This window comes from Lycium barbarum, chromosome 11 (assembly GCF_019175385.1).
Source record: "Lycium barbarum isolate Lr01 chromosome 11, ASM1917538v2, whole genome shotgun sequence".
Lineage (NCBI taxonomy): Eukaryota > Viridiplantae > Streptophyta > Magnoliopsida > Solanales > Solanaceae > Lycium > Lycium barbarum.
Window position 1 is genome coordinate 16,006,093 of NC_083347.1, and position 288,358 is coordinate 16,294,450.

The 288,358-nt window shown below is 34.7% G+C and overlaps 15 protein-coding genes, 1 long non-coding RNA gene and 7 other non-coding genes across 40 annotated transcripts; 13 read left to right on the plus strand and 10 right to left on the minus strand.

The window, feature by feature from the left end:
- Positions 1 to 628: 628 nt before the first annotated feature.
- On the minus strand, positions 629 to 5,982 carry LOC132618555 (secretory carrier-associated membrane protein 1-like). The gene is made up of 12 exons (XM_060333587.1): positions 5,764 to 5,982; positions 4,367 to 4,477; positions 4,185 to 4,247; positions 3,183 to 3,216; positions 2,956 to 3,078; positions 2,330 to 2,392; positions 2,154 to 2,247; positions 1,929 to 1,974; positions 1,732 to 1,799; positions 1,469 to 1,517; positions 1,041 to 1,106; positions 629 to 952 (listed from the first exon to the last, which is right to left on the minus strand). Exons 1-12 carry the CDS (start codon positions 5,818 to 5,820, stop codon positions 866 to 868), a joined length of 861 nt encoding a protein of 286 aa, XP_060189570.1. The 5' UTR covers positions 5,821 to 5,982; the 3' UTR covers positions 629 to 865.
- Positions 5,983 to 7,064: 1,082 nt separating this feature from the next.
- LOC132616574 (protein STRUBBELIG-RECEPTOR FAMILY 3-like) lies at positions 7,065 to 16,708 on the minus strand. Of its 2 annotated transcripts, none has more exons than XM_060331074.1 (17): positions 16,546 to 16,708; positions 15,824 to 16,010; positions 14,957 to 15,083; positions 14,804 to 14,875; positions 14,583 to 14,648; positions 14,407 to 14,478; positions 14,249 to 14,320; positions 14,092 to 14,163; positions 13,950 to 14,015; positions 13,787 to 13,852; positions 11,207 to 11,646; positions 10,406 to 10,815; positions 9,335 to 9,606; positions 8,687 to 8,825; positions 8,323 to 8,459; positions 8,085 to 8,241; positions 7,065 to 7,676 (listed from the first exon to the last, which is right to left on the minus strand). In XM_060331074.1, the coding sequence occupies exons 2-17, from the start codon at positions 15,927 to 15,929 to the stop codon at positions 7,581 to 7,583; spliced, it is 2,370 nt and encodes a 789-aa protein (XP_060187057.1). In that variant the 5' UTR covers positions 15,930 to 16,010; positions 16,546 to 16,708; the 3' UTR covers positions 7,065 to 7,580. The 2 variants fall into 2 exon arrangements, with proteins under 2 accessions (XP_060187057.1, XP_060187058.1); XM_060331075.1 differs by lacking the exon at positions 16,546 to 16,708 and adding an exon at positions 16,343 to 16,496.
- A 7,143-nt stretch (positions 16,709 to 23,851) lies between these two features.
- On the minus strand, positions 23,852 to 26,269 carry LOC132618284 (uncharacterized). The gene is made up of 3 exons (XR_009574047.1): positions 25,620 to 26,269; positions 25,086 to 25,140; positions 23,852 to 24,417 (listed from the first exon to the last, which is right to left on the minus strand). It is a non-coding gene; the product is annotated as an uncharacterized LOC132618284 (long non-coding RNA).
- A 10,813-nt stretch (positions 26,270 to 37,082) lies between these two features.
- On the plus strand, positions 37,083 to 43,858 carry LOC132616768 (lipoyl synthase, mitochondrial). Its single transcript, XM_060331418.1, has 4 exons — positions 37,083 to 37,579; positions 38,394 to 38,605; positions 39,982 to 40,361; positions 43,392 to 43,858. The coding sequence occupies exons 1-4, from the start codon at positions 37,164 to 37,166 to the stop codon at positions 43,497 to 43,499; spliced, it is 1,116 nt and encodes a 371-aa protein (XP_060187401.1). The 5' UTR covers positions 37,083 to 37,163; the 3' UTR covers positions 43,500 to 43,858.
- Positions 43,859 to 46,698: 2,840 nt separating this feature from the next.
- On the plus strand, positions 46,699 to 47,960 carry LOC132619038 (uncharacterized). Its single transcript, XM_060334021.1, has one exon. It carries the CDS (start codon positions 46,820 to 46,822, stop codon positions 47,804 to 47,806), a length of 987 nt encoding a protein of 328 aa, XP_060190004.1. The 5' UTR covers positions 46,699 to 46,819; the 3' UTR covers positions 47,807 to 47,960.
- A 9,946-nt stretch (positions 47,961 to 57,906) lies between these two features.
- On the minus strand, positions 57,907 to 60,036 carry LOC132619480 (uncharacterized). The gene is made up of 2 exons (XM_060334376.1): positions 59,466 to 60,036; positions 57,907 to 58,445 (listed from the first exon to the last, which is right to left on the minus strand). The coding sequence occupies exons 1-2, from the start codon at positions 60,034 to 60,036 to the stop codon at positions 57,907 to 57,909; spliced, it is 1,110 nt and encodes a 369-aa protein (XP_060190359.1).
- A 6,037-nt stretch (positions 60,037 to 66,073) lies between these two features.
- LOC132619347 (indole-3-acetic acid-amido synthetase GH3.10-like) lies at positions 66,074 to 71,429 on the minus strand. The gene is made up of 5 exons (XM_060334280.1): positions 70,569 to 71,429; positions 69,228 to 69,329; positions 68,423 to 68,814; positions 67,489 to 67,938; positions 66,074 to 66,939 (listed from the first exon to the last, which is right to left on the minus strand). The coding sequence occupies exons 1-5, from the start codon at positions 70,892 to 70,894 to the stop codon at positions 66,401 to 66,403; spliced, it is 1,809 nt and encodes a 602-aa protein (XP_060190263.1). The 5' UTR covers positions 70,895 to 71,429; the 3' UTR covers positions 66,074 to 66,400.
- Positions 71,430 to 102,868: 31,439 nt separating this feature from the next.
- LOC132617794 (putative F-box/FBD/LRR-repeat protein At4g00315) lies at positions 102,869 to 105,695 on the minus strand. Its single transcript, XM_060332873.1, has 3 exons — positions 104,247 to 105,695; positions 103,611 to 103,796; positions 102,869 to 103,286 (listed from the first exon to the last, which is right to left on the minus strand). Exons 1-3 carry the CDS (start codon positions 105,483 to 105,485, stop codon positions 103,212 to 103,214), a joined length of 1,500 nt encoding a protein of 499 aa, XP_060188856.1. The 5' UTR covers positions 105,486 to 105,695; the 3' UTR covers positions 102,869 to 103,211.
- Positions 105,696 to 106,749: 1,054 nt separating this feature from the next.
- Positions 106,750 to 106,821, plus strand: TRNAQ-CUG (transfer RNA glutamine (anticodon CUG)). Its single transcript has one exon. It is a non-coding gene; the product is annotated as a tRNA-Gln (tRNA).
- Positions 106,822 to 116,865: 10,044 nt separating this feature from the next.
- On the plus strand, positions 116,866 to 117,792 carry LOC132619482 (F-box/FBD/LRR-repeat protein At5g44980-like; the record flags this gene model as incomplete). The annotated part of the gene is made up of 1 exon (XM_060334377.1): positions 116,866 to 117,792. A coding segment is annotated over one exon (927 nt), but the record flags the coding sequence as incomplete, so codon positions are not given.
- A 7,885-nt stretch (positions 117,793 to 125,677) lies between these two features.
- Positions 125,678 to 126,295, minus strand: LOC132619483 (uncharacterized). Its single transcript, XM_060334378.1, has one exon. The coding sequence runs from the start codon at positions 126,293 to 126,295 to the stop codon at positions 125,678 to 125,680; it is 618 nt and encodes a 205-aa protein (XP_060190361.1).
- An 8,965-nt stretch (positions 126,296 to 135,260) lies between these two features.
- On the plus strand, positions 135,261 to 135,412 carry LOC132620732 (small nucleolar RNA snoR134). The gene has a single exon (XR_009575164.1). It is a non-coding gene; the product is annotated as a small nucleolar RNA snoR134 (small nucleolar RNA).
- A 92-nt stretch (positions 135,413 to 135,504) lies between these two features.
- On the plus strand, positions 135,505 to 135,593 carry LOC132620724 (small nucleolar RNA U36a). Its single transcript, XR_009575156.1, has one exon. It is a non-coding gene; the product is annotated as a small nucleolar RNA U36a (small nucleolar RNA).
- Positions 135,594 to 135,657: 64 nt separating this feature from the next.
- LOC132620667 (small nucleolar RNA Z223) lies at positions 135,658 to 135,750 on the plus strand. Its single transcript, XR_009575105.1, has one exon. It is a non-coding gene; the product is annotated as a small nucleolar RNA Z223 (small nucleolar RNA).
- Positions 135,751 to 135,942: 192 nt separating this feature from the next.
- LOC132620674 (small nucleolar RNA Z278) lies at positions 135,943 to 136,058 on the plus strand. The gene has a single exon (XR_009575111.1). It is a non-coding gene; the product is annotated as a small nucleolar RNA Z278 (small nucleolar RNA).
- A 111-nt stretch (positions 136,059 to 136,169) lies between these two features.
- LOC132620706 (small nucleolar RNA snoR97) lies at positions 136,170 to 136,276 on the plus strand. The gene has a single exon (XR_009575139.1). It is a non-coding gene; the product is annotated as a small nucleolar RNA snoR97 (small nucleolar RNA).
- A 159-nt stretch (positions 136,277 to 136,435) lies between these two features.
- LOC132620708 (small nucleolar RNA snoR97) lies at positions 136,436 to 136,542 on the plus strand. The gene has a single exon (XR_009575141.1). It is a non-coding gene; the product is annotated as a small nucleolar RNA snoR97 (small nucleolar RNA).
- A 5,020-nt stretch (positions 136,543 to 141,562) lies between these two features.
- LOC132619153 (FBD-associated F-box protein At5g22730-like) lies at positions 141,563 to 144,231 on the minus strand. Of its 2 annotated transcripts, none has more exons than XM_060334109.1 (3): positions 143,767 to 144,231; positions 142,225 to 142,410; positions 141,563 to 141,897 (listed from the first exon to the last, which is right to left on the minus strand). In XM_060334109.1, exons 1-3 carry the CDS (start codon positions 144,079 to 144,081, stop codon positions 141,886 to 141,888), a joined length of 513 nt encoding a protein of 170 aa, XP_060190092.1. In that variant the 5' UTR covers positions 144,082 to 144,231; the 3' UTR covers positions 141,563 to 141,885. The 2 variants fall into 2 exon arrangements, with proteins under 2 accessions (XP_060190092.1, XP_060190091.1); XM_060334108.1 differs by having other exon boundaries at positions 142,904 to 144,231.
- A 7,714-nt stretch (positions 144,232 to 151,945) lies between these two features.
- LOC132618059 (external alternative NAD(P)H-ubiquinone oxidoreductase B1, mitochondrial-like) lies at positions 151,946 to 165,091 on the plus strand. The gene is made up of 10 exons (XM_060333115.1): positions 151,946 to 152,099; positions 152,714 to 152,987; positions 153,305 to 153,508; positions 153,878 to 154,128; positions 154,220 to 154,439; positions 154,741 to 154,845; positions 162,651 to 162,914; positions 163,069 to 163,190; positions 164,613 to 164,732; positions 164,830 to 165,091. Exons 1-10 carry the CDS (start codon positions 152,020 to 152,022, stop codon positions 164,915 to 164,917), a joined length of 1,728 nt encoding a protein of 575 aa, XP_060189098.1. The 5' UTR covers positions 151,946 to 152,019; the 3' UTR covers positions 164,918 to 165,091.
- A 20,579-nt stretch (positions 165,092 to 185,670) lies between these two features.
- Positions 185,671 to 190,499, plus strand: LOC132617748 (external alternative NAD(P)H-ubiquinone oxidoreductase B4, mitochondrial-like). Its single transcript, XM_060332821.1, has 10 exons — positions 185,671 to 185,866; positions 187,167 to 187,425; positions 187,714 to 187,923; positions 188,345 to 188,595; positions 188,678 to 188,897; positions 189,012 to 189,116; positions 189,289 to 189,546; positions 189,629 to 189,750; positions 189,891 to 190,010; positions 190,250 to 190,499. Exons 1-10 carry the CDS (start codon positions 185,775 to 185,777, stop codon positions 190,335 to 190,337), a joined length of 1,725 nt encoding a protein of 574 aa, XP_060188804.1. The 5' UTR covers positions 185,671 to 185,774; the 3' UTR covers positions 190,338 to 190,499.
- Positions 190,500 to 190,920: 421 nt separating this feature from the next.
- LOC132617750 (pentatricopeptide repeat-containing protein At1g11900) lies at positions 190,921 to 193,980 on the minus strand. Its single transcript, XM_060332822.1, has 3 exons — positions 193,686 to 193,980; positions 191,389 to 192,537; positions 190,921 to 191,291 (listed from the first exon to the last, which is right to left on the minus strand). The coding sequence occupies exons 1-2, from the start codon at positions 193,833 to 193,835 to the stop codon at positions 191,497 to 191,499; spliced, it is 1,191 nt and encodes a 396-aa protein (XP_060188805.1). The 5' UTR covers positions 193,836 to 193,980; the 3' UTR covers positions 190,921 to 191,291; positions 191,389 to 191,496.
- Positions 193,981 to 198,083: 4,103 nt separating this feature from the next.
- On the minus strand, positions 198,084 to 199,815 carry LOC132619130 (uncharacterized). Its single transcript, XM_060334086.1, has 2 exons — positions 198,233 to 199,815; positions 198,084 to 198,186 (listed from the first exon to the last, which is right to left on the minus strand). Exon 1 carries the CDS (start codon positions 199,675 to 199,677, stop codon positions 198,406 to 198,408), a length of 1,272 nt encoding a protein of 423 aa, XP_060190069.1. The 5' UTR covers positions 199,678 to 199,815; the 3' UTR covers positions 198,084 to 198,186; positions 198,233 to 198,405.
- A 13,613-nt stretch (positions 199,816 to 213,428) lies between these two features.
- LOC132617146 (uncharacterized) lies at positions 213,429 to 217,837 on the plus strand. 16 transcript variants are annotated; one of them, XR_009573615.1, is made up of 7 exons: positions 213,437 to 213,597; positions 213,876 to 214,010; positions 214,808 to 214,943; positions 215,208 to 215,343; positions 215,444 to 215,512; positions 215,980 to 216,096; positions 216,947 to 217,837. XR_009573615.1 is itself a non-coding variant. In XM_060332086.1 (7 exons), exons 4-7 carry the CDS (start codon positions 215,326 to 215,328, stop codon positions 217,631 to 217,633), a joined length of 258 nt encoding a protein of 85 aa, XP_060188069.1. In that variant the 5' UTR covers positions 213,437 to 213,597; positions 213,876 to 214,010; positions 214,808 to 214,943; positions 215,208 to 215,325; the 3' UTR covers positions 217,634 to 217,837. The 16 variants fall into 16 exon arrangements, 4 of the variants coding, with proteins under 4 accessions (XP_060188068.1, XP_060188067.1, XP_060188069.1 ...); XM_060332086.1 differs by having other exon boundaries at positions 217,580 to 217,837; XM_060332085.1 differs by lacking the exon at positions 213,876 to 214,010 and having other exon boundaries at positions 213,433 to 213,597; positions 214,841 to 214,943; positions 216,264 to 217,837.
- The last annotated feature ends 70,521 nt before the right edge of the window (positions 217,838 to 288,358 follow it).

The window sequence follows — 288,358 nt, forward strand, 5'->3', positions numbered from 1 at the left end:
CACTGTGCTGTCCCTTCTGCATTTTACTCTGGCTCTGCCTTATTCTTACAGTTCTTGCAGAGGAAAAAAAAAATAACAGGACAAACATTTATTACTTGGAGCTCGTCGCCCGGGACTTGTCTAGTGTGAGTTATCTCTCCTATGTGATTTGCAAGCTATTGCACAGAAGCCGGGTTACCCTGTGCGCACCCAAAGGGTAGCGGCTGCGGGTTCCCATGTCATTAAAAAAAAAAAAAACATTTATTACTTGAACATTATATGTAAGACCGCAACTTATTGCAAAACATCTTGTATAGCCACAAATCTGTCAAGTAGCTGATATTTTTTGTTGGAATTCCCTGTTCAATTAGGCAACATCAAAAACATCTTTTGTATTTATATTCATGCAAGTTAATTACCTACAGACACATATCTCTATAACAACATTTCACATAACAGTCAAGTTTTCTTTAAAACAGATTCTCATGTTAAGTCACATTATATGTTTTATACATAGAGACGCTCGACTATAGTATCTGCTCTTCAATACTGTTGCCTGACCAGACATCTAGACCTGTTTCTCAAAGCACAATAAGCAGCATGAAACAGACACATAGGAAACTATCAAGCATTAAAATGAAATTTGATATCCACGTAACATCAGGCTGTCCCAAAGAAAGGGCAAGTCTTACTCATTGACATCAAATTTGTTAAATGCTCTGTGATTATATGGACTTAAAAAAGTCAATGGCCTTGATATCACTATGTACTCCAGAATTACATTCGCATTACTTAGGTATCCAGTTAAGTTGTACCGATAAAAGCAATCAAAGAATATAACAAACCCCAAGAACAAAACTGCATATGCTCGCACCCTACAAATATGTCATAATGCTGCCATCATAGTCGATCTGGCAGCCTCTTTCTTCATCTCCGCAGCTTTTCCACTTCCCCGGAAATACATGTAGACTTGCTGCACAAGGTGGAGCAAATTCGAAAGATGTTCGGGGTGAGACACAACTATCAAAGCAATATGAACAAAGAGACGAAGATAACTAAACCTGTATAACCCATATGCTGAGCAGTGTTTCAAGACAGAAGAATGCAGCTCCAATGAAGTAGAATATCTGCAAAGGAAAACATAAGATATGAAGTGAATTTACAAGCAAAATGTCCGATTTGATGGGAAAAGAATTACTCATCAAATTCTACTATAAGTGAGGGGTCAAGAATACTAGCCTCATTTGTTTGCCCTTAATGAAGGTCTTAATCTTAATCATTCAGATCTCAGTCACTAAGTCCGTTTGTTTTCTCTATGCTACAATCAGTTAATGGGGCTGAATGGATCTGAATGATTAAGATCTATAACAAAGTCTTAAAGAACAATTAAGATTACAATACAGAAAATAGCATGGATATGAACTCAGATGAAATATGTGACTCGGTAGTGCTTTTAAAGGTAAACTTAAGACAAAAATTAAAAGCTTACCCCAACCAAAGCATGCCAGCCTAAAAGATCAATTGCAGGCAAGATACCACTGTTAAACAAGGAAATGAAACAAGAATAAGTCATTTAAAAAAAAATAAGGGTTAGATCAGATTATCAATGACAACTAGATCAGCTAAAAGAACTAATTATAACTCTAGCCAAACATGGTCCTATTGAACAGGAAGGTAATGCAACTGGTTGCATATCCAGAAATGTCTTGTGCCAGCAACCATTGCCCATTCTAACATAAAAGAGCAACTTACGTCAAAGATTTCCCCTTGAAGAAAATTGGAGGTGCCACAGCAGCAACAATGCAGAATCCAATGTGAAACTACAAGATGAAAATAAGTACTCAGAGTCCTCAATAAGCAACTCTAACAGCATAACGAAAAACAAAAAAGGTAGTAATATAGGAGTACTTTTTTTGACAATGTTAACATAGTAGTTATATAGTATTTACCACGTAACATAAGAAAAACCACCCAAACTTCAGCGCACTGTCAGTCCTGCAAACAAAATGGATATCACAATATAGACTCTTTTGGAAGGCACAACACACTACGGAAATAAAAAGAAAAATGAGTAATATATGGAAATAAAAAGAAAAATGAGTAATATAAATCTACTCCCTCCGATAAGTGAGCACACATCTATTTCTCCACACTAAGGAAGCACAAATGTGTACCTCATTGCACGATAGAGCGGTCGATACCACAATACATAGGCTCCTGGGACACCTGATATTAAGTAGATAACAGCAAGCAACCAGATAGTTGGACCTACAACGAAAAAAAGTATACTTTAGATAGTTAATTGTCACAAAAGGATAAGAGAGGATAGTAAATTAAGTTCAACTGCAACCTTGTCCTCTGATCCAAGCTAAGGTGACAGCAACAAGATTCCATACAAGACAGGCCACCAGACCTGAAATTTTACCATGTCCAAAGTCAGTCAACCACCATAAGAGCATCAACTAAAGAAACCAGTTCCAAGAAACTAGTCTAATTCAACAATAAAAGAAGGAAATGGCTGTCATGGATCATTCTAACAAAAACCATCTAAAAAATTTCCCTCATTTTCTTTTATCTCAAATTGGACTGGTAGATTTGAGATGTACAGCTACAAGTGACATGAACTACTAGGACTTTGAATTCTTAAAAAGCATTTGCAGGCACTCAGAGGAAATCGTAGACCCTTTGAATCCAAGTGTCACAAAAAGCTTGTCTAAAAGAAGGAGTTTATGTTTTTTAAAGTCCTTGGAAGCATAAATGCTACTATTATGCAAATACGTAGCTGGAATACCATACAGAATACTTTTCTTTTGGAACAGAATCAACGAAGAAAGTATTGAATATAATTAATATGCATCACAGTCTTCCAGGTCAGATTAATCTTTAAGCTTGAAGATTACTTACTGGAAAGGTCAAGTGAGAGGCACTAATAGCATCCATAGAGTAGAGAGTTGTACAGAAGACATGTGGACATACCCAACAATGTAGTGAATGCAACATATTGCATCTTCTGTAGATGGATTGGAATTTCATTTGCAATATCATGATGAATGATGGGAAAGAAAGGTGGCCAATTCTTGGTGTCAATAACTACACCAGCTGAAAACCGAATGGAAATAAAGTCAGTTTCGCAGACAAAAAAAAGCAAAATCCCTGATTTAGTTCAAGATTATAAAGACAAATATGTATACAGTGGAAACTACCTCTTGCTATTGCATCCTCCTTCCTTTGAAGTTCCTACATTATACCAATAAAATTGACAGTTAATAATGTATAAAATTTGTTGTTGTTGTTGTTGTAATAATGTATAAAATCCCTAAAAGGCAATAGACAGTCTGCAGCACCTTGAACCAAATAAGAGATAATATCATCTAGAGCTAGACAACTACGAACAAGGAAGCTATATGTAATGCAACTATGAATCTCATGGGGAGTTCGATCCTATTTGGTAGTAGATATCCAGTAATCTTACACAACAACAACAACGTACCTAGTGTAATCCCACAAGTGGGGTCTTGGGAGGGTAGGATGTTCACAGACCTTACCCCCAAAGGTGGACCCACATGGAAGGGTGGGAGTGCACGTGCACTCGTTAGCTTGGGAAAAAATTATGTATATATATGTGTATATGCCTTGAGAAATTAGTATATATTTAATTGTGCACTCTATCAAACATAAGTGTCTTTGGGGCACGTTGATTGCAATTGCTGCTTCCCTTACATGTCACCCAGGATCGAACCCAAATGTCACTTTTAATTATTTTTTTGAGCCTATTTTTAGGAAAACAATAATCGTTAAATGAGCTCGCCCAGATTTGAGCCTGCACCGTTAACACATATTGCACAGCCTTAGACATTCAGCTATCTATTTATTACTAAAAAATCATATTTGACCTATATACTTGTTTTTCGCAACTACTACGCTATTAGTGACCGGTCCGACACAGTATTATCCCTCAGTCATCATTAAAAATTTTGTTGGCGTTTATGTTAAGATAATGGTGCCCCCATTGTCTTGAAATTCTGGGTCCGCCTCTGCTTACCCCTATCCAGTAATCTTACACAACTTTCATAATTAACAAGCAATTGAATAGTAAAAGAACTTTGACGAAAGATTGTACTTTCTATTGTGGACGAAAGACTGTACTTTCTATTATGGAAGATAAGCAAGACATAACTAGAAGGCAATGTAGAGTAACAAACCACCTGTTCTCTTTTTCTCAATTCAGCTTCTTTAGCTTGGAGTTCCTTCTCCTTCTTCTTCAGGTCCTGATTAGTCATATGAGTAAAATACTGGATCAGTCAAACCTATGCTCCAAATGAACACGGGTAAGGTAGTCACAGGGAAGCAAAAAATACAAGTTCAATTTATCAAATCTCTTTTTCACCTTTGAACCATCAAGAGGAATATCAACCGTTGCGCCACGATCATAGCCAGCGGGTTCATGAGGAAGAGGAGAAGGCCTCGAGTTTGTAGCAGCAGGAACACTTCCATTATTCTGCAGAGTTTGTAAGTATTAAGTGCCATAACGCACAAGTGAGGTACCGTGTACTAGGACTAAAAAGAAGAACATGCAAATGGATATTCTCATTATTCAACAATGAAGATGAAGCCTTGCATAAAATGCACCCAAGAAACAATTCAGCTTTGATGAGATTGAAAATTTTCTGCTCCAATTATTTTAGAAAACAAAATCAAACTAGGTTGAGAATCACAATGTCAATGCAATCCATAAGTTACATCGTGGACAGAGGACAAGGTGTTAAAATAAAACACAAATGCATAAACATCAGCCCTTAAGTTATACATTTCGCTAGTTTTGATTTTTTTTTTTTTTTGATGAAGTAGTTTTGATTTATCCTGTGACTAGACAAAACTGATTTTGATATAGCAAAGAAGACAAATTACTTCCTCATTTTGCTGACTGTTCTCTAGTTGCAACTGTAAAATGCATCACCACCTTAAATCAGCTCTGAGCAAGATATCCATAAATTTCAAGGTCAACAAACGAATTATCCCAAAGATGTTATACCAAGCAAACTATTATCCCAAATATTTTCTCTTCTGAGACTGCAGCACATTATATTTTTCTAACACTTTCAAAGCACAAAGGCAACAAAATCGGCATTGTCCTCCTCTGCTTAAAAAACTGATATTGTTCTCCTAATTTGCTAACATTACAGAAAAAAAAAAAAAAAAAAAAAACTTACCAATATGTACAGTTCAGCCGAACTTCTTTACCAATATGGCCGAAATATACAAAACTTATACACTGAATATGTATTTTATTTTATGACAAGGGAACCCACAGCTGTTACCCTTCGGATGCGGACAGGGAATTGGGTAAACCCTGCTCCTGTGCACTCATTATGTATATTATATGTGCACTATATGTCTATCATATGTATAAATATACGAAACCTATACATTTGGTATATTTTCCGGGAAAAAAAAATCCCATTCCATTGCAAAAACTACTTTATTCACCTAATGTAACGATCCCACAAATACATTGTTATCTTGCATGTTTGTCATTTAAAAGATCAAGCCACAGCTCAATTCTACAATATTTCAATTACTAGAAGCCTGTTCACTGAAATTGAATTAGCTCCAAAAATCCTAAAGAAGAATAGTATACTATCTCATACAGAATGCAAGTAACAGATCTGGAGATCAGACTAAGATAACAAAACAAAAAATCATCCCATTTTGTTTGCAGACTAAAAAATTAAAAATGACATAAAAGAAAGTAATAGTAGTAAAGAAGAGTAAAGTGAATTGTACCGAAAAAGGGTTAACTTCTTCTTCAGCAAAAGGATTGTCATTGTAACGTCCAGCCATAACAGCAATGCCACAGATCTGGAAATGGGCTAGAAGCTAAATCTGGAAATGGAAATGGGCTAGAAATTAAATTTGAATCTGGAGCAAGTGGGGGTTTAAATTGCGAATATGTGTATGCACTTTTTTTTATGAAATAGACGTGATATCGTACTATACTACTTTTGCCTTTTTTTTTTTATTTTAAAAAAAAAACTTTTTACTTTAATATTGCTGTTGTTTTTACTAGTAGAAATTGCAGTGCACGTTACAAGCTACCTACCTATTCATTCACGGATGACAGCAGAGAGAAAGGCTTTACATGAGTTCTTTTTTTGACTCAGCACAGCTGATGGGCCACCCAGTTACCGGTAAAAATTTACCCACACATGGTTAGTAAATGTATATATTTACTGCATTAAAGTATTTAACAATAGTAAATTATACTAGTTTGGTATAAACACCTGATGTGAATAAGTATTTTATTTCATATATTTTTTCTTTGATGACATGGGAACACCCTTCGGGTGCACACAGCGTAAATCTAGCTCCACACAGGAGAGATAACCTGCACTAGGCAAGCTCTGTGCGACGAGCTCGACCCAGAAGACAAATCCCCTACTGTTATAGACTGGGGGTTTCAAACTTGAAGCCTCCATTATGAAAGCTCCATGCTCAACCAACTGAGTCACCCTTGCGAGTTATTTTATTCCATATTTGGTAATAGGTGTAGTAATAATAGTCCCTAAGAATTATTTTGTACTAAAATGTGGAATTAGTTATAAGTTGTGATAGCTAATCCCATGAAATACCTTGTCCTACTACTTACTTTTTAGTGAATATGAACTTACGATAAATATACACTACATCTGATTTCAAAATAACTAACGTTTTAGAAAACAAAATATAATTTATTAAGTTTTGTAAAAAAAAATTTAAAAAATCACTATTTCAATTATTGGAGTGTTAATTCGGTGAGACTATATAGTGTGTGTGATAAAGACAAATAAATTCACCACCGGACAGCCTTCATCCACAAGGTAGGGAAAAGAAAAAGTAAAAACTGATGCGCCAAATAATGCCCAATTTTAGCTCACAATTTAAGGAAATTATTCTAACTGTAATTACGGAAAAGCAGTTTTTTCATAAAAAAATTCTGTCTCAATGCTTTTTACAAATCCGGCCACTAATTGGTTATATCATGTGCTTTGGTTATTTTTAACCAACTATCAAAAAAATAACATAATGTCTGGAGAAACTGTATAAAATTACAACAAACTTCAAGTCATTATCCATTGAGCATATCCATCATTGCACAGTTGAGGTTAAGGCTGAAAAATGTGCTACGGCAAGTCAATGTTGAAACTGAAAAAGCGAATAATATTCTTGTACAAAAGTGGAAATGTACAGCAGAAAAAAAATAAAGATTTACAACTTGAGATATACCACCAATTAACAACCATAAATAAGCTCTCAAAACAATGGGGTTAGTGCATTTTATGCAATGTGGCTTCTGTATTGGCCTAAATGAACATTAGAATGATCGCAAAAATTTGTAATAAGAATCAGGATAACCGAGCTGTGTTGATTTGAAATCATGCCGTTCTAGCCTGCACTTTCGTCTAAAAAGTATGAAGTTTTGCTAGCAGGGCACTGCATCTACAGCCTCAAAATCTTGGATCCAAGTATATCAGCTCGAGTTAAATTCTTCGCAAAGTAAAAAAATCTTGAAGTCTTGCTTACTCCAGAACTGAATCTGGTGTAACATGCATGTCTTGTTCATGTCATTCGTCATCGGATCTACTAGGAGATTCTCTTCTAATCATTTCTATGAGATCTTGAACTACCTCTGACATTGGTGGCCTGAATTCTCGGTCATGCTGCAAGGAAATATTAAAGATAGTTACAGCAAAATGTGAAGGCAAATCCTATACAACAGCTAAATTTTAGTCACTCTTGGAAGAGATGAGACAGGCTTCACAAAACGGCCACATTGATACTAATTCGCACTTCCTTGAATAACAACAATATAGCACTTCTGTATTAGTGGCTCTGCAGACAATTGTGCGCGAGCACAATCTATAAGATAGTGGGAATAGGATGTGGGAGGTGGAGCCAAATGGAAATAATCCCTAATAAATCATATGAAAGCTTTTACTTGCTCGTAATAAGGGAATTTATGCATAACTACTTTTTGACAGCCTGACTGTCGTCCATTCAGCGATCAACTAATGCCCAGAAGTGAACAAGATGGTTTCAGAAGTTAGAGAAAGGACTAAAAAACTCACCTGAACACAGCGGGATATTATGTCAGCAAAATGTGATAATGACTTTAGTGGGTACTTTCCTTTGAGAGAAGGATCAACCATCCTTGTCAAGGCATCAATATCATGTAGCTGAGGGATTGCCCATCTGACCAAGATTTGCTCTCCTCGACTTCGAGTTCTGAATATGATATATAGGTAATGACAAAGCTGGGAGAAAAAGACACAACAAATTTTATCAATCGAGTGCAAATGGCTTTACCGGTCATATGACATTCTGCCTGTTAAGAGCTCCAGCATCACCACGCCAAAACTGTAAACATCACTTTGAGAAGTGTAAATCCCTGACTCAAATTCTGGGGCACCATAACCGTAGGTTGTAAGAAGTTGTCCTGACAACTGAGAATTAAGTACAAATATGCTTAATACAATTTTCAAATTCTTAGGCATAATGCATAAGAAAAATAAAAAAAGGTAAGGTTTGAACAAAGATTGATGATCCTCATGCTCCTAGAATAACAGATTTCTTATAATATGAAGTACAAGCAAAAGAGCAGCCATCTCCATGATGTCTTTTTCCATTTTATTCCAAACTTCTAATCCACAATATTAGGATGGCAAGTTACCTGGCTAACAGCACCTGATGATATTAGTGAAGCTAAACCACAATCAGAGACATACACAGCCAGCTCGTCATCAAGGAGAAGATTGACAGACTTGAAGTTTCTATGAATAATAGGTGGCTCGCAGAGCTCATGGAGATACCTTCATTGCAAAAAAGAAGACATAGTTAATACGTGAGATTTAAAATTTGCTTTAACTCGCTTGTCATGCAAATCTAAGAACTAGACTGCCTAGCAATCCCACTACTAATACTTCATGGGTGGGGTAACTATGAGGAAATTTTCTTTCCACTATCGTGTTTCAACTTCCCTTGCATGAACTCATGCAGAGGAGGAAAGAAAAGTAGTATAAACCGAAATACAGCACCAAATGCATTGTTAACACAATAGTAATAAACCATCCCCAACCATTACTTTATTATTTTACGTCATGTACTATGTACAACACATGAAAGTTCAGGACTACATTAGTTTGTGATTCAAGTTCTTTGCTACGTTCCACCACTAAGCTATGATTTAGCGCTGCTTACAGAAAGTTCTTATAGATCACTGCCAAAAATTCTCCACCGTCAGATTTTTCCATAGCTCATGCGTATATACTTGTATATTTGCATGTGGTTTTTACGTATACGTATTGGCAATTTTACTTACACCAAGCCTCTTGCAGCCCCAAGAGCCATTCGGATCCGGGTATCCCATGAAAGTTGTTTTTTGAATTCATCATCAGAGTGCAGTGCATCTTGTAGTGTCCCATTACTGCAATACTCATAAACCAGAAGCCTTTGATCATGCTCTGAACAATAGCCCATCAACTCAACAACGTTAGCATGACGAATTCCATCAATAGTGTTTACTAGTTCAAGAAACTCATCATCCTTCAGTTGATTGGAAACTCTTCTGTCCAGCTTCTTGACAGCACATAACTGCATAAGCATTCAAAGCGTTAAGTGTCAGATGTAAAATGATGCCCACCAAATGATTCAAATCATGTTAGCGATGGCATGAGAGTTGACTGCATGCCAGATAAATGAATGTACACTGAAAATAACTAGTGTAGAGAATCAACAAAGGTGTCGGCTATTCTGATTATAAGGTAGTTTCTCATTAGAAAAAGATGCATCAGTATTTGGCAGATCCTGCTATACAGCAAATGATAAAACTAGCGTACAAATCAGAATGATAAGTTCATACAACTAGAATGTTGATTTTCACTTTAAACATTTTAAACTAGAGTTCAATGACAAAAATTGATCAATTGTGTTGGCTACTTGGAAGAAATGCCACTTATAGATTATTTACAGAACCAAGGAACATAGGATATGAACCAAAAAATGTCCTGGTAAAAATTTATGATACAAGAAAAATCTGATGCAGCAATTGGATGTCATTTTGCTTTTACCTGTAATTATGAAATACAGTTTACCCTAATATGAATGACTCTGGATTTCCACCAACAGAACCATTTTTACATATGATTCGATCAGTCCGAGAATCATTGTTAAACAGTTAAGCACTGAAATGCAAGAGCAAGCCACGTAATGCAACTACAGATAAGAGGCTTCTATAGTGCTAGCAGAACACCAGTCAAAAGACCCCAAAAAAGCAAATTAGAAGTAAGAAGAGAAAAACTGACAATCTAGGTTCTAGAGAATACAGCAGGGTAGGGAAACACGGTTGGTAATTTCAAGTATCAAATTACATTTATTTCATTCATAACTTTACCTTCCCATTTGGAAGCTCTGCCCTGTACACAGTTCCCAGCATTCCGGATCCTATCAGATTATCTTGAGAAAAGCTGTTGGTGTATTGCTGAAGAGATGCGATTGTGTAAGATCTCACAGAAGTTAGTGGAAGTGGCCTGGTCGGAAACTTCATTGCGGTATTGTCAGCAGGTGGAATTGGCTTCACAATAACTCTCTCTTGAGCAGGGGGTGGTGGTGGCGGCGGAGGAGGTGGTGGTGGTGGTGGCGGCACCAACAAATCAATATCAATTCTGCTTAGGTTTGTCTCACTAGTATCCTTCTTTGGCACTGCACTCAAGTTTTGCACATTTTCCTGGTCATGCTGTGGCATGGGAGTGCGAGCCGGTCTCCTTGGTTGTTGCTCTTCCTTTGGCCTCACCAGAGGAGGAGCTGTTCAAAACATATGAAGTCCACTTATCATCAAAGAGTGGAAAGTGAGGTTAAGAGTCATAGCTTTTTAGTTCTGAATGTTGCAAAAACAGATTTCAAATTCATGAATCTTTTGGAGGGCAGTTATGATGGTAACTGAGAATTTGACAGATTCAAATACTGAGGTAATTTCACTAGGATCAGAATAGACACAATTTGAAGGAACATGGATAGCCACTGTATATTTAAATGCATGCTTAGATATCAAGACTGCAGATTCAAATAGAGCCTAAATTAAAAGAGTAGTAGTTTTCCCAGTAAGAACTAACGAACGAAGTCAGACTAAGGAATACTAGCAATAATACACACGATAATATAGTTGAAAGGTTCAATAATTTGAACTTTGCAGTACCTTTCTCTACATCATGTCCAGGTTGGACCAATAAACCATTATCTCTACGATTCTCCCTGGAGCCCACATAAGGAGCTATTTCGTGCCGTCTGGACCAATTACTGTCTTGCCTTTCCCTAAAGCGTCTTGGCAGAAAGAGCAGAATTGCTATGACCAATATTAAAAATGACAAAACTGATACAACGGATATCCAGACTACCCTTTTAACGGACATTTTGCTTCCTTTTGAACTTTCTGCAGTTGCTGCCGGTCCATCAGCCTGTTTTCCAGGTTTTCTTTCCGAAGTTGGAGGTGTCTGTGCTGAAGATGGAGGCTTAAAAAAGGGTAGTCCCGGTGGTCCTGGAGGGGGTCTCGCGAAAGAAGTGGGCGGAGACAAAGGAGCAACACTACTGTTGGGTGGAGACAAAGGAGCGACACTGTTGAAAGGATTTCCAGTGTTTCTGCACGTCAAGTACAAAATTAACAAGTGCATGAAAGCATTAGCCATCACTGCTGATAATTAAAGTCAATCAAGAGTCAAAACATATATAAGACACTTGAAAAAACGGATGAAACAGCTGATATATCTTGCTTGCATGGATCAATATGTATCCTTAACAATATTGTTCAATATATCAAATTTCCTGACAAACAAATTTTTAAAGAGCAATAGGATATGAAATTCAAGGCTGTTTTCAAAACTTGGGTAAATTTTAGCCTGCAATCGTATGAACTTGAATATGACAAAATGCAGTCCATGATCCAGCTTGGCAGTCCATAGTCCAGCCTGACAGATACATCATATATGGGTGTCATATAGTTTTTGTGCACACTATACTCCTTTAACCTGTATACGTCACATCTTTTCCAATTTATTGTGTAGGCTAGGAGCTTTTTTATCCAACTGTTAAAGAGTTTGAGTGGCATATTGTTAGGACTATTCTTTTTCAGGTGATGGTGCTTATGATGTCAAAAATTGGCTACTTCACCTCATGCAATTTGAAATTATTCTTGTGTTTAGGCCTCAAGCTGTTGTTTATGCCGTGGGCACACAAGCAATTCTAATCCAAGTGAGTGTCATAAACCTATAAGCATAATCTAGTTGTGCAACGTAAATAACTCTTCAAAATGTCACATCTCCGATAATTTTTTAATTTTGTTGTGCATTCACTAAGCGAATTTAAGTTAGAACCCTATAACTCCTAGTAATTACTGTCACACCATAATGTTCATAATTTGTTGTAGTTGGCAAGCAAGTTAAACCCAAAAGCTAATTATGAAAAAAAAAAAAAATAGAAGTTTATGAACTGAGATATTGGTAAATTTGCACCCTCAATGACAATGGAATATATCCTCTTCATCTATCAAGTAAATTAAAATCTAAAATGTTCATAATATCAGACATATCCACCATAAATACTTCAGTCTTCAGCACCAACATGCTCAATACCAAGTGACTAGTGAGACTTAAAGAACACAGGACTTCAAGCCGTTGAAGTTCTCTCTCCCTTTTTTTCTTGTGGTGATAAAGTTCAAGCCAAGTTCATTGTCAACAGACTTAAAGACCATATCAGAAAAAATACTGATTGATAATGAGAGATCAATAAAAGAAGGAGAAAGCAGATATGCAGCAAGGCATCAAGGCAAGCTTAAAAGAATACAGACCACTGAAGAACTGAAGACATTCTTATCCCATGATAAGACTCTCATTTACTGCATCTTTATGTGTAAAGCCAGAAGAACAGTTCTGAAACACTGATCTTCATATTGATTAGCTTCATTTTCTATAATGCTATTGTTAAAGAAGGTGCACTAACATACAGGCAATCACGACACACCTTTCATACTATTTTTCTTGCTTATGTTAAAGAGCACTGTGGTTCAGACTTCAGTACAAGGTTTTCCTAGCTTATAGACATTTAACAAGGTCTTGCACAAAGTTACATAAAACCAGACAGACAAGACACACACACACAAGAAAAAGTTTCTACCCAAATAAAAAATTTAAACAGTCAGGTTCAGAAATTGAGAAGTTTGCTGACAGAAATTGCATTTGATATTGCCTTAGGGTGCTATAAAGAAGCCACTCTGAACTCTTCCGCTGATTTGTACTTAATGAGATGATGAAGCCTATTGAATTCTTGTCATTTTGCACAGGAAACGCTCTCCTTTTGTGAAGTTTGATATTCACCAGTATCATAACTAAAAGCTTAGTATGGTCAGAAGTGGGTAGGGAATATGAAGCTGAGTATAGATGAACATGTGCTTCAGCTTTAGGATTGTTGAGTATAATTGCTGTTTATGTTAACAATTGTAGCCTTTCAGCTCTTATCTACCTTAATTGTCCATGAATAACAAGCTGATCAAGGTTGTCACTCAGATTTGAGAAAGAGGGTATTAACAAAAAGTAAAGAGCAGTTTGACATGTAATAATTGAACTTCAACAAGGAATTTGTCTCCATAATTTACTCTAATTATGTGTCTAGAAGATTGCGTCGTACAAAGAGGCACAAGAATGTAATAAGCAGCCAAGACTGTATTGTAGCTTACAAGCTGGAAGATAAAGAACAATATTAGAAGAAGAAAGTAAAATGTACTTACTTGAAAGTGGGAATAGAAAACAGCTTCTGAGGTATGGGCCCATTAAACAGGTTATTTTCCACATTCCTGAAGGGACACAAAAGATGGGGAGATATTAGTAAAATATTATATTTTCTGTACACCTGGAATTAATATTTGAGTTAAATATAGGTAGGAAGAGTACAAATCTGCGAGGGGAAGATCTTGTAGAACATCAAGAGTTCCAGAAAGCTGGTTATTCTGCAAATGTCTGGAGATCAAGAAATTAGCTGCTTTTCTATCGGTCATAATTACAAACCAGTTCAACAATATGTAGAATCACTCACAGAGTGGTCAGGGAGGACAAGTTTCCTACAGATGACGGCAAACCTCCGGTGAAACTGTTACTTGACAAATCACTGTCAGAATATAAATAAACCACCAGTTATGGACAATTGAAAACCTCTATGGAAAGATTGAAATGCTTTTGTTTTGGTGTCATACAGATTAACCAATGCTGAAAGGCCTTGAAAGGAATCAGGAATTTCTCCAGTCAGTTGGTTTCCATTGAGAGACCTGAAACAAAAGAGAAGTACAGCTGACTGGAACCATGATTATGGTAACTGGAATTCTCCAATCCAATACAAGCCGTAATTACTCACATTGCTGACAGTTGACTTAGGGAAGATAAAGAGCTGGGGATACTTCCGGTTATATCATTATCTGAAAGAAAACTGCCAAAAGGTAAAGACTATCAAATGGTTTGCTCAAAAAGTAAAGCTGTAATATTTCAAGCTTCATTCTCTGTTTCTCCTTCCAGGGAAATGATAATACATACATATTCTGCAATGTAACTGGGAGATTGGATGGGATGGTTCCGCCAATGTGATTGTTACTCAGATCTCTGCCACAAGATGTTTCCACAATTATTGTTCACATGTCAACACAATAAAAGACACCTCTAGAAAAGGAAATGTTCACATACTATATGCAGCATATGCACATAAAACACAACCAAAAGTATATGTCAAAGAAGATATATCTGTGGGGCGCACGTACATCGTTTTGAGAGAAGTAAATGATGCCAAGTTATCCCCTAGTTCACCTGCTAAGTTAGCAACATTTAATTGACTGCAAAGAAGATGATTAGAAGGATTAACATTACGACTTCCAAATATCCATGAAATGTTGCAGCAAATGAGAGGTACTTACATGGATAATATATTTGTCCCATTGCATACGACCCCTTGCCATGTTCCATCACATGGGTCTGCACTGACACCCCAGCCAGGAAGAGAAGGCGACCCCAGGGAAGCATGTAAGGCGTTAATTGCAGCAACTAGACCAGCAGAAAAGGAAAATGCCAGAGTTAGAAACTTCAAACAGAATATTATCGACGTTGATTCATGAATGAACTGGACATTTTGATTCCAATAAATTAAAGCATGCTAACTTCAAACTAGGCGAAGTTTATACGAAGCAAGATGGCAATTTAGTCGATATTTAGGACAATAAGAACATATGTTGAATCCACATATCACTTGTGGAGGCCATAGCCCCCTACACTTAACTAGCATCATAGGAATCAGTACTTGATTTCCTCTTTTTTTCCCTTCAATTCCTGTGAGTGTCTCTTTTTCCCCTTTTCTTTTTTTCTGAATTAATCATAGCTTGTCCAACAACAACAACAAACCCGGTGTAATCCCACAAGTAGGGTCTGGGGAAGGTAGTGTGTTGGAGATAGAAAGGTTGTTTCTGATAGACCCTCAGCTCTAATAATAGCTTGTGCATTATAGTATAATTGGTAACTGCAGCATAGGTTATTTTTTGAGTTCTTTATTGGTGTATAATGGAGTTGCTCCTAAACTAATTCTTGAAATGGATAACGAGGATTCATATGACCGAACAATTTCAAGTCCAGCTCCTCCCTTGAGTTAACAACTTTCACCAGTAAAGCTCAAGTTAACAACTTGCTTAGTTCATAAATCAGTCCCCCATAACCAGCATTGCACGAAACAAATTTTGCGAACAATCGAAAAGGGAAAAACAACATCGAATTCAGTAACATTTGTTCCTTACCATCTCCAGGGTCAGTTTCATATGAAAGTTGAACAGCAAAAATTAACAGAAACCCCATCAAGATCTCCAAATTCAAGAAGCATAATATAGATCTCTTCCCACCCATTGATCCAAACTGTAACTCTTTTCTTCAATCTACTCTTTCTTTGGGAAAGCACTCTGCATAGCCAATACATAAACTTCCAATCTGAAACAACAACCCAAAAATTATCATGACACACCATAGCACTATGAAAACACAAACCCAAGTCAAAAAGAAGTAAATCAATGACCCATAACTGATAACAAAATGGGTATCCAAAAGAGAGAAGTATAGAACAAATCTTGAAAAGAAACTATACTAAGTAAAAATAAAGTACAATACAATAAGAAGAACCAAAAACCCACCAAATATTAAGTGAAATATGAGTTGAAAAAAGAAGCAAATCAATGACCCATAACTGATAATAAAATGGGTATTCCAAAAGATAGAAGTATAGAACAAATCAACTAACTGAATATAAAGAAGGAAAAACCCACCAAATACTAAGTAAATTATGAGGAAATAATGAGAATGAAGCTGGGAAAAACATCATGATTTCATATTGAATAATATTCTTTTACTCTGATAACTGAACAGTAATGCAAGCAACCATTGTTTAACAGAGCCAAAAAAAACAAAAAGAGAAATAATAATAGTTGTTAATCTGGAGAGAGAGAGAGCAGAGAAAGCCTTTCTTTACCTCTCTGCAAATAGCTGGAAAATAAGAGAAAGCTAAATGTGGAGAGTTGCAGAGAAATAAAAAATGTGAAGAAGACTTCTTGGTCGTCTTCTTTTTTAACTCTCTCTCTCTATTAATGATGATAAAGTTAGTACAAATGTGTGTGTGTTTGTGACATGGAATGGAAGCAGTGGAATTCTCATTACAGTACATATCTGCTTTGAGTTCACTTTGAGGAAGTGAATTTTACAATCCCACTCGCGGATCCAACGTGTGATTTATTTCGTTTTCTAACAGGTATAAGACATAAGAGCCTTGAACTATTGCGAAATTGACAGTTCTACACCTAAATCATGTGAGGTTCCATTGTCTCCCTGAACTTAATTATTAAGATTACATTGGTTTTTGTGTTTTAACCTGTTGTGTCCATTAAGATGTCTATGAAGTTCGCATAGCTCGTTTTGATATCTATAAAATTATATTTTGGCATATGTTTACTTTATTTATGAAATTATCATACTTGTAAAGTTGATATTTTTCACTGATTTCCTTCATTTATTTGGCGTATAACACTTGCAAATTATTATTCTTGTTCATGTCATTGGATCAAACTAGACCAAAACATTAATTAAAAGGAGGCCAAAAACTGCATTAATACAGCAGCAACAACTAGATAAAAACTACACGTAGACAACAGTAAAAGTTGGATCAAAATACTTCAGGAGTTTAAATAACACGAAAAAAATTAAGTTCATGGGGTAATAAGCTCCTCACATAATTTAAAGGTGTAAATAATATGAAAAATTTAAGTTTGGAATAATAAGACACTCCCGTAGTTTAGATATACTCCCTCCGTCCCATAGTACAAAAACACGCATATTAAGAAATCAATAATGCAATATAAAGTTTATCAAATTACCCCTATATAATAAAAATAAATTATTTTTACCTTTTGATTAAAGCATGCACAGAAAGTAAACTTTTTAACATTGGAAATTCAACAATACTGAGTTACTATGTGACTTTTTCAATCATCATATAGATGTTACTTTATTGTCTAAGAATAGAATTAAAAAAAAACCTAGTCAATTTATCTCTTGATTTCTTAAGGTGACACTTGTTATGAGAAAAAAAAAAATGATTAAGGTGGGGACGGAGGGAGTATAACATAGTTCATGGTTCTCATGTCCATTCCCTTTCTTACACTGACAGACGGAAGCGATCTTTGTCGTTGTGCGGTTAACGGTCCATTAAGTTGGTGCGTGATTTCCTTGCGCTGAACGGCGCGTGTAGTGAGATGGGTTTGTTCTTTTTCTGTTTTTTAACTCAAGTGTAATTAAAATCGGAGTTTTATAGTCAATTATGAGTGGTAAAATATAGCCGCCAATTTTGGAAAGTGGACACAGAAAACAAATGGAAATTGCAATAGGCTAGTCACCCATATGATTTTCTGTGCTTGCAGCTTCCATTATCTTTCTTGATTGAGTACTAAAATGATTTCTTTCTTTTGTTTTTTGGTTTATTGGACCAAAATATAGAATCCTAAGTCCTAACTTCCACGGTTTATTCTTAACCAATGGTCCAACAGTATACTTATTGCTTTTTGTTTGGGTTTTCTTAATTATTCAAGTATGTAAAATACAATGATTCTCAATTTAATATTTTTGATGTTGTAACTTTGTTTGGTAGCGGCAAGTGGTCTTAAGACTGAACCAAATTTAAAAAAAAAAAAAAAATGTGGTCTTGAGTTGTGCAATTTGTTTAGTGTACGTAGTACTATGTTAGATGTACGTAAGTAGGCACATGTTGAATAATGAATAGTATGTCGGTAGAACGTTAAAAAGCTCACATGGCTGCCAGTGTCCTGCCACCATAGTTTAGGCAACTCTATTTTGACATTTTATGTTGATACATCAATTGCAATGAGTGCTTCAAAAGAAAAAAGGTAGAATTATTTATAAGATATACCATAAGGAGAGTTCTAATGATCTTATTAAAGGTCTTCTTTTTTTAATTTTTTGGGTCATATATTAAAGGTTTTCGGCTCTTCTATTTTTCCTTCTCCAATTATTCATGGCAGGGGCGAAGTCACAATCAGATTGCGGTTTTGACAGAATTCATTCGTTTTGGCTCAAATTTGTATTTGTGTTAAAAAATTATTTAGTACTCCGTACAGATAATTTATCAACAACCAAATAAACAAAAATAATTATGGTTTAAAATGCATAACAAAAAGTTCTAGCTCCGGCTCTATATTCATGAGCTACGTGAACACGAATTTCGCAATTTATTATCAACTTTTTGCAAAAATAAAATAAAAAATAAACTCCACTTTATAACGGCCTGGATGAGAATTTTGTGCATAATAAACAAAGATAATGTCGTCCAAGAGGATATTCATTTTTTCTTTGATTATATACTAAATAATTAAATAATATATTATTATTATTATTACTATCCACACATAGCTTCGTCTTTTTTGCAGAATCTATTTCTTACACTTTGTCAAAGTATCTTTGGAATTGCATTTCCTAATTTTAGACCTCTACTTCACTTTATTTTAACTTTTAGACCCGAGAATAATCCTTTATTCCATCCAAGACTATGAGTAAAAGAAATTGATAACTTGGTGGGTTCTCTAGCTAATTCGTTTCTTGCATATATGGAAAACACATCCAAAGTTATTTGCTTAGATATGCTCTATCCATAATTTTTTTAGGATAGTTTGAGATTGATCACATCACACTAATTATAAAATCATTTTTTTGTAAAATAATTTATCGGTAACAATAAAAAAATGTATAAAGATCAAGATTAGTATTCTCTTGATATTTCCACTGACATTAAGTGGTAGATTGGTTTAAATATAATCTATTGCGGAATTAATTATGTAAAAATTATATGTAGGGATTAGTAATGCATAAATTATATCCCATGATGGAATTGCAATGATCTTTTGTTGTTGGGCTTTTGGTTTGTTATTATTGTAAAGAAGTTGGTTTTGAAGATCATGATGGTGCTTTTCTATGTAGTTGATTTAAGGCCATACAGTAACAGCTGTATTTTTATTTCATATTTTATCCTCTATAAAATAATGCATACATTCATGCATAATTTATGCATATATTATTTAATATTTTTTTCGGATAAAAAAGATTGTCTATTTAGCCTTTTTTTTTTTGGGTCAAAAAGAGTGTCACTTATCAAATCAAGAAAGAATTAACCTTATTTTTTCAAATTTGCCCCTATTAAGTGTTGTGATCAAATCTCAATACCTATTTAATTAGGGAAAGTTTAGTCAAATTACCTATTTTTGTCTAGGATTCAGTATTTTCTTAAGGGGTGTGCAAATGATTAAGTGGACACTCCTTTTGATTCGGGGGAGTAAGAAACAATTAAAATAGTGTTGGAATTTTAAGGTGTGAAATGAGAAAAGGTATATTTTGGAGTGCACACAAAAGACATCTTTTGGATTGCAACTCTCCATCTAACCCTTTCATTGTCTATAATTTCAGAGGAATAGCACCTCATTTTCAACACTTAATTTTTGAACTTCTGCATACTTTCTTACAAACAAAAAATCAAGTCTTTGTGTGATTTGTTATCGAATTTGAGTTCGACGAAGTTGTAGGCGTTTGAGGTACCACTACTCCTACGATAAGTATATCAGTTTTATCATGGGAGGAAGTAATCAATAACATCGGGTACAGTGAGGGGTTTAAATTTCTTCAGGACAAACAGTGAATTATGTGGTCTCGAATATTTTGAGACGTTTCTGCATTTTATTTTTTTTCCAGTTTAATTCGGTTTTCGGATTTACTGATTTTGAACACAGTTTCCTGACAAATAGTAACTAAACAATGTGTAGAGCAATACTGAATTTTGTATATTGATTAATTCCGACGACAAGCCAATCAAATAACGCATAAACAACTGAATTTTATACAATGATTAATCCCTCTAACTGCACCTTCGAGGACATCCGATAAGATTAATTCCTTCAACTAGCCAACCAAACGGGCCTTAAGAGTTGAGATATAAAATAATTTCAAAAAGAAGTTATATGATCCCCGGTATTTAAAAATTCTGTACTTTAATATGAGCTAGCTCTTGGCATTAATTTTTACACACATGATAAAATTTTAAACAAAGTACAAGAACAATTTCTTTTACTAGTGTCCAAATACAAACAAACATATGGTTATTGCAGTACAATTTCCTCAAACTTATTCGTTTTAAGCTCTTTTAATTAAAAATTTCAGTATAATCTCAAGATGATAAGGTGTGGCATCATAACGTGAAGACTCTTTGTTACTTGTAGCCCTTGAATGACTGCAACTACGTACTCTTGTTGAATAGATTAGAAAGACTCAATAAACAAATTAAAGTTGAAAAAGTAATTCTTTTTTCAAAAAAACAAATGATGATAGCACTAAAATTTGCTGGCTAAACTACTGTACAAACAATTTTAAAATAAAATTTGAAGTAATTAATGATGAAGTTTGGTTTGGTCACTCAAGCAAATTGCTTATGCGGCTATGCTTTATAAACATCCTCAACTTTTTGTAGCCTTTCTATACTTCTTTTCAATCTAATAAACTTTTTTTGACGAAAAGGAATATAATTAATGATAATAAGTAAATTAAGTTAGTTAAGCATATCTATGTCTGAACAAAATTAAATCAATTAACGGCCTTCCCTCCTTTTTCCTTTTCCCCTTTTATTCGTGGAAAGTAGATAGTAAAAGGGATTCTTTTTTCTCCTTCAATTGTGCAAAATATATTAAGTTACGAAGAATCTTAGCCTTTAAGCCAAGGAAAAAAGCACCACATTAAGCCAAGTGGCATAAGCAGAGAAAGCCAAGTTGAATAATTAAGACAAAACAAATTACCTTTTTAACTAAAAAAACTTCTCATTTTTAATTTTGAATTTTAAATCAGTAAAAGAATAAGATAATCCCAAGACAAAAAAATCTCACCCTTAAGCCAAGTTAAAAAGAATTATGAAAATTTGTTTAATAAATGAGCATACTTTTATTTTTATTTTTTAAAAAAACAATATATAAATGGATTGTGAAATAATTAAACAATTTGATTTAGAAAATAACATCAGAAGATTTTTAGAAAAGATTGTAACCAGAATCACTGTTATAGTAGAAAACAATCAAAACCCGACAAAAAGAATAGGGGACAGTTTGAAAAGAAGAAGAATTTGAGTTTGTAGACCAACCAACCCCAAAAGCCTCCCACGTTTGCCTAACTTCCCAGTTCCCATTTCCCTCATGCATTATCACACACAATTACTCCCACAATTCATAAACACGATAACACATGCACACACAAATATATGGGATAATTTCTATAATATACAAGCATAAAATATTGAGAAACTTACATAAATGACTACATTTTAAGGGTTAAAAAATTTGGCATAGCTACACTTTAGCTAATTACATTTCGTAGCTACAGTAGATTGTATTCACGCACTACAGTAGATTATATTCAAATTCAGATTGTATTTAAAATTCAGCTGAGTCAGATTTCGCTGTATTCAAGTCAAATGAATTCAACTAAGTTGTATTCAAGTCAAATGTATTGAACTCAACGGTATTCATTTGTAGCTACTTTTTCACTGTATTCATGAAATGACTATCTGTATTCATAAATGAGCTTGCTGTATTCATGAATAAAACGAGTAAAAACTAAATACATAAAAATATAGATACACCAAAAATTAACAAATACACCCTAAAAAATGAATACAATCTAAGAATTTAACAAAAAAAGGCTCAAAAAAGTGAATGCAATCGCCGTATTCGTGAATACAACAATACCAACCACTAGTTCCGGCTAGATCTGCCGACGATTCCTTGCTAGATCTGCCGAAGATTTCACAACAACAGCCCTTATGCTAACAAAATACACCCTAAAAAAAATGAATACAATCTAAAAATCAGCTACGAGATTTTTTCAGGAGGAGAGGTCGGAAAACGACGGATCTGGAGGAGGAGACAACTGAAAACGACTGGATCTGAAGGAGGATAAAGAGAGATGAGCGGATCTGGATATCAGAGTTGATGGTGGAGTTGTAGGGTTTGACCAGAGGATAACGACGGCGGCAACGGAGCTCCAGCGGCTATTTCGGCGGTGATTCTATGGTAGTCGGCGGCGGCGGAGAGAGAAGAAGCATCTCAAAGCTACCCTAAAAATTTCAGTCAAGATATAAAATAATAAAAATAGAGTATTCTACTTTCAGTATATATGTAGCTACTAGTTGTATTTAACATATTACGCTTAGCTATAGGATGTAATTAATCTAAACTATAGCTATTAAATATGAATATGTACTAGAGTTAGTTAGGCCATATAGTTATCCCTAAAATATTACATTCACGAAGTCATATTTTTAATTAACATCCACGTGGTCATATTTTTAATTAACATCCACGTAGTCATTTTTTAAATTTGGAGTTTTCAAATATCACTTAAAAAGAAAAATCTGAGAGTCGATTGATGTTTATGAAAAGGCCATTTGCACTGCTCAATAAAAAACTGCTAAAATTTAGGAATACATATTTATCTTCTTCTTTTTTTATATATTTTTTTGGTGTTTATCCCTATTTTTTCTATTATGTTCTGTATTTTAAAAAAGAAGTCATTGAAACAGTTTGTAACTCTTTTTCTTGCCTAGAACTTATGTAGAAAATTTTAAAATATACACCATGTACGGTTATAACTACCCCACGTCCCAAACCCCACTTACACGTATTCCCTATTCCCATATTTTCGTGATTTGAACTGAAAGAGATATTATGATATATCTTCATATACATTTATAAATATGTGTCCATCTCTCATATTATTTATTGAATATGGATGCTCGCGTTCAACAAATTAATTCATTAAGTCCTGTTATGCATTGCGGAAGGGTTGAGAACATGTGATCCAAAGTTTTGTTTTGAATAGCTTTGCTTATTCAATATTTGTGATGTACATGTTTGCTCAATTCTAATGGAATAGCTTTATTTAAAGGTGTTGTTGTTTATGAGTTTGTTCATCGTGCATCGGCGAGTTTTAATGCTGATATTTTCTATCACTTGCATATTATTTTTCCATCAAAATTCATGTAGCTCTTTCTATTTTTCATTAAGTATAGTGTTGTGAATTGTTTAGATTTATTAGTATGACGTTAAAGATGTAAAGTATTGATTTTTGTTCTACTATGGAGATTTCAGTTTTTGAATGAGAAATGGTATTCATCTACATATATTTTTGAAACTTCATATTAAGAGAAGTTCATATCCAAATTATAAAGGACCAAAGGGTACTAAATGAGAACATAGATAGAGTCATTTACCAAATAAATTTTCTTTGCCAGGTGATACAACATGATGTTCAAAATTGTGCTCTTGATAGAGAAATGATTATGAATCCACAAGTCTTTATAATGGTAAGACTAAAGAGGTATAATTCAACGAGGTATAATGTCACGACCCAAACTGGAGGGCCATGACGGGCACCTGACTTTACTTGCCAAGTACCACTAGACATACATCCATAACGTAATTTTAAGCATAAGTGGGCCATTAGAGCCGCCATGAGATAGCCTGCTGACTTATAGGAGTAATAGACTGAAATAGGATAACTACATAAATAAGTTGGACATATTGTACAAGCCAACAAGGTCGTACAACATCTGACTGTACATAACTGTCTACAAGCCTCTACTGGAATATATGACATAACGTGGTCGGGACATGGCCCCGCCATACCCATGCATATGCATATGTAACCATGCTGACTCACAAAGCAACTCCGGAACAAGTGGAGTGCAACGACACTGTCTGCTTAGCCTACATCCTACTGGGAGAGCCGTCAACCTATATATCAAGACCTGCGGGCATGAAACGCAGCGTCCCCAGGCAAAAGGGACGTCAGTAGAGACGAAGTACTGAGTATTTAAGGCATGAAAGTAACATAATAAAGACATAAGGTTACAGGAGATAAAAAGAGAAACAACTTGTACATCTGAATGCCTTTGAAGGCAGATGACATGCATGCTTTCCTTTTAAAAAAAAAAACATTTTCATGCATATATATAAGCCGCACTGTGGGGCTGCATCATCATCGTTAGCCACTCTTGGGGCCATCATTATCACACCGTACCCAACTGCAGTGGTGTGCACAATAAGTGTCGTACCTCGGCCGACTATAGCGCGGCGCGGTGTCATAAATTAGATATATATATATATATATATATATATATATATAGAAAGCATAAAAGAGAGTACAAAGAAGTGTTACGACTCTATCAGAGTAACGTAAGGTCGGTATACCTTCGATTACCCTTATGGAACTAACATCGTCAACATATCTCACCTTGAGGAATCAATGACCATAAGGTGAGATCAACAACCATAAAACAAGATCAATAATATCATAAGAACATCAAGAACATAAGTTTCTAATATTTCTAAGTGTGGGGTCATTATGGATATCATTCGTATATGTTCGTATCAATATAATCATGCCAAAAGAAAGAAAGGGACAGCCTTAACATACCTCAATCCGTCCAAGCTATCCAATAATCGAGCTAATTACAACTAGCACGCCAATCCTATAACAAGGAATACATATACAAACTTAGATGGCGCTAATATATCACGTATATCAGCAATAACTTGATTCTAAAACGAAATGGGCAGCACTTCCCCTTATTCTCTAGCCACAGCAACATATAAAACAACCCACAATAACAACAACAACAAGCTTACAAGAGTCCTTAAATACTCCTTTCACTATCCATACAAAGAATATACATCAAACAACCCAAAGTATACCAATATACAATAACAATATACACTTCCTTTCTTCCCAATCAAGGAGCATAATCTCATCAACACACTAACAACATTAGATACTATCCATATACATGAAAATTAGCTTAACAACACAACCACAACATGCTCAAAATAGTCCATAATCTCAACATGGTTTCTAACTCATTCTTGGACATCCTCTTTCACTTTCTTCCTTCAATCAAGTTGTATAACAATCAAACAACCTCAAGAATATGCAATAGAGATGAAACCTTACCTTAATCATGCAGGAACAAGCTTTGGATCAAATTACTCCACTAGGATGAAACCTCCAACTTCAACACCAAGACATATTTGAACTCTACTAACCGTAGTGAGCTTCTCAGCACTTGAATCACTTAATTCCCTTGAGTTTTGCTTTGGTTTTGGCATAAGAACTCATAGAGAGGTTTTGGGAGTGTATTTGGGTCTGTTTTGGAAGAAAATGGAACCCAAGAGTGAAAAATGAAATATAAAGCAACACTTAAAAAGCCACCGACTCAAAGTACGCCCTACATGTATGGGGCCGTACTTCCATGTACGTCCCGTATATGTATCCTATACATGAGATGTCAAATTTTCAACTTTCTACCAACTTCTGAAAAAATCTGGAAAATGAGGTACGTGATGTACAATTTTGTATGGGCCGTACATTATCCCGTAATTCTGAGATTTGCAATCTGTCAGTTGCATTGGATTCATATATCTCATCGATCATGCCATACCTAAGGTGGTGAAATTAAAACCATTGTTCTTTAAATCAATGATGAAACATAGAAATTTGCTGTATGAAGTAACTTATGCTTCTCTGTAAATTGAAATTATTGAAGGAGTAATTTGGTTGATTAATAAAGCAACAATGAAGCCTTTGCGTGGTAGTTACTAAAGTGAGGTGAATGTGTTAAGATCAAGTGGTCTCAATTCACTTTACACTAAAGTTTAAACTTATTTCATGTCCCCACTAATATGTGTGATAGGGTTAATTTAAGTGTCCCTATGCTTTTGAAATATTCTTTTTATAGTCTTACTATGTAGTTCATCTCAATCTACTCAAACTTTTGCCACAAAAGGAAAGCAAACCAAGTGGGTTAAGTCTTTCTATTTATGAATGTAATTTATTGCCCTCCAAGCTTCTTTCGTTTTTTCCTTTTATTTTGGGGAAAAGTAGAGTGTAGATAATAAAATTCGCGTCGAGAAAATAATAATCAAGACAGGAAAATATCGCAATAACTTTTGTATTTGATTTCAGAATATGAGTGTTACAATCTCTATGATTCCTCTGATTCGTCTTTTCAACAATAAATCCAAGGGCTTTTGAGCTTGATCTTGAACTTGATGGATTTAATTTTGACTTGGACTTGAATTCAAGGGTTTTTGAGCTTGATCTTGAATCTGCGTCTTGATCTTTAGAACTTCTAGAGAAATACTTGAATGCTTTTAGCTTGTAGAGAAATACGCAGCATTTGATCCACGAGCTCTCTCTTGCTTCTTGTTAGAACTTCTGTCCTTTTTCTGAATTATGAGACCCCTATTTATAGTTGTAGGATGAAGGAGTTGTGATAAGGACAGACTTCTTTCGACCAATCAGAATTAAGCTGACATGCCGATATTTGATTGGCCGGAACATGTCACTTGTACACATGGCGCATCTTCATTGGCCTTTGATTTGACTAGGCATGCTGCATCATTTTGACACGTGGCATGATCCTATTGGCTCTCTCGCTTGACTTGGCGTGCCACGTCATTTGACATGTGACACCAATTTGGGCCTCTAGGAAGATGACATCTTGGGCTTAGCAAAGTGGGCTCATTATTTATAACCCAAATTAATGGACTAGCCCATAAAAAATTGGATTATTAATCAAATCCATATTCATTTGACTTAAATAATTAACCCAATTATATTAACTCATAATTTTTATTTGGACTAATATATTTTGAATTTATCATAATCTGAATATCTTATGGATTTAATTTCAATAAAATTTTGTTATCTACGTAGAGAAATGGCTTTCTTTTTCCCTTGAACTACGCAAATGTTCAAGAAGCTTAGCTCTTCAATTCAGTAGTCAATATTTGCACCTCCAAGTCCAAAACGGCCATACCTCAGTCGCCATCTAGAAAAGTTTTTTCTTTTTTATTTTTCCATTTGGATAAGACCCTCGTGTGACAATTCTCCACATCATCATCAAGAGCCACTTAAAACTATTGGCATGTAAGAAGCTTATGTGTTTAAAAGAGGCTTACAGGACGATTATAGAGATTTTTATTGGAAGCCCTTAGAACATTATGAATTTGCTAGGAAAGTCGAAACTTTCCAGCCTAGAATTCTAGGGAAAGCCCTTACCTTGTAAATTTCAAGGACCTGTATAACAATTAATATTGACACAGCAGCCCCTAAATGACTAGTAGGGGTGTACAAAGTAAACCGAGAAATCGCACCAAACCGATAAATCGAGTCAAATCGAGAAAAAAATCCGACTAGTGGTTTGACTTGACTTGGTTTGGTGTTGAAAAAAAAACCCGACCATAATTGGTTTGATTTGGTTTTAGCTAAAAAAAAGACAAACCAAACCAAACCAAACCAACCCGACATTATATGTATTCAATTTTTAAAATATTTTATACATAAAAATATTTATTTGTAATGTAATTTATAAATATTTCTTAAATTTTTTCGTACTTTTTATTTATTTATTATCATATTATTCAAGCTTGAACTTAGAATTTTGAATGTCAATAAGTTTTATATCCTATGGATGTTAATAACTCAAATAAAGTCCAAACCAAACCAACTCAACACTAATGCTAACAAAAGAAATTCAATTTACCATTAGGAATGATAATAATGTTGGATATCTATTCTTTAATTTTACATAACTGGTTTACAGAGTGAAAATACATAACTTAAGTTTTTTTTTCTTTGTTATGTAATTTGTACTTATTAACTGTACTTATTTTAGCATGACTTAGTATTTTTAGATTATGGTCATTTTCTTTATGGCTTATTAATTAGCAATATTTATGTTAACCGATTTTATTATCTTTTGTTGAATATTTTAATACAATGTCATCACTCTTCTCACATTTGTGTTATTTTCTTAAGAAACACCTTAATTATAGTTGTATCTTACTAGGACTAAAGAAATATTTGAAGTAAAAGTATATATGTTTTGCATCAAGATTATTCCGGAAAAAAAAACCCAAAAAACCCGAGAAACCGAATAACCCGAGAAAACCCGAGGTTGAAAAACCCGAATTTTATTGGTTTGGTTTGGTGTATAAATTTAAAAACCCGATACAATTGGTTTGGTTTGGTGTTTAAAAATCCGAACCAACCCGGTCCATGTACACCCCTAATGACTAGTATATATATATATATGAATCTTACATTTGTAACTCATCAAACAAATAATTCAAATTCCGTCTAATAGAAAACTTTCTTTGAAAAAACTCATGTTTTTTCTATCATTTTTTTAGCTATTTCTAGTGTTTTAGACTGATTTGATATAACAAGCGAGTTATCAAATACAACATGTACACTTGATTAAGACTAAGGACGTGACACTCGCCTAAAAAATAACCCTAGTCAATTTCGTCTGGTCTCTGCTTACGCCATTTGGCTTTGTTATTAATAGGTTAAGTGTTTTCACATATGTCTATTCTTCGAACTTTTAGTCCAGTCGTAGTCAGTTTGATTACGAAATCTATCTCTCTCTACTAGAAACGAAGCAAAATCCACTAAGTGTGCTAAAAAAAATGTATATCCACATTAGTCTCATTTTATTTTTATGTTTCTTTTTTCTTATACGGATAACTCTCTTGGAAGAGAAGAAAAGAGAAACGTGGCACCTTGCATCTCGTGAATAGAATATTGGAAGGTTACTAGGAATGATGAGCCATAATTTTTATTAAAGGGCATTATAATATAAAAACTAGATATATCATGAGAGAGATTGAGAGAGAATCTAATCTTACGTAGTTTATTATTTTATTTTTCTAGTAATAAGTGTTATTTTAGCAAAAATTAATTTCATTAAAAAATTAATAAATATAATATGGAGTTTATAAACTACCCTATTTATTAAATATTTTTTTATAATTGAGAAATATTAAGAAGGACTACTTATTTAATGCAAAGGGAATAATTGGAAACACTTGTTCATTTTTATTTTGAATTTCTAAGATGACACTTATTTTAGATTAAATTATTATTGGTAACGTGACACTTATTTGAAAACGGAAGGAGTATCAAATTGACACCCCATAATAAGGATGGCTACGCCATTTAGTTACTAAAATAAAGTCCTCGTCAAACATTTATCTTTAGTTATTCCTTTTAATTTCTTATTATTCATATCATGAGTAGGTGGTTAGATATGAGAGATGACAAATGAACTGGTCAAGTGAGAATTCAATCTTATTATTCTGCATTTTAATTATTTTTTTCTACTATCTAATAAAAGGGAATAAGCAGGCAGCAGGTCAACATGCCTGCTTGTCTTCTCAGGGGTATTTCGGTCCTTTCAATCGAAATCGAGCAGTATGACTTGGCGTAAAGAGCTTTACTTCTGTATACATTTTTTATTGCTTTGCCTAAAATGTCCTTTGCTTATGTAATTGTCTCTCAGCACACGCTTCCCCACACAATTTTGTACCCCACGTGGGCCACGTCCCAGCCAAACATGCAATTCTTTTCTCCTACTGTTGCACAATGACCAATCTTTAGCTTTTAGAACATTTGGTTTTGTAATAAATTATCTTATGGGGTTTTTAATTTTTAGCCGTAATATTAATTTAATTTTTTCTTCCAACAGAGTTTTTCCCAAAAGAACCACAGGTGACATTAATAGTTACCATACATATTATACGGAAATTCTATTGGACATAATCAAATTAATTTATAGTTAAGTGTTTTGCAATATAAATAATCAAACAATATTAGAAATATTTATACAGTACTCCCTCAATTCCATATTAAGCGGTGCTTTTACAAGTACTCCCTCTGCTCACTTTTACTTATCTACTTTTGACTTTACACACCTCTTAAGAAAGAATAAATGAAGTGCATAATTTAGCAATCTACCTATATTAATTGGTGTATATTTTTATTAGATTTGAAAAATGATTTGAAGTAAGTAATTAATACTATGAGTAAATGGAAAAAAAGAAATGTTTTGTCTTGATATACTAAAAATGACAAGTAAAATTGAAAATTTATTTTTAGAATACTGAATAAGTAAAAGTGAATGGATGGAATATCATACAACGCTAACACACAACACTTTGGCATTTCTTCCATTAAATCATGATGTTTTATATTTTCTAGCACTTCAACATTTTTCTGCTTAACAAATTTTTAAACTATGCAAAGCACCGTGCACTTTTTATACTATAGAATTTCTTAATGCTCTTAGGTCTTGCTACTGAAGTATTTTTGAAAAAGTTTGTGTTAAATTTTAGCTTCAAGGGAATAATTTAAAAAATTTATAAGAAAAATATACATAGAAATATAGAATGCAACATAGCACGGGCAACTGCCCACTAGTATATATATATAAGGTAAACTTACTCAAATGACTACCAATCTCTATCTACCAATCCTTAACCAATCGACTCTCGAAACACATACTTTCGGTTTTTTTAAAGATTTTATTTGTAGTGTTGTGTATCGAGGATAGTACATAGTGAATTGTCTTGTGAAGAGAAATTACTGCTTGGATCATTTTCTCATATTTGTCTTTGTGCTGAAATTCTATTGAAAATTGTCTCTCTATCTCTCAAAATAAGGGTAAGATTAGAGTACATTGTACTCTTTCAAGACTCTATTTGTGGGCAGTGGTGGATAGGGCTGGGCATAAATATCAAAAACCGAAAAATTGGACCGAATCGAATTAATTCGGTTTTTCGGTTCGATTTCGGTTTACGTTTTCAGAAACTTCGGTGTTTCGGTTTAAACCGTTTTTTTTTTTAAACAATAATTGAAGCTGCTCAGGTTCGAACTTTAAACCAAAAAAAATATCTTTAACAAAGGAAGGCGACTAGGATGTGTATTTAGGATTAATGTATGTCTTTTATGTGTTTTCTTAATTATTCTTATTGTATGTATATAACACCTAGTAATCCTATATCATGGTTATGATATTCTGTTCTTGTGTATCCTTTTATGTTTTATTGCTTTTGAGAATATGAATGAGTGTAAATAGAATTGCTTCTAATATCATATCAAAAAAATCGAATTGAAAAAACCGAAACCGAAATAGCCGAACCGAAATTTGAAAAAACCGAACCGAAGAACCGAACGCCCACCCCTAGTGACGGACCCAGTATTTTCATTGAGGGGTTCAGAAAAAACAACAAAAGTTAAATATAAAAAAAATGTTGTCCCTGAGAATCGAACCTAGGACACTAGAGCAAATTTTGAACACCCTAGACCACTTGAGCTAATTTTTTGCATTTGATCAAGGCATTCAACAGTTAATAAATGTACATAAACACAGAAAATCTACCATATATATACAATGTAATATTTTGCCGAAAGTGTTTGGGTGAACATCTTCCCCACCCTCTAAATCTGCCCCTGCTTGTGGGATTTCTCTGGATATATTATTGTTGTTATATCATTTTCTCATGTTTGAGTACACGCGAATGAAGATAGTGTTATACAATTTTGGTCATACTTTTATATAGGGCATGGATATACAATGTTTGATTGTTGATTGAATTAAGCGATATAATCATCTCCAATCTATTTCATATTCTCATTTAACTAAACAAATAAGAAATGTAATTTTTTTAATCATTCGACATTTAAGATTTACTGATTCAATTAAATTAGATTTATGCTGAGTAAGCTCACTAAAAAAGATAGCACCCACTACAGAATGCACAATAATCACCTCTCCAAGCTTGTTTAAACATTTTTTTATCAGCACTTCGGCCCACATGATAAGAGTGATAGAAGGCAAATTGTTTGGGCTTCAGCCTCACTCCATTGGGCCTAGACTAAGAATCTGAGCTACTCTTGATTGAACTGGTTATATCCAGTCAAATATGAAAACATGTCCCAAAGCTTTGAACAATGGAGTTTAAAACAACAACAACAACATATCCAGTTGAATCCCACAAAGTGGGTATGGGGAGAATAACGTATACACAGACCTTACCTCTACCTTGGAGGTAGAGAAGTTGTTTCTGGTAGACCCTCGGCATGATGACAAGAAATTCAAAGCAGTATAAGAAGTCAGGGGAAAATAATATAAAAAGCACGATAAAGCTATCGAGAGTAAAAAAAAGTATATGAACTACCACAAATGTATTTTTGAAATTTGAACTATTCTTGATTGAGTTGTCATGAAGTTAAAATACTTGGAGTTAATTTTGAATTTGAAGCACTATTTGTGTATTCACTTTCTTTTTTCGTATGCACAAAGTAAAAAAAAAAAAAAAGAACAAAAAATCAGAAGAAGACATAAGAAAAGCAGGATGAGGCTGAGACGACTCCTGAATTTAAAGTTTATTGGTTCTCAATAATTTCAAATTAAAAGAAAAAGAAAACTTGTTTATATGTGCCCAAGGTGAATCAAACCCCCATCTAGAAGGCTACTAAGCTGAGATAGGTTCCATCACTACCACCGTACCAAGAGATTACGTTGTTATTTGATTAACAATAGATATTTCTTATGTATTTAAGAGGTTTCTCAATATAAATACATGATCTGTTCAAAAGTTATTAGATTCCGGAGAACTCACACCCGGTATCCTAGATCCACCCCTGAACGAGGAGGAGGAGAAGAAGTATCCGGTGTCTTTATCTTTCTAAGTTATAGCTAAACAAAAAATAATTTGTAAATGATAAAATATGATAAATAACAGTCCAATGATCAGAAGGTATTCTTTCTTAAATTTACTTTTGTCTATGTAAATTTATCTATCTATCTATCTATCTACATATATTAAAAGCATGAATAATTTTTTACTAAATGTTGAAAGATGAAAATATCCTCTAAATATTGATCGACTTTTATGCCTTTAAATATTTGTATAATAGTGGATATAATTGTCCAAAGATGGAACTCTTTTTCAAGATGGATTTTCAATTAGACTCAACATTATTTGAATTCTAATTCGTTTGGAGATATCCTGATTGGCTTAGAATTCTATAGTGATATTAAGCTTATATGGAGTACAATTCCGGAGGACACAAAGACTCTAAATATGGAGTATAATTCTTTTGTGGAAAAAAAAAAAAGAGTATAATTCTTTCATCACCACCAAAGATAGTACCATAATTTGGAGTATAATTCTTTCATCACCGCCTATATGAATACATTTAGAAAAAAGAATAAGCCAATGATATCTTCCTTTCTTTGAGGGAAAAAGACTATAATGAGAATCAGGTGAATCCCTTAACGAAGCAAGTTAATGATCCGTGAGTTTATCATCAACTTGAATAGAAGCCAAATGAAAAACTTTTAAAGGATTGTCCTATTGATTTCAAAAATCTAAATAGTAGACAATTCTAAATTACAATTTTAATTTGACTACTATTTAATTCATAAGATATTATTTTCTCATGTTGCTTATCAATAGATAAAAAGAAAAGAGTGCTCTGTAGTGTAAGATTCCGTATTAGAAAATTCAGAGGACTCATCTTTGAAGGTTCTAATAATATCTAATTGTATTAAATTTAGATATTAGGTGATCACTCCACAAGCATGTAAAATTTATTATTTTAACATAAATATTATAATAATCGATAAGGGATATCTGTGCAACGAATACAAACGAATATTAAAACACTGAATATTGATTGACAGAAATATCCCCGAAACGTTGATCAACTTTTATTATTTTGAAAGATAAAATGTTTATTTAATGAAGCAATTATATGCCAGATATAATTATAATTTCTAAAATATCACTCAATATGCGTAGTACATTGAGTGAACTGATTTAAAACAAATTTAGTGAAATAGATTTCTTTTTGCACTTTAATTAGTCAATGGATGTTTAGTCGAGGTGATCACGTCAATTGCCGCAAGGATTGATATATTGTTAGAAATTACAATAGGATTATAAATTTAAACTACTCAACAGTTTGAATTATTTTAGAAAATAATTAATTACAATTAGCTCTATTTAAGACTTATTGTCAGCTTAAAGATTCGCTATACTCGGCTTCCGCTTTGAGAAGATAAGCATACTTAATTTATAAATAAATATCAGTTTCATTCTTCTCTCGGTGTAGTGATTTACTGATGAATTAATTGATATTTCATGTAGGAGAATCCCTCGATTATTTATGTGGAATAAAATTTCTTCCAAGTTTTTTTTTTTCAGTATATCAAATGATGGACTCAAGATTTAAAGGTTATCTGTGATTTGGATCCAACATATTTTAACAATAAACTCTTGTTTTTTGTTACACTTTTTATTAAATTGTTATAGTATTATTGTCTCTTTATCAGATTACGCGGAAACGAAGAGTTAGGGTCATTGTACATACATACTGAAGGGGAAGACAAAAATTGGCCAAAGTTTTCTTTTATTTTGATCAGTATTTTCTAAATATATTTATGTTTAAAATTGCAATCATGAAAGTTTCTCCCTTTTTTTTATGAGGCATGACTATTGAATCATACTATCGTAATTTTTTTATGTCTTTTTATTTTTATTTTTGAATTTATTATGTAGCAGTTGTAGGGAGTTTATTGTGACGACGCCCCAACCACGAAAGTATAAAGCCTGTTTTAACTAGACAACAATGAAATAAGTCCACCGTTTTATTGAAATCACCATTAGTATGGTGATAATCTAACTTTTAGAAAAATTATATGTGGCTTTGTATCATCTTCAAATTTATGCCCTTTAAGAACTTAATTATTTCTTAAAAAAATATTTTCGATAATTTTTTTAAGAGTTAGATATAAGGAAAAGTAATTATTTTTTCCTGCAAGTCACATACTTTATTACTTACTCATTATCTGATGAAGAACAAGCAAGTTAAATTAAGGAATCTATTTGTAAGAGCCTTACTGTCGGGCACTCAACGAGTGGACCAAAGATAATATGCTAGGAATCCGTCCATACAATGATTCTTATGTAAGAACTTTCAAGGCTGACATGAAAGAGTGATTTGTAGTATGAGATCCCATATTTTTCTAGAAGATCATTTAGACGTATAGCGCGATTTTTTTTTTTTTAGGTCCAGACAATATCCAACTATGTTAACCTTAGAATTAGGTGACAACATGCGAGTACAATTTAGCATTCTAACATAATTTTAATTATAATTGACGAGGGACATTCGTGCAACGCACGTACATAGAAACTAGTTATTATAAAAACACGAATAACAATGTTGGTTGAACAAAATATTCTTTAAATATGGAACGACTTTTATACCCTTTTAGTCTAATTCTACCACATTCTTATTGGTTATTTTGGTAAACAGAAAAAATATAATAATTGAAAATAGAATCCAAAACAAATTCAACTTCTGAATTCTGATTCTAAATCTAATAATTAATTAAAGAGTCTTTACGTTCAAATAATTAGAAGATACCCAACCAGTAGTCGTATTTGCCTAGGAATAATTTTGTTATTGAATGTTGCTTTGTCCGTATTAAAACTAATAAATTTTTTAACATAGACAGTGATTACTGATTAGGTTATTATTAGATACCTTTAGATTGCCTCATATGTTTGGTCTTAAAAGATGGAATAAGAGTTCATTTAAAGTCAATTAGCATACTTATTTTAAGATAATGAGTATAGTAAATGTTGGATATTATAATTTTCAATATTTTATAATATAAAAAAGTCATTTTTTATTATTTATATATAAAATTCATCCAACTTAAAGATTATCACACATTTTTTTTTTTTTTTGTTACATAAAAGTTAACCAAGTTGGGCCAAGCTAACAAAAAGTAATCTCACTTGCATATTCATATATTGTGCTAAAAATGTGACATGACATTTAAGTTGGATGACTTTTACATAACAAAAAATTAAAAAAAAAAATGTATATGTGTTATAAACTTAAGTTTGAAGACTTTGTATAATAAAGAATAAAAAGTGACTTTGCGTTATAAACTCAAAGTTGAATAACGACCAGTTAGGCTATTTTTGTGGGAATCAATACAAATATACTTGAATAAAATAGGAGGGTGGGAAAAAAACAAGAATAACTATCATAAACGAGTCGAAAGATATAAAGTTTTATGTTAAAAGAAATAAAATAGTTGAAATTACTTCTTTGTTTAAACACTTCATCATGAAAACCACCATGAAGTTAGAAAAAATTACGATGGGAGTATTTGATTTTTTAAAAGTATTATATTTTACTTTTGTACTTAAATTTAGTTAAAATATATAACCAAATATTCTTAAAACTAAAGGATATCTTGATAATTTAATTTTGCTTGGTAATGATTTTTAGGGAATATCTTGCAAAGAACTTTTATAGAAACTAGTCTAATAAATAATCTTTAAAGAATCTTTCAATGTATACTTCTATTTATTTAAGCCTTTAACATACCTTGTAAGAAAATATTAACAGGTATTTTCACTAAATTATCCTTAATTAAAATTAACATTTTACACCCTCAAAAAATAAAAACAAAAAGTAGCTCACATCATCAGGCCCCGCCCATTTTTCAACCACTTTAATGTCAACCACAACCAGCCAACCCAACCTGATAATATAACATAACATAACAGTGTAATAATCAGGGAAAACTGACGGAATTCCAATTTTCACATCCGGAACAAAAAAATGAATTCCCGTTTCACATCCCTCCTTTCCAGATCCCTCAAATCCAACCGTCAATTCCTCTCTTCTTCCACCGCCACGTCATCATCTGCACCTCAAACCCTCGAATCTCTCCGTAACCGTCTCGCCACAGAATCACCGTCCCTATCCGATTTCATTAATCTCCAATCAGACAACTCATATTCCGTCCAAGTAGGCACGAAGAAGAAGCCGTTACCGAAACCGAAATGGATGAAGGAAGCTATACCTGGAGGTGAGAAATACACGCAGATTAAGAAGAAATTGAGGGAATTGAAACTTCACACTGTTTGTGAAGAGGCGAAATGCCCTAATTTGGGTGAGTGTTGGTCTGGCGGTGAAACTGGTACTGCTACTGCTACGATTATGATTCTGGGTGATACTTGTACCAGAGGTTGCAGGTCATGTACATTCCTATTCAATTTTGTCTATACATTTTAGGTTTTATTGCTGATTCTAATTAGTTTGGGATTTAGTTCTAGTTGATTGGTTGATATTAATTTGGATTTTTGTTGTACATGATCACATTTATGTGCTAAGGGAAAAGATTGTTTTTTTTTTCCCCTTATTGTAGAAAAGAAAGAACATTAATTCCCCCCCCCCCCCCCCCCCCCCCCCCCTTTCTGGCAGTTGCTTGTTAGAGCAAAAGAAAGTGTTTTTTTTTTGTTGTGGGGGGGATGAGGTGAGGGGAAGGGAAATGTTAAATAAAGACATAAGCTTGATTGGATTTATCTCTTTGGCACTTCGTTTATGTTTCTGTGGTGAGAAGGGCACTAAACTGGATATATTTGTTAATATGTTCAACAAAGTAGATAACATGGCAACACTTTCCTAGCGTCCCAGACACTTCTTGTATGAGACAAATGCAAAATGAGCTGAATGATGTGAATGAATTACAACAACAACAATAACATACCCAGGGAAATCCCACAATGTGGGGTCTGGGGATGGAAATGAATTGGCATGCCAAAATATTATGATAGTAGATAGTTGATAGGAAAGGGGATGAGAAAAGGGAAGTTTTTTTTTTCTTGGTAACTCTCTTTTTCTCTCTCTCAGCCTAGCTGTTTTTACTGTATGTGCACTGTGGTTATTGAGAAGGTTAGAGGAGATCTTTTAAAGTAGATCGGGTTTATATTTGCTTTGGGCACGGATAAACAAGACTTGTGATCCATGTGTATAATCATTTACTAAATCGGCGCTTTGAAATTTCAGATTCTGCAATGTGAAGACATCACGCACTCCACCTCCTCCTGACCCAAATGAACCTGCCAATGTGGCTGAGGCCATTGCATCATGGGGATTAGATTACATTGTAATTACCAGTGTTGACCGGGATGATTTACCTGATCAAGGAAGTGGTCATTTCACCGAGACAGTGCAGAAGTTGAAGGCATTGAAGCCACATATGCTCATAGAAGCACTTAGTAAGTGCTCCTTTTTAATTACCTTGTGAACTTTCTACCTAGACCAGAACCACAAAAACTGTGAACTTCATTTATATGGCTTCAGACTTTGTTTACTCTTTTACCTTTGTGCTCGATCTGATATGTAAGACAGTCTACAAAAGTTCAATGAAGTTACTGCAATTAGTTTGATAAATGGCAATTAGCTGCCTTGCACAAATAAGTGGTGTTCCTTATTTTGTTGTTGCAATGACTGAACAATCATTGCGCATCTAGACTCGTAATAAGAAGTGCAACTTCTTGTTATCCATACATGTTCTTCTGTTCTTGTACTTCATCCTCTTTGGCTCTTTCTCCCTATCCCCCCTTCCCCTCCCCGTGCCATCAATTGGGTTTTGCTTTGATTTGACTATCTTCAGTATTGTTACTGGACCTTGGCTGTATGAGTGGTTGAATGTTCATTTGGTAGCGTTTATCCTTTTCTTGTATCCATGACAAATTAATTTCAAAGTAGCTGAATAAGTTGAAATAATGACTCTTTCTGGAGTATGAAAATCACATATTTATTTTGGTCTGATTCTTTTGAGAAGCTGGATATTCTATTTGTGAGATATGATTTAAGGTATTACTTCCTAGTTTTTGACTTTCAAAAACAGTTTTTTTTCAATAAGGAACAAAAGAACCTTAATCTGGCGCCTTAGACCAACTCGGCCAGCTCAACATTTGTAAAACAGTTACAAAGGCTTCTATACCTTGTTGTAGCTTTCACGTAAATCGAAATAGTAGAAGCGGTCTAAAGTCTGTTTGAGTATCATAGAAGTTATTGAAAAATGTGTTTACTGGGAAAATCTGAAGCAACTATATTTACATTTTACAAAAAGAAAAGAAAAGAGAAGGGGTATTGCATGTTTTTTTGAGTGGTAAGAAGTATTTTTGAAATGAGAAGAGCTGGTCAAAGTCCTACAGCTATGAGCTAACAAAGGATCTGGTTTATAGATAGCTTTTGTGCTTTTCCTTGCATCATATAACTAACTATATACCTAATTATAGAAGTTTAACTTTGTCCCTTTTGGGTTGTTGTTGTTGTAACTTTTGTCCCTTTCATTTCCCTTTTCTCCATCAGTTAAGCATTACCTAAGATGGGTTGATTGGAGCCTCAGTTAAGTTGGAATTCTAGTTGCTCAAACAGGGATTTGGCAATAAGTTTGATGGTTACCTTTGCCCCAGTTCTATTCTCAGTCTTGACCGTATTTACCTTCTTTCTGAAAGGTTAAATCAAAGAAAAGAAATAGTGAATAACATATTGACATTTGAATTTGTATCATGTCTGTCTATCTATCTATCAGTTCACATAGTCAAGCAAAAAGGTCGTGGTATAATCTGATTTCATCCTGCAGCTCCAGATTTTCGAGGAGACCCTGGGTGTGTGGAGAAAGTTGCAAAATCTGGATTAGATGTTTTTGCTCATAACATTGAAACTGTCGAAGAGCTTCAGAGTGCAGTACGAGATCGTCGTGCTAACTTCAAGCAGTCCATGGACGTTCTGAAGATGGCCAAGGACTATGCCCCTGCCGGTACATTGACAAAGACTTCAATAATGTTGGGCTGTGGTGAAACTCCCGAACAAGTTGTTAAAACAATGGAAAAAGTGCGTGCAGCAGGTGTTGATGTAATGACATTTGGTCAGTACATGAGACCATCAAAGCGTCACATGCCTGTTTCTGAATACATAACCCCCGAAGCCTTTGAGAATTATCAAGTTCTCGGCACACAAATGGTTTGTTTATTCCTCCTCCCTTTTTATTACTCCCTTTGTCCCAATTTATGTGGCATCCCCTCCTTTTTAGTCTGTCCCAAAAAGAATGTCACCTTATTATAATTAGAAATAACTTAACTCTAAAATTCCCCTTTTACCCTTAATGAAATGATTTAAAGTCACACAGATGTCTAAGTTTTTTTTTTTTTATTTTTTTTTATTTTTAAAATCACGCATTTCGAAAGACTTCATTTTTTTCTTAAACTTTGTGCCAAGTTAAACAGTGCCACATAAATTGGGACGGTGGAAGTATTTAATATGTATTCCTGCATATCATGTTTCTGAGTGGGTAATATAGTATATTGCTTGTGATGAAGATACTATATCACGACTAAAGAAAATATATATTTCAATGTTTAATCTGTTTTAAGGTTTGAACTTGTGAGTTTTCTACTATGGAAAAGGTTCAACTTTGATTAGAAAGTGGGACACATGAATTAGGTGCAGGCCGAAGGATCATCATCGTAATTGATTTGTTTGCCATTTGTTGTAAAATATTGAGTAGTGGCATGTCCTCGAAGACCTTATTGTTTTTTTCTTTAGATATGTTATCTGGCTCATTACTAAGACTGTTCTGCTATTCTCCCACTTTTTCTATTTCATTTTAATGTTCGACAACTTATTTGCAATTGTGCAAAGGGAGCAATCTGGAGTTATTGTGTTTTTGTTTTATGAGAAAGTGAGGAAGGGTATTGTAGTTAAGCATAAAAAGTGAAGAAAAGAAGAGGGGCACTATAAGCAAAAAATAGGTTAATTTTGAGAACCTCTTAAATTTTAGGGCCTCATACTGGTCCAAGCAACAATGAAGCCTTTTGTACGAACAGTGTCACATGAGATATCTCTGTAACTGCATTTTATTCTCTAATACAATAAAGAGGCAGAGCAACTTTGCTCTTTTTACCTTTACCTTGGATGTTCAGCTCCAACTATGTTAAGTTGTTGTGTTCCAACTTCCAAGTTATGGAAGAGAGATATTCTTATTTTCTTGATTATTAAATCATCAGAAGGGATGGGATGTATTAGGAAGTTGTCTCTTTAAGTTAAAAGTTGTGGTGGGTTAGTTGGTCTTCTACAAGTTTAAATGTAAAGCGAAACCACATGTGACCTGCCAGTAGGACATAGTTCTGCGCAGCTGGGATTCAAAGGGAGGAAAAAAGAACAGGTTATAACTTCTAAGACCAGACAATTGGAATTGGATGGACTGATATAAGTTATGAAAATCTGTGGATCATGCTGTGATTTTGCCCTCCTCCGAGGAGGCACATTATGGTCACTCGGTACTTGCACCGGTGAGGGGTCAATGTCTTTGGTTGTGAATAGAATTCTTTATTCATTGAGTGAGGTATGATGTTTGCCTTTGACTTTGGAAGATTTTTATGAGTCAAAAGGTCTAATCATGCCAGATCATTGCCATTGATGTAATGTGTGACGTCCCAATTATTTTAGCTAGTAGGTTGAGGCATTATAACCAATGAGATTATATTAACACTAGTAAAGCTCACGGCAAACAATATGGTTTGGGTTCCTTTTTTGTTTTGGTTTTATTTTTGTGGTAAATATCGTTCTTTTGGTCTGTGTGGGACATTACCCCATTTAAAAGGCCCTGGGAATCAGGATTGAAGGAGAATTTCTTGGGATGTGTTTAGAAGATAATTTGAATTTTGGGTAATTTCTCGGGATCTGTCGCATTGTTGGTGACAGCGCAGATAGAGCTCCAATGGTTAGTGTTGAATGTTCAGTGATGGTAGTAGAAAAGCACGGGGAGAGTGCAGATAAGGGCAAAGCTGGAAGGAAGGAAGGTGTGGATAATGATGTTTGAGGATACCAGGTGATGCAATAATGGCAACACGAGGTTGGATGGTGTCTGAACCCAATGAACAGGATTCTTTTTGGGATAAGTAACACACCAAACAGGAATACCGCTTTGCTTTGGTTTTGGGTAGATGCTATCATATTTTGTGATTTTAGGGTGTCTGCTTTGGTGTAGTTCAGCTTTCTGGAAAGTTTCTTCATTTTTTCACGTTTTTGGAGGATAGTTACTTATCTTGTATGGACTTGGTGCAAATGTATTTTGTTAAGTGGTTGTGTCTCACAAGGAAGAAAGGTGGAGGTAATAGTGTTTGCATGGGACCTTGATACGACATTATCTCTATATGGAATTGCTTTGGTAATGCTGATGAAAGTTTCCCTTCTAAACTTCATCAAATTTAACAGCTGTGTAGGAACAGGAACACTAATAAGTTGCAAGGAAATAAAGTATAGTTATTTCATTAAGTGAATTTGGGCTAATAGTCATTTGATGGCTTTGCTGAGAAGGCGACAGAGGAACTTAGTCATGGTATGTCCAATAGGATTACCACCGCCTGGTTGTTTCCCCACAACATTATGAGAATTGTTTTGACACTTGAGTCCTCTTAGGTGAGTTAGACCAAATTCGGCAGTTCCTGAGTTTTAGTAAAAACTTGATTTACTTACCAAGTTATGGTGAGACTCTGCAATTTGGGACAAAACAAAATTATGTTAGACTTTTACGTTCTGTTACAGTTCATAGTTTTCTTAGCTCAAATTGTTTATTTGATGTTACTTTGGTGTAATTATGAATTTTAATATCTCGTTTAGATTTTAAAATATATTACCATATCTATTATTTCGAAGAAAAATTACAATTTTTTTTGAGTCTATGATGTCTTTGATTTAAAACAACTCATTAGTTAATTGAACCAATTCCGAGTTTCAAATATTTGACTAGTCTTACAGGTAACAGATAACCTGTGTATTACGTCTCTGGCCTTCTTGCTCAAAATATATCATGGATTGGTTATTTTTCTTACTTCTGCACTTTATTTTGCCTAACATTCACTCAGCATCATAGTTGGAACTACATTATTTTTGCATGATATGATTGAACTTGAAGCCCGAAATATTGCTTCGTATATCAAATGTTGCACCAATTTGTTCGAGTCTTTTAAATAACTGCCTGTGTTTCTGCAGGGATTTCGATATGTGGCTTCTGGCCCCATGGTTAGGTCGTCATACAAGGCAGGGGAATTCTATATTAAATCCATGATAGAACGCGACCGTGCAGCATCTTCGTCCTAGCTTCTGGTCTTGAGATGATATGTTGCATTTTTTGCACCACAAACTTGACGTTCACACATTCTTTGAGATTGAAAAGTTTAGGGAGCCATCTGATTTGTTTCCTGTTGGCCACATTTCTTCAAAGAGAGGAGAGCTAAAAAAAGAAACAAGATGTAGGCATTCAAAGTCTGATTGGCTTAACATTTGCCTCATGTAACTTGCTGTTAAATCTAATAATCTCATGCAGTTGTAAATTAACTTAATGTAATTATTCTTTAAATCTCGCACTGCCGTTGAAGTCACGAGGCATTCGAAGTGGTAGACAATGATGATTTTGCGTTGCCAAACATAAGCATCAGAAAGCTTGATTTTCGTGATTTTACAGTTCTACTTGGTTGAAAATTTGTCGGTGGTGCTTAATATTTTCATGCAAGGAGGATTTCTTAGGCCTTAAATCGTGTAATTATTTGGTAGCTCGTGTCGACAATATTGTCTTGTCATTCCTTAAGAAACCTGATTTCCATATTTGGTAGCTGAGTTCCTATAGGATAAATAGTTAATGTGGAAATTTGTAATTGCTAGTTATACGTGTTTGCATTCCTCACTCTCCCATCTTTTCTTCATCTGGCCAATTCAATCTTTCTTGGCGCTTAACTCGTTGTTTGGTTTTACATTTTTTTTCTTCTTCTTTTGTGGTTGTCAATAGAGACCATTGGAATTGAGAAGTCAAATGGAATGTTGGAATAGCCATTCAAAAAAACACAATTGCTTTAGGGGGTGATTGTGGACCCCTGTAGTAGTACATATACCAAAAGAGGGACAAAAAATCCTCGCGGGATAGTAGTTTGGAAAAACTTTTTGTTGCTTTTGAGGTCATCAAATTGTATCTTACAGTGTCTGTGAACCACCGCTGTTCTAGGCTCTAAATTATCACCCAAAAAGACAAACAAATTAGGGGACCCTCATAATCTAGCATTCAAATCAGTCCATAAGTTTAATAATTCAATACTCTTAAAAGCAATGTTCATATGCGATAATGGAGCTAGCAATATTTATTTGCGATAACGGAGCTTAGTTTCATAATTTCCTACAATGATTACCTACTTTTCTACCTTTTAATTAAAACCTTGCTCTTTTTGGTGCATTTTTAATTAAGCCTTATAGACTTTTATAACCTATGTTGCTTTAATTATAGCATTCAATGAATTGAAAGCTGGAAAACATGTGGTCGGTAGGTAATAGCGTCACGAATACCATAAGAGATCTTTTACTACACGATTGAATCTACTAGCCAAGAATCCAATGGTGAAACAGTGAAATGAATTCTGTCATTTATCTTTTTTTAATTTTTTCTATCACAAACGATGGTAATATGGTATGATACGAGGAAGTCCTATTCGTGTTAATGATATAATGGGTGATAACTCTTTGACTCCATATGATCCCATTTTGACTGTGGATCTAATCAACTCAATTTTACAGTCATCTTTCAAGTGAAGCTTCAAGCTACAATTTCTACTCTATGATAAGAGTTGAAGTGAGTGCTTCAAGTGGATAAGCTTAGACACTCTCAACCTAGTTTGTATTAATAAGAGATCCACTTTGAATATAACGAACAAATACTGAATGATCAACCTTAATTTGCTTCAACCCATATGTAGAAAGAACTTAACTAAATTTAGCAAATCATGTCCTCTGGATTCTGTTATAAACTTACCAATTTTTGACTATGGCTCCACATTCTCTACAATCATAAGCTCAGGAATCATGGAAAGGAACAGTAAAATCGAACTTCCACTCATTGCGTGGAGACTCATTGTATCACTAAACTATACTCCCTCCCGTTCATAATAACTGTCCATCAAGCCTTTTTGTTTTGGTTCAAAATAAATGTTCACTTATATAATTAAGAGAAATTAATTTAATTTTTCCAAATTTTCCCTTATTAAGTGCTAGTGACCAAATCTAAGTGTGTTAAGTTAATAGTAATATGCAAATTTTAATTAAAGATAGTGTAGTCAAAATACCTATTTTTTTCTAAGAGTTTGCATATTTTTTTTAAAGAGTGTGCTAAAGGCTAAATGGACACTTATTTTGAACCGAAGAGAGTAAGCCTTATTAAATACATTCCGTCTTTAAACACTTGTGAGGCTAAATTTACTATACCAACAAGAAGAAAGGCTAAATTTACTTTACCTATACCAACAAGAAGAAAGCCTAACAAAATGTCCAGATGCATTCCCCGTTTCCCATTATCACATTTCTGCAACAAAACTTTTTTTGGCCCCCCTTTGGAATACAACAAACTTCTCTTGGCCGTTCAAAGTTTAGAGACGAATTCAGAATTTAAACATTATTGGTTTAATCTTTCAGAATTTTTAGTTGAATTCGTTATATTTTAAAAATTATGAATTTGTCACTATTATTTTTTGTAAATTTAATAAATCTTTAAACATAAATTTATGTTCCGCATAAAAAATTAAAAATTTAATTGAACCCCCACCTTAAATGCTACGTGCGCTTATGCTTCAAACCAAGCCGTACTTACATCAAAATAAAGCACAAACCATGAGCCAAAAGTATTCCCAGGCTCCTGCCTGCCTCGACAAAATTCAAGGGATCAAAAAGTAAACAATTTGCCCTATAATTCAATATTTTAATCTTAATTATATTATAGAAACAGTGATTTAGCCATATTAACCGAAAGAAAATTTCCTGAAGTTTCTACTACCCGTTTGGACATGATTTTTTCTTTTCAAAAGATTTTTAAAATATTGTTTGGCTATGCATTTGGATGATTCTTTGGTAGCTTTCCAAGTGAATGTTATTCTACTCACAATTCTAACTTTTTATAAGTGAAATACATATCCAAACACAATTTTAATATTTAAATATCATTTTTTAACTTCAACTTCAACTTATATAGTACTATGTTTTTTCAAATATCACTCATATCCAAACTCCAACTAGCATTCTGAAACATAAAATATCATAGAATCATATTATAGCCGTTTAACAGCTGATTAACTTTAATTAAATGATAATCACTAAGCAACCCTCTAACAGTGAAGTCGCTCGAGAATAATGTGACTTCATTAAAAGAGTCGCTTAGTCAACTTCTCTTTGTCCTAATCTACAGAGTACGAACTTTTGCTAATTTCAAGAATCTATACGAAATACTTAAAAAAAGAAAAAGACAATTATGAGGCAAAAGTAAAAACTTGAAAAAAGTAAAGTAACAGGACCATTTTTTGCCTCTATATTTGGCGTTTCCTGTCCACTATGCCTATATTCAACTTCTTTCACTGAAGTGTTCATATCAGTGTCCATTCTACCAAAAAATGGGCTGCTGTTTAAGCTCCTCCAAGAAACGCCGCCGCACTTCGCAGCCGTGTTCCGCCATAAACGGCCGAGATCCACCGCCGTTGGAGGAAGAAACAGTCAAAGAAGTTCTCTCCGAAACACCCATTATTCCCAAAACCCACCACCACCCACCAAAGGTACTAGTCAACCACAAAGAAGCTGACTTTCCACAACAAGTCAAGATTAATGAATCAACGGCTGTCGCTGAACCCAGCATTGAAACAACTACTGTGGTTCACAACAATGGCGGCTCAATAAAATTAATGGATCAAACGAAGTTTGAATCAACAATGGCTAACAAGAGCGGCTCAATAAAATCAGTAGATGAAGTAAAGTTTGAATCAGCAGCGGCTGTTATTACCAAGGGCGGCTCAATAAAATTAGTAGATGAAGAATCAGCAGCCGTTGATAACAAGGGCGGCTCAATAAAATTAGTGAATGAGATAAGACCTGAAGTGTCTGAAGAGCAGACTTCAGAGATGTGCAGCTTCACCGAGAGCTATTCCACGACAGCGACTGCAACAGAGAAGAGAGAGGAAGACGGGGAAGTAACACAGAGGTCACCTATTAGGGTACATAGAAAGAGACAAAACTCCGGCGATCTCACCGGAGTTAGAGAGAGAAACTTCCGTTCTGGAAGATCGGCGCCGTCGCCGGAGAAAAGGAGGTCTCCGGCGCCGGCGACATCAAGGGGAGTACAGGGAAGGGGAATGCCGCAACAACGGCGAAATGTGGGGCCCACAAATGGGCCCCGCAGAGGACCCGGTGATAATGTGGTTCGTAGGTCAAATTCCCCGGCGGCGCGTGGGCCGGTGGATGGGCGTAGGAATGTGAGAAACAGGAGTCCGGCGGCGGCGCGTGAAGTTCAGTCGCCGGCAGAAAAACCGAAAGAAGAAGCATCGCCGGAGACCGGCGAGTCTCTTGAAAATCCACATGTTTCTATGGAATGCTTCATTTTCCTGTAGGCTAGGGAAGAAGACAAGAAAACGATGTCGTATAAGCTGAGGAGTATGTCATTATTTTGCTAATTCTATGGGTGGGAAATCCGAATTTTTGTAAATAAGGCAGTAGTACTAACTTTATCTTACTCTGAAGAGTGACATATTTGGTTTTGTTAAACTCATTATTGTCATGATTTTTACTTGTTTTATAAGTCTTTCAGAGCAAGAGTAATTATACCGAGGATATGAGTGCAGTTGGAAGACAAAATAAGGACAAAACTTAAGGTTAATTTAGGATGTTATAATAGGTTCAATTGAACTTATTATATTTTTGAAAGTAATGGATGCGAAATTAATATTTTTAAAAGTTTTAGTTATTTTTTTCATCATATATTTATGTTGAGTAAAAATACACTATTGAGTTTGATTGAAATTGTATACGCACTCCACGCTGCTGTATCTAAGTAGTATAAGTAGCAGCAGCGGCAGAGCTAGAAAGTTAAGATAGAGGTTCAATAAAATTTAGTAGCTTTAGTTTAAATTTTGTATTTGTAATTTTAAATATGTATAAAAATTAAATTTAGAATCGAATTACGAATATCTGACCATGCTATCTTAAATATAAAGTTGACAAGGGTCATATGGATGTGAAAAAAGAAGTGAATTTTGGTGTGTGAGAAAGCTTATTGAGATTTGTGACTATGGCAAAGTAATGTTGGAATGTGGAGCTTCTGTTCCCTCCTTGGGATGAAGTTTTTTCTATTCAAGCTTTTGGTAGAGCTTAGAAGAACATGCGTTTTGTATTTTTTTTTTAGCAGTTTGTTTTTCTATGATAATTGTTTAAACTGCATTCCTAATTTATTGGTTTTAGATAAAATATGTCTTGAAGAGTGCATTTGCATGCTCAATTGCTCATGCATAAATCTTGTGAGTTGTGACATGGGAAGAACTTTCTTGTGTTGCAAAAAAGGACAAGAAAATGATAGGTCGACATTAGATTATCTCATTTGATCCAATTAACTTGATTTGTCATTCTCGTCTAATTTATATTCACGCAGTAAGATCCATTAAAAAAGAAACACTCTTTATCATAAGTGTTTTATACTTGAACCTGAGATCTCAGAGGCTCTCATTAAGGTTAAATGAATCATGTTAATCCCACCATAATCTTTTTGTTCGCTTTTGATCAATTGTTGCTTTGGGAAAAGGGACCTACTTATTGTTTACTGTCTTTGTCCCCATGAATGAACTTAGGCTTCCATAAATGGGGTTTCCTATTCGCTCTTAGATTCTTAACAACTCAGAAGAAAGATGAAATTGAAAAAGGTAAAAGAAAATGATTTTTTAGAAGAACATCATGCGCCATTGCTTTAGGAAACAAAAATCAGAACCTTTCTTCATAATTTCTCTAAAGCTACTTGCAACAACATACCCAGTCAGTCCTGTCCCACCCCATTTTAATCGGGTTGATTTAGGAGTATGACGTATTGGTGATTCCTATTTATTTTTGTTTAAAGGAGTCACCACCTAATTAATTTAACGGTGAATTAGGACACCTAAACATTAACTAAGGTAAAGTTAAAACTAAACCTATGTTAGTAGTCTGTTTAACCAGTATGATTCTAGGCAAGGGCTCTATATTATCCTAAAGGGAAGGGGTTAGGCATCCTTTAGAATCCGTTAACTTACGGTTATCCGACCAAACTTAGGTTAATTAATTAGATTGAATAAGATGCTTGAAATTTTAAAAAGTACAAGAAATGTTGCTGAAGTTTATAAAATATAAGAAATGTTGCTGAGGTTTTATAAAAATATAAGAATGACGCTTAAGATAAGATTTAAGTAAAATATAATGATTTACATGAAAGGGGATTTTAAATGCTATTTTAAAACTTATAGAAGTTGATACGGCTTTTTAAATAAGAATGCCATTTAGAATGAGATTTGTAGAAAATATAGTAATTTACATAAGGAAACTTCAGATGCCATTTAAGATAAACTTATAAAATGTTGCTAAGGCCTTAAATAATAATGCTCTTTGAAATAAAATTTATACATAATATATAAAAATGCGAATTTGTAACATGTTTTGATAACTATTTGAAACAACTTTAACGATTATGTATTAATTGGCTTCGCGCTTTGGAAATACGAGATTATGCTTTGTTAACTACATTTGACTAAAGTATGCATAATTTGGATGAAACTTTAAGACGTCTACAAAATATTCTTTAATTCCTATTTGCGTGTTAGTGACGTTTTGAAATTCCTAAGATAATAAAACATGATTCCTTTGACTCAAAAAATGTGAATTTCATGCTATTGAAAATTAATCATCCTAAATGTTATAAATACTTCGAATAACTTCAATATAAAAGAAGAAAATGAAACTTACGGGACTAATTATTAGTTTTTCCTTAGATTGACTAACCCTTACTAAAATCAAAACTACTAATTCATTAAGATTCGTCTAAATTAGGAGAATAAAACAAAGTAAAGGGTTAGTTGCATAATACAAATTAGATGCACAAAATAAAATAAAATAAAGGAGTAGATATAATTTAATGGGGGGTCAGCCCATTTTTAGAACTGCTGCTGCTGTTTTTTGTTTGGGCTTTGGCCCAGCATTTTATTTTGCTGCGGACAGAGCTGATGCGAGGGAGATTCGTTGGGATTTTGGCCCAACGCCCAATGTGGAAGGAGATGAGTCCTTTGGACTCGTATGCGAGGTTCATGCGAAAAGAAAATGAAAGAAAGATTAGTATTCGATCAATAAGGTTAAACATGTAAAAGTATAAATTCAAACAACTCCGTAGGTTATATATATACATTACGTATACTTAAGTATAATCCATGCATACACAAATTAGCCACCACACACATATCAACAGGCGATACTCAAACATGGGCAGAATCAAATAGTGTATCATTCGTTGTTCTTAGACGTGTATAGAATTTGGACATATACAAAGGTTGGTATACACATAATATTCAGAGTACACTTGATATACTTGAAAGGTATACACTAATGTGCGACCCTTGTATACACTCGGTGTATACTAAGGCTCATATACTATGTATACTTAGAGGTATATCATACCACAAACAAAACTAGATGAGGAATAGAAGGAAACAAGCCAACATGGGCATATTTCAAAAAATGCAAACAAAAGGAAAGGAAATTCATGCACTGTCATGTCAACTTATGTCCTTCAAACCAAAACCAACATACCAATCTACACATGCTTGACAACTTGCAGACTGAGCATAAATCTAAGAGGACAAAAAAAAAACACATTCCTAAACGAACAGTTTCAGACTTATGTATGCAGATTACCAAAGGGCCAAAGTATTTCTTATTCCTAAATGAAAACATGTTCAAGTCATTACCAAATTTCGTTCATTTAGGAACTTCCAACAAAATATTCAACCACCACAGTTATATTCTTATCAGAGGGAAAGACAAAGGAACTAACAATAGGTATGTGCATCGCAGTCATACAGAGGCATGAGTATTTAGTAGATTCACATGAACTACATATGAACACAAACATGTTAATAAGATTAAAAATCATCTGAAACTGAATTAAGGCATGAATAGGCAGATTCTGCTGACTACCAGCCTGGAAATTAAACCATATTAACATGAATGTCTAAGTATGTTAAAACGAAACTTAAGCTAACTAAAAATAGGAATATGCATAAGGTTACTGGGCCAAGCTAAACTGAATACCAACTGAGCATTGGATAATAAATATAAACCAAATAGGGGACAGCAGGATCAAATAGCAAAACAAAGCAAAGAGAGCACCAATACACCTAAACGCACTAATACCAGCTGAACCCATATTCGGACTTAAGAAAATGTTCAATAATGCACTATCTATGATGATAAAGAATACTCAAACAGCAGCAGATTTCGAACTTGTTGGCGTATTTAAGACATCACTTTAAGATACTGCGACAAACACTCAAAAGACAACACACCACAGACAAACAAAAAGATTTGCATACTGGACTCCTATTTAATAGGGAGCATGAACCAGCTACTTAAAAAACAAAGGAAAATATCAGAGAAAGAAGGGGAAAGTATAACATGATAAGAATGAAACAGCCGCAGTTTGAAATATCAGGCAGAAGGTCTTAATCAAATATACCACAAAGTTGCAAGTGATTCATCATACGAATTTGGATATCAGAGACCAATTTAGAATGATATATGCAAACTAGACTGGACTAGGCAAAGCCCTCTACATTATTGAAGTTTAAACTAACCCTGTTTCATAAATTATGAGTCGATATGGGATCCTGATTCAGTGAACAGAACCAACATAACATTCTCAGGCTACTTCAATATCAAATAAGATCTACAGATTACCAATAGTAGGTTTAACTTCATTTGACCCGACGACAGGTAAAATCTCCCTAACTGATCAGTTCCAACCAGGCAAACGTATAACTCATGATTAACTCAAGGACATATAAACAAACAGAGATGAATTTAAGGCACCCGGTTAATCCACACTTGAATATGAAAACTGCAACAGTCCCGAACTGAACTCAACAGAACTAAACATGCTTAATACAACTAAAATGACTACGAACGAAAGCTGAAATACAACTAAGCAAAATAGCTCACAACGAATATTAAAATAATTTAAGGGGAAGAAAGTTTACCTTCGCCGGGTGCAGCGAAATGGGGTGCGGTTTCGATATCTACCTCGAAGACTATTGAACCAAAGCTGTTTGAATTCACAACAACAAACAAAAGCAGACGGAAACAGGAAAAACAAATGTCCTAATATTTGGATTCGATGTTTTTGAATTATTTAAACCACTACAAAACTCGATATTTTGGAAAATTTAGGGTGACTCAGAACTTTTTACTTCAGGGGGGTTTCAGATGGTCCCGGAACTGTTTTAGAGCTTTAATTTTTCAGGGGTTTCTCGCGATTCAAAAGCTCTCTTTTGTAAGGGGTTTATGGGGTTCCAGACTTCGTATTTTGAGGGGAAAAGGGTGGGGGTTTCCGCCTCCTCCAAACGATTTCAAGCCGCGACCATTTTATAGGGTTCTGGCTCGTTTTGAGTCGAAGAAAAAGGAGAGAGGAGCGGGGGGACAACGAAGAGTGGAGGTGACAGAGGCGTGGGGGACAGACGGAGGTGGGGATGGCAGATGAGTGGGGGTAACGTGGGAGGCAGAAACGTGGGGGGACAGGGTATGGTGGAAGTGGCAGAAGTAACGTGGGGAGCAGAGGGAGGAAGGAGGAAGGGATGAAAGAGAGAGGGAGAAAGAAGGAAAAGTGAAAAGGGGCGCGGCGGAGGGGAGACGAAAAATGAAAAATGAAGGGAAACCCTAAAAAGGGTTTCCCTTATCTTGAACGGGGATGGGTCGGACCCGGTTCATTTGTGGACCGGGTCAATTTTTGGACCGGGTATTAAAAGAATGGGCTAGCGAATTAAAACACGGACTGGTCTAAAAAATTGGGATCAAAATATGGGCTGGTCAAGAAATATTTATGAGTTGATTGGGCTTTGATTTGGGATCCGATAAATCAAAAATACGGACTGAGTGCACGAAATAGTTTGGCTTCTAAATTTAAATAAAAGACATGTTTAAATAACTTGTGTTAAAATATTGCTCAATATGAAATATGCAATCATTAATGCTCAGATAAAAAATGGCGTTGTAATAGCCGTGCAATAATATTTCGAAAATTCACAGTAAAATAAATACTATTATTTAATTATGCAAAGATAAATGCGATGCGTGTGCGTAAGCTGGTAAAATGCCGAAATGATAAAAATTGTGAATTATAATAATAGTAATAAATAATAATAATAATAATAATAATAATAGTAACTGTAATAGAATAATGAAGTGCCGGTATTGATAAGAGGCTAATAATTATAGTAAAAAATAAATATATATTTTTTTAATTTTCTAAAAATATTAAAAGCGTAAATAGGTATTTTGGAGGAGAGGCGGGACAAAATTGGGTGTCAACAAGTCCCACAATGTGGGGTCTGGGGAGGGTAGATTGTACGTAGACCTTATCCCTACCTTAGGTAGGGAGGCTATTTCTGGAAGACCCTCGGCTCAAGAAAAAGCATAGGAAAGGTTAGATACGGGTAAACAATTCAAAGTAATTATGAAAATGAAAACAAATAAAAGTGAATAAGCCATGATAAACCATTCTGTGCAAACAGATACTCGCAGAAATCAAGGGGCAAGAAGCTAAAGATCAATGCAACTACTCGCAAGAAAGGATAAACGCGACTACTTACTAGCCTTCTACCCTAATCTGAGTCCTCCATACCCTCCTATCTAAGGTCATGTCCTCGGTAAGCTGAAGCTGCGCCTTGTCCTGTCTAATCACCTCTCCCCAATACTTCTTCGGCCTACCTCTACCTCTTCTGAAACCATCCATAGCCAGCCTCTCGCACCTCTGCACTGGGGCATTTGTGTCTCTCCGCATCACATGCCCAAATCATCTCAGTCTCGCTTCCTGCATCTTGTCTAAAGCTACTTGCATTTATCATAAATAACCACAACAACATACTCGGTGTGATCCCATAAGTAGGCTTGCATTCATCATAATAGTAGAAGTTAATTGTGCATCTCAAATTGATGACTAGTTTTAAGTAAACTCATTCGGCCACTCCAGTCTCCAAACAATCAAAAATTGTATTTTTCTATACACAGTTCAAGTTCATATTCCTCTGTCGCAAAATATTTGTCATGTTTTATTTTTTCAGAGTCAAATTATCTAAACTTTGACTAATATTATAGGATTTTTTTTCTCATCATATTGATATAAGAAAAGTTGTAACTTATTGTACATTGCATATAGTTTTTGAATATCTAGATTGTAATTTTAAAATATTGAATTAATCTAATTTAATTTAGCTTAAAAAATTAATCAAATTGACTTTCAAAAAGCAAACATAACAACTAATATAGAACGAAATGAGTATTACGTATTAGCTGTTTTGATTGAGTACAGGTCTATTTCTTGGGTCCATGTTCATATATAGTATTGTCCGCTTTAACTTAATATACCACACATATTTTGTCTTACACAAACTTCATTTTCTTTCCTTCTCATATGAAATTTCAAATTTCACTAAAGTATCTTGTGGATACGTTGTTGTTGTAGTACTAAAGTATCATCCCCTTGAAACGTATCAAAGACTTTTCGGAAAATTTAAAGGAAACAGTCCCTTCCACTAGGAATTAATACATGCATCACAAAACCCAATGAAATACTTTACATTAAATTTGAAATGGACAAGAGGGAAGACAAAAATCATACTAGCACTGTTGAGGAAAGCCTGCAAGCTAAGTAATATTGGTTTTTTGAAGAAAAAAGTTTTGACAATTAACCTTTTGCCATTTAAGTTCAGTGGAAAAAAAAAAACTTATACAGGATCTTAAAAAAGAGAAAAAGGACTTTTTCTTGCACAAACAGAAGGGTAGGCAATTAGGTATTAAAATTCATTTCTCTTCACAGGCTTCCGTTTGACCATAAATTTTAGGAGCATATTTTGAATGTTTGATTATAAAATTTTGATAGATTTTGAAAACAAATCTTCAAATTCCAAATTCCGGCTCAAATCTGTTTTTGTGCCAAAATCTATGTTGATCTTTTCAAAACTTTTAAAAACTACCCCAAACTTTTATATTTTATACAAAAGCCTCATCTATTTATGACCCAACCAATTCTATATATTATGTTTCTCGGTCATCTGATCTGGAAATGCATGCTCATCGTGAAGAGATTATCGTACAATGTGGAAGATTATATTAAAGAATAAGTAGTTATTACTGTTGTTTTTTTCTCTTTTTCTTGCACAGATGAATCTTTGTATTGTAATTTGAATTTTAGTAGCTAGTAAGTGTGTTATTAGCAGTTATTATTAAAATAACATGTTCTGCATAATTGGGATTAACAAGTATGTATGTTTTGTATAGTTGGATATTCTTGATAGTTTTTAGAACTTATGGGTATAAATAATGTTTTATGTTTTCCAAAACAAAAGGTGAAATATATTTTGAAAAACTATGGCCAAACACATTTTCAAAACTTGAAAAACTTCACTCAAATCAAGTTTTGTCATTTTTTTTTGTTTTTGGAATCTATGGCCAAACGCTAGCCTACTAATTAAATAACTTCTAAAATGAAAGACCCTTCTTTTATACAGTTTACCACTTCAATTTATCAAAATTAAATTGAATTACGAAGTTGCTCTAAGAACCTGGTCATGTCAGTTACTAGTTTGAAAGTCCTGTCTTTTTCCCCAGACTTTGACATGTTTTGGCTTAAACCTAAATGTAACACGTAATGTGCTGTAAAAGTCTATCCGCACTCAATTACGTTTACACAAATAAATAAATGCAAGACATATATCTCTAACATAAGGGGTCCTTTTATACACAAAACTAGACGGCCTATACCCGTGCTGCGTACGGGCCTAACACTTTAGATTATAGTGCATTTATGTGTATGTAGTTGTTTTTGAATAGTGATAATATATATATATATATATTATGTTTAAAACACGATTAATATAATATTGTAGTTTGTGCTCCACATCTAAAATTTTATTATATTAATGTTTGCTATAAATACAAAATAGGCAAATTTATTAATATTTTTTAAAAGAGAAGACTTGTTTAAAAGGAAACTATTTTTCTCTCTTTGAGATAAAACAATAGCAATATTTAAGCATCAGTTGATACTTTCAATTTTAATTCGATTAATTTAAAGGTGTAAAATAATTATTATTTTTTATCAAATTTTGATTTGGATAATTCTAATTCAAATTATTAAATGAATTTTACATGTTTAATAATAATAATAATAATAGTAACTGTAATAGAATAATGAAGTGCCGGTATTGATAAGAGGCTAATAATTATAGTAAAAAATAAATATATATTTTTTTAATTTTCTAAAAATATTAAAAGCGTAAATATGTATTTTGGAGGAGAGGCGGGACAAAATTGGGTGTCAACAAGTCTCACAACGTGGGGTCTGGGGAGGGTTGAAAAACTATGGCCAAACACATTTTCAAAACTTGAAAAACTTCACCCAAATCAAGTTTTGTCATTTTTTTTTTTTTTTGGAATCTATGGCCAAACGCTAGCCTACTAATTAAATAACTTCTAAAATGAAAGACCCTTCTTTTATACAGTTTACCACTTCAATTTATCAAAATTAAATTGAATTACGAAGTTGCTCTAAGAACCTGGTCATGTCAGTTACTAGTTTGAAAGTCCTGTCTTTTTCCCCAGACTTTGACATGTTTTGGCTTAAACCTAAATGTAACACGTAATGTGCTGTAAAAGTTTATCCGCACTCAATTACGTTTACACAAATAAATAAATGCAAGACATATATCTCTAACGTAAGGGGTCCTTCTATACACAATAAGTTCCTCCAGATACATTAGTCAAATGAAGAAACTATCACAACATGAATAAAATCTTCACCTTTTGCCTCCTAAGGGATAAATAAGATGGGTAAATAGGATGAATAAACAATTATAGGTTGTGTTGTTTTTTCCGAGGACATGATAATAACGAGGTCCAAAAAATGGCATACTATAGCATAATTACGTAAAAATGCAACTATTGCTTAAAAGGAGATCAAAGCAAGTTAACATTAAAAAATCAATTAGTTGGTCTACTAATTACATTTCTTAAGACACTATCATCTCAGGGAATAATAACTCCAGTGATTTCCATGTTCAAAAAGCAAATTGTGAAAAGATAATCACAGAGCGCATGCAGTTGCTGATGCCTCATATTTCTTAGCTGGGCATTAAGCATGTATAAGCATATAGTACAAGTTTCACTTTATGGGAACTTAAATTTACTAATTCAGCTCTTTATATCGAAATACACTTTACAGCGGAAATGTTGTTGTTGTAGTAGTAGCGCGGTTTTCAAGAATAATTACTATTAAGGGTAAAATGAGAAAAAAATTGGGTTTGTCTTGAACTTCTAAATTGACAAATAATTAGAGATAACTATTTTTTGAAATCACGACAGTTAATTTGAGACGGAAAGAGTAGTAATATAACTACAATTTCTTCAAATTCTTCTTCGAAAAGTAAGTAAATTATGGTGAATCCAATTTAAGAACACAACAATGACTACAAAGCTCTGTTTCTCCTTCTTCCTCTATTGGCTCAAAGCCTCTCCAACCATTATCAATTGCTGACGTGTCAAACACGTGGACTTCAGTCTTTGTTTTTAATATCTCACCTGGCATTCTATAACCAGCCAAGAAGTAAAGCTGAGTCCCTATAGGTGCCATCGTGCAAAATATTCTTTCCATATGTGGCCACGTTGCCACCGTGGCTTCTGACGTGGATATTGGTGAATGTGAGCCATCTACAATATTCCACATATTTAGTGTTTTATCATAGGCTTCAATATGTCCCTTCCATGCATTTAAGCAATCGCCTGAGCTGAATAATTTGCCATTAACGTTAACTATTTGATTAGGTGGTATGTCTAGGTCCCACATTCTTGCCAGGTACTCCCACTTTTGTGCGTGTGGATCGTACAGCTCAGCTGAGCTTCTTTCCATCATATATGGTCCTTTACTATCACTATTTCCCCTTTTAGCAAATCCTCCCACCACATAAATTTTGCCTGTTAAAAGAAATAGAAAGACAGAGTTAAGGGATAGCTGTGAGGCCTAAAAAGTATTACTAATACTGTTTTCAGTGTACCTGGGCAAAAAAATAAAAATAAAAAAGCTTTTAAATTTAAAATTTTAAAATGTAAACACACTCCTCAAAGCTAAAATTGTTATGTTTTATTAAATATAATAATGAAGTTTTGTATTTTGAATTTAAAATTGTAAATTACAACAAAACTTATATGTACTCTAGTATTATTACATAATGGAAAAACATCCATATATATTTTTTTTGAAAAAAATGAGATTACATATTTCTAAAAAATCTCACCGATCACTTTAAAGTTTTACTTTGACTGAAACTAAGAAAATAATAATTAGTGAGGGGCTTAAGTAGAAGAAATTGCGCGGGTTTCCCTTCAAATGGCCTGGGTCTTTAACCTTCAAATGGGTTGGTCTTTAAATTTTTACCTTTAGCAATTAAACTTATGTGTAGCGGGACATATGTTTTTTAAGAGCGAAAGACATAACTTGTGGGATACTATAATGCAAAAATATAAACTTATGCACCGCGAAAAAATTATTTGTTACAAGGGACAAAAATTAAAGACCAACACAAATAGGGGGGTAAGTCCAATGGGTCATTTGCACTTTTGTCGTTGTGCTGATCATTAATTTTTGTCCTTCAATGCAAACAATTTTTTCGCAGGACATAAGTTTATATTTTCGCATCATAATATTCACAAGTTATGCTCGCGTCCTTAAAAAACTTATGTCTCGCTATGCTGCTATGCATAGGTTCGATTTTGAAAGGGAGCCTCTTTCACACCATAGCCCTTCCCTCTGACCTAGCCCCCTATGGGCTTAAGTGGGCCAGATCGATCTGGACTTAAGTGGGCCGGATCGATCTGGATTTAAGTGGGCTGGAAGTGGGTCAGCCTGGCCAACTTGACAATATACCTGATTGTGTATGTTATTATCTTTATATAACTTAAACCATCTCATCATGTTACAAAACATGTTAACATTACCTTGCCAAGCCACGCCAACAGATTTATACCTCAAGGTGCTCATATTTGGTAACGGTTTCCATTCATCTTTAGCAGGATCATAAACCTCAGCAAAAGAGGTACCCTCAGCACTATCCAACATTGTTTGTCCACCCGCAACATAAATTTTACCATCTTTACAAGTGCAAGCAAAGTTATACCTCGGTATAGCCAAAGGTGCACAAGCAGACCAAATACCCGTGCAAGTATTGTATTTAAGCACCAAAGATCGCACACTTAGGTCCTTTTCGTATGCAAAATCGATAGGGTCATCGCTAACAACCTTGTGACAATGTCGCCCTCCTATTACAAAAATTGTTTCGCCAATGGAAACCATGGCGAAGCTTTTTAGCACTTGGTTTTCGACAAGGCCTGGAATTGTAGTGAGTCGATGCCATGAATTTGTTGAAGGATGATAAGATGATATCCAATTTGACATGTTAACGTTAGGAGTGTAATCTTTTCCACAAAAAGAGGCATATATACGATAATAAGGTTCATCATTTTCTTGGGATCGAGTAAGATTTCGTGAAGGAGATGGAATGGAACCCATGTTTATTTTTTACTTATTGATTATCCTTGGGTTGGGAGAAGGGGAGCCTTTTTTAGTGTGACACGGGGAACAAGATATAGGGAGGGCCAAGGGAAAATGCCAAAGAACTGTTGGAGTTTATTCCTATGAATTTCTTGTTGCTATGGATGGTAATTAACGTATATAGTATATATAAGGAAAGTAGTTATTTTTTCAATTTAAGTTGTATGCAGAATTGATAGTATAAAGAATATTTACACTATTATATCGTTGAAATATAGGTAATAACAAGTAATTATATATAACAAGCATTAATTAGTAATCTAAATAAAATGATAAGTGGCCTTTTATAACATGCCAAATCACACTGGTGTTTGTATTACAGTAATTCTTTATACTATCCCTGACTCACTGTACATAACTTAATTTTTTTATTTTATTTTAATAATTTATTATCCTTTTCATAGTTCAAGGTCCAATTAGGAGGATATTTATAGTGAATCACGAGGAAAATTTTAATCAAGCTTGGAGATGCTTAGGAATGGCGACACTATTTTTCATCTCCATTGGAACGTTAAGCCTTTGATTATTTCTAGGTTTTCTTATAGTGCAAAATTTGATATTTTCACTTAAATACAAGGCATTTATTAATTTATGCTTCTGTATGAAATTACTGTCGGATTTCCCCTAATGCTGCTTTATACTTAACGGTTTAGGTGAGGTATTCTTTTTTTATTTGACTTATTTTTCTCTACTTTTGTAGTCTTTGGTTTATGGAATTGTATTTGCTTAATCCAAAGGAAACAAATTAATTACATCGCCCTCAACGTGCCTCTGTGAAATAACTTTACCGTGGGATAACTTTGTTCAAAACGAGAATATGTATGTCAGTTGAATCATATTGGAAATAAAGAAATCGCTATAATTTCTGACTTTCATTTGACACGACCTATTTCAATCTTCCAACATCATCATGCTACTTGGGCCGGAATTTTCACAATCTGTTGGATACGGCCTATTTCAGTCTACTAATAGTTTACCCAAATCAACATAGACGTTTATAACTTGGAACTGTCCAAAAATAGTGCCAACTTTTTTATGAAATGAAATTTCTCTTTACGTATCAATACATTATTAGTAGAGTCACTACTAAAAAATCTCTATTTCCCATTGATCACTAAAAAATGTTCAGTGGTTATTTTCCACTGAATATTGGTGGGAAATATCTAAATAGTAGTAGGTTTTTCACATAGAAAATTTAGGAAGTTTCTCAGCGTTTCAATGGGAACTTATTTCTCCCACCATGTGTTTTTCCAGTGATCTGGCTCGGTGCGAATGAGGTGAGAAAATCATATTTTATAGCACAAATTTCTCATCGAATGTCGGTGGAAAAAATCTCTATTTCTAGTAGTGGGTGTCAAATGGGCGTGTTGGCTGAATTTGAGGGGGTTAAGAATAGATCAGCTAATAAATAAGTTATTAACCCGGTCAAAGATTACTTGGACTGAAAATGGGCTACATAATGATTCATAACCCAACTTGCCCAACTCTCATCATGTTTCCTGAAATTTATCCCATTTTGGACCAATTTCGCTAGAATACAATACTATAATTCCAATTCTAACCTTAATAATTGTATTGCAAATAAACAGAATACTTATATGAAGAACGAGCTTATATGAAGAACGAGGAAGTAAATTTCATCAAGTGCCCTCAATGAGCCCGTTAGAGTCAGAAATTTAATCATCAAAGCATATATAGAAAGTTTGTAAATTAAATTTCATGTTGATATCTTATTAGTAGGGGCCGGGTGAAAACTTTTTCTTCTCCTCCTCAATCTCTTTTTCTTCATTTCTTTTCTTTCATATTAGCGCAGTTAAGCATGGAAGTCGAAACACAAACGAAGACTCGAACCAGGGGCGAATTCATAGCCTAATTTGTAATGCACGTAAATTTATGGTCTTTCCGTCAAATTAGATATTTTATGTATATATTTTTTAGAATTGACCTAATAGTATCTGCTTACACCATGCTCCACAAAGACTATAAATGATGCACTTAGTTGAATGGTGTTATTATGTATATGAAGGAACCAGAATCAGTTTCCAGTTAATATTTTTTTTTTTGTGATACAACCATGTTATAGAAATCTTAGATTCGCTGCTTCCTCAGACAAATCCTTTTTGTTTTTTTTTGCATGGACGACGCACTCAAGTTCTGTCTGTAAGTGGGTTCATCTCCCTTTTCATAATCCCCCAAAAGACTAATGATATATCAGCAGTTCCTTTGCGTGCTCCCAAAGGTCGACTCACAATATTGGCAATGACTTCACTATAGCGGGTTGTCGCTTTCGTAATTCCTTAGCCCACACAAAGAGAAACCACATTAGTATTGTAATCCACACACGGCATGTTTACGTCAAAATAATGAACGATAAATTGTATGTGCAATGCTTATGTTTTATCACTTAACAACGTTTAAGTTTGTTGCTCCCAAAGGAACACGCAAGTATAGGTGGTCGTACAAGTAATATAGAATTTAAAGTCCAAATATCGTACCCACAGAGACTTAGATTTTATACCGTTCAACTAATTTAAATTCCATTGTAACTATTCAAGAAGGTGAAAATCAAGATGTTTGTTGTAACTAAACTATGATTGAAAGTAAACAAATAAATATGAGTATTTTGTGATTGAGACAATTGTTATGAAGACTGTAAGATTTATAGATGAGAAAGAGTTCCAGGATCATGGCTTTCGACAATCCGGTTAGTTTTCAGACAATATTACCTATCAGATAGTGTCTAATTTATGGGGAGTTTCTAAACAAAGGAGATTCACCGTCAAAGAAAGCTATATAATCTTTTGTGCTCTCAAAATGGTCTGTTAGAGGAATGGCCATGGAAACATGTTTGGAAGACAAAGATGCCTCTCAAAGTCTCATGCTTCACATGGTGTGCCCTCAGGGAAGCTATTTTGGAAGACAAAGATGCCTCTCAAAGTCCCATGCTTCACATGGTGTGCCCTCAGGGAAGCTATTCTTACACAGGATAATCTCAGCAGAAGAAAAATTACTCTAGTTAATAGATGCTTTTTTTGCCACAAAAGCTTTGAGATTGTCAACCACCTACAGCTACATTGTTCAGTCACTGCTGAAATCCGGAGCTTTTTTTTTTAAATTATTTTGCTATTTTTGGGTTAGTATGGACCATGCCGCAGTCCATAAAGGAAGCATATATCAGTTGGAATCATTAGAGAGTTGACAAAGCCATCAAAAAGCGACTAATTAGTGAAAAAATAATTAAACAAATTAAGCACAAGAATAAATAAGTAACCCAAAAGATGGAAATTTAAAAGATAATAATTGTCGTCAAACCAACTATCATGTCGTTGTCACAACCCTAGTACTAAAGAGTTTAGCTCCACATAGAAATGGAGGAAAAATAACAATCATCCGAATAAAAACGTAAAAACTAGTACTGCAGAGAAGATAAGGTAAAACCCTGTAATTACGGCCTCCACGGCAGCTCCAAGCTCTCTCTGGGTCAAAAGTTTTGTAATTTATAGGGTACCAAAAGACCTGAGTTTTAAAAATCAAATCCAACTCGGATGGGGAAAAATAGCGGGTTGCACGTACACAGCCAAATAAAGTTCAACGTCTTTTCTCGCTGTGCTTGTGCGACGCGTGCTGATCGCAGAGTCCGGAACCAAAATGACCCCCAAAAAAACCTTTTGAACCAAAATACCCCAACAAAAAAAAAAAAAAGGTGACATAACTGTAACGGCGCGGTTAAGTCCTTTAACGCAGTAAAATACTGTGTTATAGAAGAGAAAAAAAAATTCCTATAACGCAGTATTTTACTGCGTTATAGGAACATTAAAAAAAAAATGGTCAACTTCATTTTTTGCAACACTTAGTGTTTTTTCCATACTTTGACCAATGATTAGTTGTGTGTCAAGACTCTGAAACATTAATATTTTATATAGAACCTAATATTTTTTTCTGCGTACAATAATGTAGGCTCAATACATCAAGGATACGTAGACGTTCGAATCGTCATTTTAGGGGTTGAAAAGGTGCACGAAGTAAGTTTTGTTTGAAAAACTAGTTGTAAAGTGGTCAAACTTTAGATGGTCATAACTTTGCGCTCGGACGTCCGTTTTACCCTTCTTTTTTTTTGAACTTGCGTATTTTTTCGAGATCTACGCGGACAAACCGCCATTGGCCGAGCCGATTTTAAAAAAAACACCTTTTATCCCATTCAATTTCAATTTTCCCCAAATTGGCGTGAAATTTTCAGTTTTATTTACTTATAATATGATGATACGCAATAGATTTCAACGTAAAAATCCCGGGATAATGTAGTTGTGAATGTCAATTTCACTTCTGTGGTTTCAATTTTTGAAAATAAAGTTGACTAATTTTCTCGACATATAAAGTTGACTAAAATAACGTTACAGTCAAATAGTAAGTTTTTTCAAACAAAACTTACTTCGGGTTCAGGAGCGCGGACTACAACTAGAAGGAGGAATGAAATGGATATAGCTCCTGCTCGCATGGCTAGAAAGTGTAGTACGTGCAAGCAAACAGGTCATAACAAGAATCGTTGTCCCGACAGAAATCAGTAGTTGTTGTTGCTTGTTGGTTTTTATGTTTTTTCTTAAGTTGTACGATCGTTGTTTCCTTAGGTAATCTTCCAAGAATATATAACATGTCTTGTGCCGTTTAATAGTTAGTATGTAATTTGACAGTTACTACTCAGTTAATTTGTGACGTTTATTTAACTTATATAACACATATTTAATTATTGCATGTGTTAAAATATTTATTTGAGTTAATCACTGAAATTAACTAAATGCTTTAAAAATTAAAAAAAATCAATAAATTTTTTTATTAAAAGCACAGCCGAATATGATTTAAATAGAGGCAACGTCTTACAAACTATTTGTAAAACGCTAGGAAAAAAATTAATGAAAGGTATAACGTGGATCAGTCCATGTTATACCTTTTAATTTTTTTTTTTAATTTTTCAGTGGTCTGACAGTTGACAAAATTTTTGGGGGTATAACGTGGACTGGTCCACGTTATACCCGTTTTGGTCTGTAAATTTTTGGCTATCCCCTTTTGGTTTATACCATGTATTTTTATACCCTTTAGGCTCCGGACTCGGTGAGTATCATTCTTTTTTTAAATTTCGTTACTTGGTGCTTTTTGTAATTTTTCTTTTTAAATGTGATCTTCTCATCCATTTTTAAAGTATGCCAATGAAAAAATGTAGTTCTATTTAGTTCTACATTTAATAGAAATATTTTTGTGATTTAACAAATTCTATGATAAATAATTATCATACGCATATACATGAAAATCTTCATCTATTTTATCATTAGTAAATTCATAGCAATTTCAGTCGCAAATTTATTAAAGTCGTTTATAACCGCGCGAAGCACGGGTTACATCACTAGTTTGATATAAAAGCTATTGGTACTCTAACTCAAATTAAATTAGTATTAAATTGTGGTACCTATGTTAAGAACAAAACTTAAAATTTGAAAAACCATTATCTTACTGAATTTGTCATATCAAGTCAGCAAGGCAAAATAACTAGATTTGGAAGCACACCTAAATCCATCAGAGATGATAACATTCTCTGTCTAGTTATTACTATCTTGCAAATCAAGATGTGAGCGGCTCTCTTTTCTAATGATAAGATATCAAAAAAGAAATCCTATGTCTAATTTGGGGATCATAACCCTAATTATAGTTGCAAACAATTTATGTATTTCTAATTTAGCTCATGATTAAATTAAAAATTATATATTTGTGTATCTACACATAAAAACTCATACTTTATGAAGTGTCTTAGGCCTGCTTAACTCAAACTTTAGCAGATCACTTTTAATTTGGATTAACTTTTTAATAATAGCAATCAACATACAATTTTTTTTGTGTGTGTGTGTGGGGAGGCCGAGGGGGGGGGGGGGGGGGGGGGGGAGAGCACACGCAAGAGACTTATTCTAACAATTTTGATATGACCCAAAAGAAAAGAATTAAGAATTGCAAATTTTATAAATTACTCCCTCCGTCCCATATTACTTGGCCACATTATTAAAAATATATGTTCCAAATTATTTGTTTATTTACAAAATCAAGATAAAATTAGTTAAATCTTTTCCATCTTAACCTTAGTATTAAATGTTCTTGAAAATAGTTAATATTGATTAGAATGTATTTATTGGAGAGAGATAGGGTAAGATAATAAAATATATCTTTTATTTATGATTTCTTAAGGAACGTGCAAAAGGGAAAGTGGCGAAGTAATATGGGACAGAGAGTACATGGTTAACACTTGTAATATTCGACTGAATAATTACCGCATTCTAGTTAATCACCCATAAGCTGTGCTATGAAACCTCTTAATTGTGCATGCATTAAGGATTTTTAGTAAGACTTGGTTGCTAGTGCATCTAGGAGTCTTGAATTGACTCAAAGCAGCCCCATTTCCTATGTAATACTCCAATATCTTCTTGAAAGTACCTCTCTCCACAATGCAAAGCTCTAATGGTCCAATCGATTTTGTTCTTCTTGACACAACATACCCATGATCCACAAAAGAAGCATCCATTTCTCTGCAACACTCATCGAGTACCCTTTCATTAGTTTCCCCTTTGATCTCCCAGTAAATCACATAGTGCCCCGGTTGCTTTGTCACGTTGGCGTGGCTAGTGAAATCTATTAGCTCGGTTCGTCTTGCCTTGCTTAGTATCTGTGAAGCTCTTTCCACCACTAATTGGAGGTCTTTTTCGGTGTTTTTATCGATGTTCACTGTCAATATTAACTTTCTCCTGAATATGAAGTTAAGTTTGGGGGTCTTCTTGTAAAAACTGGCCACTTCTACCACATCCCCTAATCGATATCTATATAGACCTGCAAAGGAATAGCGGTTCAGATGGGTAAAAGAGAAATCGCGAAGTATAATATAATTACAAAGAAAAATAGAAATTAGCTACAAATTTGTAGTTAATCTGTCGCTAAATATTCCATAATTGACAGTTTTTTTTAAATATAATTCGTCACTAATCCATCATTAAATAGGATTAAGGATGGAGTTTTGTTGTTCAACTACAAAAGTTGTATAGCGCTAATTCCTATTTTTTTAGGTAGCATACTCCTACTTAAGTATAATTCAATCTGGCGCGCATGACCCCAATGTTATATACAATATGATTTGTTATTAAAGTTGAATATCGGCCAATTAAGCTAGCTCACCAATTTCTTTCCTAATTGGGATGCATCTTTAACCGGATAGATTGACACATTGGTTAAGGTCACATAACTACTCTGCGCAGATTGAGCATAGAATTTACGGGTTCAACTGAATCCAATATTTTTTTGACATGAAACATAAATATATACTGCTACACAAAAACTACCAAAATCTCAACAAATATAACAAAATTCATGTATGTTACATACCTGTGAAAGTAGTAAGGACAATTTCATATTGTTGACCAATCTTGACTTGAGATAAGGGCACAGGATCACCTTCTATGAAATCATCATTTGCTGAATTAACATTACCGTTTTGGTAATTATAGTTTGACTTCTGTCTATAAAGGGGTATGAACTCAAAGTAAGAAAAAGTGGGTATCACTGCAAAAGTAACTTTCTCTGGTGGACTTTTAGGATCCACATTTACTCCAATCCAACTCTCAGTGGAGCCATAATCAGCACTCACCAGAGGCAATTCCCCTGCATAATGCCTTAATTTTGTTAAATATGGCTGCATTGACCCTGTCATTATTGAGTAGATATACTTAGCATTTGGCCATAATCTTGGAACTATGCTAAACCAATCTGCTCTTTCTAGCTCCTCACAAACATTTTCAATTCTTGAAGCCAACTCTGGATTAGGTTGAGTGACACCTGTTGATCAAGACAAAGAAATAATTAAAAATGTACTTTTTTGAACAATTTAAGCTTTTACCTGCGATGGTAAAATATTTCAACATTGACATCAGAGCAGGCTAAGAATCTTCCGTTCAAATCCATCGTTATTAAAAAGAATTTTGACGTGAAAGGCCAAAGAAGAAAGAGTGGGGCACGTGAGGGGGCGTGTTGGAAACATAATAATGCGTGTTGGAGACATAATAATATAATTAAAATGTACTAGCTCTTTCTAGCAGTTTCAGGTTTTAAATGTGGTCACTTACTTCAATATTGATATCAGAGCATGTTAATAATCTTTTGTTCAAGTCTCAATGTCACTCATTATTAAAAAGAATTTTCACGTGCTAGGCTAAAGAAGAAAGAGTGGGGCTCATGTGGGGGCGTGTTTAAGACATAATGAAGTAATCGAAAAAATACTCTTTCTAACGGCTTAAATTTTTAGATGAGATGATAACAATACCTAACACGGCTTTTCGGACTCTGGTTATGTTGATAATTGAACTAAGACTACCTTCCCTAATGTCATGGCACAATTCCTTCCACATTTCTTCAAATGATCTGAATGCTTGTACTATGCTATAAGCAAAAGTTGAGGTAACAAATTCAACTTCATGTGAAAAATATAAGCCAAGGAGGAGGTGACAATATGTTGATTGTCTGTAGTCTCCACTTGAAATGACTTCTTCAGGGCTGCAAGTGAAGGACTTTGTTTGTTGCTGTTTAATCTTGAATTCATCACTAGCATAATAGTGAGTTGTGGCTGTCCCTGCTATTACTCCTCCTTTGGTTTTACATTGTTTGCTGCTGTATATGAATTCAAGAATTTTTCCTCCTTCTCTTGTTGGATAAATTCTGTGAGACCCCACCATGCAAATTAAGCAAGAAATTAGTAAGCCTTAAATATAATTAACTACATGATGAAAAAGATATGCAACCTGTTTGGCCAAACTTTCAAAATCTACTTATTTTTAAAAGTGTTTTTTTGCTTGAAGTACTTTTCGAAAACATACTTTTGGAGAGTAGAAATTTGTGTTTGGCTAATCACTCTGAAAATGCTCTCGTTAATATTAGAGCAGCAATCTCTACTTGATCAAGGTTCCAAAAGTGCTTTAAAAAAAACACTACTTTTTTCATGTTCTAAAAAATTATTTCTGCTACTTTTCAAAAACACTTGTTTTAAAAAGATAAAAAAAAAAAACACTTTTAACTTTCAGAAACTTGGCCAAACAAGCTAGACTTTATATACTATTGAATATTTATCATACCTTGATCTATATGCTGCTGCCAACTTGAAAATCTGAAGAGTAGTTTGGGAGCTATGGTGATTAAAGGGCACCAATTTTTGTCTTCCTTCAGTGGTTCCAGAACTATACGCAATTTCCACAAGCAAGAAAACATCATTTAAGGCATAGTTAATTAATACAAATTTCAACTTTTTCTGAAAGAAGGAAATGTTTCCTAAGATTTAAAAAAAATTGCTGGGGTTTCTCATTTCAGTGCATTATTAATGAAAAATAGCATGTACTCCCTCCGTCTCATATTACTTGTCCATTTTTCTTTTTATACATCATTTAAGAACTCATAAAAAAAATTTTTTTTTTTACTAGATTACCTTTATCTCTCTCCAATTAATTGCACTCGAAATCAATAGTGGTTACTTTAAAAAATAATTAATGTTAAGAATAAAGTAAGAAAAACTTAATTAATTCTATCTTGATTTTATAAATGGATAAATGTTTTGAGAGGGAGGGAGTATGTACTTTTTGTCATGTAATTACTAAGATTAGACTGCCTTTCCTTTTCTAGTACATTAATTATTTGATTGCCAAATTAAGGCCCAAAAGTATGCTCCACGGCAGTCCACGCTTCAAACAATGTAAACCAAGGAAAATAACTCTATGTTGCATTGATCCTTCATTTGTGTCGACATGTAATAAGGGTTACTTTGTACGGATATTTCAGAATTTACTAAAAAAAGTACTTTGTTCATCCGAACCCCTTTCTACAAAATTATATACTCCCTCCTTTTTCGAATTACTTTTCACGTTTCACTTTTCAAGAGTCAATGATTAATTTGTGAAGTTAAATTAGATTAGATGAATTTAATATTTTAAAATTAAAATTTAGATATTTGAAAACTACATGAAAACACTACAAGTTGCAATTCATCTCTTATAAGTATTTTGAAAAAAATACATGGTAAAATGTTGGTCAAAATTTATATAGTTTGACTCTCAAGAAGCGAAACATGACATGACGAGTATTTTGGGACAGAGGGAGTAATATCAAAATTGTGTTTGTTATTATATATAATAGATGTTGAATTCTCTTTGCTTCTGCGTGTGCATAGTTCTTTATAATTTGAATTCTCTAAGCAAAAATTCCGACTTTGCTACTATTTCACTAAGAATTGACAAAAAAAACTGATGTACCCATATCAAATAATTTACGCAATAGCACCAGACTTACTCTAGTTTTTGTTCAAACTTTATAGTTACGCTTAAAAATCTACCAATCACGTATGAAAAAACTTATTCACCCAATAACTTGTCTTTTTAGAATTTAAAACGTATAAACTCAAAATCTTAACGACAAAAAAAGCTCACCTCAAGGATAGATTGGTAATGGGCTGTTGAGTGATGAGAGGAGTTGTATCTCCATCAGCAATTCTTTGTGTAAAAGGTTCTAAATCTGCATGAGAAGAAAGAGGGACCAAAGAGGCATATATTGATTCCAATGCATTTTCATCCAGTATTTCTTGAATTTTAATATCTTCAAGCCATTTCTTGAGATACTCCACACCATAGTTGAGTTCAAGAATCTGTCTAAGTGTCAGCCGTTGTACCGCGGCGGCATCCTCGGCAACACCCTCGAACCAACTTATGATGTCTGTTTCTCTGTGCTTTTGGTTGAACTCTGTTTCATGTTCCATTTGATAGGCCTGGGGGCATGCAGTCAGGAGCAAGAAATTATATATAGGGTGTGCATGAAGGAAAATGTTACGTTTCGTCAAACCCAAAGGCTAGCTCAAAGGGAGGAGAATTGCCCAAGCCATATAAGAAGCCCAGGGATTTCATCCCTCACCGATGTGGTACATTTCTCTTCACGTTTTTTAGGAAAATGTTTTCAGGAAAATAAGTTCGGTTTTTACTTATTTTCTTGTATTTGGTATGTAAGCAAAATATATTATGTTAAAAGCATTTGTATATAATCTAGATAAACACTATGAGAAGTGAGGGTAGGGGTAAGATAGTGGTGTGGGGCGGTAAGGATGAGGACTACAGGGATGGGGCGAAAATAAGGTGTGTTGGAGGATGACGATGACACAATTAATGTGTAAAACCTCTAGTGAAACTTATTTCAAAAAAATTTTAACCAATGGATGAAAAATTGAAACCTCCATAACGAAAACACCCATAATGTTTGTTAGCTTGTTGGAATGACCTTCAGTCATTCGTTTGCTTTTAAAAAATTGACTACTCATGAATCGACAAGTGCTTATCTTAGAATTATATAGGAGCTAGCTACCAAAATTTCGTAGGGTTATTGCTTCATCTGTGAAAATGACATTCCCTCCATTTCACTTTACTTGTTATAATAAAAAAGGGAAACTTGTTTAAATTATTGTACGACTATAAAAACTTCTCATTAAAAAAGAGAAAAAGGTCAAAAATACTCCTCTATTTTCATAAATTAGCTACTTTTATCCTCTACAAGTTGGGGCTAAATCTACCCCACTCGTCACAAGTTGGGGCCAAATATATCCCTACCGTTAGCAAAGTTTTAAAAAATACCATTTATTTCTAACATATTCCCACATAAGCAAGTCTAGTCATTGGAATTAGGTGACATGGACACCACATGACATTTAACTTATTCTATGTGGTGCCTACGTGATAATTTAAAAAAAAAAACAATTTGAAAAATTAATTTTAAAAAAAACAAAATCAGGAAAAAATGGCTTTTATTAAAAATCTGATTTTTTTAATTTTATAAAACAGAGAAAAAGACCAAAATAGTACATTATCTTTGGGTTTGGACCTAAAACCATATATGTTCTTTTACATGGAGCATTAATAATCCATTATGTTTGCATAAGTGGTGCACTTTTAGTCAACTTCCAAATATTTTGTTAAAAATTTAAAGAAAAAGGCAAAAATACCCCTGCACTATTGGAAAAGGTTTAAAAATACCCTTCATTCATCTATTTTGCTAAAAATATCTCTCAATTCAACTTTTTGGCTCATTTATGCCCTATGACTAACGGTCGATACTAAATTTTAAAAAAAATATATTTAAATTACACATGGAATTTTATTACTGGAAATTGAATTTTAAAAAAAATTGAAAATTGATTTTTTTTTAAATAAAATATCTGGAAAAATGTTTTTTTTTTTAAATTAGGAAAATTGATTTTTTTGGTCCTAAAATTTTTAGATTTTCATGATTTATTTTTAGGACACTTTAAAAAAAAGTAGGAAAAAGTGGATTTCTATAAAAATCTGGAAAAAATGATTTTTGAACAAAAAGTGTGGAAAACCGTGTTAAAAAAAATGCAAAAACTTTTTTTAAAAAAAATCTAGAAGAAAACTATGGAGTATTAGTTTTGCACATTTTACTTTTAAAATTCAATTTTTCAGATTTAAAAACCAAATTTTAATATAAAATTCAATTTTCCATATTTAAAAAAAGAAGAAGTAGTTTTCCAGATTTAAAAAATTCCACATTTGTTTTTTTTTTTTTTTTAAAAAGGGTCTTAGCACATTTTTAGAAAATAATAATTAGTTGTTTCCAGATTAGAAAACCAGACTAGAAATAAAATACTATGCGTAATTTAAATTTTTTTTTTTTGAATTTAGTGTTGACCGTCAATGAGCATAAATGAGCCAAAAAGTTGAACTGAGGGGTATTTTTAGCAAAATAGATGGATGAAGGGTATTTTAGGCCTTTTTTAATAGTTCAAGGGCATTTTTGCCCTTTTTTGTAAATTTTTAACAGAATATTTGGGAGTTAACTAAAAGTGCACCACTTATGTAAACATAATGGATTATTAATGCTCCATGTAAAAGAACATGTATGATTTTAGGTCCAAACCCAAAGATAATTTACTATTTTGGTCCCTTTCTCTTATAAAACACGTTTTTTAAAAATATATTTTCGAAAATTGATTTTTTAATTAAAAAATATTTTTTTAATCTGGAAAACTGTGAAGTATTTTTTTTTAAAGTGTCCTAATTTTTTTTTAAATCTGGATTAATTTTTAAAAAATCTGAAAAAACTAATTTTAAAAAATCATTTTCCAGATTTTTTGATAAAAAAAATCCAATATTCCATTTAAAAAAAACGGTTTTATAAAATTAAAAAAAAAACAAATTTTTAATAAAAGCCATTTTTTGCAGATTTGTTTTTAGAAAAATCAATTTTTCAGATTGTTTTTAAATAAATTGTCATGTAGGCACCACATATAATAAGTTAAATGCCATGTGCCATCTATGTCACCCAATTCTAATGATTAGGCTTGCTTATGTGAGAATATGTTAGAAATGAGGGGTATTTTTGAATACTTTGCTAACGGTAGGAGTATATTTGGCTCCAACTCATAATGGGAGGGGAAGATTTGGCCCCAACTTGTAACGGAGGGTAAAAGTAGTCAATTTATGATAGTAGAGGAGTATTTTTGACCCTTTATATATATATATATTGAAATGCGTCATTTTTTAAGGACAGATTAATAGAAAAATAATGTCAAATAAAGTGGACAATATAAGTACTAAATTTAATTTAAAAAAGGGGTGTGTGTGTCTTTTTTTCTTTTTGTTTCTAATGAGGTCAGAAGCAGAGGTATAGTGGCGGAGCCGAAACTAAAATTTTCTCCAAGGAGTGTCAAAATATGAGAACAAAACCATACAAAGAAATTAAGAGAATTCATCGCTCAAAATATATACGTAACTTTTTTACCTATCTAGACAATGTACTTTTTCAGCGAATAGGTGTCAACCGCCACTGAGAGGTACAAACGTGCAGTTCTGCCTGTGAGTTTGATAGAACCTAATAGCTTTGGTCAAAAGCCTATATTTGTATTTAGAAATTCATTTTACATATATAAATAATATATTTAAAAACCCTAATAAGCTTCATTTTCTAGAATCCAAAACTCATAACTCAAAATTATAGTTCCGCGTCAGCCAACAGCCCACATGTGTACCAACCCCCCGATATCTCTCTCAGAAGAAATGTGTACCAATGCTTTATGGACCATATGATATCTGTCATCAAAATGCGAAAGAGATTCCATTTGGTAATTGGATGGAGATGAGAGTACATACAGTTATAAGGTGGTAATTGGATGGAGTTGAGATATTTTGGGGCACGCTATTTGCAATTGGTGGTCTTGCAATTATGTTCTTTGGTTCTGCGTGTCAACTTTAAGTGATCAACGGTACAAATATTAACTTTGCCATAACCGAATACCTGCTACTTTTGTCTACCAATAAATCACAAAATGAGAAGGGCACAAAAAGTGATAATTAAGGAGAAAAATATACAATCATGGACTTCAAAAACTAAAGAAGTGAGAGTATGATCGATCACTCCTCAATAGAAATAAAAATAAAAAGAAGTAAGAGCTTGTATTCTTTTTATTTGATTTTGCAGTCAGTTTATCACAATGTGTATTAAATTCGTAATTTTGTAAGTGTCAGAAGTCATTCATGCGAATAAGCCTATTCTACTGTTGATAAGTGATAATCAATTAGAGGACACACGTATGACCGTTATGATTGCATCAAATTGTTAATGAAACTTGGTCGAGGACTCGAGGTCTGATGCATCTCACGCTCGAGAAATTAGCAGACACTGTCAGGTATCTTGCAGACGTGAACAAGTTACCCAAAGATGATCGAATCTCTAATCTCATTGAGTTCAGGACCCAAATCAATAATAAAGACTCCCCCATTTAGTTTCATATAGATAAAGAGATGGCGTCATTGATTTCGTAATCCTTTGCAAATTTATTTTTAATTTTTTTTTTTTTTTACAAAAGGATTTTATTTTAACACATTAAAAATCTGAAAATAACACACCAAAGATCTTTACAAAACCATTTTCTTGCATTCACATTTCGAAGAACTATATTCACTCATTTACTCGCAACTAGTTGGTTGGAGAAACCAATGGGTTACATTTGAGATAACAAAGTCAATTCGAGTTTAATTAAAATTCAATCCGTCGTCCTCCTCTGTCCGTGAGTAACTTGAGACCTCATAGTTCTCAAACTACTTCATTGGCCACAAAATCACACCCTTGAATGCTACACAATTTACTTATCAAAAATCAATTATAGGTAATTGTGTTGATAGTAAATACAGATTGGTAACAAAGAAAATTGTACGTAATATATTATAATCGACTAACCTACACCAATAAACAGTATGAAAAAATCTTACATATATAGTCTATACTCTATATAATCTAATCCCTTGCAATCTAATATATTCAATTAGTTGCAAGCTTGTTTAGTTAGGGTAGGGATTAAAAAGTGGTTGTTTATAGAGGGACCAAGCATCTTATCACCTTAATTACTCCTAGTTAAGTCCTAATTAATAAGTGACGGGCTATTTTTCAGTAGTGATGGCCAAAATTGAAATTCATTTACCAGCCAACTCTATCACAGCCCAGTCCCACGGAGCTTGGCCCCTCTCTAGCTAACTTTTAATGAAATAGAGAGGTTTTTAAGGTTCCATCCGTATGATGGAGAAGTTGTACATGACTCCAACCTGTATATTTACCAAAAATCACAATTACACGGAGGAAGACGTAAACCTTAGTCTCCAAGACATTGTGAAAGTTGATTGTGTACTGACAAAGACTTTGAGGGGCCAAATTTAATGTAACAAGACTTCTAAAGATGTTTACTTAAGAAAATACTAACTCTTAGGCAAAAAAAAATAATTTGACTAAATTAGCACTAATTAAATAGTTATTGAAATTTGATCGATTAACACTTAATAAGATTAGATCTGAAAAAAAAATAAAGTTAATTCTTTTTTTATTTGATAAGAGGACGCTCTTTTTCTTTTTCAAACGGAGGGAGTACCTTCCAAAATAAGTCATACAGTAATACTTGCTCCTTTTGTGAACTATGAAATAATGATTAGGTCCAGAATAAGGTAGAGTTCAACCTAATCCCTTAAAAGTCTATCAGACTTTAGCTGTTCAATTTAATTAATGTGCGGTAAAGACGCTGACAGTTTGGAGAAAAATACACTGTTTACAATATAATAAAACAAATCATATATATATGTATACATTCAAAGTTGTGAAAACGATACAATGAAACCTTCGACAGAGTGAGAGCTGACAACACAGGAAAATTAGGGGTGATGGAGACCGAATTTGAACTTATATATTACGTTTTTTGTTAAGAAAATGATGGATGCAGAAGAAATATCGACGCATGATATTCTTTGACGTAGAAGAAACATACAGTAAATGATAAAGTGCCAAGAAAATTCATTTGGTGAATACTTAAGATTTTCACTTCAATCATCAAAATAAATGTCATAAAATATGTATGAGGAAGCGACCACAAGTTATGACTAAGTTAACCAATATTAAGTAAGCCCGTCAACCGGTTTGAACTGGACCGGACCGGTAACCGGTTAATAAACCGGCCGGTTTCCGGTTTAAAAACCGGAACCGGTGGTTTTAAAATGCAAACCGGACCGGTCCGGTTCGAAACTGTCCAAAACCTTTTTTTTTTTTTTTTTGTATAGTCTATATATATTATAGTATTTATTAGTATATTGTAGGTATATTTACATATGTTATATAAGTTTATAAGTAAAGTTTATATATTTACTGACTAACAGCAATACAGCATATACATATATATATATATATATATATATATATATATATATATATATATTAAGTTATATGCTTAAGTTATACTACATATACCTAAAATAAACCAAAAATATACTTAGGTTATATAAATATATATATATATATATATATTTAAGTTATATGTATAGTATATATACTTATAACTTATATATATATGTTTAAGTTATATGTATACTTATAAGTTATAAGTTATATATTATAACTTAAGTTATTTATAGCTTAAGTTGTTTCTAAGTTTATAAATTCTATTTTATAAATTAAGTATATTTATATTATAAGTATATTCTTAGTATATTTTAGTTATTTTTCAAGTATATAACTTTCTAGTTTTTAATTTAAGTAGATGTATATTATAAATATATTTTTAGTATATTTTAGGTATATTCCTAACTTAATATAAGTAAAAATATGAACACAAGTAAATAGAAGAAAGCTCTATGAACCATATATTTTATTCATTCATGGATAACATTTATTTGCAAGTTGTAGTTTTTTTTAACTTGCAAATAATACATGAGTTGCAAAGAAATAGTCGAATAATAAAATCACCAATTGTCAATCATTTAGTTAATTTCCCCCATACCATTTTAGCTATTTCTACAAGCTTTTTTTTCTTGTCATACTTAAAAATTTTACCGGTTCGTGGGTCTATCGTCATTTGAATACCCCTCACATTTGAACCCGTTTGCTCTCCCCAAACATCCATATGTTTATTTCTCATATGATTATTAGTGTACCCGTTCCACCATCCTTACTAGTTCCTTGCCTAAAAGCAAATACTTATCCACATATGTTACATTTAGCTGTTTGGCTTTCCTTATCCTTAGTCATAAATTTTCAAATTTTAGCGGTTGGCTTACGAGTTCTAGGCGGTTTGTCTTGTATATGTGATTATGCAGGACCTGTATCTCCTATGGGATTTTTCGGGGGCTTGAGTTTCATCATCATCATCATCATCAATTTCATTAAAAGTGTCGGTATAATGTTGTTGCATTGCCTCATGATCTAAAAGTGGATTATTTACACCAACATCAATACCTAAATTAGGTGTTTCTTCCACAAATGTTTATTCATTAAACCCACCCCTAACAATTCCATTACTACCGGTACCACGTCTAAATCTCTTCGCCATTATTAAATAGAATTAATTTAAATCACACTAAAATAAATTACAAGAAAATAAATTGCAACAAATTAAATTGCTAGAATTAAATTGCGAAAAATAAAGATAGAGTTGGAACGAAGGTACCAAATTGCCGGACTAATTTTCAACAAAGTGAAGGCGGCTAGAATTGCAAATCCACCAAAGCTACTTCGGATTGTTGCAAAATCACTAACTCCACCAACAATATTATAATTGCAAAATTAATAATTGAAACTATAATAAGACTTTATAATATTTAATTGAGAGATATTTAAAGTGACTAATTGTTGCAAAGTAACTATAATCGAGAGATTGAGAGAAAGAGAAGAGTGAATTGGTGTGGATTAAAATGAAAATGGAGAGGGGTTTATATAGGGGTGGGGAATGGGTTAAAGTGTTAAAAAAAAGTTTGGGGGGTTGGGGGCAACATACCACACATACAGATATATGCAAGCCGACAAGGCTGCCATTACGAATGGGTACGCCCCAAACATAAGTCATAGTCATACAACGCATCAACAACTACATACAGACCCACACAAATGTCTATAGACCTCTAAGAGTAATGACCGTATCATATGGCGGGACAGGGCCCCGCCGTACCCAAATAAACACGTATGAATACAACATAAGGGAGTTATACCGCAAGCTAGGCTCCGGAACAAAGGAGCGGTCCAAAATAGCTGAATAAGTGTCCTACGCTGGCGGATCTCCGAAACGAGCGTCTGTACCTACGGGCATGAACGCAGCCCCCCGAAGAAAGGGGGTCAGTACAGAATATGTACTGAGCATGTAAAGCTTGAAACATAGTAATAGACTTATATTGAGACAAGGTATATAGGATTCAATGCAACAACCAGAATTTCATAAAAACTTGCCTTTGAACATATTTCATCTGTATCATTCTCATATCAATGTCATTATAGAGTTTTGTAACCAAAGCTGCATAATCATTCTGTATATAACATATATAACGTGTCCCGGCCCTTTAATGAGGGACTCGGTAATTAAAATCATAGCATCATAAACATAAACATATACGTGTCCCAACTCTCTAATGAGGGACTCGGTAATAAGGAATATATGCCCTCCTGGCCACCATCTCCATATCATCATATCATCATATCATCATATCATCATCATATCATCATATCACCACATATATATATAACGTGTCCCGGCCCTTTAATGAGGAACTCGGTGAATAATATAGTAAACGTGCGCATGAAAACGTGTCCTGGCCCGGGACTCAGTGAAGGATATAGCGGTAAGTACGAGCAGAATAATAAGCAACCACATATATGCAATTCATCTTTTTGAGACTCAATTGATAAGCAACTAACCAGCTCTAAGGTGTCAAGATAATATTCATATTCAGTACATTTTAAGTCTCATAGCAAACTATTACCAGAAACGTTTCAGATTACATGTACATGTATCACTTAACATGGTGTAGCTTTTGAAAGTCAAGTATGCCTCTAGTTGTGCAATGCTTTAAGAGTAGGAACTTCCATACGTTATTCATTAGTCATTCATATTGTAGGCTCGTGACAATAGCATTAAGAAAATGTAGAATCATAAGTCATGCATGGAACTAGAGAGTAGAATTTACCCCAAGGTTCATATCGTTTCATACTTACGTCTAGGATATGCCAAAAGAAAGAAGGAATAGGCTTTATATACCTTTAGCGTTTAGTCGTATTATAACTTGTACTTGCTGCCCAAAAACACTTATCCTATATCAAGATATCAAGAGCTACAATTAGTCTATGAGGGAATTCAATACGTATTTTGACGCTCACAATCCCTTTCTAACATTTAAACGACGTTTCGTTCGCATTCAAACCAACTAGCGCTACAAGCTAACATTGCTAATCGTTCTTTCATATATTAATCCAAACTTGTTTAAACATGACTTAGGGAACTTGGGCAGTCCATACATCATTCAAAAATGTCCCATACACACGGCTAAACAACACACATAACATTTTCATTCTCACTTAGCAATTTTCCAGTTTTAACTTACAACAACAACAACACGTTTAATGACATTACTTTCATGATTCTTGGAACTGTTTTAGCATCATTTCCATTCTTACAACAGCCCACAAATCATTCCAATTTCGACCTGAATCATTGCACTTCACTTTCACTAAACGTTCACAACAAGAATCAACACTCAACACATACAAATTCACTTCTAGCACTAAAACAGTCCACTGTTTTGGACTGCTTGTATGCTTCAACATAATTCATTTCTTTAACACCTCAATTCACATATTCAACATGCATACAATACACTACAATGTCCATAACAACAACAATCAAAATGTGACACAAAACAGTCCATAATCTCCCCTAAAACAGTCCCCTCACACGGCTACAACACCACTCCAATAACTTCATGATTTTCATCCATTTATCCATACTACAACACATTCAATCCACTTCCAATACATGTACAAGAAGATTAAACATGATTTCATTAGAGTCAAGGGCACACGGCTCATTTCAATTTTTACGAAAAACAGTCCAATATCCAACATGCAATATCATAAACAAATTTCTACAATCTTTGTTCATTTACCTATGTTGACACACATTCAATTCATCAATAATACATGCAAAATGAAATCAACCATGACTTCACCAATACTCACGGCTCACCCCCTACTTCAACTACAACAACAATCCAACAACAACCTTCATGAACTATACATTCAAATCATCATGCAACACAAGAACAATAAACATTCTTACCTTACAACTTGTTCTTCACTTTGGCCGAATCTTCAACCCTATTGAGGTGCTACACCTCCTTGTTTCTTTTTAACAACTACTACACGTTCTTGTACACTAGATGAGGAGTAAAATTGGTGAAGAAACTGATATTTTTGGAGCAAATTTTGGACCTCACTCTCGGCTAGTTCTTGGCCGAGAGCTCCCCTTCTCTCTCGAAGTGTTCTTAGTTTGTAAGTGTTGAAATGAACTTGTGTATTGTTAATGAATCAGATTTTTTTGTATATATGTTTCCCCCATGATTTGGACATGTGTATCACACTAACTTGGGTCAAGATTCTTTGACTATCCCACTATAGTGCACGGCCAAACATGGCTTAAAAGTGGACTGATTTTTGTCTTTCCAATCCCACTTATTAATCCAATTATGGTTAGTTTAATCCCAATTTTTCCATTAGTACTTCCATGCCAAACGAAATTGTAGGTAAATTGTGACTTGAAACGAAACCGGAAGTTAAAATCTCTACTTCGTATCTTAAGATAGTCTTGTCTTTAACTTGTCGCGTTTATTTTAAGACGTCTCAATGTATGAAAATATGGGATATAACATCCTCCCCCCCTTTAGAACATTCGTCCTCGAATGTCGATTTTATCCCGTTGGATTCTATAAGAGTTTTTGGGAGGGGTTTCCTTATCGCTAACATATAAATTGAGCAGACAATTAACACAATCAAGCAAGGGAGTTTAAATTACCTGTAGGCGTGGAAAACAAGTGAGGATATTTCTTTTTCATCTCCTCTTCAGCCTCCCAAGTCATCTCCTCCCTATTGTTGTTCCGCCACAACACTTTAACCGACGCCACATCTTTTGTTCGTAACCTCCTGATTTGTCGATCAAGTATGGCTATAGGCTGCTCTTCGTATGATAGCTCCTCTGTTACCTGAATATCATATGTAGGTAACACCCTGGAAGGATTGCCTATATACTTCCGAAGCATTGACACATGGAAGACCGGATGTACTGCTTCTAAATCTGCTGGTAGATCTAACTCGTAGGCAACTTGGCCTACCTTACGGATAACCTGGTAAGGTCCAATGTATCTCGGGCTCAACTTCCCTTTCTTGCCGAATCTCATAACACCCTTCATGGGTGACACTCTCAAGAACACCCAATCGCCAACCTGAAATTCCAAGTGTCGACATCGATTATCTGCATATGCCTTCTGCCGACTCTGAGCTGCCAGTAATCTTTCTTGAATAAGCTTCACCTTATCCACAACCTGCTGAACCATATCTAGGCCTATCAGCTTAGTCTCACCCACATCAAACCAACCTATAGGGGATCTGCACTTCCTGCCATACAGGGCTTCGTACGGTGCCATCTGAATGCTAGAGTGGTAACTGTTATTATAAGAAAACTCGATAAGTGGAAAGTGATCATCCCAGGTGCCCCTGAAATCAATGACACAGGCCCGTAACATATCCTGTAGCGTCTGAATGGTACGCTCGGCCTGTCCGTCAGTCTGAGGATGAAATGCTGTGCTGAGACTCACCTGTGTCCCCAATCCCTCCTGGAAGGATCTCCAGAAGTTGGCTGTAAACTGGGGCCCTCTATCCGAGATAATAGCTGTGGGGACTCCATGAAGTCTCACTATCTCCTTAAGATACAATCGGGCATAATCCTCAGCTGAGTACGTAGTCCTGACTGGAAGAAAGTGGGCTGATTTTGTCAATCTATCAACAATAACCCAGACAGAGTCATACTTCCGTGGAGTGCGAGGGAAATCTGTGACGAAATCCATATTAATTACTTCCCATTTCCAGGTCGGAATCTTCATTTCCTGCAATAATCCCCTAAGCTTCTGGTGCTCTATCTTGACCTACTGGCAATTCGAACACTGGGCCATAAATTCTGCTATGTCCTTTTTCATACCATCCCACCAGTACAAACACCTAAGATCATGATACATTTTTATCGATCCTGGGTGAACAGAATAACGAGCACAGTGTGCTTGCCCCATTACCTGCTGCCGTAATCCCGCAACCTCAGGTGCACACAATCTGTCTCTGTATCGTAGTACTCCATCAGATAACATTTTGAATGGGGTCTCATCCTTCTGAAGTGCTGTGTCTCTGTAATGTACAAGAACAGAATCCTCATATTGACGCTTCTTTACCTCTTCTACAATAGAGGAATCAGCAACACCTCGCATAACAATGCTACCATTATCAGAATCAGCCAAACGAACTCCAAGACTAGCTAGCTGATGAATCTCACGGACCATCTCTTTCTTTCCTGGCTGTACGCCTGCCGAACTAGCCATAGATTTACGGCTGAGTGCATCTGCTACAACATTAGCCTTTCCTGGGTGATATAGAATATCGACATCATAATCCTTCAGCAGCTCTAGCCATCTCCTTTGCCGCAAATTCAGCTCCTTCTGCTTAAAGATATACTGGAGACTTTTATGATCTGTATAAATATCAACATGCACGCCATATAGGTAATGTCTCCATATCTTCAAAGCATGTATCACCGCTGCCAACTCCAGGTCATGTGTAGGATAATTTCTTTCATGCTTCCTGAGCTGTCGGGAGGCATAGGCTATAACTCTGTCGTGCTGCATCAACACGCAACCCAACCCAACACCGGAAGCATCACAATAAACAACATAGCCATCTGGCCCTTCAGGAAGAGTTAGGACTGGAGCTGTAGTCAACTTATCTTTCAATAATTGGAAACTCCGTTCACAAGCATCGGTCCACTGGAATTTAGCTGCTTTCTGTGTTAGCCTTGTTAAAGGCGCTGAAATAGAAGCAAACTTTTCCACAAATCTCCTGTAATACCCTGCCAGCCCCAGAAAGCTACGTACCTCAGTAGGCGTCGTCGGTCTAGCCAAGTTTTGACGGCCTCAATTTTCTGCGAGTCTACCCGAGTACCATCTGCTCCAACAATATGCCCCAAAAATGCTACTGAAGTCAACCAGAATTCACATTTAGAAAACTTAGCATATAATTTCTGGTGCTGGAGTATCCTGAGTACTGTCCCCAAGTGATCTGCATGCTCTTCCTCCGATCGTGAATAGACCAGAATATCATCAATGAATACAATCACGAGCAAGTCAAGGAATGGCTTAAACACCCTGTTCATCAAGTCCATAAACACTGCTGGAGCATTGGTCAGCCCAAAGGACATCACTTTAAACTCGTAATGCCCGTATCGTGTCCTGAATGCAGTCTTCGGAATATCTGTTTCCCTTACCCTCACCTGGTGATAACCTGACCGCAAGCCTATCGTTGAAAAACATTTAGCACCCTGCAACTGGTAAACATGATTTTCATCCATTTATCCATACTACAACACAATCCCCCTAAAACAGTCCCCTTACAGTCCACAATCCCCCTAAAACAGTCCCCTTACACGGCTTCAACACCATTCCAACAACTTCATGATTTTCATCCATTTATCCATACTACAACACATTCAATCCACTTCCAATACATGTACAAGAAGATTAAACATGATTCCATTAAATCCTACAACACACGGCTCATTTAAATTTTAAGAAAAACAGTCCAATACCAACATGCAAAGTTATACACATCCAATTCATCATCTATACATGTTCATAATGCCTCCAAACCCATTCTAAAACGTAAAAGAAGTGATCGATTCTTACCTTAACAAGTTGGTTTCTTAACCTTGCTAGTCACCTGAATATCCACAACACTTGATACACAAATTACACTTGGAACTTCAACACAATTTTGTCCACTGCTCAGCCATGAAATCTGGCCGTGAGCTTCAAGAGCATGCATGACATGTTTATGGTTTCTTCTTCACTTGAAACATAATGGTGAATGTGTAGAATACTTTAGGGGTTTAATGGTGAGAAAGAAATGGAAGAGCTGGCCGTTGTGGGGGGTGGAACAGCCATGGAAACCGTGGCTCTCTCTCTCTCCTTCACTTGGTGAAGATGAGAGCCTCTCTCTCTAAGTTCACTTTGTCTAGTTGGGAAATGAGTTGTGGCTGAACTTTTGGTCAACAAGGAGACCATTTTGCTGCCAAAGATGGTCTTACACGTTCCCCCAACTAAGCATGGGCAAAAAATCTGATTTTGTCATGTGTTTGTGGGGCCCACACGGCCACTAGTGAAAAATTTGTGAACATTTAAGTCTTAATCCCCACTCAGCCCAACTTGCATCGTTCATTTCTCCTTATCCCGATATCATTTTGACGAGCGGTTTGTTGCGTTGAAAACTAGACTCGATGAACTTCATTTTAGGCTTTTGAAACATCTTAAAACTCCACATATACTAAGAGATATGACTCCTATAATATAGACTAAAATTGGGTCCGAGATTTTATTGAAGTTGTTCCGATTCATTTCGTTTAACTTTTAATCCTCTTCCAACCTCATGTAACCTCTTATACATACATATACACACTTATATACATCAATAAAAATCCATATACACGTCTCGAAGGGTCCAGAGAATCACAATAACCTTAAACATAACTGGAGAACTCACAAAGCTTTGACGAAACTCCAATCGCAAAAGTATATTCATATCTTTTGTCCATCCTCTATATCATTACTAATAATCTCAAATACTTTAAAAGGTCACTCGCATTACCTCATATACATACTCATAGCGCGATTTCAAATCCTTTAGGTAACCGTGTCACCTTGGGATACTTAAGGAAACCATATATATATAACGATATTCTTACTAACTCGATTAACTTTCCTTGAACCTTCTTAACTCATTCTTTCTTGTTTTAATACAAGTAGCACGGATTATTATGGAGTGTAACATTCTTCCCCCCTTAGGAACATTCGTCCTCGAATGTTACATTAGTGTTGTATAAGCATACTTAACCTTTCACCCTTCCTAGTCAATCTTATCCTTCACAACCTCACAGCCTGTCTTACCAATACATTCGCATCCGTCACAATTCTTTTTCTTCTGTACTCTTGTCTTAATCATACTATTACTTCTTTTAGCTATAAACTCGTCATAATTTATCCCTTCTTATCAATTCAGTCGGTACCTCATATAACACCCTATTAAGATTTGCCAGCCTTTTCTAAATCATCTCTTATTATCACAAACTCTTCCAAATTGCCCTAGCATTTCCTTTTTACTATATGGATATCGATCTCATAATTACTATTACCATCAATTCAACGATTAACTTATTTCTCGCAGTCAACTACACTCACCACTTAGTCAACTCTTATCATTATCATTGACACGACCTTTCAATACATATTACGAACTAATATCTCATTCCTTTTATACTTGTGGAAAATTTTAGCAGAGTTCCCTCTGTATTTACTTACTATCCCAGAACCTGCACGCAGGAAATACCAACAATGCCTCACAGGGCCAACATTCTTCGGTCATATCATAGCCACACAGGGCTCCCAATATTAACAACAGTATGAAAATGATGTACTTACCTCGTATGTCTAATCCAAACTGCACCTGTTACACTTTCCTGTTTACTTTCCCTTTCAATCTTTAACTTTACATTTCAATCGTACTTCAAATACCTTACCCGACATACATTCTTCATACCGTTGCTTACCTGCGTGCTTTGAAACTTCCAATATCATCAGTCACTTTCTTCGGTCAATGCCGTTATATCCCATATTTTCATACATTGAGACGTCTTAAAATAAACGCGACAAGTTAAAGACAAGACTATCTTAAGATACGAAGTAGAGATTTTAACTTCCGGTTTCGTTTCAAGTCACAATTTACCTACAATTTCGTTTGGCATGGAAGTACTAATGAAAAAATTGGGATTAAACTAACCATAATTGGATTAATAAGTGGGATTGGAAAGACAAAAATCAGTCCACTTTTAAGCCAGGTTTGGCCGTGCACTATAGTGGGATAGTCAAAGAATCTTGACCCAAGTTAGTGTGATACACATGTCCAAATCATGGGGGAAACATATATACAAAAAAATCTGATTCATTAACAATACACAAGTTCATTTCAACACTTACAAACTAAGAACACTTAGAGAGAGAAGGGGAGATCTCCGCCAAGAACTAGCCGAGAGTGAGGTCCAAAATTTGCTCCAAAAAAATCAGTTTCTTCACCAATTTTACTCCTCATCTAGTGTACAAGAACGTGTAGTAGTTGTTGAAAATAAACAAGGACGTGTAGCACCTCAACAGGATTGAAGATTCGGCCAAAGTGAAGAACAAGTTGAAAGGTAAGAATGTTTATTGTTCTTGTGTTGCATGATGATTTGAATGTATAGTTCATGAAGGTTGTTGTTGGATTGTTATTGTAGTTGAAGTAGGGGGTGAGCCGTGAGTATTGGTGAAATCATGGTTTATTTCATTTTGCATGTATTATTGATGAATTGAATGTGTGTCAACATAGGTAAATGAACAAAGATTGTAGAAATTTGTTTATGATATTGCATGTTGGATATTGGACTGTTTTTCGTAAAAATTGAAATGAGCCGTGTGCCCTTGACTCTAATGAAATCATGTATAATCTTCTTGTACATGTATTGGAAGTGGATTGAATGTGTTGTAGTATGGATAAATGGATGAAAATCATGAAGTTGTTGGAGTGGTGTTGTAGCCGTGTGAGGGGACTGTTTTAGGGGAGATTATGGATTGTTTTGTGTCACATTTTGATTGTTGTTGTTATGGACATTGTGGTGTATTGTATGCATGTTGAATATGTGAATTGAGGTGTTAAAGAAATGAATTATGTTGAAGCATACAAGCAGTCCAAAACAGTGGACTGTTTTAGTGCTAGAAGTGAATTTGTATGTGTTGAGTGTTGATTCTTGTTGTGAACGTTTAGTGAAAGTGAAGTGCAATGATTCAGGTCGAAATTGGAATGATTTGTGGGCTGTTTTAAGAATGGGAATGATGCTAAAACAGTTCCAAGAATCATGAAAGTAATGTCATTAAACGTGTTGTTGTTGTTGTAAGTTAAAACTGGAAAATTGCTAAGTGAGAAATGGAAATGTTATGTGTGTTGTTTAGCCGTGTGTATGGAACAGTTTTGAATGATGTATGGACTGCCCAAGTTCCCTAAGTCATGTTTAAACAAGTTTGGATTAATATATGAAAGAACGATTAGCAATGTTAGCTTGTAGCGCTAGTTGGTTTGAATGCGAACGAAACGTCGTTTAAATGTTAGAAAGGGATTGTGAGCGTCAAAATACGTATTGAATTCCCGCGTAGACTAATTGTAGCTCTTGATATATTGATATAGGATAAGTGTTTTTGGGCAGCAGGTACAAGTTATAATACGACTAAACGCTAAAGGTATGTAAAGCCTATTCTTTCTTTCTTTTGGCATGTCCTAGACGTAAGTATGAAACGATATGAACCTTGGGGTAAATTCTACTCTCTAGTTCCATGCATGACTTATGATTCTATATTTCCTTAAGCTTCCTGTTTATAAATGTGGTGCACAACACATCGATAAACAAGACTCTACTTGACACGGTCTGTAGAAACTCCGAGGATTGACCCGCTCTGATACCACTTTTGTCACGACCCAACCCCGTAGGCCGTGAATAGTGCCAGAATTGGACACTCATATTGCCTGTTAACTGTAATCATTTATAACTAGCATGTCATGAACTTATTTGTACGAAAAGGTAGGGTGTTATTTTAAAGCTGTCAAAATTTTGTATGTCGTAGGCACCTGTCTCCTGAGGAGTTACAATTTTTAAACAACAACATATATATTTCTACGCAAGCCGACAAGGCTGCCACGATATGCAACATACCACACATACAGATATATGCAAGCCTACAAGGCTGCCATTACGAATGGGTACGCCCCAAACATAAGTCATAGTCATACAACGCATCAACAACTACATACAGACCCACACAAATGTCCACAGACCTCTAAGAGTAATGACCGTATCATATGGCGGGACAGGGCCCCGCCGTACCTAAATAAACACGTATGAATACAACATAAGGGAGTTATACCGCAAGCTAGGCTCCGGAACAAAGGAGCAGTCCAAAATAGCTAAATAAGTGTCCTACGCTGGCGGATTTCCGAAACGAGCGTCTGTACATGCGGGCATGAACGCAGCCCCCCGAAGAAAGGGGGTCAGTACGAAATATGTACTGAGCATGTAAAGCTTGAAACATAGTAATAGACTTATATTGAGACAAGGCATATAGGACTCAATGCAACAACCAGAATTTCATAAAAACTTGCCTTTGAACATATTTCATCTCTATCATTCTCATATCAATGTCATTATAGAGTTTTGTAACCAAAGCTGCATAATCATTCTGTATATAACATATATAACGTGTCCAGGCCCTTTAATGAGGGACTCGGTAATTAAAATCATAGCATCATAAACATAAACATATACGTGTCCCGGCCCTTTAATGAGGGACTCGGTAATAAGGAATATATGCCCTCTTGGCCACCATCTCCATATCATCATATCATCATCATATCATCATATCACCACACATATATATATATATATATATAACGTGTCCCGGCCCTTTAATGAGGGACTCGGTGAATAATATAGTAAACGTGCACATGAAAACGTGTCCTGGCCCGGGACTCAGTGAAGGATATAGCGGTAAGCACGAGCAGAATAATAAGCAACCACATATATGCAATTCATCTATTTGAGACTCAATGGATAAGCAACTAAACAGCTCTAAGGTGTCAAGATAATATTCATATTCAGTTCATTTTAAGTCTCATAGCAAAATATTACCAGAAACGTTTCAGATTTCATTTACATGTATCACTTAACATGGTGTAGCTTTTGAAAGTCAAGTATGCCTCTAGTTGTGCAATGCTTTAAGAGTAGGAACTTCCATACGTTATTCATTAGTCATTCATATTGTAGGCTCGTGACAATAGCATTAAGAAAATGTAGAATCATAAGTCATGCATGGAACTAGAGAGTAGAATTTACCCCAAGGTTCATATCGTTTCATACTTACGTCTAGGATATGCCAAAAGAAAGAAGGAATAGGCTTTACATACCTTTAGCGTTTAGTCGTATTATAACTTGTACTTGCTGCCCAAAAACACTTATCCTATATCAAGATATCAAGAGCTACAATTAGTCTACGAGGGAATTCAATACGTATTGTGACGCTCATAATCCCTTTCTAACATTTAAACGACGTTTCGTTCGCATTGAAACCAACTAGCGCTACAAGCTAACATTGCTAATCGTTCTTTCATATATTAATCCAAACTTGTTTAAACATGACTTAGGGAACTTGGGCAGTCCATACATCATTCAAAACTGTCCCATACACACGGCTAAACAACACACATAACATTTCCATTCTCACTTAGCAATTTTCCAGTTTTAACTTACAACAACAACAACACGTTTAATGACATTACTTTCATGATTCTTGGAACTGTTTTAGCATCATTTCCATTCTTACAACAGCCCAAAAAGCATTCCAATTTCTACCTGAATCATTGCACTTCACTTTCACTAAACGTTCACAACAAGAATCAACACTCAACACATACAAATTCACTTCTAGCACTAAAACAGTCCACTGTTTTGGACTGCTTGTATGCTTCAACATAATTCATTTCTTTAACACCTCAATTCACATATTCAACATGCATACAATACACCACAATGTCCATAACAACAACAATCAAAATGTGACACAAAACAGTCCATAATCTCCCCTAAAACAGTCCCCTCACACGGCTACAGCACCACTCCAACAACTTCATGATTTTCATCCATTTATCCATACTACAACACATTCAATCCACTTCCAATACATGTACAAGAAGATTAAACATGATTTCATTAGAGTCAAGGGCACACGGCTCATTTCAATTTTTACGAAAAACAGTCCAATATCCAACATGCAATATCATAAACAAATTTCTACAATCTTTGTTCATTTACCTATGTTGACACACATTCAATTCATCAATAATACATGCAAAATGAAATCAACCATGACTTCACCAATACTCACGGCTCACCCCTACTTCAACTACAACAACAATCCAACAACAACCTTCATGAACTATACATTCAAATCATCATGCAACACAAGAACAATAAACAATCTTACCTTACAACTTGTTCTTCACTTTGGCCGAATCTTCAACCCTATTGAGGTGCTACACCTCCTTGTTTCTTTTCAACAACTACTACACGTTCTTGTACACTAGATGAGGAGTAAAATTGGTGAAGAAACTGATTTTTTTGGAGCAAATTTTGGACCTCACTCTCGGCTAGTTCTTGGCCGAGAGCTCCCCTTCTCTCTCTAAGTGTTCTTAGTTTGTAAGTGTTGAAATGAACTTGTGTATTGTTAATGAATAAGATTTTTTTGTATATATGTTTCCCCCATGATTTGGACATGTGTATCACACTAACTTGGGTCAAGATTCTTTGACTATCCCACTATAGTGCACAACCAAACATGGCTTAAAAGTGGACTAATTTTTGTCTTTCCAATCCCACTTATTAATCCAATTATGGTTAGTTTAATCCCAATTTTTCCATTAGTACTTCCATGCCAAACGAAATTGTAGGTAAATTGTGACTTGAAACGAATCCGGAAGTTAAAATCTCTACTTCGTATCTTAAGATAGTCTTGTCTTTAACTTGTCGCGTTTATTTTAAGACGTCTCAATGTATGAAAATATGGGATATAACATCGGTACACACAATCTGTCTCTGTATCGTAGTACTCCATCAGATGACATTTTGAATGGGGTCTCATCCTTCTGAAGTGTTGTGTCTCTGTAATGTACAAGAACAGAATCCTCATATTGACGCTTCTTTACCTCTTCTACAATAGAGGACTCAGCAACACCTCACATAACAATGCTACCATTATCAGAATCAGCCAAACGAACTCCAAGACTAGCTAGCTGATGAATCTCACGGACCATCTCTTTCTTTCCTGGCTGTACGCTACAGGATATGTTACGGGCCTGTGTCATTGATTTAAGGGGCAACTGGGATGATCACTTACCACTTATCGAGTTTGCTTATAATAACAGTTACCACTCTAGCATTCAGATGTCACCGTACGAAGCCCTGTATGGCAGGAAGTGCAGATCCCCTATAGGTTGGTTTGATGTGGGTGAGACTACGCTGATAGGCCCAGATATGGTTCAGCAGGTTGTGGATAAGGTGAAGCTTATTCAAGAAAGATTACTGGCAGCTCAGAGGCGGCAGAAGGCATATGCAGATAATCGACGTCGACACTTGGAATTTCAGGTTGGCTATTGGGTGTTCTTGAGAGTGTCACCCATGAAGGGTGTTATGAGATTCGGCAAGAAAGGGAAGTTGAGCCCGAGATACATTGGACCTTACCAGGTTATCCGTAAGGTAGGCCAAGTTGCCTACGAGTTAGATCTACCAGCAGATTTAGAAGCAGTACATCCGGTCTTCCATGTGTCAATGCTTCGGAAGTATATAGGCGATCCTTCCAGGGTGTTCCCTACAGATGATATTCAGGTAACAGAGGAGCTATCATACGAAGAGCAGCCTATAGCCATACTTGATCGACAAATCAGGAGGTTACGAACAAAAGATGTGGCGTCGGTTAAAATGTTGTGGCGGAACAACAATAGGGAGGAGATGACTTGGGAGGCTGAAGAGGTGATGAAAAAGAAATATCCTCACTTGTTTTCCACGCCTACAGGTAATTTAAACTCCCTTGCTTGATTGTGTTAATTGTCTGCTCAATCTATATGTTAGCGATAAAGAAAACCCTCCCCAAAACTCTTATAGAATCCAACGGGATAAAATCAACATTCGAGGACGAATGTTCTAAAGGGGGGAGGATGTTATATGCCATATTTTCATACATTTATACGTCTTAAAATAAACGCGACAAGTTAAAGACAAGACTATCTTAAGATACGAAGTAGAGATTTTAACTTCCGGTTTCGTTTTAAGTCACAATTTACCTACAATTTCGTTTGGCATGGAAGTACTAATGGAAAAATTGGGATTAAACTAACCATAATTGGATTAATAAGTGGGATTGGAAAGACAAAAATCAGTCCACTTTTAAGCCATGTTTGGCCGTGCACTATAGTGGGATAGTCAAAGAATCTTGACCCAAGTTAGTGTGATACACATGTCCAAATCATGGGGGAAACATATATACAAAAAAATCTGATTCATTAACAATACACAAGTTCATTTCAACACTTACAAACTAAGAACACTTAGAGAGAGAAGGGGAGCTCTCGGCCAAGAACTAGCCGAGAGTGAGGTCCGAAATTTGCTCCAAAAAAATCAGTTTATTCACCAATTTTACTCCTCATCTAGTGTACAAGAACGTGTAGTAGTTGTTGAAAAGAAACAAGGAGGTGTAGCACCTCAATAGGGTTGAAGATTCGGCCAAAGTGAAGAACAAGTTGTAAGGTAAGAATGTTTATTGTTCTTGTGTTGCATGATGATTTGAATGTATAGTTCATGAAGGTTGTTGTTGGATTGTTGTTGTAGTTGAAGTAGGTGGTGAGCCGTGAGTATTGGTGAAGTCATGGTTGATTTCATTTTGCATGTATTATTGATGAATTGAATGTGTGTCAACATAGGTAAATGAACAAAGATTGTAGAAATTTGTTTATGATATTGCATGTTGGATATTGGATTGTTTTTCGTAAAAATTGAAATGAGCCGTGTGCCCTTGACTCTAATGAAATCATGTTTAATCTTCTTGTACATGTATTGGAAGTGGATTGAATGTGTTGTAGTATGGATAAATGGATGAAAATCATGAAGTTGTTGGAGTGGTGTTGTAGCCGTGTGAGGGGACTGTTTTAGGGGAGATTATGGACTGTTTTGTGTCACATTTTGATTGTTGTTGTTATGGACATTGTGGTGTATTGTATGCATGTTGAATATGTGAATTGAGGTGTTAAAGAAATGAATTATGTTGAAGCATACAAGCAGTCCAAAACAGTGGACTGTTTTAGTGCTAGAAGTGAATTTGTATGTGTTGAGTGTTGATTCTTGTTGTGAACGTTTAGTGAAAGTGAAGTGCAATGATTCAGGTCGAAATTGGAATGATTTGTGGGCTGTTGTAAGAATGGAAATGATGCTAAAACAGTTCCAAGAATCATGAAAGTAATGTCATTAAATGTGTTGTTGTTGTTGTAAGTTAAAACTGGAAAATTGCTAAGTGAGAATGAAAATGTTATGTGTGTTGTTTAGCCGTGTGTATGGGACAGTTTTGAATGATGTATGGACTGCCCAAGTTCCCTAAGTCATGTTTAAACAAGTTTGGATTAATATATGAAAGAACGATTAGCAATGTTAGCTTGTAGCGCTAGTTGATTTGAATGCGAACGAAACGTCGTTTAAATGTTAGAAAGGGATTGTGAGCGTCAAAATACGTATTGAATTCCCTCGTAGACTAATTGTAGCTCTTGATATCTTGATATAGGATAAGTGTTTTTGGGCAGCAAGTACAAGTTATAATACGACTAAACGCTAAAGGTATGTAAAGCCTATTCCTTCTTTCTTTTGGCATATCCTAGACGTAAGTATGAAACGATATGAACCTTGGGATAAATTCTACTCTCTAGTTCCATGCATGACTTATGATTCTACATTTTCTTAATGCTATTGTCACGAGCCTACAATATGAATGACTAATGAATAACGTATGGAAGTTCCTACTCTTAAAGCATTGCACAACTAGTGGCATACTTGACTTTCAAAAGCTACACCATGTTAAGTGATACATGTACATGAAATCTGAAACGTTTCTGGTAATAGTTTGCTATGAGACTTAAAATGAACTGAATATGAATATTATCTTGACACCTTAGAGCTGGTTAGTTGCTTATCCATTGAGTCTCAAAAAGATGAATTGCATATATGTGGTTGCTTATTATTCTGCTCGTGCTTACCGCTATATCCTTCACTGAGTCCCGGGCCAGGACACGTTTTCATGTGCACGTTTACTATATTATTCACCGAGTCCCTCATTAAAGGGCCGGGACACGTTATATATATATATATATATGTGTGTGGTGATATGATGATATGATGATGATATGATGATATGGAGATGGTGGCCAAGAGGGCATATATTCCTTATTACCGAGTCCCTCATTAAAGGGCCGGGACACGTATATGTTTATGTTTATGATGCTATGATTTTAATTACCGAGTCCCTCATTAAAGGGCCTGGACACGTTATATATGTTATATACAGAATGATTATGCAGCTTTGGTTACAAAACTCTATAATGACATTGATATGAGAATGATACAGATGAAATATGTTCAAAGGCAAGTTTTTATGAAATTCTGGTTGTTGCATTGAGTCCTATATGCCTTGTCTCAATATAAGTCTATTACTATGTTTCAAGCTTTACATGCTCAGTACATATTCCGTACTGACCCCCTTTCTTCGGGGGGCTGCGTTCATTCCCGCAGGTACAGACGCTCGTTTCGGAGATCCGCCAGCGTAGGACACTTATTCAGCTATTTTGGACTGCTCCTTTGTTCCGAAGCCTAGCTTGCGGTATAACTCCCTTATGTTGTATTCATACGTGTTTATTTGGGTACGGCGGGGCCCTGTCCCGCCATATGATACGGTCATTACTCTTAGAGGTCTGTGGACATTTGTGTGGGTCTGTATGTAGTTGTTGATGCGTTGTATGACTATGACTTATGTTTGGGGCGTACCCATTCGTAATGGCAGCCTTGTCGGCTTGCATATATATGTATGTTTGGTATGTTGCATATCATGGCAGCCTTGTCGGCTTGCGTAGAAATATATATGTTGTTGTTTAAAAATTGTAACTCCTCAGGAGACAGGTGCCTACGACATACAAAATTTTGACAGCTTTAAAATAACACCCTACCTTTTCGTACAAATAAGTTCATGACATGCTAGTTATAAATGATTACAGTTAACAGGCAATATGAGTGTCCGCCAAAATGGGGGTTTGGAACCGTTTGGCAATGACCATTTTTGCAAATGGACCGTTGGCCAACGGTCCAGCCCATGTCCCAACGGCTAGATTTAAAAAAAAAAAAAAAATCTGACCTGTTTAACCAGTCTGGTTCCGGTCCCAAAAAAATCGAAACCGGACCGGTATATATTAAACGGTTGACCGGAACCGGTAAACCGGTTCCATCGATTCTGATTTTACCAGTCCAGTTACCGGTTTGAACCGGTTGACGGGCTTAATATTAAGATGCGATGGGATTTCATTGAAATATGCTATTTACAAAGTAGCATTATATTAATTGACAAAATTAATATAATATCAAAATATAAAACTACTATGCAGAAGCGGTTCAGATAAAAGGATTTCACATATTTAAATAAAGAAGTTCAAACATCTAGGCTTAGTCTTCTAGAAGACTGATAAGATATACTCCCTCCGTTTCAATTTATATGAACCCATTTGACTGGGCACGACATTTAAGAAAGAGGAAAGATTTTTAAAACTTGTGATTCAAAATAAGCCTTGAAAATTTGTGTGGCTGTAAATCATTCATAAAGTGAATTTATTTCCAAATTAGAAAAGAGGTCATTCATTTTGACATGAACTAAAAAGAAAATAGATTCAAATAAATTGAAACAGAGGGAGTATGAGATAGCAGCTAGATTAAAATAAGGGGCTGACAAGAAGAGTATTATGATTTACTACGCCATAAGAAAGATACCTAACAAAGTAAACTTCAAGGTTTACAAGATTTATGTTAATGGAAGTGCAACAGTATATGAGAGTCTCATTATTTGAAATCATTATATGAAATCGCATGTCCAAACGCCTATCTCTAAGGTCCAATATTTCCAGAAGATGAATGTTGTAGTACTAGGAAAGCTAAGATAAATGTGAGGTTATACAAGTTGTTCATATGACAGCAGGACCAGAGCACTGAAAGATTTTGGGAGAATTTTTGAAAGAGACCACAACTTTTACTTTCTGAAATTACAGTAAAATACAAGTTGTGCATTTTATTTTGGCGATGGGGCCTATCAATTATCTTTGCAGAAAGTTTTCAATGTCCCACCAGAAACGATTTGTAGCTTTCCAGCTTATGTTACAGCACGTCTGATCTTGAAAATTTTAAGTAAACGTGGCAACCGGTTCGTTATAACCGGTTTTAACCGGTAACCGGACCGGTTAAACCGGAACCAGAACCGGTTAACCGTGTATTAGTTTACCGGTCCGGTTTCAATATTTTGAAAACCGGAACCGGTTAAACCGGTAAAACCGGAACCTGACCGGTTAAACCGGTGAAAAATAAAAAAAATAAAAAAAAGGGAAAGAGCCGTTGGGCCTGTATATTGTCCGTTATTAATGGACCGTTGGCAACAGTCCATTTGCAAAAATGGCCGTTGCCAAACGGTCATTTTCTTAATTTTTGGTCCCCAAATTTTTTTTTTAACACTTTAACTCATCCCCCACCCCTATATAAACCCTTCTTCATTTTCATTTTAATTCACACTAATTCACTCTTCTTCATCTTTCTCTCAAATCTCAATCTCTCAATTATAGTTACTTTGCAATAATTAGCCACAAAGTCTTATTATAGTTTCAACTTTCAATTATTAATTTTGCAATTATAATATTGTTGGTGGAGTTGGTTATTTTGCAACAATCCAAAGTAGCTTTGGTGGATTTGCAATTCTAGCCGCCTTCACTTTGTTGAAAATTAATCCGGCCATTTGGTACCTTCGTTCCAACTCTATCTTTATTTTTCGCAATTTAATTCTAGCAATTTATTTTTCGCAATTTAATTTACGCAATTTAATTCTAGCAATTTAATTTGTTGTAATTTATTTTCTTGTGATTTATTTGATAGTGATTTAAATTAATTCTATTTAATAATGTCAAAGAGATTAAGACGTGGTGCCGGTAGTAGTAGTCGTACTGTTAGGGGTGCGCTTAATGAGGAAACATTTGTGGAAGAAACACCTAATTTAGGTATTGATGTTGGTGGAAATAATCCACTTTTAGGTCATGAGGCAATGCAATAACATTTTACCGACACTTTTAATGAAGACTTAGATGATGATGATGAAACACAACCCCCCGAAAATCCCATAGGAGATACATGTCCTGCACAATCACATACACAAGACAAACCGCCTAGAACTCGTAAGCCAACAGCTAAAGTTTGGAAATTTATGACTAAGAATAGGGAAAACCAATCAGCTACATGTAATATATGTGGACAAGTATTTAGTTTTAAGTAAGGAACTAGTAAGGATGGTGGAACGGGTACACTAAATGCTCATATGAGAACCAAACATATGGATATTTGGGGAGAGCAAACGGGTTCAAATGTGGGGGGGGGGGGGGATTCAAATGACGATAGACGCACGAACCGGTAGAAATTTTAAGTATGACAAGAAAAAAGAACGCGTAGAAATAGCTAAAATGGTAGCTTATGATTGTTTAACATTTTCCTTTCCCTCGGGTTTGGGGTTTGTTACTTACATTCAACGTTGTTATAACCCGTTATTTGAGGGTATTCCTAGAAGTACTTGTAGAGCCGATGTTATAGATTTGTTTAAAAAATATAGATTTTATTTGCGCCATGTATTTAATTCTTTAAATTGTAATGTTTGTCTTACCGCTGATTTGGGTCTTAGTATTAACCATTTAGATTTTTTTGCTATTACATGTCATTGGGTTGATGACAACTGGGTTATGCAAAAAAGAATTATAGCTTTTTTATACGACGAAGGAAAAGGTCGTCACGATGGAAAAAATTTTAGCCGATTCAATGTCTACTATAATGAGATTTTTTAACATTTATAGAAAAACACTTTGTATTGCTTTAGATAATGCTTCTAATAATACAAAGGCAATTGGTCTTTTAAAAAGAGAAATAAACCCTCCTCTAAGAAATATTTTTCATGTAAGATGTAGTTGTCACATTTTAAATTTAATTGTTAAAGATGGTCTTGTGCATTTTGATGATTCTGTTCAAAAAGTTATAAATGTTGTTGCGTTTCTTTTTTGTAATGCTAATAGGGGAAGAATTAGAGATTTTAAGAATGCTTGTGTGGAAAATAACCTTAGACCTAGGAAGACAACAAATTGGAGACCATAGACATTCATTATCCGGCTTTAGCTTGCAAGTACTAGTGTGCATTCGAGATTGGATTAGATCGGAGCGACGCAACCAAAACTCAGAAGCGGAGCAAGGCGAAGAGGAAGAAATTGAAGATTTGATAGCTAGTGGACCGGACCAAATGGAAGACTTTGAAGATATTTCCATGACCGAATATGATGTGGGGGAAATTAACGAAATGGTTCAAAATTGGTGATTTTATTATTCTACTATTTTTGTATAACTCATGTATTGTTTGCAAGTTAAAAAAAAATACAACTTGCAAATAAATGTTATCCAAGAATGAATAAAATATATGGCTCATTGAGCTTTCTTCTATATTTACTTGTGTTCATATTTTTACTTTTATTAAGTTAGGAATTTACCTAAAATATACTAAGAATATGCTTATAAGTATATTAAGTTATATAGTATACTTAAACATATATAAGTATATATAGTATATATAGAAAAAATAGTATATATATTAAGTTATACATATATATAGTATATATATTAAGTTATACATATATATAAGTATATATACTTTATATTATGTATAGAGTATATAGTACATATATATAAGTATATATAGTATATATAGTATATAAGTATATATAGTATATATATTAAGTTATACAAATATATAAGTATATGTAAGTTATACATATATATGTATACGAAAAGCACTATTCTGTATTGCTGACTTGCTGTTAGGCTGTTAGTCAGTAAATATTTAAACTTTAATTATAAAGTTGTATAACATATGTAAATATACCTACAATATACTAATAAATACTATAATATATATATATATATATATATATATATATATATATATATATATATATATATATATATATATATATATATAATACAAAAACAAAAAAACAAAAAAGATTTTAACTACTCCAAACCGGACCGGTTCCGGTTTGGAGTTTCAAACCGGTAAACCGGAACCGGTTAAGCGGTTCCGGTTTTTTAACCGGAACCGGCCGGTTCCTTAACCGGTTACCGGTCCGGTTCCGGTTGGAACCAGTTAACAGCTTTAATTTTAAGATATTACACATTTCATTTTCTAGCAAATACCTGATCATATCTATTTGTCAGAGCAAATAAAAGGTAGCATCTACCATTGACAATGAAATGTATCCGCGAAAAACAAAAATTGAAAGCAATGGCTCTTCCAGAGTTCACATATACAGCATATACAAAATCTCTAGCTTGCAATTGACAAGGATTGATTTCGCCGACTACTCAAGACAACTAAGGACCATTAGAACATGTGAAATATCTAAGGTTTATGTTAAAAGACAAACGCACACATAGTACCTGGAAATGTTTGTACATGTAAAACAAATAAAGGGTCAAAAATACCCCTCTACTTTGAGAAAAGGGCTAAAAATATCCTCTGTTACGAATTTGGGTCAAAAATACCCTTCGTATTATTAAAATTTTCAAATATACCCTTGTCCCTCAAAACTTAATAAACCCATCTGCCACCGCCATCTCCACTTATCAACAATTTGTTCAAAAACGGAAATAAGAAACGCAAACCTCCGTTACCAACAAAAACAGTGGCTCTCAATCGCCGTTGATACTTATGCCACCACAGCTGCCGTTCATTCCCGCTGGCGATTTTGTTCGGATACGGAGCGCCCACAACTCCCGTTGCAGCTCGCCCGAGCTAGAAGACGTTGATGTTGAAATTAAAATTCATTGTATTACAAATCAGGAGGGCAAACGAGTTGTATTAAAATACAATGATTTGTAACCCATACAAAATGTGTTAAAAAATGGCTTTCACAAATTGAAGGACACTATCCATGTCGATTGTCTCAATGCTACTGCATTTTTCTGTTCCTCATCAAAGCCATTTTTGGGGTTTCCTCCTGCTCCATCACCATCTTATTAAGTATAATTAGATTCTAATTTTCATTCTTTTTGCTTATGAATTTGGGGTTATAGTTGTATTACTCGTTTGGGGTTGTGTAAAGTGAACGAAATTCAGCTTGAACATGCATTCGGGATTGCAATGGTGGGGAATTTTGAAGAGATGATGAAGGTTTGGTGTGGGTCCCACATTTGCCAAGATGTGCTAGGTTGTTATTTATGAATTTATTAAGTTTTAGGGGACAAAGATATATTTGAAAACTTTAACGACGGAAAGAGTATTTTTGACCCAAATTCGTAACGGAGGATATTTTAGTCCTTTTCCCAAAGTAGAGGAGTATTTTTGACCCTTTTCCCGTATCTTTGGTATATCCCTATGAAAGATAGGATGCACATTCGTTTATGGTCTCAGTTCACAAATTCAAACTAATGGAACAACAATTTATTAACTCCAAATGTTGGTGGGAGGTAGCAGATATCCCATTAAATTAGTCGAGGTGCGTACAAGCTGACCCAGACATCACAGTTATCAAAAAGAAAAAATTGATAAACTCCAAATCCAACAATACTACAAACAGAGGAATGAAAAGAGGCTCGACCATAAGCTAATTAAACAATTGACATGGATGGATTTTCTCGACTACACAGACAACTATTTTCATGAAGTAAGAAGCTTTATAATGGCATCAAGAAGATGCAAAAAATACAAAAGTGATTAAGAGCTCCAATAGAGAAAAGGCCCAAAATAGTCCTTTAAGTATAGGCTGGGATCCAAAATCATCCCTTAAATATACATTGGAGCACTAATAGTCTTTCAACTACGCAAAATTGGTGCACATTTGGTCCATACCTACTAGTTCTAACAGATTAGTGACATAAGGTGCATATACTGTTATATATGTGTATATTTTTTTTTTAAAGAAAGATCAGAGTGTTCACTCTTTCCCCAATCAGAAATCAGATAAAAACATTCCTACTTGTAAAACGGAAACCCGAACACTGCTTATTCAAAATTATCCAGTACTGTTAATACTTTTGCGGCTGAATGCAGATAAGACATGAATATGGGGTACTGATCCAAGACAAAGAAAATCTGCCCAACATCGTAGCATAACTACAGAAGCATGTGGATAGGAGAACTAAGATAAAAGAATATTTCCATAAGTGAAAGAGAAAGTAAATATGCAAATTCCTATATGCGATGTAATTGGCTAAATCAAGTACAAATCCATCTAATTACCTAAACAATCACCTAATGATTAGATCTATTTTGTCAATCTGTGAAACCAATAGCCGTCCTTTGTGTTTAAGCAGATGATCCACACGCTTGACATTGTGAAATAACGAAGAAGATGTCGACTAGACTCTATAAGAGAAAGACACAATAGAGCTCACAGCAATCTTTCTGTTCTGACCATTATTTCTAAGACACAGTAGTGCATAAACAAGGGAGATGATGGCACCAATCACTATCAAGGTGTTCATTCATAAAAAAAACTTTTGAGGAACAAAGTTTTAATGGTATCATGGTAGACGGAACAAGCTTCTGATAGAGCTCAATTAGTGGAGCAAGTGCCGGAGTGAATAATTGCAGAATGTCACTTGGCCTAAACTCTAAGAGTATCATGAAGACAATTTGAATTGTACTGGGACTCCCAGCAAATCCAAAGTACAGCAAATATAGCTTATAATAAATAAATAAATAAAAACGCCTAAAGTCCAGCAAATGGAACGTGGACAGCAATTAGCATTCTTCTCTATTCCTACCTGTCCTACTATGTGTCCAAATGTCCCCCTTACAAATTTGCAAGCCTTAATTCCCAAACAGCTTGATCAGGTATAGATTATTTTTCACACATGTCATTAAAATGGATTAAGCCATATTTGATTGTAGATACCAAGAAACAATTTTAACCTTATAACGCCTTGGTAACCTGTTGGAGTTGATTACAACTGCTGCTGAGATTGTGACCTACAGCTTCATGTCTCCAAATGAGATATTCTTATTCATTGAATAGGTATATGAGAAGCAAATAAAATTCTAGCTTGTTCTATAACACAGGCGAAAACTTACTCTTTTAACTCAAAGTCAAAGTCAGGTTGACTAAGATGGGGTTTATTTTACCGTGCAGCTGGGAGAATTTTTCGGTGTTGTACTGAATGTATAAAGAATCAGTGGTAGAAATAAATCTACTACAACTCAAGTGATCATTCCCCTAAAAGCAACACCATTTCTGAAATTGGAACATGGGGCCTTTATACTCCTAACATCAGCAAGATTTGAAGTGATAAATTTTCATATAAAGAGGAACAAATAGAACTTCATAAAGAATTACAGTTATCCCAACACATTCTCTTTGCATTACCTTTTCCCCAAATTACTTCTCCAAAATACTTTCCAGAAAGTGTCCAAGCGCCTTAGTTTGATTGATCAAGCCATGGAACAGTTGTTGCCAATAGTCGCAAGAATTCTCTATTATTCACCACATATTTGTTCGTGTTCCAGTTTTTCCTCCTGGTTGAAAGCACCTTCGCGTCTTCTATCTGGAAACTACATTGCCAATTATAAAATATATAGTTTGTGATGCATGATTTCGTCGACTAAGAAATAATAATAAAAGAGAAAAACATATGTTCGAAACTACTACTAACATGTTTAATTTCCACTATACTATCAGATGCATGAGTTCTCTCTCTCATATCCTAAAACTCTAACTTAGCCCAATCATACTCATCAGTCAGCGAGTTGTGCGGTGACATCACCAGCACAGCCCGTCTTGAAGGTCTGATGTGCCAAAAGTTGATGACCAAACTAAAACTAATCACAGAAACAGGAACTAGATATGACAAAAAGCCAAATGTAGTTTTTGAGTACCTCAATGAGTTTTGAGATGGAACCCAAAGTCAAGGACAAAGTCTTCAATCGGGGAAGAATCCAAGCAAAACCATCTATAATTTGTTGAGAAGTAGCAGTAGATGATTCAATTTGCAATTCCAGATTCTCGAGATCATTGATTGTTGGAAGTAATATATCGGTTATCTCGTTAGGAAAGATGATATCCTGAAAACCATAAAAAGCAACTCAAAACCATATAAAACCAAAGAATCATATAATTGAAAGCAACTCAAATGTTTTAGAAACCAAGTTCCAATAACCAAAAAAGAAAAAAGACACCATCAAAAGGTAGTCCTTTTTTTTTTTTTTTTTTTTTCTTGTAAGGCATCAAAGGTATCTCACAAGTAAAAGGAAAAGTAAGCTACTATGCAAACCTGTGTTCCTATTACAGTAACAAAGGTTTCATTATCTTCAATCCAATTAACCTATTCTTCATGTGTTGCCAAAGGTTATATTTGCAAGCATTTTCTTAGCTCTGTCAGTATATACATCCTCTTGCAAGTGTTCGGGAGTTGGGGGCTGGGCAAAAAGAAAATGTAGTATGGCATGTGATCAAGGAACATTGTAAGCATATGGAGGATTGGACATACCCAAGAAAAGGGGGAAACGGTTTACCTGTTCATTTTTGCAAATCAACCTCAAATGCTTGGAATGAGCAAAAGACTCCAACATATCTCTTAAACAAATGTACCAATCATCATTGAGCATTTCCGGGTTTAAATGCAAATGAACAAATTCCAACTCTCGTGAAGCTTCAATTCCAGTAAACAACATAAGACCACCCGTGTACTCAAAGGATTTTAACTTAGGAGCATCTATTCTTACCTCCTCTACTTCCTCTAGAACATTCACCACAAAATTTGTCAGATGCTGATGAGAAACTTGTATACAACTACAAGTACCATTTGGCAACACGAGTTTCTCAAGTAGAGGGAATTTGTTTATATAATGCAACAATGTGCTTTCTAGGTTATAAGAATCCTGCAATGACAATTCTCTGACTGTTGTCGGGTAAGTAATCTCTACTTCACACATGCACTCGCACACGAAACTAAATTCAAGGGTTTCAAGATTCTTAGACTCTATTAGCACATTACTGTCACAACAGGGAAAATGCAATCCAAAAAATTTCAACCTAGGATTCGAAAGCACCATAGTACACACGGTTGCGGGACACACAATCTCTAACTTTTCAATTCGAGGGCACCCCGCAATGAGATCATTAAAATCATCATCGTCAATACAGACATCATCTAAAAAGAGCGACTTTAAACTAGGAAGCATAAAAGAACAATCTATAATCTCACAATACTCTAGCTTTAACTCAACCAATGTAGCAGCTATAAATTCAATATTACACAACTCAAACCACTCACTATAAGTGGTTCTTAAAATAAGACGTAACGTTTTAACCTTATTTTGCAAGGCAAAATCAATCCAGTTTTCGACCAGGAATTCATCAATAGAATCCTCAACTGTAATTCGAAGATATAGCGCGTCAACTGCACAATCATATTCACACTTGTGACGGTTTACCAAGGATTTTTGCAAGTAAATTAAGAAGGCATCTCTTTTATCTTTGTCTGTGTCACTGTATTTGTAAAAGTTGGCCCCAAAATCAGTTTCATCCAAATGAATCTTAGGGTTAGAAACCCAAATGTTACGCCATAAGTGGGATAAAACACTAATTCTGGCTGCATCTTTAAGTGGAAGGAGGGAGTGAATCTGACGGATAATTTCAATAGGCAAATTGGAAATTATATCTTGTCTTCCTCCAAATTCATGGGTTTTTGTTTTTGGGTCTTTTGGTGTTTTCCTCTTTGGGTGGCTCGTTCTTCTGCTCCTTTTTGGCATTTTTTTTGGAAAGATTGACAAATGATAGCTTCAATCTGTAGAGAGATTACTCAGTTCAACTTTAATTTGTTGGAAAAATAATTAAGAAGCAGCGGCAAATTAAAAAACCGCGGTTGCCATCTGAAAAGAGCGAACCTCCATATGGACATAAATTTTTTATTTCAATTGGCTTTATGTTATCCCATCTAATCAGCTGTTATTCATTTCCATGTAATTAATTAATAACTACACTAAACACTCATATAGTATAAGTTAATTACGGATGGACGTCATGTATTTTAGACTCAAATACGTACATTTTGCTTCCTCCGTCTCATATTACTTGTTCATTTTCCATTTTGGTCTTTTAAGAAAAAATTTAGAAATCATAAATAAAAGATTTATTTTTATTATCTTACTCTTATCTCTCTAATAAGTTACACTCTAATCAATATTAATTACTTTAAAAAACATTTAATGTTAAGGGTAAGATGAGAAAGATTTAATTAATTTTATTTTTATTTTGTAAGTTGACCAGTAATTTCGGATAAATATTTTTAATACTGTGGACAAGCAATATGGGACGGAAGCAGGGGCGGATTTAAAGGATATATTTCTATGTACATATATAAGTTTTGAATATTGTGAACAAATGTAAAAAGTTATCTCAAATGCTTCAGATATTCAAAATTCTCTCCAACGTCCAAAGTTCAATTCCTAGGGACAACATTTTCTTATGTTTAGCTTTTATTATTTTTTTGAACTCTAAGGGGTCGTTTGGTTTAAGGACTCATTAGTCCCGGGATTATAATCTCGGGACTAATTTATCCCATCTATTGGATTATTTTATACCATCTTTTAGATGGTATAAAATAATCCTAGTATAAGTGGGTCAAGAAGGTATAAGCTGGGTTATCCCAGCACTAATTTTTATACCATGTTTGGTACAAGGTATAAATTTATCCCAGCACTAATTTATACCTTATATCAAACATGATATAAAAATTAGTGTTGGATAATCCAGCTTATACCTTAAACCAAACGATCCCTAAGTGAAAATTTTAGATCTGTCAATGGATGGAAGGGTATAATAAATGTCTACTTTCGAAGACAACTGCAGCAAAAATGGGGATAACTTGATGAGAAACGGCGGCAACAACATCCAATTCGGTGCTCCATTGGGCGTAATTTGTCAATACTGAGAACCTGGGAACTCATGACGAAGTTTGAGTACTTTAGGTCTTTCCGTTGTTTTATATTTATCTATAAGCAACTGTAATATATAGGTTCTATGGTCTAGTGGTCAGGACATTGGACTCTGAATCCAGTAACCCGAGTTCAAATCTCGGTAGAACCTTCTCTTTATTGTTTTTCCTCATTTTCAAAATGGGAAAAGGATCAAATTTACCCTTATACTGGTTTGGATTTACCCTCCGATAAAGCACCTACTCCGGGAATATTTAATCCCTCTTTTTCCCTCCACCCTCTCTCCCTTTCTTCTTCAATTTTCAGAGGACTTAACCTCTTCCGTTTTTTTCGATCTCAATTCTCGGAAGAAAAATGTAAACTTTTTAAAGATTTCCTTTATTGTGTTCAATCACATTAACACGTCTATGACGAAAAGAAACCAACCAGGCAGCCATGGAAATTATTTATGATGAAAAGAAACCAACCAGGCAGCCATGGAAATTTTAGCTACAGTGAACAAATGCACTAACAAAGTGGAAGAAACCAGGCAGCCATGGAAATTATTTATGATGAAAAGAAACCAACCAGGCAGCCATGGAAATTTTAGCTACAGTGAACAAATGCACTAACAAAGTGGAAGAAATCTGAGATTTTCTTAAATATTAAATATTCTCAGCCAAAACTAAATGGAAATCATATCGTTGACATGCAAAATCAATATCATGATATAAAAGAACATTTGAGACTACGGTTCCAATGGAAGATTATGTAATCGCTAACTACCGGGAGTTTTTTTTTTCCCTTCATCACCGGCAAGAAGCTCTCACTTTGTGTGGACTTTGTTGTTGTGCTTCAATTGCAGTATGGACCCGGGGGGGGCGTGGGGCGAGGGGGGGTTGTTCTCTGACGGTGAAGGAAGGGAGAGGGAGGGCAGGTTGAGTGGGTTTAGAAATTAGGAATTTCTTTTTTGATTTTGCTAAAAGTTTCTTTTATTTAACAAATGAGTTAAATGCCATATGTTTTCATTTAACTAGTCACTTACCACGTCATTGCTCCACGAAGGGGCGAATCTAGTAAGGCGGGTGGGGATGCCACGCCACCCGCACACCTCGAGCAAAACCTTATATATGTATGTGAGTATATATGAGAAATAGTATAAATACGTAAAATGGCACCCCGACTAACAAATGATTATTTGGTGCCACTGGTGAAGGGCCAAAAGTTGTGCACACAGCTAGGGGTGGGCGTTCGGTTCTTCGGTTCGGTTTTCTCATACATCGGTTTGGCTATTTCGGGTTCAGTGTTTTGAACGTGGACACCAAACACCGAACCAAACTAGTTCGGTTCGGTTCTTTCGGTTTCGGTTTTTTGAAGTTTGGTTCGGTTCGGTTTCGGTTTTTTCAATTCGGTGTTTTCAATTCAGGCTTTCAGCACCACAGTTTCAGCTGTTGCAGCGCAGCTGAAACTGTGGCAGCAGCAGCACAGTTACTCAGCTGTCTCAGCATTCATTTTTTAACAAAATGCAGTCATTTCAGTGCAAGAACAACACCAAACTTACTCAAGTTTCAGCCAACATAACACACCAGCAGAACGATCAGAAAGGCTCAGCAGCTATCAAAACAACAACCTTGTCTAGTGTGCATTTTAAAGAATAACGATCAGAAAGGCTCAACAGCATTTTAAACAACAACGATCAGGAATGCTCTTTAAAGAAGGCAGCAAACTGATGATCAGTAACACATTCAAAATGAACCAGATTATCCTAGGAAAACAACAACCACAAACAACACCTTTTCTCCTGGTGCAGCCAAGCATGAAGCCACAAATTGGCTCAAAATGCCACAAAGATGGCTCAGAACAACCAATTCTTTGTCTTCACAACATCATCAAAGGTTATGCCTTTGATTTGTCTTCAGCCTTCATCATCACCTATTGTAAAATATAAGATAACATACAACATAGGTCAGTTTTAGATCACTATCTCATTGCTACAATTTGACACATAAGGGGTGTGTGTTTTAGGCTTGATATATACCAAACTCAACCTCCTCCTATTTTTTTAACTAATTCAATACACTTCCTTTAGTATATGATTATGACATTTAGTCCAACTTTCCAATCAAAATATATATATATATATAAAACAGATGGTACTATGTACATAAGAGAGTATTTTCCTAACATGTGATAAGACTCAATTCAATTATTGTTCTTCCACTTGTCCTTTCATTTGGCAATAGTTCAAGACTTGCAAGGCAAAGAGATAGTACGTGACAGACAAATACAAGGTGCAGCTCAAGAGTTTGACTAATGGAAAGTGTGAAAACGAGTGTCACATGTGAAAGTTAACCATTTAATTACAACAAATTCACAACCACCCATTTAATTACAACAAATTCACAACCACCACATATCATGTTACAACAATCAAAACAGTAGCAAGAAGCTCACATCAACTACTGAAAGAACAGATGAAGTCGATTAGGAGAAGTGAGAGAGAGAGAAATACTTACTCTGTCGCCGCCGGAACTTGGAAGAGAAGTCGCCGCCGAGCTTGGAAGAGCAAACTTTGAGCTCTGAAGTTTTTTTTTTTTTTTTGCAGTGAACCAAGCTCTGAAGCTTTGAGAAGTGAAATTAGGTTATGTATGATGAATGATGATTGATACAAAAGATGAAAAGAATGAAGTGGGCTTGGGTTATTTTCTTTTGGGCTTAAATTAAATAGGGCATGGGCTTGGACTATTAATAATTTTGGGCCAATACATAATATTTCGGTTTAAACCGAAAACCCGAAAACCCGAATACTAAACCCCGAACACCGAACCGAATCCCGAAATTTTTGAAAAGTGAAACCGAACCCGAACCGAAAACCCGAACACCGAAAAACCGAATTAATTCGGTTCGGTCCGGTTTTTCGGGTTTCGGTATTTATGCCCAGCCCTACACACAACACCTGGGATCGAGTCCAACTTGCACCAATTCTTTTAAAGACTTCTCTTTTCTAAGAAGCCTACAGAAGATTCGTTCTCCTTTTTTCTTATTTTCTTTTTCTATTTTGCTTCTTCTTTACTTTATTTTCCTTGTTTCTTCTTTTCCCTAATGAGTCACATTGACTTTTTAAAATTTTATATATCCTTGCTTCTCTTTATAGTTAATAGTGTTCATTAATTTTTTATTTTGATATCTAAATGTGCATCTAAGTTGAGTTCTAGTTCTAGTTGATTAGTCTTGAGTTAGCTAATAGCTTCAAAACATAACTCTCAATTATAAATGAATAATATATTTTGTTGATATTAGTAATACTATTGAATTTTTATGCTTTGTTTAAAATTATCATAATTATTAAATTATTTCGTTTAATCGATGTCTATATAAATCGAAAAGTTGAATAACCCAAATTGGCAGTAGAAAAAATAAATCAAGTTGAAATCCAAAATAGTGTGACAATCGGTTTGTCTATATAAACGGACGGAAGTTGCTGCGCTCCCCAGCTCGTTTAAGTCAACTAATGCATTGGGTCATTCCCTTGTTTACGGAACTGGGCTATGGAACGCGTCGAGAAAGCCGACGCTTCTGCCTTTCCACGAGTTAAATATTGTAACAATATAAATACTTGTAGCTAAGATGAATAACCCGAACCGAATCTCAAAATAAATCAAGTCAAAGGCTAAAATAGTGTGATAATTGGTCGGTCTATATAAACTAGAAGGCTGAATAACCAGAATCGAAGCCCAAAATAGTGTGGCACCCGGAATCTCAAATTCCTAAATCCGCCTCTGGCTCCACGTGTCCATTCTGTTAGTTATAAGGGTATTTTTAACAAGTGTCTTAACGGGAGGGGTAAATATAAACCCAAATTTTAACGGAGGGTAAATTCAAACCATAAACAAGGGTAAATTTGACCCTTTGCCCTTTTCAAAATTAAAGTTTTGTCTCATAGAAATCAAATTTATTATCAATCAACTTTAAATGCCACGAAATTTTGTAAAATAAAATGGAAATGTTATGAGTTTGTTTGTCCATTAAGATTACTTAGTCATGTTATCTTAAATAGCTTAGTCATTCCATTAAGTTACTTAGCCATGTTATCTTAGATGGCTTAGCCATTAAGCATATATTTTTCTCTATAAATAGTGGCCATATGTAGAGAATTGAATGAGCAATAAAATCATATATCTCTCTATATATTTCTTCTGTGTATTTACTTTATAGTTTTTATTTTATAACACGTTATTAGCACGAGACTCTGTTATCTTGAGCAAATACTTTAAAAGCCTCGAAGGTATTGATTTTTTTTTCCTTTACTAATGGAAAATCTTTCTAAACGTGAATTTGTAGCCTTAGATATATCCGGCAATAGCTATATCTCTTGGATTCTTGATGCCGAGATTCACCTTAATGCGATGGGTCTGGCAGACACCATCAAAGATAAAAATGAGGCATCAAACCAAGACCGTGCCAAGACAATGATATTCCTCCGCCATCATCTTGATGAGAATTTGAAAATGGAATATCTCACAATTAAAGATCCTCTTACGCTGTGGAATGATTTGAGAGATAGATATGATCACCTGAAGATGGTCATACTTCCACAAGCACGTTTTGATTGGCTTCATTTAAGGCTACAAGATTTTAAATCTGTTAAGGCATATAATTCTGTAATGTTTAAAATTATTTCTCAGTTGAAATTATGTGGTGAAAATATCACTGATCATGATATGCTGGAGAAAGCATTCTCCACTTTTCCTGCCTCGAGTATGCTCCTGCAGCAGCAATACTGAGAGATGAAGTTCAAGAAATATTCTGATCTAATCTCACATCTTCTAGTGGCTGAACAACATAATGAATTATTAATGAAAAATCATGAAAGCCGACCCACTGGTACTGCCCTATTCCCTGAAGTGAATGAGGCAAATTTTCGCCATTCTAGGCGTGGAAGAGGTCGTGGCCCCAGTCGTGGTCATGATCGTGGTCGAGGAAGGAATTTTAATCATGATTCTCATCTTGCACCAAATAATACTCTTCACCACCAGCAGTGTAAAAGGAAGGATGAAAAGCATGAAGCTGTGCAAAAGAAAAATTCAGAAAATAAATGTTTCTGATGTGGAGGAAAAGGGCACTGGTCACGTACCTGTCGTACGCCAAAGCACCTAGTTGATCTGTATCAAGCCTCCCTCAAAAAGGCAGAAAAGGATGTCGAAGCAAATTTTATTTTTGAAGATAATGTTGAGCCCATGTATCTAGATGTGGCAGATTTCTTTGAACTCCCTGAAGGGAAAATAGATCATCTGGTCGGTGATGGATCTGTAATAACTTAGATATTTCATACATGTCGTTTGTATTAGCTAATGTGGTTATGTTTTCATAGTTATGTAAATAAAGTGTGTGTAATGCTTTGTTTAATAGTAATATACGTAATAAAGTGTGTGTAATACTTTGTCAAATCATAATATCTACTTCGATGTTTACTTTGTCTATTCTTTCGTTTTGAAGAATATATGGAAAATCCTCAAATATTATTTGGATCAATGACCAATCATGAAGATATTTGTGTAATTGATAGTGGAACAACGCATGCCATATTTAAAGATGAGAAATATTTTTCTCACTTGCGTAGAAAAAGGGGGAATATTAATACAATTTCTGGCAATTCAAAATTAATTGAAGGCTCCGGAAGAGCTACTATATTTCTACCTAAGGGGACGAAACTTGTTATAGAAGATGCATTATTCTCTTTTAGATCCCCAAGAAACTTGTTGAGTTTCAAAGATATCCGCCGTAATGGGTATCACGTCGAGACACTAAATGAAACAAATGATGAATATCTTATTATTACAAAGAATGTCTCCGGCCAGAAATATGTTTTGGAGAAATTATCAACTTTTTCTTCTGGCATGTACTATGCAGAAATTAGTATAATTGAAGCGCACTCAATCGTAAACCAGAAGTTTAACGATTCAGGAACTTTTGTGCTTTTGCATGACCGAATGGGTCATCCTGGATCAATAATGATGAGACGAATTATTGAAAATTCAAAAGGGCATCCACTTAAGAACCTGAAGATTCTTGAAGTAGTGAATTTTCATGTGTCGCTTGTCATCAGGGCAAATTGATAACCAGGCCATCACCAATGAAAGTTGACGTTAAATCCCCTGTTTTTCTAGAGCGTATACATGGGGATATATGTGGACCTATTCACCCATCTTGTGGGTCATTCAGATATTTTATGGTTCTAATAGATGTGTCTTCGAGATGGTCTCATGTGTGCCTCATATCATCTCGCAACCTGGCGTTTGCGAAATTATTGGCACAAATAATACACTTAAGGGCACAGTTCCCAAATTATCATATAAAGGCTATACGTCTTGATAATGCTGGAGAATTTACATCCCAAGCTTTTGATGATTATTGTTTATCATTTGAGATAAAGGTTGAACATCCTGTAGCACAGGTTCATACCCAAAATGGCCTTGCTGAGTCATTTATTAAGCGTTTGCAATTGATAGCAAGACCATTACTTATGAAAACACGGTTGCCTACAACCGTCTGGGGTCATGCTATCTTACATGCAACATCTCTTATTCGTCTCAGACCGACTCATTATAATAAATACTCCCCGTCACAATTAGTATTTGGTCATGAACCAAATATTGCTCATCTCCGAATCTTTGGCTGTGCTGTATATGTGCTTGTAGCACCACCACAGCGCACTAAGATGGGCCCCCAAAGAAGGTTAGGAATATATATTGGGTTTGAATCACCCTCCATTATTCGCTATCTTGAGCCATTGACGAGAGATTTATTCACTGCCCGATTTGCAGATTGTCGATTTGATGAAACAAATTTTCCACAATTAGGGGGAGAGAGAAAAGAAATCAAAAGAGAAATTGCGTGGAGAGTTCCATCACTATCTCATTTTGATCCACGTGCCCCTATATGTGAACAGGAGATCCAGAAGATCATCCACTTGCAGAAAATAGCAAATCAAATGCCAGACGAATTTACTGATTTGAAAAGAATAACTAAGTGGCATATCCCTGCAAAGAATGTGCCTATTCGAATTGATGTTCCAGAGGGACAATCTACTAGTGTCATAGTCTCTGAATCTCATCCACGCCTAAAGCGTGGTAGGCCATTGGCCTCCAAGGATAAAAATCCTAGAAAAAGAAATACAAACAATGATCAGAATGACACTATGAAAAGATCTCATGAAGAGATTCAAGATCTGATTAATCCTGATATTCCTGAAGAAATCAGCAAACCCGAGACTCCAGTGAGTAAAGAACTATCATTAAGTTTTATTGGTGATGAGGGCAACTTGAATCGTTCGAAAATTGTGGTGAATAGTGTTTTTGCATATAATATTGCACTAAATATTATGAAAGGCAGTGAGGATCAGGAACCTCAATCTGTCGAAGAATGTCGACGAAGATATGATTGGCCAAAATGGCAAGAAGCAATTCAATCAGAATTGAATTCACTTGCTAAACGTGAGGTTTTTGGACCTGTAGTCCAAACGCCTAATGGTGTAAAACCAGTTGGCCACAAATGGGTCTTTGTACGGAAAAGAAATGCGAGAAATGAAATTGTGTGATACAAAGCACGCCTTGTTGCACAAAGAGTCTCTTAAAGACCCGGCGTCGACTATGAAGAAACGTATTCACCAGTTATGGATACTATAACATTTCGATACCTCATCGGTTTAGCTGTCTATGAAACCCTTAAAATACATCTGATGGATGTGGTTACTGCTTATCTTTATGGCTCACTTGATAATGAAATTTATATGAAAATTCCTGAAGGATATAAAATTCCTGAAGCATTTGGTTTAAAGTCTCGGGAAATGTATTCAATCAGATTACAAAGATCATTATATGGTTTAAAACAATCAGGGCGCATGTGGTATAATCTCCTAAGTGAGTACTTGATAAATGAAGGATATATAAATGATGTCATTTGTCCATGTGTTTTTATTAAGAAAAAAAAACCAGGGTTCATTATACTTGTTGTTTCTGTTGATGACATAAATCTCATGGGAACTCCAGGAGAGCTCCAAAAGGCGATTGAATATTTGAAGGAAGAATTTGAGATGAAAGATCTCGGAAAGACAAAACTCTGTCTTGGTCTGCAAATTGAACATTTTGCAAAAGGGGTCTTTATCCATCAATCTGCCTATACTGAGAAAGTTTTAAAACGGTTTTACTTGGACAATGCACATCCTTTAAGTACTCCTATGGTTGTTCGCTCACTTCAAAGATCTGTTGCGACCTCAGGAAGAAAACGAAGAGCTACTTGGTCCTGAAGTGTCATATCTTAGTGCAATAGGTGCACTTATGTATCTTGCTAATGCTACAAGACCTGACATAGCATTTTCTGTTAATTTGCTAGCAAGATATAGCTCTTCTCCTACACAGAGGCATTGGAACGGGATTAAGCATATATTGCGATATCTAAAAGGAACTAGCGATATGGGTCTGTTTTATAATAACAATAGTAGTACAGATCTAGTTGGTTATGCCGATGCAAGTTATTTATCTGATCCACATAAAGCTCAATCTCAAACGGGCTATCTGTTTACATGTGGAGGTACTGCTATATCATGGCGATCGACAAAGCAGTCCATTGTTGCTACTTCTTCAAATCATGCTGAGATAATCGCTATTCATGAAGCAAGTAGAGAATGTGTGTGGTTGAGATCAGTGATACATTTCATCAGAGAAAGATGTGGCTTGAAGTGTGATACAAAAATACTCACAGTATTATATGAAGATAATGCTGCATGCATAGCTCAATTAAAAGGAGGTTTCATAAAAGGAGATAGAACGAAGCACATTTCACCAAAGTTATTTTTCACACATGATCTCCAGAAGAATGGTGATATTGATGTGCAACAAATCCGTTCAAGCGACAATCCTGTAGATTTGTTCACCAAATCTTTGCCAACTTCGACTCTTGAGAAGATGATATTCAAGATTAGAATGCGAAGGCTCCGACATCTGAATCTTGGTCTTCGTCAGGGGGAGTGAAATACGCGTTGTACTCTTTTTTCCTTGACCAAGTTTTTCCCATTGGGTTTTCTTGGTAAGGTTTTTAATGAGACAGCTCTCAAAGCGTATTACTAGATATGTGTACTCTTTTTCCTTCATCGAAGCTTTTTCCCATAGGGTTTTTCCTAATAAGGTTTTAACGAGGCACATCATCTAATTAGTGGACATCCAAGGGGGAGTGTTATGAGTTTGTTTGTCCATTAAGATTACTTAGCCATGTTATCTTAAATAGCTTAGCCATTCCATTAAGTTACTTAGCCATGTTATCTTAGATGGCTTAGCCATTAAGCATGTATTTTCCTCTATAAATAGTGGCCATATGTAGAGAATTGGATGAGCAATAAAATCATATATCTCTCTATATATTTCTTCCGTGCATTTATTTTATAGTTTTTATTTTATAACAGGAACAGATAAAGGATGAAAGACTTATTTCCACTTGAAATGAAAGCAGGGAAGTATCGATTGACATAAAGATTTTGGTAGATTTTTTTCTTCCAATCTTATCTTATAATAAATATAGTTTTACATAACTAAGAAATCGTTAAAGAGCTATTTCTTATTTTTCAGGATGTATCTAAACTAAAAGAACCACTTATTTTGTAACGGAGAAAGTACTTTTTAGATGTTTTCAACTTACAACATCTTATGTGCATATATTTTTTAAAAAAAAGGCGGGGTAAGAGAATTTACTCTAGGAGAGGGGGATTACAAAATGGGAATCGAACTGTCACCGATAAGTATGAGATGGAGTAAAATTTATGACTTACTTGGTTAAATATATAAATTTATACTTTTAATCAAATAATGCATAAATTTTATCTCATATTTAACCTTGAAATATCCACCTTATCCCGCGTACCAAACGACGCTAATGCTTACAAAAAGTGTTAATATTTGAGGGGCCATCTAGGTATTGACATGTCATTTTGGTGACCAAAGCTCCGAAAAGTCTCTTTTCTCCCGGAAAAATATACTCCCTCCATCCCATTTTATATGAAGCCAATTTAAATAGAAGTTTTACGTCCGCGAGGTCCTCCTCTACTGTTTTGTTCTTCTCAGTTGACAAGTACCGCCGTTTATATGCCGCTCCTTCTTTGAGAGAGAGAGAGAGAGAGAGAGAGAGAGAGAGAGAGAGAGAGAGAGAGAGGTGAAGCTCCTTTTTTTTAGTGTTCCAAAAATGCCAAAAAGGAAGAAGAAGTCATAGAAAGAGGAAAACAAAAAGAATCCATGAAGTTGGAAATGCAGGAGAAGGTACAGCTTGTAGCGATAGAATTTCCTACTTGCCACTCGAAATCATCCATGTAATTCTTTGTAAGATTCCAACGAGAGATATAGCAAAAACTAGTGTTTTGTCCCAGGGATGGCGAAGAGTTTGGGCTTCTCGCCCAACTATTTATTTGGATGAATTGGTATTTGGGGCCAACTATTTCTCATACACTGAAAGAGACATACAGAAACGAGATGCCTTCTTAACTTACTTGAAAAAATCCTTGGAAATTCGTAAGGAGTATGAAAACAATTCTGCAGTGGACATACTCTTTCTTCAAATGACAGTTGAGAATTCTTCTGCTGAATCCCTGGTCCAAAAATGGATTTATTTTGCCTTAGAAAATAAGGCTAAAGCGTTACGTCTTCATTTAAAAACGACTTACGGTCTGCGTTTCAACTTGCTCGATATTGCTTTCTTTGCTGATACATTACTTTGGTTGGTCATCCATGACTGTGAGATTACAAATTGTTCTTTTATGCTTCCTAATCTAGAGGTACTATTTCTATCTAATGTGTGCATTGAGAATGACGATTTGGTGGATCTCATTGCCGGCTGCCCTCAAATTAAATATTTAAGCATTGATATTTATCTAGATTTAGAACGGTTAAGCATTGTAGTTTCAAATCCTAACCTGAAATTTTTTAGAGTGCATCGTCCTGGTTTTGATAGTAAAATACAAATACAATCCACGAATCTTAAATCTCTTGAATTTAGTTCCACATGTATGGACATGTGTGAAATAGAGATTACGTCCACAACAACAGTAAGAGATTTGACTTTGCAAAATGTTTATTATGACCTATGTTCAAAGATGGAATGAAAATTCAGATGAAAAATCAATTTGAGAACATGAGCTAAGAAGTGAACTGGAAGCTAGAGAATTTCTGATATTTCATTGACCCTAAAACCAAAACTGTACAGTGGTCCTAATATATAATACACTTACCAACCCAATCACTACTAATCACAAAATATCTAGTAACTAACCTAACCAACTACAACAACCACTAAATTAGTTACAAGATAGTGCCATCTGTTTCCAGCTGGCATTTCCAGCTCATTATTCTCAACACTCCCCCTCAAGTTGAGGGTTGAAAAACATTGAACAACCTCAACTTGCTCAGAAGATAGCTATGTTGTTGTCCTCCCAAAGCTTTAGTGAATATGTCAGCTTCCTGTTCATTTCCACATATGTGCATTGCCTTGATGATCCCCTTTTGAATTTTTTCTCTCACAAAATAACAGTCTATCTCTATGTGTTTAGTTCTCTCATGGAAGATTGGGTTTGCAGCTATTTGCAATGCAACTTTATTGTCACAGAATAGATCAACTGGCAATTTCACACTAAAGTCCATTTCTTTCAACAGCCCCATAAGCCATATTATTTCTGCTACTGCTGATGCCATGCTCCTGTATTCAGCTTCAGCAGTACTTCTTGAAATTGTTTCTTGCTTCTTTGATTTCCATGATATCAATGACTTCCCTAACTTCATACAATAGCTTGTGACTGATTTTCTTGTTACTGCACATGATGCCCAGTCTGAGTCACAAAATGCTGTGAGTGTATTGTCCTTATTACTACTCAACAAAACTCCCAGACTTGGTTTTCCCTTCAGATATCTTACTACATGAAGTGCAGCATCCAAATGAGACTGTTTTGGAGCATGCATAAACTGACTTAAAGTCTGTACTGCATATGAAATATCCGGCCTTGTCATAGCCAAATAGAGTAACTTTCCCACTAATTTTTGATAGCCACCTCTGTCTACCAGTAATGGATCCTCACTATTCTTCTCAATCTTATCTGCCTGTAGTGGATCATTGCTATCCTGCTCCTTTAGATGTCTGTCATACTCAGCAGTAGTGAATTTCATATGTTGCTCTAAAGGTGTTATAGTAGGCTTTGCCCCTGCTAGTCCCCACTCTGAGACCAGCTCTAGTGTGTACTTTCTCTGAGTCATGAGAATCCCCTTGCTTGATCTGAGGAACTCTATCCCCAAGAAGTACCTCAGTTCACCTAGGTCTTTAATTTTGAAATTTTGTTGTAATGTTGACTGAGAAGCTTTGATAAGATTCAAATCATTTCCAGTAATTAACAAATCATCTACATATATAAGGATCATCACCAGACTTTGTCCATCCCTTTTAGTGAACAAAGAATAATCATGTTTACTCTGCTGAAAACCTGAACTTAACAATGCATTGGTAAGCTTGATATTCCACTGCCTAGATGCTTGCTTGAGACCATATAAGGATTTCTTTAACCTATATACTTTAGGTGCTTAAGATGGATCTGTAGAGTATGGTGGCTCCCCCTTACTGCCAAAACCTTGAGGCAGTAGTATAAACACTTCTTCATGAAGATCACCCTGAAGAAAAGCATTAAAAACATCCATTTGGAAAACAGGCCAGTCATGCATAGCAGCCAAAGAGAGGGTACACATGACAGTGATCATTTTGGCCACAGGAGAAAAGGTATCATGGTAGTCTATCCCCTCTTGCTGAGTATATCCCTTTGCAACTAGCCTAGCTTTGAACCTTTCTACAGTCCCATCAGCATTGTACTTGATTTTGAAAACCCATTTGCACCCAATGGGATGCTTCCCAGCTGGTAAGTCAACTACCTCCCAGGTTTGATTAGATTCAAGAGCCTCGATCTCTTGTTTCATAGCAAGAACCCATATGTCATCATGAATTGCTTCAGAGTAAGTTTAAGGTTCAGTGGTAAGGGAAAACTTGGAGAGATAGGCTTGATAGGGTGGACGAAGGTAAGAGTAATCCACAACAAGATTGATAGGATAGGAAGATCTGGAGACAGGCTGAGAGTGGACATAGTCAAATAACCAAATAGGAGGCTTAGTGGCTCTTGTAATCTTCTTAGTAGAAAGAGCATTAGATGGAGGAACAGGGACAGAAGTAGGAGAAGGAGGAGAGGGTGAAGAAGCAGAGGGCAGTGGGGAGAAGGAAGAAGAAGAAGGCGCAACAGGGGAAGAAGTAGGAATAGGAGGAGATGGAGCAGGTGATAGATTAGGATGTAAGGAGGAAACTGAATCTGGAGAAAGGATGGGAAGAGCAGTGTCATAGTTGTTGACACCCAATTTTGCCCCGCCTCTCCTCCAAAATATATGTTATTACTATTATTATTATTATTATTATTATTATTATTATTATTATTATTATTATTATTATTATCATCACTTTATTACCAATATTGTTATAATTTGCATTATAATCATTTTAGCATTTTTACCAGCTTATGCACACGCATCGCATTTATCTTCGCATAATTAAATAATAGCATTTATTTACTGTTGATTTTCAAAAAATCCTTTGAAAATACCAGTCTTTAATTTTTCCAGTTCCCTTTTTAAAAGAAAATACCAGTTTAGTTTTATTGATATCGTCAAAAAAAAAAATCCTAAATCCTGTTCTTTTTGCTTTGGGTGTTTTGTTTGAATTCGAGCATACGTAAGCTCGAATTTGGTGGTGTTCGAGGTATATCGGAGGTTCGAGCCCCACTTCACTGCACCCAAAAAAGGTCAGTGCAATCCCTTTCTTCCCCCCCCCCCCCCCCCCCCCTTTTTTTTTTTAGTTCGATTTTATTTTTGATGTTTATTCGTGATTCCTTATTTTTGTGTGAAAAAATGTTTTTAGTTTATTGCGGAATCTTCTCCTTTTCCATTCTTTGCCCTGTCTTATTTTCGTTTTCGCTTTGGTAATTGGTTTAAATTTCAGTTTTGTTTCGTGCTAAGTCTTGCAGTATCTCCATTTTTGGTTCTGTGATCATTCTCTTTGTTTGGTACTTATGGTTTTATTTGCGATTTTTCTTGTTTAAATTACAGCATATTAATTTGTGTGGTACTAAGTTACAAACCATTGATAGATTAAGACTTTGATAAGAAACAGTAATACTCTAAAGTTAAATCTCATTGTTGATTTGGTTGTTGAAACTGTGGTCATGGTCTAAGCTGGAAATGACATTGTCGAGGTCCCTTCTCTTTCCAGGCAGATGCTGTTCGTAGATTTTTAAAACAGTAGCAAATAATTCTAAATCCAGAGTCTCTTTAAATCTCGGTCTGATTTATTGTTGTTTTGATAAGTTCATTGTTATAGCTTGTTATTTGGGTGGCTGAATCTAAAAAGGAAGAGTTAGTCCAACAGAGATAGCATTTCAAAATAATGTGTGGCCTTAAGAAGTCTAAAATTTGTTGTATGTCGAACCCTGCAGCCAAAGTAGGAGTCATATAGATTTGAAATACCTATGTGAGTAATTTAGTTCTCTGTTAAAATTTCAACTGGTCTGATTCACAGCTTGTTGAGGGTATCTTGTCAGTCTATTTAATTAATCAAAGGTATAGCGTTTGTCAGGTTTAACTACTGGTTATATTTAGCATACGAGCAGTTTATTGAATAGTATGAAAGAGATCTGTTAAGAGTACTGTTATCTTCTTAAGGTTAATATGGGATCCTTAACTTGACATCAAAATTCTGCGGTTCGGTAGTACTTGAGTCTATATGTAAATCTGACTAAACTGAGTGCAAATCCTCAATCCTCATTCTTCCATGCTATTATTCGGACATTAAGTGATAAAGCAAACTATGTTATGTCACCACAGATGGGGCGCTATCAAATGATTTTCTTAATTCTAAGTGTAGGTTTGGGTGAGTTTCTAATTTGTCCAGTTTTTAAAGAATTGCCTCATCCCTAAGCCGAAACTGTGCTTTGAAGACTCTATTGGTTATCCCCAACTTAAATTTTGTTGCTTCTCTGTTAGTACATTTACTATGTTTCATTCGGTCCACTGTGTTGGCTAGTCCTTGCTATCCCTGTTTTGTTTCTTCATGACTGTTGGTTTTGTCTAAGTTCTCTTTTGTTGTTCTTGGTTATTTTAATTCAACATGACTGGTATGAATGCTCGAGTGTCATGGTTTTCCCTTGCTTAAAAAATTCCCTATTACTAGGCAGAGTCTAAGCTTCTCATCTCGGGTATTATTATTAGATGTATGACCGTTAGATGGATTGATTAATTCGTATCAGCAGATTCAGAATAAACTCCAGTTTGAAAGTGAACAAATCTGACATTTTTATTCTTTTAGTTTCCGTCATTATCTGAAAAAAAACTTAATCCAATGATAGTCTGTTTTGTCGAATGGTCGAGTATCCCTTGGTTTGCCTGTGTCGGGGTGTTGCCTTGTTTTTCTAATGTTATAAGTGTATAGTGGCTGAACTATGTATATATAAGGTATACTAGAGATATACATAGAATATACACAATCTGCTGATTTGTTTGAGTTTATATTTCATATGTTTAGTATATTTCATTGATCGTATACTAATCTTTTTCTTTCATTTTTTTTGCATGAACCTCGCATACGAGTCCAAGGGACTCGTCTTCCCCCCACATTCGGAGTTGGGCTAAAAGCCCAACATAACCTCTCTCCGTCCAAGCCCTCTGTCCGCAGCAAAATAGTCCATAAAAACTCTGGGTCAAAGCCCAATAGACTAGAACAGTCCACAACAATAGCATATGAAATTAGCTGGGCCGAAGCCCAAATAGCAAACAGATTGCAGAAGTCCTAAAATGGGTTGAACCCCATTTAACCTTATCTGCCCCCTTTATTTTTTTTATTTTTTTATGCATCTACTTGTATTATGCAACTAACCCTCTACTTTGTTTATTTTTTAGCTTAGATGAATTATAGGGGATTAGTGTGGTGGGTAGTCAACCTAAGGAAGTTACTAATTAGTTCCATAATTTTCATTCTCTTTTTATTTGCATTAAATTATTATAATACCTATAATATTTATCTTTCTTAGAATGATTGATTTACAAAATAGCATAATTATATATTTGAGCTAAAGAGAATTATGGTTTATACTTACTACTTTAAAATTTCAAAACGCCCTAATATGCAAATGTTAATCCCAGTGCATTTCATGAACGTTTTAGATTGATCTGATGATGTATATATTTAGCTAAACATAGTTAAATAAGGCTAATAAGTATGAGAAAGAAAATACATCACCTTTTGCATTCTATTCATAAAATAGTTTAGATTAGATAAGCATATCTAATCGATTGAATTTTAAAGCCTCATTTACATTATTTTGAACTCTTTGCATCATATTTCCTACATCGCTATACTCATATAATGTCGTTTTATCACAAGTTTAAATTGGCTAGTTCTTTTCTTAAAAAGTTTTCACTTATATGCAAATCATTATATTTGCAAATATTATTTTTTAAAATAGCATTATTATTTAAAGCCTTAGTTATATTTATAAGTTTGTTTTTAAAGTAGCCTTTAAAGTTCTTCTTTTATACAAATTATTATATTTTCTATAAATGTTATTAGAACAAATATTATTTTCCTTTACAACTTTAGCAATAGTTGTAAGACATTTTCTAAAATTCAAACACTACATTCAGCCTTAATTAATTAACCTAAGTCTGGCCGGATAATCGTAGTTAACGGATTCTAAAGGATGCCTAACCCCTTCCCTTTAGGATAATATAGAATCCTTACCTAGAATTATACTGATTAAGCAGACCATTAACGGAGATTTAGGTATTTTTACCTTAGTTAATAATTAGGTGTCCTAATTCACCTTTAAAATCAATTAGGTGGCGACTCCTTAAAATAAAACAAATAGGAATCTCCAATATATTGTACTCTAATTTAACCCTTTTAAATGGGGTATAACAATGGTCATCAGGAAAATAAGCAGGATATGGAGGTGATGGAGTTGGTGATGTAGTGGCAACAGGGTTCTGAAAAGGAAAAATATGTTCTCTGAAATGAACATCTCTACTTACAAAAAAATTATGAGAGTTCAAGTTGTATAATCTATAACCCTTTTGGACAGCTGAGTAACCCATGAACACAGCAGGTATGGCTCTAGGTGCAAATTTATCAGGAGGATTAGGGTCTGTGGCATAGCATAAACAACCTAAAGTTCTCATGTGTGTCAGAGAAGGTGGTGTACCATGAAATTTCTCACAAGGTGAGATACCTTGGAGGACAGAAGATGGAAGTCTATTTATGATATAGGCTGGAGTAAGCACATAATCACCCCAAAATTTTATAGGTATATGACCTTGAAACCTTAGTGATCTTGCTATCTCTAGGAGATGCCTATGTTTTCGCTCAGCCACACCATTTTGTTGTGGGGTGTAAATGCATGTCCTTTGATGAACAATACCAAAAGACTGAAATAAAGAATTGCATTCAGAGTTCACAAATTCAAGACCATTATCAGACCTAACTGTTTGTATGGTAGTACTAAATTGAGTTTGAACTAGAAGAATAAAATTTCTCAAGTGCAGAATACAATCACTTTTAAATTTTAGAAGAAACAACCAAGTCATTCTACTGAAATCATCCACAAGAGTAAGGAAGTATTTATTTCCATTACAAGTACTATGTTTATAGGGACCCCATACATCCATATGCACTAATTGAAAAGGTTTCATAGAAGTAGTCTTGTGAACTGGGAAGGGAATTCTAGTTTGTTTAGCAACAGGGCAGACATGACAATTACAAATATCAAATTTATCTATAGAATCCTTTATAGCTGGAATTTGACTAAGAACATCAGCTGGTGCATGTCCAAGTCTTTGATGCCACACAGTGCACTTTGCAGAAGGAAATAAAGCTGAAAAACAAGTGGTAGGTGGACCAGGTGATGGTGATTTGGTAGATAGGATGTAGAGTCCATCTTTCTCCTTACCAATCCCCTTCACCTTGCTATTGTAGAGATCCTGAAGAAGGAAAAAATCAGGATAAAATGACACAAAACATTGTAAGTCTCTGGTTAATTTTGAGACAGATAACAGATTGAACTTAAAGTGAGGGATGTAGAAAACATCTTTAAGCACTTGATCCTTGTCCAAATGACAAGTGCCTTTATGAGTTATTGCAGCTAGATCACCATTTGGCAAATTTACTTGATTTTGTTTTGAGTTAGCAACAGGAAAACTAGATGACATTAGATTCAAGGATGAAACCATATGATTTGAAGCTCCTGTATCAACCACCCACAAGTTAGTCTTAGAACCAACAAGAAAACAATTAATTTTACCTGCCATGTTAGCTACTCCTTCAGGAGATTCCTCTTTGTCAATCAGGCTGAGTAGTTTTTGGAACTGTTCTGTTGTGAATGCCTGTCTTTGGAACTGGTCAGCAGTGATCCTTGGCCTAGGTGTTCCAACAGGTATAGTAGATGTTGCACTTTGCACACTTTGATCCATTAAGTGCATTGCTGCGTTATTAGCACTGTAATTACCAGATCTCTGCCCATTCATGTCTCTATTCCCAGTGTTATTGTAGTGTCCTCCTCTAGGGACATTGTTTTCCCTTTCTCTATTCCTAGTGAACTTAAAACCACGTGGATAACCAATCAATTTGTAGCACTGATCTTTAGTATGCCCCTTGAGATGACAAAATTCACATTGAATATTGGAATTCCTCCTCATTCTTATGTTATTATTGTTCCTTGAAAGAACAGCTGCTGCCATAGATGATGATTCTCCTTCCTCAAATTGTCCTTTTAGGAAAGGGATATGTGTAACCATATTTAAAAATGCTCGCTGACTTTCTTCAGGGATTATCAGAGAATACGCTTGATTCACAGAAGGTGTTGGTGTCATCATAAGGATTTGACTTCTAGATTGATTATAGTTCTCATTCAAACCTCCTAAAAACTACATTAGCTTATGTTGCTCTAGGTGTTCTATGAATCCCTTTGATTTATCATAATTACAAGTAGGAGGTGGTACAAGTGACTCATATTCCTTCCATAACTCACTTAACTTCGAGAAGTAAACAGAAACAGTAGATGTACCTTGAACTAGAGTTGCAATTCCTCTGTGTACACGACAGACCTTTGTAGCATTTATTTTGTCAAAACGTACCTTGAGATCCATCCAAACTCTATGTGAATTTGATGAATACACAATTCCATTCACCAGATCTTTAGACACTGAGCTCATTATCCAAGATAGCACAACAGCGTTAACACGCTCCCATTGATCCGCCATTTGGCCTTCATAGCTTTCCTTCACACATGTTCCCTCAACAAATCCAATTTTGTTTTTACCTAACAGTGCAATCCTCATTGATTTACTCCAGAGAGTATAATTTTCCATTCCAGTTAAGAGGTATTGAGCTAGGTTTACTCCAGGAACATCTGAAGACTGTAAATACAGCGGATCAAACGAATTGAACATCGAATTAGTCGAATTCTGTCCATGGTTTCCATGTCTCGATCCACTTTGAGCTTCCACATTATCTGGTGTTGTTTCTTCAGTCACTATCGTCATTGTGTTCTTGACAGACTTCAGATTCAATTTGCAGAGAGGAAATAACAAGACAAATCGAACTAGAATAAACCCTAGATTTGAGAGAAAAAAAGAAGAAGCAGAGAAGAACGATGAAATTGGAGAAGCAACAATGAAATTGATGAAAAACACCGTATTAATGAGGCTGATAATTGATCGCCATTGAAGGCTCTGATACCATGTTCAAAGATGGAATGAAAATTCAGATGAAAAATCAATTTGAGAACATGAGCTAAGAAGTGAACTGGAAGCTAGAGAATTTCTGATATTTCATTGACCCTAAAACCGAAACTGTACAGTGGTCCTAATATATAATACACTTACCAACCCAATCACTACTAATCACAAAATATCTAGTAACTAACCTAACCAGCTACAACAACCACTAAATTAGTTACAAGATAGTGCCATCTGTTTCCAGCGGGAATTTCCAGCTCATTATTCTCAACAACCTAGAAAGGACATCAATGCATTTTATAAACAAATTCCCTCTACTTGAGAAACTCGTAATAGATGGTTGCAGTAACATATGTGAAGTTGAGATTACTTCTATGCCAATAGTACGGAATTTGACATTGTATAATGTTTATGACCAAGATACGCCATGGATGCATTTTATAGACAAATTCCCTCTACTTGAGAAACTCGTGACAGATGGTTGCTGTAATTTGCACACACTTTATGTTTCTCATCAGCATGTGACGAGCTTTGTGGCTAAGGTGTACGATGTCGTAGAGGAGATAAGAATAGATGCTCCTAAGTTAAAATCATTTGAGTTCACGGGTGGCCTCACGTCTTTTACTGGCATAAAAGCTTCACGGGAGCTGAAATTTGTTAAATTCCGTCTAAAACCCCGTAAGCTTGATGTTCGGTGGTACACCTGGTTAAGAGACCTTTTGAAGTCTTTTGCTCATTTCAACCATTTGAATTTGATTTGCCAGAATGAACAGGTAATAAACCCCTCTTTTCCCCCATTTTTTGGGTGTAAAATCCACCATACGTAATGATGTTCCTTTATTGCATGCCATACTACAATTTCTTGATGCCCATTCCCAAACCCTTGCAATAGGATGTTGACAAAAGCTAAGAAAGTGCTTGAGAATAAAACTTTAGTAACAAATGAAGAATAATAGGTCAATTGGATCAAAAATGATAATACCTTTGATTCGAGAAGTGTAATATAGGAAGAAAGGGTTGCATATTAGCTTAATTTCCTTGTATCTTATATGTTACTTTTGATGGCCTTATAAGAAGAGAAGTTAGTGGTTGCTCTTTCTGTTACTACATATAACTTGGTTTCTAAAACTTTTTTAGTTGCTTTCAACTATGCAATCGTTTGGTTATAAATGATTCAGAGTTGATTTTTTATGGGTGTCAGGCTATAATCTTTCCTTGAGAGATTACTTCCAATAATCAATAATCTCAAGAATAGGCTAATTGGATGAAAAATTATGCATAATTTCTTAGTTTTCCTTTTCTAACTTCTATTTGTTTCAACTATTAGATCTTCAAGACATTGTTGCTTTTTGATGGTTGTCAGGCTATTATCTTTCCCGATGAGCTAACTGATATATTACTCCCAATTATAAATGATCTCAAGGTGGTAAACACCTAATGGCTTAAGCTGTTGTTCCCATTTCATCATTGAACCATCATGCAAAAGATACGTTGTTAGAGTGACTGCGCTTTACATAAAGTAAAGATTCTAAGCTTCGCTCCTTCGAATAATTGTTTGCGTCAGATCTGAGGTTCTCTATTGCAATCCCTAAATAGAGTTATTTTCACCTTTCCCTCACAGTTTTTGTATGCTATCGGTCATCGAGAAATACTAAGGCTTAGAGGGCAGTCCCCCTTTCTCACGTAAAAGCGATCAGAATTTGAACACACTACGTTTTATAGGGAAGGATCGAACCATGGGAACAAATTCAATCCCTTCTCAACGTCTGGAGTTAACATTTTTTTATTAAGTTTAAATTTAAAAAATTTGAATAATCGTTTTTTTTTTTGTAATAAAACAATTGGGAAAAGCTAACCTATGAAAGTTGAATTAACTTTTATTTTGTAACAAAATTACTATCCCAAGTTTTTCATGGTAAAAGTTTAACCTTTTCCCTAATTTTGTATAAACTTTTTTACTTGATTTAAATTTCTTTAATTATGTTTAGCTGATGAATCTTTAACTTATTTATTACTTTCACAAATGGGACAGGAATTTATCTTTAAAAAGTAGCATAAGTTGGCAAAATGCCAACTTATCTATTTATAATACCAACACTTCAACTGTAAGAATACATATGAAAAATAAAACCAAAAAGTTAAATCTAAATAAAAGAATTGTGTACGTTTTTGTAGTTCTACAAATTATCTTATTAATTGGAGAATAGAACCAAATTTTTTAAAAGGTGAGGACGCAAGACGAGGCTTTATATGATACGGGACGAAACGTAAGCCTTGAGACGCTGGACGTAACTTATTTATTGCCTATTTTTTTGCAATATGCAATGACTATTTGGGTTGTTCCTCTAATGTAATTGAATGCTGCCTTTTGTAGTGCTGTTGTACTTCAAAAGAAGGATGTACAATTTCTTTTTCGTGCAAGGAAATACAGTGTTTTAATAGATAATTCCAAATCTTTGCTACAATGTATCAAAAATTTTAATGTACTTTCTCGTTTTTGTTTGATCTTCTCACTGTCGTTGTGTCAAAATCTCGAATGACATATATTTGTTAATGAAGAAAAGCATGAGAAAAAAATCGAAAAAAGTGAAACTGAAAATACCAACTTTATTTAGTTTGATTTTCTATATAGAAAAATAGAGAAAATACACAAATACCCCCAACGTATACTCGGATTAATTATGACGCACCCAACCTTTGCGGGCGACCTATTATCAACTCAAAGATCCAATATTAAGCTGAACCCATTTCTAAAAATAGAAAATAAACTCAATGATTCAATTTTTTCAACTTAAACTCTTTAATTTTAAGATTCAATTTTCTTAACCCCTTTCCAACAAAAGTCAAAAGCTAATAAAGAACTAAATAAATACAGAAAGAGAGAGAGATATGATACATACGTAAGTGTTGAGTTGTCGAATGAAACTTGAGAAATTGTTGTGCTTGAAATAAGTAGGAAGAAGATGTTTAGCAAATTCAGGTGGATTCCAAACAACAAAATTATGACCAGTTTGAGTCAATGATGCAATATCATCTGTTTGTGAATCATCAACCATTTCATATGTCTTTAACAAGAACGGCGCCGGACCTCCGCCGCCGCAGAGGCAGTGATTATATCCATATATAAAGAAAAAAAACCAGAGAAGAAATTATAGTAGATGAGTAATGGAATTTCAACGTGGCGCCGATGTGGTCGAGAGTGTGCAATACTCTCTCTTGTGCAACTGATCATCTAATTTTTATTATGCCACGTCAGTCGAAAAAGGATACAAAAATACAGAAAAATAAGGCCAGAGGGGCCCGCAAAAGTTGGGTGCGTCATAATTAATCCGAGTATACGTTAGAGGGGTATTTGTATATTTTCTCTAGAAAAATATTCAATTAAGTCGGAATATAAACGCTGAGATATATTGAGAGCATGCATAAGTTGTTCTTTTGAAAATCACATAGAATTTCAATAAAAAAAATTATCTACCTCTGGTATTTGGTTCAACCAATTAAATAAATGACACATGTTTTATAGACATCACTAACTCATAGTTAATCAGAATACATTATCGGCTTTATTTATGACTTAATCATGAGTAATTAGTATGTTTGATGTAAAAATTAGGCATAAGTAAATTTTTACCCATTATTTGTGAGTCAGGCCTGGATTTTGACAAATATTTATGATTTTTTAATTTCACTATTTAAATTTTATCCCTGTTAAAGTTCATCTTTAAAATAGTTGGATGAATTTTTTCATACGAATTTAAACTTACTAATTTAACGGGAAACAAAGTTCAAATAATAACTTGCATTTTTTTAACAGCTTATCTTTATCTAGCTTGCCAAAGTTAATTATTAAACTTTAGTCACTTTTTAATATGAAAACGGCATTTGAATGATTCTACCCTAAGCTTTGGGGCTTAGTAAGGCTGTCAACCGGTTCCAATCGGAACCGGACCGGGAACCGGACCGGGAACCGGTTAGGAAACCGGCCGGTTCCGGTTCCGGTTAACCGGTTTTAAGATCCAAACTGGAACCGGTCCGGTTTGGATTCGTTAAAATATTTTTTTTTTGTTTTTTGTATTATATATATATATATTATAGTATTTATTTGTATATTGTAGGTATATTTACATATGTTATACAATTTTATAATTAAAGTTTAAATATTTACTGACTAACAGCAAGTCAGCAATACAGAATAGTGTTTTTCGTACACATATATATGTATAACTTACATATACTTATATTTATGTACTATATACTCTATATACTTATATATGTGTATAACTTAATATATATATATATATACTATATGTACTTATATATATGTACTATATACTCTATATACTTATATATATGTATAACTTAATATATATACTATATATACTTATATATATGTATAACTTAATATATATACCATATATATGTATAACTTAATATATATACTAAATATATGTATAACTTAATATATATACTATATATACATATCTACTATATATACAATATATACTTAATATATATACTATATATATTTATATAATATATATACTTATATACTATATATACTTATATATGTGTATAACTTAATATATATAGTATATATACTATATATACTTACTTATATACTATATATATATAGTAAGTATATATAGTATACTTACTTACTTATATATGTGTATAACTTAATATATATAGTATATATACTATATATACTTGTATATATGTACTATATTTATATACTATATATACTATTTTTTCTATATATACTATATATACTATTTTTTCTATATATACTATATATACTTATATACTATATATACTATTTTTTCTATATATACTATATATACTTATATATGTTTAAGTATACTATATAACTTAAGTATATTCTTAGTATATTTTAGGTATATTCCTAACTTAATAAAAGTAAAAATATAAACACAAGTAAATAGAAGAAAGCTCAATGAGCCATATATTTTATTCATTCTTGAATAACATTTATTTGCAAGTTGTATTTTTTTTTAACTTGCAAATAATACATGAGTTATACAAAAATAGTAGAATAATAAAATCACCAATTTTGAACCATTTCGTTAATTTCCCCCACATCATATTCGGTCATGGAAATATCTTCAAAGTCTTCCATTTGGTCTGGTCCACTAGCTATCAAATCTTCAATTTCTTCCTCTTCGCCTTGCTCCGCTTCTGAGTTTTGGTTGCGTCTCTCCGATCTAATCCAATCTCGAATGCACACTAGTACTTGCAATCTAAAGCCGGATAATGAATGTCTATGGTCTCCAATTTGCTGTCTTCCTTGGCTAAATGCGCTCTCCGAAGCCACGGTTGATACTTGAACCGTAAGGATATCTCGAGCCATTCTTGAAAGTATCGGATAACTTGCCTTGTACTTCTTCCACCATGCTAAGACGTCCACCTCATCCAGTTGGCTGATATCCACATTTGGCTGCATCAAATAAAAGTTAAATTCATCAAAGTTTGCAGTAGAAGAAGATGTAGGCTGTGAATGTAAAACTTTTAAACCCGACAAGCCCTTTTTGCTACTATGAGAAGTAGTAGGGCGTGGAGCAACTGGTGTAGCACGTTCTTCCAAACTAGAATAATGAGTAAAAACTCTTCTAAACTCATCATCAATAGCGAGATCGGCTTCAGCTAAAGATGGTTGAACTCCCTCTTCAATTTCTAAAAATGTATAAATTTGACTAACCAAATTTTTAGTATAAGACACTTTTAAACAAGGATTTAAAAGGGAACCCAATATAAATAAAGTTGGGATGGGAAAAAAATACTTCTTAAATTTGATTATCATTTCAAAAATAGCCACTTGATAATCGGGTTTATATTTATACTCTTGTAAAACTCTAGCTATTTCCGCTAAGTAGGCTAAAATTTCGGTTACCGTGGGATAGAATTGTCTAGAAAAAGCAAGAGTTGCATTATAAAAATTTTCTAAGAGTTCAATACATTCTTTAACATCTTCCCAATGCCTATAAGTTAACCAATCCTCACTATCAATATTATATTTGTTGTGAACTTGTTGTATGGGAATCCTATACTCATATGCTTGTTGTAGCATAATGTAAGTGTAGTTCCACCTAGTCTCAATTTCTACTTGAATTTTCCTAGGTCTAAGGTTATTTTCCACACAAGCATTCTTAAAATCTCTAATTCTTCCCCTATTAGCATTACAAAAAAGAAACGCAACAGCATTTCTAACTTTTTGAACAGAATCATCAAAATGCATAAGACCATCTTTAACAATTAAATTTAAAATGTGACAACTACATCTTACATGAAAAATATTTCTTAGAGGAGGGTTTATTTCTCTTTTTAAAAGACCAATTGCCTTTGTATTATTAGAAGCATTATCTAAAGCAATACAAAGTGTTTTTCTATAAATGTTAAAAAATCTCATTATAGTAGACATTGAATCGGCTAAAATTTTTCCATCGTGACGACCTTTTCCTTCGTCGTATAAAAAAGCTATAATTCTTTTTTGCATAACCCAGTTGTCATCAACCCAATGACATGTAATAGCAAAGAAATCTAAATGGTTAATACTAAGACCCAAATCAGCGGTAAGACAAACATTACAATTTAAAGAATTAAATACATGACGCAAATAAAATCTATATTTTTTAAACAAATCTATAACATCGGCTCTACAAGTACTTCTAGGAATACCCTCAAATAACGGGTTATAACAACGTTGAATGTAAGTAACAAACCCTAAACCCGAGGGAAAGGAAAATGGTAAACAATCATAAGCTACCATTTTAGCTATTTCTACGCGTTCTTTTTTCTTGTCATACTTAAAATTTCTACCGGTTCGTGGGTCTATCGTCATTTGAATCCCCCCCACATTTGAACCCGTTTGCTCTCCCCAAACATCCATATGTTTGGTTCTCATATGAGCATTTAGTGTACCCGTTCCACTATCCTTATCAGTTCCTTGCTTAAAACTAAATACTTGTCCACATAGGGCACATGTAACTGATTGATTTTCCCTATCCTTAGTCATAAATTTCCAAACTTTAGCTGTTGGCCTACGAGTTCTAGGCGGTTTGTCTTGTGTATGTGATTGTGCAGGACCTGTATCTCCTATGAGATTTTCGGGGGGTTGTGTTTCATCATCATCATCATCATCATCTAAGTCTTCATTAAAAGTGTCGGTAAAATGTTGTTGCATTGCCTCATGACCTAAAAGTGGATTATTTCCACCAACATCAATACCTAAATTAGGTGTTTCTTCCACAAATGTTTCCTCATTAAGCGCACCCCTAACAGTACGACTACTACTACCGGCACCACGTCTTAATCTCTTTGACATTATTAAATAGAAATAATTTAAATCACAATCAAATAAATCACAAGAAAATAAATTACAACAAATTAAATTGCTAGAATTAAATTGCGTAAATTAAATTTCAAAAAATAAATTGCTAGAATTAAATTGCGTAAATTAAATTTCGAAAAATAAATTGCTAGAATTAAATTGCAAAAATTAAAGACAGAGTTGGAACGAAGGTACCAAATTGCCGGATTAATTTCCAACAAAGCGAAGACGGCTAGAATTGCAAATCCACCAAAGCTACTTCGGATTGTTGCAAAATCACCAACTCCACCAACAATATTATAATTGCAAAATTAATAATTGAAAGTTGAAACTATAATAAGACTTTGTGGCTAATTATTGCAAAGTAACTATAATTGAGAGATTGAGATTTGAGAGAAAGATGAAGAAGAGTGAATTGAAATGAAAATGAAGAAGGGTTTATATAGGGGTGGGGGAGGGGTTAAAGTGTTAAAAAAATAATAATTTGGGGGCCAAAAATTAAGAAAATGACCGTTTGGCAACGGCCATTTTTGCAAATGGACCGTTGCCAACGGTCCGCGAGGCCCAACGGCTCTTTACTATTTTTTTTTATTTTTTTTTATTTTAACCGGTTTAACCGGTCCGGTTCCGGTTAAACCGGTTCCGGTTAAAAAAAAATTGAAACCGGACCGGTTAACTAATATCCGGTTAATCGGAACCGGTTAACCGGTTATACCGGTTCCGGTTCCGGTTTAACCGGTCCGGTTACCGGTTAAAACCGGTTGGTTACACGGAACCGGTTGACACGCTTAGGGCTTAGGAAATATTTCTAGAGTTAGAACTGACACGGTTCAAACTTCAGAATTTTTTTTACGGAATTTCCCTTTTCCTTTTATTAGTTCAGACTTCATGATTTTTTCATGGAATTTGAGCTCAATTTTATAAGTTCGAATTTCAAGATATTTACTGAACTCTAATGATAGAATCCTGAACTTTCAATAGTATAAGTTTGATCTCCAATACCCCGTGGTAAAATTATTTCATATTTGTTTAAATATTATTTCTGCCAAAAAAAAAAAAGAAGATATTTCTCCAAAAAAAAAAAAAAAAAAAAAAAAGACCATTCGGGTTAATTTTTAGAAAAAAAGAATAAATGGTCCAACTTTAATAATGTGATCCACAACGTCTATGGGCCTTGACCTCTCTGATCCACAAGACCACAATTAGGGTTTTGGATGCACTGCCTCTAATGTATATATAAAACTCAACAACACACTCATCATTCTCAATATTGTGCTTCTTCTCCCTTGAAAACTCAAAATCAGTGGGTTGTTTTGTATGATTTGTCAAATCAAATAAAAGAACCTGCTTCTTCTTAGTTACAGTGGAGTTCCAATAATCACATCCCTTTCCACTTAACACATCACTTTGTCCATTATTTATTATTTGCACGTAGCCTCCCGGGCTCATCTGAGTTTATATATAAGTGAAGTTAGAAGCCCCAAAGCTCGTGCTAAATTTACTAGCCGCTAGTGTTGCAGTTTAGCCCTTTGTACCTTTTTACATGGCTAATTTGTGTCAAATCAACGGCAACATACCCTTCGCAAAAAAATCCTTAAAAATTCTTTTTTTTAGTTAAAACAGGGCTTTTCTTTGTAAAAAGTAAGTAGGTTTTTTTCTTCTAGTGTTTTGGCGATGATTAAAATGGATTTATCCGCGCTTCTGAGAGAAATCTATGAAGCATAACACAAAATTGGTTGAATTTCTTTATATGAGCCAGAGTAATTTTTTTTTGTTGTTGTGAAGATTACTGTTGAGTCCTTTTGACTTTTTTTTGGTTGTGTTTTGGCAGTGATGATATGTAATACAGCTTTAATGCCAGTTCTGCTTCTGATATTCTGTGATTGATAGAGCTGTTTATTTTGCTGAGCCTCTTAATTTTATTTACTGTAGTTACTTTATTTGCAATTAAAAATCTATGATGAGATCTGAAATTGCTGGATAGTATTTGAGGATTGTAGTTAGCCTACATTCATCATGAAATTATTTAATTTCTCTGAGATTAATAAATTACTATCTTTTATATATACCATAATCTTTTTCTTGAAACCCCATTTTTATTTTAGTAGCCAGTGATGATCCAATCCAACGGTGAGGTGTAGTGGAGCTAAGGTCCCTGCTTTGCAGGGGGAACCTCCTTGGTTACGCTACATCATACATGATCACAACGGATTTTACTGAGGCTTTAATTATTATTTTTTAAATCATAGCTTGGTTAATTTGCTAACTGTTGATAAAAAAATGAAATAATTTTAATGCATTTATAATTGAGTTTTAACTATACTCTTGCTCTAGAACATATAGTGGGGTTAGGGTCTGAAAAACTCATAAATTTAGTGCTGTTTATCAGCTTCGTCTCTTGAATATCCAACGAGATGGGGTTAAATCATAGCACTAAATGTTATGCTGACTATATTAATATCTTTTGTATTTTCCAGTATAATCTGGTTATTGTTTTGTTGAAGCTATAATCCCAAATGACCTGTTTGATTTTTCTTTATGATTTTGTCATTTTATTGGTTCTTGAATTGAGTTTTATCATTTTGTATATGCTCACCTTGCTTTAGTGTTGGTGAGTGTAACTGAAAACTCATAAATTGCGTGCGGTCCATCACCTCCTATCTTGCATATTTCACTAAGATTGGAGTTAAATATCAGCACTACATATTAAAATAAGTACTCTATTTGGTCCCTATTTTTTGTATAAAGACCTTGAATTCTAGGTTTCTTGTTTTGTTGATTTGATGTCGGTGCTGGGATGTCTAATATATACTTTAATGTTTATGGAGGGATCATAATTAATTGAAAATTTTGCGATGGTAGATTGTTATGTAGGGTGTATCATTGGGATATATCCAAAGGGAACAAACCTCTTTTAATTTGACATGTATAAGATCAAAAAAATAAAAGAGTTAAATGTAGATTAATCATTTTACACACTTCAAACTTACATTTCAAGATTCCATATAATAGATAGTGACCTACAAACCATATTGTGAGCTAATTTCAATTGCCATACATTTATCACATGATTAATTAATATATAGTTTGACCATAACTTGTAACTTCTCAGATGAATTTTGTTTTTGTCTTTCAGATGGTGGCTATATATTTTTTGAAAGCCGTAGTATTTTTTTGAACAGAATGCACTTTCCCTAATTTTATGAATAATTATTAAACTTATGAAAGCATTACATAATTTATTTATGTAGTATAGAAAAAATAAATGGGAGGCAATAATAAGCTGTATCCATAATAATGGGTTAACGAAGAAAATAGAGATATTACCAGTACAGTATGACAATAGAATGGAGATGTTTTTCATTTTATATTTTACAAAATTAAAATATAATCACGTTTTAAGAAAAATTCTATCTTTTTAAAATCGTTCACAAAGTCGCAGCAAATGAATCTTAGCCTTCACTTCTTTGTTGGACGCATGGCAAATAACACCCTATTGATCCTTACTGGATGCTTTTGTATTGGAGGGGATCCGTTCCCTGGAATAATATATATATGTGGGAATAAGGTATATTTATGAAATATGACGATATTTTTCAATTTACATAGCATAGCGATAGATTTCTAACCGAACATATATGAAAATTTTCTCTCAAACTTGTGTATGAAAACGGTGTGAAATGTGTATATTTTGTTCAAAACTTAAAAATTATGTTCAAAATTTTATGTATGAAAATTCTATGAAATATGTATATCTCGCACAAGACTTAAAATTTTTACTCAAACTTTTGTGTATGAAATATGTATATTTCGCTTAACACTTAGAATTCTCACTTTTTTTTCTTTATGAAAACCGTATAAAAAGGTATGAAATATGTATAGAATTGTGTAAATTTTGTATTATGTTAGTTTGTTGGAAATTTAAAACAACTATAATAACATTGTATACAACTTTCATACAAATTTAATACAACTACAACAAATATAAAAAACTTAATATATATACAATTTTCGTACAAACTAGGCATACAATTATCATATTTCTAATAACCCTAACTAATGCTGAAATAAGGAAAGTATCCTTAAGCTGACGCGTGAATATGCCTCCACTACTCTTCCTTAAAAAAAGGTCCACATACCAACTGTATAATCTAATTCCCAATCCGAATCAAAGTTGAAGTCCTATCACATGAGTAGTCTTCTCATATGTATACACATAGCCTTATGATTTAACTCTCAAATTTCCTTTCATCAAATCACAATGATGGATCGCTGTAAGAGAATCAAAATTGAAGGGGACGAACTTATTGACTGACTTATCGATCTTCCCATTAATGTCAAACACCAGATTCAGGAGAACTTGCCTATTGACGAAGCAGCAAGAATGAGTGTTTTGTCTAGACCATGGAGACACGTTTGGGCTTCAATCCCAAAGCTTGTATTTTCTCCTCAGTTTTGCACGAGCAAGCGAGCACGCACATTAATAAATATTATTAGTAGAATTCTATCGCAGCACGATGGAGCCATTAAGACATTCCTCCTGATTATTTCATCAATAAACCATACTCAGCACTATGTTATCAACCAATGGATGTTTTTGTTGTCAGGGAACGGTCTTATGGATCTCACCCTTCAGAATCTAAACAATTATCTTTAGAATTTGCCTTCCTACATGTTCGCTGTAGAATTAGAAAATTTGAACCTATCCAACTGCATTATCAGGCAGTCGTCCACCTTCAAGGGTTTCCACAAGCTCAAAAGGCTTTTACTGGTTAAAGTCGCCTTAGAATTAGATGACGTTGGAACTACCTCTTTCTTGTGGATGCCAAACCTTGAGAAGTTTCAAGTTAAGACGTGCATAGGTCTTGATCAGTTGAAAATATTCGCTCCAAAACTCTTGCATCTATCTGTCTATACCAATAACTCAAAGACTCTTATGTTGGATCACTTTATAGACTGTCGGAAGCTGAAAATAGTTGCACTTACAGCAAAAAAAACACCATGAAGACAAAGAGATGAACTTGACCTATCTACTCCACTGTTGGCCTGAAGTTATTCATCTTAATCTGGACAGTTACTACCTCAAGTGTTGTGTATGGGCTAATTGGAAACTTTTCTTATTTACATATTAATCTCTTAGATAATAACATTTCTATTGTAGTCCTTAGATTTCCTTTATATTATGTACCAAGGCTTTGTAAGAACCATATTGAATGAAAATCTGATTTTTTTAATCTTCATTTTCCTTTCTTCTTCTCTTTAGTTTCTCTTAGTTAAATCCTAATGGCGATTCCAACGTGGGAATCGTTACAATTGGTATCAGAGCCGATGATTCTCGGCCCCGATTCTCGGCCCCAATTCCGCAGGGATGCTCCACCACTTTTACTGTCATTCACTGCGAGTCTTAGCTACTGCATCTATTCACGAGGTTTATGTCCATGGTTCACCAATTCCACATGACGTTCAAACAAGGAATAGGGAGCAGCAAATTCCATCCGATTTGTATACACATGGAGAACTAAGTTCATACATGCCGGGTCACAATTATAAATTTACCACAAACGCAATTGTTGGTGGCCAGCTTATCAATAACACTCAACAACGAGAGAATCTGTATTCAACAACCACAAACTCGGTTACAGGGGACAAAATTATCAGTAGCTGTCAATATTGGGAGAATCTTTATCCAGGGTGGAAGTTTGATGTCACTACTGGTCAATGGTATTAGCTGGATACATACAATTCAGGGGTAAGTGCAGATTCTGTTTCTTCTGGTACTATTTCTAAAGAAACATTAGAGGTCCGTTACTGGCAGCAAATTAATCAAAAACCTATGGTAACTGATGCCAATGAGAATGAAGTAAATGAACAAGTTATTCATTATGAGGACCACCTCTTTGATAAATGTTCTCAAAGAACAGCAGATACTTTTCAAGAGTTTCCAAACCATGGAGGTGACTTAACAAATGGTGGCCGAGAGTGTCGAGTGCCTAATGAGACTAAAAAAATTGTCACTAATGAGATTCTGTTTGAGGAATCTGGAAGCCCCGAAGAAGATAAATTAGAAGATAACGGATATCAAGTGCTTGATCAAATTCTTCGGATGTATGGAATTAATGTGACGGATATGCAATGGGATGAAAGTGAAGGAGATGAGCCTATGGTGCTTGAAGATGGTATGGACGAGTTGGAGGAATCTTACCAACCTGTCGAGGATACTCATGAAATTAGTTATGCACGTGTGGATGCGTCAGAGAAACTTTATCAGCCTATCCTAATGGGGGTTCAACCCGGGGAAACTGGCCTCACAAAAGTCATTACCACAGGAGTGGAATCAGATATTGAAGTGGGAGACTCAAGCTATGTGGGCAAGGTGTTTGACAAGAGCTTCCCATGAAATGAAATCCAGTCACTTAACCTATTCATTTATAAGCAGTCGCTTCTCAGTTATCTTGGATACCAGGAGTGGTTAGTGCTGACTGCCATAAAAAATAAGCTTCAGACTCAAAGCGATCATGATCTGAGAGTAACTTTTGAACAATCGAGAAAGAAAGAAGTAACGCTTGTAATTAATGGAAACATCTGGTGGCTACAATGTGACTTCGGCTTGTATAATGGCAATTTGCTTGACACTGAGCCAATACGACAATAGTTAGTTCCTATCCTTTCCGACATGAGTTTATTGAATGCAAATTCGAACCAACGTATGCACAGCACCTTCGGAAGATGTTTCATGAAGCATGACGTGATCATTTTTGGTTGTCAACTTCAAAAGATTATGAGGAAGGGTATTTTTAAACCTGATATTTATTCACTTGCACTACATGAATCAAATGCTCTTGCTCATTTGCCAAATGACACAATCTTTAATATCAACATCGTTGCATCTACTAGAGATTCCATATTTTTTCAGAGAAATCCAAATTATATTTCATCAGTGAACTACACTGCTCAAGGTGGAAAGTTACAAGAGGTAGTGAAAATAGCTACAGAAATGCAGATGCAACCTAAAGTGGTATTAGTGGTGAAAAGTGAATCTAACATGGATGATGTTGAGATTGGATTAGATTATACAGTTGATGGAACCGGGCATGAAATTTGTGTGGAACTTTCAAATAGCAATGCTAAACTATCTTCATTAATGGAAGAAGATGTTGAGCTTGCATTAGATTATACAGTTGATGGATCAGGGCATGAAATTTGTGAGGAACTTTCAGATAGCCATGCTAACCTATCATCATTAATGGAAGAAGATGAAGAGAAGGATGAGGATGTAGGGTCATCGACTTGGTTTGGATTAGAACGTCCTCTCATGGCTTGCAATGACATTTCAAACACCACGTCTGTGGTTTGTTTTAGTAATTGCAACAACCAAGTGATTGTTAACGGTAGTGTATTTGCTAAAGCTCCATCATATGAGGTTACCTTAGTCTATATTCATGGCTATAGTTGGTTTGATACAGGACAAAGTTAAAAAATGCTCAGCTTTCGTGATCCCCATGTACTCCTAAGTAGTCATTAGTTTTTCTCATAAGCCTGTACTCCTAAGTAGTCATGAAAGAGACATATCTGATTAGTTTGCCCTGACCGATCTTTCAACCCAAAGCCATTTGGTTGTGATCCTTCAAGTATGTTGAGATAGCTCTCAATTTTTCATGTATAATCATAGTAATGTTGATATTAAATTTTACAGGGTATGCACAGAGTTATCAAGAGAGCATTATGAATATAAAAAACTACTTAAGTAATCACAAAGCTTTCATAAAGAAATTACAACTATCCTGCGCATTCTATTCACATTAACCTTTCCTCAAAATTACATCTGAAAAAGCATTCTCCTAAAAAAGTGGTCCAGCACCATAGTAACTGACCAAGCCATGGAACAATTTTTGGCATTAACAGTTACAAAAAAATTTCCAATCTCTTTGTTTCTACCTACAGTAATATGGAGTTCAAACAGATCTTAATTCTAAGAAAGCATACTCTCTGATCATTATGTGTTAATTTTGGATTGTGCACTGGTTCTGCTGAGGGCGCCTTCACATCATCCTCACGGCGGAAACTGCATTTGATATAATGAAATATGAAGTTTGTCAAGCACAATTCCATATACAGAAATAACAAAAGGGAAAAAAAAATACTTCCCAGCTAACAAGACCAACACATTTCCACTAAACGGTCAAATCCAGGAACCCTCATTCATATCCTAAAAGTTTATCCTAGCCAATCTATATAATAGACTCATTAGTACCACCTTAGTGAGTTGTGCAGTGTCATCGCCAGCACTAGTCGTTTTGAAGGTTATTGGGCCAAAAATGACAAATAAAAATTAATCACTAAAAAATAAAGGAAATAGAAAGTGCAAAAGCCAATCGGAGTTCTAAAGTACCTCAATGAATTTTGTGATGGAACCCAAAGTCAAGGACAAAGTCTTCAAACCGGGAAGAATCCAAACAAAACCATCTAAAATTTGTTGAGAAGTGACAGTAGATGAATCAATTCGCAATTCCATTGTCTTGAGATCATTGATTGTTGGAAGTAATGTCTCATTAAGCTCATCGGGAAAGATGATACCCTGACAACCATTAAAGAGTAACTCATAACGATTAAAAACCACACAAATTCTCTAGTTCAAGTTGAGGTTGAAATAATAGACAAACTTGTATATCATACGGTACAAAAGTGAGAATAAACTATTAATTTGCAAATAATGTAAGTGCAACAGCCAACATGGAAACCAAGTCATAGATACAACCAACAACGAGTAGCATATATGTCTTAAAAACCAAATACTTGAAACAAATAAAATTTAGAACAGAAACAGTTAGCTAACATTCAACCCTATATTCCTATTGCCCTTCTCAAGCCAAAAGGTTTATCATTTTTCATCCAATTAACCTATTCTTGAGCGAGCACTTTATTAGTGTATTTCTCAATATATAATATATAACAAGGATTCACGAATCAGGGATAGGCAAGAAGAAAAAGTAGTATGCCAAGCAATAAAGGAACATCATAAACAAATTGAGACTTTGACACTGATGTCAATGAGCTTTAGATATGGTTACCTGTTCATTTAGGCAAGTCAGCCTTACATACTTGGAATGAGCAAAAGACTCCAAAATATCTCTTAACCAAATGTACCAACGGTCATTGAGCATTTTGGGGTTTAAATGGACTCGAACAAATTCCAGCTCCCGTGAAGCTTCAATTCCAGGAATCAACGTGAGGCCACCCGTGTACTCAAAAGATTTTAACTTAGGAGCATCTATTCTTACCTTCTTTACTTCCTCATAAACCTCCAGCACAAAGCTTGTCAGATGCTGATGAGAAACTTGCATCTTACTGTAAACATATTGTTGTATCTCGAGTTTCTCAAGTAGAGGGAATTTGTTTATATAATGCATTAATGTCCCATCTAGTCATTAACATCATACAAAGTCAAATTCCTGACTGCTGTTGTGGAATTAATCTCTAATTCACACACAGACTTCAGTACTAGGTATTCAAGATTTTTGGACTCTCTTAGTATTTTACCACCACAACAAGATACACTCCAAATAATTTCAGGGTAGGATTTGAAACTACAATAGTAAGCAATTTTATAGGAATCACAATGCGTAATTCTTCAATTTGAGGGCACCGGGCAATGAGATCCTTGAAATCATCATCTTCAATACGCACATCAAATAGAAAGAGTGACCTTAGAGTAGGAAGCATAAAAGAACAATTTTTAATCTCACAATGCTTGATAGTTAACTTAACCAACCTCATAAATACAATGTTACGCAAGTCAAAATGCTCACTATAAGTCGTTTTTAAACTAAGTATAACATTTTAACCTAATTTTTCAAGGCAAAATAAATCCATTTTGGACCAGGGACTCAGCATAAGAATTCGCAACTGTCATTTGAAGGACGAGAGTGTCAACCTGTTCTTCACAATTGTTACATCTGTCCAAGGATTTTTGCAAGTAAGTTAAGAAGGCGTTTCTTTTCGCTTTGTCTCTATTGCTGTATTGTTGAAAGTTGGCCCCAAAATCAATTTCGTCCAAATAAATATTTGGGCTAGAAGCCCAAATGCTTTGCCATTTGTGGGATAAAACACTAATTCTGGCAGCATCTTTCACTGGAAGATAGCAGTGAATCTGACGGATAATTTCGATAGGCAAATTGGAAATTCTATCTTGTCTTCCTCTAAATTCATGGATTTTTGGGTCTTTTGGAGTTTTCCTCTTTCTCGGCATTTTTGGAAGAATGACAAATGATTTGGAACAAGTGAAAACAGTAGAGCTTCACTATGTAGAGCTACTACTCAGTACTCACTTCAACTTCGTTTTTTCTTTGTTTTTGTAAAAAAAAAGCAGCGGTATATAAATGGCGGTCGTCAAAAGACCAAAATGCTACCAGCTCATCTAGAGCTGTGGCTATAATAAATTATTTATCGCGTTCAAGGCACGATATTTTTTTCCTTTCTTTATTTTACCCTTAGTAGAATTTTACGGAGATAACATATAAATAGAGTAAACATTTAATGAAAAGAGGCTATAAGTCTATAACTTAGACATAGGTAAGAATAAAGTTAGTCAAATATACATCATATTTAATAATATTTTTTAAGGGACATGTATAAAATAAAAAGGCGACAATAATTTAAGACCAAAGGAGTACTTTTAAAAAAAATAAAATCTACATACTTGAAAATTATATAAAAAATAATATAAATCACAATATTAACCATTTAAAATATTTAAAAGATATATAAAAAAATTATAGTAAAAGAGTAAATTATTTAACTCTCAAATTCAAACAGTACCACGTAAATTAAAATAGATGGAGTATGTATCATTTATTGCATCATTTTTATCTTTACGGAGGAGGAAAAGACTTTATTAAGAAGAAACTGGACTTTTGTCCTGAAAATGGTAGACCATTTGATCAATATGGCGCAATAGCGATTTGCGAAACCTTTAAAAACTAAAACATAACATGATAAAAAAGAAAAACAACTTTATAGAAATACTATTATTAAATGCATAATGCATGATAACTTCTTAGTTCTTATCACTAAAATTATCAATATTTCTAACTATTTAGAAGAGCCGGTTGGGCTCCTTTTTCGTCGTTCGTAAAAAAAATTATGGACCCCATATATATTAAAAAATAACAACTAATATTAAAAAAAAAAAATTGGGCTCCATATTAAACACCAACCGGTATTAAAAAAAAAAAAAAAAAAAAAAGTAGAACCCACCACATCCAAACTCCCGGGAAAAAAAAGTGGACCTCATATTAATAAAATCAAGCAATATTAAAAAATAATGAATCCCATATTAAAAAAACAAACAATATTAAAAAAAAGTGCTTAGAAAATCAAACAATTAAATCAATAATGATTGATTCATTGCCACATGCGTATCAACCCATTAGTGGGAGCAAATGAAATTATTGTACAACAATATACTTAAAATACTTATATATTAAAATAAGATAGAATTTAATTACTTTTTCATTTTTTCCTTACTCTAATAAATGTGAAAAGAGATTAATGTCATAAAAGAAAAAATACTATTAAATGGAGATCAAATAATTTATAAGGTAAATTAGTGAAATTCTAATTCTAATTGACGTTTCCTTAAAAAATCGTGTAAAAAATAACATGACAAGTAAAATGAGTTAAACAAAAAATATTTATTAAAAATTAAAAAATAGAAGTTCTTCATGGACCCATATTAAACACCAACCAGTATTAAAAAAAAAAAAAAAAAAAAAAAAAAAAAAAGTAGAACCCACCACATCCAAACTCACGGGGAAAAAAAAGTGGACCCCATATTAACAAAATCAAGCAACATTAAAAAAAAAGTGAATCCCATGTTAAAAAAACAAACAATGTTAAAAAAAAAAATGCTTAGAAAATCAAACAATTAAATCAATAATGATGGATTCATTGCCACATGCGTATCAACCCATTAGTGGGAGCAAATGAAATTATTGTACAACAACATACTTAAAATACTTATATATTAAAATAACATAGAATTTAGTTACTTTTTCATTTTTCCCTTACTCTAATAAATGTGAAAATAGATTAATGTCATAAAAGAAAAAATAATATTAAATGGAGATCAAATAATTAATAGCCGGTGGGGCATAATCAGTTCATACGTCAAGCCTCCGTCACTCGTTGTGCGCCCAACGCTGGCCCGCAGGCGTGACGCCCTCCATAGAGTTGTCTAACTCGTATGGATACCTAGGACACTCTTCTGAGATACCTAAGCAGGCCCTTGAGTTCCGCCCTCAAGGTTGCTCACTTAGTGCGACTGGTTGGCAGCATGCATGGGGGAGGCTGACTGAGCTTTCAACACCTCTGCACCTCTTATATATGCTCTAAAGAAATAAACCCAAGTTCCTCCACTGGACATCCTTTTGCCAGAGAATCATAATGGGCCTTTCTCATTGATCCCAACTCCAAATGAGGTGTTGTCTATTCCTAATTCTTCCTCTTGACTTCCTTCACACTTTCATGAAGTTTCATCCTATTCCTACACTCATGGAACGAGTTATAGCCTTCGAAAGCTTCAACTAATTACGATAATGCCACTGCTTCTTGGCTAAGTCAAGCCTATAGGTAAACAATCTTCAAATGACCCTAAACTTGGTAAGAATATTCCTTAACATCCTAGGAAGGGTCCTCTCACCCTAAATCCCAAGGTTTCAACCATAGCTCGGAAACGCACGGGACTGACACTTAGGCTTACACGTGGCCGGTCATTCGCAGACTAGGCCCTTGGGCTTCTCCCATGTCCCTTGCTAAACTCCCTTGACACTCTTAGGATATGCAATGCAACATATCTAGATGTTTGTTGACTCCTGCATAGTCCCTTTGCCAGATGCTCCTTCCGAAGCGCATCGTCAGCTCACGTCGCCTGCGCAGCTAGCACTCGCTTGGCCCGCTCGGGGTGCGCAGAGTTATGGGCGCCAAGGCACAATGAAGGCAGCCCATGACAATATGCATATACTTCTGATTCTTGCACTTTATATATGCTCCAGTCATATATTCATTTTTTCTTGGTTATATATCATTGGGGAGGCATTTTGGGATGTTACTCTTACCCCCTGTGATTCAATTTAAGTGATTTGATTCTCGATACAGAATTGATACGTAGGAAAATAAAGATTTATTATCTTAAACATGTTATAATACTTTTGTTGTTGTTTTTGTGGTTGTTGTTGTTGTTATAAAAACTTGTAATCATATAAATATGACAACATACTTACTTCGTGAAGCATAATTTTTTTAATTGTAGATAAAATGAGAATTTAAAATTAAATTATTTTAAATATAAAAATATTAGTATTATTTATCTATGAACGCACTAATAACAAAAATACTACATAAAATGAAACATAAATTGTCTAAATAGGTTTGCATGCCTCAAACCTTAGGACCTGGTGGCCATGAGAATTACACTTTTTTCCGAATTTTTTTCTTCACTTTTTTAATTTTATGGTGTTTGACCATGCAAATTTCATATTCAACTTGAAGTTGTATTTGAAATTTGCAAAACAATCAAAACCTTGTTTTTTCCACTTTTTTCATTTTGGACCATTACTTTTATTTTTCTATTTTCAATTTTTACCCTAAAATTTTTTATGTTGCTCAATTTACCCTAAAAGTTCATCCAACTTTTTATACTGGTCAGAGACAACTTATGTTGCTTAGTTACTCTCTACTCTAACAACATTCAACATCAAGTGCTAAAAAGCCTCTAAAAGAAAATAAGCATGTGAGAATTTTGTAACATATTTAGAGATGGTATATTTTCTGTGTACATCAGTAACCCTCCCAGTTGGCAATTGCAGCCTTTTAATGGAAAGAGACCATCAGTTTTGAGCACTCCATAAGCTGATCTCGAGTATAGTTACTATATTTCTCGCACTGATTATGTTTATTAATTGCTTTGGGTGATTTTACTAGTTTTTAGAAATGAGAGGTATAAATCATATTTCATATTTTTTAGAAAAAATACATTTCAAGAACCAAACATTATTTTCAAAAACTAAAGCCAAAACCGACTCCAATTCCAACTTCAAAAATTTCAAAAAAGAGTGAATGTTTTTTTGGTCTCTATGGCCAAACGCCTACCTAGTAAGGATTATCCTGATAGCAGACTCGGCCTAGTTTCTCATAGGATAATACACGGCGAGGTTTGGTTGGGTTCTTATCAAAATCAAACCAAACTAGTACTAATTATATTGGTTTGGGTCGGTTCGATTTTGTCGATTTTTTTGGTGTTTTTTCTAGCAGTATACAGAGGATGTATATATAATGGAAGCGTACATGTGGAGGACAGCAGGCTCTGAAAATATCTTGTTTTTGGTAGAATCAATCTAGGAAAGAAGAAGAAATCCACAGCCACAAGAAAAAATAAAAAGGAAGAAAATGTAATAGAATAAGAAAAATTTGAAAAAAAAAAAAATACTTCCTCAATTTTAATTTATGTGACACTTTTCGATTTTCGAGATTCAAACTTCTCAATTTTATTCATAAATTTAGACATAGAATTTTTTAAACTTTTGAAATAAAATTCACATATTTAAAGCTACTGAAAATGTGTTATATGATACAATAATTAATAATTCAAAATATCTAAAAGGCATATAAAAAATTTACTGTTAAAAAGTAATTTATTCAAATCTCAAAATCCAAACACTTTTATATAAATTGAGACCGAGGGAGTGGGAGATATACGTGTGGCAGCTAGTGTACATCACAGTCTATAATGAATATATTGCCGACTTTCAAGAATTTGCCTGATCTGTTTTAGGTGACATTTATAAACATGTAGTTATACTCAACCATGTAGTTACATATTAATCCGAAACAAGTTTAAACTCTAGTTACATATTAATCCGAAACAAGTTTAAAACCATGATAGACTAGTTAAACTTATTTAGTTACATCATTGAATATTATGCGTGCTCATACCAGAGATATTATGGTGTCTGAACTTGAATGCATATGTAATTGTTATGATTTGACAAAAGATGTGATGAAATTAAAGACACATGAAGATCCTACAAATCTTACTCTTTATGGTCCTGTCATATTTTCTTGGATATCGTTGATGAGGCGAAATTTTTGTTATGTTTCACACAATTAGATTTACTTTTGTCTTTTTTTTTTTTTTTTAATTACATTGGAGTAGAGGAAGAGAAAACGGGAATGAGATTATAATGTGGGGATTCAAACCCTTACCAATAATATGAAAGTTCAGGTAGCCAACCAATTGAGTCAGTTGATTCAAATTTTATATTTTTAGGTCCATAAACTTTTTATTTATAAAATTGTTAGGCAAAAAATAAATGTTATACAATTAGTATTAGTCGTGAGATGCAAAATATTTTTTTCTGATGAAGCCATTTCTTTTAGATTGGAATGTTAACTCATAAGTAACTCATACTTCATGTGCTTCAATTTACGTTATGCGATTTGATTCTAGATAAAATCAATTAGAAATATTTTTTCAAAACATATATTAAACATGAAATAATATTTATGCGGTTATAAAAAAAATTAACTGATGATAAAATGTAGACTTAATATTAGATTATTTTTAAATATAAAAATATATACTTTTATTCGTTCTTGGACAGACTAATAGAAAACGTATAAAATAGAACAAAGTAATTCAGTGATCCACCAACTTGTGAGATAAAAAAAATTCACAACTAGTATTAGTTATGTGAGGCAAATAAGAAAATCTCACAACCAATTGTATGAGGCACAAAATCAAGTTTTTCTACGTTTCATGAGTTAAAAGTGAATGTGGTAATTTTTGAACTCAATAAAACTCACTTTTAATTATGACAAATATTTTCTTTATGCAGCGCAGACACATGCAAGGAAGGCATGAGATTGAATCCAAAAAGGAAAACCCAATCTATCAGAGAAGATCAAGGCACAACAATCCAAGAAGAATATGTCGAATCAAGTGAACAAGGAAGGAGAGCAAGAATATGCGAATATCAAGAAAATACTCCCTCTGTCCATTTTTACTTATATGCATATTAAAAATAGTTGTTCAATTTTATTCGTTTAGATTTTAAAGTCAAGAAATAATTACCATTTTGTTCTTATTTTATTCTTATTATTAATTATTTAAGGTTGAAAATTTTAAGAAATTGTTATTGTCTGCACAACTTTTAAATACTATTTAATCGATTTCAATCATTAGATGTCTTAGTAATAAATTGAGGTGATATAGTAAAATTATCATTCTATTTATAGCTCTTTAAAGGGTGTGCTAAGTAAAAATGAAACGGAGAGAGCAGCACAAAGAAGCTCAAAGATTTTATTTTATATACATAAAAAGGAAAGAATCGACTTGCACTTTCAGCAATCAATTAAGGAAGCGAGATTGACGAGAAGTTAGAAAGCAGCCACAATGCTCCTGCTCCGTGCTTATTGTTGGAAATGACCTAATCAAATAAAGTCCTTACAAGGATCAATTATGTTTTTGGAAATGACATGTCTACACAAAATGCGATTACAATTACGTTCAATCGGGTGTATCACTCATAGGAAAAAGATAGAGAAGGAAAAATCTCATTTAGTATCCTCCCATATTACCTGCCTTATTTGAACTAATGCAATAATGTTAAACATTCCTTCGAGCCCTATATAAGAGTTCTACATTTGTAGGCTGTAGCACAAACAAATTATACGAAAAGTGAAGAGTTGAAAAAAATGAAGAGTTACATTGTGTTTTCTTTCCTCTCGTTGGCAATATTTCTTACCTTGTTCAACCCTTTGCTAGGTATGAGTGTTTCTGTTGTTTTTTCCTAATACATATGCGAATATTTTATCTTTTTGCAAGTTAATCTTTGACGGCTTTCTTTTGTTGTTTCTAATTTTTTAAATCCTAATTAACGTGTATACTTCTCATGTTTTAATGTCAGGTGACATTCAGTTTTGTCCAGGAAGTTTCAAGGCTGCTGGGACATGCGATAACGTTAGTTGTGGCAATCTCTCTCTATTCCAATGGCCAGCTAGTAAGATGCCTCATAGTTGCAAATGTGATGCTGCTGGAGTTAATCAGAGCAATTGTAGATGTTTGATAGTTTGCTAAGAAAATTAAAGCAAATCAATGGCAGGCAATAACGATGCATATTGTATGATATATTGATGTGGATCCTTAATATGTCCTTACTCTAATTATCCATTTTTCAACGTCGAAAGTACGTACAAACTTCTTCTTGTACTATAGTGTTATGAACAATAGTCAATTAGTAGTTTAAAATCATAAATGTAACATACTCGGGTTCGCATTATACAATTCACAATGAAGAGAGCAATTTAACACCGAACACCGGAATTTGTATAAAGTATAAACAATAGTGTGATATTTGTCTTAACAATGAGAGTGAGGATAACACACAATAACAGTGAGCTTTTTGTTTGTTATAGAGCTTTAGGAAAAATCAACTCCCGGTCATCCTCCAAAGACTTATAACATAAAAATTCCTTTTATTTTTTTATTTTTTTATTTGTCATATAAAAATCAGCTAACTAAAAATTAAGTAACTAAAATATAAAACTTGTTCACTAAATACATATTCTGATAGAAGCATATTAACAAAAATGTTTTTACTGATAGAAATACTTTTTAAAATAAATTGATTTTGAAAGTCAGACTAAACAGGTGATAATATGCGGTAGCAATCTAAAAATCGAATACACAGAAGCTAAACAAAGAAATTACTGTCGAGGCTTATAGTTTAATGATATAGGTGTAGTCTTTCACATAATTAGTGTGGCCGTTCTCATTGTTCCCTTTCCTATTTTTTTTTCCCTTCAAAAAATACTCTTTTCTTGATTTAAAAAAAACATTTAATTTATGAATTGTTGATTTATTTAAAATAATAATTTGGACTTTGGAAAGAGGAAGTTACAAGTGGCATTAAACTTAATTAACGCTTTTAAGATCTGTTAGTCCGGTGTAGACTCGGGTTAGAAGCTGCCACGTTCAACACTTTCAGACTATGTTCAATACTCACTTGTTCCATAGCCATTAAGCAGATCATGTAACAGAAAATACAAAACTAATTAAGCAGATTATGTAAAAGAAATACAAAACTAAGTTTGTCAATATTTGATCATTTTGAGGGAATAATTGACGAAGATGAGGGGTTTCTCATATTTGAAAAGAGCTCTTCATATCCGCTCTTCTTATTCCAGGCTTTTGGTTGTCTCTAGTATCAGGTATTTTCTGTTTGATCCCTTAATGTTTGCAGATACTTACAATGTCTCTTTTTTCTCTTGTAGTTCTAAATTGTTAGAAAGATCACACTGTTCTATTTATTTAATTATGTTTTCAACGCGTCCTCTCACGTGTGATCCTATCTTCCATCAATTCTCGTTTACCCCCTACTTCATTTGCTCCGAAAGGGTCACCTTTGGGCTTATGGTTGGGCCCTTTTGTTCCAATTGTTCAGTCAAGAACTAGAATTCCTTGTCGGCTCACAGTAAAATACTAGTTTGACCGAGGGCTTCCAAACACATCGCAAGCTAAACCATGATGACAAATAACCAACCCGTGATGAATAGGGAAGGTATAATAATGTTTGAATGAACCATAATAATATCAACAAATGAAGTTCTCCCGTGCTTTCAAACATGCGAAGCTCCACATATTCTTGTGCAAACAAAGATGATTAATTCCGTAAAATATGAGATCGTTAAATGTCAATTCCCTAAATTGTACTTTTATGAGATGTAGTATGCATGTAATATTTCTTAGAGGCTGACCTTTAATTTTTTCTTATGCGATCTTACATTGGATTTTACTACTTATTTTTTTCTGCTGGTTGTTACAGTAGCGGGGGTCTCATGGTATATGCAGAAAATGTAGACAACAATGAAAAAGTTATTGAAAGGAGTCGATCAGATTCAAAGAAGAAGAAAATAGTGGTACTTGGAACAGGATGGGCTGGTACCAGCTTCCTAAAGGATATGGATATTTCTTCCTATGATGTCGAAGTGGTTTCTCCGCGAAATTACTTTGCATTTACTCCATTGTTACCTAGTGTCACTTGTGGAACTGTTGAGGCACGAAGCGTTGTAGAGCCAGTCAGGAATATCATAAAGAAGGTAAGATGAGCTCTCATAACAACTTGTTTCGGTGTTCAAAAAAAAAAAAAAAAAGACGTGGAGGCAACTTGACAGGAAAAACTTACTCACATCTGATGTTTGCCACATCTGATGTTTGCACTAAACAAATAAATGCATGACATGTATCTTTAACATATTGTTTTATCAGTTAATCATGGTTAATAATGTGTATTATCATATCGATTTATCACTTAATTATAGTAAATCCATGTAGTTTGGTGTAAATACGAGTATATAACTGGACACTTGATTGATACTACCTATGTATTTTGTTGAGTTTTTGTTTATTCGTACAGAGAAATGGAGAAATTCAATTTTGGGAAGCAGAATGTCTCAAGATTGATCCTGAAAACCATAAAGTCGTTTGCCATTCTCTTGTGGAAAATTTGGTTGGAGAGAATGATTTTTCGCTAGAATATGATTATTTGGTTGTAGCAGTAGGAGCTCAAGTGAATACTTTTAACACTCCAGGTGTCGTGGAACATTGTCACTTTCTGAAGGTAGACTTCTCTGCCTCTATGCTCTTTCCCTGATTAATTCAGATGGCGGATTCATAGCACATTTTCTCTACACAATACACAACTACATGTATTTTAAGACCTCATTAATTAGATAGTTTTGGACTCATTAGTCATATTGATGGTCTTTTTTAATTTATTAAAGTAAGATGGGCGATTTTGGCAACGGCAAAATGTTGCCACGTCAGCTAAGTGGCCGGAAATATCACCTGAATGTAGTTAGTGACTTTGTATGTGAAATGACAAAACAGAGTGACTTTTTGCACAATTTCTATTAGTTGAGTGACCTTCCGAGTAATCAAGTCTGCTAAATTTTGGATTTCTGAAAAGAGTGAATCATGTGTCATACAGGAAGTCGAAGATGCTCAGAAGATACGGAGAACGGTAATAGATTGTTTTGAAAAAGCTGTGCTCCCGGGCTTAAGTGAAGAAGAGCGAAGGACCAATCTCCATTTTGTTATAGTTGGAGGGGGTCCAACTGGAGTGGAATTTGCAGCTGAGCTACATGACTTTGTCCACGAGGATTTGGTAAAATTGTATCCTTCAGTCAAGGATTTAGTGAAGATTACAGTCATCCAGTCTGGAGATCATATCCTGAACACGTAATACTCATGAACTTTAGTGTCAATTTCGAAGACTAGATTCGAATATTGGACAACTTATTAGAGATCATAATGTATTGATTATGTGCAGGTTTGATGAAAGAATTAGCTGTTTTGCTGAACAAAAGTTTCAAAGAGATGGAATTGAGGTTTTGACAGGTTGCCGTGTTGTGAGTGTTTCTGAACATTCAGTTAACATGAAAGTAAAATCTACAGGAGAATATGTTGTTGTACCCCATGGTATGGTTGTGTGGTCAACTGGAGTTGGTACTCGCCCATTCGTGAGGGATTTCATGGAAGAAATTGGCCAGGTATGTTTGCACTATGATCCCCCTTATTTGTCTATTGTATTTTTAAGCACCAATGAAGCCCGTGCTGAGTTGTGGTAGCCTCAGGTGGGTTCTGTGCATTCAACTGAACTCATTGCTTTCAACTTGGACTATACATTCATATGCACAACAGATTAATATGTATACATATAATAAGAACACGCTCATTTTGAATCACTTATTCTAAATCTTGGGTCCGTATACATTGTTAGATTTTCTGAATGGCAGAAGTGCAAGTTAAGTTAATCATGACCATGTGATATTCACCCTTTTTCTTTGGCAGGGAAAGAGATGGGTTCTAGCAACTGATGAATGGTTGCGAGTAAAGGGTTGTCCCGATGTGTATGCTATTGGTGATTGTACAACCGTAGATCAACGTAAAATTATGGTATGCTAGTCTTGACCAAGTAGCTATTGCCTAAAGTATTTCAGGAACTCTTAATCTATTCCCCAACTCTGCTTTTTCTTCTTTCTTCGACTTTCATGATAAGCAAAGCATAGTCCCAAATTCCAATATAGTTTAGTCCCAAAAAATCTTAATTAGTAAAGTACACAGCCATCAAGCACCATAACAAAGAATTGTTCCTTACCTACTGATGCTTATGCCTTGTAGATATTGTTGGGTCCATCCCATAATTTGAGGAAGGAAACATCTCCCTTATTTTTAAGGAAGAAAATATTTCCCTTGTTTTGAGGAAGAAAACATATTCCTTGTTTTAAGGAAGAAAACATCTTCCTTGTATTTGATAAATTGTCAAGTGCTTGCTTGAGTCACAAATGACATCAATAGGTTCATTTCATCCCTATAAATAGGGAAACTTTCTATCATTTGTAGCATCACCAAGAGCAAGAGAGAAAAACAGTAAGGAAAACACTTGAGTGAGATATATGTATACAGTTTAGGATTGGTTTTTTGTAATAGTTGAGTGTGAGAGTTGCTCCTCCTATTGTAATTCTGTTCCGGTTATGAATAGAAGACTTTTCCAATCCTAACAAGTGGTATCAGAGCTTGGTTAATCTTCCAGGCCAATCTTTTAAAGTTTCGTAAAATTTTCAATCAAAAATTTTTTGTCCCAAAATTGTGCTCTGAGTATACCATTAGAAAGATCTCGTTCCGAGGATTCCGAATATATAATTTTCGAAATTTTTCGACCACCGGAAGGCCTCCAAAAGTCCAATCAAAGTTTTTCTGTCCACCATCGCCGCCGCCGCCGCTCCGCCACCAGCTCGCCGAAGAAGACGACAGGAGAAACCCGATCCGACCAACCCGTTTGACCAGAACCAGATCTGGTCAAAGTCCAATAGTCACATCATGCTTTTGTTGACTCTTTCAACCAGCCAGTGGTTAAACCGGCCCGGTTCGGTTTGAATTAGTGCAGCCCGGTTCACTCTGTTTTTGTTCGGTTTTCAGATTGGTCAGACCGGTTCCCTAGGTTTTCGACCATTCCGGATTCAACCGTGAGTCCCGTTTTGCCTGATTCTGCTTCCACAGTCCAGTACAAGCAGATTAGGTGCACTTTATCATGGAGAAATCATCATCGGATACCATGATTTCGCTAACATCTTCAAATTATAACATATGGAAACCTCGTATGGAGGACTTGTTAAATTTTAAGGATTTAGCCGAGCCGCTTGAAAATAAAGGTGCCAAACCCGACAAGAAGACAGACGAAGAATGGGCAAGAATGAATAGGAAAACGGTCGCACAAATTCGACAGTGGATTGACCATAGTGTATTCCATCATGTCGCGCAGGAAACGAGTGCTTACAAACTTTGGGAAAAGCTTGGGAGTATGTACCAAGCAAAAACGGCTCGAAATAAAACATTGTTGATGAGGCGATTGGTAAATCACAAGCTACGTAGCGGTACCTCTGTCACAGAACACACAAGTCAGTTCCAAGATCTCGTGAACCAGCTAAGTGCAGCCGAATGGGTTCTCAAAGATGAGGAGCAAGCAATCTTGCTCCTAAGTTCTCTACCTGATAGCTGGGAGACTCTTGTCATCACTCTCAGTAATTCCGCCCCCCAATGGTAAGGTGACCATGCAGATGGTCACGGACGCCTTAATAAACGAGGAATCGCGAAGAAAAGAAGCCGGGGTAGATCAATCATATGCCCTTGTTTCTGAAAATAGTGGACGCAACGGAGGTAGAAGCGGAGGAAGAGGAAGAGGCCGAGGCAAAGGTAGAGGTCGAGGTCAAAGTAAAGGAAGATCTCAAGTTCGAGGGAGATCACGAGAGCGGGGAAAGTCCGTCGATACCAACACTTGGTTCGAGGGCTATTGTAACTATTGTGGCAACTATGGCCACAAGAAGGTGGAGTGTCGAAAGCTTAAACGGGAGCAGCCTCAAACTAACCAGAGTTCGAGCAAGGAAGATGGTGAGACCATTGTTACGTCCCGTATTTTTATACATTGGGACAACCCGGATTAACTATGATAAATTAAGGCCAAGACTATTCCGGGAATTGAAGTCGGGATTTTTGACCATTTGATTTTATTTTGAGATATAAGTTGTATATGAAATTGTTGGTATTGAACACTTAGGAAAAATTGGGACCACAATTCATAAAATTGGAATTAAAAATGTTGTGCAAAAATGCCATGGTGGGCTGGTGGCCTTGTATATTGAATGGCCCCCACACATTGTGTGGCCAATTTTAATTGGTCCAACACATTGTGTGGGCCAAAGACAATAAGAGATAGTTTGTGGGACTTAAAAAAAAGATGACCTTAAGTCATCTTCTCTCATTGTACAACACTTAAAAAAAAATAGATCAAGAAGGTGAAAAACTCCACCATTCTCGGCCAAACCATAGAAAAATCCAACCCCATTTCAAGCCACTCCAAAAATAATTCCTTGGTGTAAACCCACTATATTGAGGTCCCTAAGTAGCGTGGAAGTATTGTTTGGGTCATCCAACTACTCATTTTGCCCATTTGCAAACCCTAGCCTATTTGGTGGATTGAAAAAAGAAAGGTGAGTTCTAATCTTGTTTTTGAGTTATAAATGTTGTATGCATATTGTAGTATGCTAAAATGGATAAAAATCATGAAATATGGAATGTTGGAAGTGGGTTGTGTGATGGGTGTGCTAGCCGTGTAGTGTGGGTGTGATTGTGTAAATGGGTGTTGTGATTGAATTGATGAATTAATTCTTGTATCATGATTAATTGTTGTAGAGTGGAGAAGAGAATACGAATCATTAATATATGTATATATGTGTGTAATGTAGCCGTGTATAGCCCCCAAATGTTTGACAAAGAATGAATTAGTATCGCTTAACGTTTTAATCGTCGTCGTTATGAATTCTAGTTGGAAATGAGCAATTAATAACTCAAGATTGATGTTGAGATTTTGTGGGCTGATTTGAGTCTTATTGTGCGTTTGATGTAAGTCGTATATTTGTGAAAATGACATCGATATATTGTGAATTGTGATACAAAACATGAATTGAAATTGAGGAATGTGAAAGGAGGGCTGTTCTCGGTTTTTGGGGGGCTGTTTTCGGCCACATTGGATTAAATTATCGGATTGTTGGAAAATTTTTGTGAATTGTTTAGAATGTCTTTGAATATTGTTGGTAAAGATTCGGGTTGATAATTGGATGTACGAGCGATATTGTGGCTTGAATGTAAGCCGTCGAGTTAGTTATTATGAATGTTGTTGAATGATGAAAAAGAGAGTATTAATGTAATATTGCCTTTCGAATTGATTATTGATGTTGCTAGGTTGGTTATTGTGGTTGTTGTTGTTAATTTTGAGCGAGATAAATTCTCGGGTTGGCCTATTTACAGGGGAAATGCTGCCGAATTTTCTGTAGAATTTAGAGTTAGTTTGGAATAAATAAATTGCTTAAGTGCCTATGGTTAATATTGGATATTCGTTGGCATATTTGTAGGCCTTGGGGAGCCCGAGGCGTAGATTGGGATTAACTTTAGATCGGCTAGCTTGGAGGGCGTTCGAGGTATGTAAAGCTCCCACCTTCCTTCTTTTGGCATGCCTTAGTTTGGATAGGCTAGATTACGAACCTTTAGGAAAATCCTATGATTCGAAATCCGAGCACGGTATGATCTATATATATTCCTTGGCACTCTCATGTATGATTTGATAAAAGTATGAACCATTACGTCTTTGAAATAATCGCCTTCCGAACTTTGTATAAAAAGGTTTCACTTTAAAGAATTTCGAAATTTTTGAATGTCATATCTTTCGCATAAAGGCTCGGATTGTTTTGATATTTTCGTATGAGTTTGCATGGCCTATGATGAGTATGATTTCTATAGGCGGGCCCGACTCGGATAAATACCCGTCCGTGGGTCCCGCGACGTTCTTTTATGTAATTCGGAGAACTTTTGAAAGAATTTGATATAACTATTACTTCGATTTGCAAGTATGATCATTTTACTTATGTTTGAGGTTATGATAATGATTTTATGCATATGACTACTCACGACTCTACTCGTGCATTCTGTTATTCCCTTCGCCGAGTCCCGGGCCGGTTCTGTTGTCGTGCGCACTTTGATATACTCCGGAGTTATGCTGTGCTTATGGTTCACCGAGCTACTCGCCAAAGAGGGTCGGGTTCCACTTATATATGATGTTATGGTGTGTATGGCGTTATGCTGGGTTATGATATGTGACGGGGATTCGGAGATTTGAAACCTTTCTGGTGTGATGCTGTGTTATGGCGCCATCGACGGGCGGGCGACCATATTCTTCTGTACCTTCTACATGACTTACATATTTTTAAAGTAAACATTTTGATACGATGGATTTGTACCTATTCTCTGTACTACTATTTCGTTTATGTCTCAGGTTTGCTTCTGTATATCCTGCTTTGCATACTCAGTACATATTTCGTACTGACCCCCTTTCTTCGGGGGCTGCGTTTCATGCCCGCAGGTACAGACGCACAGTTTGGTGATCCACCGGTTTAGGACACCCCCTTTTTGCTGTTGGAGTGCTCTTCTCCTTTCAGAGCATATCTTTTGGTATATATTTTTGTTCGCTATGTATGTATATATATTCGTTCAGGGGTACGGCGGGGCCCTGTCCCGCCATATGATTCGCTTGGTCTGTTAGAGGTCTGTAGACGTATTTGTGGGTGTGTGTGCCTACTTTTGTACAGATGTGTTCGTGTGACCCTATTCGTTATGGCAGCCTTGTCGGCGTGCACTTTGTATATGTTTTGGGCCGTTGCGCCATCCGTTAGCCTTGTCGGCTTTTGATACATCTGTTAGCCTTGTCGGCTTTTCATACATTTGATAGCCTTGCCGGCTTTTTGATATATATATCCGCATACGGTTGCGTTGAGATGTGTTTGAATTAGTTTGATATAGTTTGAGACGGCATATAGTATTTATGGCCGTATATGCTATTTGTGTGTGATTCGATTGAATAAGTATGTCAGGGTGCCCAACTAGGGCGCCAGTCACGGCCTACGGGGTTGGGTCGTGACAACCATGGTCACCATGTCACCAGACATTGCACTTGTTACATGCGGAGAGGAAGCATGCCTACACGTGGGCACAAATGATATTGAGTGGGTGATTGATACTGCTGCATCATTCCATGCCACTCCACACCGGGATTTGTTCAGTACTTATAAATCTGGAGACCACGGCGTTGTGAAGATGGGCAACACTAGTTTCTCGAGCATTGTTGGCATTGGTGATGTGCACATAAAAACCAGCAATGGAAGCTCACTTGTGTTAAAAGAGGTTCGTCATGTTCCGGATCTGAGATTTAATCTGATCTCAGGAGTAGCTCTGGATCGACAGGGGTATGGAAATCTGTTCAAGGATGGTACGTGGAAGCTGTCCAAATGCTCTATGGTTATTGCTAGAGGACATATTTGTGGTACTCTTTACAAAACCAATGTAAAGTTGTATCGACCGAGTCTCAATGCAGTTGAAGAAGAGACATCGCCAAACTTGTGGCATAGACGATTGGGCCACATGAGTCTGAAGGGATTGACGACTCTTGCAAAGAAAGAAGCCATCTCAATAGATAAAGACGTAACTTTGGATCCCTGTGATCACTGTTTATTCGGGAAACAACATAGAGTTTCTTTCAGTTCCACCAGAAAGAATCGTTCCGAGTTGCTGAGCCTTGTCCACTTTGACGTGTGTGGACCCATTGAAGAAGAATCTCTTGGTGGTAGCAAATACTTCGTGACATTCATCGACGACGCATCACGGAAGGTTTGGGCTTATTGTCTCAAATCGAAGGATCAAGTATTCGATCGTTTCAAGACATTCCATGCTATGGTAGAAAGGGAGACTGGAAAGAAGCTAAAATGCCTCCGATCCGACAATGGAGGCGAGTACACTTCCCGGGAGTTTTTGGCATATTGTGCTGAACATGGGATCAGACATGAGAAAACGGTGCCACGAACACCACAACATAACGGTGTAGCTGAAAGAATGAACCGCACTATTGTTGAGAAAGTCCGATGCATGCTTAGTATGGCTAAACTGCCAAAGCCATTCTGGGGCGAAGCTGTTCTGACAGCTTGTTATCTTATAAACAGGTCACCTTCAGTCCCATTGAACTTTGAAGTTCCAGAAAAGATATGGTCTGGGAAAGATATTTCATATTCTCACTTGAAAGTGTTCGGGTGCAAGGCATTTGTGCATGTATCCAAGGAGTTGAGGCAGAAGCTTGATCTCAGATCAACTCCGTGTATCTTTATCGGCTATGGAGATCAAGAGTTCGGATACAGGCTGTGGGATCCCGAAATGAAGAAAGTGATTCGAAGTAGAGACGTCGTGTTCCATGAAAACCAGTTTCATGAGTGTGCTCCAACAGTCAACAAGCAACGAAGTTATCATGCTCCAGATGATGTCCCTGAATCACCACACATTCCTCTCAACAACGAGGAACTTCATGATAATGTCCATGATGAACAAGAAAACATTGATCCGGCAGATGTTGATGATGATCAAAACGAAGAAATTCTTGAGCAGGGGGAGCCTTCACCCCAAGACGCAGCTGGAAATAATCAAGTTCGACGTTCTGCACGAGGGTTAATCCCTCAAAGGTCATACTTGCCAACAGAATGGATCCTTCTTACCAGCGAGGGGGAGCCAGAGAGCTTTCAAGAAGCTCAATCTCATCGTGAAAAATCCAATTGGCGACAAGCCATGGAGGAAGAAATGAATTCTTTACAAAAGAATCAAACATATGAGTTGGTGAAACTTCCTCCGGGAAAGAAGGCCTTGAAGAACAAATGGGTCTTCAAGCTCAAGAAAGATGCTAGCGGAAATATCGTGAAGTACAAGGCAAGGCTCGTAGTCAAAGGTTTCCAACAGAAGGAAGGAATCGACTTTGATGAGATTTTTTCGCCGGTTGTGAAGATGATGTCTATCCGAGTGGTTCTCGGATTGGTGGCAAGTATGGATCTTGAACTTGAGCAGATGGACGTGAAAACAGCTTTTCTGCATGGTGATTTGGAGGAAGAAATATACATGGAGCAGCCCGATGGTTTCCGAATCCCAAAGAAAGAGCATCTCGTTTGCAAGTTAAGGAAGAGTCTCTACGGTCTCAAACAAGCCCCAAGGCAATGGTACAAAAAGTTTGACTCATTCATGCTGAAACATCAATACAAAAGAACAACTGCAGATCATTGTGTGTACTTGAAGAAGTTCCCCGATGGAAAATTTATCATCCTTCTGCTCTATGTGGATGATATGCTGATAGTAGGCCAGGATGCAACTATGATCAACAACTTGAAGAAAGATTTGTCTAAGTTCTTTGATATGAAAGACTTAGGCCCTGCACAACATATCTTGGGCATGAAAATCATTCGTGATCGAAAGGTTGAGTGTGAGAGTTGCTCCTCCTATTGTAATTCTGTTCCGGTTATGAATGGAAGATTTTTCCAATCCTAACAGATATAAGACAAACCGAATACTCAATGAATTTGATTTTGCAATATTAGAAGTGGCCTGCAGGGCTAGTACTATTGCTTCTCAGGTTAAAATATTTGATATCTTAGCAACATTAGCAACAGAGACGGGACGTAAAGAAAAAAAACAGAGGATAAAACATACTATAGTTTATGAGGATTATTGTATCCTTTACTATCTTCTGCTAGCAGAACAGTTAACATTTACTAGATTCATAATATTGACATGCCTTTATATTTTTCACCTTCAATTTGCATTTTCGTGCGTCTTATGTGGTTCAGGAAGATATTTCAACCATTTTTGAAGCTGCGGATACGGATCGTTCTGGAACCTTAACTATTGAAGAATTCCAAGATGTTCTGGAAGACATAATCATCCGATATCCTCAAGTGGAATTGTACCTGAAGAGCAACCATTTGTTTGAAGTAACGGAGTTGTTCAAGGATTCAGAGGGAAATGAAAGAGAGGAAGTAGATATTGAAGGATTTAAGTTAGCCCTTTCTCATGTAGATTCCCAAATGAAGAGTCTACCAGCTACTGCTCAGGTATAAGTTCCCTCATGATTGTGTTCATTGATGCTATCCTAGTGTATTCCCTTGTATTCCCATAGTCAAAGGAAATGTACGTGAGGACTGTTCCTTTTTTCTTTTACTTCATTTTTTTGCTATTTCATTTTTTAAACAAAAATTTGCATGGTAGGTAGCTGCTCAACAAGGTTCATATCTTGCTGGTTGCTTTAACCGTTGGGAAAAATGCAACGCTAACCCTGAAGGCCCTCGCCTCTTTGGAAGTGCCGGGCGTCATGCATTTCGACCCTTCACGTATGGCTTCCTCTTCTTGAGTGAATTACTTTTCTTACTTCACTGTTGCATGTACGAGTGTACTGGAAAAACCTACAGCTAGTCAAGTTTTCCTATATAGACATGATTCTGTTATTTGTTTCTACACACTCTGTCACACATGAATTTGATGTGCATATGATCAGACTTTTCATTCACTGGCACTTAGTTTCACATGTAACAAAAATATTTCTTGAACTTAAGCTTCAAGGAGATTCTACCAGTAAACAGGCTCACCAGTTGTTACGATTGTTTCTGCCTCTCTTTTACCCCGTTTTTTGGGTAGAGAATCATTGAGCATTTGAGCTTTATGCTCTTAAGCTAATTCTTCAATTTAATAGGTTGCCGATGTAGGTAAATGACATTCAGGACTTATTGATAAGCTTATGTTCCCATTTAAGTCAATCCAAGTGTTGCATATTCATCTCCACTCGACATGTACTGCTGGTTATTCCCTTTGTTTCTTAATCCTTTTCCAATTGTTGTTTTGAACTTCGTAGCCAAGATATAAACTTCCTTGTTTCTTTCTTCTTCTACAAATTAAGCATCATTCTTTCGCGTTCAACTTTCATAAAAAAGAATTAATAGCACAAGTAGTGCTAGAGTTTCTCTTAGCTAGTTTGATTAACTTCCTTACACTAGCATGATTCAAGACTTATTGTTGGGGTGAATAGAGCATGTTAGCAGCTGATTCGGGCATATATATGTGCTTTGATTGAAACTATATCTAGTAGAAAAGTCCAAAGTAAAGAATAAATATCTGATACTCCCTCCGCTTTCAGTTTATGTCACTATTTCCTTATTAATCTGTTAAAAAAAGAATGTGTTATATTATATATCTAGAGACACTTGGCTTTAAACTTCTCATTTTACCTTAATTAGATGCTTCTATAGTCATACAAATGATATGACATGTTTAAGACTACACGCTGCAAAATTCTTACACCTACATGAATATTACGACTACAAAATTCAAAAGTCTACCTTTCTGCTAAATTCCATGTCAAGTGAAACTATGTCACGTATAAATTGAAATGTACGGAGTAGTGGCGGAGCCATATAGAGTCGAGGGCGTTCATCTGAACCCCCTCGGCGGAAAAAAAATACTGTTTTTAAAAGGTTAAAATTATTTTTTATGTATATATAGTAGATGTTAAACCCCCTTAGGTTTCTTTGTATGTTTACTTTTTTATATTTTGAATCCCCTCAACGAAAATTCTGGCCCCGCCACTGATACGGAGTACTAAGTTCACACACATCATCACAAAGAAATTGCGACTATGCAATGATTCTCCACACTTGCTTAAAATCTTAGATCCGTATCTGCTTAATTGGTCTACTCAATAAAGGTCCTAATTTCTCCTCTGTCTAATGTTCTTGACTTGTGAATATATCATATTTCAGGTATCGGCATTTAGGGCAATTTGCACCTTTAGGTGGGAGCAAAGCAGCAGCAGAACTTCCTGGAGACTGGGTTTCAATGGGTCGTAGCACACAGTGGCTCTGGTATTCTGTCTATGCAAGGTGATTGATTAGTGTATTTCACATCTAGCTACTTTGGTTCACTTAATTAATAATGTTTTTTTTACACGAGTCTAATTGTATAATATTTGCATTTCAGCAAGCAAGTTAGCTGGCGTACAAGGATTCTAGTGGTATGGGACTGGACAAGAAGATACATTTTCGGACGAGATTCAAGTCGAATATGATGGCTTTGAGACCCCATTTTAGACTGTCTTTTTGCAAGAATTTTCTATTAGCAAATTAATATGATGCAATAATTTTCTATTTGTATAAACTTTTACTGTAAATCGAATAGTAATTTATAATTTGTTTATACTCACATATATTACATAAGAATATATATTTCCTCGTTTGTCTTATTTATTGAACCGCACTTCTATTAGAACCTATAGGTTTTGTTTGATATATATTAACCCAACCTTTTGGATGGTTGATTTGGTTTATTTCATTTTATTTTCGGAAAAGAGTAAAATATGTCCTTAACGTATTGTAATTGACTTAACTTTATCATCGTTCTACCTTTTTGGACCCCAAAATATGCCCCTTAACATATTGAAAATGACTTAAATTTCTCATCCTTCTACCTATTGGGATCCCAACTGCCCTTAACGTTAATTTTCGGGTTAAAAATGTCATTCCTTCCACTTATTGGGCTCTAGTTGCTCTTAACATTAATTTTCGTGTTAAAGTACCCTTCTTTCACCTATTGGACTCACATTGGCTTTAACGTTAATTTTAGGTTAAAAATGTCACTCCTTTTAATAGAATTATGAGATGGGCATGTGCAGATTTAATTAAGTCGATAGTGCTGATTTACTGGTCCACGTGGCTCCAACCATAAATCCAACCCCGCCCAGATTAACCTGAAATAACTGGAAATTATTTGAGTTCAGCAGTGATAAAGTCGACTTCACCATGCTAGAAGCCATCGATTCAACAACCAGCAGATTTCAAATGGAAACAACTAGTTGGGTTCATTATTGGGCTCAAGAGTTGTAACTAGTCCATATAACAACTTAATAGTTCAACAAACCTCGATAATTAATTATAGTTCGAGTTACTTGTTGGTGTTGACACTCAATTTTGCCCCTCCTTTATTCAAATTCATTTTCTCGAGCTTCTAAGTTATTAATAAATCAGTATCTTATTTTCACCCTTACTTTATTATAATTTCTACTACTATATTAATATTGTTAAATAGTAATACGTCGTACATCGCTATTTACTTATTACGTATTGATCATAAGATATAACTTAGGAAATATTTTTACTCTATTATTACTTTGCTCATATTTTATGTACTAATGATAAGATTATTATATTGACGCTAAATTATGAAATTTATTATTATTATTATTATTATTATTATTATTACTACATAATATATTTGATCTATTTTAAAAGCCCAAAATATTAATTCAGTCCTTAATTAACCCCAAAAACCGTTTGGGCTAACGCTTAACTCATGGAACCCGCCCACCATACATTTAAACGGATCAGCCCACACATTTCTTAACCCAACCAACCCATTTCGTCCAAATTACCCAGTCCAGCCCACTATCCTAATACCCGACCCGACCCATTGCTCTTAAACTTCATCACCTACCCTAATCAACAAAAGAAACATCAGCCGCACAACTCCCTCTCTCTCTCTCTCCTTCAACATAAACGAAAATCACAGAAGCCCTGTTGTTTTTACAGGCCGTGCTCGGCCATTTTGGGCAAGATTTTATTGAAAATTTGTCCCATATCTGCCTCACCCGCGTTTGTCCTGTCGTTAAAATGGCAGAAGGTTCATTTTCTCGCTTCAAAGTTCAAACACAACGAATCCTCAAAGACTAGAGGAAATCTCACCATTTCGGGAAGATCTGAAAATCTCGTGCTAAGCGTGCCCTTTGGTTGAAAATCGGATCGAGATTGGCAAGTTTTAACTGGATTTTCTTTATAATTTATTTTTCTTTTGCCATTTTAGTACAAGAACTTTATTTGATTTTGTCCTCTTCCGTCTGTTTTATTACTGGCGAATCCTTACAAATCTGAAACGTTCAGATTTTGAAAGGGTTTTGACCAAGATATTTCAAATCCCACCCGAAAATCTAAAAACCCTAAACATCGCCTATAAATACATCTCTAAGTTTCTTAGCCGGGGGGGATTCAACACGGATTGGGGATTGAAGGGGATTATTGGTGATACACGAATACTTTCTCTCACAAAAAGTCTTGAGTTTTCTTTTTTTTAAAAAAAAAAAAATCCGGTCTTGAGCATTTTAAATCAGAAATCCTAGCACATTTCTACATTTTCCCATTTTTGATTACCACTCTAAACTCTAAGATTGTTTAAACGCTCCGTTCTGTCTGGGTGGACTTTAGCCGTGATAGCGATTTTGGAGCTCATTTGTGTCGAGTTCCAATCTGTTCCTAACGAGAGTAGATTCGACGTCGACGCCCCGTTCACTGCACCCGGGAAAGAAAAATGGAGTCCCAATCCGGGTCTCACTCAAAACGGAGTTCCAAATTGAGACTCGGCATTAATACATTACCCGTGCATGGAGTCAACATGTTCCTTACTCCCGATCTCATCCTATAGTAAGAAAAAGATGAAATTCGCTTGAGGCTCGCCCATGGCGATTCCCTTTTCTCTTTTTTTTTTTTTTTTTTTAAATTTGCAACTCGTTACTTCGTTTATTATTTTGTTTGAATGTGTGTTTTGAATGATTTCTTTGGATGCGTGTTTGATATTCTTGATGCCTGATATAAGGACCTAAGATTAGCATGCGACTAACTTTAAATGTAGAATTGAACCCATCGAGTTTGCTAAAGAATTAAGTCCAACTTCAAAAATCATTCACATAACATAATGTTTTTCTTCAAAACATCACAAGTTTTACACTAACGTTAGTTTATTTTGAGAGATAAAAGGGCAAACTAATTCTGTGGATAACTTCTTCACTTTAGCTCTTTTTCAACACTTAAAACATGTACTTGCTAAAACAACCTTTACATAGTCTATATTGAACTAATAGTCTTTCATAAGTCTCACTTTTGAATAGCATTTAGAGCCTTCTTTCATGCAAATTATTATATATTTCTACAAGTCTTATTTTTTAACATTATTATATTTTCCTTTAAAACCTTAACAACATTCACAAAGACATTTTCTTAAATGTTGTAAAATGTTACATCTACATTTTTAGCCTTAATTAACATAAGTCCGGTCGGTTAACCATTGTTAATGGATCTTAGAGGATGCCTAATACCTTCCCTCTAGATTAGTTGAACCCTTACCTAGAATCTTTTTGGTTTCGTAGACTTTAAAATAAAATCAACTTTAGATAATTACTTTAATTAACCTTAGGTGTCCTAATTCACCATAAGTAATTAGGTGGCGACTCCCTTAACTTTAATTAACCTTGGAATTACCGGAATGTTGTAAACTATTTTGACTCCGGTTAAAATAGGGTATAACAGTTGGTTCCTCGTAGAAATAATGTTTTGAAATTAGAAATACCTCAAAATCCAAATTCGAAAATACTGTATTCATCCTGCAATAAATTTTTGAGTTTAAAATTCAACTCAAGCTCCAATAATCATTCAACAATGGCAATTCAATTTTTTCTAACATACATTCAATTTCAAAACAATTATTGGCATAAATCAGTTTAATAATGGTTTGTTGGCCTCAAGAAATGAACAAACTTCAAAACTTTCTACAAACTTCGGATTTGTTCATATCCAGTTCCTTCGATGCGTCACATTTTACGATTCAATGGATTCAAAAGGCAACAATGTCTTCTTCGTTTGAAGCTGCGTTTTTTGGTTCAAAACTGACGCAAACAAGCTCGAATCAATTCTAAACCTAAGTTCAATTCTGCTTCTTCATCCTTTAACAATCTTAGAAATTTGGCCCCAATAATTATTGACCAAATAAATTCATATGAATTTGGTCGTTTATGATTGTGGTCTAATATTCACGTAGATCGATAATTCAATACCGCCTGTTTAATTTAAATCTCACACGTGTCATCTCATAATTCTGTTAAAAGGAGGGACATTTTTTACTATAAAATTCAATTGAGGTTCAATAGCTGAAAGGAGGGCAAATTTAAATCATTTCCAATACGTTAAGATACTTTTGATCCTTTTTGCGTTATACTTTAATCCTTATATGAATGTATCACCCACTCAACATAAAATTTGTATATGTCTTAAGAAAATTTGATTACCGAAGATTAGGTTATTTATTGTTATTAGTATACGTACCCGCGCGATGCGCAGATCATTTCAAAGAAAAAAAGAATGGAGAGAAATAATAGTAACAAACGTATGTGAACCATTTGTGATATATTGCAGATTTTATATTCTCATATTTTTTGGATCAGTCTTATTACATACTAACATTTTCTATGGTATATGTAGTTGCTACTGCTTCATTACTGACTACTTTTTTCTTACATATTAAGAGGATTGAATTTTAGATAAACGTGCGTATTGATGCCGTTGTCGGCTCAAAAACTGTTGCTTCGTCGTATTCCTATCACCTTCAAGGATAAATGCCAATGTGTTAACGGAGAGCTGTAATGTTCATGTAATTATTAGTATGTGCGAAAAATATTAGCTTAGTTATCATTTTTGAAAATGCAACTAAAGGGGACAAAGTCAAGCCGAAGACGTAGAAAATATGTAACTTCAATTATAGAATTTTAGTGATTCTTTGGATGACTCTACCTGCTTTAATCTTTGTTTGAGCAGGAGCAGGTGATAGATAGATCAGCATCAAGTGCAAGTAAGAAAAGTTAGAGATCAAAGAGTAAAAAACATAGACTAACTTCACCATTTATAAAGAGAAAAATCTAAGATTCCCTTCTCTGTGTTTAAATACGTAAAATAGATGTTGACACCCAATTTTGTCTCTCCTTTATTTAATTTACTCGGGTTTCTAAATTTACTGACGAGCTAAATACTTTATTTTTTACAATATTTTATTGCCACTTCTACTAATATCATTACTTTTATTATTGACATTACAAGTATCACTTTACTACAAATTTTAGATGATTCGTCATCATTTTATTTTTTGTGGTTTGGAATCGTTAAACTAATTACAAGACAACACTTTGCAAAATATTTATTACATATTAATTATTTATTATCTTTACATAATATATGTTATACCAGTTATTAAATTAGAAGCCCAAAAATAATTAAATAGCGGAGGAAGGATCAATGCAATATTATTTCCCTACCAAACAACCTACATTTTAATACCCAACCCACATTTTCAACCCATATTCAAATTAATAGGCCAGCCCAAACGGACCAGCCCATACCCGAAATTGACCCGACCCGGTCCAACCTAATTCCCTTATTTCTTCTTACCCTAATCTTATTCTCTTTCTCTCCTCTTTCCTCACCCGCCACCTCCCTCATTTCTCGTCTCTTTCTCCTGTCAACTCCTCCGCCGCTCCTCTCCCATAAAACCCTACCTCTTCCTCCCTTTTCCCTCTTCTTTGTCATCCTCTCCATCTCTCTTCCATCCTACACCCACGTTCTCTCCACTCACCTCTCTCCCACGTTTCCTTTCTGTCTCCTCACGTTCCCCTCCACTTCACCCGACATCGACCTGCCATTCCCACGTTTCATCTCTGCCATATCCACACATGTCTCCCACGCTCTGTCAGACACTATTATCGCTCATACGCTCCGCTCTTGTCGGATACAAACGAAAACCCTATAAATGGAATCGGGGATTTTCAGTTAGGGGGGAGGGAGGGATATTCAGTTGTCTTTGGGGGGATTTGACTCAAGGTTTTCAGGAGAAAAGAAAAAAAGGGGGAGGTTTTCGGTGATCAAGTCGGGGGGATTTTCCCTTTCTTATTTTTTTTGTCTAGATCTTCCTTTAAATCAGAAAAACCCTTCTGTTGAAATATACGATTTGGGATGGAAATTATCATCGAATAGTTAGCCTCAATTCTAAAAAAATAACCACATATTACTCTATTTTCACTTTCCAGTTTGAAACTCTAGCTACTTTAATCGAGTTCGTTCGTGTTCGAGCGTAGATTCGACGACTTCGACATCCAGTTCACTGTACCACAAAAAGGTAATTTCTTCCTCGTCTTAGTTTATTTTTATTCTAATAATTTAGTTTGTTTATGAGTTTGTTGTGTGATTTGAGTTAGTAGTAATTTCGTTAATTTAGACAGTTTTGTGTGTTAATGTAATTGAAGAGTTTCCGCTGGTAATTAAGTAGTGTTATGCATGTTTTAATTCCTGATCAACCCTACAAAGATGCTGGTAGTTGGTTTATTATATTGATATTGATTAATTGAAAATCTTTGTTAGTCGACAATGTAGTAGCTGTTTGTTTAAATTGATGTGATTCATGCCAGTCGATCAGTTTAATATTCATGCCAGTTGTCTGAAATGATAGGATTATTGTCGAATGGTTAGTTTGAGGTTTTGGTTAGTTTACCATATCACTACAGTAAGGTCTAAGCACTATGTCTGGGATGTTTAAGTTTGTTTCGTTGAGGTGATGTTATATTAGTTGGAATGAGGCTATCTTTTTTTTTGAATTAATATTTATAGGTGTTCGTTTTCAGTCTAGTTTTGAAAGGTTGATCATTATGTATTTATTCTATCCATGCTAAAGTAATACCTTTGCTTGATATGCGTAGCATTGCTTTGAATGATATGATCTTCTAAAAATGAGTTTTGGTAAGAGTGGTTCTAAGTTATACCTGGAATATGGAGTCTGTGGACATTGTCCAAATGTTTGATGATGGTTAGATAATTGGCATTTGTTTAGTAGCATTAAAGCAATTCTGTATCGAATGATATTGTGTCTGTTTGTCAAACATCAGTCAGTTTTTTTTACTCGCGTATGTTGTTGTCTTTTATGGCTTCATTCAAAACAAAAAAAATATCTGTGAAACAAGGTCATCTGCAAGGATATGCTTGTGTTTAGTTATTGGTAAGGTTGTTGTGATGTAGATTAAAGTTTAGGATGTCATTTGGTGATGTTGATGACTGCATGTTTGACTCAGAGATTGCTGTCTATCATTGACTCATATAATTTATTATGCTTAAATGATTTGTTACTCATCTCGGTCTAACAACTAAGATAAATAAGAAAGATAAGGTTATGCTTTGTGTTATCTCAACTGGTGGGCATATGTATAATTTCTCATGACTTATTGGCTTCCTCTATATGCTACTGCCTATACTATTCCCTATCATGATTTACTGGCTCTTCTGGCGCGAATGTATCTTAATCCCCTATTTCCCTCATTCCTTTGGTTCTGTTTCAATATAGTGCTTAATACTTTAACTTGCTTCAGTTCTGTTTGCTGCTTCACACCTCCAATCAATTTCTCGACTCTATGTTTCTGTTTTGCTAGAACTCAACATGGTTTAGTTGATTTGTAAGTGTCGTGGATCTACCTTGTCTTGGATGTATGAAATACGATATAACGAACTATTCCTTTTTGAGCTGAGTTTCTGCCACGATTTAGGCTAAATTTCAGTTTGTTCTGAGCTAAGTTATTATTGAATATTGAGGTTGAAAACACTGCTTTTAGATTAATTTGATTGCCGAAAATTTCCAACAAATGTTTACTATACTTGGCTGGATCGATTCTTCGTTTGATACCTATTTTGAGCAGAGATTGTTGATTGGTGGTTGCCGTTCCGTCTACTATTACCTTGTGCTGCTACTTATAGCTGTGCTAATTGCTACGTTTGGAATTACGCTAGTGGTCGTTGTGTATTGCTTATCTGCCCATTTCTTCGCATGTCATTTAGTTCCGGTTGCAGGTTCTTATATTTAAGCTGAATATGTCTTGGCACATGTTAATCATCTCTTAAGTTTCCCATATATGATGATTTTGTACATTATAAGAATTATACCATCGCACTAATTTCTTCTCCTTTCTTTTGCATGACATCGGGGATTGCGAGGAGTCTCGAATAAGACTCAACTTGGCTGCAAGATCAAACAATTATGTTACCTCCTCTCGAGTCAATCCGCTCTAAAAAAAAAAGAATTCTGGGCCAAAGCCCATCACATTGGCAGCGAATAGCAGCAGTCCAAAAGGATTGGGCCAAACAGTAGCTTAGTCGCGACAATCCTAAAAATATACTGAGCCCATTTAATTTCTTTGCTCTTCTATTTTTAATTTTTGTGTATTTAATTTGTGTTGTATGATTAGCATTTTGTTTGTTAATTTAGATGAACTTTAGCAAATTAGTGAAGTTTAGTTTAATAATGGGTAGTTAATTCAAAGAGAAAACTAACAATTAGCTTCATTAGTTTATGTCGAAATTATTTATTATCCATAATATTTATCTTTTAGAATAATTGATTTTCAAAGTATCATGACTATATTTTTTTTTTTGACTAAGGAAACCAAATTATACTTACTATTTTAGAAGTTTTACACTAACTTAGCTTATTCTAAGAAATAAAAAGGCAAATTAGTTTCAACGGATAACTTTCCACTTTAATTCCTTCCAACACTTGAAATACATATTTGGCTAAGATAACCTTTAAAACTTTATTAAATAACTCTTGTAAATTTTAGTCATTTCCTCCACATATAAACATTACATGTTCCGCTTTCTTTTAGTTTGTTTTTGACTAAAACTCTTTTATGCAACTATTACCTTTCCACAAGTATTATACTTTCGTTTAAAAATTTCAACAACATTTATAAGTCGTATTTCAAAATAGCATTAAAAGTACTCTTTTATACAAATTATTATTATTTTACAAGTTCTATTTTAAATAGCATTCTTACATATTTATCTATAACTTTAGCCATGCTTACAAAATTACTTTCCTTTTTCTATAATACCATATTTAGACTTAGCCTAATTAAATTTTAGTCCGGTCGGTTAACCATTGTTAATGGGTCTTAAAGGATGCCTAATACCTTCCCTTTAGACTAATTGAACCCTTACCTAGAATCTTAAGTTTCGCAGACCTTAAACACAATCAACTTTAGATAACTACTTTAATAAACTTTAGGTGTCCTAATTCACCATAAATAATTAGGTGGCGACTCCTTAACACAGACAAAAAAAATAGGAATCTCCAATATGTCGTACTTCTACTTTAACCTCCGGGTGAAAATGGGGTGTGACAATAGATTAAACATGTATGAGCAAGAATCAACTTAACAACTTGAAAATGTTAGGATGTAATAAGACTGATCCAACTGTGAACAAATTTTATATGAACCATGGGTGACATATTATAGATTTTATATTCTCATTTTTTCTGAATCAGTCTTATTACATATTAACATGCTTGCTTTAATCTCTTCTATATATGCAACACAATCCATTTGTATGACATCCAATGGAGAATGTTTCTTTGATGTGTCAGCTTGCTTAGTTATCGTAGTTTGATGGACTTAAATGTGATGAAGCAGCTGCAGACACTATGAAATAATTTAAACAATAAAGAAGAATAAAATCTTAAGGGGACAAACTTTCAGTACATGTATCTTTTGAAGCGTCTTTCAACATAATTTTCTTATAAATAATTACTGATCATACCCTAACGTAATTGATAGGCACATGACAATACGCTAATTTTAAGATAGTAATTCAACTCTCTAAAGAAAGTTGTATTAGTGCAGGTTAAACGTCTCTCATTCCTAAACATGTATGAGAGCTCCCAAAGCATCGAGGCAAGGAATAACTCTAATTGGAAGAAGAGTGTTTATGGACCATACATCAAGATCAAAGATAAGTAAAAATGGAAATCTGTGTATTTGTCTGTAACTAAGATAAATAAACTGACCTTCTTAATGTTAGCTTGAGTTAAGGAGGACAATTCTATCTATGCAAGTTTCATTGAGCGTTGAAGAGTTTTCGCTCAAATGGTTTATTCTTTTTCTTTCCTAGCTAGGAGCAAGCCAATTCACAATTCTCTATTGGAAAAAAAAAAATGTAACAATTGTACACAAAAAGCCCAAAAACAGAAAATATGCATGTGAAGCAGAGGGAAGATATTGATAATTGGATACCATATATGAATCATCACATTCTAAACAGTGAGTCGTTTGAGGTAGAAAGCATTTTAGATGCTCCATATCCAAGCTCAAGAATTGAAAAATGAAAGTCTTACCTATGTACTAAAATAGCAGCTCTTAATGAAAACAATGGAAAAAATAAATTATTAGTACAGTTTTATCGGATTGGTTAGAATTCACCTTGAAAGGAAACCCCAGGCTTACCATATTATTTATATACAATCATGAAATTGTTCAAAACTGTCGCCTTAAGCTCAAGAGCTAAAAGTTCCTCTGTTAATTTTTGTTGGCTACTAATCAATAGAAAAAGGGATAGATGGACTAAGAAGCTCATCAAATTGAAAATTGGTTTAGCAGCCTCCAAGTATCAAAACTTATGGATCCAAATCACGTAAAACACTAAAATTTATATCTTGTCACCATGTTCACAGTTAGTTACTGGTAACTTAGCAACTAAAGCTTTGATCATGTACACACATTCTCCAAGAGATCTCCAATTAAAAAACAATATTACATTCTAAAGTACATCCCCCCCTCCACAACCACGACGCCCCCCTTTTACCCCAATAAAAGAAAACCCCCCAAAAATAGATGAGAAGGTAAATATATGCAGGGGTCATTTCAACTATAAATTTCGAAATAAATGAATAACTTTTATAAATGCAGTGCTAGGATACTTTTTTTTAAAGGTGATTGATAACTATATACGTCGTCTAACCCCGAGCACACCATATATCATCCTTTAGTGGTCTTCAAGAGAAAATGTGGCCACAACATGAAGTATGATAACAAAACTTCTTTTCAGAACGAATCACAAGGTCCCTCTCATGGCTTAGGGAGCAAACGAAGCAAAAATTGTACCAAATAGTGATAGTGCTTTGGAGCAGAGATGGTAGATTAGGAGTTATTGTTTGAGCTGAATCACAGTCTACCGTTCCACGCCCAAAAACTTGATAGAAATGAAGAAATGTGTTTTCGCATAAATGTCCTTTAAAGCCGTTGAATCATGGCTTTTTCTTTGTTGCGTGAGAGTTGTGCATTGACATAGAATAAGAGACAATATAAACGTTAAGATATACAAATAGTATAACTGCCTAATACTGTAAATCTGAAGAAAGAAACCAAAATCCTTTTCCTGACAAAGTATTATGACCTTTGTAGATGAGACGTTGTATGAAGAAGGAGCTGGTTGATTGAATAATTGCAAGAGAATTGAACTGTGAAAGTTATTCAAACCAGAGTTGGAGGATATGATATTATTGTTAGGATTGGAAAAGTTTTCTATTCATAACCGGAACAGAATTACAATAGGAGGAGCAACTCTGACACTCAACTATTACAAAAAAACAATCCTAAACTGAATACTTATATCTCACTCAAATGTTTTCCTTACTGTTTTTCTCTCTTGCTCTTGGTGATGCTACAAATGATAGAAGGCTTCCCTATTTATAGGGATGAAATGAACCTATTGATGTCATTTGTGACTCAAGCAAGCACTTGACAATTTACCAAATACAAGGAAGATGTTTTCTTCCTTAAAACAAGGAATATGTTTTCTTCCTCAAAACAAGGGAAATGTTTTCTTCCTTGTTTTCTTCCTTAAAATGAGGGAGATGTTTCCTTCTTCAAATTATGGGATGGACCCAAAATATCTCCCCCTTCAGTCCCATACACCTGAAGGAGGGTACACTGGCTTTTAGTTTGAGTGTATGCCGACAAGTTCTTTGCACAATTCGAACTTGTCTCTCGGTACCACCTTGGTCAGCATGTCTGCAGGACTGTCGTTTGTGTTGATCTTGGAGAGCTTCAGTTCATGTTGCTCGACTGCTTCTCTGAGCCAGTGATATCGAACGTCAATATGTTTTGTGCGTGAGTGGTACCTCGAGTTTTTGCTGAGATCCATAGCGCTTTGACTATCACAATGAACTGTGTATTCTTCTTGTCGGAAACCCAGTTCTTGAAGGAAACGTTTCAGCCACATAAGCTCCTTCCCAGCTTCAACTGCGGCAATGTATTCATCTTCTGTGGTTGATAGTGCTACACACTTTTGTAACTTGGATTGCCATGACACAGCTCCCCCTGCAAATGTGAATATATAACTCGAAGTTGATTTCCTGCTATCATAATCTCCTGCCATGTCAGCATCAGCGTAACCTTCCAAAATCGGCTTAGCTCCCCCATAGCACAAACATAGTCTGGATGTACCCTTCAGGTACCGTAGTATCCACTTGACAGCTTCCCAATGTTTTATTCCTGGATTTGATAAGTATCTGCTCACAACACCGATAGCATGAGCAATGTCTGGCCTTGTGCACACCATTGCATACATCAAACTTCCAACTGCTGAAGAGTAGGGCACTGCCTTCATCTTCTTCTTTTCTTCTTCGGAAGAAGGACAACTTTCCTTGCTCAACTTGAAGTGATTTGCTAGTGGAGTACCAACAGGCTTGGTATTTTTCATGTTGAACCTTTTGATCACGCGTTCAACGTATTCCTCTTGTGACAAGAACAACTTCTTTGCCTTTCGATCACAAATGATTTTCATGCCCAAGATATGTTGTGCAGGGCCTAAGTCTTTCATATCAAAGAACTTAGACAAATCTTTCTTCAAGTTGTTGATCATAGTTGCATCCTGGCCTACTATCAGCATATCATCCACATAGAGCAGAAGGATGATAAATTTTCCATCGGAGAACTTCTTCAAGTACACACAATGATCTGCAGTTGTTCTGTTGTATTGATGTTTCAGCATGAATGAGTCGAACTTTTTGTACCATTGCCTTGGGGCTTGTTTGAGACCGTAGAGACTCTTCCTTAACTTGCAAACGAGATGCTCTTTCTTTGGGATTCGGAAACCGTCGGGCTGCTCCATGTATATTTCTTCCTCCAAATCACCATGCAGAAAAGCTGTTTTCACGTCCATCTGCTCAAGTTCAAGATCCATACTTGCCACCAATCCGAGAACCACTCGGATAGACATCATCTTCACAACTGGCGAAAAAATCTCATCAAAGTCGATTCCTTCCTTCTGTTGGAAACTTTTGACTACGAGCCTTGCCTTGTACTTCACGATATTTCCGCTAGCATCTTTCTTGAGCTTGAAGACCCATTTGTTCTTCAAGGCCTTCTTTCCCGAAGGAAGTTTCACCAACTCATATGTTTGTTTCTTTTGTAAAAAATTCATTTCTTCCTCCATGGCCTGTCGCCAATTGGATTTTTCACGATGAGATTGAGCTTCTTGAAAGCTCTCTGGCTCCCCCTCGCTGGTAAGAGAAGGATCCATTCTGTTGGCGAGTATGACCTTTGAGAGATTAACCCTCGTGCAGAACGTCGAACTTGATTATTTCCAGCTGCGTCTTGGAGTGAAGGCTCCCCCTGCTCAAGAATTTCTTCGTTTTGATCATCATCAACATCTGCCGGATCAATGTTTTCTTGTTCATCATGGACATTATCATGAAGTTCCTCGTTGTTGAGAGGAATGTGTGGTGATTCAGGGACATCATCTGGAGCATGATAACTTCGTTGCTTGTTGACTGTTGGAGCAGACTCATGAAACTGGTTTTCATGGAACACAACGTCTCTACTTCGAATCACTTTCTTCATTTCGGGATCCCACAGCCTGTATCCGAACTCTTGATCTCCATAGCCGATAAAGATACACGGAGTTGATCTGAGATCAAGCTTCTGCCTCAACTCCTTGGATACATGCACAAATGCCTTGCACCCGAACACTTTCAAGTGAGAATATGAAATACCTTTCCCAGACCATATCTTTTCTGGAACTTCAAAGTTCAATGGGACTGAAGGTGACCTGTTTATAAGATAACAAGTTGTCAGAACAGCTTCGCCCCAGAATGGCTTTGGCAGTTTAGCCATACTGAGCATGCATCGGACTTTCTCAACAATAGTGCGGTTCATTCTTTCAGCTACACCGTTATGTTGTGGTGTTCGTGGCACCGTTTTCTCATGTCTGATCCCATGTTCAGCACAATATGCCAAAAACTCCCGGGAAGTGTACTCGCCTCCATTGTCGGATCGGAGGCATTTCAGCTTCTTTCCAGTCTCCCTTTCTACCATAGCATGGAATGTCTTGAAACGATCGAATACTTGATCCTTCGATTTGAGACAATAAGCCCAAACCTTCCGTGATGCGTCGTCGATGAATGTCACGAAGTATTTGCTACCACCAAGAGATTTTTCTTCAATGGTTCCACACACGTCAGAGTGGACAAGGCTCAACAACTCGGAACGATTCTTTCTGGTGGAACTGAAAGAAACTCTATGTTGTTTCCCAAATAAACAGTGATCACAGGGATCCAAAGTTAAGTCTTTATCTATTGAGATGGCTTCTTTCTTTGCAAGAGTCGTCAATCCCTTCAGACTCATGAGGCCCAATCGTCTATGCCACAAGTTTGGCGATGTCTCTTCTTCAACTGCATTGAGACTCGGTCGATACAACTTTACATTGGTTTTGTAAAGAGTACCACAAATATGTCCTCTAGCAATAACCATAGAGCCTTTGGACAGCTTCCACGTACCATCCTTGAACAGATTTCCATACCCCTGTCGATCCAGAGCTACTCCTGAGATCAGATTCAATCTCAGATCCGGAACATGACGAACCTCTTTCAACACAAGTGAGCTTCCATTGCTGGTTTTTATGTGCACATCACCAATGCCAACAATGCTCGAGAAACTGGTGTTTCCCATCTTCACAACGCCGTGGTCTCCAGATTTATAAGTACTGAACAAATCCCGATGTGGAGTGGCATGGAATGATGCAGCAGTATCAATCACCCACTCAATATTATTTGTGCCCGCGTGTAGGCATGCTTCCTCTCCGCATGTAACAAGTGCAATGTCTGGTGACACGGTGACCATGGTCTCACCATCTTCCTTGCTCGAACTCTGGTTAGTTTGAGGCTGCTCCCGTTTAAGCTTTCGACACTCCACCTTCTTGTGGCCATAGTTGCCACAATAGTTACAATAGCTCTCGAACCAAGTGTTGGTATCGACGGACTTTCCCCGCTCTCGTGATCTCCCTCGAACTTGAGATCTTCCTCTACTTTGACCTCGACCTCTACCTTTGCCTCGGCCTCTTCCTCTACCTCCGCTTCTACCCCCGTTGCGTCCACTATTTTCAGAAACAAGGGCATATGATTGATCTACCTCGGCTTCTTTTCTTCGTGATTCCTCGTTTATTAAGGCGTCCGTGACCATCTGCATGGTCACCTTACCATTGGGGGCGGAATTACTGAGAGTGACGACAAGAGTCTCCCAGCTATCAGGTAGAGAACTTAGGAGCAAGATTGCTTGCTCCTCATCTTTGAGAACCCATTCGGCTGCACTTAGCTGGTTCACGAGATCTTGGAACTGACTTGTGTGTTCTGTGACAGAGGTACCGCTACGTAGCTTGTGATTTACCAATCGCCTCATCAACAATGTTTTATTTCGAGCCGTTTTTGCTTGGTACATGCTCCCAAGATTTTCCCAAAGTTTGTAAGCACTCGTTTCCTGCGCGACATGATGGAATACACTATGGTCAATCCACTGTCGAATTTGTGAGACCGTTTTCCTATTCATTCTTGCCTATTCTTCATCTGTCTTCTTGTCGGGTTTGGCACCTTTATTTTCGAGTGGCTCGGCTAAATCCTTCAAATTTAACAAGTCCTCCATACGAGGTTTCCACATGTTATAATTTGAGGATGTTAGCGGAATCATGGTATCCGATGATGATTTCTCCATGATAAAGTGCACCTAATCTGCTTGTACTGGACTGTGGAAGCAGAATCAGGCAAAACGAGACTCACGGTTGAATCCGGAATGGTCGAAAACTTAGGGGACCGGTCTGACCAATCTGAAAACCGGACAAAAACAGAGTGAACCGGGCTGCACTAATTCAAACCGAACCGGGCTAGTTTAATCACTGGCTGGTTGAAAGAGTCAACAAAAGGATGATGTGGCAATTGGACTTTGACCAGATCTGGTTCTAGTAAAACGGGTTTGTCTGGACAAAACGGATTGGTCGGATCGGGTTTCTCCGGTCTTCTTCTCCGGCGAGCTGGTGGCCGGAAGGTGGCGGAGCAGCGGCGGCGATAGTGGACAAGGAAACTTTGACTGGTCTTTTGGAGGCCTTCCGGTGGTCGAAAAATTCCGAAAAATATATATTCGGAATCCTCGAAACGAGATCTTTCTAATGGTATACTCAGAGCACAATTTTGGGACAAAAAATTTTTGACTGAAAAATTTACGAAACTTTAAAAGATTGGCCTGGAAGATTAACCAAGCTCTTGATACCACTTGTTAGGATTGGAAAAGTCTTCTATTCATAACTGGAACAGAATTACAATAGGAGGAGCAACTCTGACACTCAACTATTACAAAAAACCAATCCTAAACTGAATACTTATATCTCACTCAAGTGTTTTCCTTACTGTTTTTCTCTGTTGCTCTTGGTGATGCTATAAATGATAGAAGGCTTCCCTATTTACAGGGATGAAATGAACCTATTGATGTCATTTGTGACTCAAGCAAGCACTTGACAATTTGTCAAATGCAAGGAAAATGTTTTCTTCCTTAAAACAAGGAATATGTTTTCTTCCTCAAAACAAGAGAAATGTTTTCTTCCTTGTTTTCTTCCTTAAAATGAGGGAGATGTTTCCTTCCTCAAATTATGGGATGGACCCAAAAATTATTACCTGCCAAAAGTGTAGTTATAAATTTGTAGTTTCTCCACTGAGAAAGAAGTAAGCAATGCACCAATTCCTAAAGATGAAAAAGCAGATTTTAATTGTTATTCCTTTTGGTCACACTGCGAAGGCGAAACATGAAGTTTATTCTGCATCAGCATTCGTAAGTAATGGATGAAAACTAAATCATGCTCTATACAAAAAAGAGAATATATGGTACTTGGAAGAACTCCATAATAAGAGACGAAGAAAGAACAATTTAAAAGCAATACCATTGTACTATATGCTAATCAACCACTACTCAAAATTCTTGTAACTTCAAACTGGAAAAACCAATTAAACTTTCCCCCACTGCGGAACTAAATTTAGTTAACCATTAAAGACTATTGGAATATGCAATATATAAGAAGATATATCAATTTTGAATAGCCTAATCTGCATTATAGCATCCAATATCCTTTCATCATCCTTGATAAGATATTCAAAAAACTTATACAACACACACCAATTAATGAAATTAACAGTTAAAACATAGTGCTAGAAGTAAGAGTAAAAGCGGAATGCAAAACTTTTCGCTGATGGTGATTTCGCTTATGAGAAAGTAAATCACTCACACAAAAACTCTAACAAACTAATCTGATTTGTTGAGAGATTCAATAATTCTTATCCAATGCTGTTATAATTTGATGCAGAAAATCTGAAAATCCAAATAAAAGTGAATTTGCAAGAACGTAGTTTGTTGCTAGAAGTTTTTATGCCAGCGGATATTCTCCGACAGATTTCCTGACCTAATAGAATTAAAATTGCAGATAAGTAGGATGATAAAAAATAAAAAATAAAAATTAGAATTAAAATTGCAGATAAGTAGGATAATCACAAAAGAATTTTAAAAAATATTTATCTTCAATCTAATTAACTATTGGTTGTACCTGATGTCCATGGCATATGCGCAGTTGAAGAATTTTGCTCTTTTAGATGTGAGATGGTTACATGGATTTGTAAAAGGAATGACACCTTTGCCGGATCAAAGGAAGCAGTTTTAAATTGAGTGTTCTACATATTTAAATATGGGGAATGTGGCCAGAAGAAAAAAGAAGAGATGGAGAACGTGGGTTTAACATGCAAGCATTGGAAGTTATCTTAATCCTTATAACTAATCAAAACATGTTTGGAGATTTTCAGACGGCTTTGGCACTATATGCACGATTATGTGGTTTTTTTCAGAAGTTTTAATTCAAGTTCAAAAGTTATTTAAAATTAAGAAGTTTTATTAGTTAGAAAGGTAGTTTGTTTTGTCTTAATAATGTCACTTGTCTTTTTGTGGTAATGCCGCTTGGCTTAAGGAGAGGGCTTTTTCCTCTCCTTTTAATAATATATAGAAGATCATTAACTATAATTGTAAAATATATAGATGTTAAGAATGAAAGACTTTAATGTAAACTATGCTTTTTAAAATGTTGGTACAAAATGACGTCTTGCTTAACCTTTGAAAAAGAAGCGCGACATCAAAACGAGATTTTAAGATTCTAAATAAAAGAATTTGCTTAAATTAAAAAGAGTTATGAGAAGAATCGACTTGTCGACTGTCGTTTCTACTCTCTCTAATATTGACGCTATAATCTTGTTTCAGTCTCTTGTTCATTTGGCTTGTGCAAAATTATGAATCTATTTTTCATTTTATTTGAAATTTTGAAGTTGGAGTTGAAAATTGAGTTGTGCTTGGCTATAGTTTTTGCAACGAAGATTTGATTGTTTGAATGTACTGGAAGCAGTGTTTTAAAAGTCCGTTTCAGGACTCGCTCCGAAACTCGCTGTAGGGCGAGGCGCTGGCAAAACGCCTGAGGCTCAAGTTCGGGGCTTAGTTCCTGTGAGGCTTATGCCCTAAGCGCCCGACTGTACGCCCTAAACTCGCCTAACGCCTAACCCTCGGGGCTTGCCTAATAGTTCTTACACAAATTATATGTTAAATTTCATAATTAAAATCGCTAACCCTTATAATTCTTTAACAAATGAATGATACTTTATAGTTTTTCATCTATATAAATAAGAATATTGGATGTAACTCAAATAACAAGTCGTAGTATTGCATATTTACTATTTGAGAATATTGTGAGGGTGAATATCACTTAATATTTCTTTTAAAAATACTATAGCCGATTTGTACATTTTCACTTGTTATTGGTCTTTTGTCTTACGTATCAAATTTATCATATTTTATTATTTCGCTATTTGAAAGTAATTTTAATTTTTATTCACGAAGGAGTTATGTTTTAATTATAATACTGATAAAATTTATTGATATAAAATGAACAATATGATAGTAATATTGTTTTAAGAAATTGTAATTTTTTCATTATTTGAAAGTTAAGATGTTAGAGTTGATATGTATTCCACTTTTAAAATTATGTTATATATAATTACAAGTTGTAAGCAGGGGTGACTAGAGGGTGAGGCTAGTAAAGCTTTTGCTTTTAGGCCCCAAAAGATTTTACCGATGAATTTTATGATTTAAATTTCTCTTAAATAATGTTGAAGATTGTAAAAAGTAGTATAAAACATATAGTATAACAAAAGAAAGAAAAAACACTATATATGTATTAAGAGCAATATTCTCATACTTTGAACTAAACTACAAAAATCTTCATATTATTAAATAAAGTTTTTACAATAACATCCTAGGTAATGTCTTTAAAACACATGGCTAATATCTTATTGACTTGAATTGATCCTCATTAATATAAATACTAATGTTACTATATGAAGTAAAAGACAACAAGTATGAAAAATCAAAAAAGGCAACACTAATTTTTTTTATGTAATTTTACCTACTTAAAAATATTTATTGTAATTATATTATTTTATGAAATACAAAAAATTAAATATCAATGGGGCTTACGCCCCATGCCTCGGGGCTTACGCCTCGCCGAGGCAAATATAAAATGCCCCGCCTTACGCCATTGCTTTTTAAAACACTGACTGGAAGTTAAAAAGGTGAAAAAAGAAGGAGCGAAAATAAGGTTTTAGGTGTTTTCCAAGTTCCAAGAAATTTTCACGGCCAAAATGCTGATTTTCAAATAAAGAGAAAAATTCTCATGGCCAAACGAGTCTTTAATTTTCAAAATATAAGTACATGATATTTTAGCCATTTAAATTAGGGTTGGGCATACATAATGAAAACTGAAAATCCGAACCGAACCGAACCGAATCGAAACTTCAACAAATCGAATCGAACCGAACTAGTTTGGTTCGGTATTTGGTGTCCATCGACAAAAAACCGAAACCGAAATAACCGAACTGAAGTTTGATAAAACCCAACGCGCACCGAAATTTAATACATTACCCAAAAAAATTAAAATAGTCCAGGCCCATTAAGTTTAAAGCAAAAAAAAAAATCCAATTGTAATAAGTCCTCTTTTACATTTTTATCCCTAATTTTCCACTTCAATTGAAAAAATCAAATATCCTTAACAAAGAAAGGTAACTAGGATGTCTCTTTAAGATTAATGTATGTGCTTTATGTGTTTTCTTAATTATTCTTATGGTATGTATGTAACACCTAGTAATCCTTTGTCATGATTATATTTTCTGTTCTTGTGTATCATGTTTGTTTGATTTTGATTTTAATTTATCAGTTTTATGTTTTATTGCTTTTGAGAATATGAATTAGTGTCAATGGAATCACTTCTAATATTATATTAAAAAAACCGAATTGAAAAAACCGAAACCGAACCGAACCAAACTTTAAAAAACCGAAACCGAAAGAACCGAATTGAACTAGTTTAGTTCGGTGTTTGGTGTCCACCTTCAAAAAACCAAACCCGAAATAGCCAAACCGAAATTTGATAAAACTGAACCGAAAAACAGAACGCCCACCCCTAATTTAAATTTAAAATTCCTTTGGTTTATTGCCAAAAAAGGAAAAGTTTATTGCCAGGTACGATTCTACTTGCCTAGTCAGCTGTCAGCCAATTGTAACTCTTTGGACCCGAATCCTACGTTGTACGGGCCAAACACCAAAAAATGGTCCAAGTCCTCCTAATAACATGGAGACCCATAATGACACGTTCCCTTACTTTTAGGTTTGACAATTCAACGTGCGCTAATATTGCCTTATTGCGTGACACTTACTCCACAAGGCCCTTAAAAAAACAAAACAAACAACAAACCATAAAAGTGGCTGCGCTGTAACTACGTTCATATATGGAAAGTTTGGCTTTTTTTTTCTGACAAATTCTTCCTATTTTCCATCCTTATATAAACTTAGAGAAGCAGAAAGAGAGTGAATCTATTAGGGTTTGTATTGGTGCAACATAATGCCTGCAGGGTATAGTTTCTTTCAGAGAGCCTCCAGGGCTTTCAATGACTACCCTCATCTCCCTAAAGTTCTTGTTCTTTTCACTGTCAGGTCAGGAAATTTTCACCATTTTTTCTTTGTTACACTATTGTTTTTTTTTCTTTCTCACTAGTGTAATTTCTTATTTACACTAGTGTATTGTTTTGGTGTTCTTTATGTTTCTTACTTTGATAATTCTGTTTGTTAACATATGCACCAATATTGTGAGCTTGTTTTAGTGTCACCATTTATGGTTTCTTTCTCATTTTAGCATTTCATTGTCGCTGTTTTTATTTTGTCTTGTTTATCTGTGTTTTATTTTCCCAAATAAAACGTTGATCTTACATGCTTTGTCATTTCTCTGAGTCTAATTTAAGATTTGAATTTTATGAGTTCGAAGACTGACAGAGTCAGGAATTTATACAAAGGGATTCAAAAAATAAAATGTTAGTAACATAGTACATGGGATTCGAAACTTGGATCTAAAGCAGTTTTTGAACCCCATTTGACAGACCTTTCGTATATCAGGGGCTTTAACAACTTAACATAAAATTAAACATATAAAGTTTGGCCGTATTTGTACAGTATGTTTTTTTTTAATCCCTTCCTTCTCCTTAGCTATACCACAACCCTGTTGACTATTGGGTTCTAAATCTATTATCTTATAGTATTTATTTAATGAATTCATAAGCCAAAGCTATTGGGTTCGGATGAAACTATAACTTGCCCGTCTAATATGGTCCGCATGCCTTTATGGACTGGTTGAGATCAGCTATATGATCTTCGTGTCCATTCCACTCTACTCCAGATTTGTTATGGTCACTGCTAAAATTTTTTACTAGTCAAAAAGTATAGATATATGTAAATCTGCATTGGCTATGTCTGATTGTTTATAATTTCAAGACTAAATGTAAAACTAGAGAAAAACCGGTGGTTGCAATCATCAAAATCGCTTGAAATTGAATATGCACATTTCTACTCCTCGCCAATATAATGTGTAGTGCCATTTAAATTTAATCTGGATGCGTAACACATTACATTTGGGACGTCCAATAAAATTCTAAACTATAATTACGTTTTTCTATTACTTATAAACTTACATTGATGATGCACAAAACAAAGTTGAGGAATTTGAAATGCCTGCACGTAATTCCTAACACAATTATCAGATTTTAGCAATTTCAAACAAGTTACTTTGAAGGTGTTATACCAATTTCTTTTATGGTCTTTTCCGTTTAATATATGTGCCAGCTACATAATAAGTTTGCCTGGAATTTTCGCTAATGAAGACCGGCATAGAGTGGAAATATACATGATTCATGTCGCTGACACTAAGTTATTTAGAATTGATTGATTTACTTTGGACTTGCAGTGGTGGAGGACTAGCAGCAGTATGTCACACTGCATTTGCTGATGCAGGTCAAGATGATATTAAGAAGAAGAAAGTGGTAGTTCTTGGAACGGGCTGGGCAGGAACAAGTTTTCTTAAGAATTTGAAAGACCCCTCTTACTCTGTCCAGGTTGTGTCTCCTCGCAACTATTTCGCCTTCACTCCTCTGTTACCTAGCGTTACCTGTGGCACAGTAGAAGCAAGGAGCATCGTTGAACCAATTCGTAATATCGTCAAAAAGGTATACGATAAATATCATCCATTATTGATCTCATCATGTTTGTCGTTATTCTCTTCAAATCAAGCTAAATAACCATTACTGATGTCCTTGTTGCATATATGAGATTTTGGTGTCAAGTATTTCGTCGTGTTCTTTATGTGGATATCCGAGGACAGGATTCCATTCCCTTGACTTGCACTGATGAAAATTTAGCTCCCACAAGAAATTGAACATAAAGGCTGCTGAATTAGCCTATTTCTTGCGTGTACCAATTGAAGTATTTTTGATAATGTACTTTCTGTGTAACAGAAAAAATTCGATGTTGATTTCAAGGAAGCTGAGTGTTACAAGATTGATACAGTAAACAAGAAGGTTCACTGTAAAACAACCCAACAAAATCATTTGGGTGGTGGCATAGAAGAGTTTACTGTAGATTATGACTATCTTGTGATTGCTATGGGCGCTCGAGCAAACACTTTCAACACCCCCGGTGTTGTGGAGAATGCACACTTTCTTAAGGTAAGCTCTACTAAGCAACTGTTCTTATACTAAATAATGAGTCAATGAATTGAAGTATAGTTTATAGCCTGATCCATCAAGCTTTCAAAATCTGCTTATTTTGAAAAGCGTTTTTTGTCAAAAGTACTAGCCTATGCTAGGCTAATCAATTTGAAACGCATTTTTGTCAATATTAGAGCAGTATTTTGTGTTTGGCCAATGTTCTAAAAGTGCTTAGGGGAAAAGTTACCTTTTTAGCTTCAGAAAAATAGCTTTTGCAACTTCTCAAAAAACACTTATTTTCCCCCTAAAAGCTTTTGGCCAAACACCTCAACTTTCTAAAATAAGCACTTTTAGCTTCTCAAAAGCTTGACCAAACAGGCTATTAGTCGCACTTGAATTGAAGTATAGTCACATTTGAGTCAATAATATTTCTTTGCAGGAAGTAGAAGATGCTCAAAGAATTCGTAGGACTGTGATAGATTGTTTCGAGAGGGCAAGCCTTCCGAGCATAAGTGAAGAGGAGAGGAAGAGAATTCTTCACTTTGTGGTTGTTGGAGGTGGTCCAGCAGGTGTGGAGTTTGCTGCAGAGCTTCATGATTTTGTGAAAGAGGATCTCGCCAAGTTGTATCCTGCCCTTAAACAGTACGTCAAGATAACACTCCTTGAGGCCGGGGATAATATACTCAACATGTAAGTGACATTAACGTGAAGAGATTGTAGTGTGCTAGTTGTAAGTTGTTGGTTTTAATCACTTCAAACTTCCACTTTTTAGGTTTGACAAAAGAATTACGGCCTTTGCTGAGGAAAAGTTTGCTAGAGATGGTATTCAGCTGAAAACCGGGTCAATGGTGGTGAAAGTAACTGATCGTGATATATCAACTAAAGAGAGAAGTAGTGGCCAAACTGTTAGCATACCATATGGAATGTGTGTCTGGGCTACTGGCATTGGAACCCGCCCTGTCATTATGGATTTCATGAAGCAAATTGGTCAGGTATGTTCAATTTTATTACTACTGTGTTTCTTGTTACTAATATATACTTGTTTCAGCACCAACTTGCGACCTTGAGATGATTCGTGCCAATCTCTTTTCGTTGATGGCTTGCAGACAAATAGGCGAGTCTTAGCAACGGATGAATGGCTCCGAGTGGAAGGGTGCAATGAGATTTATGCTCTAGGTGATTGTGCCACAATAAACCAACGAAGTGTCATGGTAAAGTTACTCAATCTTTAGATGTTGATTTCGGATGCTAAATTTGAACAATCTAGCAGTATTTCTTGCTGGCACAATTGAATGAAAGTGAATGAAAATTTCTTTATCTTTATGCAAGTTGAGGAACTAAGTTAAGTTGTTTAAATATCTAGAGTTCAAATGTACATTTCAGGAAGATATTGCAATCATATTTAGCAAGGCAGACAAGAACAATTCTGGTACTCTAAGAGTGGATGATTTTAAAGAAGTGATCCATGATATATGTGAGAGGTACCCTCAAGTGGATTTGTATCTAAAGAAAAAGCAGCTGAAAAACTTTAATGCTTTACTGAAGAATTCAGAAGACGATACTGAAATTAACATTGAGAAGTTCAAGAAACTACTTGCTGAAGTAGACTCCCAGATGAAAAATCTTCCTGCTACAGCACAGGTGAATATATGGATTATTTTTCTCTTGTTATATGTTCTTCTATTCCTCATCTTACGCTTCTGTCTGTAATTTTCTACACTAGGTCGCGGCTCAACAAGGTAGCTACCTCGCTGATTGTTTCAATCGCATGAAAATATGTGAAGCAAATCCAGAAGGTCCACTAAGGTTCCGAGGAACAGGGCGCCATCGCTTTCATCCTTTTAGGTAAGAGGAGTTCATATGATTTCCTATTCAAATATGAATGTCAATTTTCTTGCTTAGAGTTGACATTAAGTGTTAAACTACGATCTTTTCTGATCTTATGCTTCATGTTGGTTTTTACCTCTTCTTTTCCCACCTTACAGGTATAGGCATTTGGGCCAATTTGCACCATTGGGTGGGGAACAGACTGCAGCTCAACTCCCTGGAGACTGGGTTTCAATAGGTCATAGTACTCAGTGGCTCTGGTATTCAGTATATGCAAGGTAAGTATTGTCGCATCACAAAAAACACTTACCGCACTATGTGTTTACACTAAACCAAACAATATTACTTTAAGAGTTACAAACTAAGGTGAGAATATGTAACCATGGTTAACTGGTAAAGTTTATATATGTGACATGTTCCCGCTTTAATCAGTTTGGTGTAAACACTGAGTGAGCAAGTTTCCAAGTTATGTTGAGATTATTTTCATCATATTAATGTGTTTGGTTTCATATTTCAGCAAGCTAGTCAGCTGGCGTACAAGGGTGTTGGTGGTATCTGATTGGGTAAGGCGTTCCACCTTTGGGAGGGATTCTAGCAGAATCTGAAACACCATCATACTTGTCAACTAAGCACTCACACGATTTATTGCTCCCTATTTATTGTAATTGAGCGCTTCTTACTACAGTATACTTGAGAAATTTTGTTCAGATTGTATTTCCTTAAACCACTTTCTGGTTCCAAGTAACATTTCTTCATATTCTTTAGCATTCTACTTGTTTTTCTGGCACTTACAGAGGGGGTATATTAGATTATTTGACTTGTTTATTATAGCAATGGCATACCATTGCTTGCAAGCAGAATCCGAAAGGACTGAAGACAGATTAAAGTAAGCGTTAAAATGTCTTGATCGAGAGTTGAGATGAAATTTTAAAACCCCTTTCTCACTACATTGCATGCTTTTCTTGTGTTAATGAAACGCAGCAAACAATACAATAGTATAGAAGAATTTCACCTGTGCCCTGCGCAGTTTTCTGGGAAAAAGGGCCATTGTCAATCCTTGGGCCATAGCTCCGCCACTACTTGCAAGTATTTTACAGATTGATCATAAAGCACCAGAAAGATTCCCCTCTAAAATAAATTCCACCACTTGCGCCCTTCGACGTACTATGAAAATACATGGTACTGAGATGCAGAACAAGGGAAAACTTTTTTTCACATCAAGATGGATGAAACACATCATACAATTGTAATATCTAACTGTTTATTGTGCCATAAAAAAAAGAGCCTCAGTCAACAGAGAAGCTCTTTTACACTACTTACATGATGCACCAAAATATAATTGAGGTTACAACATCCACAAAATAATCTGATATTTACACTATCAAGCATCAACTAGATGCATCTCTTCTCCCTTTTCATACAGGATAAGCGCATAAGAACCGCACGAGGAAAAACACTTCGAAAAATTCCGGTCTGTAGTCATTTCAGAGATCCAAACACCAGGAAGTCAGCCTATGATTGGACCAGATAGCTGTTTATGGTTCTTCAATTTTACTGGCCTGTAACCAAAAGAAAATGTTTTTAAGCTTCAAAAATGCACAGTAAGAATTCAAAACAAGAAGTCTTAGAGGTCATATATTCTATGAAAATACATACCACAAAGATCCCTTCTTATGAAGATGGCAGCAGCAACAGCATGAAGCAAACTGATGCTCTTCATAAACATTACTCAACCGGTGTCCACTATCAATTTGACATACTAAACTATCTGTTTTTCCGTTGAATATAGTTTGATCCACGACGATTTGAGATTGATTCATTCATCTCATTTGAAAAAGCAACAGCCAACTCCAACTTCCCCATCTTCTTTAAAATACTGATCAGTGATTTGTAAACATGAACTGATGGGCAGATCCCCCTGTGCTTCATCTCACTAAAAAGTCTCAATGATTCCTCAATATTACCAGATTTTCCAAAGCTGTCAATCAAAGCATTATAAGTTCGCAAATCTGGTTCAATTCCTCTCTCACACATCTCCCTGAAAAATACTAAGCATAACTCAAGCCTGCCTACCTTTCGCAATCCAGTAATTAAGGAATTATAAGAAACAATATCAGGAATTAGACCATCCTCTTTCATTGCCACAAACTCTCTAAGCATTTCATTTGTTCTACCACACTTGCCTAAGATTCCCAAAATGGTGTTATATGTGATCACATCAGGTTTGGACTTCAAACTCTTCATCTGATCAAAAATCAACCAGGCCTTATCAACCTGTCCACATGCAGCAAAGGCAAAGATGATCCTATTCATAACTGTAGTACTACTCGGAAAGATCAACTCCGAAATCTCCCGGACAAATCTTAGTAAGCAGTGAATATCATTTTCCTTGATAAATGCCTGAGCAAAGATAAGATATGTAGATGAATTCAGAGATTTGCAAGATACTAACAGATCCTTGAAACTCTGACATAGAAGGCCAATATCACTTTCATCGACTGCAGCTTTCAGAAGGCGATTGTATGCACTAGAAGGGAGGGGGATATTTTTATCATGCAAAGTCCGCACTAGCCTAATGGCTCCTGACAGATTTTTGTCATTGCAAAACTTGTCAATATAAGCAGCACAGAGTTCCTCTCCTGAACTTTGAGAATTGGCCATAACTGAGAGGATTTCCGTCAACACTTCATCTATAAATTCAGCAGGGGATGCCTGGGTTGAGAATGACTGGCAGCAGCCAAAATTACTAAGAGCAAATGTTGGCCAACTGAGGAGGACTCCAACTGGGATGGATTTAATACAATTCTGTATTAGAAATTAGCAGTAAATCAAAACATTAAAAGACCAAAGAAAAGAATGTACTTCCCTAATAGAAACAGCAAAAGAAAGTGACTCAAGATTGGGATCACAACATCTTATCCATTCAATGCATGTTTGTTAACAGGACTAGGGTAAAAATAATAATATAATCTCATAATTTTGTGTTGCAAAAAGAGTTTCCCAATCTCGCACCCAAGGGTGTGTCCTGATGGTCAACGAAGCGGGTTAAGAACCAAGGGTGTGGTCTAATGGTCAATGAAGTGGGTTAAGGACCATGCGGTCTCGGGTTCAAATCACGGTAGACACAAAAACACTAGGTGACTTCTTCCCACCTCCTAGCCTTGGTGCGTAGAGTTACCTGGTACGTGTTGCTGGTGGGAGGTGGCGGGTATCTCGTAGAATTAGTTGAGGTGCGCACACGCTGACCCCGAGGTTATCAAATATAAAAGAGTTTCCCAATCTCAATATCGTATTCTTTGTGTTAATTGTGAAAGGAGCCTTAACAGCCAACCCCATAAACTCAAACAGGCTTTTGTAGTACAAATAACAGTTCATAGCTATCCTAAGTTCAAGCTTTAAATGAGATACTTCGAAAACTATTTCTGCGAACTAGATCATAAAGAGAAACTTCATTATTAAAGCTTTATGATTCCATCACTTTACTACACTCCCATTTCCCACACAACCACCAACCCCATCCCACCCCCAGAAAAAAAAAAAAAAAAAAACAAGGATAAGAGAAATGCAGCAGATACCACAACCTTTACCAAATGGCAATTTCATGGATGGTTGGACCAGTGCCAGCTTGAGTAAGTTTGTTTCTTGACTGGTTAATACTAATAACAGTAACTCTTAACACACTTGCATAAAAAAAGAAATTCTTATCTAACATCTCTTTATAAATGAATAGGAAAAAAAAAAACACTAATTTGTCCAGCTTCACTCCATGGAAATAAACAATAGCCTACTCAACCATAAAGAACAGAAAAACAACTACTAATACAGAAAAAGCAAGAAACATCGAACTAGTAAAATTTCCAAAGGGTAAAGAGCTTTGCATATCATATATGTTATCCCCCCCCCCCCCCCCAACAAGTGATAAAATCATGATCATTTGAGGTAAAGAGACTCACATGAAGAAAGAAATTTCCACAGCGATGCAATGTATTGAATGCCCGAATTTTTTTAGGAGAAGAGTGTAAGCCAACAGAGAGAGTGTAGTTAAAACAAGAACGGCATAATAAGAAAGTTAAAGTGCTCAGCTTTGCTCTGCCTGCTACCATCTTTGAGGGGTTTTATGAAACCCAAACTAGGGTTTTAACCATTCATTGCCGAATTCTGCAGAAGAAAGAATGGATATGGGGATGAGCCTAAACCCTTACTTGCATTTTTGGGCGTGGAGGAAGGGGGACAACGTGTCTTGCCAGCTCAAGGTCTAAAACTTATGACTATATTTATTATTAGAGAGATGTAAAAATTTATTTGCTTCAATATTGACTTCAAATACGATTAATTTAGTTTAATTATGTTATAAATTAAATTAAAGTTTGTATTAACTAAATATAATTTATAATATTTGTGAAAACATGTAGTATCATATTTACAACAACAACAACTTTTCACAAGTAGGGTCAAAAGAGGATAGAGTATACGCAGACCTTACCTCTACATTGGGGTAGAGCGGTTGTTTTCAATAGACCCTCGACTCAAAAGAAGACATTTCTAATAAGGTCAGACAAGAATTTTTCATTGGGTTAATGTAAAACGAGATAAATAAGTTTTGTCCATAGATTGAAAAGGTGTACAAGAAGAACTTAAAATTAAAATCAAACACAACAAAGAACTAATGATAATAATTATGGTTTTATGATAACATGAGTAGAGTTACATAATATATCTATGTCCATTATATATGATACTCCTTCTCTTCTCATTTATGTGAAGGTGTTACTAACTGAAGAATTGAATAGTTTTTTTTTATTACAGTCTTCTCACACTCTTTTTCAACAACAACAACAACATACCCAGTGAAATCTCACAATGTGAGGTCTGGGGAGGGTAAAGTGTACGCAGACCATACCCCTATCTCGGAAGACTTCTCACACTCTTTTTAATATTTTAAATAACTAATTATGTTCCTTTATCTACTTTTCAAATATATAAATTTTTACTCTCAGAAACTGGAAGGATTTATGTTCAAATTCACATTGAAATTAGGTATTTTAACTCTTGTACTCCGAAATCATTCACATAAAATAGGACAAAGGGCGTACTATTGATTAGAGTCGGACAAAGTTGAAGATTTATTGATTTTTGTATTTATTATATATATATGTGGTAGTAGAAGGAAACATTAAATTAAGGGATAATTTCAGAGACCTCCCTCCAGGTTTGACTTCGTTTCACTGACCTTCCTTGTGGTTTATGATATTACACTTATCTCTCTTATTTTCATTTATTTATAACAATTCTTTTAACCTATGTATTATTAATATAAAAAATTATGGTATGCCGAATTCACCCCTTATCATGTACTTTTTGTTGAATTAACTTTATAGACAATCTTTTAAACTTCCTTAGAATAATATATTTTTTCATCTTCGATTAAAATTTATTTATTCAACAAATTCACCATTCAATTTTTAAAGCAATCCCATTTGGTTAATTAGAAGCTAAATTTTTCTCATTATGCTTAGAGATGAAGAGCGGCATCATGCTGCAACATTTTCAATGGGAAAGCCGAATGAGAATTCTCTTAAATTAACATTGATATTCAATAAAAATTTGAAAAGAAAAAAAGAACTTACAGTAATAGTTGATGTACTTAATATCATTAGAGCCATCAAAGGTGTTTCTATGAATTTTTCAGAGTAATATTATTGGGTATCGATGGAAATAAATTTTTTAAAAGTATGTTTATGAAATAACTTTGATTAACAAAAGTACATTATTAAGGGGTAAATTCGTCATATATAATTTTTTATATCAATAATAAATAGGTTAAAAGAATTGTTACAAATAATTGAAAATAAGGGAGGTAAGAGTAATATAGTAAACCACAAGGGAGGTCAGCGAAACGAAGCCGAACCTGAAGGAGGTCTCTGAAATTATCCCTTAAATTAATGGTAAAAAGGTTGTTTGACACTTGAAATATCAGATGAAAAAAACATTTTGAAAAAGTGAATGAGCTTGAGTTTCTCGAGTATAAATATCAGGTAGGCAAAAATACGAAGAGCATAAATATCAGGTAGGCAAAAATACGAAGAGCATAAATATGGTAGGCAAAGGTGTCCAAAAGGTTTATATGCTCTTGAGTTATTCCATTATCAAAAGATTAAAAATCAATCAATGGTAAGTGTGTTGTCTCTATCATTAATTATTATATTCAAGAAATCTAGATTGTAAACCACAAAAAATCGGGTGACTTGTGCCTTCTAACTCTCTTCAGTCTGGACTCAAGATGAATTACCCCTCTAGGATTTTGTTGAGTTAGACTACATGTATAGGAAGGTATTGAGTTGTGTAGCTTCTATATAGTAGTGCATGGACAAAATTTTGGATCAAAAGCTCCTACTTGGTCATGGATATTTCCAACTGACTTGGTTCTTTTTGAGATCTAGCTTTTGCAGAAAACTTTTTTACCTACAGCAGATGGGATTCCTACACCAAGTGAGTAATAGAATTGCTTCAGCATGGACAAAAGAATATATGATCAAAAGCTCTTGCTTGATGGATCTTAGCAAATGACCAGCTTCTTTTAGGAGATCCAGTTTCTGCTAATAATTCATCTGCCTATAGCATATGGAATTGCTGTAATTACATGAGTAATGATTTACAGAAAAAAGACTCAAAACACTTTCAAACACAACATTGCCTCATCAATGGGCAGTGAAAAGAGAAACCAAGGTTTAATATCGACTGAGGCATTAAAAAGTAAAGCGTGTAGAAGTTCACAATATTCTTAATACAAAACTGACAAGGAGAGAATCATCTTAAGGTGTGCAAGTAAATGACATCAGAGCCTAACTGACAGCAGACATATCCTAAATTAAGGAATTCAAAAGGGTTAAATTAAGATGAGAAAGCCATTGCTGACTATAAGAAGAGAGTAGTAGTAGTTCTGAAGTATCTCCATGAAAGAACTTATACCAGTAAGTGCATTATGTCCATTTGATGCAACCCTGAGTTAAGTAGTTTCAAGTGTAAATAAAAACCAGAAATTAGACAGAAAGAAGTGAAACAAACTGAATTATATGACACTTGCATCCTCAAGTTAGAGAGCTGTGGAAGCTTGTCCCTAACAAGAGAACCATATATGTAAACAGTCATCTGCAACCCTGAGTTAAGTAGTTTCAAGTGTAAATAAAAACCAGAAATTAGACAGAAAGAAGTGAAACAAACTGAATTATATGACACTTGCATCCTCAAGTTAGAGAGCTGTGGAAGCTTGTCCCTAACAAGAGAACCACATATGTAAACAGTCATCCTACTAGGATTCCTACTCTAATTTCTATGTCAAAACAAATTTCTGATGATGGAAATTGAAACATTATTTCGAATTGTTTGCAATGATAAGCATTCTACTTTCAAGGAATGTAAATAGCATGTGCCTAGTTACAGTTCAAAACATAAATGTACAGATCGGTCAAGGTGTTTATGCAGACCTGTTGCAGCCAATAGAATTCAACCTTGCAAAGTAAGATAAAAAATGACAATAGAAATTGCTAGAGCGCGCCAAGCCAAAATCATTAATAAGATTAATAGGTATGCGCTCTAATCTACACCAACAAACATAAGAGAAAATTCTGTTATGAATGAAACCACCACCAATGACAATATACTTAAACACAGAAGAGAAGAAAAGGTCTTCTATTGACTAAACCACCACCAATAATGTATGGAAGTCTCAAGTCTTCTAGGAGAAGGGATAAACAAATCTAACCTATGTAAAGAACACTAGTATCAGAGCTATGTTAACTTCAATGGCCAAAATGCTCCAGCCCTCTTACACCTTAAGAAGCTGGGGAAAAGTATACCTTAGGAGCTGACTTAGAAAAGAAAGTAGCACAAAGCACTCAACAGAAGACTTAAGTCACTAAGATGCCCCTTAATAGGACAAAAAGATTACCAGCTTTTTTAATCTAACTTTAGATGTATCATGTGACACTTTAGGACATAAGGTTGATAAATCAGAACCAACAAGAGGAGTGCAGCATTTTCCCTGATCTGTTTCTTTGAGTTTGTGTACCTAGAGCAATGTAGTCAATGAATGTCTTCCATTCGGAGAAGAAACTGCTAAGGGAATACCTTGGAGAAGTGGTTAGAGTAGACCGTACGGGTTCATAATAATTGAAAAGTGTCGTCTCTACCCAACTCTTATATGTACCACAGAAAATGGAGAAGCCATGGTGGTCAAACTCTTAAGTCTAAAAATAATTCTTATTCTATGAACCTGGAAAACCCAATACAATGCAATAGACATCTTAAAATTCATTAATTCGCCTCAACCATGAAAATCTCATACTATCATCAAAAGAAAATTGTGAAGCAAAGAAGAAAGCTTCTTCCAGTATAAATTCTCAGTAATGCAATGCTTCTGACACAACCTAGTATATAACAAGAAGCAATAGTACCCTTATTCATATTGTACCAAACATGACCATATACTGCAACATAGAACCTTATTCATATAGTACCAAACATGTAATTCAGAATCTAGAATACTAATCTGAGGAAGCCAAAGAATGCTTCCTCAATTCAATGCCTCAGATAAGAATGAACAAAAAATTAAAAGACAGGACTAAAAATTGAAATATCACGAAAAGGGTTAGCTCCCCTTATTTCACATTATTTTTATTCCTCTTCAGCGTCTTCCTCTGCAAAACTGAGAACTTGACAAACTGACTGCTCCTTATCTTCATCATTGCTGAAAAAAGACTTCTTCCCTACCAACTCTACCACTCTTTTAGCAGGTCCAGAATCCCTCGGGGTCTCATTAACGTTGCTCCGAGCGATCCTAATTGGCGGTAGCAAATCAGGCTTCACAGTAATACTCAATGGAGACTTCTCGCTCTCTGTGCTAGCATGAACTACAATCTCATTAGGAATTTCCCATCTCTTTTTCACCCTACTACTACTACTTTCAATACCCAAATTTTTGCTATCCGATACACGCGTTTTCCCTACAGACAAAGATCTTTTCTTTTCATTTCTCTTAATCTCAATATCCTTATCATTCTCAGGCAAAGACCTCTTTCTCGCTACTGATGACTGATTTGTTCCCTGATTGTATCGACTAGCCACAACCCTACCCGGCCTCTGAGGCTTCTTGTTAGACTTTTCGCCATCTTTGAATAACTTCTTTGGCTGAACTGAACTTAAAAAACCATCATCCTTTTTCACATTCTTCTTTGATGCAATTGTAGTAACTGCCTGTCTTGGAGGCACCATAGTTCTTGCTACAACTGAACTTTTTCCCCTTTCTTTACTCTCTTCTTCAATCTCTTGAAGCTTCCAAAAACAAGATTTTCGCCTGTTTTGTATTGGCTGAACAGGTGTAATATTCATTTCTTGTTTGCCAAAATGTTTTGCCTTTGTTGCTGCAAGAATCTCTGATGGCCCCATACTTAAACCTCGACGCGTTGCACCAAAAATCTCAGATGGACCTAAACTTAGACCCCTTCTTTGCACATTTGATTTAGCACTCATTTTTGGTTCCATAAACTTTGCTGCAACAACTCTTCCTCTTTTTTCAACATTCTTGACAACACTTCTTTCAGTCTTTTCAATTCTCAACGCCTGTAATTTTGTATTCAATCTACTAATCTCCATTTCTATCTCTTCAATTTCCTCATCAATCTTTTTTTCATCGCGCAAATCATTATCCTTTCCACTCTTTCTAGTTTTCATAGGCTTATTTGACTTGATTCTTGAATTCACCAAAACCCCATTTGATGACAAATTAACAGATGAATTAGGAGTTTGATTCTCCTTACTTGATTTATCAGATTCAAAAGAACGTTTCAATGAAGAAAAATCTTCAGAATCACCATTATCAAAAGCAGCATTGTTCCATATCTGAACATCTTTTGGATTAATCCCTTCAGGGTATTGTAAAACACTCATTTTTCTCAATTGGGTATCAAACAATTTCACAAAAGAAGTTGAAAAAGTATGAATCTTGAAGATTTTTCTTTAGATGGAGATGAGAAAAGTTGGTTTGCGAATTAGAGAAATTTGTTTCACTTTCAGCGTTTTGTATTTTGAAGTTTTTGACCGTTGGGACAGGGAAATTAAACGTTGGATTGTCCGCTCTATCGTGGCCGTTGGATATTAAACGGCTCGAATTTGACGCTCCGATTTTGATTTAAAGGCTAAAATGTGGGGTTTAAAATGGAGGTTAAGTTCTGATTTAATTACCGTGCTCACGCTCCTCCTTCCTTTTAAGTGGAATGATAATATATTAATATGTCCAACGTCATCATTGATATTTAGTAAAATCTAATCACATGGTTGATTTACCTTTTTAGGATATCATTACTATTTTTTCCATTTTTAACCATTGTGCAAATATGGGTTTTTAAAAATTGTTTTCTGGACAATCTTTAGATTCGATCTAATATTTGATCATGTAATGCTTAACCTTATAGATAAATAGTAGAATGTTGTCTAACGTGTGTTATTACATAAGTACACAACTTTAGACCGTAGCTTGACATAAGAGTTTCAATTTGCTCAAAAGGGATCTTTAAATTGTTGTCTAAAAAGTTTATAAATTGCGAGAAATATAAAAAGATGATGATTTACTAAACAACTATCCCAAAAATGAATAATCGATGAAAATTTCTAATATCGTACCCTAGGAGTCAAGGCCTAGTTAAATTTTCAAAAATTACACTTAATGATCTTAAAAATAGGTGATTTTGAACTCTTGACCCCCTAATCCCATGGGCCAACCCTTGAGATCAAAAGTTAAAGCTTGTTAAGCATGAAATTTGTCTATGAGGCAAGGGGATTAGAAGTTCAAGACCACCACCTAATGAAATAAAAATTGAAAAATTAAATTCTCATAACAAAAAGAGAAATGAAAAAACAGAATCTTAGTGAGCCAAAACCCAATTGACTCCATTTGTTTCAGGGAAAAGGATAGGGTTAAATTCACCGTTGGTAATTGATATATATATATATATATATATATATATATATATATATATACTAGACGGCTTATGCCCGTGCCCAACAGTTTAGATTATAGTGCATCTATGTGTATGTAGTTGTCTTTGAATGGTGATTATATATATATATATATATATATATATATATATATATATATAGAGAGAGAGAGAGAGAGAGAGAGAGAGAGAGAGAGAGTATATATTATGTTCAAAACACGATTAATATAACATTGTAATTTGTGCTCCGTATCTAAAATTTTATTATATTAATGTTTGCTACGAATACAAAATCGGCAATTTTATTAATATTTCTTAAAAGAGAAGACTCGTTTAAAAGGAAACTATTTTTTTCTTTTTGAGATAAAACAATAGCAATATTTAAGCATCAGTTGATACTTTCAATTTTAATTTAAAACGAAACAAAGTAGAAATTGATTTTCTATTTAAACGAAGAAATACTATTTTTTAATTTTTGGTGAATATTCTCGGTTTAGCTCATTTTACTTGTCATGTTGTCTTTTGGATGGTTTTTTAAGAAAACGTCGATTAGAATTATAATTTGACTAATTTACCTTATTCATTATTTGATCTCCATTTTATATATTTTTTTTACGACATTAATCTCTTTTCACATTTATTAGAGTAAGAATAAAAATAAAAAAGTAATTAAGTTCTATCTTATTTTAAAATATAAATATTTTTAGTATATTTATTTTAGTGAACATAACAAATAAATGACATGGCGGAATAGCCAATACAACAGTTTAATATCTAGATTAGATATCAGGCTAATATAAATAAAAAAAAACTATATGGTTTAACTACTTAACTTTTTGAACGAAAGTAATTTCATTTGCTCCCACTAATGGATTGATACGCACGTGGCAATGAATCCATCATTATTAACTTAATGAGATACTTTGGAAATTACATGAATATTGTTTGATTTTTTAATATGAAGCGCACTTTTTTTTTGGATATTATTAATTAGCATTATTTTTATGCATATATATATATATATATATATATATATATATATATATATACTATGTTCAAAACACGATTAATATAACATTGTAGTTTGTACTCCGTATTTAAAACTTTAGTATATTAGTGTTTACTACGAATACAAAGTCTGCACTTTTTTTTTGACATTAGTTTTTTTTTTAATATGGGGTTCACTTTTTTTTTTTAATATTGCTTGATGTTGTTTAGTATGAGGTCCACCCTTTATGGGGTGCAGTTTTTTTTTTTTTTTTTGACATTATTAGTTTGTACTATTTTGATGCATATAATATATATACATATACTATGTTTAAAACACGATTAATATAACATTGTAGTTTGTGCTCCGTATCTAAAACTTTATTATATATATATATATATATATATATTAGAATTATGGGGCCCACATTTTTTTTTTATATTGTTTGTTTTTTTTTTAATATGGGATTCATTTATATATATATATATATATATATATTGCTTAATGTTGTCAATATGGGATACTCTGTTCAAAACACGATTAATATAACATTGTAGTTTGTGTTCCGTATTTAAAACTTTAGTATATTAGTGTTTACTACGAATACAAAGTCTGCACTTTTTTTTTTGACATTAGTTTTTTATTTTTAATATGGGGTTCATATTTTTTTTTTTATTTTGTTAATATGGGGTCCACTTTTTTTTTTTTTACAGTGAGTTTGGAGATGGTGGGTTCCACTTTTTTTTTTTTTTAATATTGCTTGATGTTGTTTAGTATGAGGTCCACCCTTTATGGGGTGTCGTTTTTTTTTTGACATTATTAGTTTGTACTATTTTTATGCATATAATATATATACATATACTATGTTCAAAACACGATTAATATAACATTGTAGTTTGTACTCCGTATCTAAATACGGGCCCACAATTTTTTTTTGCACTTTTTTTTTTACATTGTTTGTTTTTTTAATATGAGATTCACTTATATATATATATATATATATATATATATATATATATATATATATATATATATATATATATATATATATATATATATATTGCTTGATGTTGTCAATATAGGATACTATGTTCAAAACACGATTAATATAACATTGTAGTTTGTGCTCCGTATTTAAAATTTTATTATATTTCTACTATTAAGAAGAGCCGGTTGGGCTAATTTTTTTTTTTTATATATATCGCTTGATTTTGTCAATATGGGATATTATGTTCAAAACACGATTAATATAACATTCTAGTTTGTGCTCCGTATTTAAAACTTTATTATATTAGTGTTTGCTACGAACACACACGTGGCAATAAATCCATCATTATTGACTTAATGAGATACTTTGAAAATTACATGAATATTGTTTGATTTTTTAATATGGGGTGCACTTTTTTTTTTACATTATTAATTTGCACTATTTTTATGCATATACACACACACACACACACACACACACACACACACACATATATATATATATATATATATATATATATATATTAGAATTATGGGGCCCACAATTTTTTTTGCACTTTTTTGTTGACATGATTTGTTTTTTTAATATGGGATTCACTTTTTTTATTTTTATATATTGTTTGATTTTGTCAATATGGGATACTATGTTCAAAACACGATTAATATAACATTGTAGTTTGTGCTCCGTATTTAAAACTTTATTATATTTCTACTATTAAGAAGAGCCGGTTGGGCTCACCTTTATATATATATATATATATATATATATATATATATATCGCTTGATTTTGTCAATATGGGATACTATGTTCAAAACACGATTAATATAACATTGTAGTTTGTGCGCCGTATTTAAAACTTTATTATATTAGTGTTTGCTACGAATACGCACGTGGCAATGAATCCATCATTATTGACTTAATGAGATACTTCAAAAATTACATGAATATTGTTTGATTTTTTAATATGGAATGTACTTTTTTTTTTACATTATTAATTTGCACAATTTTTTTAATATTAGTTGTTGTTTAATATATATGGGGCCCACAATTCTTTTTTCAAAAAATTGGAACGAATATATATATATACCATAGAATTATGAGGCCCACAATTTTTTTTTTATATTAGTTGCTGTTTAAGATATATGGGTGGGGCCCACAATTGTTAAAAAAAAATGGAATGGATGTATATATATACCATAGAATTGTGGGGCCCACAATTGTTTTTTTATATTATTTGTTGTTTAAGATATATGGGTGGGGCTTACAATTTTTTTTTTATTAAATTGGACAACGATCGGAAACGGACAACGAAAAGTGAGTTGGAACTCACTCTTCTATATAGTACTAATATCTATCATATAGTAAATGGTAGATTTCGATCTATATCTATCATATCGTAATACTTTTGAAAGGGAGAATTAGACCAGAGTGTCACTATTTTAGAAAATGAAGCATAGCTGACACATTGAACCATATCGGTGAAAGATAGCCATAGGATTACAACATCATAAAACTAAATTTAGTAAAAAGAAAAACATCAATTAACTCTATATTTTGCATACAACAAAAATCGCTAGAAATTCATCGATCAAGCGCAAAAAAAAATAAAAAAATTAAACAGACATATAAAATAAAATTGTCAAATAAGCACTATCATGTCATCAACGTATTGTTATTTTCAGCTTCTAATCTTATGTATAAGAGAAAAGACATAAAATCACCCCTAAACTTGTCATAAAAATTCACTTTAGCAATTTAATTTTTCGAACATTTAAATACTCCCTTATTCTCGTTTGAGGTGGTATATATACCACCTCAATTGCTGATGTGACAAAAAAAAAAAAAATTAGATGCGCAAATAAAATAAAAAGGAGATGGGCCCGCCAATATGTGTATTATTATACAATAAAAATATCCCATCAGCCTTCTCCTTCTTCTAAGCGCCGCCCCCCACTCACGCCTTAGAAAAAAAAAAAAAAAACCTCCTCCTCCTTCCCCATCGTTCCACCTACTCTTCAAAGCTTCCTGTGCAAATTTTCCACCATTCTCCTCCGGGGCGTCTTAATAAGATTAGTAGCCTAAAGTCAAACTTTTAAGAAAGGTTCTAATTTTATCTTTTTTAAAGAGAAATATCGTCATATATATTTTTATTTAAAATCTATTTTGATTTTTTTTTAGATGCGGAGTCATTAATTACTGTTTTGCAATCGTCAAGAACAATGCAAAGTTGTTAACAATTTTTTCAAATCAATTTATTCGAAAAAAAAAACTCAACTGACAATATAGCTAATCCATCACGTGACTAAAAAAAATCTTCTTCTTTTTTTTTTATAAATATTGTGCACTCCCTCTATCTCAATTTATGTGACACAATTTAGATTTCAAAAGTCCAACTTTTTTATTTTTATCGTGAATTCAGCCATACGATCTTTAATTTTTTTGAAAACAATTTACATATTTAAAAGGTACATAAAAGTACCATAAGTCATAATAATTTTTTAAACAAATTAGCATAAAACTAAATAAAAATGGGATGCCAAAAATTTGGGGGTCCAAAGCCATTGCTTAAGTGGCTTTGGCCTTGGGTCGGCCCTGTTCACGTCCTTCAAATTTTCCGACCATTCTCGACAGTGCAAAGAATGACGTTAGAGAAAACACCAATGGTACGGTAACATGGAAAAGCTTTTGGTCACGGTTACAACAATTCTGGAGCTCCCAATTCGGGTTCGTACTTCTTTCTACAAACCCAATTGGTTAAACCCTCCAAACCTTCAAATTTTTTGCTCCTATCCCAAATTAATTGGATCGGTTATACAAATCTCAAAATTCTTTTCGCTTGTACCAAACAATTGAAATTGTAAACAAAGAATAAACTAAATTTACCCATTGATAGCAGATAGCCGAAGGTGTCAAACAAATTGAGATGGACTGAAAATTTTTCAGTAAAAGCAAATCAGTAAATACAAGTTTTAAAAAAAATGATTCTTTGTGCTAAAACAATGAAAGCCTAAAGATTGATGAGCATAGAAAATTGAGGAGAAGAAATGGAGGGGTGGGGGCGAAGAAGAAGGGATTAGGCTGGTGGGATTAGGATTAATTAGTGTATAAAAGTATATGTAAAGAAAAGGAAAAATAGTTAATAAACAAAATGAAACGAAAAAAGAATAAGAAAATCAAACTTAGATGACTTTCTATCGTGGTACTGACCTAGCAATGACGTAGCGTGTGCGTAATACGTCTCACGTTATGAGACTGGTGGGGGCGAAGAAGAAGGGATTAGGCTGGTGGGATTAGGATTAATTAGTGTATAAAAGTATATGTAAAGAAAAGGAAAAATAGTTAATAAACAAAATGAAACGAAAAAAGAATAAGAAAATCAAACTTAGATGACTTTCTATCGTGGTACTGACCTAGCAATGACGTAGCGTGTGCGTAATACGCCTCACGTTATGAGACTGGTATTATAATATCTGAGGGTGGTATTTATTCCACCTCAAATGAGAATAGGGGGTATTTAAATGCCCGAAAAGTTAAATTGCTAAAATGAATTTTGATGACAAGTTTAGGGGTCATTTTATGTCTTTTTCTCTATTTCTAATAACTAATGATAAACTTCATCATCCGGTCAAAAAATGAGGAAAACATGGGTTAAATGGGAGAAACGAAAATCATTTTGTATTGTAGACATGAGTTTGTAGTGTCGATAATGTGATGGTTCTTATGTGATAATTTTATGTTTTATTGTTTGTTTAATTTTATGTTTTACTGTTTGTTCATGATAATTTTATGTTACTCCTATGTGGCCGCTTACTTGTAATTTTAGGTGCCTAACTGATAAATTTCTTATGATGTTCATTTTATGGAATATAGGGATCAGGGATGGTTAATGTGTTTTTTGGCACACATATTAATGCTGTTGAAATAAGAGAAGCTTATATTCTAGCTGCAAAGTTGATTAAAAAATTTGTGGTAAGTTTCCGGATCAAAACCTAAGTGCAATATTTTTGCTAAGTGCAATACTTTTGCATTTCTTGAAATCCTTTATTAGAATTTGTCATTCTGCTACTTGAGTGAGCTTATTTGGTTTCTTCCTATTTATGCATATGTTTTCAATCACCTATAATTCTTAGGAGTATGTAAATTTCAATTTAATCGATACTCAAAATTTTAACACTATTACTATTAATTAGCGATATTAAATTATGATTTAACGATTTGAAAGTGGTTGATCCATGATTCATGCGTCATCATGCAACAAAGTCGTCGAGGCACAACCATTGGACAAAGACAGTCTTGTCATATTCAAGATACGATTTGTCGAAAGTGAAGTATCTAGCTGTCCATTAGTGATCAAATTATCCATTAAATGCTAAGATTTGTTCACACGAAATCCAAATATAAGTTTGCTACTTCCTCTTACAATAATGATATATTATATATGAAACATTTTTCATTTTAGTCCGTCAAAAAAAATTATATTATTCATCTTAGCATTTCTATTTTACTCTTGATGACATGATTCTTTGAAATCCATTGAATATAAAAATTTATTCTTTTATAAGAAGAGAGAAAATAAAGCACATAAAATTCTCACCATCACTCATTTAAAAGGATAGTTTTGATACTGGCATATAATTGTCTTATTCGAGGACAAAAACTTTCCATTAAATATAACCGATGTACTAGAATTAAATTCCAATCCATTCACATTCACCATTCCAGTAATTTGACATCTATAAATAACGAAATGGTATGAACCTTCAAACCAACCAAGAAATCACCCCCCAAAAAGAAGTAAAACAATTCTCAAAATCCTTCACAAATCTTCTACTCAGTAGTAACATGTCTGTCAATAAGAAAAAGTCCGATCGTCTCATCATAACCTTGATGGTGCTGATTACTCTGTGCTTATTATCTGCTAATCTTTCAAACAGTGAAAGGTTAACATTCAAAGTAGGCTCACAACAAGGAACTAGTGGAAATAATGGAGATGAATCTCCATATTTTGCTATGTTACCAAGAGGCCCAGTGCCACCATCAGGGTCCAATCCCAATAGACCCGATCCACCACCATTTTCATTGGTTCACAAGGATGGACACAATTCTAAACCAAGTCTCAACTCGTATGCACATAATTTTCTTCCATGAAACTAGATTAATGTCCTCTAATTTCATGTTTGATCAATAAACTTTCTTGGTTGCTGTAATAACATTTTCGTCTTGAATAGTTAAAGATTTATTTGCCAATTGTTTCCGTGTTTTATTTACCTTGGTATCTCTTGTGCAATTACAAGTAATCTCTTGTGCTAGGACTATGTTTCTCGGATACGTTTACGTAGGACGTAAGTAACTTTTAACTTTAAATTTTTCATTTTATATCTAATGAGATGGCTTGTTTCCGTTTCTTTCTTTTTAAAACTTCGTGCTCAATCAAACATCCCCTCATAAATTAATTGGAAAGGAGTACAAGGAGTCGTCGGCCTCATACTTTGCTCGAATTCAGCATAGAAGCATCAAATTAATTATTGAGATCAACAAAAAAACTATTACAAGGTGGAGAGCCAGCTTAATTACTTTGGTTTCTTGTTTATTCTCATGTTATAAATAAAAGAGTTAACACTGATCATTCACCAAACGGGTGAAAATCATTTACCCCCAAACTTTGCTTTAAAAATCAAGCTCCCTCTCAACTTAGAACAATAGACAATCTCCCCCTTTTATCTTAGAGCCCGTTTGGCTTAGCTTATAAGTTGCTGAAAACAACTAATAAGTGTTTGGCTGGCCAGCTTATAAGTCATTTTGTACTTAAAATAAGCCCAAAAAAATAATTAGGCATGTTTGAATGGGTTTAAAAAAAGCAGCTTATAAGCTGCTTTTTTTAAACCCATACAAACAGGCTCTTAATTGACTTTTGTAAATGTCTATCTTACCCTTACATAATCAACTTTTTTTTTAGCTTCTTTAAAATCATGTACAAATTTCCTATAAAATAAATAAATGTTATTTTTGGGCAAAGAAAAAAGTGAGAAATGCTAATTGAGTATATAAGTTAATAATGTTCTACAATGAAATAAATTAGCAGAATAAGAAAATTAATTTTAATAATAATAATCAAACTATAATATCTATTTATACGAGTGAAAATAACAAATAATAATAACTTTATAAATATATTCTAGTGCAGGTAATACAAAAATAAAAATAAAAAATAGAGACATATCTTTAAAAATATATTGTAAATGACTTTTAAATTATAATTTTAGAAAATATTCCTTTAATGACTACCAAAACTTATTTGTTTATATAGACAATAAAGAATAAGAGAGAGTGAAACTTAAATTTACACACATGCATGTACATACGGATATACGCACTTAATGCATGTAATATTGAAATAACAATCATATAAAATAGCATTAGATTCTGTGACAAATTCGTAAAAGTACTATTCTTATATATATATATATATATATATATATATATATATATATATACTTTATATTACGACTCTATAGAAACATGAGTTTCATGTTTCTATAGAGTTTCGTCGTCAGTCACCTGGTTGTCCGTTGTGGGCCTTTAAAAAAAAAATTTGGGCCCCATAATTGTGAGCCCCATATTAAACACTAACCAGTATTAAAAAAAGTGGACCCCATATTAATAAAATCAACCAATATTAAAAAAAAAGTGAATCCCATATTAAAAAAAAAACAATGTTAAAAAAAATTGTGGACCCCATATTAAACACCAACCAGTATTAAAAAAAAGGAGAAGAAAAAAAAGCTGAACCCACCACATCCAAACTCACGAGGAAAAAAAAGTGAAACCCATATTAACAGAATCAAGCAAAAAAAATTGTAGGCCCCATATTAAACATCAACCAGTATTAAAAAAAGTGGACCCCATATTAACAAAATCAAGCAATATTAAAAAAAAATCGTGAGCCCCGTATATATTAAACAACAACTAATATTAAAAAAAAATTGTGCGCCCCATATTAAACACCAACCAGTATTAAAAAAAAGTGGACCTCATATTAACAAAATCAAGCAATATTAAAAAAAAAAAAGTGAATCCCATATTAAAAAAACAATCAATGTTAAAAAAAAAATTGTGAGCCCCTTATTAAACACCAACCAGTATTAAAAAAAAAATGAGAAGAAAAACAAAGTTGAACCCACCACATCCAAACTCATGGGGAAAAAAAAGTGAACCCCATATTAACATAATCAAGCAAAAAAAATTGTGGGCCCCATATATATTAAACAACAACTAATATTAAAAAATATTGTATGCCCCATATTAGACACCAACCAGTATTAAAAAAAGTGGACCCCATATTAACAAAATCAAGCAATATTAAAAAAAAAGTGAATCCCATATTAAAAAAATAAATAATGTTAAAAACAATTGTGGGCCATATATTAACAAAATCAAGCAATATTAAAAAAAAAAAGTGAATCCCATATTAAAAAAAAAACAATGTTAAAAAAAAATTGTGGACTCCGTATTAAACACCAACCAGTATTAAAAAAAAGGAGAAGAAAAATAAGTTGAACCCACCACATCCAAACTCACGGAGAAAAAAAAGTGAAACCCATATTAACAGAATCAAACAAAAAATATTGTGGGCCCCATATATATATATATTAAATAACAACTAATATTTTAAAAAAAATTGTGGGCCCCATATTAAACACCAACTAGTATTAAAAAAAGTGGACCCCATATTAACAAAATCAAGCAATATTAAAAAAAAAATTGTGAGCCCCATATATATTAAACAACAACTAATATTAAAAATAAATAAATTGTGCACCCCATATTAAACACCAATCAGTATTAAAAAAAAAAAAAAAGTTAAACCCACCACATCCAAACTCACGGGGAAAAAAAAGTGAATCTCATATTAAAAGAATCAAGCAAAAAAAATTGTGAGCCCCATATATATTGAACAACAACTACTATTAAAATAAATTGTGGGCCCCATATTCGACACCAATCAATATTTAAAAAAAGTGGACCCCATATTAACAAAATCAAGCAATATTAAAAAAAAAGTGAATCCCATATTAAAAAAACAAACGATGTTAAAAAAAATTGTGGGCCCTATATTAAACACCAACCAGTATTAAAAAAAGGAGAAGAAAAAAAAGTTGATTCCACCACATCCAAACTCACGGGGAAAAAAAGGTGAACCCCATATTAAGAGTATCAAGCAAAAAAAATTGTGGGCCCCATATATATTAAACAACAACTAATATTAAAAAGAATTGTGAGCCTCATATTAAACACCAACCAGTATTAAAAAAAAAAAAAAGTGGAACCCACCATATCCAAACTCACGGGAAAAAAAAAGTGGACCCCATATTAACAAAATCAAGCAATATTAAAAAAAAAAAAGTGAATCCCATATTAATAAAACAAACAATGTTAAGAAAAAAATGCTTAGAAAATCAAACAATTAAATCAATAATGATGAACTCATTGCCACAAGCGTATCAACCCATTAGTGGGAGCAAATGAAATTATTGTACAGCAACATACTTAAAATATTTATATATTAAAATAAGATAGAATTTAATTACTTTTTCATTTTTTCCTTACTCTAATAAATGTGAAAAGAGATTAATGTCATAAAAGAAAAAATAATATTAAATGGAGATCAAATAATTAATAAGCTAAATTAGTGAAATTATAATTTTAATTGACGTTTCCTTAAAAAACCGTGTAAAAAATAACATGACAAGTAAAATGAGTTAAAAAAAATATTTACTAAAAATTAAAAAATAGAAGTTCTTCATGGCCCCATATTAAACACCAACCAGTATTAAAAAAAAAATGGAATCCACCACATCCAAACTCATGGGAAAAGAAAAGTGAACCCCATATTAACAAAATCAAGCAATATTAATAAAAAAAAGTGAATCCCATATTAAAAAAACAAACAATGTTAAAAAAAAAAAAGTGCTTAGAAAATCAAACAATTAAATCAATAATGATGAATTCATTGCCACATGCGTATCAACCCATTAGTGAGAGCAAATGAAATTATTGTGCAACAACATACTTAAAATACTTATATATTAAAATAAGATAGAATTTAATTACTTTTTCATTTTTTCCTTACTCTAATAAATGTGAAAGAGATTAATGTCATAAAAAAATATTAAATGGAGATCAAATAATTAATAAGGTAAATTAGTGAAATTATAATTCTAATTGACGTTTCCCTAAAAAATCGTGTAAAAAATAACATGACAAGTAAAATGAGTTAAACAAAAAATATTTACTAAAAATGCTTTGTGGTCCCACCCACTTTTTTATTTAAGGGCAAAAAATTGACGTTTTATACTTTACATTACCAACTCTTCTAAAAAGTAGATAGAAATATTTTATTATATTTCTATTTTTCTACTATATAGAAGCATCGATTTATCCATGCTTCGTCGGTAGTCACTCTTAAAAAAAAAACAAGACAAAAAATTAAAAAAAAAAAAAAAAAAAAAAAGTGAACCCCACCACCTCCAAACTCATGCAAAAAAAAAAAAAATGCATCCCATACTAAAAAAATCGAGCAATATAAAAAAAATGGACCTCATATTAAAAAAAAAAATGTCAAAAAAAAAAGTACACCCCATATTAAAAAATCAAACAATATTCATGTAATTTTCAAAGTATCCTCATTAAGTCAATAATGGTAGATTCATTGTCACATGCGTATCAACCCATTAGTGGGAGCAAATAAAATTATTGTACGACAAAAAATATGGACCCAATATTATTATTTTTCTTCAAAAGGTTAAGTAGCCAAACCATATAATTTCCTTTCCTTTCTTATATTAGCCTAAGATCTAATCTAGATATTTAACTGTTGTATTTGCTATTCCGTCATGTCATTTATTTGTATGAAAAGAGATTAATGTCGTAAAAGAAAACATAATATTTAATGGAGATCAAATAATAAATAAGGTAAATTAGTCAAATTCTAATTCTAATTGACGTTTCCTTAAAAAAATCGTGCAAAAGACAACATGACAAGTAAAATGAGCTAAACCAGGAATATTCACCAAAAATTAAAAAATAGTAGTTCTTCGTTCAAATAGAAAATCAAATTTCTACTTTATTTCATTTTAAACATGTAAAATTAATTTAATGATTTGAATTACAATTATCCAAATCAAAATTTGATAAAAAAAAAAATAATAAGTATTGTTTAGGTCCAATTTACATACATTAACAATAGAATATTTTACACCTTTAAATTAATCGAATTAAAATTCAAAGTATCAACTGATGCTTAAATATTGCTATTGTTTTATCTCAAAGACAGGAAAATAGTTTTCTTTTAAACAAGTCTTCTCTTTTAAAAAGTATTAATAAAAATTTTCAAATTTTGAATTCGTAGCAAACACTAATATAATAAAATTTTGAACACAAAGCATAAACTACAATGTTATATTAATCGTGTTTTAAACATAATATATATATTCATAAAAATAGTGCAAACTTATGTATGTTTATTAGCAATATAATATATATATATTATCAATATTCAAATATTTTAAATACACTATAATCTAAAGTGTTGAGCTGCGCACGGACATACGCCATCTAGTATATTTCTACTATTAATAAGTGAAAGTTCCTTGGACGACGAAGGGTAAAACAGTCATTTGGCTCAAAATTCATTGTGATGTCTTTATTTGGCTTTTCAATGACACGTGTTTCTAACTTGGTTATTTGTGGGACGTCTCGCTTGCTTGTCATTTGTCTTTGACTTTACTGTATTTCTAAAAGAACATGTATGCACTCCTGCTTTGGGATTTCACAACTTTCTCTTCGGATTTAAGTATATGCCCCATCTTTTCTTGTGGTTTCTTCATCTCTCTTTTTGGTGAGTTTTCTGTTCTTCTTATTTCCCTTGCTTATGGTTTTCTGATTTATTTTTTAATCTTTAATGTTTTGGGTCTTTCGAAGGTGGAGATTATTTCTAATTACTTACATACATGAACAAACCAAAAGGACCGAATTAAGAAATATTCCTGAGATGTTGACTGTTGGTTCAGATAATTTGTGTCAACAACTATTATTAATTTTTATGTTCTCTTCATCGAATTCTGAACAGATTTCTGTACTCACTTCTGGTGGTCTTTCTTCATGTTCTCTTTTCAGATTCTGCACATGCATGTGAATAGAACAACTATGCAAGAGTACACATAGTGTTGTACCCAGGGTGTTTGATGATATGCCTCAAGTAAATTAACAATTACTCCATCCGTTTCAATTTATGTGAGCCCATTTGACTAGGTATGACATTTAAGAAAGAGTGAAGACTTTGAAACTTGTGGTTCAAAATAAGTTTTGAATATTTACGTGGCTGTAAATCACTTCATAAAGTGAATTTGTTTCCAAATTATAAAAGATGTCATTTATTTTGGCACGGATCAAAAAGGAAATAGATTCACATAAATTGAAGCAGAGGGAGTATTTATTTGCTGCTCTTTTATCGTTTACATGTATTTAATGATGTATTTTCTTGTTAGAAGTTTTGTTTTTGAATTGGTACCTTTAGTTGTAAAATTGCATGATTTAATCATCTAATATAATCTTCCTTGAATTTTTCCTCTGTTTTCACATCTTAAGCTTTTGGGTAGTTCTTTGTTGAATTTCTGCATGCATATAGAAAATTTTGTCTGATCTACTCAGGCATGTTTTATATTCTTACAATCAACCAATTTTATTTAAATCGAGACAGTATTCTTGAGATTTCGGTTAAGTTATACGAGTACATTTTTTTGTAACTATTTTGAGCTGAATTTTTTCAGGAGATTTTTCTTTTAGAGATGAATATGAGTTGATTTCTTGAAAAGTGTGTCCTTGATGGTATTATTCCTAGAAAATTTGCTCAAAACAATTATTTGGATGAAATATTATTTTACTGAAAAAGGTGAAAGCTTTTTTCCTGCTGCTACATGATTATAATCCTTTTCTAATTATTTAGTTTCATCGGGCCATGACAGTTTTGCAACCGAATTACTCTTTGAATTTGGGTCAACTTGTTTACATCTTTTCACTACTCATATTCTGTGAATTTAATTTCTCAGTACATGACATTGCGAACATTTGTGATCCATTAGTTGGAATACAATGGTCAGTTGGTCACACAATTTTGATTTCACATGCTTTTGAAGTGAAAGTCGCTCAAGGTGGGGAAAAACGGAACTGCTTTAACTATAAAAGGTACTCTCTCTACTTTTTTGTTCTAACATTACAAAAACAATTGTGCTTTATATTTCAGGTTATATTGTATGGAGTGTCTACTTTAGGAATAAATTAAATGTTTAAAATACAAAATGTAGACGTTAAAATAGAAACTTTTTGAAATGCTTGAACAACATATCTCTCACAGTAAAAAAAAGATGGATAAAGCATTAATCCTTCTTGTTTTCTGTTTTTATTAGTTGTGAGTTGTCAGTAGTATGATATAACATTTCTGTTTTCCAGGTTTTAAGTCTCAAAAGAACGACATTCACACTCAATATGAGGTTTGAAAACATTGACAAGAAGCTTATTTCTTTTGCCAGTCGGATATGTGCTCTCAATCGTAATTTTTCACTTAGTAATGGTTATTGATTTGCTGGTGAGGTTAAATACTCTTCCCATCATTTTTGTTATTGTTTCTTGTACTGAGATTTTAATTGCTGAGAAGTGTCCTTTTATAATTCTTCTCGGCTTTGCAGTTTAAAGATGTGGAGATCTTTTCAGTGAGAAATTCTATTGGCATTACAGCAATGAGTAGTATTCCTTTCGTAAGGTTCTTTCATTATGGATTTTATACCACTTGGGGGTTGATGCTCCACATTATTAGTATGAGATAAATTTTGAAATATCCATCTTTATCATAGTAAAGATGGTTCTATCTGAAGGTATTCCAGCTATTCATTCCACCCTTTGGAGAAATTTGCCGAGGGTAGTCAATTCCTGAGTTATTACATTTAATACAAATTATATCCGACAATTAATGGAGATTCTATTGCAGCTTATTTGTCTAACTTTCTGTTGACAAGAAAATTGGATAAAACTGTAGCTTTTCGGAAATCAGTAGATATTTCCCTTGTGATATCTTTTTAATTTAGTACTAATTCTTTCAACAAAATCTTGATAAATTGTCGTATGTCTCCTACTTCCAGGTGATTTAGTTTCTTTTGTGAGATCTTTCAACTTGCATATGATTTGAAAGATGTAGAATTCTTTGATGTTACTGCTAAATTTGCAGTTAAAGATAAAGGCTATTGAAACTCAAGGATTCGGGGGCTGTAGGCCAACTTGTAACTTGGCTCAAATGGAGAAAGGAATGTTGATATGGACACAGTCGAACAAACCTTATGATGAAGTAAGATCCTTTTTCTCTTGAACCTTTTGCCGCTCCTAGGCTTCAAAATTGTGATCTGCATCACCCATATAATATTAGCTACCCTTTAACTAAGATCTGATCTAATTGTTCTGTTGGGAAGTTTGTGCGAGTAACTGTTTCTTTATTCTTCTATATCGTTGCACCAGGATGAACAAGATGTGCGTATCCGACTCTGCTTGAGTTATATATTGTCTTTTGTGATTGGGAGCTTGAACATGGTTCACATATATTTTGTATTTGCTCTTTATTTCCAAAACTTTGAAGAAAAAGAGGTAAAGTAATAAGGATAAGTTAAAAGTAAATTTATAAAATTTAGCCAATTGTTTTCGAGCATTATAACAAGGATAATTCAAAGAATAAGTTGCATGTACTTTAACTATTTGAAGTAGAAGTAATAAGTTACTATCTAAAACATTCAAAACAATTTGAAACAGATGTTATTTGTTGAAATTCATTTAAATTATGCTTATAATCCTTCTTTGCATATGACATCTTTTTGGTGGTGCTTATTTTTTACGGACTTCTAAGTTAATGTTTATATTCAGATTACATGGTTATCAATAAGACTTGAGCTATGTGATTATGGCTTCGAAAGAATGATCGTTTCCTTATCCACGTTACCACGAGAAGTATTTTTCCTTTTTTTTTTAATCTATTTTCATCATAGATTCAACTATTTCTGTCAGATTCATCAATTAAAAGCATTTTGATGATCCAAGCTTATTAGATATGTCTACAATTTGACAGTAAGTTATTGTACTCAAGATGCATCATGAACTTAAACCTTAATTCAACAAATAACACCTGTTTGATGAAATCTCTCATTCAGAATAGCAACCGGAAGTCTCAAATTGTGCAACACTATCCAGCCTAACATTTGTTGTTGAAGATGACATATTCATGAATTGGTGTATCACAAGAATAAGTGGAGAATCACAAATATATAAGTTCTCTTAGGTTCATAGATGTGCTTAAATTTGTGAAATTGCTGGTCCTGATGCTTCTCTTGCTAAGTTGTTGTATGTTAATCTATGTTTCAATTGACACTAATAAATTACAATAGGCTGGTTATGGGATGAATGCAAAGGTTTTCTTTGTGGAGAAGAGTTAAGTCGAAAGTGTTCATAATACATAAGTGATAGAGTGACTTTTCTATGTGTTGTTCGCTTTAAGTTTCACACATGCATAATAAGTTTCACACATTCATAATTATTTTACGTTCATTTTGTGCGGCTTACTTTCTTGATTGCTTGATTATACCGGACAATTGAACAAACTTGAAGACACTTTATGGAACTATATTACTATGCTTTCTACCTGTGCCAAATTCAAGGATGCCATATTCTTTTTGAGAAATAGAAGATTGAAAATATAGTAACCATGTGCATTTAATTTTGAAAATAGCAATTTTCTTATTTATAGTCCTTTTGAGTATGCTATAAGTGGTTATATCTTGTTATAGGCTCTCTGTAAAAGACTTTATACCAAAGGAGGAGCCATGACTGAAAATTATTAGCAGAGTATCAGAATTGTTCCTAGGGCTTATCCGTAGTCTCTAAGGAGGTAATTGTACCACTATGTACTAAGGAATTAGTTATCTGCAAACCTAAGCAGTGGTAAACTTCTATTCATTTCTTTATTCAATGCATGTTCTCAATGTGTCCATATATATACATACAATGCGCACACCTCGGTTATGGTTTAATAACTTTGTGTTTGATTTATGCATAGGAAAAATATGTATAGTAACTTTGTGTTTTGCCTTCACTGCTAATGGATGGTTCCAATATTATGAATCTCAATGTGTTAAGCCAGCTATCATCTATGGGAAGTAAGTCGTCTGAAACCAATGACTTTCTTCCGGTCCTCAATATCTCAAAGCATGACCAATGGGTTGTCAGTTGCTTCAGAATCGCTAGACATATCCCCTTTTCTCATCTTCTTGTTTTACCTTGGAACTTATTTTAACTGTACATGCCTGTAGTGAGCTTATCTTTGTGGCCTCCAGATCCACACTCATACCTGTTACTCCAACTTCAATAATTTTATTTGGTGTTGCCCAAGTTCTATAATTGTAGTTTCTAACACTTGTATCGAATACTACTACTATAAAAGAAGGCCCATCACAACAAAGGTTTGTGGAGTGATCAACTCTAGAAAAGGATGCACCTTCTTTTTTCCAATATGCAAATAGGTTTTGTCATGAAACAAGAACAAACTTAAGAATGTATTAAGCAAGCTTTACATTGTTGGGAGTGCATATTTCATAATCTTTTTGATATCATGTACAATTTTGTTCCTCAATATATGTATATGGAATGGAGTGTCGATATTGTGAATGTTCTATCAGGTGGATAATATTGCTTCCTTTTTAAATAATAATCCTTACTTATTAAAACAAATATGAAATTATATTTTTAATGTTGAACCTTTTGGTTATATTGAAGATGTAAAAGTAAGACACAAGAAGTTCGAGCAGATGCCCGTGCATAACACGGGCACGGGCCATCTAGTACTTTATATAAGCAAGGATCTAAAACTTTTGTCGTCCTCACATCCCTATGAGGACCCACAACAGTAAATTTATCTGTTGATGCCTTGCTGTTGCTTCTCCCCTGTACGTTTCTCTTTCTTAAGACATTATGGGACTTTGTATTGTACTTGGTCAACATTGATATCATAGTAACTTTTTGTTAATCTCATTTTGCTCCTTTTTAAATTAATTTTTACATCTTCGTTTCAAAATATTTGTCACGTTTCAATTTTCGGGGATCAAATTATATAAATATTTAACAATATTTTTCAAAAAAAAATTACTATATTAATAGGAGAATAGCAATTTATAGTATTTTTCATATAATTTTTTAATATCCAAATTTTAATTTTAAATATTGAGTTAATCTAATCCAATTTAACACCAAAGATTAGTCAAATAGCCTTTCGAAAAAAGAAGCGTGACAAATATTCTGAGATGGAGGGGATATATTATTTGTCTTTATACGTTCTGCTAAAATTTTAAGCAACTTTGGTGTCAAACTGTCTTTACAATTGGAGCATTTATTAGGTCTTACTAAATCTTTTATTAAACCTCCAATATTTTATTTTTTTAGTGGCTCATATGTGCTTATAAAGAACCGTCCTAAAATTAATTTTAGGTATAGCTTTAAAATCTTTACTTTATTAATGTACTTTAATTATTATTTATTAAAATTTTTGTAAGATCATTAGGTTAATCTGTGTAAAAATTAAAAATTAAGATTATAAAAATTGTAGTACAGATTTGGAGTCACTGAAAAAATTTGTTGTGTTAGATGATTCTAGAAGATGAAAACACGAGATTGTCTAATACGAGTGAAAATGAAATACATTATTAAAATCTTAAATGAGCTCCAGATAAACATAAAATGAGCTTGAAGCATCGTAGAGTTAGAGTGTCGGCTACGTGTTTAGTCAGATTCGGTAGCGTTTGGTTCTAACTCTTTATTTGTCTTAAAAATTCATTGAGTATGTACATATTATTAATTTAGAAATAAATAATCTAAAAAGATTAGGATTCAGAATCCATAAACTCCAAATTCTGGCACTGCATTTTATTTGAAATAAATAATTTCATCAAAAATGAAAGTTAAGATGTTAAACAAGTGAAATGAAAGTTTTGCTTTTATATACTGAAAATATACTTATTTGAAATTTTAATTATTATACAATAAAAATAACATAAACTACATTTTTTTGTTTAAAATATCTACTTTTATATTTTGAGTTTGAGCCCGAGCCTTATGACACTAGTATATATATATATATATATATATATATATATGGAGGATTGAAATAACAAGAGTGAAATAGAGATTGCATAGGGTAAAGGGGAGGAGAATGTCTATTATTCAAAATTAAGGAAGAAATTTATTTTTTAAAGCAAAATTAGGGATGGAAATGATTTTAACCCTTCACCAAACTCAATGATTTATAAGGAAATAGAGCCATCGAGGCACAGCCATTGATCAACAAAGATCTTTTCACAATCAAGATTGGGATTTATCGAACTGAAGTCTCCAGCTGTCAATTGAAATTCTGATCAACATTGACACACGTATCCTCGGTTTGTGCACCATATATTTTAGTAATTTTTACTTACCATAGCTTACTATGTTATATATTTATGAAATATAATTATACTTTTTAATAATTAAGTTTAGTAGCTATAATATTATATTTTTACAACTTATAGCTATTCACTTTTCTACTAATTAACTTACCACTCCCCATCCCCCTATTTTTTAGCTGCACACTTTCTCTCTCCCCCCTTTTCCTAAATATACACGTTTCTAACTCCCCATCTCCCCTAATTTCGTACTTTTCAAATCAGTTTCTGATTTCTTTCACTTCCTGTTTTTTACTCTATATTAACTGCTCATTAATTTCAACCTTTTACCCCAAAATTTAACTCTATTTCCTAAAATATGTAAGTTCTCTGTTATTTTTGCGTTTTAAACGACGAATATATATTTGAATTCATCTGTTAAAATATCGAATTCAAGTTGAGTTCATAATTAAGGTAACAATATTTTCACTGCAACTTTTTTATTTTTTTTATTTTTTTGAAAAATATAGTCAAAATATATGAAAAATATATCTGAAATATAGTCAATAGAAACCAGAATAAGTAATATTGAACATATTAATCAAAATATAATTAAAAAATATAGCCAAAATATAGTCATAATTGAGGTAGCAACGTTTTCACTGCAACTTTTTTTTTCTGAAATTTTTCTAAATATAGTCAAAATATATGAAAAAAATATCTTAAATATAGTCAACAGAAACCAGAATAAGTAATATTGAACATAATAATCAAAATACAATTAAAAATATAGCCAAAATATATATGAAAAACAACTAAAAATTTCAGAAAAATAAAAAAATAAAAAAAGTTGCAATTACACGGTGAAACGTGTAATTCAGTTGATGAACAAATCAAGCTTTGCATGATTTATGAAACATTAAAAAGAGATCTTTTTTAGTTATATTTTGGGAAAAAATATGAAGAGAGTTTTTGAATTCAAATTTTATGTGAATGATTAGATGTTGAATGAGATATGTGATTAGATATGGAAGAGAATGAGATTTGCGTGATTTATGGAACATTAAAAACAGATTTCTGTTTAGTTTTGAAAAAGATTTTTTTCCCCCTTAAATAGAGGCATTATTTGCTCAACAGTTCCGTGTATTTAGTCTATATTTTGGCTATATTTATGCAACGCGTCCAGAACCTAAATATAGATACGAATTGTAAATAATGAACTTGTAGTTATAGCTTGTTAGAAGCAGTTAAAAGATAGCTTATTTGTGAAAATTTTACTATATTTTATCACAAATTGTAATCGAGTTCCCTATGGATCCATCTACATATAAATGACCCAGAAAAAAAAAAAGTAGAGACCAAATTCAATAGTCATTCAAATATTAAAAGGGGGAAAAGAAAGAAAAAAAAAAAAGAAGGAGAAGGAGAAGGAGAAAAAGGAATTAAAAACTATCTCTGGTTCCAAACATTAGTAATCTTGGTGCAAACTAATTCGTTTAAATAATATTTGACGTTTTAGAAAAACTGTAATCATTCATTACTTTTTTTTAAACCAAATATGTCCTTAATTTTTTAATTAGTGGAGTGTTAACAAGTGAGACGTCCAAGAAAGATAGAAGGTAATTTAGATACATATTTTTATGATTAAATACGTACCATCAAATGTACTTTTAAAAGATATATAAGAATTTTAAAAGTCAAATAATATGAACCGAAAATGGTAGTATAATACTTGCTGCTAGATATTCTAATCTCAGCAACGGAAACAATGAGAAGGAAAACTTGGGAAAGAGATGTGGCTGCTTTGTTCATTGCTTTGGCCATTTGTACTATTGGAGGCTTATTTATTCTTTTTACTTCCTGAATTATGCTGCTATTGATCAAGTCAAGAGGTCATATTTATAGAGAGAATGTTGTTAAAGCCTAGTTTATACTCTTCTTGTTCTTTCCCCACTTTTTAAGTCTTTTCTTTTTAGTTTCAAATACTTGTTTAACTTGTTTGACAGGAAGCTATGAATATGAAAATTATGAGAATATTGTGGACGGATATCTCTTTGTACCACCGAGTAGAAAGAACAAGGTGGTAAGGTCCCAAAAGTTTTTTTTTTTTTTTTTTAAGTGGCAAAGCTCTCATTTTCTTTTTCATTTATTTTTCTCCATAAATTGATTAGCAAACACATGGGGCCTCTTTGTATTTTTAAAAATTTTGGGGTTAAGTTTTAAATTTTTCAAAAAAGCCCCTTTCTCTTTCTCTTTCTCTCTCTTTCTTTCTCTCTCTCTCTCTCTCTCTTTCTTCTATCATGTTCTTCCTTAAAAAATTATTAGTTTACTCTCAAATTCTCTCATTCCTTCATCTTCTATGTGTGTAATTGTCGTTGAAAGCTAAACTTGAAGCATATATCCATTTTGGTTGCTGAAAAACATGAAGAAGCTGCTGGAAGCCTTTGACGGCCATTGACAAAGCTTCGAAGCTTTAATTAAAAAATGTGGGTTATCGCAACGAGTTTCATTTTTAGTGAGTGATACCTGAAAAAAAATCGGTACATCGAGGAGAATTCATATCTAAAAATTGAAGCAATTTCGTTGAGATTTGACATAATTTTGGATCGATTTTATTGCAACTCTCAAGGTTGAAGAATATGATTGTTCAAATTTGAGCACAAAAAGGACAGTTTGTTCTCAAAAAAACGCCAGCAGGAAAAAAAGCTATCTTAGAGAGAGAAGGTGTGGCTTCTCTCTAACCTTTCTTCCCCAACTGCCCTAAATGCCCTAAATTCTTCCTCTCCAACGATTGATTCAATGGCAGCATAGACTGCAAGTGGTTCTGCCATGGCAAAGAAGTGAGGAAGGCCCAGAAAGGATCAACAATAAATTGTTACGGTGGGAAGCTCGGTCAGTGCTCGAATTCTTGCCGAAACACTCGACCGAGGTAATACGCAGCAAGTGGTAACGCCAGTTGGGAATCAATTTCAAGCAAGCTCACTGAGGGTTGGCTCATACAATCCGACATCTGGAACAATGAAGAAGCTGAATCTAAGTGTGCAATCTGATCTGGGGGGTAGCTCACAGAAATCTCATCAGCTCAGCCAAAGTCTGATTCAAATTCTTCAGAGGAGTGGTGGTGCGAATCAAAGTGCTCAGCAAGTGGGAGATAATGATATACCTAAGGTGCAAACTCCGTCGGCGACTCAAGATAACACAACGAAAGTCCCCTGGACAACTGTTTGGTGGCAACAGATCGGCGGAAAATGGTATGTCTCTATCCTACGTCACCCCGAAAATTGTGAATGGCAAATATGTAGTCAAATTGGACAAGTCAGAGGTTGAAAATGAAACAGAAAAATGGAGACGAGCCCTAATTGTGTATGTAATTGGGGATCTACCTGGCTATAATTATATGAGTAGGTATGTGGCACAAAATTGGGGGAATGTGGCTGAGCCGGATTTGTACTTACATGAAGAAGGATATTACATTGTTCGATTTCAAACTATTGATGACCTACAAAAAATACTTTATGGAGGACCTTATTGCATTAATAGCAGACCAATTATTCTGAAACAGTGGACACCTAATATGGATTTCAACGTTGAGTTCCTTAGAGAAATTCTATTGTGGGTCAAATTTCCTAAGCTCCCCATGAATTGCTGGGGACGTGACTCTTTAAGCAGAATTGCAAGCACTGTTGGTACTCTTTTGTTTGCGGATAGCTGCACTGCACAACAGACCAGGATATCTTATGCAAGAGTCCTAATTGAAGTGAATGTGACAAAGGCATTACCGGAGGAGGTATATGTGACTGACTCTTCTGGTAGAACTTTTCTGCAAAGTGTGGTGTTTGAATGGAGGCCTGCGTTCTGTCAAAAATGTTTGAAGATGGGGAATGACTGTTCAAAGATAAGAAATAAAGAAAAACATGAGGAACAACGGAGGAGACCAAAGAAGATGCTGCCTAAATGGTTTACAAAAGAACATAACCAGCCCCAACATACACAAAAACCAACAGAAGACAAGATCACAAAGGCATCACAAGGGAGCAAGATAACTGAGGTACAACAAGGGGTGACTCAAAGCACTCAGGCTACACATACAGAGACGGTGAAGCTATCAGTGAAGACTAGTGATAACATGAAAGCTAACCAGGTTGAAGAAATTACTCAGACTGCTGTGATTACTACGATTAGTAACAAGGAGAATCCAAGTACGTCTTATGATATATCAACTACAAATGGATTCCAACCTTTACAAAGTGGTGACAATGAGGATGTAGTGACTAACATGGAAAAACCGCCTGACACAGGGGGTGGTTTAATAAAACAATAATGACTTGGTTGGTGTGGAATGTGAGGGGAATAAATAAGAGATATAAGCAGAAAGAGTTGAAGTTGTACTTATCAGAGAATCATATAAAAATAGCAGGTTTGGTGGAAACTAAAGTTAAAAAGTACAATGCAAAGAAAGTATGCAATACCATAGCTCCAGGTTGGGAAATGATATGCAACTATGCTGATGCTTCTAATGGAAGAGTGTGGGTCATTTGGGATGCTAAATCATATGATATTCAACTCCTTACTAGTCAAGCTCAACTAATTCATTATCATATGAAAGGGAAATCGAGTGGCCTGGATTGTGTTGTGACTATTGTCTATGGTTATAACACAATTGAACAAAGGAAATCCCTATGGAATCAGTTGTTGAGCCTTGCTCCTTTGGTCACACAATCTTGGCTCATAGGGGGGGGGGGGGGGGGACTTTAATGCAATTATGTCTCCTCAAGACAGGTTACAAGGTGCCCAAGTGACACTTGCAGAAACCAAGGACTTCAGTGAATGCTGTCAAACTCTTGGGTTGAATGAAGTGCCTTGGAGGGGAGAATATTATTCATGGACTAACAAGCAGATGGGGAGTGACAGAGTATGGAGCAGACTCGACAGAATGCTAGCAAATGATGATTGGATGATGCAATTTGGACATTTAACTACACACTATGGGGAGCCTTTTATTTTTTATCATACTCTCATGACTATCCAAATCAGAGAGCCTGTGACCAATGTTAGATCGCCATTCAGATTCTTCAATATTTGGGCTCAACACTCTAAATTTAAAGATATTGTAACTGCTGGATGGGCACAGAATTGGACAACTGCAAAGATGAGAAATATATGGCTTAAACTCAAAGTCATGAAAACAAAATTCAGATAGTTAAATGCTGAAGATTTCAGGGGTATAGCTGGGAAAATAGAGGAAGCAAGAGCAGCCCTGAAGACCATACAGACTGAGATGCGGACCAACTACACTGACGCCTTGGAAAATTTAGAAACATTCTACATACAACAGCTGGAAAGATGGTCCATGATTGAAGAGAGTGCCCTACAACAAAAGGCTAGGGTCAACTGGATAAAGCTAGGAGATTCAAACTCTAAATATTTCTCAGCTGTGATGACCGAGAAGAAACAAAAGAAGCAAATACTAGAGCTTAATTCATTGGATGGGCACAACCTAACTGATCCTAGACATATTAAAGAGGAAATTATCAAATTCTACAAGTCTCTGATGGGTTCAGCAGCCACTAGCATACCAGCAGTGGATAAAAGGATTATGAAGAATGGACCAACACTTACGCACTCTCAACAGGTTGAGTTGTGTGCAGAGGTCACAGAAGAGGAGATATATGCAGGATTATGTGCCATAGGCGATGAAAAAGCCCCAGGTATTGATGGATACAATGCAGTATTTTTCAAAAAATCATGGACTATTATTAAACATGAGGTGTGTGGAGCAGTTATTGAGTTATTTGCTTCTGGGCTATTGTACTTGGATATTAATTGTACTACTATAACTCTACTGCCCAAGAAAGCTAATCCAGAGACTATAAAGGACTACAGGCCAATTGCTTGCTGTACAATGTTGTATAAACTAATTGCTAAGGTCTTGGCTTTAGAATGCAAAAGATGATGAGTAGTGTGATATCAGAGGCTTAAGCAGGGTTTATCCCGGGGAGAAAAATTGTTGATAATATCATTTTAGCCCATGAATTAGTTAAAGCATACAATAGAAAACATATCTCCCCAAGGTGCATGATCAAAGTGGATATGCAAAAAGCATATGATTCGGTGGAATGGCCCTATCTAGAACAAGTGCTGGAAGGATTGGGATTTCCCACTCAGTTTATTGGTTGGTTGATGGCATGTGTTACAACAGTGTCCTATACTATCTTAGTCAATGGTGAACCTCAGAAGCCTTTTGTAGCTGCTAAAGGCTTGAGGCAAGGGGACCCTATCTCCCCTTACCTGTTTGCCATTGCTATGGAGTATCTCAGTAGGAATTTGCAAGGTTTGAAACAGGAAAGGGCATATAAGTTTCATCCAAAATGTGGCAGACTCAACATAACTCATTTGAGCTTTGCAGATGATTTATTGTTGTTTGCCAGAGGAGATCAAGAATCTGTCCAGAAACTTCATGAATTTTTTCTTGTATTTTCAGCTGCATCAGGATTACAAGCTAACCTCTCTAAAAGTGCTGTATATTTCGGAGGAATGGACAATTATACAAAAACTGAAATTCTGCATACGTTAGGTTATGTCCAAGGCCAACTTCCATTCAAGTACTTGGGGATCCCGTTGGATACAAAGAAACTTACAATGATACAGTGGCAGCCTATCATTGACAAAATTATGGCAAAAATATCCTCATGGACATCAAAAAAACTCTCATACGCTGGGATGAGTCAGCTGGTTCAAACGGTGTTATTTGGTATACAATCTTACTGGGCCCAAATTTTTATACTACCAGCTAAGGTAACGAAGATGATTGAAGCCTACTGCAGAAGCTATGTGTGGTCAGGGACGAATGAAATATCAAAGCGAGCTTTTGTCTCTTGGGAAAAAGTGTGTTCTCTAAAAACAGTAGGAGGCCTGAATTTGTGTAACTTGGCTATCTGGAACAAGGCTGCTATTGCAAAGACTCACTGGGATTTGACTCATAAGGAAGACAAGCTTTGGATAAGGTGGATTCATGAGTATTATATCAAAGGGCAGCAAATGATTAATATGACAACCCCACAAGTTGCTAGTTGGATGGTAAGGAAAATTATATGTGCTAGAGATACCTTGGGACAAATTCAACATTTATTGCAGGGACAGAGGAGCTTAATCAAGCAAATATACCTAAAACTGTTGCCAGACTGTCCGAAGGTGGAATGGAGGCATTTGATATGTAGAAACAGTGCTAGACCTAAAGCTGTCTTCACTATGTGGCTTCATTGTCATGCAAGACTTATGACTGTTGACAGGCTACACAAATGGGGAATTCAAGTTCACACTACTTGTGTTATGTGTTCACAAGGATTAGAGTACAGGGATCATCTATTTGGAGAATGCAACTTTGCTCAAGACTTATGGAATAGATTGCTAATGTGGCTGCAACTGGCACCTTTGACTGCTACAACATGGAGTCAGTTTTTTCACATGATTCTCCTTCAAACCAAGGGCAGATCCATAAGAGCAAGGCTGGTGAAAATGGTGTATGCAGAATTCATTCATGCAATCTGGAGGGAGAGAAATTGCAGGATATTTGAAGGGCAAGGCAAGAGACTTGAATAACATTGCAAGAGAAGTAGCTTGTGTTTGCAACAAAAGAGTGGAGGGTGATTTGAAAGGGCTGCTGCAAAGGCTAATTTTCTGATGTACAATTTAACATTTCTGCTTATAGCTCATTTAGGATAGCTAGGCTACTGGAGTTTTTCTGTTTGAGAGTAGCGAAGCTGAGATTAGCTGAGCTATTGTTTTGTAAATATTACACTTTTGGTGATTAATGGAAAGTTCAATTACCAAAAAAAAAAAAAAACTGGATTACTGCGATCGAACTTTATTTCACGTAGGTGATATCTCAAATGAACTAAAATATGGAGGGGAGCTCATACCTGAAATTTGAAGCAGTTTGGTTAAGATTTGACATGATTTCGGATCAAATTACAACAGTTATTCATCCAAAAAGAAGAAGAAGACACTGTCATAAATAGTCTAGCAGAATCATAATTCAGGTCTAAATAGGTTTATTAGCATTCTTATAGTTTTTACTAAACTTCTGCATTGGCTATATATATATATATATATATTATAATAACTTGAAAAAATTAGTTGTTATATGGAATGTAGCAGCTGCTACTGCCTTAAAAAAATCGGAACGTCTAGAGAATTCATATCTGAAATTTGAAGCAATTTCGTTGAGATTTGACATGATTTTGTATCAGTTTTATAGCAACTGTCAAGGTTGAAAAAGATTGTTCACATTTTGGATTACCGCAATCGAGCTCTATTTCACGTAGGTGATATCTCAAAAGAACCGAAACGTGGAGGGGAGTTCATATCTGAAATTTGAAGCAGTTTGGTTAAGATTTGACATGGTTTCAGATCAAATTACAGCAGTTGTTCATTCAAGAGGAAGAAGACGACACTGCCAGAAATAGTTTAACAGAATCTCAATTCAGGTCTAAAATAGGTTTATTAGCAATCCTATAGTTTCTACTAAACTTCTATATATATATATATATAACACTACAAAAAAAGGTGCAATTAGGGGAGGATGAAAAAGCAATTTGTGGAGGTTAATAACCTCCACTATTTGCTGTCACGAAGGTTCACCAAACCCCCGCAGTTGACGCCGCCACAATCAATTTGCGGCAGATTACTGCGGGAGTTTTCCCAACCTCCGTGACAGCAAATATCGGAGGTTACTAACCTCCGCAAATTGCTTTTTAACCTCTGCAATTAACTTTCGGCCTATAGAACGTTTTGGGTGCAACAGAGGTTACAAACCCCCACAATTTACTTCTACTGTTTGGGCTTTAACCCCCGCCGCTTAATATATATATTATATATATATATATATATATATATATATATATATATATATATATATATATATATATATATATATATATATATATATATATATATGTATATATATATTACTTGAAACAACCTTTCGAAATAGCATAGTAAATAACATGTACTCTTGCTGAAACAGAATATCAAAACCAAGATCTCGAAATAGTTTGGGTCAACACCAAAATACTAATCATATTAAAAACAACTAAGGATTACATAGTTGGGAGTTTAACCCAGCAGTCATGTTACATTGCAAAAGACTAGTAGCAGAAGTTACAACTTAGGTAGTAACAGTAGCACTATTTACATTAGCAAAGTAGACAGGTGTTGTAGTTGAACAAAAGAAGTTAATATCCCAGGGACTATCTTTTCGTAGGAATGTAGTTCTAGTTTATCAGCAGTAAGTATGTCCACTGCATATGTTGGTGGTTCCGCAAAAACATGCAGTGAAAACCTATTAGTACCAGCTGTTGACATTCCTATTTGAGCCATCCTATCCGCTAAACTATTCTACTCCCGGTAGATTGTTTGATCGAAGGACTATTCAGCAGGATCAAGTGCCTGCAATTATTGACCAAAAACGCATGTAAATTGTAAATTGCATGTAACATTTGTATTATCCGTACTGAATGAGTTTATATTTTAAGAGATGTAAAATCATATTGATAAGCAACAATTAAATTTCTTGCATCCATGGGTCCGCTAGCTGCTAGCTACATCACTCGGCTGTAAAAAAAGAAGAGAGATTTGTGAATACATTACCAAGATGTGATCATTAGGGGTCAAAAGAACACAATCAACTCCAAATTATAACTGGCAAATAATGAACTCTTTTCTTCTTTATATCAGTTGTAAAGATAGTTGATAAAAGACATCAAGAGAATTATCATGTGGCTCTCTGAAAATTAATCTGTGACATAGCTGGAAAATTTCAGACTATCCTCGAGCAAAGGTACAACAACTTAGTGACCGACCTACATGCATACAAGGTCTGCAGATGTGATTGACTAAAAATTAAAAAGTATAAAGTTTCGAGCATGAATCCTCACTGGATATATAAGGGCAAAGGATCACATCTTAACCACAATTTGTGTAAGTGATAACTCATCAGTATCCAGTTTCTAAATTATGTGCAATGGCATCATCAATTTTTTTCAATGATCTGAACTGGTAAAATTAGTCCTAAAATATCTTTGCATTTTCACGTGTTAGATGCATTATGACTCAAACTTATTACAGGCAAGAATTCTCAACCTAATTATTAAAGAACAAACATGAAGACGAAAAGAACTGCAGCAGCTTAATCATACAAATGAACCTCAGCAAAGTATAAAGTTTATAATCATAGGTAAAAAAGGGTTCTTTCCTTCTAGGTCCTAAATTTGTTATATCAACCAAGATTAATGCTTCTTTTGTGCTTATCACTGAATCAAAAACATTAATAAATTCAAAGCAAGAACAACATTTTAAAGAATCACTTAAGAACTTGAAAAATGAATTTTAACACACAACATTTCTAATTTCACTTGAACTTGAGGTGCCATTTTCTACTTTTATGCTTATCACATGAAGCTCAATACAGGCAAGAATTCTCAACCTAGCCTGACTAATGGCAAGTCTTACTTCCAGAGAAACGTCATGGTAGATCTACTTGTCTTATACTTTTTAACATAAAAATGGCCCATATTACGTAATGATGTAGACCGAAGGATATGAAAGTAGAATCATTGCAGAGGTTTATGACTTCTAAGATGCTAAAAATTGAGCGACTGAGTACTAGTGCAAACAAGCTCTATTAAGTAATTAGATTAAGCTATTAGATAGAGTACAATCAAGCAAATTTTAGGGAAGTCGAGAGCCCAGTAAATCAAGCAGAAAATGAAAATGAGCAAATTGTTTTACCATTATAGGAGGAGAACCAAAGATCCCAGCAAACTGTTCCGGTATTGACCCTTCCTTCATTATCACGTAGGCTTTGAGAGTATTCAACAATTTATCGTACTTGTCTTGGCATTCGAAAGAAGAACATCCAGCATCGTTACTTGGAATTCTAATACCACAAACACAAAGTGTTGTTTGTTTAAAATGAGTGCTTGGAGTAGCTCCTAATCCCAAACATCTTACCCTCCTAGAATGATCTTTTCCTAGCACCTTACCCACAACATCATTAGGAGAAATTTCAGACTCATCCACAGTACTTTGACTCACTGCTAGCTAAATTTTTTCCTAAATAAAACGTACATAATAAAAACAATTGAGTCAACATTATACCAACATGAAAACATCCATCAAATGCATTAAAGATCTTAAACTAATTACACCTGCAAAGAGGCAGTGTATCATGTGTAACCTCAAAGTTTCTAGCATTATGCAGTATATTTCTTTCACCGTTAATAGACCAAGTGACATAATTTTGAGGGAATGACTTGTCAATCAAATGATTAAACACTGTTTCTCTAGTTTGCCACTTTGTATATCCACACGTAGGACAAGGACATTTATGCTATTTCCAATAACATCATTCGTAAATGCAAAATCCAAAAATTGATTTAAACCAAGCACGTATTTCAGGGGTGTTCCTTGGCTTTTTAATCCAGGATTTATCCATCGGAAAGTATTAGCTTTAAGTGCGACGATAAACCTTTCAGAATATGAAGAGAAAATATTAGTTCTCCTTAATTAGATAGAAAACAAATATTCAGAATATTAACTATGAAATACACTCAAACTACAAAACTGTAAGTCTCCAAATATGAAAGGGGAAAAAGGCAGAAACAGAAGCATTCAGGGGAAAAAACAAAAGAAGTACAACACTAGCAGCTTAATCTCAAGCAGAACCAGTGATCGCTTCGATAGAACAGAAGCAATATGCACTATATTCTCTATATTTTGCTAAGAGATAAGAAAATGGCCACAATCAAGAGTACAGAATTGTAGTTTTCAAATATTCAAACTACAAATCCTCAATCAATCCACTACAAGCTATACATTACTAAAACAAATCCTCTACAAACTAAGCAACACAGATTTCCTTCAAAAATAAACTAACACAAAACACTCAATCAGCTAGAGCTTTTGAAGGCACAAAACAAGCAAATGGTCAGTTGCACCCAAATCAACACAAATAATCGAATATGCTCGGAAATCGAACAATATCTATGCGAAAAAATGAAGTAAATTGAAGCAGAAAACTAAAAAGGTATTTTTTAAAACTTGGGGGTTGGTTTGAAAGCTTGGAATAGTTTTTATTTTATTATTTTTTATTTTTTAAATTGTTGGAAGAAAGTGTATTTTTTTTTTCAACTTGGGGGCTTATTTTGACGCCTCAGTAACTTGTCTCCCCTTAATTAGTCTTAATCCAAAATAGGGTCCTGCCACCTAATAATTAAAATTTGGGATCTAGATTCTTAATAAAAACTAGCAATGGGCCCTGTTCCCACACTTCACCTGGTATAATGAATTGAACTAGGAGAACTTGCAAAAATAATTGGAGAAACAAAATTTTAGCTTTAATACCTGATGCAAATAATTGTTTGCTTTTATTTGTTTTTCGTTTTTCATATACGGCGCTATCCTATCGTATGTTCTTGTAGTGCTTTTTTTCCCCAACAGTTGTTCTGTCTCCAACTTAAAGTTTGAATACTAATGTTTCAAATCTATAAGAGCGGATGAACAAGCTTTAATCATCAATATATAATGTTGTTGAAGTGATTTAATATAATGAAATATACATTAATTAATCATAATTAAGTGATTAGTTATATACATGCCGTACATATATTAATTTGATATAACACCTGGTGCAGGTCAATCTCCACTTTCAACGTTTCTCTTTAATTTAATTATTATGAGGCACCTTTTGTACTTGACAAACATCCCCACAAGTTTATATCTATGTAGTAGGATTTAGTTATATATATGGTCACTAGAATTCAAATGTTATATTGGTTGCCAAGAAAATATAATTCACCTGAAAGTCAAATTTTAAGCACTAAAAAAAGATATATCAATATGTTTTTTTTAACGACTTTTCTGATACAATAGTAAAGTGCAGTGACTTTAATGAGATCAAAAATGATTTTGTGACCTAACTGATACAATACAACAAATCTGAATTTGACTACTCTCATGCCTAGTTATTAACTTTTCATCGTCAAACTACATAATTGTTAGAGTACCAAAATGTAAATATCGTATCTTAACAAAATATACAGCGTCACAAGGTAAGAATCTTGCATTACAATTATTTAGGCTTATTTACTACCATTGTATTTGCATGATTCTATAAAGTTTCCATAGTCGTTCTTGTACTTCTCTACAGACTATAGTAATATATTCTCTTAGCATCCTCTAACTATTAGAGTATTAAAAGAAAAATATCTCATGTGTTTACGGAACGCGTATAACAAGGAATTAAAGAATCTTGTACTAAAATTTTCTTGGTATTACATTAGTTAGGGCATACTTTATTACCAAAGTATTAGGAATGACTATGTAAAGTTTCCATATTCTTTCTTATATATTTCTTAGTTATGGTATACTTTATTAATACTGTAATATTAGGAATGACTATGTAAGGTTTCATATTCATCCTTATATTTCTTCTCTATGTAAATACATGTTTAATGCATCCTTGATTTAGGTGGACTCAACTTTTACCATTACCTATTCAAAAAGGTGCCTTGATTGGCAAAAAGCAAAAGATCTTACATCCTCCTAGTTACCCATCAATTAACAAACCATGTATGTGTTTGAGAACTCTTCAAGAATATGGAGTTCCATTATTGTTCTTTTACTTTTTGTTATGTGGGCTTAACCATTAGCTGTGCCATGTTGAAATTTAAACTTTGTGTTGGAAGAAGAAAAAGACTTTTTAATTTTCGTGATATATGAATTATCTTAGTTCATGAATTAGAAAGGCATAATACATAAACAGACCCTCAAACTTAGCCTTAGTTGGCAAGTATGCCCTCTAACTTTGTGTGTGCACAAGTAGTCACCTCAACTTGTATAAAGTTGAAGACATAAACACGAATGCTGACGTGGAACTGCCGTGGAATTGACGTGACACCTCCAAAATGTATATGCCACGTCAATGTCACATCAGCATTTGTGTTTACTTGTTCAACTTTATACAAGTTTAAGTGTCTATTTGTGCACACCCAAAGTTGAAGGGCATACTTGCCAGCTGAGACCAAGTTTGAGGGCCTGTTTATGTATTATGTGTTATACCCTATTTTAACCGGAGTCAAAATAGTTTACAACATCCCGGTAATTCCGGGGTTAATTAAAGTACAGGAGCCGCCACCTAATTATTTATGGTGAATTAGGGCACCTAAAGTTAATTAAAGTAATTATTTAAAGTTGACTTATTTTAAAGTCTACGAAACCGAAAAATCTGAGTAAGGGTTCAACTAATCTAGAAGGAAGGTATTAGGCATCCTCTAAGATCCATTAATAATGGTTAACCGACCGAACTTATTTATAAGGCTAAGTATGAGATAAAATATAATATTTTTTAAAGTAAGTGTTGAGAGCAAAATAATTAACTGATGCTAAATACGAGTGGAAGTTATACGACTTATACATAGATGATAAAAATACTAAAATCGAAAAAAAGTGCAATAGTTGAGAAGAGTTAAACTTGCTGGAAAATAGTTATATATCTCAAAAGGAAGTAATTGACTTGGTTTAAAAACCTAGGAAAGTTTGGTAATATTTCATCAGATTTCAACAACTTCGGATCCTAATGAAACCCGAATATTAAGTTGGTCGGAAATCACCCTTTTTTTTTTTTTTGAAACCATCAGCCGGTTTAAAATGTGTCCTAACTCGTGAGATTCCCAATTGTTTAACTGATTTTAAAGTTCAAACTTAATTGAAATAAAAGTCATTTTTTACTAAAAGTGTTCTCTCAATTACGACTAATAATATGATTAGCACATCTTGGTTATTGCTTAGAACCTGTTTGGATGGGCTTATGTCTATAAGCTAAAAAAAATAAGTTGGGGCAGACTAACTTATTTTTTTTGGCTTATAAGCTGTTTTCAGCTTATAAGCTGCTTTAGATAAGCTAAGTCAAATGAGTCCAATTATTTTTTTGAGCTTATTTTAAGCACAAAATGACTTTAAGCTGGCCAGCCAAACACTCAAAAAAGCTGAAAACAGCTTATAAGCAACTTATAAGCCAATCCAAACGGGCTCTTAGTCACTCGAGACAAACTCTTATAGGGTCAAGCTTTAGGTAAAATAATATCACCACAAGGTCTAACATCATAGTCAAACAATCATCCAAATAGACAAAGAAAACCATATAAACAGTGTATAAGAGTAGGAAAATTGAAAACTATAAATAGGATGTCCACTGTTTCGCTTCACCCCTCTCATTCATTTTCTGTCTGGCTGTAGATCGAGAGGAGTATGTGAGGGAAATGAGTAGGAGATGTTATCGGATTTAGAGGCGGCATAGTCTCCAAATGAGACTGCTCGGGCAGTGGGAGTCTTTATGAAGACTTCATTTTTGCTCCGGAGTGTACATGTAAAAATAAGAAAAACAGAGATTAGGCGATCATCCACTTTTTAACAGTGAATACAAAGCGTATCAGAATCATGGAACATACCCAACTCTGAAAGGCATAAACATAAAGGAAAAATATGGGAAAATGGGGAAACTAAATTCCCTAAAATTGAAGTCAAGATATTTTTTTCTCTTATGCAATTCTAACGTATTCTATCCAAATAGAAACGTACTCCAACGACCTACTAAGTCATATATGCAGATATGGACAAAAATAGAGAAAGGTGCACATCATAAGGGAGAACAAATCAAACAAACACAATTCTTAATAACAAGAGAAATCAACCCACAGGAAATGCGTCTTTATTGTTGCAATCTAAGAACAGAAATAAAAGAAAATACAAACAGACCAGCATTCAGCAGCCTAGTTCACATGATCTAAACAAACTATGTGTTACTAAAGACTTGTTCTAAAGAATCAAAGAGCATCCATAAGTTCATATCTAGCTCTTGACTTCTAAAGAAACATTTAGACCCATAAATGCACATTCTTCACATGGAAATTATTTAACATATATCACATAATCTGTTTTCATGATGTTGCATATAGACATGACTGACCAGGCGTAAACATGCAAGGATGCAAGAAAGATTTGTTAATCTTTATTTGACAAGGCAAATCTGCCCACTAGATGATTATTGATGAATGATAACCTTATGTAACGAGGTGGAAAACAAGAGACAGCTTTCCACACGAAAGACTAGACATGTATCAACATTCAAGGTTCAAATGATGCTTCTCAGAGGAACATACATATAACTAATAACAGCATTCGAAAGGATAAAAGAAGAAACACTCTCAAACATGAAGGAAAACAGAGCATTTATCTTTTAGCAAACACTACAAAGTTCCTAAGATCCAATTTTGGACTTAACACACTATTTTCAAGCTATTACACATAGGATTCTTTTTCAATATTTAACATTTCAAGGACCTATACACATTCGTCATATTGGCCTAAACTGATTTCATTCAGCAAATAGATTAAGCTTCATACAACATTTCCAAAATTCAGGTACAGAACCCAACTCAACGAACCAATATGCGACTCTTTGGAACATCACTTGTTTAGCAGATCTGTGAAAGGAACTTACAAAATATTATACTGAGCATAAATCATTTGCAAATCTCATTTTCTTTAACCAACATACAGTACATGCAGATTCGAGGAAAACTGAAACATGCTTGCTCATTCTTTATCTGGCAGAACTTAATGCAAAAAAGAAAGAAAGACTTAAACTCTACAAGGATTTCCCTCATGTCATATTAGGCTAAGTCCACAACCAGCTAACAGAGTTTATGCTAACCTCAAACCTCTTAACTGAAGCAATATTCTAACTAATCATATATTTAAACATACTAGTAGGTATATACAATTTATACTGAACTTACGTATGTAACTTGGACTAATGCAAAATTGTCTATGGCGTAAACTAGACTATACTAATCATATAATGGCCATTAAACCAACATAAATGAACAACACCATATTAACTAAAGGAAGACTTGTAATGCTAAACTACTAACAATGCTATACTAACAACTAATTCATAAATATACGCAAACATATAGAAGCAGACACTAAAATAAATCTATAAGCAAAATAAACGAGCTAATCAAACTGCCAAACAAGACAGGCACACATAAAGGCCTAATTGGAAGTAAAAATGACTTAAAGGAGAGGAAATCACCTTTGTTGGGTGCAGTGAACGGAGTGCGGAGGTCTCGAATCTACTCTCGTATTGACAGATTCAAAGAGAATGATTGATTATGTAAGTCAAGCCGAGTGGAACAAAGAAGAGTCGTTGCCTCATTTGTCTTCAAGAGAGAAATTGAATTGTTTGAGTGTCCCCTTCTCCCCGATGTTCCAACATTTGGTATCAGAGCCACTTGTCTTGAGGGACCTATGGAGAATCCAAAATTTTCAAAAAATTCAAGAGAATGGATATGAATGAGATTAGCTAGCTACTATAGCTATGAGAATGTTGTGCTAGAGAAGCAGAAGCTTGAAGAAATGATTCTGGTAGGTGGAACTGATTTCAAAAGTTAAATAACTTTTGAAGGATGCTTTTGAGGTCGCCCAACAAGTTTTTCAACCTTGATGAAACAGTTGCGTATGAAGTAGCTGCACGACGAAGAATCTCGAGTAGAGAGGTAGCGGATGTTATTGCTGCCATGAGAAAGATTAATAAAAAAAAATCCACACTCTCATCTATCAAGAGATTGATGAAGAGATGTTTGAGAAAGTTTCTTTTTATGAAACCCGAGAAAAGATGAAGAAGAAGATGTTTATGATTATAAACATGAGAAAGCACGTTGTCAAATTTGACAACTCTAGCTTTGATGAAATTTAAGGAAGTGATTCCTGAAGAGACGGATGCTTCTAAAATATTATATATTGTTGAATCTAAAAAGATCTTTACAATAAAAATGATAATTGAGAAACTGATGAAGAAGAACTACTCCTAATACTGAGAAATCTCCAAAAGATGAGAGCAATGTGAAGAGGAAAGCTCTAATGAATGTGTTGACGTGCTTTCTAAAACACAATCACTAAAAATGACAACCTCAATATCATGAAGAAAACATCTTCTGAGAAGATGAGGATTTGAGAAGATGAAAAGATGGGGATCTTTTGAAGAAAATGATGAAAACCATCCAAACTTATAAGAAGAATGCTAATGTGCAATTTTGGAAGAGCTTGATGAAGAAAGATGGAGACACTGAAAAACATTCTGTGAATTCCAACCACAAGGTTCAAGGGGGAGTGTTGAAATTTGAACCTTACCTTTGAAGAAGAAAAAAACTTTTTAATTTTCGTGATACATGAATTATCTTAGTTCATGAATAGGAAGGTTAATGCATTAGTCTTAGATACATGCATTATTTTATTCATGAATCAGGGAATAGGAAAACTCTGGAATTAAATTATGATACATGTACTAGAATATGTACATGTTAGAAAAAAATCCTATAAATAGCTAGACACTACAATATTTTGTGTAAGTTAAGTTGGTGGAAATATATTTTCCCCACTTCTCTTCAAAGAGAATGATTAATTATGTAAGTCAGGTTAAGTGGAACAAAGAAGAATCGTTGCCTTACTTGTCGTCAAGAGAGAATTTGAATTGTCTCAGTGTCCTCTCCTCCCTGATTTTCCAACATGCCATTGCTGATAGAATGACGATCATGAAAGAAAAAGTGAAGTTACACAACTACAACAATCAGACACTAAGCCGCAAGTCCTACGTGAAAGGCGTTTCTTGAAAATTAATTAAAATCCACCATATGGGCCGTCTCATCATGGAATTCCACCACTGCAGCATGGCTTCGAACTCGTAAGATCCAGTTCCAACCTTCATGAAAGACGTTTCTTGAAAAGTAAAAATCCACCATCTGGACTGTCTCATCATGGACATCATGGAATTCCATCACTGCAACATGGCTTCAACATACCTATAAGATCCAATTCCAACCTTCGTGAAAGGCGTGTCTTGAAAAGTAAAAATCCATCATCTGGGCCGTCTCATCATGGATATCGTGGAATCCTGCCCGTCTAATCCAATTTCACTTTAACAGTGATAAAAGAAATTAAAATTAAAATTTTGGTTTACCTTTAGTATTTTACTTTAGTCGAAGTAGAAGCTAATAGGTGTTGAGTTATGAGAAAAGAGTCCTTCAGATATTTACTTATTTTCTTTACTTGTTTTTTCACTACAGTAATCAAATAGATCTTACACACTTTCCATACATGTCACAATTACATCTCCATATGTATCATTATTTTATTATGGTTACTGTTAGCTATATAGTTCTCTAGTTCTGATAGTTTACATTGTCGAGATTTTAAATCTACCTCCTTTTAATCTTTGTCGAGTAATAACGTCCAACTAATGTGTATTTCAAGTCACAATGAGTGTACTATAATTTGCTATTCAGAGATCAGAATAAACCATAATCAACACAATCTCGAAAGAAATAACAAAAACGGAGGTTCGTGTTTTCATTATGAATGTGGAAACATCACACTGCTACAACATAATAACCTTGGTTTAACTGCGTAAAGAAAAATAGAAATAACATTAAACATTATGATAATTAGCTTATAACTCGGATTCAATTAGAAACAGTTCCATTAATACAAATCCATTCACCAACGAAAATCTTGTCACAGTTAAGGTTTGGATTAATGATACTGAAGTCTGCAGCTTTCAGATTGAAAAACTCGACAAGACTTTCACAAGTGTCGTCAGCTTGTGCTGCATAAATGTTGTTACAATCAGGATTTAAAATAGTTGTTCCCTTGAAGAACTCTGTTGAAGAAAATAATAGAAAAATAAAATGTAAGTTCAGAGATAAGCAAAAGCATTTATGAAAACTAGTGGAGATTAAACTAGAACTATACCTGCAAGTCCCTGGTATGAAGTCAGAATGAGAAGAAAAGAGAGGACTAAAACTAAGCAATTGATTGAATGGTTGTTTGCCTTAACCATGATTGAATCAACAAAATTGTACTGGTTAATTTTTACTTGCCTTCTAAATTCTTGAGTGACTAATGCTTTATTTGATTGTGTATTTATAGTCCATAGAGCAAGAATAAGAATCTCATACGTTAGAGAAAAGTGTGGACTTTATGTTATGTGTAATATACTCGACATGTTTTTTCTTATGTACTTTCCTTCTCAGTATTGTACGAAAGCATGGTAATTTGCCGATTGTACGTGTTCAAATTAAGTTAGTATATGCTTGGAAGTTAAAAGAATTGTTCATGAAGAGTTAGTTCAAACTAAGTTAACTAAATTATTTTTATTAATGGACAAAAGGATATAAACATTTGACTCTTTCACCTAATGATTGCCCTCTTTTGCCGTTGCTAGGGTATCTTTTAATTTATGAGATGTTTTTCCATCTTACGACATCTACGTTTGACATCATTATTAATTTTCTACATAACTTTTGAAAATTCATATTTACAAAAAATTTCGCATTTTATAGTTTTGCGGTCATTTGTCTATCTATCACGGCTCAAATTCACATGCCTAGCACCCGACACACTGCCTGATCCGAGCGAAACAAACCCAAGTAGCCTCCTCAATTGAGTGATTACTCCACGTAACTTTTACCCAAGCAACATCATTCGTATGGTTAAGGGAACCTCGTCATAGGACAATGTACCATCCACCTCGATCTCTTGCTTATCTGTCACATGGCCAGGTCATGGAAATACTTTCATAACACGGGGACACGAAAACTGGTTGCACCATAGCCAACTCTAGCTATAACGTTAATACAATTCTGATTCTCTTAAGAATCTCCTAGCTTCTATCTATTGTTGGGATTTTTGTTTAAATATAATTGTCATTTTAAATTTAAAAATTAAATGAAAGGATGTTATTTTATTAAAGGGTGTGCTGGTTATTAAATATTTTATCTATAAAAGCAACCGAACGTTATTTTGCAGATATAATTTTTCTTTCTCTGCAAAGTAACTTTTCCTTCTTCTTAAAAACCCTATGCAAACACTCTTTCTTCTCCTATTCCAAAACATCAAGTTCTAAGTTTTTGCATTCCTATAGAATTTTTTCACTATTTGCTTAGTACAGAAATTCAAAGGCTTATCATATCCACTAAAACTATTTGCATAAATCCCATAGCAATCTCGCAAGGAGAGAGAGCAAATATTATTTTTAGAAAAACGTTTCGTACTTGTTTCAAACCTCCAATTCAATGTTCTATATTCATTATCTCCAACATATATCTAGTGATGAGTCTACTCTTGTCAAAACAGATAGCAACCTTCATGGCGTCACTTTCAAGATAGTTTGTCGCCTTCCCTAAACTCGAGCCTTAGGTGTTTGGAATTATTTTGCTGACAATTCTAGGCATCCAGCCTCAAATCTAGCTATGTCGTCTTTCATACTTCAGTACCAATGGGATCTCTCAAGTTTTGGTAGGTTATGATTGGCGACACAGGTGGAAAAATGAGTAAAAAATATGGTTATTCGCCCGATCCAACTCATTTAAAATGAGTCTGATATGAGTCAACTCATATTGTTCACTTAAAATATGAGTAACTTAATGGCTAAAATGGAAAAAATTCTCAACAAATAGGGTGACCAATTGAACCCCCTAACCACACGGAGCTTCAACCCCCAACTCACTACCTCTCACCTCCTACCCCCCCCCCCCCCCCCCAATTTCAACCTTGCATTTGAAAAAGCTGCTACTTCCACAAAGTGACTATTTTTATAAGATAAATGTATATGTGCATATCTTTGCAAGGGCCCTTTTTCTAAGACTACCAAAAAAAAAAAAAAAAAAAAAGGAGACTACTTTCCACTTTGAAGATAACCAAAAAAGTGACTATGTTTGTAAACTAGCCGTTTTTTAAAAGTGACACAAAAATGGCAATTTTTGTAAATTAACCATTTTTGAAAAGTGACATAAAGATGGTTATTTTTGCAAAAAATGTATTTTTTGCAAAATGCCAGAAAATGCAAATTTGCAAAAATAGCAACTTTTTTGTCATTTTTAAAAAATGGCCACATTACAAAAGTATCCATTTTTCTTTCAATTTTTTTAAAAATAGCTACCTTATGTGGTGCTATCTTAGGAAGGACACATTGCAAAAATGGTTATTTTAATACTTTCACAAAGTGGCTATCTTTTATAAGATAACCAAATATGTGTATACCTCTGCAAGTGGTCTTTTTCTAAAGCAACTAAAAAAATGACTATTTTGCACTTTGAAGACAACCTAAAAAAGGGACTATGTTTGTAAACTAGCCATTTTTAATAATGACACAAAAATGGCTATTTTTGTAAATTGGTCAGTACAAAAATAGCCATTTTTTAAAGGTGACATATAAATGGTTATTTTGGCAAAAATATTTTCTTGCAGTTTTTTGGTCATTTTTCAGAAAAAGATCACTTTACGAAAGAAGCCATTTTTGTCACTTTTAAAAAAATGGCTACTTTACATACCTAACTCGCTATGCTTGGCGCGGTCCCGTGCTACGCTATTTGATCGATATTCGAAATACCCTTCCTCGCCGCCCCCCCCCCCCCCCGAGGGGCATCCCTACCTCTCTCGAGTTTTCTACTTCATATATTTTATTTTTCTTTTATAAAATTTTTATGAAAAATAAAATAAAAATTGCGTGGTTAAATTTGGTGTGGGATGGGGGGACAATGGGGCGGGGTGGGGGTAAGAATTTTTTTTCATTTTTTATAATTTCTTATAAAAGTAAAACAAAATATATCAAATAGACGATTTGGAAAGGGGTTGGGTGAGTATTTTCCAAAAAAGGTTTTTTGGAGGTCGGAGGTTGTGTCATTGGAATGTTTTGAAGTTTTATTCTTCGACAAATGCTGAGGCGCAACTATGTACTGCGGATTGGATTTGTGGGCAAGAAGGTAAATTAATCTTCCCCATATTAGTTACATGAAGCCAACATCTTTGAAGTAGCTTGGGATAATATGGATATCCATATTATCCGATGGATAACCCATTTTTTATCTTTGTTAAATATGAGTAGGTCGGGTAATTGATCCTTTTTCGTCAACCCATTTCAACTCGACCCATATCTGACTCGATCCGCCCGTTTGCCACCCCTAATTATACATGTAATGTGAAGTTGGCTTTCATTCTTTGTATGCTATCATAAGTTATGGTTACACGTATACCTTAACTGTATACTAATTCTGCATCCAGTTACCGCCCAAAGGCATCAATGTGCTTTCCCATGAATACTGATACACTGGAAATTATAAAGCTAATTGTTAGATAACTGAATGCGGATAAACTGGATGGCTTCATTGACACTACAACGAAGTATAGAAATGGTAACAAAAAATTTAATATTTATCAACTTAGTTTTGTTGTTGGCAAATGAACTTTTTTGTTGCCAAACAATTTAATTTTGTTGTCATAATATTGATTATTGTTGCAAAAAGTACTTTTGGCAAAAAAAAAAAAAAAAAAAAGTCATTGCACGCCGTTGCAATAAAGTCGTTGGTAAAAGTTTATGCAACAATTTTTTTTTTAAGTTGCCAAAAATACTTTTTGCCACAATAATTAATCTATGGCAACAAAAAAAATTTGTTGCCAAATATTTTTTTGTTGTAGTGAGATATAGGTACAGATCAGATAAGAAGCAACTCGTGATCTTTTCCACACTTGACTTTAGCATTTAATTCTCTTTTCCTCACACTTTTTTAGTCAGATTTGTTTGCTAAATTCTCCCAGAGATAATATACTCCAAGCAGATAAAATAAAAGCAAACAAGCATGGCTAGTAGCAAAGTCGGTGTTTTCACCCTCCTACTCCTATGTGGTACGCCTTTTGCCTAATATAAATTTTCCTTTTCTCATTGAATAACAAGATACTTCATGAATTTTTTAGCATCAATTTACTATTAATGTACACTTAAAAGGGATTATCTTTCTGTTTATTGTCTTAGAAACAATTTTGCTACTGGAAAGCAATGTAGAGTCTGCAGAAATCAGTAGTTGTGCCATTGCTGATAGAATTATGATCACGAAAGAAGAAGGTAAATTTACACAGCTACAACAATCACAGAATGGGCCACAAGTCCTTCATGAAAGGCGTTTCTCGAAAAATACGAATGTACCATCTGGGACGTTTCATCATGGACAAGGTGGAAGCCCACCACTGCACCATGGCTTCAGCATACCCATGATGAGATTCAGTTCCAACCTTTACGAAAGGCGTTTCTTGACGAGTAAAAATCTACGGTCTTATCATGGACATCGCGGAAGCCCACCGTTGCAACATGGCTTCAACAGACCCGGAAGATACAGTTCCAACCTTCGTGAAAGCTATTTCTTAAAAAGCAAAAATCCACTATCTGGGCCATCTCATCGTGGACATCGTGGAAGGTAACCAGTGCAACATGACTTTAGCACATAAATTGTTAATATGCCTCCTCCTAATCTTTTTGGAGTGACAATCTCTAATAATGTGTATTTCAAGTCAAACGGACTTAGTAAATTGTATAACAAGAAGTAAAACTGTTTTTTCCTATTCAGAGAACAGAATAAAACAGAGGATAAAGTTTTCATTATGAATGTGGAAACATCACACTGCTACAACATAATAACCTTGGTTTAACCATGCGTAAAGAACAATTAAACATCACGATATTAGCTAATAACTCGGATTCAGTCAGATACAGGTCCCTTAATACAGAGCCATTCATTCTCCCATGAAAATCTTGTCGAAGTTAAGGTTTGGATTAGTGACACTGAAATCTGCAGCTTTCAGATTTAAAAACCTGACAAGACTTTCACAAGTGTCGCCAGCTTGTGCATAAATGCTGTGACATTCAGGATTTTCAATATTTGTTCCCTTGAAAAAACCCCGGAGAAAAAAACATAGAAAAATAGAGGCTCTGAGACCACCACCTAAGTTTTCTAAACTTCAACTAACACCACCTAAGTTTTTCAGAAGTCATCTCTTAACAATTACTCCCTCCGTTCACTTTTACTTGTCACGTTTTGCTTCTCGAGAGAAAATTTGACTAATCTTCGACGTAAACTGAACTAGATTAATTCAATATTTTAAAATTAAAATTTAGATACTCGAAAACTATACAAAAAATACTATAAGTTATAATTCTTCTCATACTAATATGATAAAAATTTAAGTCTTAAAATGTTGGTCAAAGTCCATATAGTTTGACTCTCAACAAGGAAAACATGACAAGTAAAAGTGAACGGGGGAGTAGCAACGTGAGGGGACAGAGAAATTGTTTTTCGCTATTGATCAGTAAACAAAATATAAGTCATAACCAACATAACTTCAATAAAAACAAACAATATCACTTGATAGTGGATACAACATAACCGAAGAAATTTCTTGGTTTAACCATGGGTAAATTAAAGGGATACAAATGGTAGTCGATCTCATTACTCAAAAGAGATTTAATTTGCATCTAAGACTAGAGATGCATACATGCACTTAACTATAAGCTAGTATAATATATTGATTGATGGCCATTATGAATTAGATTCAAGTAGATAAGGTGCCATTGAGACAGAGATATTCACCCAGGAAAAGATCATCACAGTTAAGATTTGGATTTAAAGAACTGAAGTCCTCTGCTTTTAGATTGAAAAACTCGATAATATTGTCACAAGTGTCGCCAGTGTCTACATTATAAACTCTCCTACAAGTTGGAATGGCCTGAGATGTCCCGTTATTAGATGCTGAGGAAACAAAACAAAAGAAAAATGTAATGTGGGTTCAGAGATAAAGGTAAAAAAAAACATGTACTCCCTCCGTTCCAAAAAGATTGTCTTAGTTTGACTTGACATGGAGTTTAAGAAATAAAAAAAGACTTTTATAATATGTGATTCAAAACAAGCCTTAGATATTTGTGTGACTATAAATCATCTCATAAAGTTAAATTATTTCTAAATATAGAAATGACCTATCTTTTTGGGATAAACTAATAAAAAAAGTAAGATAATTTTTTTTGGAATGGAGAGAGTAACAAGTAAAATTTATGCAATGATTAAATGTTCATACTGAGAAGTACTCGTCCAAGGGATGGAGTCAGAATGAGAAGAAAAGTGAGAAGTAAGGCTACGTTCAAGTAGCAGTTGACTAAATTGTTGCTAGCCTTTTCCATGATTAATTGAATAACTTAGTGAGCTCAAAGTAATTGCTTGTAATTAAGTTTCTTGAGTGTCTAATACATTGTTGAGATCATGTGTATTTATAGTCCATAGTCCATACAATACAAGTAAGAAAAAGAATAATCTAATTTGTTTGAGAAAAAGAGCAAGTAATTGGACGGTTTGTCCTTCAAATGGATTGGTCTTTAATTTTTTATCTTCAAATGGGCTGGTCTTTAATTTTTGTCCTTCAAAATCGAACTTATGCCTATAGGGACATTAGTTCTTTAAGAGCGCTGACATAACTTGTGAATATTATGATGCGTAACTTATGTCTCTACAGACATAAGTTCTATTTTGCAAGATAAAAATTAAAGACCAGCACAAAATAGGGACAAAAGTACAAATGACCCGAAAAAGAGTGAATTTTATGTTGTTATTTCCTTCTTAACATTTATCAATCAGGGAATGTTGCCGATTGTACTTGGTCAAAGTGAGATGCTTATAATTAGAGGGACGAGTTGAATTAAGCTAAAATTAAATGGATGATCCAAGTTTCCTCAGTGGACAAAAGCACAAAACAAGAATTGACTCTTTCACTTAGTTAAATAGTATCATTCTGATTTTGCCGACTATTGGGAATCTTTTGGTGATTGAAGCAATCATTCCATCTAATTTTCATGGTTGGGGCACCCTTTCTAGTTTCATCTCTTTATTTATTTATTTTAATTTTTAATAAGCCATCACCATTAGGTTGTGAGCCTAAGGTGTAGGGAGAGGGGAGGGGGGTTTGGCTTGACCCCTACCATGTTATATTGCTAAAATGATCTTACAATGACTAGAGGGGACATGGAAAACCTTGCTTCTAGTCTACAAAAGATAGATCGACTATGCAATCTATTTGAAGGAATTAGCCTATACAATGTTCCGCCCAGAGACTAATAAGTGAATTTAGCTAACAAAAAAATTATAATTTTCAAACCTCTTCCTAAACGTAGGAAGTTGCCACTTATCAAGTTGAATCAGGCCCTTTGCTTCTCTAGGGAGATCTTGATAAGAAAGATATAAGGCCTTGTCACCACTTCTTGTAGCTTTTTTGCCAAAAAATCAGAAATCTGGTTTGCTTCTCTGAAACAGTGAGTGAAAATGACATTAGCTCCTCTTAATGTGTTTGAGGTAGCTTTCACCATATGTTTAAGTTTCATATTCTTGGTGTCCTTCTTGATCAACATCTCAGTTATCAATAAGGAATCTAACTCAATATGGATATTGGTGAAACCATTTTGAATACACCAATTACTTCTACAACTTGCAACCTCCATTTCAGCATGATTGTTACTAGAGCTGTTAACTGTAATAGAAAATCCCATAATGAAGTCTCCTTGTTCATTCCTCACAACTCCTCCTATACCAGCTTTCCCATTTGTACTAATAAAACTTCCATCAGTGTTCAATTTGATCATCCCCCTTGCCGGAGATTTCCAGTAGACTGTAGTGCACTTAATCACAGGACACAAACTCTCTATTTTGTCAGATATATTAATCCAGTTGCCATTAATTTCAATATTGGGAAATAAATCATTAACGACAGCTTTGATGTTCCAAATGCACTGCTTAATCATGTGATTCTGAGAGAAACTAGTTCTATCTCTATACCTGCAAGCATTCCAAGATTTCCAAATTTCCCAGCAAATAATGACTGGGATAGAATGTAATAGAAGATTATGCACCCTATTCTTCGGTTTAACGCTCCACCATTTCCGTAGAACAGCTCTAATAGGGATATAATTATGAGAAATTCCCAAAGCAGCCCCCATAGTGCTCCATAATTGATTTGCTGCAACTCCTTCTATAAAGACATGTTGAATTGATTCATTTTGAGGAGTTGGATAGCAAGGACAATCTATGTCATCTCTGTTACTCAACCAAATCATTGCTTCCCGGAAGGGGAGTTTTCCAAAGTAAATTATCCAACACATGAAAGAAAATTTAAAAGGTATGGAGTTGTGCCAGACATTTGCTAAACTTGTGTTCTGAGATCTCTGAGCTCTTGGCCACTTTCCATGCACCTTTGTTGGTGAAATGACCATCTCCGGAATTCAACCACATAACATAATCCTCATCATCATTGTGTCCCAAAAGAATGGTGCTAACATGCAAAGCAACCTGGGCTGGAATGGTATTATATAACATCTGTAGGTTCCAAGAGTTTCGAATCAAGAAATCCTTTACCTTGAGCTTGTAGTTTCTATTGTTCATCTGATTTGGACAGTGGTTAGCTAAAATGCCATCTTCCATCTAGTTATCCCACTAGAAGCTGATGTTGCCCTTGTTGATCTTCTAAGTGATGTACTTTTCCCCGCTATCTCTTACTTGAAGTAAGAACTTCCAAGCTTGTGAATTGGCTTTGATCAATTTCTTCCCCACTAGATGTTTTCTATGGCAATATTCAGCATTTAGAAAATCAGCCCAAATGGATTTTTTTGTTCTAAACTGCCACCATTATCTCCATAGTTAGATTGTATGAGATGTCTTTTAGTCCTCTGATGCCAATCCCTGCTTCATCTTTTTGAAAGCATAGCTTATTCCATGCACTCCAATGATATTTGTTCTTTCCTTCCTTTGTTCCCCCAGAAGAAATTTGCAATGTGCTTCTCAATGAGTTCAATAGTACCCGCAGAAGCATTAATAGCAGACAGAATATATGTAGGTAATGAAAGAATGACACTTTTAATGAGTACATGTCTTCCATCATAAGAGAGCATATTCCCTTGCCAACCATTGAGCCTTTTCATTATCTTAGCAATCATACCATCAAAGTAGCATAATTTTTTGTGTCTTATGTAGATAAGACAACCTAGGTAATTGAAAGGGAATTGTTTATCCATGAAACCAGTGCATCCTCTAATTCTGTTAATTCTATAAGCACAGGTCTTAGGGCTTGTCAGGAAAAAACTCTTATCCTTATTAACCATCTGACCAGAGATCTTCTCATACCTTCTAATACATTTCATTATCAGTTTAATGGACTTAGATTTCCTACTACTGAAGATAACAATATCATCAACATAAGCAATGTGGGTAATTTGAGGACCCAATTTATGCATAGAAAAAGGTATGAAGTTCTTATTAGACAGATGACTATTGAGAGCTCAAGACAGAACCTCAGCAGCAATAATAAAAAGAGATGGAGAGATAGGATCTCCTTGTTTTAATCCTTGAGAAGAAGTAAAGAAACCTTGTCTAGAACCATTAACAATAACAGAATACCAAACATTGGAAATACCTCTCCAAACAAGATCAATCCAAATGTCATTAAAGCCAATTTTTTTTTTTAATACTTTAGCAAGAAAGGACTATGATAGCCTATCATAAGCTTTGGCCATATCAAGTTTCAAAATCAAATTGCCACCCAGATTTTTGCTAGAAATACCATGGATAATTTCTTGTGTAAGCATGACATTATCAGTAATAAGTCTACTAGAGACAAAACCACTTTGATTTCAGAGATAATAGCAGGAAACAAAGGATTAAGCCTACCAGCCATAATTTTAGAAATGATCTTGTTAGTGCAATTACTAAGGCTAATAGGTCTAAGATAGCAAATGTTACAAGGGACTCAATTTTAGGAATTAAAGCTAAGCAAGTATGGGAGAAACATCTTGTCAGTTTTTTTCCTTTAAAGAAATCCTGAACGAAGCCAATAATATCAAATTTAATAATATGCCAACAAGTTTGGAAGAACATACCATTGAAGCCATCTGGTCCTACTGAGCTGTCGATACTCAAACTGAAAACAACTTTCTTGATTTCCTCCTCTTGTGGAACACTTGTGAGAAATTCACTGTCTTCATCCGTGATGATCTGTGAAATATGGTTCAGCATATTGTTGTCCACCTCCTTGTCATTCAGGTTGAACTACTTTTTGAAATGTTTGACTGTAGCCTTATTGATGTTGCTTTCCTTCTAGACCCACTTACCCTTCTGATTCTTAATTCTATAAATTTGCAGTTTCCTTCTTGTGTTTCTGAGGACACTGTGAAAATACTTGGTATTTTTCCCCCCATCTTGGAACCATTGCAGTTTGGTCTTTTGCTTTAGGATAGAATTTTCCATACTGAGCCGTCTCACATATTCAACATATCCTCTATTTAGATTTTCCCTACCTTGCTCATCATTATGTTCTATATCCAATTTTTTCAGAATTTCTATCTTAGCTTCCCAGGACTTGACTTGCTCAAAAACATCACTTATATTGTTCCTGGACCAATGACTAAGTACTTTACTCAGTCTTTTCAGCTTGCCCTGTAGAATCCACATGGAATTGCCTCTGATTTCTTCATTCCAAGAATTTTGAACAAGTTGCTGAAAATCTGGCTACTTTGTCCAAAAATTAAGGAACTTAAAGTACTTAATAATGTTGCCTTGATCATTATAGCATTTTAGCAGGAGTGGCATGTGGTCTGCACCAGATCTGGATAAGTGTCTCACTGAATTGTTATTAAACATTTGAGCCCAGTCATCATTAATAAGAATCCTATTCAATCTTTTCCAGATCTTTTTTCTAGGAGGAAAATTATTGCACCAAGTGTATTTAGGACCATTGAAACCATATCATTAAGGGCACTAGATTCCACACAAGTATGAAATCCATGCTTTTATGGATTCTATGTGGTCTTCCACCAAGTTTTTCATCCAGGTCCATTATCATATTAAAGTCTCACCCCCATACACCAAGGTCCATCAATGTGATTGTTCATGTTAATAATACTATCCCACAACTCTTCCCTCTAAGATGATGTACATTTTGCATAAATGGAAGTCACCTAGGAAACTTTGTCAGTAGGAAAATCCTTGAGTTTTAAGGTCATTTGTTGGTCATTATAGATCAACACTTCAATATAATCAAAAAAATTCCACAAACACCATATCTGACCATTAGAATTGGCCTGACAGTGGTGAAAACCCAAATATCTTTTGTAAACATTGCTCTTGTGCATATCACTAAAAGGCTCTGAGATTGCCACAAAAGCCACTTTGTTGATGTTGACAAGAGTTCTTAGTCTTTGTATAGACGTTTTGGTCCTTACCTCCCTAATGTTCCAAAAGATTGCACGAATCATGGATATTTGGGGGTGGTGCACTTTGTCTTTGAGTTCTGCCTCGGTTAGTAGGAGTCTTTGTCGTTCCCTTTTTACCATCTTTCTTTCTTTTCCTGCTTCTGCCTCTTTTGTCATAAGAAATAAACTTTCCTTGACTTTGAGGATTGTCCTGATTTGTTAAGAGTTTTGGACTCATTGGTGTGTTCAAAAATAGCCTTGAGCTTTCCACTTTCTCTATTGTTGGTTCTACCTCTTTCAAATTTTTGAGAAACAAAACCTTTTTCCTGTACAGAGATCCTCTCCTTACAAGAGAGCTTGTATTTTACTTCATTGATATCTTGAGAATTTCCAGCATTGCTATCCAAAACATTTATAGGATGATTGATTAGCGGGCAATCCACTTCCACAAACAGTTCAATAGATTTCATATTCTTAACTGCTGAAGGTAGACTGGATCACTGCATCTCTCCTTCTTCCAACTCCTGACCCTCCTTTTTTTCTTCAGCAATCTGATGCCCTAGTTCTTCTTCTTGAACAATATTTTCTCCAGTATTGCTAACATGAGTAATATCAGGTTGGCTTTCCAAAGGTTGTTCCTGTTCTTTTTTATTCCATTCATCAAGATCTTTTGGCTTGATCTCCTTTTCCTGCTGAACTATTTCTTCAGTTTCAGGGTCCTTCTGCTTATCAAGATTCACTTTGTTTTTTTTTTGTAACTCTTAATATTAGCAGGAGGTGCTAATGCTTTGAAGAGAACAATATTTTTCTTCTTTGGCATCTTTCTTGATTTAGTCTTGTTAGCATTGTGGTTCTTGTTGTTCTGATCTTTCTTGGTGTTTTCTTGCACCTTTTGAGCTTTCTCTTCTTGTCTGATTCTATGTAACATTGATACGTTGTTCATATTTTTACATCATCATCAGGTTAAGTACTTATTGATAGGGGTGGGCGTTCGGTTCTTCGGTTCGGTTTTATCAAACTTCGGTTTGGCTATTTCGATTTCGTTTTTTTAAGGTGGACACCGAACACCGAACACTGAACCCAACTAGTTCGGTTCGTTCTTTCGATTTCGATTTTTTGAAGTTCGGTTCGATTCGATTTCGATTTTTTCAATTCGGTCTTTTTGATATGATATTAGAAGCGATTCCATTTATACTAATTCATATTCTCAAAAGCAATAAAATATAAAGCTGATAAATTAAAATCAAAATCAAACACACAGGATACACAAGAACAAAAAACCATAACCATGATATAGGATTACTAGGTGTTATATACATACAGTAAGAATAACTAAGAAAACACATAAAGGACAGACATTAATCCTAAAGACATATCCTAGTCACCTTCCTTTGTTAAGGATATTTGATTTTCTCAACTGAAGTGGAAAATTAGAGATACAAAAGTAAAAGAAGACTTGTTACAATTGGTTTTTTTTTTTTTGCTTAAACTTAATGAGCCTAGATTATTTTAATTTTTTTAGGTAATGTATTAAATTTGGGTGTGCGTTCAGTTCTTCGGTTCGGCTATTTCGATTTCGGTTTTTTGAAGGTGGATACCGAACACCGAACCCAACTAATTCAGTTCGGTTCTTTTGGTTTCGATTTTTTGAAGTTCGGTCCGATTTTTCAATTTTCAATATTTATGCCTAGCCCTACTTACCGGTATAACATATTATAATATGTCTAATTTGATGATATTCTATAAAATAAACATTATATTATATAAGTACTGTTTAACTTTATTTAACCAAAAGCTTCAATATCAGGGACTTATAAAACAGAGACAAAGTACATAGAGGGGAATTGTGCCTTACCTCTTTGAGTACAATTGGGGACTAAAGAACCCTAACTAACCAAAGAGAGTACTAAAGAGGTCCTTACCTCTTATATACAAATGGGGAGTGGTGGGGAAATGAATTCTCTACGAATATTTTCTTGTTTTATTGATTGTTCACTGCAATAATCAAATTGATCCTACGACTATCCATACATCTTCATCGCTTTATTATTTTAAGGCAAAAGTCATAGATAGCCCCCTAAATTTTGCCACATTTTTTTCTGGATTATCTAAACCGACGGTTGTACCTATTGGGTACCTAAATCAGTCTAAATTGATCCTATTGGGGTATCTTTTGCCTATGTGGCGCAACAATTGATTACACTTTTTGTTGGGCGCGTGACAACCCTATCATCCTTAATTTTTTTTTGGTTAAAATTTTATTTCTTTTAAATAAAATTTAATACATAAATTAATAAAAAAGTAACTCACCTCCCCCCCCCCCCCCAGCCGCCTGTCTTGTCCCCTGACCCCCATCCCACTGTACGTTGTTCTCTTCTCTCCTCCATCTTCTTCCTTTTTTTTTTTTTTTATGCACTGTACGTTTCTCTTTCTTTCTTCTTTCTTCTTCTTCCTTTTTTTTTTTTTCTCTTCTTCTTCTTCATTATCAAACTTCTTTAATTTGAAACAGACTGCAATGCATGTCAAACAAATGATATTTCAACGATGAAAATAGAGAAGATTATGTATCAAACTAAACATTTACTAAACATGTATGCATCGATTCCTCTTTTTGTTGAGTAAGGTAATCAGAACAGTTAAGCAAGATATAGGAATGCAGTGTTTGATATCTTGTATGTGTGTGTTGTTTTCAGTTTTTATGACTGCCTTTTTCAGTTTTCCTCTTTTTAGTTTTCATTTCTTTTAATTATTTATATAAAATTAATTTTTGAATTGGATGTTATTTTTTACCACCATTTCTTTGTCCTTTTTAGATCTGAAAAATAGCATTATCATCTTGTTCACCGGAAAAAACGGAGATTCACCATTATTATAACTCGTTCACCGAAAAAAATGGAGATTCACCATTACTATGACTCTTTTTTTTTATCTCACCTTTCATTAAAGGTTGATGGGTTTTGTAAAGACATTGATAGACCTAAATAAGAAAAGAAAAGGGAAATAAATTATTGGTGGGGTGGGGAGACGGCGGTTGGGGCGGTGGTGCGGCGGTCGGTGGTGGGGGAGTGGCGGCCAGTTGGGGGGGGGGGGGGGGGCGAAGGAGATGAAAATTGGGAGAGGGGGTGTATAATTTATTTTTTAATTATTATGATGGATCCCACCGCCACGTGTCACGTTTTCATTGGACAAATTTGCCACGTTATGGAGAGTGTAATACACTCTCTTAATTTTGCTGATTATTGTGAAAAAGGTACCTAATAGGATCAAATTTAGACTGGTTTAAGTACCCAAAGGTACAACCCTCGTTTTAGGTAGTCCAAAGGAAAATGTGATAAAGTTTAGGGGGCTATCTATGACTTTTGCCTTATTTTAAATTAGTGTTGGCTATGTTTCTTTGGAAGTGCTTGACTACAAAGCAAATTTTTAGTCGTGTAGTTTACGTACGTTGTCTACATAATTGGGATTGGGGGTGTGTGTACACGTTGGGGGTGGGGTGCGGGGTGAGGGGGAGTGTTTTAAAGGCGGGGCATAAGGCGAGACGTAAGCCTCACGGGTATTTATTTTTTAGTATTTCATAAAATAATATAATTACAATAAATATTTTTAAATAGGTAAATTTACATAAAAATTTGCAGAAACTATAAATAAATGAAAAATATATATAGATGTGCTCCATCCCCACAAAAAACTAATCAAAACAATTTATTATACGCTACTTACAAGCACAAGTAACTTTTGTTACTTTTTTTGAGATAGTAGAAGAAAAGATAAAGAATTAGAAAGAACATAAATTAGGGCATCTAGCAATAAAAAAAGTCCAGACTTTTATTTTAATGGTTTAGTTCTTTTTTAAAATATTTGAGTACTTACAAGTAGATTTTTGATAATTTGGGCATTATATTAAGTACTTATTTAACAAATTTCATTTTAATTTGAAAAAAAAATCTGGGTTTACACCCCAACACAAAAAACTCGTCTCACACGCCCAGGCATACCACCAATTTTCGAGCGTACGCCTTTTGAAACTTTCGCCTCCCACTATTACCTCGGGGCGTTCTTGGTGTGCCCCGCCCCAGGGCTCGCCTCAAAAACTCCTTATAAAACACTGAATTCAACTGTACAATGCACCTGCTAATTTATACAGTTATCCTAGGGACTAAAATTCTAAATTCCTAGACTATGTAACTAACTAATTATGATTTTTGTATAACTCATAAAAGAATCAAAGTGCCATTTTTTCTATGTAACTATGTACACCATAACTATGCTCTGCTATTTAGGGGTGGGCATGGTACGGTATTTGAAACTTCGGTACGATAATTTCTATTTTCAGTTACTATACCATTACCATACCAAATTAATTTGGTATGGTTCAGTAATTTTAAGTTCGGTTACGGTATTTTGCAATACGATAAATCGGTATCATAATTTGTTCGACTTCGACTCACATATACTCATATTATAGGGAATTATAACTTCTGCTATTCAAGAAACGTCTCAATTATATTGTACTAACACCTTACACATGTAAAAATATCAAAATAAAGTACAAGCAATTCCCTTCGTAAATCAATTACACAAAAAAGACATTTAGATCAACATAGAGTAGTCAAAGTTCCAACGTTTAAATAATTAGTTTTGTAATAACACTAGTTTATATATTTGTTAGAATTTATAATATTAAGATATATGAAGTGTATATGTAACTATATACTTCGGTATGGTACGGTATTTTCTTTGTGAATACCGAATACCGTAGAATACCAATTTTTTAAAAAATGCATAGTAAATAGCATATCAAATATCATAATATCGAAATCGCGGTATAAAAAATTTCGATTTCAGTATGATAATAGGTATCTACCGTATCATGCCCACCCCTACTTGGGCAGTTTTGCTTCACTGGGCCGCCACTTGTTGTTCCAAAACAAGTGTTGAGCCCAAAACAAGTTGCAGTGGCCCAATACTGACATTTATGTGTGTGTTGAAGAGGTTTCATTATACTCGGGACATTTTCTCCTCCTTTATCTTCTTCTTTCAAAACATCATCACCGGAAAACCCTATGTCACCCGAAAACCTATCATCCGCAATTTCGAACATTGGCTCTCTATACTTCACGAATGAACTGGCCATTGACCAAATACCGTATTTTGAGACTTTTAAATATTAGACTATGTAGTATCATGCCAAGTTATTAAATTTAGATTTGCTAAAAGTCTTAAGTCTTCAATTTGACCTTGACTATTATCATGCCAAGTATTAACTTTTCTGTCTTTAAACCACTTCAAAGCTAATACGAAATGTAGTTACCTTGATTGGAATAAAGTCAAAGTTTTCACATCGTGTTTTCAACATCATCTTTTAGAAACCATATCTCTGTCTAAGAATCGTGGGAGCTGGCACTCATGGGCTAGGCAAAAAACCTTACACATATTTTTTATGATTATGATACAGCTACACATGGCAAATGTTTGTATAATAAAGTTTTAAAACTAAAGGTTTATACCTTATATACGTTTCATATCATGCTTATTTATGAATGTTTAAGTAATGGATAGACAAGCTTATGTCACATTGTCACTCAATAATAACAAATTGTTTAGAACAGAAGTTTTTATCTATAGCTAACCTGCATGGCTGTTGGCACGTTATCACAAAGTATACGCATCTTTCTTAGGACCATTTGGCATGAGAATTTTTCATTTTTTTCCGGAAAATTATTTCACTTTATTTGAAAATCAATGTTTGGCAAAATTTTAAATACAACTTCAAGTTGTATTTAAAATTTGACAAACATCAAAAAACTTGTTTTCACTTTTTTTTTTAGTAATTACCGACGGCATCTTAAACTTCCCTATTTTGACAAAAAATTCTTTGAAGTTCTTCCGTGCAAGTTTTATATACTATGCGTGTCGTGGTTGAAATGGATGCGGCGAATATATAGGACCGACGGCTTCAACTTTATCATAGAATCTATCTATAGGGGGAAATCTAATTGCAATTAGATTAAAAAATGTGATCTATTTAAAATCCGTAACTTAGAAATTAATTAACTGGGATGATTTATATTTAATTATTTTCTGACGAACAAGATTATCACACACAATAAATGGGTGAAACAAACGATAATTATCTTCTGTCTTTTTTTTTTCTTTTTTTCTTTTTCCAATAAACGCCATTCATTAGAAAAAGGTTAGATCTTTGGGATCTTGGCTTCGGTTATGAAGGTTATAGTTAAGCTTTTCGAAAGTTAGTAGGAGTATAGGTATGTTTATAATATAGAGCGTCAAGTACAAATACACACAGAGCTATATAAGTAAATTCAAACATTTTACTAATAGCGTAAGAAAACTTAATCCAAATAGAAAAACAATTGTTTACAGTGATTTATACACATACAGCATACAGTTCAATTTTCTAAGATAATTGTTATAAGGGATTTTCCCTGTCTTAATAATAACATAAAGAATAAAAGTTTTTTTTTTTTTTTTTTATAATACATATATAGGGTAAAACGAAATCAGTTCTTTCATGTCGGTAGCTCCTATCTGAGATCCATCTTCTATTTGAAATTGAAACCCTTGCTTACGTTATTACATTACTTTCTTTTTTCTAGGCAGATAACTAGTTAGTACGTATATATGTGTAATTTTCTTGTCACAAAACAGAGAAATGTTTTTGAAAGAAGCGATTTTGATGGTCTTAATTTTCTAAAATTAGACTCGGTCTTCAACTCACTAAAATTTCCCAATGACCTAATCCCTTTGACGATATGCATACAATTGATTGTTCTGCTTTCTAGATTTGTCCATAGTTGACCTTTTCAATTGATTATTTATCTTGTCCACAAAAGTTTTTTAAAATACTAGATTTTTTAGCTATAAATACTCCCTAAGACAACATACATCCTCCAAGCAGAAAAGATAAAAGCAAACAAGCATGGCTAGTAGCAAAGTTGGTGTCTTCGCTTTCCTCCTCCTATGTGGTACGTCTTTTACCCCATACTGATTTCACTCAACAAGAGATTAATTACTTCATGAAATTAATGTTTTTTGCATCAACTTATTCTTTATGTACACTAAAAAGGATTACATTTTTGTTTATTGTCTTCGGAACAGTTTTCCTACTGGGAAGCAATTATGTGGAATTTGCAGAAGCTCAAAAAGTTTGTCCTCAGTTTTGTGAGCCAAATGTTGGTTACATGACTTGTCCATCTTCAGGAAACACGAAACTTCATCCAACATGTACCAACTGTTGTAAAATAGGAAAGGGCTGCAAACTTTACCGTAAAGATGGGTCTTTAAGATGTACTGGCACCTAATCACCTTTGAGATTTCTCAAAGGGGATATGTTTATTGAACTTACAATAAATTATGATCATACATGTAAAATAAATTCTGAGTTTATGTTTAACTCAGATGACCCGTCTTATATAGTATAATATAATATAACGATGTGTTTTCTAATATTTGTCTACGCATTTTTCCTTTGAGTTGTTTATAACTTAATTTCTTTATTTGTATCTATTGAAGAGAAAGTCGACAGTCTTATAACTTCCAATACTGGGGTCCCTTTACAAGGAAGTTGATCAATGAGAAGAAAATAGGACAGTAGTAGATCGAAGTGTTGTTTTTTTTTTTTTTTTTTTTTGGTACAAGAATTATTAATTTTTACCCCAACTACAAAAAAAAAAAACAAAAAAACAAAAAAAAAAACTACGAACTTCATCGCTAATCCATCGTTATATAGCTCGTAGCTAACATATATTTTTGAAAATTCGTTGCTAAATAGGATTAGCAACGGATATTTTTTGTTTAGCTTTAGTATTTCTTGTAAGAAATATTTTCCTTGAATCCTTGCATTACTTGAATTGGTTTATATACAAAATAGGAGAATAATATTCTAACCTACAATAGGAGATTACACAATATACAAAATATGCTAACCTAAAATAGTAGACTACAAAATATTCTAATTAATATTTACATAATCTATCACACCCCGCAGTCGAAACGGGAGGTTTATGAACGCTGAGACTGTCCCGCAAATCTTCAAATAAGACCTGTGGTAGTCCCTTGGTGAAAATATCGACAATCTGATAACGGGAAGGAACATGAAGGACCCGAACCTGTCCGCGCGCAACCTTCTCACGAACAAAGTGAATGTCCATTTCGATGTGTTTGGTGCGCTGATGTTGCACCAGATTTCCTGAAAGATAAATGGCACTCACATTGTCACAATACACCATAGTAGCCTTATGAATAGGACAATGTAATTCCAACAGAAGATTGCGAAGCCAGCAAGACTCGGAGACAACATTAGCAACCCCCCTATACTCCGCCTCAGCACTCGAACGAGAGAGGGTAGGTTAGCGTTTCGAAGACCACGATATTAAGTTATCCCCAAGAAAGACATAGTAACCAGACGTTGACCGACGTGTGTCAGGGCAGCCCCCCCAATCCGCATCAGTGTAGGAAAGATGGTCCGCAACTGAGGACGGATAAAGATGCAAACCATAGTCAAGTGTACCCTGAATGTAACAGAAGATACGCTTAAGTGCATGCATATGAACCTTGTCGCGGTGCATGCATCTTTAAGCATACCTGTTGAACAGCATAAGAGATATCCGGCCTCGTGAAAGTAAGATACTGAAGGGCACCTGCGAGACTGCGATAGTGAGTTGGGTCATCATAAGGATCACCCGATGTGCCGCTCACCTTCGGTTTAGTATCAACCGGAGTTGAAGTAGCCTTACAAGAAGACACCCCAGCTCGATCAATGGTTTCTTTGGCATACTTGCGTTGCGAAAGAAACATGCCATCCTTATGTCGAGTGACATGAATGCCAAGGAAATAATTCAAAGGACCCAGATCCTTCATAGCAAATTCCGAGGAAGGAGAGCCATAATGGAGCATCGGAGAGAATCTGAGGAAGCAGTAAGACTAATATTATTAGCATAAAGTAGCATGTATGTCATATCGGACCCCTTTTTGTAGATGAACAAAGAATTGTCAGATCTGTTGTTTGAAAAAACAAGAGAAGAGACATAATATGCAAAATGCTTGTGCCATGCTCTCGGGGCCTGCTTAATCCCATATAAGGACTTACGGAGTAAACATACATAATCCGGATAAGTGGGATCTCTGAAACCCAGAGGTTGATGCATATACACTGTTTCCTTGAGCTCACCGTGTAAGAAAGCATTCTTGACATCTAGCTGATGAATAGGCCACTTCTTTGATAGGAAAAGACTGAGAACAGTACGGATGTAGCCGGCTTGACCACTGGACTGAAGGTCTCACCACAATTAATACCAACCTGTTGAGTCTTACCATCACCTACAAGATGGGCTTTATGCCTCTCAAAGTCACCATTAGATTTTTCTTTATGAGTGAAAATCCACATAAAACGAATAACATTCACATTAGGTGGACGGGGCACCAACTCCCACGTCTTATTTTTAATAAGAGCATCAAATTCATCATCCATAGCCATTTTCCAATTCGGGTCGCGAAGGGCGGTCACAGGGTTACGAGGGAGAGAGGATTTCGTAACCATGGTATTCAAGTTAAACGTGCGTTTTGGCTTAAATATACCATGCTGACTCCTGGTCACTATTCGGGACGGATTGGTAGAAGGGGGAGGCTGGGGTGACGGTGGGGGGGGGGGGGGGACTGCCAGCGAAGGGGAGAGGGGCAGCGGGCTGCTGGGTCACAGTGGGAGGGGACTGGGCAGCGGGCTGGGTCACGGTGGGAGGGGACTGGGCAGCGGGTTGGGTCACGGTGGGAGGGGACTGGGCAGCGGGTTGGGTCACGGTGGGAGGGGGTAGTAGAAGCCAAGTGATGCAACCACAATGGGGAAATGCCATCGTCCAAAAACTCATAAGTAATAGAGGTGGGAGAATGTAAATTGGAAAGGGAGAAGACATTCTCATCAAAAATCACGTGACAAGAAATAATGATTTTATGGGACGATAAATCATAACACTTACACCCTCTATGATTCGTAGGATACCCCAAAAAGACACACGGTGTAGACCGGACTTGAAATTTGTGGATAGTCGAAGAAGGAAAGAGGGGATAGCATAAACACCCAAAAACCCGAAGATTAGAGTAAGATGGCTTTCTTTGGTATAACACTTGAAGAGGAGAAACGTGACCTAATAATTTACTTGATAAAATATTAAGAAGATATGTTGCCATTTGTAAGGCGTGATGCCAGAACGAAGGAGGGAGAGAAGCATGAGCAAGAAAAGTCCGAGTGATATTATTGATAGAACGGATTTTTCTTTCAGCTTTCCCATTTTGTGAAGACGTATGTGGACAAGAAAGACGAAATGACATCCCATTAGACTTACAAAATTTTCCGAATTGACCATTATTATATTCCCTCCCATTATCACATTGGACATTTTTAATATGACGTTCAAATTGAGTATGAATGTGGGTTTTTAAAGCTAAGACTTTCGGATAAACATCGGATTTCTAAGCCAAAGGAAAAGTCCATAAAAAGAACATAATATCGATGACCCAATGAACTTAACACGGGAGAGGTCCACAAATCACTATGAATAATATCAAATGGCATCAAAGTTTCAGAAATAGAAGACTCAAACGGCAACTTAATGTGTTTACCAAGAATGCAAGAAGGACAAATACTAGAAAGACTAGATTTATTACATTCAATGATTTTATTAACCTAAGACAATCTAAGATAGAATTTCCCAGATGACCCAAGCGAGCATGCCAAAAAGGAGAAGACAACGCCGCAAAGGTTGATGGAGTGGTGGTTGGATATTTGATGGTGGTGACCGGATAAAGATCTCCCCGACTATCACACCGCATTAGTGGCATCCCCGTCTGAAAATCCTTCACAGAAAACCCATATGGATCAAAATCAACAGACACAAAATTATCAGTAGTAAACTTCCGTACTGAGATTAAATTTTTAATGATTTTAGGAGCATGTGAGACATTGCGTAAGGATAAAAGGGGGGTTTGGGGGAGGCAAACTAGTATGACCACAACCACGAATCGGAATCGAATGATCATTTTCCACAACAATACCATTATTTTGATTGCTCAAATTAAAATAAGACGAGAGATTACCGTCTGAGGATGTCATATGAGAAGTGGCCCCGGTGTCCATGTACCAATTTTTGTCGGGTGGGTTCAAGGTCATGGTGTGCATTGCGGACTCAATGTCGGTTGGAACATACGACCCGGGAGGGGCCACTACCGCCGTGTAGAGCTGCTGAGTTGGAGGAGCCCTGCTGCCGTGGCGGGACTGGGGCAGACGAGCCCAAGAATCTATTGGGTACGGGCAGGGGGAAGAGCAACCCAGCGGGGCTGGGGGACCCACTGCCAGTGGCCAGTCCACTGCTGCTCACCGTCACTGCTTCGGGCAGAATTACTGCGGCCACCGGTGATTTTGCCGCTGCCTGAGCCGCGGCTCGATCCCCCCTTACGGCTAGTTCTAGAATTTTGGCCGCGAGAATTTTTTGATTTCCCTCGGCGTGAGCTTGTGTTGTCCGAGAGGAGTGGCGCGTCGTTGACCGAGACCACCATTGCCGAACCAGGCCCGTGAGACACCATAGCCGCAAGTTCACATTCTTCCAAAACAAGGGAAGACCGAGCCTCAGTGAATGGGGAGAACGGCTTTGCATGGCGAATTTGTGTCCCAACCCCTTTGTGCGCTTCAGTGAGACCCGAGACCAGTTGAAGGACAAGGCGGCTATTTTTCACGGGAGCCCCGACGTTTTTCAGTTGATCGGTAAGGCTCTTGAGACGTTGACAATAGGTGGAGGCATTGGGAAAATCCTCCATACGAGTCGTAGTGAATTCTTGTTCGAGAGTCACCGCACGAGAATTTTGATGATCTTAGAAGATATCACGCAAGCGATCCCAAGCGTCCATGGCAGTAGCGTCTGGTTCGATGATAGTGTTTAACAGATCATTCGAAATTGTCGAATAAATCCATTGAAGCACGGTGGCGTCCATAATTCAACTTGCTCATCAGTTTTGGGAGCCAGCTTTTCCTTACCTTTAGGTGGAGGAATGATGTGATGAAGGACCTTGTGAGAACGATCATGAATTTTGAAAAGCTCGGCCCATGTACCGTATTGTGAGTTTTCCATCTCAAGAGTAACAGAGATGTGATTCTTGATATTGGAGACCGCGACGGCCAGGTGGAACGTGGGCTTAGCCGGGGTGGTAGGTGCGTCGGCCATGGGAAAAAAAAGAGAAGGGGGCGACGGCTTAGGGAGGAAAAAAAAAGTAGGGATTTAGGGCGTAGCGGAAGGAGGAAGAAGAAAGAAACTCTAATCTGATACCATGTAAGAAATATTTTCCTTGAATCCTTTCATTACTTGAATTGGTTTATATACAAAATAGGAGAATAATATTCTAACCTAAAATAGGAGATTACACAATATACAATTTATGCTAACCTAAAATAGTATATTACAAAATATTCTAATTAATATTTACATAATCTATCATTTGTCCGTCACTATTTTTTTTTTTTTTTAGAGTTGTAAATGAGTATCCAGGAAATTGGCTATTAATTCTTATGAGAAAGCAAAAATAAACGGAAAACCAGAAGAAAGAACCTTTTTCACTTGCGAAATGAAGTAAGCACATTATCTAGAGTAAAGTTTGTTTATAAGGTCAATTAGTTAAATTATTCGGAATGAGGTCACAAGCAACCTAATTAATCCAAATTGAGTTAACTTTTGACAGTGAGAATAACACGATAGTGAAGTAACATGATGAATAGTAATGCTGATAATTAAAGCGAAATAATTGATAAAGTAAAAGAGAAAAAGTTTCTTATTGATTTCCAGACGAACAATCTCTAAATATCAGTGATAAGCAACGATGTTTACAGAAAATGAAGAACCTTCATGTTTCATGCACCAACTGTTGCTGCTTTTCACAATTATGGGTGCAGCTAGCGCTATATATGAAATTTTCTCTAATATCCCTTATGGTCATATGTAAATTAAAGTCTGATCTTGTTTGGTCGGGTAGTACTAATTCCTTATGTATTTTCATCTTTTTAAAAGTCAAAATTGTTCTTCTGGATCTACATTAGTTTTCAGCTAAAGGTTTCAAAGACAAGATGGAAAACTAATGGTTTCAAAGACAAGATCATACTCGAGAAATAGTCCATGTGAAGACGTTCAATTGACTATGATTTATCCCATACCATTTGAAGATAGTCATATTACGAAATTTTAGCGATTTGTGGTAGCGAGGTGATTGCGAAATTGCTTGACTGTAATACTAATGGGGCTAGATTGCTGCCATACTTCATTTTACATAAGTTGGTAGGATTTTGTATTGTCTCTCTTCGGATATTACTAGCTTCCACGTGTACATCCGCTGTAGAATTAAGTAGCGCTCGTTGATCACTTTTCGATCCAGTCTTTAAAAAATAGCTATTGTCAAAATTTCAAATTTTATAAGTGAAATCCCATGACAATGTCTTGAGTTTCACCACGACCTGGAATTCCACATATGAAATTTAAAATTTCATAATAATGACTATTTTTCAATTACAAGAGCTGAAAATATGCTATTTATGAATTTTACCAGATATCATTACCTATTCTATATGGACACTAGGTGCATGAAGCCCGGGCTTAACTCATGACACAAAAGTACTAAATTCATTTTTTTTGAGCGGATTGCCCTCAAATTTGTGGTGGTCTTTAAATTTTGCCCTTCAAATTTGTGGTCTTTAAATTTTGCCCCTCCTATTTGTGGTCTTTAAGTTTTGCCCTTCGCTTGAAAAGGTGGGCAAATACCTGAGGTTCTGGGTTCGAACTCCCGCTCAGGCATAAAATAAAAAAATAATTTTGCAAGGCAAGGCTGGGGGGCGTGTATGCCGGGAAAAACTAAAGTTATGCCGGATCTGGTATAACTAAAAGTATGCCCCATAAGGCAGAACTTTTCCTTAAGGCATAGTTTAGTTATGCCTTATGGGGCAGACTTTTAGTTAAGGTATAATCAAAAGTATGCCCATAAGGCAGAACTTTTCCTTAAGGCATAGACTTTGCCTTATAAGGCAAACTTTTAGTTATGCCTTAAGGAAAAGTTCGGTCTTATTGGGCATACTTTTAGTTATGTCTTATGGGGCACACTTTTAGTTAAGGTATAACAAAAAGTATGCCGCATAAGGCGGAATTTTTTCCTAAGGCATAACCAAAATTTTGCCTTGAAAAGTAAAATAAAATAAAATATATGCCTCCAGGCAAAGTCTACCGGAGGGGGCAGAGCGAGATTCAAACTCTGCCTTGCGAATTTTTTTAAAAATTTTGACTGAATGGGGGTTCGAAGCCAGAACCTATGGGTTTTAGATGAAGGGCAAAAATTTAAGACCACCAATTTGAGGGACAAAAGTTAAAGACCACCCCAAAAGAACTACTAAATTACATTTAGAAAATATAACTTATGTCACATTTTCGATTGCATAATTAAGTTAATCTAGTGAACCGTTAATCATGTCTTGTTAGTATGTTGATGAGTCGTGAAATTATGCGATATTCGATGCTAATTCCTTAAGTTTTTGTGACTCTTTAAGCACTTACTTTTTGTGTTTTTATGTTGTTTTGTAGGAAAAGATGCCCGGAGAGCATAAAAGAGCAAAATGGATCAAAATAGACCAAAATGGAACAAAATAGAGCAAAACAAGCCAAGTAGCTGAAATGAGTGATCAGAAGGAACCAAGTGAAAAAAAAGTCAAAAAGAGGCCAAACTGGACATTTTTGCAAAACTGTCAAAACTGGACAGTTTTGCAAAAACGGGACAGATTTGCAAAACTGTCAAAAGTGGACAGTTTTGCAAATACGGGACAGAACTGCAAAAACTGAAAGTTGGGGCATATTTTGTCATTTTTTGGACTTGGAAAAATAGAGGGCAGCTACAAAAGGGAGATTTGGGGCATATTATTTTCATCTTTGGTCATTTTGCAAGTTTTGGAGGTTAGGGTTTTTCTACAACATTGGAGGAGAAGATTGGAAGCACTTCAATGAGATATTTCTTAATCCTTTCTTCAATTCCTTGTTTTGTATTGCATATCTAAGTGTGTAGTATTTATTCCATTACTTGAATCTTGATTGTGAAAATATTCTTGATTAAAGTTTGGTTTGAAACTCTTGTTATGCTTATGTATTGAATGATTCTTATTGCTATTGAAGTGGGTCTTTGTTGATTTAATTAATCTCGTTCTTGAATGTTTCCAAAGGGATTAGCTAACCCTAGGACTCACCCATTTACTTAGATTGAGCTTGGAAGAGGAAATCTAGGTTGGGAAAGATTAGTTAACAAGAATTTGGGTCATTAAACTCATCTAATAACTTGAGCTCGGAAGCGGATAGTTACTTGAGGTTAAATTGATTGTGCCTAATATCACACTCTAAGGCTTGGAAAAGCTTAGAGTGAAATTCATTGATTTGGTTGGAAGACCTTCAGTGAGATTTTAGATATCATTATCTATTGACATAAACCCGCTCTTAGTTGTAAAATCGTAAAATACGTTGGATCGTTACTTGAGTGTAATCTCCTATTATCCATGCTTGTGGCCATTGATCATTTTACTCGCTTTCTAGGTTAGTTTACATTTCCGCATTAGTTATAATTTTCTCAAACAAAAACCAAAATATTATCTATCGTTTGGCTTTAGCGTAGTTGGTGAAAGTTTCTTACTTTCTTAATCGCCTAGCATATTATTCCCTGTGAGATCGACCCCGACTCATAGTTGGGTAAATATATTGCATACGACCGTGTACACTTTCTCTTCGAGGAGTGTATTTGGACGTTATCAAAAATGGCGCCGTTGCCGGGGTACAATTTGGCATATTTGGGTTAGTTTGGGATTTAAGCAAACTTGCTTTGGTTCAAACTTTCTTTGCTTTATTTTATATATATAAAAAAAAAAACTGACCAGTTTTTGCAAAACTGTAAAACTGTCCAGTTTTTGTTGCTGCAAATCTGTCCAGTTTTTTTTGCAGAACTGTCCAGTTTTTGCTTTTGCTAAAATAAATTGAAAAAAAAAATAATAAAAAAAAATGGCATCATATAATGAAAATTGGTCGGATGGTAGTTGTTCATACTTTGATGACCCTTGTCTTTATTGTGGAGGACCACACTCATGGCAAAATTGTTTGAATTCTCCCGGGGGCGGATTGTGCGCACAATCCCAAACCTATGAGTGGAGTATTTGTGATAGGTGTGGTGGTCAAAATGATCATTGGGATAATTGTGCTTATTTGTCCTTCCCTTCCCCGAACCCCCACTATGACTATTCTAGTTTTGATTTTGATGATAGTAGGGATATGGAAGTGGAAGAAGCCTCAAATGCTCAAAATGAGAGGATAATGCTCATGTTGGAGACCATCCTTGAAAAAGTGGAAAAACAGGACTTAGCGGTTAAGGACTTGAGGCAACCACTTGATGACTTGAGGCAAGCAATTAATTGCAATGACAAAGCTATTCATACCTTGGATGATCAAATGAAATCATTGGTTCATACTCATAATGCTCAACAACTTGAGGGTGTTGAAAGTAGGCAAGAAAGTGGCCAAAACATGAATGTCTCCAAGGGTGAATTTTTACAAGCTTTGAATGACCCTCAATTTGAAGAAAGCCTTGACAAAGTGGAAATTGTAAGCCAAGATTGGCTTATGACTGAAGCTCAACAACTTGGAGCCTATGGAGATCATCGTGAAGGCATTTCAAGGATGGTGGAAGAATTTGCAAAAATCCATGTTGAGCAAAGGCAAGAGTTGAAGAAACTTGAAATTGCTATCCGTGACTTGAAAGCCAAATTGAATGCAAAAGTTGAGGTATGCAATACTCAACATCAAATAGTCATGGATAGTAGCTTTAAGTTAGTTTCCAATGAAAAAGTGGTCAACATTGATTTTCAAGAGCTAATGATGAATTGCCAACCGACCAATCCAAATATAATGCAAGATGCCGAAATTGAAGAAATGATACTAGAGTTGCATAAAAAAGTTCATGCAATGGTTTTTGAAGACTCTAGTTCATTCTTGGGTGAGGATGTCAAAAATGAAGCGAATTTGAAATTGAAGCGCATTGGACCACATTCCAATCATTTTTCAACATTGTGCTTGGTTGATGATATGGAAGTTGAACTAACCGAGCCTATGGAGAATTGTGGAAATGAAGAAGAAAGCGTTTTCATATTGAAGTTTGCTATGCCAAGAAGACAAAATGGCATGCCTCACTTACGGGCCAAGCAGTGCAAAATGCGACACCCGAGAGTTGGCCTCCTTGTTTTTCTACCACCGCCCCATGAGCGTCATCATGATCTTGATTCAAAGTTGGGGCGCAAATTCATATCTTCCAAATGGAAGGAAAAGTGGTAAAGGTAACCAACGTGCCGCGACGTTAAATCAAGCGCTTGGTGGGAGGTAACCCATCGTTTTAAAAAATTTAAATCGTTTTTGAAATTTTATTTTTTAGAATAGTTTAGTTTATGGTTTTTGACTAATCTGCAAAATTTCAGAATTTTTGAAGTTGTTTTGAGCATGTCGGATACCCGGACAGCCCCCAAAACCAGTAGAAGCTGCGAATTTTTTTTCCTGGTGTCATAACATGCGATTCGCATGTCGCGTCGCATGTGGTGACAGTGAGTGCAAAAAAACGGGTGACATCACATGCGACTCGCATGTCATACATGCGAATCGCATGTCTCGTCGCATGTGGTGACAGCGGGTAAAAAAAAAAAAAATTCTTTTTTTTTTCTATTTTTATGTTTTGTTTTGATTATGTGCAGCGAGGACACTGCAATGTTTCTAGTTGGGGGTGGCACGTGGTAGCACATTATATTTTGAAACTTGCTCAAAAATTTTGACAATTTTGTTCTTTTGACATGTTGCGGATTAGTCACTCTTATTATTTACTTTCTTTGAGGAAAAATGTGGAAACTCTTGGCTTGTTTGATACTAATAGAGTTAGTCTCTTGCATGTGAAATTGAAATGCGAATACCCCTCCAAATTGTTTTGTGAAAGTTATAAAGCAAGGTGCATAGGAAAGAATGATCTTTGTGACAACTTTTTGGCTCATTTGATGACTCTTTACCTACTAGTTGTGTTTACTTTGAATTATGAGATATTGCACTAGTTGTTCTTGCTTGGGAAGTGAAATTGATCCATCTTGACTAGTTCATATGCCATGTGTGTGAGTGTTTGTTGAATAATTCTTGTGTTTACTTTTATCATCTAGAACTTGTCCGGTTAGTCGTTCAATGCTAATTTTGATTATGTTGGTTGGAGAGATGACCTTGGGCTATCTTTGTGATTTTTGAAATTCAAAGCCTCTTTAGCCTTTCTAGCCTACCATTGCATAAATAATATCACTAGTAACCCCATTTGAGCCTACGACCTTTTCTTTTATTGCCACATTACAAGCCTTTACCCTTTTTGATGAAAAGTCTCTCTTTTGAACTTTTCCCTCCTTGAATATGAAATTGTGAATTTGAGGCCAAAAGCCTAAGTTGGGGGTGTTAGTGTTGGTTGAGAGTCGTGAAGATTGGTGTTGTGGAAAAGTCAAAAGAAAGGAAGAAAATTTGAAAAATACAAAAAGGTTGCAAACTTTTTGTGCAAAAAAAATTAATTAAAAAAAAAAAGTGTGAATAATTGGGGAAACTAGTATGCAAAGGAAGGAGTGATATTTTGAAATGAAGAGGAAAGTGGACATAAAGTATGTGTAGTGTTCAAGGAGGGCGTAGTCACTTGTATCCCAAATACTTATCCTACCCTTCCCTAAGCCTACATTACAAGCTTAAAAAGTGCCTATGTGATCTCCAACCGAATGTTCTTGAGTTAGTGATGAACGAAAATAAGGCCAAGCTTATGGTGTGATATTTGTTAGCACTAGAACTTCTTTGTTGAGTGTGAGTGACTTTTGTGTATTTGTCCCTTGCGTTATTGTTGTGAATATAGTGATTTTGGGACTTTCTTTCTTGTGAGGGCATATGAATTACGATAGAGTGGTGATGTTCAAAAATTCCAAGTTGAGTCAATTGAGCATATCTAGTAAACTAGTGGTTTTGAGTCACTTGTTGAGACTTGAGTGTTGTTGCTTGATAGTTTTATATCTCTATTGCATTCTTGAAATTGTATTTTGAAATGAGGGAGTTATTTGGTTGAAGCTTCACATGCTTGTATCCTAATTGTTGGTACCAACCAAAGTCATGTTTTTGTGCTTAAAGTGGTTCCTCATTGAAATTTTTGTTTTGATTTGCTTGAGGACAAGCAAATACTTTAAGTTGGGGGTGTTGATGAGTCGTGAAATTACGCGATATTCGATGCTAATTCCTTAAGTTTTTGTGACTCTTTAAGCACTTACTTTTTGTGTTTTTATGTTGTTTTGTAGGAAAAGATGCCCGGAGAGCATAAAAGAGCAAAATGGATCAAAATAGACCAAAATGGAACAAAATAGAGCAAAACAAGCCAAGTAGCTGAAATGAGTGATCAGAAGGAACCAAGTGAAAAGAAAGTCAAAAAGAGGCCAAACTGGACATTTTTGCAAAACTGTCAAAACTGGACAGTTTTGCAAAAACGGGACAGATTTGCAAAACTGTCAAAAGTGGACAGTTTTGCAAATACGGGACAGAACTGCAAAAACTGAAAGTTGGGCATATTTTGTCATTTTTTGGACTTGGAAAAATAGAGGGCAGCTACAAAAGGGAGATTTGGGGCATATCATTTTCATCTTTGGTCATTTTGCAAGTTTTGGAGGCTAGGGTTTTTCTACAACATTGGAGGAGAAGATTGGAAGCACTTCAATGAGATATTTCTTAATCCTTTCTTCAATTCCTTGTTTTGTATTGCATATCTAAGTGTGTAGTATTTATTCCATTACTTGAATCTTGATTGTGAAAATATTCTTGATTAAAGTTTGGTTTGAAACTCTTGTTATGCTTATGTATTGAATGATTCTTATTGCTATTGAAGTGGGTCTTTGTTGATTTAATTAATCTCGTTCTTGAATGTTTCCAAAGGGATTAGCTAACCCTAGGACTCACTCATTTACTTAGATTGAGCTTGGAAGAGGAAATCTAGGTTGGGAAAGATTAGTTAACAAGAATTTGGGTCATTAAACTCATCTAATAACTTGAGCTCGGAAGCGGATAGTTACTTGAGGTTAAATTGATTGTGCCTAATATCACACTCTAAGGCTTGGAAAAGCTTAGAGTGAAATTCATTGATTTGGTTGGAAGACTTTCAGTGAGATTTTAGATATCATTATCTATTGACATAAACCCGCTCTTAGTTGTAAAATCGTAAAATACGTTGGATCGTTACTTGAGTGTAATCTCCTATTATCCATGCTTGTGGCCATTGATCATTTTACTCGCTTTCTAGGTTAGTTTACATTTCCGCATTAGTTATAATTTTCTCAAACAAAAACCAAAATATTATCTATCGTTTGGCTTTAGCGTAGTTGGTGAAAGTTTCTTACTTTCTTAATCGCCTAGCATATTATTCCCTGTGAGATCGACCCCGACTCATAGTTGGGTAAATATATTGCATACGACCGTGTACACTTTCTCTTCGAGGAGTGTATTTGGACGTTATCAAAAATGGCGCCGTTGCCGGGGTACAATTTGGCATATTTGGGTTAGTTTGGGATTTAAGCAAACTTGCTTTGGTTCAAACTTTCTTTGCTTTGGACGTTATCATATGTCTTCATAATTATTAAAGTTTCTTATTCATATAATTGAATAAATTTTAAAGAACAAATTATTTATGAGGAAGGAAGTTTGGAATGAGAATTAGCAAATAAGAGAAACAAAAATTCCATATTCATAAGATGCAAAACTTTGGAGGTTTAAAACAAATAAAGGGTTTGTTTGATATGAAGCAAAACATCTTTTGAAAAATATTTTTCAATTTTCTTATGTTTAGTTGGTCAAAGTTTTTGAAAAATATTTTCTTAAAATGAGCAAAATGACTTCCCAGTGGAAGTAGGAATCGAGTTCCACAAGTGGCATGTCACATTCGTTGTGTCATTTCTGCCCTAAAATAAATCTCATCTTACCGATGCCATGTGATGAGTACTTAGTCGATTATGTGATGACTTATGTGACTGATTGATGATATGCGTGGATTCTGAAGTATGTTTGAACTGAATTAAAAGATGATTCTTATGATAATTTATTAAGTATTTATACATCACAAGAAAATAGGTAAAATCACACTTATTTTTCTGAAAAATATTTTTAAAATAATATTTTCTTGAAAAACATTTTTCTTCATGCCAAATATGCCCAAGAGAAGAATATGGCATACTAATTAGTCAGACTTAATAAATGTTATTAATGTAAAATAGTGATTCCAAAGTTAAATAATTTTACAAAAATGTATAACAACAAATAATGTACTCCCCTTCGTTTCATTTTACTTCGCCCTTATTGACATATTGACACTTCCCTTAAAAAGTTATTTATTAGGTGTCTATTTAATTTAATTATCCTTATTAATTATGCTTTGTACATAGAAGTTTGATTACTATTACTTTATATAGTTATTTAATGATAAGGGTAATATTGAAAGAAAAAAAATAAATCTCTCTGCATTTGCTAAAATGGACAAGTAAAAAGGAAAATCTATTTCTACTATAAAAGTCAAGTAAAATGAAGCCGACAGAGTAAAAGGTACTCCCTCGATTCCTTTTTACTTGTCTCTTGTTGACTTTGCACCTCACTTAACAAATTATTTATTAGAATTAAAACATACTCCCTCCGTTTCAATTTATGTGAACCTTTTCGGAGTACGAAGGTCAAACTTTATAACTTTGACTGTAAAGTTTGACATAGATTTTTCAAGTTTGTAAAAATAAAATTTATATATTTAGAAATTTCATAAAAATTACTATAAGTTATGATAATTCAAACTTCAAATAATTTAGCAAATGTAAGGAAAACTTGGTCAAAGAATCACCTCGTAGACTCCCTAAATAGTAATAAGTTCACATAAATTAAAACAGAGGGATTATTAAATTACCCTTATTAATTTAGCTATAAAAATTTAAGTTTGACTGTTAACACTTTATGTAGTTACTTAATGATAAGAGTAATATAGGAAAAAATTAATAAATTTGTTGTGATTTACTAAAATAGACAAGTAAAAAGAAAGTTTATTTTTTATATAAGGAAAAAGTAAAAATAAACAGAAAGAGTAATCGAATAATGGATAAAAAAAGATCCACAAAAAATTATATATTTATAGTGTCGAGATATCATCAAACAAAAAAGGCCTAAATGGAAATAGTCATAAGAAAATGAATGAGGTGAAAAATGTGGGGAAGAAAAGCTACATAATGTGTCGCAATTTCATAGGATGAAAGCATATGTGAGGACTATAAAATTTCATTATTCTCTCTTATATATAGTTATAATATAGTAAATTTACTTGTTATAGCTACTTTTACTACCTATATAATGTTAATAATTACCTTTTATTAAAATTAATAATAATAGATAATTAATTATCTAAATTACCCATTCTAGATACAACAGTAACTTGCATTTATCAGTTCTCAAATACACCGTAAATAATGGTAAACACTATCTCAACTTCCCATTTTCGAAACTCACGTAATATACATTACGTTTCTCTCTCCCTTTCCATTAATTTTAGCTTTTTTTTCCTCCTCAGAATCTATCCATTACCATCAAGCACGATTCCACTACAATTTATTGTGCCGAGATTTGTGGGTGGTGGTGTATTTGTGTAAGTTTTCATTATTTTGTGTATTTTGGTCAATTTAATTCAATATTTTTGACTTTTTTCAAGATTTTTAACTTTCAATGCTTAGGGTTTCCTAACTTGAGTAGTGGAAAACATCAATTAATGGCGGATGAAATCATATCTAGTAGGGTTACAAGAGGTATCCCACATATTCTTCAAAATTTAGATTCCCCTTCTTTTGATTTGGGTATTTCTCAGCAACAACATGATGTTGATGCAGCTTCTGCTGAGAAATTGGTTGCTGAAAGGAGATCTAAGAAAATCCATGATCCTGCCATAATCAGAAATCCTTCAACTGTTAATTTGAAAAAAATATGATTTTGATACTGCCACAAAGAGGAGAAAAACATCCGATGTTGCTTCTAGTAGCAAAGGGAAGAATGTTGGAGAGATAGATACCGGAGAAAAACAATTAAATATGAACAATATATATATATATATATATATATATATATATATATATATATATATATATATGCCCAAATTTGGTTAATGATTCATGTATTTTTTACCGCATCCGTAAGTATAGTTGCATGTATTTATTAATCTGAACAATTCATTAATAGAGGGGATAACATTCGTATGTATTTTGTATTGTTTGAATTAGTTTTGTATTTGAAACATACATACAACTGTATCATGTATTTCTCTAACCATTTTTGTTATCAATTATCAAATTATGTATCATGTATTTGTAATTCCTCACATTTTTATTTTTATTATTAAATTAATAACAGGTTTATGTATATTTTAAAAAGCAGGTATGTGTATGTGTCAGATAAAAGGTGTATTTGTTCAACTTTTGTCAGCTAAATATCTTAATAACTGTTTTTTGTTTGCATGTATTTATTGATCTAAACAATTCATTAATAGACGGGATAGCATTCGTATGTATTTTTGTATTGTTTGAGTTAGTTTTGTATATGAAACATACATACAACTGTGTCATGTATTTCACTTACCATTTTTGTTATCAAATTATCAACTATGCATGTATTTTTTTGATCTGAACAATTCATTAATAGAGGGGATAGCATTCGTATATATTTTGTATTGTTTGAATTAGTTTTGTATTTGAAACATACATACAACTGTATCATGTGTTTCTATAACCATTTTTGTTATCAATTATCAAACTATGTATCATGTATTTGTAATTCCTCACATTTGTGTATTTTTTTTTAAATTAATAACAATTTTATGTATGTTTTAAAAAGCAGGTATGTGTATGTGTCAGATAAAATATGTATTTGTTCAACTTTTGTCAGCTAAACATCTTAATAACTGTTTTTTGTTTGCATGTATTTATTGATCTGAACAATTCATTAATAGATGGGACAACATTCGTATGTATTTTTGTATTATTTGAATTAGTTTTGTATGTGAAACATACATACAACTGTGTCATGTATTTCACTAACCATTTTTGTTATCAAATTATCAACTCTGTATCATGTATTTGTAATTCCTCATATTTGTGTATTTTTTTTTAATTAATAACAGGTTTACATATGATTATATATTTTTGATTCTCATGTGTTGCCATTATATTCAAACTTTCAGGCCTCCAAATTCCTGGTTAAACGTCCTCCCACTCAACCGACACGTTATGCTTCATATATGAACCATAACATTAAAGGTGAGTTGAAGGACAAACTGACTGATAGACAATTTAAGCTATTTTCCAAAATTATTTTTGGACAATATATGCAGATGCAAGTTGACACTGAGGTGCAGGGTCAGTTATTTAGGTGTTTTATGGTTAGGGAGTTGAAGCGTAGTAATAGTGATGCATTTGTTATAGATATTAATGAGACGGAATTGACATTCGGTCTTTTTGAGATTGCTTTAATTACTGGTTTGAAGTGTTACGGGGATGAAGTTGTTTTTTGACGAGGGTCCTAACAAATTGTTGGATGAATATTTCGGTGATTCTGGTAATAGTGTTTTAAAGATGACTTTAAATAAGTGCTTTGAAGACAAGCATTGGGGTGTTAGTGATAACGTAGATGAAGATGCTGTAAAGATTGCGATCCTGTATTTCATTCATAATTACATACTTTCAAGTGAAAAGAGGAACGTCACAGTCCTAAGACATCATTTTGACTTGGTGGAGAGTGAACAGTACAATGAATATACATGGGGTAAGGAAGCATTTGATGATTTGATTAAGAGTATTCACCACAAGATGGACAAGTCGAAGCAGTTTTATTGTCTACGGGGTTTTCCTTTTGCTATGAAAGTATGGATATATGAGTGCTGCTCTAATGTTGACCCTAATTTAATGGTTAAAACCGGAAGCCCGAATCCCAAGAATGTTTAATTGGAGAACAGTGAACCAAAAGCCATTAGTTAACTACTTGATGTTAGGCATGTTTAAGGACGGTGAGGTAAAATACTTACATTAAATACATGCCTATCAACTAATATTTTACACGTGCATTTTGTGTATTTTAGTTGCTGTGTATTTGTAAAATACAGAGAGGTTCTAAACTGATATTATGTGCAGGACATTCTTAAGTTCATCAACATTGTGCCGACCATGTTAGAGGTTGAGAAGCTTGGTCTGCGTCCATACCTAGTCAACAAACTTGCACCATCATCCCAAATACACCAAAAGGAAAATGAATATGCAAATTTTACCACAACACCTCCCCATGTTGTCGCTGCCAAGAAAACTCAAAAGAACGATGCTTCAAAATCTCCACCACACAAGAAGCCTAGGAAGATGTTGACGGCAGCATTGCTTGTTCAGAAGTCACCAGCCACAATCCCAAAAAATTCTACAATTGGACAATCATCTAAAAAATCTGCTTTGGTGGTAGATAAGCCGGTTCAATCAAAGGGAAAAGAAAAAGATGCTCCAAGTGTCCACTGCGTTCCTGTTGACGACGTATCTACCAGCAATCAGTTGACCTCACAAGTTTGAGGCAGGAACTTAATCAATTTAAGCAGGAAGTAAGTTTTTTAATTTTATTTTGATATTCATCAAACTACAACAAATAAGAATTTTTACAATGAATTTGTTGTTTTTACCATTTAGGTGCTTGCTGAATTCAAGGATGTTTTTACTGAGCTTAAGGATCTTCGAAAAGTTATTGATGAAAACTTCGAAAAGGTTTTGGAACATTTCAAAGGGATACAAAATTCAGAAAAGGTAATAAATTCCATAAATACATATTGAAACGATTGCCTTCAGTGTGAAGTAGGAAGCATATGTATCTAACAAATACATCATTTTTTTAGGATGATGACTGCGAAACTCATGTTCCTTTACATGATGGCAACATACATCAACAAGCTGATGATTACATGGACCATGGTGACGGTATTCACATGGAGACTGATATGGGTGATGTGCATCCAACAGAGGTTTTTTTCAATGTATTTATCATTTTTTACTCATTTTTATATGTTATTTTTAAAAAAATATAATTCAGGTATGATGAAAATTTGGGATCTACTAGACTTTAAAATATTATGTATTTGATACTGATATGAAAAACAGTAGTGTCATGTATTTTTGGGTACTGTTTATTTGACAGCATGATTGTTCACTGTTTTCCTTATGTATTTGTTTACTTCTTTTGGACATCTTCAACAAATAGTTTCTCATGTATTTATGTATTTAATATAGTTTTTTATCTGTTAGATTCATGTATTTTATATACTTTTGGCCTGTGTTTTTTACAACGAAAAGGGTCTTGCACCGGATATTCAAGTTGGTATTGGCAATCAGAGCGGTGATACGCTGAAAGCTTCAACCGAAGAGATTGCGGAAGGAGGTGATCTTTCAGGAGAACCGAAGACTTCGGTTGAACGTCCAGCTAATCCAACAGAGGTGTATTTTTTTTAATGCATTTACCATTTTTTACTCATTTTTATATGTTATTTAAAAAAATATAATTCAGGTATGATGAAAATTTGGGATCTACTGGACTTTAAAATATTATGTATTTGATATTAATATGAAAAATAGTAGTGTCATGCATTTTTTGTGTACTGTTTGTTTGAAAGCATGATTGTTTACTGTTTTCCTTATGTATTTATTTACTGGTTTTGGACATTCTCAACAAATAGTTTCTCATGTATTTATGTATTTAATATAGTTTTTTTTATCTATTAGATTCATGTATTTTATAGACTTTTGGCCTGTGTTTTTTTTATTAGGAAAAGGGTCTTGCACTGGATATTCAAGTTGATATTGGCAATGAGAGCGGCGATACGATGGAAGCTTCAACCGAAGAGATTGCGGAAGGAGGTGATCTTTCAGGAGAACCGAAGACTTCAGTTGAACGTTCGACTGATCAAACAAGGAAACATACCGTGGAAGAGCAAAAATGTTCTGATGATTCAAATAATTCTGAGGTTCGAAATAAATGTATTCTGATTCAGCCATTTTTTATTTTTCAAAATGTATCATACAAGTAACTGAATAATATATTTTTTGTATTTTTTGAGTAGGTATTCGCACAGATGCTAGCAAATATAGCAGAATCAGAAATGGCTAATGAACAAGTTCAAGAGGAAAAAACCGAGAAAACACCAGCTCAACTATCTCAGAGGAACCCCAGTCAGCAGTTTGTAATGCGCAGCCGTTGTCTCAGTGGTTGTTGAGGAAGGCACGCGACTTAGATCAAGTGAAGTGCATCAAGGACGAGGATGGAAAAGTGTTGGTACAGGAATCTCGCATTAGACAGAGATGGCAGTCATACTTTCATGAACTCTTGAACGAAGGAGGGGACAGAGACATTGTGTTGGGAGACCTGGAGCACTCGGATAGGCGTTACAACTTTCGATATTGTAGGAGTATAAAGGTTGAGGAGGTTAAGGGAGTTGTTCGTAGGATGTGCAGGGGAAGAGCGACCGGACCTAACGAGAATCCTGGGGAATTTTGGAAGAATGCAGGCAGGGTAGGCATGGAGTGGCTGATTGCGTTGTTTAATGTCATTTTCAAGACAGAGAAGATGTCGGAAGAACGGAGGTGGAGTACAATGATTCTCGTGTACAAGAACAAGGGTGACATTCAAAGCTGCAACAACTATAAAGGTATCAAGCTGCTAAGTCACACTATGAAAGTGTGGGAAAGGGTGGTGGAAATGAGGGTGAGGAGAGGTGTGTCTACTTTAGAGAACCAGTTTGGATTCATGTCGGAGCGCTTGACTACAGAAGCCATTCATATTGTAAGGAGATTGGTGGAGCAGTATAGGGAGCGGAAGAGGGACTTGTACATGGTATTCATTGACCTAGAAAAGGCCTACGACAAAGTGCCAAGAGAGATCCTATGGAGATGCTTGGAGGCTAAAAGTATACCTATGGTGTACATTAGAGCGATAAAGGACATGTATGATGGAGCTAAGACCAGGGTAAGGACGGTAGGAGGAGACTCAAAGCGCTTCCCTGTTATAATGGGGTTGCATCAGGGATCAGCTCTTATCCCGTTTCTATTCGCCCTAGTGATGGATGATTTGACGCGACAAATACAAGGTGAAATGCCTTGGTGTATGTTGTTCACGGATGACATAGTCCTGATTGACGAGACTCGCAACGGAGTTAACGATAAGCTGGAGGGCTGGAGACAGACGTTGGAGTCTAAAGGATTTAGATTGAGTAGGACCAAGACAAAATACTTGGAGTGAAAGTTCAGTGGCCTACTGCGTGAGGCTGATGAGGAAGTGAGGCTTGGTACCCAGGCCATTCAAAATAAAGGAAGTTTCAAGTATCTTGGGTCTATTATACAGGGAGATGGGGATATCGATGACGATGTTTCACATCGTATTGGTGCAGGGTGGATGAAATGGAGGCTCACCTCCGGACTGCTGTGTGATAAGAAAGTGCCACCAAAACCTAAAGTCAAGTTCTATAAAGTGGTGGTTGTTATACCCCATTTTAATCGGGTTAAATTAGGAGTACAACATATTGGAGATTCCTATATTGCTTTACTTTAAGGAGTCGCCACCTAATTGATTTTTCGGTGAATTAGGACACCTAATTATTAACTAAGGTAAAGCTAACTAAACCTCCGTTAATAGTCTGCTTAGTCAGTGTGATTCTAGGTAAAGGTTCTATATTATCCTAAAGGGAAGGGGTTAGGCATCCTTTAGAATCCGTTAACTACGGTTATCCGGCCAAACTTAGGTTAATTAATTGGGGCTCAATATAGTGTTTAAATTTTAAAAATGACTTACAAGTATTGCTGAGGTTTTAAAGGAAAGTAATGTTAGTTAAGATTTACGGAAAATAAAATAATTTGCACAAAAGAGGACTTTAACCGCTACTTTAAAATAAGCCTTATAAATGTTGCTTAGACTTTAAATGAAAGCAATAATAATGCTATTTAAAATAATACTTGTAGAAAATATAATAGCTCGTATAAAAGAGGATTTTAAATGCTATCCGAAATAAGCTTAAATGTTGCTAAAACTTTACATGAAAATATAGTAAATGCTATCCAAGATAAGACTTGTATGAAATATGATATTTTGCCCATAAATAATAGCTGTTGAGAAGAGATTTAGCAATTTTGAACTTCGAATAAATTATGTTATATGAATGTAGCAATGTAGAAAAATCTAGGCTTATGAACAGGATCCAAAAGGAAGTAAGTTTTCTTTCTCCTTTTTATTACTTCTTATGGATTATGCTTAGCTAAAAATATGCATGATCAATTCGAACTTGAAGAGTTATCTATAAAATATACTTGAGCTTATACTTGCTTATTAGTGACGTTTTGGAACCTTTAGGATAGAAAAATAAAACACAATTCATTCAATTCAAGATAGGTAATCATGCTATTTTTGAGAATCAATTATTTGGAAAGTAAATATTAATATGTTATGAGTAACTCTAAAAAAAAAAACGAAACTTATGGAATTAATCGTTAATTTCCATAAACTATCTACCCGTAACTAAGAACTATCCATACTAATTTCCAATAATTCACCTAAGCTAAGAAAAAACAAAATAAGAAAAAGTGTTAGTCAAATAATATACAAGTTAAAGGCACAAAACAAAGCAGAGGCATAAATAAAATTAAATGGGCTCAGCCCATTTCTAGGACTGCTGCTGTTGGGAATGGGCTCAGCCCATTTTTTAAGGCTGCTGCAAACTGTTCATGCTTATTGGGCTTTGGCCCAGAATTGCACGTTTTCTATTTTTGCTGCGGACGGAGGGCTGGACAGAGAGAAGAGTCATGTTGGGCTTTTAGCCCCAACTCCGAATGCGGGAGAAGAACGAGTCCCTCGGACTCGTATGTGATGGCCATGCATAAAATGAAAGGAAGAAGGATTAGTATACAATTGGCGAATAAGGTTAAACATGTGAAAACGTGAACTCAAAACAACTCGGTAGATTATATACGTACTATATATATTTTAAATATACCTTACTGCAGTGACTTCACTTATAAGTATATGGGAAAATATTTCAGCCATACAACAAGTAACTGAATATAGCAAAAGAAAGACAATTAAGAAAAAAAAATTGTGCTGAGGCTAAGACTCTGTGTAACAGCAGCAGCAAACGAAGATTTCAGATTATGACCAAACTTATAAATCACCTAGTATCACACAGGAGACACAGTTCCTACATATCATGATGGGGTCGGTATCATGTATACCAATACACTAAAGCAGAAGACAACAAAAGAGTCGTGATTAATGCATATGATTATTAATGGACTGCTACAGCTTAGAGTAACACTCAGAGCAGCTGTACAATGTACCTAGTGGGATACAACATGGCGAGCATGAATTTACCTGTCAACAGTCAAGTAGGAAAAGAAGGGAAGGGGAGGAAAGGTACATAAGGTTTACCATTGCAAGAGAAGCAGGCTACCCTAAATCAAATAATGAACATGACTGACAAGGCAAGCTAAGGCAAAGATGGGGCCTAAGGCCTTAACGCCAATGAAGGAAAACATCTTAAACACTCAAATGAACCTTGAAGACAGATAGCCAGGAATAAGTCAACTTGCAACATTTGAAACTCTCAAAAAACAAGATAAACATGGTGAAAGGGGACACATATTTTAAATAAAAAAATAACCATGCAGGTTTTTGACAAGAATGGATAAAACAAGTATAACAGTATGGCATTCTGATAAAAGCAGGCATAGCATGGTTAATTTGCCATTGAACAATGGTGTTTTAACTAGTGACATAGCAGGCCAAAGAAAAGTAGGATTTTGGGAGTTTCAAGCCACAGAATCATGTAGGCTAATTAAATGAAATGTAAGATTTACTATGCCCAGACAATGCTAACTCAAATACAGGTGCAATGGGAGAGAACAACAGGCTCGGTACCAGGTTCAGGTGATACATATGCCTGGGAACATAGAAGTAATCCAAGCGAAGACACAGAACAGAACTTATAGATTACAAGCTGAGCACCATCATCTGAGTATATGACATATAGAAGCAAATAGACTAATTCACATGATCATGGAGTAATACAGAAATTCATGCTTGTAGGATTAACATTAAATCAACCTCACTTTTCCTCACCAGAGGTCAATGTTCCCACAAAGAAACCCAAAGCAAGTAACCATAAAACACCAGATAAGAATAACTTCAAACAAGCAACTGGAGACAAGAGACTAATATGCGGATGCAAGGGTCAAGCTTAAATGGGATGTGTCACATGAATCTTAAAGCAGAAAATCAAATGAGACTGCCATCCCTTACAATTTTAAAAAGTTGCTTTCAAAATGAACCTCTCGCTAACAGTCGATAGGTAAAACTCATACCCCAGACAAAGAACAGTTTAACATAAGATCCAAAGTAATCCCTTTTTTTAAGAATATACGACCATTTCAACAACCTATACTCCCAAAACATGTCATGAACAACACAATCAATACAGAATACGACATTAGAGACAAGACAAACTTGAATGATCAGCCCATTTCCTCTTTAACAGACCATCAAGCAAACCAAACAGTCCATTTCACCACTTATGTCACACTAACAGCCAAGACTATTACCAAACAATCATCACTAATCCCTTTGTTCTAACATGATTCATTTCGGCCTAAATTCAAAGAAAAACATATCAAGCAAGTACGGCACAGAGCATCAACATTAGCAAAACAAATTAACTCTAATCAAAGTTAAAACAAAACAACATCATTTTACAATGTACATGAAATGTTATACTACTGGATCGATAATTAAAACAATTGGCTCATTAGATGGTCATGGAGGGTAATCAGTGGCAACACAGGGGGGTGGGGCAGGGTAGATTAGTTTAGTAGGCTAATGAAGTCAAGGCATTGCAGGGAAGGTACGAAATAGATAGGAAGACATCTAATACATATATGCAGTGAAGCAAAGAAAGACATACATGTTAACCAGTTACACCCAGATCAGGATACAAATAAGGTTATACCATATGCAGATGAGTAGATGCTCATTAAGAGTGAGTTCAGATGAAGCAAGGTGCAGACAAAGATACAAACATGAAACATTGAAAACTCAGATCCTTTAAACCAGAGACACTATATTGTATAAACTAATTGAAGTGGAATTCAGATCCTTGTTGATCCTATTTGGACTTGATAATGTCATTTAAATCCTATATTTATCATGCTGAAGAATATATGAACCAAAATAGACTCAAACCAACACCAAAACCTAAGAGAATCAACTTATAGCCTAGCATAGAGACATTAATGATATCATATTAGTACAGTTCATACTGACACAAAACCAAACTGCTAAACTAGAAGTTAAACCAAACTAAATAGGAACATCCCAATATTTGCCTTCTGGACCGAGACTAACCTAACTGAACAGGGATATGCCTAGTGCTGTCTAGCTAAACTGAGCTGAATAAACCCAACTGAGACAGCAATCATGAACAAATACACAACACTTGTTGAGCTACCAGGTCGCGATTTATTAACTAAAGAAGTATTGTTCACATACTTAAACAGGCTAAACTACATTATCACGTAAAACATGCTTGGCCACGCAAACAGACCAATGCAAGAGACAAACTTATCCATTAAACTAAATCAAATTAATCATGTGACACAGCCATTAGCCAACACATAAAAATTAAATGATAATACATCAGATTAAACCAAAGCCCATTTCTATTGCGAAAACTAATAACAGGTTGAACCAATAATTAAATTACAAACTAATTTCACACAAATACATATAAATCCACAAAAACACCCTTAAAATCACTGAAAACTAACAATAAGTAGGAGGTTTTACCTTCTTCGGGTGCAGCGAAGTGAGGCGCGGGGTTTCCAATCTACCCTTGAATAATACTAAATTTGAACTTGCGCGCGCTCGGATTCAAACAAATAACAAGGGTAAAACAGAAAAGAATTTAGTGCTTGAGTCGATATTTAGAAAGTTAAAACTAATATTTGAAAGGGAAATTCGTGCGATTAGGGACTGGTATTTTCAGGAGTATTCAAAGCTGAAGAACTGCTTTTCGGGGAGGGTTTTTTCGGGGCTGAAAAAAAAACTTGTCCCTTAAACGAAACTAGAAACGATTATTTATAGGGTGAACTAGGGTTTCGTGTGAGAGGAGCGGGGACAGAGGGAAGTGGGGGACAGCGGGGAACAGGGAGAGAACGGCGGTGGTGGGGATGAGATGACGATGAAAGAGGGAAAGAAAAGAGAGAAGGGAAAGAGAAGAGAGGGGAGGGGGCGGCGGCGTATAGAGGAAAATGAACAAGGAACCCTAATGGTTCCTTGTTAAACGAAAGGGCGGGTCGAAATTTGGACTGGGTATGGGCTGATTTGGGCTGGTAAATTAAAATGTGGACTGGTCCGAAAATTGGGTTGATGAATTAAAGTATGGACTGGTTATTAATGGACTGGTTCAAGAAGGCTTGTGGATTAATTGAAACGGATGAGCCCAAAATTTGACTGATGGATTTAAAATATGGGGCTTTATAAATTTGAATAAAAGACCATCCATTAATGATATAACAACGTGTGCTAAAATATTACTTAATTTAAAAATCATAATTATCGGTGCTCAGATTAAAAAAAAAATTATACGATATCGTAATAGCCCAGCGATAATATTTTTTAAAAGTCAACAGTAAAGAAACGTCATTTACATTAATTATGCGAAGATAAATGCAATGCGTGTGCGTAAGCTGGTAAAAATGCTGAAATGATAAAAAAAAATGTGAATTATAATAATAGTGGTAGCATAATAATAATAATAATAATAATAATAATAATAATAATAATAATAGTAATGATAGTGGTGGTGGTAATAACGGTAATAAAATAAAAGATAAGAACAGTAGTGACTACAACAGTATAATGAAACGCCAGTGTTAAAATAATAGTAAAAAAATATAAATATAAATAATTACTTCTTAAGTTGCCAAAAGATTAGGAGTGTAAATAAATATTTAGAGGAAGGCGGGACAAAATTGGGTGTCAACAACTTGTCCCTCTTTGCCCGGTAATGATGAAAGAATTTTTGGGCAAAGACGTTGACTTAGTAGCCTAATTTGTCCCGGCTAAAGGATTTTGGAGGACTAAGGGTAAAGAAAATTATGGCTGAACTCCGGTCTCCGAGTTGCCTACATATCTTGGGCTGCACGAGAATCAGGCCGTGTGTAGTTCTGGGATGACTACGACCCCTATGAATAACAAATCCCGATTGGTGCGAACCTTTGCAAAATATTGTCCCAGTGTCGAATTATGATGGCACTGGGTATTATGGTAGAACTCGAAAATTCTGCTGGAATGTGAGCGGGATATTTGGAGTTGGAGGCGAGTGTTCGAGGTAGATCTTTGACCCTTGTCGGGAAGTCTGCTTTCTTTCCCGACGCATTGCCCCAGTTCGCTGCCGAAGAAATAGTTCCACGTTGCGCTAAAGCTCCTGCGAAGCTTTAAAACTAGATAAAAATAGTCAGTAAAAATAAATATCGAAAGTAAAGTGATGTAAAATAAGCCCATAAAAAGCTGCAATGATTTAAATAAATGATAGCCTTTGCTGAGGCTAATGCAAATGAGATTCTAGGCCGATGATTTATGAGAATGACGCCTTTGGCGATGATTAATGAGGCCTTAAACCGGATGGGCTATTTAAGCTGAATGATTCATGATAAATGAGGCTTTTAAAGCTGGCATGATGAAAGCGTTCGCAGGGTAGCTGAAAGTAATAGTGCAATGTATGTGCGATGCGTTTGCGAGCATTCGCAAGGCATTTGAAAGTAATAATGCAATGCAGGTGCGGTGCGGTGCGTCTGCGAGCATACGCAGAGCATTTGAAAATAATAAAGCAATGCAGGTGCGGTGCGATGCGTCTGCGAGCATACGCAGGGCATTTGGAAATAATAAAGCGATGCAGGTGCGGTGCAATGCGTCTACGAGCATACGTAGGGCATTTGAAAATAATAAAGCAATGCAGGTGCGGTGCAATGCGTCTGCGAGCATACGCAGTGCATTTGAAAATAATAAAGCAATGCAGATGCGGTGCAATGCTTCTGCGAGCATACGCAGGGTATTTGAAAATAATAAAGCGATGCGGGTGCAGTGCAATGCGTCTGCGAGCATACGCAGGGCATTTGAAAACAATAAAGCGATGCAGATGCGGTGCAATGCGTCTGCAAGCATACGCAGGGCATTTGGAAATAATAAAGTGATGCAGGTGCGGTGCAATGTGTCTGCGAGCATACGCAGGGCTTTTGAAAACAATAAAGCGATGCAGGTGCGGTGCAATGCGTCTGCGAGCATACGCAGGGCATTTGGAAATAATAAAGCGATGCAGGTGCGGTGCAATGCGTCTGCGAGCATACGCAGGGAATTTGGAAATAATAAAGCGATGCAGGTGCGATGCAATGCATCTGCGAGCATACGCAGAACATTTGAAAATAATAAAGCAATGCAGGTGCGGTGCAATGCATCTGCGAGCATACGCAGGACATTTGAAAATAATAAAGCAATATGGGTGCGGTGCAATGCGTCTGCGAGCATACGCAGAGCATTTGAAAATAATAAATCAATGCAGGTGCGGTGCAATGCGTCTGCGAGCATACGCAGGGCATTTGAAAGTAATAAAGCAATGCGGGTGCGGTGCAATGCCTCTGCGAGCATACGCAGAGCATTTGAAAATAATAAAGCAATGCGGGTGCGGTGCAATGCGCCTGCGAGCATACGCAGAGCATTTGAAAATAATAAAGCAATGCATGTGCGGTGCACTTGCGAGCATTCACAAGGCATTTGAAAATAATAAAACAATATATATGCGGTGCATTTGAAAGTAGTAATGCATGTGCAGTGCGGGGTATTTGAAAGCAATAGGAAAAATTTGTGCATCGATACGTTTGAAAGAATTTTCGCAAGACTCAAGCATTAATTCATTGCAAATCTTGAAAATTGTTGATACTCGAGAAGCATAATTGTTATAAGAAAGCTCAAAACGTTCGACGTGCCATCCTTGCAAGGCTGTACATATTTTAGCCTCCGCAACTTGGAAATCTGCATCCAAAGAAAATTTGTAAGTTTTGGGAGGGGGTTGATTCGCGTTGACTTTGAAGATCTGGCTCTTGGCGCTTCATGCCTCCAACTTTGTCTAGACTTGTAACCTTCGCTCATTCTTAAGTCTTGACCAACCAATAAAACGATCTGATTGAAAATCATATTATTTCAAAATAAAATATGCATAGTAAAATATGTGTATAGTGATAAATAATTTCTGCTGAACTTGGAACTGTGACACATTGTGAAACAAAGCGAATGCCTTTTCTCCGAAGTTTTCCTCTGTCTGCTGACCACAACTCTTCACATCTCTCGATGTCGCTTGTGATGATGCTCTTAAAAATTTGTCCCAGTTTCTGGCATAGGACGATGTGGGACTTTAAAAATGACGAGACCGAGCCTGACATAGGCTGCCTACGTATTCCACTAAGGGAATCAGGTCAAGCGTAGTTCCAATTACAAGCAGAAATAAAATTGAGATTTTCTAATAATGTGACCGAGGCCTATGTGGGCCGCCTACGTATCCCACCATGGGAATCAGGTCAGGCGTAGTTCATGATACAAGCAAATGGAAATTTTGGAAATTTTATCTCAAAAGACCAAACCTGATATAGGTTTCTTGCGTATCCCGTCGAGGGAACGTAGCTCCATTAAATAGAAAGATATTGCAAAACATTACATACAAAAGAAATGAAAGCTCCTAGACGTAGTATCTCTTGACGGCGTCTGCGTTGATAG

What these genes read in the sequence shown, in the direction of transcription:
- LOC132618555 (XM_060333587.1), bottom strand. Translation starts at nt 5,820, where the DNA reads ATGGCTGGACGTTACAATGACAATCCTTTTGCTGAAGAAGAAGTTAAC. An exon ending in AAGAAGTTAACCCTTTTTCG is followed by an intron (nt 4,478 to 5,763) that starts GTACAATTCACT and finishes CAAACTCTGCAG; the next exon opens with AATAATGGAAGTGTTCCTGC. An exon ending in CCGCTCTATCGTGCAATGAG is followed by an intron (nt 1,975 to 2,153) that starts GTACACATTTGT and finishes TTTTGTTTGCAG; the next exon opens with GACTGACAGTGCGCTGAAGT.
- LOC132616574 (XM_060331074.1), bottom strand. Translation starts at nt 15,929, where the DNA reads ATGGGTGGGAAGAGATCTATATTATGCTTCTTGAATTTGGAGATCTTG. An exon ending in CCAGTTACATTGCAGAATAT is followed by an intron (nt 14,479 to 14,582) that starts GTATGTATTATC and finishes ACCTTTTGGCAG; the next exon opens with TTTTCTTTCAGATAATGATA. An exon ending in CAGAGCTTCCAAATGGGAAG is followed by an intron (nt 9,607 to 10,405) that starts GTAAAGTTATGA and finishes ATGCTTATGCAG; the next exon opens with TTATGTGCTGTCAAGAAGCT.
- LOC132616768 (XM_060331418.1), top strand. Translation starts at nt 37,164, where the DNA reads ATGAATTCCCGTTTCACATCCCTCCTTTCCAGATCCCTCAAATCCAAC. An exon ending in ACTTGTACCAGAGGTTGCAG is followed by an intron (nt 37,580 to 38,393) that starts GTCATGTACATT and finishes TTGAAATTTCAG; the next exon opens with ATTCTGCAATGTGAAGACAT. An exon ending in TATGCTCATAGAAGCACTTA is followed by an intron (nt 38,606 to 39,981) that starts GTAAGTGCTCCT and finishes TTCATCCTGCAG; the next exon opens with CTCCAGATTTTCGAGGAGAC.
- LOC132619038 (XM_060334021.1), top strand. Translation starts at nt 46,820, where the DNA reads ATGGGCTGCTGTTTAAGCTCCTCCAAGAAACGCCGCCGCACTTCGCAG.
- LOC132619480 (XM_060334376.1), bottom strand. Translation starts at nt 60,036, where the DNA reads ATGGGTTCCATTCCATCTCCTTCACGAAATCTTACTCGATCCCAAGAA. An exon ending in TGTTGGCGTGGCTTGGCAAG is followed by an intron (nt 58,446 to 59,465) that starts GTAATGTTAACA and finishes TTCTTTTAACAG; the next exon opens with GCAAAATTTATGTGGTGGGA.
- LOC132619347 (XM_060334280.1), bottom strand. Translation starts at nt 70,894, where the DNA reads ATGGAACATGAAACAGAGTTCAACCAAAAGCACAGAGAAACAGACATC. An exon ending in GCAGCAGCATATAGATCAAG is followed by an intron (nt 68,815 to 69,227) that starts GTATGATAAATA and finishes GGGGTCTCACAG; the next exon opens with AATTTATCCAACAAGAGAAG. An exon ending in AGTCCGAAAAGCCGTGTTAG is followed by an intron (nt 67,939 to 68,422) that starts GTATTGTTATCA and finishes CTTGATCAACAG; the next exon opens with GTGTCACTCAACCTAATCCA.
- LOC132617794 (XM_060332873.1), bottom strand. Translation starts at nt 105,485, where the DNA reads ATGCCAAAAAGGAGCAGAAGAACGAGCCACCCAAAGAGGAAAACACCA. An exon ending in TGATTTGCAAAAATGAACAG is followed by an intron (nt 103,797 to 104,246) that starts GTAAACCGTTTC and finishes TATGGTTTTCAG; the next exon opens with GATATCATCTTTCCTAACGA. An exon ending in CCATCTCAAAACTCATTGAG is followed by an intron (nt 103,287 to 103,610) that starts GTACTCAAAAAC and finishes TTGGCAATGTAG; the next exon opens with TTTCCAGATAGAAGACGCGA.
- LOC132619483 (XM_060334378.1), bottom strand. Translation starts at nt 126,295, where the DNA reads ATGACGATAGTGACTGAAGAAACAACACCAGATAATGTGGAAGCTCAA.
- LOC132619153 (XM_060334108.1), bottom strand. Translation starts at nt 143,242, where the DNA reads ATGCATTATATAAACAAATTCCCTCTACTTGAGAAACTCGAGATACAA. An exon ending in TGACTTGCCTAAATGAACAG is followed by an intron (nt 142,411 to 142,903) that starts GTAACCATATCT and finishes AATGGTTGTCAG; the next exon opens with GGTATCATCTTTCCCGATGA.
- LOC132618059 (XM_060333115.1), top strand. Translation starts at nt 152,020, where the DNA reads ATGAGGGGTTTCTCATATTTGAAAAGAGCTCTTCATATCCGCTCTTCT. An exon ending in AACATTGTCACTTTCTGAAG is followed by an intron (nt 153,509 to 153,877) that starts GTAGACTTCTCT and finishes TGTGTCATACAG; the next exon opens with GAAGTCGAAGATGCTCAGAA. An exon ending in GGAGATCATATCCTGAACAC is followed by an intron (nt 154,129 to 154,219) that starts GTAATACTCATG and finishes GATTATGTGCAG; the next exon opens with GTTTGATGAAAGAATTAGCT.
- LOC132617748 (XM_060332821.1), top strand. Translation starts at nt 185,775, where the DNA reads ATGCCTGCAGGGTATAGTTTCTTTCAGAGAGCCTCCAGGGCTTTCAAT. An exon ending in ATCTTCCTGCTACAGCACAG is followed by an intron (nt 189,547 to 189,628) that starts GTGAATATATGG and finishes TTTCTACACTAG; the next exon opens with GTCGCGGCTCAACAAGGTAG. An exon ending in TGGTATTCAGTATATGCAAG is followed by an intron (nt 190,011 to 190,249) that starts GTAAGTATTGTC and finishes TTCATATTTCAG; the next exon opens with CAAGCTAGTCAGCTGGCGTA.
- LOC132617750 (XM_060332822.1), bottom strand. Translation starts at nt 193,835, where the DNA reads ATGGTAGCAGGCAGAGCAAAGCTGAGCACTTTAACTTTCTTATTATGC. An exon ending in GTGGAAATTTCTTTCTTCAT is followed by an intron (nt 192,538 to 193,685) that starts GTGAGTCTCTTT and finishes TTTCTAATACAG; the next exon opens with AATTGTATTAAATCCATCCC.
- LOC132619130 (XM_060334086.1), bottom strand. Translation starts at nt 199,677, where the DNA reads ATGAGTGTTTTACAATACCCTGAAGGGATTAATCCAAAAGATGTTCAG.
- LOC132617146 (XM_060332085.1), top strand. An exon ending in CAATGAGTAGTATTCCTTTC is followed by an intron (nt 215,513 to 215,979) that starts GTAAGGTTCTTT and finishes CTAAATTTGCAG; the next exon opens with TTAAAGATAAAGGCTATTGA. An exon ending in CGAACAAACCTTATGATGAA is followed by an intron (nt 216,097 to 216,263) that starts GTAAGATCCTTT and finishes TCGTTGCACCAG; the next exon opens with GATGAACAAGATGTGCGTAT.